The sequence below is a fragment of the Molothrus aeneus genome, chromosome 1 (assembly GCF_037042795.1).
Source record: "Molothrus aeneus isolate 106 chromosome 1, BPBGC_Maene_1.0, whole genome shotgun sequence".
Taxonomy (NCBI): domain Eukaryota; kingdom Metazoa; phylum Chordata; class Aves; order Passeriformes; family Icteridae; genus Molothrus; species Molothrus aeneus.
The window spans coordinates 26,379,862-26,668,219 of NC_089646.1; the positions used below are offsets into that span (position 1 = coordinate 26,379,862).

General features: G+C 37.9%; 1 protein-coding gene across 3 annotated transcripts; it reads left to right on the forward strand.

The window, feature by feature from the left end:
* Positions 1-35,109: 35,109 nt before the first annotated feature.
* On the forward strand, positions 35,110-173,077 carry NXPH1 (neurexophilin 1). Of its 3 annotated transcripts, none has more exons than XM_066553871.1 (3): positions 35,110-35,367; positions 36,324-36,485; positions 171,128-173,077. In XM_066553871.1, the coding sequence occupies exons 2-3, from the start codon at positions 36,432-36,434 to the stop codon at positions 171,887-171,889; spliced, it is 816 nt and encodes a 271-aa protein (XP_066409968.1). In that variant the 5' UTR covers positions 35,110-35,367; positions 36,324-36,431; the 3' UTR covers positions 171,890-173,077. The 3 variants fall into 3 exon arrangements, with proteins under 3 accessions (XP_066409968.1, XP_066409960.1, XP_066409975.1); XM_066553863.1 differs by lacking the exon at positions 35,110-35,367 and adding an exon at positions 35,389-35,620; XM_066553878.1 differs by lacking the exon at positions 35,110-35,367 and adding an exon at positions 35,756-35,803.
* Positions 173,078-288,358: the final 115,281 nt, after the last annotated feature.

The window sequence follows — 288,358 nt, forward strand, 5'->3', positions numbered from 1 at the left end:
TCTTCCCTAAGGTTGCTGAAATTGAGACTAGGAGTTGCTTTCAAATCAAATTACTCACCGTTATTGTCACAATTACAGATTTTATAAAAAGGATGAGGGAAAAAAAAAGAAAAGGAAGTCTGAAACTGAATTAGTTTTCCACCACAAAGCAGGGAAAATAATAATTATTGTATGTGACTCTGATTCAAAATTCACTGAAAAGCATGGATCCCTACATATGAGATTATTCAGGCTTCAGACACTATCAAATCAGGGTTAGTTCTGGATTTGGGGTAAAAAATAACTGTCTAAACCATTGGTAAACACTGACAATGTGCTCTTTAAAAGTTTTCTCATCTTGAAAAATGTACAAATGTGGTTGATCATGTGCTTTTGAAATATTTTAGGAATGTTTATTTATAAGACTTCATATTCAAATGAGAGGAGAAGAATAGATCTCCCATATTAGGATTCAAGGTGCTGGCTGGTGATATGAGTGAAATGGGCTGTACACTGCTTGGGATCCATAGTCTGTGTGGGAAAATTGGTATGTGTACTTATAAAACCCCAAATATTTGTGTCCAGAAGTTACCACACAGTTTGACTGAATGGACTCTGCCAGCCAAAACAACTCTCACCATTTAAAGACATGATTGAATAGTCTGTAATGCTTCACAGACATCTGAGATAATCAACCATGATCATTGTATGATAAAAGTCAAGATTAAGGACTCAGTACTTTCAGTATCATTATGACTTTTGTGTGTGCACTGACCCTTCTAAAAGGTAAATACATTTCCTTCTCATGCCCTGTACTTTCTATTAGGGCTGTTTTCCTACAGTGGGCAGGGAGCTCGCATGACAGACTCGTGGGAAGTGCAAAAACAAAGAACAAATATAGGCAAAGGATTTACCTGCAAAGAAATTGTAGAGAGCAGGCTTGCTGTATTTACTCACACTCTCCAATCTTCATCCAAATAAATAAAGTGGTGTCATGGGGTATGCTGCAATACTGATAATGAGTTTTATATTCATTCAGCTTAAGAAGCTTCAACTGATACAGTTTGTCTGTCAAATGGATTTAAAATTGTATTGTCTCTGCCTTGCTTTCTGCACTGATTGCTTTTGTATTGCAGCTCCATGCCTCAATAGACATTTTGATTGTCTATATCTGTCACTTTGCTCACATGAGTCTCCCCATAATCTATAATATGAAACCCTTTGTTTTAATACCAAAACTCAACATGTGCTTCTATGAAGATTATTAACTTAGGGAGATGGTGGCCAAAATTATATTTTGCTGTCTATCCTTGGTTCTGGGTTGGTTTTTTTTTCTGTGTACATTGAATGGTAGGCAACAATCCACTTAGTTCAAGTTCTCAGTTTAGTGACAGAACCATTTCAAAAGGGACATTGTGGGTACAGCTGCAGACACTTCCACAGGTTTGATTACCATGCTGCACACAGGTATAATAATGAACCTTGGCTACCCTTGGCTTAAATTTTATTTTAAATTCATAAGATCTGAATCCTAACTTTCATCACAGAGTATGACTGCAATTTAACAAGTCTTTTAAGCATGTATTCCATCTCAAATACATTACCTTAAGAATGAATGATTTAATCCTGACATAATGATTTGGTATATAAAATACCAAATATATAAAAATATATGTAAGGTATTGTGTATTGCTATAAAACCACAATGTCTTTGGAGAACACTGCTCTGAGGAGGCCTACTTGGGTACTAAAAGCACCACGATCATCCTAATAAAATGGTCTTTCTAATGTTAAATTACCTTCAGCAAGTGAGTTGAAACTGCTGTAAATAGTATAGATATATTCTCAATCAGGATTATCTGTCTGACTCCAGTATTTATACCTTAGGTATATACCTTAATATATACCTTAGGTGTCACTCTGGACTTTTGCCATTTCTTCAAAATAAGACCAAATTTCACTTTTAGTGTATCAGAATACACTGGTTTATTGTGCTAGGCCCTGGATGTGAGCTTTCAAATATATACAATACAAGAAACCTTACAGAACCCTAACTCATTCCTTAAAGAAGGGTGATATGTAAATAAAGAATACCATACACTGAAGTGGAAGCATAATCTAGAAATCATATATTTCACATTTAAATATTTTTTTGCATGTGCTAGCACTGCAATAACGTAATACAAACTTTAAAACTTATTAAAGCACATTGTTTATTTTTAGGCAGAGAATAACAGTTCATGTTTCTGAGGGCATTAGGTCTTCTGATTTCCATATGTTTCTGAGCAGCCTCTGAGCATCCACTGAAACACCAGAGAATTAGGTTAGTATCATGCAAACATATTAATGTCCAGAAAAGCAAAATTGTACACACTAGATGTCTTTATTAGTTCCTTTAAAATTGGAGCGTTAAAAATTACTAACAAGAAGATTAGAAAACAAGAAGGAGATAAAAAATAACTTACAAGAAAGATTTTCTTTTCCAAATTCATGTAAGGGAGTAGCATTTATAACTGTTAATCCTTTCTTTTCCTTCCTCCTAACTAAATTCAGTCATCGATTTAACTCAAACTTTAGGATTTGTATTTGAGCTTGAAAGCAATAATAATAAGTGAGATAAATCAAATTAATATCCTTGCAGATACAGTTAGTTTAATAACTTTGCCATTTCCATTCCCTTTTTATCTGCATTATCACAATTCGATAACATACTACAGTAAACCAACGCCTCAATGAACTTCTTTCTGTGCCCAGCATGGAGAGATTAGAATTTCTAATTTTATTGCTCAGATTGTCATATCTTGCTTTATATGGCACCTTTTATTGCAAAAGGAAGCCAGATGTTGTGATGTAAAGAGGAATTATTTTTTTCAGAGTTTGTATGTGTGTACTTGTGGGGTGAAACAGAGACCTTTGTCAAAGCAACCTGCAATATCACACAGCCATTAAAACAGAATGCCCAGAAAAACTGGAGCAGGGTGTAGTAGTTTTCCTGGGATCTTGGGGCTTCCAGAACAGACAGGACATGTCCTCAAATACAGAGACATCAATACTTGTCTGTGTTCAGGGGGTTTTCATCCTTACGCACCCTTACTGAGAGCTGCTCTGCATTTATAATCTCAGTATTTGGGCTTTAGGAGGATGGAATATGAATGGTCTGCAGAGGACAAACCTACTTTTTAATCTAGGGCCACTGAGCAGGGCTCTAAAGCTCCTGTTGGAGCCATTGCCAACAAACTGCAGCCTCTCTGCATTCTCCTTGTGGAGTTACTGGATTCAAGTAAGGACAAGTCACAAACTCGTCAAGATGATCTCTATTAGGTGCCACAAAGAGCTTTTCTGTGGTATCTTTTATATCTCCCAGTGTGAACCAAGTGACATATGTATATACAGAAGCACTCCCAACTAGGATGTCCTTCTCAGCATAAAGGACAGGTGTCTGAGGGAGTTGTGCAGCAGTAATTGTGCTGGGTCAGCAATCTCTTTAACACTTGCAGTTTAAGCCACTGTGTCCATAATTGTCCTCTGCGTGTTTACACAAAAGATTAATATATACACATACAAACCTTTCAAGCCCATGTGTGGGCTGGTTAATAGTTTACCAAGTGTTATCATCTACCTTGGTCCTCCCACTTATCCTTGTTGAGGCTGCCAAGTGTGCCTGGAGCACTTTTTAATGGCAGGGTTATTCATTACATGAATAGCTAGTGCTTTTGTCTTCAGTACTGTTCCAGGTGCACTAGAAGGGAACAAGCCATTTGAAGGAAAGAATTTCAATCCCTCACTCCTTCCCAGATTTCAACATGACCTTGGTGAAATATACCTAGCTTTGCACATATGGTTGGGTTCAGTTCTGAAACTGAATTGGCTCTGGGAATGGAGTTGACAAATCTGACTTAGATGCCTAATGTATGGGGAAATTTAAGACCCTGAGAAAGGGATTCCTTTTTCTTTATGCCTCCATGTCAACTCATTAGAACAGATAATTACATCCTTTTCTTCTTTGAAGGTACAGAGAAAAGCTAGGGAGAACAATAAGTGCCCATCTCTTACATAGTCGCTGGGTGATGAAAGTGTTCCATCAGAGAGCAGAAGACCTGGGTAAACAGATTATAGAGGTGTTTATACATTATTGTCTTGTTAAAGAAGAACAAAGATGCAAAATAAATCAGAAAGTAATATTCATATAGAAGACTGAACATGCTGTAGTTTTTTTTTGTCATTAATTTCAGTAGTTTTTTCAATGAATGCAATGTCACAATTTATTACTTTTGGTGTAAATAGGCTTTTTTATTCAGCAGTAAGAGACACAAAAGCAATACTTTTTTATTCTAATATGACTCCAGAAACATTAGAATGTTACTGTGCTCACTTACACTCAGCTGAAATAGTTTTGGCTTCATCAAGGCCCTCCTGAGGTAGCTCTGACAGGCTATTTAACTCTGCAGAGCTATGTGACAGCTGAAGCTAAACACATTCAGCCTTTGTAAAAGAATTTAAGCATACCAATAATGGAAGAAATGGAAACCAAAGAATTGTAGATGTAAAAACAATAAAAAACACCCTTTAGGATTTTCTAAAGGATTGTTAATATCATGGTTAAGGTTTCTTAGGACTTTTGGGTTTTTTCCTGCCATACCTTCTTTCCTGTTTTAGCATTTTGGGGGGTTTTTTTGCCACTTTTATTAGACTGTTGCTTGTAAAGTCCATTTTTAAATATCTCGTCCTTCTACCTTTCCTCTCTGTTGTTTCTATTCTCCATCCTTTCTTTAAATTGAGGCTAAAAATAGTTAAGAGTAAATGTCTCAGGCAGTGACTTCCACTGTTTTCCTGGAGAGAAGCCATACATTGCCCTGAGACATGTCTGTCTCATAGGCAGGGTCTCTTTTTCCGTATATTTATTCCATGTTGAAAAAAAGTCAAAACCAGAGTTCATAAATTAATGAGAATTCATAAGTCTACTTAAAAATATTCTCCAGGCCATCACATGAGATCCAAAGTTAAAATATGAAGATGTTTCAAAACTCTACATAATTTGGAGATTGACCCTAGAATAAACACCAGGAAACACTATTCCCTTCATGGCCAAACACCACACACTTGTATTCATAGAACATATGTTCTATGAATACATCCTGACTTTGCATATGTTTCAAAACTTTAAAATTTTATTTTTCAAAACTTTAAAATTAAACTTTAAATAAAAATATTTGAGCTTAAGAGAAAAAATAACATGACAGAATTGCATTTAATACTGAATTTCTCTTATCCTAGCAGTGTGTGGCTTAGACAAGCTACACTGTCCCCAAAAGGTAATAACTTAATAAATATCCACTGCTTCACAGTTTGTGATCAGTCAAGGTAATACAAGTTCACAGAATGAGGAATAGCTTGATTGGTACCTCAAATTTTTCCTGAAGAGATTGAAGACCACATCCTCCTCTCGTTTGACCCCATATGAACCTATTGATTTATATAAAGCCTTCTCTGAGCCTCAGTGGTCTGAGAACATCAAGCGAGCTAATACAAAACGTATTTTGATTTGGATGATGCTCTTTGGGGACTTAGCTGAATGGATTTCCTATATATTTGATATGGCCTTAAAGGATGGATATTTGAGCACTTACTGTGGATCATCTAGAGTTAGGTAACTGCTTATATGTTGTAACGTGGTTGTAGGTCTGAGCTTTTTGATTTAGAAACAATCAGAGATCTCACTGAAGTTCCTGGGCATGACAATCACTCTCTTTTAAGATAAATGAGGACAGTGAAGTGATAGTAGGTGTTAAGCAGCAACTGACACAGTGGAATTGCTACTATGAGCACTGACAGCAGATCCCAGCAGCTGCAAATTTCTGCAAAGCAGTCGCAGAGCCTAAGGATCTAATACATACAGCAGAGAATCAGCAGTCATGAGAAAAACCACAGAAAGGACCAGAAAAACAGGTAACAGAGAAATATGTGTGGCATGATGGAAGGAAAGCCAAAGGGGATAAAAACAGCTTTTGGGGCAGAATGATTGTTAAAAAGACAGATTTAGAATGCTTAAAGACAAAAGAAAAAAAAAAAAAAGAAAAAAAGAAGACATTCTATTGCTCTTCCTGCTGTATCTGGGATTTATGCTTGCTCCTTGTAAAGAAAATGGCTGTACCAGAGCAATCACAGGCTCTCTCATTAATTTATCCCCCTAACGGAACAATTGAGAAAACCCCAAATATCTCCTAAGCTACTTGGATAAGAAGAATAAGGGTAAAAAAGAGAGAACAATATTTCCAGCTGTGGAATTTGCTAGATATGCAGTGAAGTGTGTTGTTCAGCTGAGTTTTGCATAAGAAATACATTTATGTTGCATTTCTAATGCAAATTGCACGTATTTTACATGAACAGAATGAATTCTTGCTGGCTGGATCTTCAGCTTTTCAAATCAATAGAAAGACTCTAATGTATTTTCAATAGACTTTGGAGCAGGCCCTTCCTCTCATGCACTCAAAATGATTTACAATCAATTTATGGCAAGAATCCACTTCAGAAAGCCTGAAAACTACGAATATGCAGTTTCATGGGGAAGCTAGCATCAGTGGCCTAAAAATAGACTCAATTTCAATATACTGATCCAGATGCCTGCCTGTGAAGAATTTAGTCCCTGTGCATATGCTATCTAGCTTTTAGTGGTTTGAACAAAAGAGGCAGAAGACTATGTTTAAGGAAGTGATGACAAGTGGCTCTTTTTATCAGATGTTCTGTGCACCGAAATGGAAATACTCAAGGAGCTTATTTTGATGGCATGTTATTTCTGACCCCCCAGTACCTTGTCATGTGACTGACACCAGAATTGTTATAGATAGATGCATCAACCACTTACATTTATACAGATGGATCTGTAAAGAACCTTTTTATATGGCCTATTCTAAATGCAGTAGGGCTTCTATTTTTTTTCCTGGCTTCATCTGTACCTTGGGATTTGGGATTTTGCAGCTTCTGGCTATGGAGGCACACACCAGCAATGTTCCACCTTCTTCCTGAGGTAAAACTGAGGAGTATGACCTCCCTTCCTTTATGCCAAAAAATATATTCACATGTGCTGACTGAAAGGGGGGGACACAGTTTACACCAAGAGGTCCACAAGTTTGAACAGCCAGGGAGTGAGAAGACATTTCACAGGCTTCACATCCCCAAAAATGCAAATATAGACTCATAGCACTATATTGGGGAATACATATACAGCATATGTGATACAACCCTCAGTGTTTCTGGTATTTACAAAGAAGGGAGGACCAGAAAGGGTCAGTGAGCAGGAAAAAGAAGATGGACTAGCAAATCCCCAAAGGCACAGAATATTTTGACATTAAAAAGTAGGGTAAGGAAAGATGATTAGGAAAGGACATGATGTATTGCTCTGAGCAGGCATATGTGGGAGTAGAAGAAGAGCAATGGGCAGTTCAGGGTAGAAAACTACCTGGAGCAGTTTGTGAGTAGAAGAGGAGAAAATGGGTGAGGATGACAGATTAGTATTCTGGTTTAGGAGCTGATAACTTACTGCTGTGCATCTGACTCCTTGCAATGTGAAATAAGAGACTTTGGGGAGTCACTAATTGGGACTGAGAGAGGTTGTGGGAGTCTTATGTTCCAAAAATGCTTTTCTTTACTGTATCAACTAAAGCATAGCAAATAGCATGTCATAACAAATCCATACTATGAACATCCAGATGGGAATACAGGAGAGTTGGTAGAGATACTGTTTAAAAATCCTTGGCAGATTTAACTATTCCATATTTAGCATTGTAAGAAAATAGCAATCCATTTCATAACACTTTGCAAAGATCACAGCTCAGGGATGAACAGACAAAAAGATCAAAGTCTCAGTACACAACTAACAAGATGTGTTAATTAGACACCTAATTCTAAATCAGTCATGAGACTGGGCAATACTGGGAATCCTGACCCTGCCAAAGCAAACAGCAGATTGCAGATCAGAGTCACTTCCCCCATGACTGTAAGAAAGAGCAGTGAATTTCATTGTGAAATGCCTGCCACCAGGACTTGGCATCACAAGTACTTGACCAGAGTCCTTAGGATCAGTTCTCTAGGAGGCAACTTTGTTCAGCAAGAAGCATGTCCAGAATGATGATGAGAGAACTGTGAATTTGCCATATACTCACTTGGGTATGTGACACTGCAGCCAAAGAGAAGGCTGCACTCTGGAAACTGATGCAGAGACTGCTTTATCTCTTACACATTACAGGAGGACACTTCTTCTCTCCTTATGTTTTGTTGGAAGAACCCAAAATTTTTAAAAAGTGTCAACCCAACAAAAATAAAGCTGAAATACACCCAGACATTTCCATAGCACTGCAAAAACTGTCCTGGTGTCTCCCAATCAGTGGAGAACAGAGCCAGCACCTGGTGTGAATGCACCTGCCAGCAGGGCTGCCTAGGATGACTTCCATCCTCTTCTCACCCTCTGCCTCTGTTTTTAAAGCACTCCCCTACAACTCCACCAAGTGCTGCTAAATAGTTTTCACTCTTTATGTTCTCATCCCTCCAAACTGCAGGAGAAGTCCACAAGACAATCGCTCCCAACTCACAGATGGGGCTTCATGGCATTCATAAACTGCTGCTGTAGAATTGCAACCCAGAAAGGATAGAAAATGCTGCACTGGGCTAGGGTTTTAGTGGAATTGCATCAAACTGGCAGCTTGGTCTGTGAAAGACAAAGAGACAGATAGATTTAAAAAAAATCATGTTGAGGAAATAACTGTGCATTTGTACAAAATGAAGATTATTCTACGTATCCTTTCACCACAGTAGAAGAATTGTAATAGTTCAGGTTTTAAATCATCAAGAATATAGTTCCTAGAAAAGAAATATATTGAACAAGGAGTTTTCTTCCTATTATTTTTACTATTGTTTTTGCATTCCTTTTCATCCCCAAAGCTTTTACTTCTAGGTGTTGAATCCTGGCATACAGTCCCCAACAAATGCATGCTTTGGTGCTGATAGTTCAGCTCTGGACTCGTTTTTTCCTCCAGACCAGATGTTTGACTTCTCCCTGCTAATAGTTAACATGGTGCTACCTCATTATACACCTCTCTCTGGAAATGATGCCAGTGCTGCTTCAGCGCCAGCCAAGAGCCATGCAGACTCAATGCGACAGCTGGCCTCCTCCATGGGGATGGGCTGCTTTACCTTTTGGATTCAGGCAGTCACTGTGAGCTCAGATCCAGGATGCTGCAAATGATTTTTCATAGGCAGGTGAGAACAAAAGGGCTTTGAAAACCTACTTCAATAGAATCTCGAGACATGGAGCTCTCCTGATTATAAAAAAATGTACACATACACAGTCCAGTTGCATTTTCATCTTAATTGATTTTTGTATGAGATGGAGAAGTGAATTTGTCAAACAAAAGTGCTCATAGAAATTTTTTCTTTGCATAACATTAAGTAGATTTTTTCATGCACAACAGCTGTGTTGTGTTTGCAAAAATCAAATAATTCCCTTATAAAGCTCACAAACTGTAAGTTGATTGCTTTGATCTTGTCCACAACATATGCTAATCCTCAAATATCCATGGAAGAAGTGGGTGAGATAATGCAAACAAAATAAACACCTGGTTAAGATAAAACATTTGTACAGTTTGAAGCCAACATGTAGTTAGTGTATTTGCTGTTGGAAAAAAAATTAAAAGAAGAAAAGAAGTTAAGACTTTAAAAGGAGGGTTTAAACAGGAAGAACTTGGGGTTGTTCTGTGAAGTCTCACTAAACTGCAAGTTGGAAAATTCTCCTGGAAATAAATGAGAATAGACTGCACTTAATTTTCTTCCTATAGTGTGTATGCCTACTTTCACAGAAGGTACTTGACAAAACTCATCAAGAATGAAGCAGTCAGTTTCTACAAGCACTGTATGACTAAAATAGACTGGAGGATTCTCAAGGTCATCCCTACTTATAAGACTGCCTGGTTGATTTACAGTGTCTAGTTCAGACCATCTAAAGGAGTACTCTGTACATTTTACTATTTCCCCTTTACCTCTGACACTGAATTTAGTTTCAGACTATAAGGTTAAGGACTGATCTTTGTTGGTACTTGAAAGTCTCTCAGTCATGCTGCATGCTGCTGAAAACCAGGATTAATAGTGGCTGTTATCCTTCCAAGGCAGATGATCCTCCAGTGTAATAACTAGAGATATTTCTGATGTCTCCCTCTGCCAGGACTGCATGGAATAACATCTAACCATGCCCCACCTTTGCCAAATTTGTTGAAAACAATTTTAACACAGTTTTTAATCACATCTACTTGTTTCACTTCAAGGGGTTAATGTTTCTTGGATGTCAAGCCTCCAGATCTGCAAAACTCAGTGAAATAGGGATGAAAGTGCAAGGTACCAAGGTAACCTAGGCATCTGCCATCATTTTCATCAGAAATTGCACTGACTGTGTGACTGCTGACAGAGATTTCTCTGTGTCCCTTTTTCCCTAACCCTTTGGTATTCAAAGCAAGCACTAGCTTTGCTGAATAGAAAGAAATAGAGCTGAGTCACATGTCTTCAAAGTGGCTGCAGGAAAAGACCCGAAAATGCATTAATATGACAGCCATCCTTAACAATAGTTTTTATACATCCTGTAGAGATCATGCCTGGCAGAGAGCTACTTCCTTTAAAGAAAAGCACTGTGGTTGGTTTTCCTTTCCTGTCTGGATTACCTTTCAACTGCTTTTATTTTGATTTCCCCTCTCAAAAATGATGAAGGATACTGAAATCTCAGAAAATGATGATCCTAATTGCATTCAAAATTTGTCAATTCCTTGTAAATATGCAGGTCATCTGTATAGTCGTGGTGTTTTTTATCTCAATCCTCTTAAAAAAAAAAAAGAGAAAAGAAAAGGCTTAAACTTCAAAAAATTCCTGTGAGACAGATAAATCTTTTCATAAAAGATTATTTCACCTTTTACTGAGATACAGGCACCTCCAGGGTGAAACACTGTGGTTTTTTAACTGCCTGTAGCCACACACATGAGAAGTGAGGGGACAGGAAATGAAAACCATCCTATCCAATTTAATTTTAAGGAGAAAGGAGATAGGAGAAATGTAAAGTTCACAGCTGGGATTTCACCAGAGTAGAGGAAATAATACACCTTAAACAAAAGTGTCACAGTATCTTTAGTGACTGCAGTAGCAGACTCTCACTTTATGTCTTATCTGGAAGACAAAATCCTCTCTGCAGGTCAGTGCTCTTTACATCATCCTGCAATGACAATCTGAGAATTCATGTTAGAGGGTAAGATAAGATTTTACCTTCCTGAGGAATCCAGATATTCCCTAGATTTTTGCAATGCAAATACCACCTGGCCATCACTGATAAGTTATGACAGTATTGCAGTAAAAGGTGGAAGGATGCAGCAGATGTTTGAAAGTGCCAGTGCAGAAAAACACCAGAGGAAAGGTTATCTTCCAAAAATGTTTATTCCTGTTCTCTAGAGTATCTCAGCCTATATCTGCTTGCTTATCCGTAGTTCTGTATGATTGGAAATGTTTAGATGTTTTAGGATCATTTGGATAATTTTGTTTCTCTGGGAATGAGCTTTTGTACTTGAGGTCCCAGCTGAGAATGAAGAAATGAGGATTGCACTTTACAGCTCTGAAGTGGCTTGAGGAAAAGCACCAGCAATGGGAACAAAAATGCATAGATGTGACTGATGTGGAAGAAACAGGAAGGAAGGAAGGAAGGAAGGAAGGAAGGAAGGAAGGAAGGAAGGAAGGAAGGAAGGAAGGAAGGAAGGAAGGAAGGAAGGAAGGAAGGAAGGAAGGAAGGAAGGAAGGAAGGAAGGAAGGAAGGAAGGAAGGAAGGAAGGAAGGAAGGAAGGAAGGAAGGAAGGAAGGAAGGAAGGAAGGACGGGACAAAACATTTGCTGTATTTGTGCTGTGCTTGTCTTTTTTGAGAGCCCCTGTGAGGCTGTGGTCACTGACCAAATACTTGGTGTGGTTAAAGGGAGAAATAGCTGCAGCCGTAAGCAGAGGAGGGTTTTGATGAGGAGGGTCAGACTGGTGGCAATGGGATGTGACCCAAAGAAACTCTGTCCCTCTAACTGCCATATGTGTTTGCAAGAAAATCAAGTTTGCACTCCAGATGTATTTTTGTGAAGGGGAAAAGAGAAGGTAGTATATTTTATTCTGATTTGTATAGCTGTATTCTTTTCTTCCACTGGATTTGTGAGTGGCTTCTTTAGCTTTGGGTAGCGTAGTAAGTGGTTAAAGCAATGCATAGAAAGAAGGATGAAAACCACTTGTGGAAACCCTCTTTTCTACCTTTTCTTTACATTTGAAAGGAAATCGAGTGTCTTTTTCTGTAAACGATTCATCAGGAACCACAACAGCCATGTTTAGAGCTTGAACAACCTCTTCTGCACACTTCTTCCATAAATCATGCATTTATTTCTGACTTCCCTGGTAAACCTGAGCAATGTGCTGTGCTTTTACAGGTGATTTTCATGCCTCCCATGAAGCTACTTCCAAACCTTCCTATGATGTTTGTCATAGGTTAGGAAGTCTGTGGGGCAGCAGAGAACTATGATGAGAAAGCATGTGTTATATCACAAGTGGTTTCTACACATTCCCAGCAAGACAAAATTATTTTGAACAGCATAGTCTGCCTTGCTTTGTGTTGCTAGGGCATAAAGCTGTCAAATGTTTTTCAGTTTAAAGAGGACAACAACACTGACAACTGCAGGGATTTCAAAAAGGTACTGGTTTCTCAGTTATGTAGAGAAGAGCCAGTATTATTAACTTCCTGATCAAAAAGAATGGGAACTGAGATATCCATTGGCTGGTGAACACCACTGGGATCCAGGCACAAAGGTGTTGACCAAGTCAGTCTCTGTGCTGTGGAGAAACATTCATTCAGCTGGAAGATACAGCAGCAGCAGCCCCAGCTGAGCTGTCCACTGCCCTAACCCATGGTCAGTCCTGCAGCAACAGAAGCTGGGGAGGGCTGGAACCAGCCCCATTCCAGCAAAGCAGCAGAACTGGGAGAAGCAATGGCCAACTTGCCTTTCAGTGGTCAGCAGTGAAAGCCTTCTCCTTACCTACAAAGGGAGAAGCAGAAGGAGATGTAACAGAAGAGGAAGAAAAATAATGGTTCTGGTAATTTCTGCAAAGATTCTGCATCTGGGGAAGGGCAGCCTTGTTTGTGAATATAAACTAGGGAATGAGAGGATGGAGCTGCAGAAAGGCACCTGGGGATCCTGGTCGATGTTAGGTTGGACATGACTCAGTGGTGCCCTGGCAGCCAGGAGGGCCACCTGTGTCCTGGGGGGCATCAGGCACAGCATGGCCAGCCGGGCAAGGGAGGGGATTGTCCTGCTCTGCTCTGAGCTGGGGAGGCCTCACCCTGAGTCCTGGGGGCAGTTTTAGGGCCCAATATTAAAAAAAACCAAAACCAACTCATTAAGCTGTTAGAGAGTGCCCAAAGGAGGGCAGCAAAGATGAAGGGCCTTGAGGGGAAGCCATATCAGGAGTGGCTGAGGTCACTTGGTCTGTTCAGCCTGGAGAAGAGGAGACTGAGGGAAGACCTCATTGCAGTTACAACTTCCTCATGAGAGGAAGAGGAGGGGCAGACAGTGATCTCTGTGGTGGGCAGTGACAGGACTCCCGCAAATGGCATGAGGCAGGCTGAGCTAGGGTGGTGGTGGGGGTGTGGAGGGGGTGTGTGTTGAGGATAAATATCAAGAAAAGGTTCTTCATGTAGAGGGTGGCTGGGCACTGGAACAGCTCCTTGGGGAAGTGGTCACAGCACCAAGCCTGACAGTTCAAGAAGCATTAATACAACACTCTCAGGCACATGGTGTGACTCTTGGGGATATCCTGTGCAGGACCAGGACTTGGACTTGATGATTCTGATGGGTCCCTTCCTACTCAGCATATTCTATTATTCTCTGAAGGGAGGGAACAGAGATGTGTCCTTGAAGCAGAGACATTACCATGTTTGAAATGGTGGACAGTCCAAGACATACAGTCTTCTCAGGACTGCCAATAGCTGAAAGCTAAAGATGTGGAAGCTTATCCATAATTCAATTTCAGTGTTCTATACTGGAAACTAGTGATAATACCATAGCCATGGAAAGGTCTCCAGCAACTGGCAGGGTAAAAAAAAAACAAAAAAAACAACACAACTTGACTGTCTTTCCTTTTATTTCATAAATGTCAAACTCTATCATACAGTTCTCTAATACTTGTTTTGCATCCATGTTCAAATACTCAGGGGGAACACTTGAAATCAAGCAGCTGAGACAGAGAGAAAGGGATCGAATAGCATTAGAAAACTAAAATTATTTCAATGGAGTTTTACAGAAGAGACCAAGTTTGGCATCTCTTACAGATCGGTCAAGTGATGCCTGGACCCAGTGTGAATCAAATCTACTGATGATTTCTTTGCTGTATAGTCACATCTCCTTCCCTGCCTTCCTACTATGTGAGCTTTTTTATCTTCTTCTCTGTCTGGCACTTTGTTTGCTTTCCCTTTAGAGAGAGACTAAAATGGTCAGAGGACTCATTACTATATCCCAAGGCAGCACTGGAATGAAGACAAGGGACATCATTGTTGAAAGACAGTAAAATGATGGGATGTAATGAGAAATACACTCAGGGAATGCCAGCTAATGCTCACAGCCCTCTCAAGGTAGTTTTACCAAAAAGAATCTTGAATTTGTCACAATCAATCATCCTGAAATCATTATGGTACTTAACAAATGAAGAGTTTATAGCCATGTGTATTTTGCTATATGCTCAATGAAGAATGAAGAATGAAGAAAGGAGTACTGCAAAGGCAAAAGAAATTTCTGTTTAAGATCAATAAAAAATTAATAAAGTTAAAATAGGACTACAGATGACCTGAGATGTCATTTCAAATGGGTGTCATCTACTTGAGATAACTAGGAATTTCTTCTAAAACAGGTCTTTGGAAGTGTATCGATCAAATATTAGCTTATTTAGGAGTTTTATAGGTCAAAACTTAGTTGTTCTAGGCAATCACATACCTAGTCAGGGAAGCTAAACAGATGACATTATGAGAAAGTGTAGCATGGAGAGATGCTGGGATGTGGTAGCCTGGGCCCAAAGGGAAAATACTCAGCAGAGGCACAGCCAGTGTCTTCAGGACAGAACATCTTACCTCTGTGCAGATAACCAAGGGTATTTCAGGTAATTTCTGGATCAGAAACACCATGGTAAGCTAAGAGACCATCTCACCACCCTTTCAGTACAGCACAAGTAGCTGGATGACACAATTAATACATTTTTTATAAGGTGAAAATACTAGTGACACTTCTGTGGTTTTTTCCTATTATAATTCAGAGCCACACTACCCAGCAGCTGCAGCTTCCAGAGAGTACAGCTGAGGCTCAGCATTATGAGCTAATCTCACTGTACCTTCAGGCATTGTTTTAGCACACATCCCTTGTTCCTGTAGCTTAGCTAAGACAGAAGACTGTCAGTGAAGTCTGACTCCCCTGTTTTATGTGAGCAGGCAAGCTCAGACTCAGGAAGAACTACAAGACTAAGTGAGAGGACCAACAGGACCTGTGCATGTTGAAACACTTGCTGTTCTAGCAGCCCCTCCTGTGGAATGAAAAAGGAGAGGAGATTGTTTCATTCAGACTCTGCAGGTCTGTTGTATGAGTAGGGGCAGGCAAGAGGGCAATCTGAAGTCTTCCCTAGATAGTCTGGGTATTCTCTCCCCCAGTGCTCTCCTGTGCTCCTTCCTCACTCTTCTACCCACTCTGCTGCTTGACTGAGCTTACCTACCAGTGCTTCACGTTTTTACCACTGAGCTATTTAGGAGGCAATACATGGAACTGTGCCATTTGCACAGCTCTGCTTATTCTGAAGATATTTACTATCTTTTTTCTCTTACTAGGCACTACTCTTTTCTATTACTTCTTAATTTCATACTCTTACTCTCCTACTGCTCACTACTCTTTCTCTTCTCTTTGTTTAGAATTGAAGTGAACTTTGGGTAGACACTTAAGTAGAAACCCCTGTAAAAAGATTTTGGATTACATCTACGCCCATGAAATTACATGTAAGTTCCATGAGTCTTTCTTCAGTAGCCTGGATTACCTTCTTTCTGTGGTTTTACAGGATGACTGACCCCAAACTGACCTCTCTTCTCACTACCTCCATCTCTGGGAACATACTGCACACTCAGCTACATCTTTTGTTGAGTCACAAACACCTCCTCACAGGCTGGCCTATTAGTAGTGGTGGGAACATTGTACAAACATTTGCCATTTGTTTTCTGGCAGTTCTTGATTTCCTGCAGCACTTTCTTGATGGCTGCTTTTGCAGTGGGCCGTGATGAAAAGATGTAACACTTTTACAAGGACATACAGTCACAAACACTTTCCTACCACTCATTAGTTCATTAAGCAATTTAGCGGAAATTCCATACGTTTTCTAATCTTTTCATTCACTCTTTTTTCCTTTTTTCTCCTTGAGTAGTGTCACTTTAATGCAGTCACTAGCAGCTCATCTAGCATCAGCAGATACACAGTTACACACTATTTCCATTTTCAAAAACCTGTTTCTATAAATAATAGGAATCCTTTCATCACACAATATTCTCTTTCATCTTTGTCAGTCACCAATTCCAGTCCAGTGACCTTTTCACTTCCCTTTACAATGAGCCTGTTTACAAACATAAACCACTTATTGCTTTCATCTCACTTGCCTTGTCCATCTCTGTTCTCTTCCCTTGCAAGAACAGTGTCACATCACATCTCACTGCTGTGTTGTTATCTCTTTATTTAGACTTGGGCTTATGTCTCTTTTTTCTTTTCCTTTCACCCCTTCACAGAGGTACCTAGGGTATGATCATAGAAATACAAAATCATAGAATGGTTTGGGTTACAAGGAACCTTAAATTTCATCTAGTTCCAACTCCCCTGGCATGAGCAAGGATACTTTCCTCTATACCAGGTTGCTCAGAGCTTGATCCAGCCTGGCCTTAAGCAATTCTATGGATGGGGCATTTACAGCTTCTCTGGGCAACCTGTTCCAGTGCCTCACCACCCTTGCAGTAAAGAATTTCTTCCTTATATCTAATCTAAACATGCCCTCTTTCAGTTTACAGCCATGACCCCTTGTCCTGTCACTACGTGTCCTTGTTACAAGTCCCTCTCTGTCTCTCTTGTAGCCCCTCTAGGTTCTGGAAGGTGCTCTAGTGTCTTCCCAGACCTTTCTTGTTTCCAGGCTGAACAACACCAGCTTTCTTACCCTAGAGAGGTACTCCAGTCCTGTGATCATCTTTGTAGCCCTTCCCTGGACTCATCCAACAAATCCACATCCTTGTCATGTTAGGGACCCCAGAGCTGGATGCAGCACTGTGGATGGGGTTTGAGCAGAGCACAGCAGAGCAGAGCAGAGGGGCAGAATCCCCTCCCTGGCCCTGCTGGCCACACTGCTGTAGATGCAGCCCAGGGCACATTTGTCTTTCTGGGCTATAAGTGCACATTGCTGGGTCATCCACCAGCACCCCGCATCCTTCTCAGCAGTGCTGCTCTCACTCCATTCTCTGCTCAGTTTGTATTCATGCTTGGGACTGGAACTACCCCAACCCAGTTGCAGGACCTTGCACTTGACTTTCTTGAACTTCATGAGGTTTTCACAGGCCCACCTCCCAAGCCTGAGATCCCTTCCCTCCAGCACATCAACCAATTTGTTGAGCTTGTGATACAAAGCAAAATGCTTTGTGTTCTTGGCAAGTTTGCTAACTGGGAAATTCAGAATTTTGACATTTCTCCCTGTGGAAGAAAGCACAAAGTTAGGAAAGTGAACCTCAGCCAACATCATGCTACTGCTACAGATTATAATTATGTTATTTGATCCTGTGAGATTCTTTCAAATTATTTTGTGATGGTCTCTGAAACATCAAGTTCAATTTCATTTAAGTGTTAAATACAGCTGTGACTTCTTTTCCTTTGTTGTAAGCTGTATGTCACACATTCTTGTGTGTGGCAAAAAGGAGATTTCTGATTGAAGAGCAGCTCAGCATGTTCCTGTAATTAATACAGGAGAAAACTCAAATCTTAGTTCAGAAATGCTCGAATACCTTCAAACACAGAGATGTTCTGACAGCTGAGCATCCAGTGGGAATTCTGGATAAGAAATAGATACAAATGAAGTCATTTTTCTTCAGGCCTTTGCTAATGAGTACAATGGATGAGTGAAGCAGGCAGCATATAACTCAGCCAAATGGTACACAGGTCACAGGTCACACAGCTTGCTCATTGGCAGCAGTAAAATAATGGAATCACAGAATATCCTGAGTTAGAAAGGACCCAAAAGGATCACTGAGTCCAATTCTTAGCCCTGCACAGGACCATCCCCAAGAGTCACACCATGTGCCTGAGAACATTTTCCAAACACTTCTTGAGCTCTGTCAGTGCTCCCTCCCTGGGGAGCCTGTTCCAGTGCCCAGCCTCTCACTGGATGAAAAACCTTTTTCTGATATCCAGCCTAGACTTCCCTAACTCAGCTTCATCCTGCTTCCTCAAATCCTGTCATGATTTATGAGAGTGAAGAAATCGGTACCTGTCCCTTCTCTTCCTCAGGTAAGGATGTTGACTTGTAAGAAAGATTGCCAGGAGAGCTACATAGGGAATATTATTCTATTAATCTTTTGATCTATTCCTCTTCTAGAAGAGGCCAAGTGCTACATGAATTTGAGTTGCTGCTCCACCACGCCATATCCAGACTTCTTGTCACAACATCTATTGATTTTCATGTCTATTAGAACATCTCAGTCTAAGAGAGAGATGAAGGACCCAAGACAGAAATCTGACAGCTGGGGACTTCCAGGTGCTGGTTTGTGGCACAGTCCAAGGTGGCATCTAGAGTAGATATAAAACTAGACTATTTATCCACTTAAATCTGTTGTGTAAAACACTGAATGGGAAATTGTTTTGCCTGTAATTAGGATGGCAAAGGTACCCTGGAAACCTTTGTGCATGATATTATTCATTTATTTTTGACTGGGGTGGAGGTGCACTTCTCAACAGAATAGATAACTAGGGAGTTTATAAAAAAGCTCTTTGCTTGCATAAAGCAGCATGTGAGTAATTTCCCTGCTGAAAGCACTTGGCTGTGTTTGAAAATAGCTGCTTGTCCCTGACAGTCAATGTTTCTGGCTAGTTTGTATCTATATATGGTGATGGTATATGGTATATATGGTATCTATATATGGTATCTATATATGACATTGATGCCTGTGTCTGAATGAGAGCTTTACATTATTCCTTAATTGATGACTGCTCAACATTTGTATTGGAGAAAAATAAAAGGTTTTGTAGTGTGACCTTTGAAGTAATTTCAAATTGGTATCAGGATTATTTTTTTTTTACATGACGGCTTCTGATTTTGACCATTAAGTAATTTGCACTTTAGGGTTAGGATTTTAGTGTCTGGATGATGGGTCTGGAAGCAGTCAGGCAAGGGGTTGCCTACATACTGTAGTTTAAAATCCACAATTAATGATTCCAGCAAGTTAAAAGACACAGGAGGTGTGCTTCATTCTCTCCAGCTTTAGCTATCTGAAAGCCAGGGTCCAGTCTGTTTTGTGCCCCCTTCCTCAGCCAGTGAAGAAATATGTCCTCTTGGAAAAAATATACTCTAACTAAAGCAGGTGTCTAATTGGTTTCAAAATGTCTAAGTGCTCTAAAGCTTCATGTTTGAGTTATGCAAGATGAATTGCCCTCTGGAGTTTCCTGCCTTGGTCTTTTGACAATGAAACAGCTATCTAAGTGTACTGATGGTTGCACTTAAGGTGTTGAATCCCTATCAGAAATGATAGCTATGAAAATACTGCCCAAACTTCATCTGTTTGGTGTGTTTGGCCCTCTGTACTGCTAACACTGTTTAAGAATGAGGCATCAGCTGAACAGTCCTTCTGGGAATAAATGCTCCTGGTTTCTGGTCATAAGGATGTGAAGAATATGAAGCATTTTGCTTTGTATCACAAGCTCAACAAATGGGAAATCTCACCCATAGCAGCATCTCTTGGCATAATGGTGCACCAGTAGTTGTTTACAATAAGTACAAACCACAGTTTAACCTTAAGACTGGAGCCAAGTATAGCTTTAGGTTGAATAAACTACAGTTTGCTTTTCTATTAAGATTAGAATATGTTTAAGCCCATAAATTTTCCAACTTGCAATTTGCTTACATAGCCAAACTTCTCTACTTCAGTTATTGTTGTGAGAATGAATCGTTTCATATTTTTTAACCTCTTTGCGTGGTAAGTATTGAAACATATGAACACATCACACAGTCAGAATGAAACACTGTGCATTACATTGGTATCTATTTCAGGTTTTTTGAAGTACTGTCTTATAACAGATACAAATACACTGAAAACCCTTGTGTCTTGTGGTTATGTTTTTTTAAAAAAATGTTTCTGCATAGGATTTAATGTTTTCCTATATAGGAAATAATAATAGGAAATAAATAGGTAAATAAATTTTAAAAAACATAAAAACCACACAGATGATGCTGTATTTAATCAAAAATGTAGTTAGGCTTTTGTTCATAGCACATTTCTCCAGTCAGTGGGGTTCTAGCATGCCCAGCCTCCTTTGGAGAGAAGACACCAGAAAAAGTCTGAGATGTGGAAGATTCCCACTTGGGCTTACAGAACGGTCTGTGCAGTGTCATGAAGAGACAAAGACATTCACCACAGACACTACATCAGCTGGGTAGAAAAAACAGTGGGAAATCAATTTTGATTTTGAATCTTATGTTTTACACCACCACAGGAAGGGAAGAGGTAATTTATCTGTACATGGACTTTTTGTACTGAAGACTTCTGCAAACACATAATTTCACTTGCCAGTCAACTAACACTTGCCTTTTTCCCAGCCTGGAAACTCGAGATAATTTTAGTAAGGAGGTAATATAAAAGAGGATCTTTATTTGAAGACCTTCAGGAGCAGTTATGGAAAGATGTGCACAAAAGCCCACCTGCTCCAGGGGGGTGTATATTTTTAGAGGTTTTAGGAAATCAGCATAATTGATAAAAAGTACCAACTAAGAGGACAATTGGTGATGCAAACCCCTTCTCTGGAGCCTCCCCTTCAGCACTAATACAGGAAGAGCCAAGATAGGACAGGGGCCTTGTACCCCCTGGGGTTTGGAGCTCTGGAATTTGTTTTGTCTTTCTGCTTAGGGAAAGGCCATGGAAAAGTACTGAGAAAACTAACTGCTAATGCAATAGGTGACAGGGTTACAAATATATGTGTGAAGAATACAGAAAACATATAAAAGAGAAAAGGCAAAACCCAAATGGCATCATTACATACTTGTACATGACTCTACCTGCCAGCCACAGCTGGTCACACATTTTTTTGTGTGGTACAGGTACACAAGCTATAACTCTGCAAACATGTAAATGTGTGCCTGATGTAAATAGTGCTAATAGTGCCATTGATGCAGATTACTGCTTAAGTGGGCAGAATTAAAGAAGGTGCCTAAAGGCCATAGATTACTCAGGATCTAAAAATCTTACCTCTTCAACTCAGAGTTGCACTGGAGAATTTCATGTCCTGAGCGAGTCTGTAAAGACACCCCAGAAGTGCCCACCAGCGATGCATGCAGGCTCACAAAAAACACCACAGGGACAGGGAGGTACTTTTAGCTAGAAATCATTAAAACCAAAGTGCTACTACCAAACTGTCTCCTAGATAAATTATCACTAAAATTAAAATAAATAATGTAACTTTTCCAGCTCTCCATGAAATGGACTGATACAGTTTAAGTTCTGTGGAGCTGAGTTTTTTTCAATTGTCTGCATTACTGGAGACTAAATGCTACACACAAATTAATAACACAATTAAACTTGGAATGTAATAATAAAAGGATTAGTTTGAGTTCTTTTTTTTTTCTGTTTTGGAAAGATGTTTAATTTTCATAGTGCTCTCCTCTGCTCACATATTTCTTCTTTTTCTCTTTGCAAGAGTGGCTTTTGGGGTGAAGCTTGAATTCTGCTGTAGTGGATCTTCTCTTATACACTTTGCATTAGCAATTTCCTGCTTCACTGCTCCTGCACTATGAGACAAGCTTTAAGATTTAGTGATCTTATAGCAGAGTTGAGTAACAGCACTTCCATTTCCTTTTACAAAAATTGGCATCTCTCTTGCCCTAGTCACTCAGATGCACCTAAACAAAAATTGCAACAGAGAAAGGAAAAAGTAGCATCAGAATTTTTAACAGTGGCTCTCAAGCATCTGCATTTTTTGGAATACAAGGACAAACAAGTGGATGCGTTTGAAGGGGATTTTTTTCCTTCTTCACATCATTTTATTCCTTTGCCATTGGTTTTACTAGAAGAAAAGTGGTTTGTAGAGGCTTTCCTCATGTGGAAGCTGTAACACAATGGTGATCTTATCTTTCTCTTCAGCTTTTCTACTTCTGTTAATGCCGTTTGCTGATAGAGGAGTAGACCTGTGCACAGTCAGCAATGGGGATGTACTAACCATTTGTGAGCAATATACTTCTTGTACTCCTGTTTTCTGACTTCTTTGCTCTTTTTTTTTTTATTATTAAATAATTAAGATCTGTTTTTCTTCATGATTCCCACAGACTGTTAAGCTAAACTTTCCACTTTCCACACATCTCTTTCCTGAGAGGAAAACATTTATTTAGAGCACATGTTTAAAGTTTTAATTTACTGATATTGAACTTCACTTTACAGTTTGTTGCCACTCTACGTGGAAGCCACTAGTAAATGAGGTCCCTTTTCAACTTTTCACTACCACCCTAATTTTTTCCAGTCCTGAATAATTTTCAGTCATCATGATGTGCCAATCTTGGCACATCAGTATGATGTTCCTTTCAGACTTTCAAGCTGTTGAGCACCAGAAATGCTTACATGGATCCTTGTGAGCCCCCTGGCTCAATCTCCCTGTTGTGAAAAATTTTAGTTCATAACAGGGCCTCCATCTTCCTCCAGGCAAGCAGAGTGTTTTCAAAGCCCTTGTGGAGAGAATATGAGCAAACTTTTAACAAAATTCTCATATTCCTACTACACTGCAGTATCCCTGTTTACATGTTAATTGACACTTCAAAGAAATGTAGTAGATTTATGAAGCATGACTTTTCACCATGAAAGTCATACTGACCCTTCTCCAATGCATCATGTTTATTTCTGAGTCTATATATTCTGTTCTTTAATATAGTTTCTACAAATTTATCCAAGATGGAAAAAAATTTACTAGATTCATGTCAACAACTATTTAAAAAAATTGTTACCAAACTTAACATCTCTGGTACCAATACTGGTGTGTGTCTTGAGATATGAAATGGAGTTGGCTCTTCAGCAATTTCACACATGAATTCCTTTAGGTGTCCCAAGTGAGCATTTTTTAGTTCTGGAACCTGATTTGTTACAACTTATTTTGTAGCTTTTTCTGTACTGTTTTCTTCTACATTTCAGTTTGAGAGAGATCATCATATTCTTATCCCATATAAAGTGCTCTGCTGCCTGAGCCTCCCTCAGATCCTCCACCATGAACAGTAGTGGAAAAATTCATTAAACATTTTCAACCTTATCTTCCATGAGCATTCCTTTTACATCTTGATCATATATCTGCCTGACTAACTAGCTGGCAGCTGTCCTACTTCTGATGTGTTTAAAAGGAGGGGTTTTTTAATGAAACATTTTTATGTCTTCAGTAAATTGCTCCTAAAAATATTTTGGGCTTCCTTGTGGTTTTCTGTAAACCTTCCAGTTTTTATGATCTCTTTTCCTCACTAGGATGAAACTACTTCTGTTTTTTCTTTTTTACTTTTGAAATCTTTCATCACCCTGTTAACCCTAACTGACTTGTGATTTTCTTCCTTTTAAAGTTTTGTGATAGTAGTTCCTGGCTTGCTTAGAACCAGCCTCTAACAGGGCATCTTAAAACAGTTTCCACACCATGCAAATTTTTTTTGCCCTTTTGCCTCTTTCCTAGTTTCCTCTTTTTTGGGGAATTCTATTTTTTGAAGTCAAATAACTTTCACATTAATTCTTCCAACTCTTTTGCTCCTATTGGCATAGTCACTGTGCCTGTAATATAAGGTTATATTATGTCTCCTTTGCAGCCAGTTTGAGGTAGTCCACTGCTTGGGCCTGAGTCAATAACAGCTTTCTCTGGTGGGGACTCTCCAAGCTGTTATGCCATGCAACCATAAGTGGGCAATGGCTCCAGTCCTCAGCCCTGACAAGAGGACACAGCAGGTGCCTCTGACACCCTTCTGCACAACAGCAGTCCCTGGGACTCTTGAACCTCCGGAGAGGTTTCTTCAGACTGTTAATAGCTCACTGACCTACTCTGTCACACATGCTGTGTGATGAAAGGGTCCTGCTTGATTTATCCACTGGTATCTTGCAGTGGAAGGAGGGAATGTCTGAAGTAAACAAAGATTCAGAAGCAGAAGTCTTTCCCTGGGGTATTTAGTCCAAGAAGGAGGAAGTTGTTATCTAATGCCAAACATTTATTCCCTGTGACTCCTTGCTAAGAAGAAATCCTTGTTTTTCATTTCCCTAGCTGTGGCTTTGAACAAAGAACAGACTCTCTCTTAGTCCTCAAGAGCGTGGTGCTTTCAGGCTGTGTTTGTCAAGAGTGTCCCAAAGCTTTGAATTCTCCAGTATCCAGTCCATCTCAAGGTACTTTCTCAGGAAACCAGACAGGGTTTGTTCCCAGCTGTCAGCTCTGGAGCTGGGTCTCATGTCATGAACAGGGGTATCTGCTGCCTGTAAAAGGGCTGGGAAATTACAGGTGCTCTGGGTGTTTGAATCACCTTGGATTATCATCATGGAGGTGAGGCAGCTCTATTTCCAGGGGCTGTCATGCATATAGGCCTTTCTTAATGAGAATTTATGAGTGCTCTGAGGGACAGAGGGGAGAGAGCCTCCCTTTAAACAGCATGGAAAGTTAGATACACATGGGGATAAGCCCTGGAGCCTTGACAGAGGTGTGATGGCATACCTGGTGAAGAGGTATGCCATTGGTTTGAATAGAAAGAGACAGAACTGTAACACTACTGAGTTGGAAAGAGTATGTACCTTTTTATAGGTCTTGGCTTTCCTTGACTTTTATGTATTAAAAAAAATAAATTAAAACTTCTCTCTGTTTCAATTAATCAATGAGTTGGTACTAGTTTGGTTTTTCCTTCCTTACATAAATTTCAGCTATTCCAAAGAGTTCCAAAAATTAACCTTTCTGCCTTTACTGCTTTCATAACCTTACTTTTCAAATATATTTTTTCTCTGTCTGTGTGGCAGTTTCAGAGTACACTTCCTAGCTTAAAAGATTACTTTTTCTCCCTTTGATATTGATACTGTCACGGTCCAGAGCTACCACATCCTCTTTGATGTTGTATAAGAAACTATCAAGAAAACTTCAGAGGTCCAGTGCTATTACATGTGGCCTACAAAACACTGGCCAGGTTTCCATGGCTTTGGAAGCTGGATTATCCATGTAGTTGACAATTGAATCTTTCTGTAGTGTATGTCTTTTACAATGAAAGCTAGATTCCTTGTCCACTGAGTGTTATCCTTGGTGAAAAAGAATATATAGACATCCTAGGGTTAAGGGAAACATGTACTGGAAAAAATGTGCTCCTTTTCAGATGAGTGGTGCCCTGCTGTAGGACTGTTTATGAGCACAGGTGCTGTAGCCCACAGCTGGGACTGTGCTGTCTCCACGTGGGTTGCTGGTGCTCTGCTGTCTCCCCAAGCTCTTCCCATTTGTCCCGTTTGCCAGGGCTGGGAGCTGGGTTGCTGTGAGCACAGCCCATCTGCTCAGGGGCAGATATGGTACAGATGATACCTGTGCATTATGTGAATCAAGGGGCTTCCACTCTCCTGCTGCTCTCATTAGACAGTTTGCTCCACACTTCTACAAAGGAGATAGTTAATTAAGGGTAATTAATCTACTGTTGCAGTGCCCAGCACTCAAATGGAAACCAAACAGCAACCTATTTATCACTCCTTCAGACCAGCTTTATACTGAATCCAGTTAATATTGTTAAAGCTATGGATTTAATTCAAACTAGTAATTTGAACTACCATGCTCAAGGATTTGCTTAATTTTAATGAGTGGTGCTCAAATTGAAAAATTTCTAAAACTGTATGTCTGTTTTGTCTAAGTACACTGTACCATGCTGGCAAAGTTATAAATTAGCTGAACTTAAAATCTAATTGAATGGCACAATTCCCAACCTGTCTCAAATTTAAATGTAATTCCCTCTTCAGACTAGCTGATCTGTAGAATCCAAATTTACTGAATTTATTTTACTGCAGTGTTTGAAACTTGTCAGGTAAGACAAGCAGATTTTATCCTAAACACTCTGTTCTTTCTGCAGAATATATATTTCATACCATATATCTAAATCTGCAAGCAATCTGAACTTGAAAAAAATAGTATTTCCATGTTCTGATGTGTACATAGATGCCTATGTGGCTAGCATGTGCTTGAAGAGTATTGTTCTTCATCTTAAAACTGTCCTCCTCTTAAAGACAAAAATGAGATCTGCAAGCTTCAATTTACCTGGGGAGCTGGGGTGATCATGGCCACCTTGCTAGACTTAAACACCATTGCTGTTTAAATCAGGCTTCTGTCAGCATCTGATAGTCTCCTTAAATCTATGTGTAGAAATAAAACCATGGACACATCTTATGCCTTCAAGAGGAAGATGAATCTTCTGGAAATGTGCTTCTTACAATTATGTTTTATGATCCTATTACCTTATAAGTGGTACTCTACATAAGCTCAGCACCTTTGAAAATAACATAATGTATACAATTGACAGATGACAAGAAACAAAAGATTTGTCAGCATAGATCTGTAAGAAGTATAGGATGAAAAGTAAAAGAGGAATCTGTCAGTAGGGTAATTGGTTGACTCTCCAAAACACGAATCCCATTTTAAAGCCTGCTGGATGATGTTTGCCTGGCACTGCATGATCATCTGAGGCATAACTATCCAGGACTGATATTGGTCTTATTAGTAAACTCTGACTTAGCATCCTGTAGGTTATTTTAATTAATGTGTCATTTGTAGGTTTTGTGGATTTTCACACTCAAGGAAATAGAGCCACTTGGTTCCCTTGGTTCAATTTCTTTTTATATCCTCCAAATGTCCTTGCAGTCACTGCAAGTCTCATACAGCTGTGAAGGGCAGTTTCACAGTAGGATGTGAGGTTAACCAGCCTGGGGAACTGGACTGTCCACCCCCAAATCACAGCTCACAGGACCAGACTGAGTATGAGCTGTTCTGCAGCTCTTGCCAGTGTACTGCCACTGCTGCTGACATCCTTGTGCCTTGTACACTATTCAAAAATATCCCTTCCCTGTTTAAAACTGTTATGTCCTCTGGGTTATGTGTCAATGAAATCAACCAGTTTTATTTTGGGTGATTTATGTCTCTTATCAGTTGGTGGCACCAAGGTGTGTGTGCAAGGAGCTCTTGTAGCAACATGGAAGGGCTCTGCTCAGGAGCTGTGATTCTATTGCTGTGAGTGTGATATGATAATCCAGCCTCAGACTGCAGCAAGACAAATCCTGGTGGCCTGAGAGAAACAATCTTCACAGGGAGAGTAGTTAAGACTGGAATAGATGTCCACATATGGTGATGTTTTCTTATGTTGGTGCATTCCATTCCATCGTAAAGTAAGAATGGTGATTTAAACAAATATATATATATATGTATATATATATAGATATATCTATCCTTGGTGCTGAATTACATTCTGAATTTAGAGCAATGCTTATGTACTACAACATGGCCTGTTGCAAAGCCTCCCTGGGGATCTCTCTGCACACTGCTTTGTGTGCATCCTTAGAGTGACACCCAAATATCAGCATTAGGTGTGATGGGTGCTACTCTCTACCAGCAAAAGCTGACATTTTCTTGTGGCAGGGGCAGAAGTTTTAATATCTAAGATGAAAACTCTCCTCCACCTCTCTGTTATGTTTATGGACTGCTGCATGGATAACTGGCTGCTTTTGCTTGGCGAGGGTGATGTGAGATGCCTTTTGCGGTATTATACTGTGCCACAAGGTGGCACTGGAAGATTGCTATAATCCAGCGTAATTAACACCATCACCCCGCAGTCTCTGACAGAGAGCACGAATTTTTGTATTAAAGGATGTAAACCAAGGGAACTGGCAATTTTTTATTTCTTCTGATTTTAGGATTCACTAAAAATTTTTTAGTGAAGTTTTCTCAAGAGTGAAAGGGAAATGTGTCTGTGTGCAGTGTAGCTATTGCAAAAGCATAACTAGACAAATTGAGATCCCTTTGTTTTCCAACATGTATTCGTTAATACTGGCATTCCTAACAGCTGTCTCTGTTTTTGTAGTGAATTGTTCATACCTCAGCAGCAACTGTAATGCAAAAGTGGGATTTTAATTTCCTCTGTAATTTCTTTGATATGTGTCTGAAGCTTTCTCTTCCCTTATAAAGTTGAAAATCTATTTCAGGTTTTCTTAAAGATGAAAATTCTCCCAACGTTTGTCTGCTTCTAATAGATTTCACAGTAGTCTCATCCAAAATATCTCATTTGGTTTTAATACCAGACGTAGGCTTGGGTAAAGAAAACCAGTTAATTACTGTATTGCTATTACAGGTGAAATATGACACATTTTTGCATGGCTTTGCAAAATGTATAGCTCCTTCCCATATTGCCACATTTCTTTCTGATCCTCTAAACAGTGAAAATATCTGAGCTGTTTTGTACTTTAGTGAAGTAACAAGATGTTCCCTTGGATGGGCCATTGGCTAACTGAAGACTGTCTTTTACACCTATGACTAAGAGAATGCCTTCAAGCTAACAAAGAAAATAAAACATGTTTGTACCTTTTCAGTCTTAAGTACTATAGCTAAAATGTACAATCTTTATCGTGAAATGTAAACAGCCTTCAATAGTTTAAAAAATACTCCTTGTTGGTCTTAAGACCTGACCACATGAAATAATTTATTTGATCGGGGACTTGGAAAAAAATTTTCTTTACAGGTTTTTGTTGCTGCAAGATATATCCAAAGGAGACTTCTCACAAAAGCTCAACTCCCCTTGTTCAAAGGAAGTCTCAATACTTTGATTTATTTAATGATGAACAGAGTGGTCACCCAAATTTACAGGTCTAAAACATGAAAGACAAAGTTTTTATGAATAGATTCCTGATAGCTCATTTTGTCTTATAGGTAAAACAATATTAAGTTATTCATTATGAAAGGTAAAAAACACCCCTCAGGTTCTGCTACTTACTGAGCTAGAGGCAAAATCAGTGTGGTTGGTAATTTACAAACCTACCATGAAGCAAAAGCAATGTGAAAGGGTTCAGAGTTCCACAAAACACATGGAACATTCACTCAGAAACTCGTTTCTTCCTAGCTACAGCTACAGCTATATTTGACATGAAGAGTCCCGTGCGTGAGCTCAGGCTCTTCTATCTGAGATCATTTATCCTTTTATCAGATGCTTCCTTAAAAGAGAATAAGGTTCCTTTTGGACACAGCCATTCCAGTAATTTACCACCTGTACTTCCCTTCCTGAGGTCAACAGAGCTTTTTACTGCAGTGTGTAAAAGCTGTAGCCCCAGCCCAGCTCCGTGAGCGGGCGAGTGTAGGGCAGCACACCCAGCACCCGCTGCCTGTCAGCCTGGCACCAGCGTGCCTGCCACAAACCCCAAGGGGTCGAGGAATGGGTGGAAAGAGCTGCCCCCAGAGCCTTCAGTGTGCTGGCTCCAGCATCAAGAAGAGCCCGACTGGGCATGCAGCCTGATGTCCTGCCCTGCCTGGCTGCAGCTGCAGCCACTCCATAGAAGTGACAAGTGAATTCTGGCTTCAGGACAGCACTGCTGTTGAGTATACACAGTCAATACAGGATGAAGGAGAAAAAAGAGGCAGAGGGAAAGACACTAAAGAGATCTGCCTTCAGTGAACTTAGCACTGCATCAGAGATTTTATTCCTGCTTATAATACAGTGAATGGAAAATAGTTGATTGCTGCTTCACAAGGTGTGGCTTCACAGTGTTGTTTTGGCACGTACAATGTAGAGCCAGGATGTCTGCCCTGGCAGGCTTTGGGGGTGAAATTTTGCCATTCTTCCTCATTCTCTGTCAAGTGTCCTTCTGCTCTGAATGCTCAAGGTTTATGCAGCTCTCTGACTCAACCCTTGAAAAGCAGACTGCTCCCAGGAGCCAAGGGCAGCTGCTTTGACCATGCATTGCTCCTTCCTTCAGCTCAGCCAGCAGCCCAAGAAGCCTTCAGAGACTTCCCTGCTCTCTTCCTCACCATCACTGAAAGGAAGAAAACTGGCTTTGCAGACTCTCCCTTACATCAGTTTCTTCTTCAAGACATTTTAACTCTCCTATTTTAGCTCTCTTGTATAAAGCCTTTCCAGCTGACATGGTATACATTGTGTTATTTTGCAGTTAAAACCCATACTCAGAGACATAGAAATTTTAATAAAACTTTTGTTATCAAGTTTTATTATTCCAACAAGTGTTGCTGTCAGCTAGTAATCCCTAGAGTGGACATCATGAAATATTCTAATAATTGGATTTTAATTAAGCAATTCACTTAGTCCTACATTATTTTTGAAATCTAATTATGTCTTCTGGAAACTCACCCAACTTGTGGACCTAATATACAGACTTAGTATAGACTTCTTTCTTACTTTAAGTTCTTTTTCTCCACTTCTTATAGCTATTATTTCCTGTATTCCCACTGTCGAAAATTATCTAGATATAATGGATAAAATAAAAGTGGAATGCAAATAAAAATCTCTTGATATAATGATATAATTATAATTATATATATATATTTATAAATATTATGTTAGAAAAGAAGCTCCCTATGCAATGGAAGTTTGAAAGACTTTTATTTATTAAATTCATGATTTCCCCTCCTCCTTGAATTTAAAGACATTACTAATGAGAGAATCCCATAGATAAATTTGGCTGTAAGTTTTATTCATATAGATTTTAATTTACGTTTTACCTCATCTCAAGTATTTTTTGTGCACACTGAGTGTCACCTGCAATAAGTCTTATGGAGCCTGTAGGCTGACTCATGTTTCTATCACAGAAGCACTGAGTGGTCCAGACACAGCTGTTTCTACATTACCTTTTAGTCTTCTTTGATGCTGAACATCACATCTCACTCCAGCATGGTGTGAATCCTCGTGGTGTAGTGTCAGGAGAAATAGTTAAGAACACCATGAATACAAGGCACTTCTCTTGAAGGGGTTGGAGTATTCCTGTATTTTTCCATATGGGACACAGAGAAACATCACTTTGTGGTGTGCCTTTGACCGTAAGTAGGCAGAAATCAATGTAATAAAAATAAAAGTCTCACAGAGATATTTTTATATTTAGAAATAGCAATAGTACATACAGTCATATTCTGACCTTGAAAAATGGAAATAAAATGTGACAAGGGACTCTGTTTGTAGTATTTATACCAACCATAAAAATGCTCTCTTCAAACATGAAGATTTCCTTGAAACAAAAGAAATCTATTTAAAATGTGAAGAGGGGAAGGGATAAGAAGAGAAGGTCTGATGAGTTAATGGTTGGCAATATGAAGAACATTTCAATAAGATTATTTACATGAGTGATATGAGGCATCTGGCCCACACACTGTATGGTACAAATATAGAAAAGCTGTGGAGGCCATAATCTGTCATTGTGGTGCATATGCAACTCCAGCTGAATTCAGCTTGCATATAGATAAGATAGCGGAGTTGCACATGCCCTACATATGTACTATACAGTTTACAGGCTGTAAACTGTGATAAGGACACTCCTTATCACTCATGTAAATAATCTTACTGAAATATTCTTCATATGGCCAGACACTGATTCATCAGACTTTCTCTTCTTATTCCTTTGCTTCTTCACATTTTACATGGGTTTCATTGTTCTCTGGCCCACCTTTGCCTTTGCTTTGCTTTTTTTCCCCAAGCAGTTTATTTCCAAAATAAGAGACGTGTGGTCTCTATGAATAGGATTCCATGGGATTCAGTTCTATTTACTATTTCATAAATAACTGTCCATGTTTAGACAGGTTAGCTACATTGTGCAGTAAGTTTTGCACAATCATTTGATATTTATCATTACAGCATTGTATTTTCTTCCAGTGCCTCAAGCAATTAAACCATGTGCCCATCTTCCATTGGAACCTGTAACAGTTATTAATCACTTGCCATTGTCTTTGGATTTTCTGCTTGCGACCCTTTCAGTTCTTCAAGCCAGGATGCTATCTTTGCAGAAACAGGGAAGATATCTAAAGGCTAGAATGCATTTCTAAGCTTTAAAAATAGTGCAATTACATTCTAAACTCTAATTGGTCTTTTGCAAAGTCCGTTACTAAGCCCAGAATTTGTGATTCTTTAAAACCTCACTAGCTGATACTGCTTTGATGAGGACCTTATTGTTAAAATTGCAAACTGCATCCAAATGGTTGAAATTAAAATTCACTTATTCACTGCAAAAATCTAATATTCCACTTAAGCTGCTGCACCAATATTACAGGATCAGATGAAAGTCAAATGACTGTATCCAAAAATCTTAAATGTCAGATTTTTATATGCCTTTTATCATTTTATTCCCTTTGAAAAAGTATCACATGTTCACAGGTGGAATACTTTGGAGTTTGCATTTTTTTTTCTTTAATAATAAAAACGCTTAATCCAGGTTCCTATATACTCCTTTCACCTTTCTTCTGGAATGGTAGTGGAGAGAAGGAGCAATCCAAGCAGCATTTCTGAAGGAAGTTTCTGTTCCACTGTAGTTAGAAAGTTTGTCCCGGTGGCCTCTGGCTAAGGAGGTCAGCTGAAGGGCAAAGAGAGATGCCCTCAGTTAAGCCAATGAGACCTTGGAACAGTCTGAACCTTCAGTAAACAGATCCATCCATCCTTCAGAACTTTGCCTCAAGAGTCTCCCCAACAATTGAAATAGATGCCACACAGATCAGGCTGTTTATAGGAGACCTTGCTGAATTCACAGGGTGAGGACATTTCAATGGGATGAAGTAAAGATGAGGCATGCTTGTGATTCCAGTGGAGCCAGGAATGAGGAGTCATGAGGCGCAGTGGAGCCTCCATAATGCTCCTCTAGACAAGGTATAAGGATCTGGATGAGAAAGACTAGGAGGACCTTCCTCTATTTGACCAGCTGAAGGAATGATTATTCTCCTGGGACTACTGCCTTGTCACTCTAATAGGAAGGCAGTGATCAGAGCTTGGGTAAACTGAATCAAGTTATACATAGAATTGAATTGCCCCTTCCTGAAGAAATTATGTCTTCTCCAGGAGCATGACCTACTGATACCTGGCAGACTTTGCTTTTTCTGCTCAGTACTTACCTGGCAATTTCATATCTAAAATAAGAGTAACTGTGCTGTGTTAAACAGCAAGTTATTGCAATGATCAGCAGTATGTTCCACGCTGTCTATGGCAAGTTTGTTCTATGCAAAGAGAGCAATATCTATCTAGCCATCTCCTCTCTTTCTCTCTCTCTCCCTCTCTCATCTGTCATCTCTCTAGATTGTTTATTAGGTGTGGTTCTAGCCCCGGACTAACGGAGAAGTGAGAGTGGGAGAGATAGAAAGGAGGGAGTTGCAAGGGAAAAGTCAGCTGCAATTTTTTGTTCTCCTTTTGAAAGGAGAAGTCCCTAGGCAGCTTTAGCCTGCACTGCAACGCAGAGGCTGTCTGGAGGGGCAGGATGACAGTATGATTCCTCGCAGGCTGCACACTTCTGTTCAAAGCTGTGACATGAGCATTCTGCATGTCTAGCAGAGTGATGGTGCTGGAAGCATATGGAGGTGTCCATCTTCCAGGTGTTTGGAGCAGAAATGGCTATGGGGGAGGGCTCTGGTGCAGCTCTTTCAAAGAGTACTCATTACCTTCCCCATTCTTTCCCTGCTCCCCTTTTATTATAGTGTTCCAAACTCAGACCCCAAAATGAAAACATATTAAAATATTAAGTATTTTACAGCTTGATACTGAAGTCCCAGACCACAGATATTAGTTACACCTATGTGCTCTGAGAGAAGGATTTGACAGGATTACTGAAGTCCTCCTTTTCTTTATCATTTCCCTCTCTGTACAGCGTACTGGTGTGCTTCTTGCTTTGGCTTTGGGAAGTGATAAATCTGAGGTTTGCTATTGAGCTTGGGCATCTGGTAAGGCTGATCTGTGCTGCTGGTATCCTCCCCTTCATCCTGTCCCAATGTCACACTAGTAATGATACCGTTTAGGAGGATGGAAGGGTGTATGAAAAACATCCATAGGATTCTTTGCAAAGTAGAAGCAAAAACAGGTCGGTGAGACCTTTCCATTTGTATGACAGCTGGCAGGATAAGCCACAGCACCCGACAGGGGTGAGCTTTCCAGCCTCACTCCGAGGGGCTGTCCAGCTACAGGTTCCTGCTAGCGTGGGAGAAGCCACCCTTCCATCCTGGAGCCTGGCTCCCGCAGCCGTCACCCATCTGGGCTCCGCGATCCTGCCACCTCCGTCAGCTGGCGGGCGCCCGCTGACTTCCCAGGCGGAGCAGCACTGTCGGTGCACGGGACACCGCAGAGGGAGGCGGAAAAACTAAAATGAGAGGGAAGAAAGAGGAAGAACATGTTCTGCCATGCTCCTTTAAGGCGGACAGCCGGCTCCCGCGGGCAGGCAGAGAGGGAAAGGGCTGTGCCCAGGCAGCAGCGCGGGCAGCAGGGAGGGCAGGGAGGGCAGCGCCGCTCCCGGGCAGGGGCAGGCAGCAGGGCGGCTAGGGCAGGCAGCAGGGACAGGGCAGGCAGCAGGGACAGGGCAGGACACACGGCGGGCAGCAGGGACAGGGCAGGCAGCAGGGACAGGGCAGGACACACGGCAGGCAGCAGGGACAGGGCAAGCAGCAGGGACAGGGCAGGACACACGGCGGGCAGCAGCGCGGGCAGGGTGGGCAGGGCGGGCAGCGCAAGGCAGATCGCGCCGCCCGGGGAGGGCTCTAATTCATCACCCCGTTCAGCGGAGAGGATGGGACGCCGCTAAACTCCCCTTCCTCCCTCCTCCCTTCCCCCCTCGCCAAGCAAGCCCCCCCCCTCCTCCCCCCTCCGCTGCTCTTTCTCTTTCCCCAAGCAGTGAGCCTCGGACAGTGCTCGGCTCCAGCGCTTTATTTTAAGATGATCGGCCAAGGTCTTTGCAGATAGATTTTATCTGAAGTTAAATAGCAGGCGCTCGCCGCTCACTCGCCAATAAGTCATTTTTAATAGAGACAAATCGCTCTGGACGCCCCGGAGCGCCGGTGCCGCCGCTCCTGCCCGCGCCCCCCGCCGAAGGCGAGCGGGCAGCCCGGGCAGCTCCCTCCTCCCGTAAGTGTCCTGCTCGGCGGATCCAGAGCGCGGCCGTGTGCGGAGAAGGGGAGGCAAGGGGGGGAGAGCCTGCCAGCCGCCCCGCCGCCCTGACAGTGCCTGCGCTGGATGCACAGCGGCCGCGGGACACCTCGGCGCGGAGCGCGGCCAGGAGATGCGCAGGGGTGGTGGGCTGCGCCGCGGCACTCGGCCCCTCTAGGCTCGCCCATGGAGCGACCCGCGGAGCCCCGTCCGCCGTCGGATCCCCCACGCCGTACGTATCCCCAGCGCGGCCCCCCCGCGGCGGCGGGGCTGTCCGCGGGCCGCGGGGGCGGAGAAGGGCTGGGGCCGGGGATGGGGGTCCTCGCCCGTCGGGGCGCCCCGGGGCGCGGTCCCGGCCCGGGGCAGGGCACGGCGCGCCTTTAGGGGCGGCAGAGGGAGGTGGGCGCTTGCAGGGGTAAGCAGATCCTGCTCGGGCGTCCCGAAGGCGAAGCTCTCTGCCTCGGCTTTAAGCGCCCGCAAGCATCCGGAGCCACGACCCCAGCGTCCGCTGTCGCCTTCTCCCCGCTCCGTTCCCTAGCTCGCTGCCGGGGCTCCGCAGCCAACCGGCGGGCGGCTGCCGCCCGGTCCCCGCCGGGGGCACACAGACAGGCAGGGCCGGCAGTGGCACCCCCGGGCCGTCCCAGCCTACACCACGGGGCTCTCCCGCCCAGTGAAAGGACTGAGCGCCGGGGAGCGCTACCTGTAGGCGGTCTGCCGCCACCTCGGACCGTGCGATCACTTTGCTCTGACGATGGATTAACTCGATTTTAATCGTTTTTTGTTTCGCCCACCCCCATTCACACACCCCATCTCCTCCTTCTCTCCCGCCGCCGCCCCCCCGCGCCACCCCTTTCCCTATACACCTCTCTTCCCCCCTTGTGCTGAGCCTAACCTTGTCTTGTGGTCATGGGATCTATAATTTCGTTTTTGTCTAGGCTGGTGAGAGCTCTGCTTGTTCTGTAAAGTGGATGTCAGGTGGATCTATGTTCTGGAAGGAACAAAGAGGCAGCGAAAGCAGCGCGGGGGAAGTTTGAGCGGCGAGGATGCAGGCTGTGTACTGGTACGCGGTCCTTCTGCTGCAGCCCACTCTCTACCTGGTGAGTGTCCCCGGCCCCTGTCACGGGCCGGCCATGGGGAAGCTCGTCGGGGAGGAGGGCGCCAGCCTGGCGGAGAACGAGCAAACTCACGGCAACTACTTGCACGCCGCAGCCAGCCCTGCCCCGTCCTCCCGGGGCCGGGGCGGTGCGGGTCCCGGCCGGGAAATCTCGGCGGGGTGCGAGGAGTGGGGGCGCAGACCTGTAACTCCTCCGCGGGGAAGGGGCGCTCCGCCGGGCCAGAGCAGGGTCGGGGTCTCCTGGGCCGCGTCCCCCGGTGCTGCCTCCCGGACCGGTCCCTGGGTGTCTGCGCGGGCACCAGAGCACCGCCGCGGGGGCGCCCGGCCCGGCTGTGGGATGGAGGCAACTTCGTGCCCTCCGCTCCCTCCTGAGGGTGGGAGCCCCTCCGGAAGGGAACCCCGCGGTGTGCCACTACGGGCGGTGCGGCACAGGCGGGCGGGCACTCGGCGGCGAGCACAGCTAGTATTTTCCGCGACAAGTGTCATTGACTTTCGTAGCAAATCTCCTTTAAGATTACCGCGGGAACACGAGTAAACATCGGCGTTATCTCCTTTCACACACACACATACACTTTATTCCCGCTACGATTGCAAGGAACAAAACCCAGGCAGACTGCCCTTTTGCAGTCCGCATCCTCTCTCGCTTGTGATGCGTTAAGCAGGCAAACGCTTGGCGGCAGCTCATCCCCATGGCTACGGGGGAGGGAAAAGACCTTTTTCCAGGAGCGCTGCCGAGAGAAGCACACCGGCGCCCGTGCTGGGGGTGGTGACGGCGACGGCCCGGCTCCGGCTCTCGGGCTCGGACTCCGGCTCCCGGGCTCCGGCTCCGGCTCCGGCTCTCGGGCTCGAGCTCGGGCTCCGGCTCCGGCTGCGGCTGCGGCTGCGGCTCCGGCCCCGGCTCCGGTTCTCGGGCTGCGGGCGCTGCCCGCGCCGCCGCTCCCTGCGCTGTGGCGGTGGCGCCGCCCGGGGGCGCTGCGGGGCAGCGCGCGCGCCCCGCGCGGGGCAGCCAATGGGGCGCGGGCGGGGCGGGGGGGGGGGGGGGGGCAGGCGGGGCCGCGCGCGCTCCAACCGCGCCCGCGCAGCGCCCGCCGCGCCCGGCCCGGCCCGGCCCAATCCCGGCCCAATCCCGGCCCAATCCCGGCCCGGTCCGGCACCTCCCGGCCCTTCCGTGCCCGCTCGACGTGGCTCCCTCATCGGGGGTCCTGCCCTCGCCGGGCGGTGCCACGTCTGCCGCGGGCGTCTCTCCTCCCTGCGAATTTTATAGCTGGGGTGGGGGTGGAGGGGGGAAATGGGGAGAAAAGCGCGTGGCAAATAATCCATCAAAAAGCCGGAGCGAGATCGATACGTCGTGTTAAATTTTAAATGTGTTTGCTGGCAGTTAAACTGCTCTCGACTCATTACAACAACAGTGCTGGATTTATTCTAATGCGCTGCAGTCTGAACAACAAGCGCATTAATTCTCCTTTAATTGTAAACTGGGAGCATTTGAAAACCATTCAGTGTGCAAATTATGCTGATTCAATTACCGTTTAGTTACAGACTTCATTACCTGAATACTTTTTTTTTCCTGAGGACTTGGCATTGCAGAGTGAAGGAGACGATTTTCAAGTTTCCCTCGAAACAATGCGAAATATGACACAGAAAAAAAAAATCGGGAATAAAAGGCGAGCTAGGGGGAGGGAATGCGCCCTTCAGCTGGTCTGTGTCTTCTGCCAAAACGCTCGGGGAGGATCCAAAGGATTTCCCTAGCACGATTCTTCTTTCTAACTCGATTCTTCCACGTTTATGCCAATGTCCCCCTATTCTCTGTATTTCAGGAGTGACTCTGAAAGTTTGTATTAGGCCATCACATGGTAACAAACTGTTTATTAGCACCGAAGCATGAAGTTTTGATTAAAGCTTTAATGCGGCGCCACAAAGCAGCAAGGTGCAGCACTTTGTTGTGTCTATCCATATGTGCACGTCGCTCTGCGTGGACAAAAGCAGTTTCAATTAGGAATTAAATTTTCAATGCTCAAACTGTTAGGAAGGGTAAATGAAATGGCAGCACAAACAGCTTCCTATCGAGTTTGTTAAAAAAAACCTTTTTGAGAGGGGTTAATAATATAGGTGAGAGGGAAAATAGCCTGTTTCCCCTTCGCCTGAATTAGGAGGTGTTCATGGAGAGTGAACAGCTGCAGTGAGGCTGGGCTGCCTTGAAGTCACTCATTTACGGACACTGCCTTGTAATTTCTCTTCACTCAGCAAACTGCTAAACCTCTGCTCTTTTTCTTTTTCTTTTTTTTTAAATTAATTTTCCCCCCTCCCCCGTTAAACCTCTTTGTGAGAAATATTAAGGAAAAAAACCAAAAAACAAAGAGTGCTTCTGCTTTTCTTCCCCTTTTAATAGGGCCTTATGCTATTCAGCCTTATTGCCTGAAATTTATAGAGATCGTGGCCGATCTGAATGAGTAGGAATTTTGCTGGGGTGGAGACGGTTCACCTTATTATGTTTATTGAAAAGAACATTAGTTGTGCATTTCAAGGTGCATTTTCTCCTTGTTTTGAGCTGTGCAGTGTATTGAAAATGTTATATTTGATTTGCAATGGTAGTGCATTTCTTTTGGCCTAAATGGGTAACTTAGTACTTATTTGTCAGAATTAGGAGTTAACCTTTAAAGTCATGCAGTTGTTTTCTTTCTCTACTTTTAGAAAGCTGCAGAAATTATTCAAACACCTACACTAGGTCTCATTTACCACGACACTCCACATCACTGCTGTTCTTTCAAAAGCATCTTAGTCTGATTCTAATGGATGATGTTTCCTTAACTAACAGTGCTGAGCTCAAAATCGTCCGTGAGGAAGAACGTAAAGAATAAAGAAAAAAACCAAAATAACATCTGGAGATTGCAGACTCTCTTAGAATTGAGTTCTGTTTATAAGGACGCTGGGATTTTACAACCTTCTCGTTGTACCTCCTGCCTAGCTGCCTGTGAACTTCCAGTCCGACACCATAGGACAATAAAAGGCCAGGCTGTTTCTTTTCATTTCTTCCTTATTTTTTCTCCGCCTGTGTGGAAGCAGCAAGCTGTAGAAGCGGCCACAGAACGCGCGGGCTGTTAGGAAGGGCGGCAAGGATCCTGAGTATTATTTCTCAGAGGGACAGGTCAAGCAGGCCCTGGAAGGAGGAGGCAGATCGTGTTCGTGCCGGCAGCTGCGGAGCCGCTCCGTGCGGCGGGGCCCGGCGGGCTGTGCCCGGCAGCTCCCGGCGGCGAAGGGCGCTCGCCCCGTCCCGTCCCGTCCCGTCCCGTCCCTCCCGTCCCGTCCCGTCCCGTCCCGTCCCGTCCCGTCCCGTCCCGTCCCGTCCCGGCGCTCCCGGGCCCCGCGCAGCCCCGGGCGGCGAGGGGCTGGCTCACGGCGGGATTTCACCCCCGCCACGGTCACAGGCTCCACTCCCGCCCGCCCTGGGGAGACCGTGCCGCGCCGCACAAGCGCGGAGTGGGTACTTTTGTGCACCTCTCTTGCCGGGATCACCCCGGCTCGAAGAGACTTCGGCTCATTTCTTAGGTGCTCCTACACCGGAGCAGCGGGTACGGAATTAAATCAGTCGGAATTTTGCGTGGCATGCTGCTAGGGTAAGGATCCCTCCCCCCCTTCATCCCCCGCCCGGCTTGTCGTCTTCTCCCAGCAAAGTGTTTATTCACCGGTGGCTTTAATTAGGATACGCACCGGAGCCGGGTAGCAGAGTGCTGAACTCTGTGCAGAACTTAAGCAGCGCCAGAGCAAGAGGAGGGGTGGTTCTGCACCCCGCGGCGAAGGCTGTTCCGCGGGGGGAGCTTTCCTGCGCGGCGCTTTGCCAGAGGAGCAGAACTGCGGGGCTCACGGGGCACCTTGTTAAACACGGCGATGGCTTTGGCAGAGGGGCTTTGGAAACAGCCTGCTAACCTCCCCCCCCGTGCCGGGCTGGGATTTTAAGGTCTGTTTCACACCGTCACTGTAGCTTGGAGGCCTTCTAACAGCCGAGAGGAGCTTCCCTGCAAAATTGTTGTGAATAACAGGGGTTTAAAATTGTCCTCAGTGATGGCACACTTTGTGCAGTATTTGCTGAGGGGGTAAACAGGGGGTTAGCGGCTCCGGAGTTTGTGTACATTTAATTTCACTGTGTGTCGCACTGTTTGCGGTCATTTCACCCCGGTTAATGAAAGCTGTGGTGAACGTGAGGAAATATCACGTGCCGGCGAAGATAAGTTGTTTTTTTTTCTTCCTTCTTTTTAAAGATTGTTGTTGATTGTGTCCTACTTTGTCACGGAAGAAAAAAAAAAGCCCAACAAACAAACCCACACCTCTATAGGCAGAAAACAAAAGAGACAGGAGGCATTGTCCTATCGTAATCACCACCCACAGTATTTTCTCAGAGGCATTTGGTGGTGAATGCATTCGGGTATTGCTTTTTTTCCCCCAAATAAGCGATTTCTTTCAATTTTCAAATTGACGTCGAAGGCAGGGAGGGCGGGGGAGAGTGCTTGGAGAGCAGGGACAGTAGTGGCTTTTTGTGCGGGGGAGTTTACGTAGCCTTGAGAAGCTCCTGCTCCCTCTTTCTAGACGAGTTTAAGAGACGCTGTAGCGGTGGTGTAAGGGGAAAAAAAATACCCTTTCGGAAGGTAAGACACGGGAATAACAACGGGACCCCGACCTCGTGTAGGTGAAACAAGCTTACCTGCGCTCTTGATTTTTTTTTTTTTTAAGCTGAGGATAGTATATTTTCCAGGCATCCTTGCTTCCTAACCACCAGAGACCTGTGCTAGTTTTAGAAGGGGTTTCCTTGCACTGAACTTTCTTTTTCCTGATGCTTAGTACACACTATTTTAATTCAGTATATAGTTGGAGAAAGCAATCTGGGATAGATTTCACCTTCTGGGGAGGTACCTGAATGTAATCCAAATTCCTGCCTCTCTTCGACTAGCCAAATCTTCCAAGTCGGTACGGTACCTAGAGGTATCCATTTTAACCTCTTTAATATTTCCCTGCATCTCTAAACCTCCATTTTAATTAACAAAAAACCCGTTTCCTAATCGTCTTGGAAAGTGCGGTGAAGCAGGTTGAGAAACCAATTGCTCGGAATAGCCAGCACTTGGAGAAAATGAATGTGTGAGCCATCCTAGCCTCCCTAGGATTGGCTCTTGTTCTCCCGACTGGATTTGGGTGAAGTTTTAATGTGATTTAGCAGATAGTTTAACACCCAGCTCGCTCTTCTTGTAAGTCAGCATTAAACAACCTCCTGGGTGCTTTGTAAATACAGCTTTAGCATTTTTTTCATGCAGCAGATTGACATGTTGACGATTCTGCTTTAAGGAATGTGACAATAAAGTGGAAAACCAAAGGCTGGCAAGCACTTCATCAAGGATAAAAAGGTTCTGCTGTAAGGATGTCACTCAATTTATTGTGAAAGTCGAATGAATTACGTTTAATGAAAGTGCTCCCCAGATGAATATTACCAGCAATTTCCTGAGTTGGCTCTGTCAGATTGATATGAGGAAATGCCAACCCATATCAAAAAAGATCTCCAATCTCAATTACTATGCAAGCTTTCGAAGAGCTCCTTTTTATTGATATGATATATATTGGCGGGTTCTCAATGCTGTGCAAACTACTCTCTGTTTAACAGGACAGCACATTTCCCAGTTTATTGTTTAACACTACGTTTTTCTGGCTGTTGTATAAACTTCTGCGAGTGCCCTTTTTCAGAGGGGAAACTGCCTCTCATCCTCTTTCCCTTTCTGTGACCCAGAGAGATCAAAGTTGTATGGCTGGCAGACAGCAGGGGCGACGCTCATTGCAGGAAGTTTGTTCAGCCTGGATGGACAAAGCCGAAGGTCAAGACAAATAGCTCGGCTGAGACAATGGCATTGGATCCCCTAATTTTCAGTGCATTTCTAGGCAACAATCCAAATCACGGTAATATTTGTTGCGACTAGCAATCCCAGTATTCCCACCCTTTCTTCCTCATTCCTCTAGGGCTTCTAGGGGCGAATTAGGAATTCAGTGAGCCCTCGAAGGGAGAGAAAATCTCTCTTGTCACCTCATCTACATAAGAATTGACTTTTCGAGAGGCTTTTCTGTTCTAGTTTAACTACTGTGACGCCGGTCGTTACTCAAGAGTACAGCTTCTTTTCCCATAATCCGTCTTGCTGGGCTTGATTGTGATTGATTCAGTCAGATTTCTTCTATCGCTTTGCCATACTCTTTCAATTTTTTTGTATCAAAGCAGAGAGACGGTATTGAAGGACAATAGGGAGGCTCTCAAAACTCTACAGTAGGACGGGGACATTGTTACTTTCACATGTGGGGCTGCACTCCTTGCATGAAGCATTAACGAGGAAGCAGAAAGAGCTTGTCCTTAGCACATATCGGGTTAGACTGGCTTCCTATTTCCCTTTCGTTGCTGGATCCGTATCTGAAACTTTCTTCAGAGTACAATTAGTCTACGTGCTATTTATTTATTTGTTTATTTTTAAAAGCGTGTTTTTCCCCCTCTGTCGGAGATGCTGAGTGTTTCGAGCCGTGGACGGCGAGGTCAGGCGCTGTGGGGAGAGCGGGCAGGCTCTGGCAATGGGGCCGAGAGAGGGCTGGACCTGAGCGTCCCCTTCGCTGCCGGGCCGGGGCCGGCGCTGCCCCCTCGGCCGGGCCGGCAGCGCCGTGCGGCAGCACCCTGGAGAGAGCCCGGGATGGGGGAGCGCCCTGGAGAGAGCCCGGGATGGGGGAGCGCCCTGGAGAAAGCCCGGGATGGGGGAGCGCCCTGGAGAGAGCCCGGGATGGGGCAGCACCCTGGAGAGAGCCCGGGATGGGGGAGAGCCCTGGAGCGAGCCCGGGATAGGGCAGCGCCCTGGAGAGAGCTCGGGATGGGGGAGAGCCCTGGAGAGAGCCCGGGATGGGGCAGCACCCTGGAGAGAGCCCGGGATGGGGGAGAGCCCTGGAGAGAGCCCGGGATAGGGCAGCGCCCTGGAGAGAGCCCGGGATGGGGGAGAGCCCTGGAGAGAGCCCGGGATGGGGCAGCGCCCTGGAGAGAGCCCGGCATGGGGCAGGACCCTGGAGAGAGCCCGGGATGGGGGAGCGCCCTGGAGAGAGCCCGGGATGGGGCAGCACCACGGACAGCGCCTGAGCCGGCAGCACCACGGACAGCGCCCGGCCCGGCCCCGGCCCCGGCCCGCACAGCCGCTACCCGCTCTCAAGGTGCCCCGTCCCGGGTTACTCAATATTTTGGGCTGCTGCTGCTTAGACCTTATCCTCAACACGCTCTGGAGTTGGGGCTTGGCGCTCTGTGCCAGTTTTCCTGAAGGAAGGAGGGGACGGGTGGACCAGCAGATCGATGTATTTGTTTACTGTTGCTGCTGACTGTCTTTCACTCAGTGGTGAAATGGTAGCTTTATTTTCTGAGGAAAAGCTGGTCAGAGGGACAATACATGAGTATACGGTGGAGCAGGGGTGGTAGAATGAATCTGAGGATAGGAAAGCTGTTCTGAGATGCTCAGGTTTGTCTCATTCTATCCCAGGACCATGGCATCCTCTCCTTTTGGAGAGACACCAGAGATATCCAAAAGCACTGGAGTAAAAAATGAGATCTGAGACATGGCTGACACTGAGACATGAGAACAGGGAGTTATTAATTAACAATGACTTTTTTAATCCTATGGGTCAGGGCAGGAGTGCCTCTCAGACACAGCTGATGTCATTTTTGGAGGTAGTGGCACTCTGAGGCACCTGTGAGGGGCAGCCAGATCTTGCTGCCTTCAACTGATTGCCTGTGTCCTGGCAGAGAGTGCTCAGGGTATCACCCAGCCCTCCACTTGCTTTCACGAGGAGATAATCACAGGCAACTGCCTCCACCCCTGTAAATCCCACTTACTATCAACAGAGCTATGCTCTAGAGCTCTACTGCCTGAAAAGCACTTGTCAATGAAACAGTGACTTTTGGCAAGGCAGGTGTAAGTGAATGACTGATGAAGAGTCCTTCAATAAAGGAATGTGATGGGAATTGACTGGGCTGAGAGGTAAAATAACCCACAATCTCCACCAGCCTTCCAGACAAAACCATAAGCCATTTATTCCTGATCCATATTCTCCCATGAATACCAGTTGTGATTGTGATGCTTTTGCTGGATGTGAACATTCTCCAGTCCCTTTTGATTACACCATATCCCTGTGCGTGGTGTCTCACAACTGCATTGTCTGCTGCAGAGATACTGCTTTTATCTTCCAAATGCCACCCTCATTAATGTCAATGTCTCACCGTCCAGCCGGTGACAAACGTCTCAGGGACGTTCATCTGCCTTGCACACTGCATCATCTCTCCCACTGCCTTGTCTTTTCCCCTCTGAGGAGAGATTTAGTAGTATTTTCTTCCTTACCCCCTGTATCTGCTCAAAAAATTTTTGTCCAGTAGTTGGTCTCGGTCCTGTCCGTTCACAAGTTAGTTTTGCCAGTGTCCTCTGGGTTATCACCTCTCCTGTTAATCTGTTTGATCACTTTGATGACAGATTGACCAGTGCATGCAAAGATGATCTGCTCTTTCCAGATCTGCAGGCTGTTGAAGGGAGACAAACTAGGCCTACCAAACGATTATGACATTAGTGCCCTCTTTTCCTCAAATTTCATATTCTAACCCAGACTTGACACAAAAAACCAAAAGAACAAAGAGCCTGGTTGTTTCTTTGTGTGGGTAACCTGGTTATTGTGTGCACAAGAGCACTTGTGAATGCTCTTATTTTGCTGGGCTTTTGAAAATTTGGTGATAGCTGTGCAGCAGACTTGTTTTAGAAGCAGAGCTGACAGACAAAATAATAGTAGGAAAGTTATCTAATAACCTTGGTTCTTGGAAAGGCATGTAATTATAATAGATACAATATATATATATAAATATATTAATTATTAATATTACAGTAATATATGAGACATTAGAACTATATTTATTTATTTAGAAAGAAAAGTAGAGAGTCACTTCATTCTAATCAGTACACTATCCTCAGCTGAAAATTAAAAGGTACTTCTTACCTTCCTAGTTGGAACATGCTTTGAAATAACAGGAGTGGGATTACCAATGATTAGTGACCAGTGTTTTATGATCCTCTTTCCCCTTCCCCTGCCCTATGTCAGCCTTGCATTATGTGTGAGTTAACTTTCAGCTGGCACAATATTTCCTGCACTCGTTTTAGAGGTGCACGTGAGCTACCGGGTAAAAGTAAAAATAGAAAACGAGAAACATTCTGGCCATGTATTGAGAACACTGTGGATAAACAAAGACTCCCCTGCTGCAGATCCTATGCCCTGATCCTGCAGTGTAATACAAGAGAGGATTCCATGTAAATCAATGGTTTGTTTACTTGTGTGAGGAGGACAGATTCTGTTTATGTTGAAGATTAAGGAGACCATTTCTGTTTCTGGGAATTGCTTGTCACTATTCAGATACCACTTCAAATTGACAGTGTAATTGGCAGCTCTTAAAAGATTTTAGCTAATGGAATTTCTGTTATGGGTAGTTCAGACCACCTGTACCATAATATTTATCTGCACAGTCATTTTTATAAGCTATTCTTGATTGAACTTTAGAAAAATAGTCCTTCTGCTAGGCTATTTTGTCAAGAAATGTTGTCATAGGCCTTCAGGTATATAAAAATGCTCATATAAAATTAATGGACTGCTTTTTATATTTACATTCTCATGCATAGCATTTGAGGTCTTGCAAAAGAAGAGATAGACTTAAAATAGGAATAATGTTAAAACTGTGTCGTCATGCTTATTGCACTGTCAATAACAGTATTGTAAAATATTCGTGTGTTTAAAATCAGAATGTTAGTTTGCAATTTGACTCTAATTTAGACTAATTTCTGCTGTCACTTACTGCAACTACTCTGTATTTACATAGAGATTTTTCTTAATGTTTATGTGGGGAATGCTTTGCACCTTGAGAAGATTTTGTAAGAAATACTGATAGGTTAAACATAGCAATAATACTGTAGCTCTGTGGAGGACAATTGCTGAGTGAACAGATCTTTAAGGATGGGGAAGATAAGAAAGACTACAGAAATGTGACATAAAAGATGTGCATAATAAATAGTTCATGAAAACCTTCACCATTTAAAAAGATGGACTCCATCCTGCTGCCTTCATCTGCAATGGATAATACTTGATAATGTCCACATTTTATATTCCTGCTTTTCTCTTCTCCCTGCTTCCACAAACCATCACATTTGCTTAGCTGACTTGCTTGTAGCAGGTGGCAGTGTAGTACGTGTTGCAAGCAGAGGGAAGTGCATTGATACTTTTAGTGGAAATGCATCTGGGAGTGGTCACTCAGAGTGGGTAGAAAATAATATTATCTGGTCCTTGACAAGACTGTGGTATGTGTGAATCATTATCTATCTCTTTAGCTTCTGTCTGTGCTGACTCAGTGGGACCTCTTGCTGTGTGCCTTCTTCCTCTGTGAGCAGCCCTGATCTCTGTGCTAGCACAAGTCATTGCTGCAAGGTACCATCCCACAGGATTACAAATGTATTGGAATATAGATTGTATTTATCTCTTAAATGCGCTGAATATTTGCTAGCTAGAGCAGACTGTGAGTCTTGGAAAAGTTATTGTATGGATTAGCAGATTGTAATTATATGGTTCAGTCTTCCAGTGTAACATAACTCAAATGAATATGGAAATGTATGACTAAGTACATTAGAGGAGGTGCTGTTTTTGTTCTCCACAATTTATAGGATATTCTGAAATTGCAGTATTGTAGCAGACACTTCAGAGTGAAGGCCAATAACTTGCAACTACTTTTTAGAAGCAAAACACAATCTCAACTGAAGTCAGAACACTTGTCACATATGCTTCAGTGCTTTACTGAGCTAGGAGAAGGTGAATGCAGTATGGTTTTTGCATTTCTTTTTTTGGGATATAGAACTTCTTCCATGGAGGAAATGATAACACATCCATGTCTTCAAAAATATTATAGAGTAATGTTTTTGCCAAGAATCTGCTGAATTTACCTCTAGACTACTTAGGATCTATTACAATATTTTTCTATAACCAAGTAGTACACTTGATACTATTCCTTATCCTAAAAATATTGTCTTTATTATTATTGGATAATAATTAATGAGAAAAATTCCTATAATTATGAGATAATAATTATTTTTGGATTATTTTAATTTTTTGAGTCATGATTTGTGACTCATTCTGACTACTGCTCCAGCTTCTGAAGAAATAGTCTACAAAAATACCGTTATCTATGAAATTAAATTAAAGTTAGGATTTTCAAATAGATAATTCACGTGTCTTTTTTTTCTTCCTGTAAATATGTTTTTGAGGCATCCAGACAGCACCCTTACTGCTGTCTAGAGCTACAAAGAGATGCAAATGGTGACATGTCTCAGAAAGCCATGTGTGGCTATTTTGCAGAAGTATATTTGAGGTCTAAAGTTGAAGTCTAACTGCACTATTGATGTACACGTTTTGCAGACTACTGCAGATTCTTTTTTTTTTTTCTTTCAGAAGAAAAATGCACTGGAATAATGACCATGTAAAGCAAAAAATGTAGCTTTATTTATTCTTCCACAAGAAACTTGCATGTTGATTCAAAGCCACTCAGCTCAGAAGAACTTTGCCATTGATTTCTTCGACTGTAAACTGGGGTCTTTAGCTTGATAAATACTTCCATTTTTATAATGTGGCTGGGATATTTCATTACATTTTAGCTTGATTTTCTTTGTGAGAACTGGCTATTGATAGCTTACACAGGAAAGAAGTAGTGAGCATTTCTGATGACTGTGAAAGAATATGTATGTATGGGTATGTGGTATTCATAGCCTCTGGTCTGAGCAACTTAGTCGTCTGTGAAATCAAAAAGAGCTGAGCAGGTTCTATATATTTTTATTTCTAGTATTGTTTCTGTCATTGTTTTATTCTTTAGTATATTTACCCAGAAGAATGTCATCCTGTCTTTGGCCTGCCATGAGACCCTTTCCATAGGTCCCAGTCCTTCTGTCCTCTGGCAGAATGGCTCCATGGCTGCAGTATCCTTCACCTAGAGTGATGACTGCATGGTTTGTCCCTAAACTCTGATGTTTTACTTTATCCAAGAAGCACAGTGTTAGTCATCTGTGTCTGGCACAAGAACAAACCTGTGCTGCCAGCAGTTACAGGTGGATGGTTTGCTTTAGCTCAACAGGTGGAGCTGTGACTTCGTTAGCCTCTTGATTCAGGCTAAAATTCATCTCCCTGGGCAGGTCCCTGACTCAATTTTGCTCAGGTGTTTTACACTCTCTAAATTTGTACCTACATTTCCATTGCCGATGGAAAGTTTTTAACCTCTTAACCTATAAAACATTTCAGGTAATGAGAGGCATATATGCTTATGTATTCATCAAGAACAGTTACTTTGTGGGAATATGGTGGTTGTAGGGAGATTCTGTGGGAGATTTTTTTCACCTCAGCTTTGTGTAATAACAGAGAAATTAGATGGAGTCTAAGATGATATTTCATTTAGTCCTCTTTGAGCAAGGTCCACCTTGCATGATTGATTTTTTGTGACCTGTCTTTCTGTTAGGTTCTCAAAGACTGTAGAGATGTTTGGAACAATTCTGTCTTCAGTGTGTTTAGAGGAAATGAGTTCCAGTGGAGCTATACTAATGACATTTATAAAAACAGCAAACTCATTGCTCATACATGCTAAAATTCTCATTTCATAGAATGCTTACCACTCCTATGGGCCCTTTTTGGCCTTGATTTAGCTGGAGCTGATGAATTGGTGATTGGAATGAATGAAGGATCATTCTGTGTTGGGAAAATATGTCATAGGACAACAAGGTAGTGGTTTGAAATAAGTTGGGATAATAGTGTGAGGATCCATCTATAAACGTTCTTGCTTCTCCAAAGATTTCAATTTTCTCTATTCTTATGTTTTTTTATTCATTTTTCAACATACTCCCATTTAAACTTGTTTTGTCTGATGAATGTTTAGAGAAAGATTGTTTTCCTATGGATTTGTGCATCCCTTGGTAAATCAGTGCTTCAAATATGATACTAGATGTTCACTATTCATGTCAGAAGTGTTCCTAATACTGCACTTACAGTGGCAAAGTCAGTTAGGTGAACAAAGACAATACTAACTGAAGATTCCAAGTCACAGCATCTCCAGCAAAGAAATAATCATTGTGATTAGATGAAGCAAAGAACTTCCAAACAAATATTTTAGCTTTCTAGACTAAAATGTGCTGGAAACATTCACTGAATGTTTATGAATAAAATAAGCAGAAATCAAAATGGGAGAAGCTTTTTAATGAACAGAAGTATAGGGTAAATGAATCAAATAAATTGTTTGCTATTAATAATGTGACCAGCTACAGTAAGATTCCAATAAATATGCCCAGTGGGGATGGAAAATATACACAACTGAAATTACATTGATGAATTTATCCTAGTTTCCAATGCCTTCTGAGTATGTATTTAGGAAACAAAAGCTGTCATAAAGATAGCCTGACAGAAAATGGTCTCAACTATATATATTTTTTTAAATTGAGATACTTTTCTTTGACAGTGAAAGTAATTTCAAGTTACTTAAGGATGTAAATGTATCACTGCTTAGGCAGAAAATTCTTAGCAGAAATATCAGCATAAAAGTGACCTCTACTTTTGCTAGAAGACTCATTGGGAACGGTAGGAAATGCATATTATTACCTCTCATGCCTGAAGAAACAGGAGGTTAGTCTTTAGTGGAATACTGTTGGTTCTAAAATATGAATGAGTCACTGTAGTTGCACAGAAGTAGGTACAGTAATCAAAAGGCAATCCCAGCACAAATTCCTTCTTAGAAATCAAAACAAAATCTCAAAAACCACAGTATCTGAATAAAGATTCATCTTGTCCTAATTGCTTAGCTTTGATGTCTGTTTTTACAACAGTCTGTCCATCTCTGGATCTTGGGCCTCTATTTCATTCTTGACTACTTAAGAATTGTTTGCATCTTGCATTGTTGTGTCTGAGTCAATGTTACCCACAAACCTGAGACTCGGAGTTCAGTCACAGGCTTGGTTCAAGGTTGAACTCCTCACCTAGGTTTTGATTTTTTCTCATACAATTTTATTGCCATTGAACACAGAAAAAAAACCAAACCTCTCTCAAATGTCCAACAAAATGACTGTGCAGAAAGCTACTCTTACATGCAATAATTTTTATTTTTCATCTCTCATATCACAACTTCTAGCTTTAATTGTTTAACTACTTTATATTACTCCATAAGTAAGTCCCATCAACCATGCATTTAAGCTCTGTCTCATGACAGTCTGAATATATTCTTTGGATGTTTTTCAGTGTGCACATCTTCACTGAATAGTACCTTTTCCATGGTAGGTATAAGCCAAATCTTATGCAGCTATCAGCTGCATTCACACTTTCAAGCATCCTACTAGTCAGTTGTAAGAAACTAACAACATATAGCAAAGCTTTGTTCCCAAAAAAATGACTGCACCCCACATTCAACTATCACTTACAACAGAATTGGTATCAGCTGTGATAGACTTCTTAGTTATTTAACTTAAATGCCACCACTTCAGCCTAAAATACCATAACTTCTTTAGTATTGATTCTGTTGACTCACATTAGCCCATGAAAACAAAAACAAACAAAACAAACAAAAATCACCCAACCAACCAAAAAAAAAACCAAACCAAGAAAATTCCCAAAAAACTCCAAAACCAAAAAAGGGATTGCTGACCATCAAGAAGCAGCTCTAGCTAGGGGTGTAACACCCTAGACTTACAAAAGATTTGATAGGGTCACAGTACTTTTCCACTCTCATTTTCTCTGTCTCTTGTTCATATTTTTCTCGTCAGCCCAGTGACTGAAGCTTCTGTTAGGGATTTAAGAGATTCAGTTTCTTTACTTCTTCAGAAAATGTGAATCCAAACCTTACAAATAGAGGTAATTGCTTCAAGCTTCAACCACTGCCTAGTGGAATAGTCTTGGTGGAATTTTCTTGATTTTGCTTGTTCATTTTATTGTGCTTGGTTTAATACAGTCAGGGACTGCTTTAATCTGAAACAGGATCTCATTGTAGGTAGATTCTGAGACATTTGTGTAATTAAGTCTCTTTCTCTTGCTCTTTGGCCCTATGTATTTGAGTTCACTCCTAATGGAAGCACTTCAGATTTTGAGAGCCCTGTATCGGAAAAAAAAAGCTTTATTATTGTGCGTAAGAAATACTTGAACCAGAAAGTTGAAGATATGCTGCCTTGCCAATTCTATTCATTGGGCATACTAGCAACAGCAAAATAAGGTACCTAATTCTAGGAGCATTTGTGCTTCAGAAATGTCAGAAAGTGTTTGTGCTTCAGAAATGTCAGAAAGTGTTTAAGTTAATTCCTTTTCTTTCTCTGATTGCCTAGTTTGGACAGTTTAGTAGCTTTTATGAATGCTGCTTTCAGGAAACATTTCCCAACAGAAATATGTGGACAGCTAATTCCAGGTTATGAACTTTAACAGGTCCCTTGGATGAAGAGAGTGAGCCTTTCACTGTAGTAATTATAGGCACCTTCTGGATCAAGCCTGGAGGGTCTTCCAAGGTTGCTCACAGTCCTGAATTTTATCTGCTTGCTGAATCTCCATTATCTTCACAGCTTCATTCAAGTCCAGTTCTCATCTTACATTTTAAGAAACCCTGTCAGTCTGTCATAGCACAGTAACTAATTAGTAACTAATTTCTTCTAGAAAGCTGTTTATGTGCCCAAGATCCTGAAAGCTTTATTTTTTTTTTTCCTGAAGAGCAATACCCATGGTTAGCTTTGGATGCATATGTTAGCTTGCAACAAGTTACCAATTTGCAGACCACTACCCTCACTCCCCATCCATTATTTTTAAGCTTATAATTTCCTTTGTTTAATGATTTGTATCTATCATCCATGCATAAAAACCTGTAATGAATTACTGGATTGCAAGCTCTTTTCATGTCTATTTGCTTTTTCATTCTCAGTGCACCTGCAGGAACTGTCAGGAAAGGATGGGAGAACTTGGCTCCAGTATCTTATTTTGTTGGTCTAGGATATGTAGAGCAAGGATTGAAGGGGTGTTCTTGCTTGGTGCAACTAGCTCTATGGGCTGAAGAAAGCAAACTCTGTTTTCCAGAGCTGAAACATGTATAGGTCATTCTGAATGTTAAAACACGTAAAGAATATTAATGATTTTATCTGTAGAAACTGAGATGATTCTGGGGAGTAGTTAAGGCTTGATATTGAAAACACCCAACAAACTAGCCTGTCTTTGAATGGGCATTCTAGGAATCATAAAATTTATATGCCTGACAAAAAGGCCATGCCCTAACACATTTTAAAGGTTTTTCCTTCTCCAGAAATGCAGCATTAGGAATTCTCAAAGAAAAACTGGTTTTGGCTTTTTTTTCCCAAAGCCAAGGATATTTTCCTGTAGTCTTGTTCTCCAAACCATTTTGTGTTAATTTTTCCACAAAGACTACATAAATACTCAGGTAGACACCTTGCAGGGAAAAAATTTTTCCAAGTAGTTGGAGTTCAGCAAACTTATAAGTAACTGAAAAAAGTGTCTTATTCCATGAAGTTTCAGGCAGCCTTAATCACAGCCATTGCTACCAGAACCATCTATAGTTTATAAACATATGTATCCTCCTAGGTGCTCTGTGTGACTGTACTTTGCAATATGGTGTTATTCTGTGAATAACTGTTGCCCTTTTTTAAATGTACTTTGCTCCATGGTTAAACAGAATGGTTAGAAAAATGCAGTTATTGTTGATATTTAAAATTTCTTTATAACACTACCACTCTATGGTGCTTACAAACAAGAATTTTAGTAGTAACTTTTTCATCATGCGGTTCTTAGAAAATGAACAGGGAATACTGTAGTTTAATGGATAGATTTTTAAATATGCATTTAAAAAAATTGAAAGTGACAGGCACATTTGGTATACATACAAAAAATATGCTGTTCTATAAGTGCTTTAACACACAGATTGCATCCAATTATACACAGCTTTAATTATTTCCTAAAGACTCTGTTCTAAAAGTATAGACATTATAGTGCTGTTGGCCCTGGAGGATGTGATATATTTCATTTTGAATAAGGCTTTTTCAAGCTGCCATCTCTTTATGGGTAGATCTTTTTATCTGTACAGATGAAACTAGCTTGTTATAGTAGCTCAAACATAATTAATGATCTGTTTGTGCAGAACAGTTAAGGGACAAAGAAACAGTCTCTCATTATTTCTTATTTCTCCATCTTAAAATTAGGAGATTTTTTTGATTGGCAAACAAAAATAGATCACCAGTACTACAAGGTCTGGGTGAAACATACTGGTAGCAGTATTAAGAAAGTCTTGCTTCATTTCAGTCTATATGTGCCCTTGGGGGATCTCAGTTATGCCTTGTGACAAAAAATTTAATGTTTCATTTTGTAGTGGTACATCTTTCACCTTTATGTGGATTTAAAAATGTAAATAAAATTCCTTTCTGTCAATGGGCTATGTGAAGGTCACAGTCATATTCACCACAAGAATTCAAAATGCCATTTGACCCATCATTGGTTCAGTAGATAACAATGCATTCCATTCCCTTCCAGTGATCTAATTTGTAAGCACTTTGCAGCCCAACATTTTATGCCTAGCTGCTAAAAAGTAAGAAATAAACCTTTAAGGACTTCATTGCAGATTTATTTACAGAATGTCTGTGTATCAAATGAGAAGATTTTAGAGTGCCAGGACATCTTGTATTGCAGTCTTGTAACAAGACTGAATATTATAAAAGATAGTAGGAATGACTAGCAAAGGAGTTCAAGGGCTCTCTGATATATTTACTTTAAACTTTTATGTGCTTATCTCACACAATTCTCTCAGATCATCTTTGCAGCAGGCTTGGCATAGACTGCATTCTTCTAAAATTGAAAACAAGTAAAAGCTACTGTGCATGCTGTGTAGAGGTGGGGATGGATAAAACCACAGTTTTAATTAAATAGAATTTTTCTAATTTTGTCAATGGAAGGTCTAGGATAAGTGTGAAGTTTGTTTGCCACAGTGCAGACTGCCCAAGTGCCCACAGACTTTTCTCTGGATATCCGGAACATTTCTTGGCCAGAGCTTCAGCCGGTATTAAGTCCGGATGGTTCCCCTGATCTGGCCATATGTGACCATGCATACCTTCTGTTGTTGCTTCCTGTCTTGGCTAGCAGACAGTTGTTCTGAAACTGTGTAAACTGTTAAGCTTTGAAACAGAAACAAACCCCTAAATGCTTAAAGCTGGCATGAGACTTTTCTACATGCAGCTTATTCTGCATTTCCTCAGGAGAAACATTAGTTTTTTTCCGCCAGAATGGGAACAATATATTTTTCTTTAATATTAATGTGTTGCATTGTTTAGAGCTTCATTAGAAATACCTGATATCAGCCATAGGTAGGATCAGGACACTAGATTAAGTGAACTGATTCGGCCATAACTTCGTTTCTGTATCCTGTGGAACACACTGAATACACTACCATGAGATTATCTCAACTGATTTGAAAGGAACTGGTAAAAACTAACAACTATTAGACTCTACAAACACTTTACACCAACAGAATTTGATGGAACACACTTCCCAGACTACCCCTAGATATCCATGGATCTCTAAAAAGATATGACTTGCAGTATTAAGCAAAGATATGTGGATTAAATTTTTACAAATATATTCTTAGTTTTCTGTGGCGTGATTTCATATAGGTTCTTTTGTTAGGAACAGAAGGAGTTGTCCCAATGGCTGGTACTGGAGAACTTAGTACCTTTCATGAAGTAGATATCTGTAAAGAGCTGTTGTAGAGAACACACTTGGGGCTCTTATAACTGCATAGCCAGATGCAGACAACTTAGGTGCTTGGCTAGGCTGTCCTTGAGCTACAGGAGCAGGAAGTATCCCTAGGCCTGAACATATGAGGGTCAGTTAGGAAATCAGAGTGTTTGAGCAAAGAAAGAACACCCTCCTCTTAGTTGAGCTGTTAGCATGGGTTGGTAGCTGTGCACAAACATAATTGTCTTCATCTTGGAAATTACTCACATGCTGGCAAAGAAAATCTCTGTGTTTTACCATACAGATACATTGTTGAATTCTATCCTGAGCCCCAGCATAAGTGAACAAGATGAATATTATGACTGAGGCGCAGGAGTAAAGATTTATCCTCCAGAAATTGCCTTGTTCTTCCTTCTGTTGCCTGCTTTACTTAACCTTTGCTTACAAAGGTATTTCTAGGCTAAATTTTTAGGCTAAAGCAATATGAGGTCAGTGTGTGTTTGTAATATTCACAGCAAAACTCAGCTTGAAGTGAAAGCAAGCCTGGGAGTCTAAAGGAAATGGTTCTTTAGTTTAGTAACCAAGAGAGAATATTTTTCAGAATGGATGTGTTTAAAAGAAGTCTCCTGTTAAGCTCAATGAGATCTAAGAATATGTGCTGACTATAACCAAGATTACTACATGTTTTGGAGAAGTAAAGCTTGAGGGTTTTATGTTGATTTATTTTTCCTTTTACCTTTTTATGCCATCTCTTTTGAGGAAAAGTACTAGCAGGAGAGAGCCCTAGGGGTTATAAAATGTACTCTCAATATATTATAAAAAGCAGCAAATGTGTGAAGAAAAGTATAATATTTGCCTATAGTATTTGCTAGGTGTAGTCTGATCTAAAGCCCATCAATGAAATAACTGGACATTTTTCTGCACTACATCTAGATGGGTTTAACAAAGTTTTCCACAAAAAAGATTTCAGAGCTTTTTACAATGTCCAAAACCCCCTACAAACAAAGACTTCAACTCCTCCCACCCCCCACCCCCCAAAAAAACCCAAAAACCAAACCAAGGAACCTCACAACTAAGCTAAATCAGAAGTGCAGAGGAGTGGAAGGTGTTACCTATCTCGGGCTAGTTTTAGATGCTCATCTCCAAACAGCTCCATCACTTGTCTGACTAACCACGAGGACACTGGTGGGGAAGTTGGAGGTGCAAAGCAGTTCCCTGCAAGTCACACTAAGCACACACTCTCCTGGCAGCAGTAATGCTGGATGCTCAGTGGGACATCACACTACAGCTACAGTGCCTCTGTTGGAGGCAATTGTCCTATTTGTCATGAACAAGGACACTCATATATAACCAGGAACAATTCACCAGTTCAGAACAATTAATGGTATGATAACTCAACACATTTAATCTCTAATTGAAGTTGCAGACCTTATGAAATAATAAAACTAGGAGGTAGAAATAGTATAAAATGTATTGATTTGTCAGTAATTGATTAAAAAAAAAATCAAAAAACCATCCCATGAATCCTGCTCTCATTATGCTATCTCAGATTGATGTTTTGGGATATTATGTGCTTTTGCAACTAACTCATCTGTAATAAAAGGATGTGAGGAGAAAAATATGATTCAGAACAGGATTTAAAAGCATCAAACAAATCCAATACCTCAGAAATAGCTCATTGTCAATGAGAGAGGCCTTGCAGAAGAATGGTAAACAATCTCTTTTCTTGGTATTAGCAGAGCTGTGCAACAATCTTTAGAAGCCAAAATGTTTTGCTGTGTTTGACTTAAGGTAAATAGCTGGACTGAGCTCCTTGCAAGTTTTTACACATTACTTATGTGCTTTCTATATTATTTTGAAGATAATAGCAGATAAACCAAAGGATATTTGCACTTGTCCATTGTATTGTTGCAAATAAATCCAGACAGTTTTAGTGTTAGTAAATTTTTCACTACTGAAAAGGGAAATGAAAGGGGAATTACTTGATGTCACTTTTTTTCTGATATGGAAACTCTGTTAGTGCCGGTCAAGTGAAAGAACAAAACAGATTCTAAACTATGAATATGTAACACGAGTTGCAATGAGACTCTTCACATATATAAATATTTGCTTCCATCCTCTGCTAAATAGAGGCATTTCACAGAATCACAGAATATGCTAAGTTGGAAGGGATCCACTAGGATCATTCAGTCCAACTCCTGCCCTGCACAGGACCATTCCCAAGAGTCACACCAAGTGTCCAAGAGCATGGTCTGGATGCTTGAACTCTGTCAGGCTTCTTGCTGTGACCACTTCCTTGGGGGTTCCAGTGCCCAACCATCCTCTGGGTGAAAACCCCTTTTGTAATATCCAATCTAAACCTCTCCTGGCACAACTTCAGGCCATTCCCTCACTGGTCACGTCACTGGTTGTCACAGAGAATTCAGTGCCTGCCCCTCCTCTTCCCGTCACAGGAAGTTGTAACTGCAATGAGGTATCCCCTCAGTCTCTTCTTCTCCAGGCTGAGCAGACCAAATTACCTCAGCCACTCCTCAAGGACTAGTTTTTCCTCAAGGCCTTCTTGTCTCACTCTTTTGGACACTGTCCAACAGTTTAATCTCTTTTTTTATATTGTGGTGCCCAAAACTGCCTCGAGCATTCGAGGTGAGGCCGCCCCAGAGCAGAGCAGGATAGGACAATCCCTCCCTTGCCTGGCTGGTAATCCTGTGCCTGATGCACAGCATCAGATGAGTAGGGGTTGAATACATTCCATGTGTGCATATTTGTACATAGCCCCATGTTATTCTGTTCGCTTTAGCATAAATACTCATGCAGAAGACAAAATGAGAGTGACATCTGGAAAAATACATGGCATAGTCCAGCAGTTAAGTTTTCCTGTGTTATTAAGAAAGTTCATTGTGATGATGGCTGCTACATCTCAGCTTCTGTGATTATTCCAGTCTCAGTTACTGCTTCACATTCTTTGAATCAGTATCCTGGGTTATGGCCATTCCTCTGCCATCTGAAGGGATTAAAAAATTGAGATCATGATCTGTGAAAGATTACTGGGTATGCACACATTTGGTTTGGCCTTGCTTCTGTCTTGTTTGAGGTTCTGCTCTCTCACCCTTTCTCCTGCTTGCTCTTCCTGGAGAACCATCTGTTACTATTCTATGCAGCCATATGTAGGTGCTTTGTGACACCTTAGATTTATCTTCTCTTTCACTGATGTTTGAGGGAGGAGAGACCCTGTCCAAAACTTAAGACTTTCCAAGAGAATCCTGCCAAATCAGGTGGTTGCTCTCCTGGGCACAAGCATGTGAGAAAAGGACTGTCTGTTAAAGTGTCTCAAGCACAGGGTGAGTCTCAGGTGTTGAGTGCTGGAAGAACCTGGTGGGTGAGTGCAAAGGCTGGTAAGGAAGTCTGTGTATCTTAAAGAATATGTTTTCATGTGCTGTTTTTTATCAAGAATTTTCTTCTTAGAAAGTGGATTGCCATGTATTTTTTTTAATCCAGGTTACTATGCAGGATTGCTTGGACAGGTGGTAACAAGTTTTGATTCAGAGATAAGCCAGGGAGGACAGAGCATAGGCTCCTGTGAGTAAAGATCAATATTTCTTTGGATCAAAGTTAAGTATAAAGAGGACATACATGAACACATATTGATAGATATAAATATATGTATGTGTATGTGACTATTAACTTTTCCTGCTTCTGTGGAAGTCCATACTAGCACAGGATTCTTAGCATTGCTTGTCTTTGATGGAGCTTTCAGTTTAGGGCTTTGACAGCTGAGGTGTCGCTCCTCATCCAACTCAAATGTTTCAAAGCATTGCAGGGTGTGCTAAAGACAGGGTCCTTTGTGAAAAGGGATGTACTTGCCTTCCAGATAAACCAAGAACACAGAAAAGCACTCAGGGTGCTGTTCCTTGAAGCAGGGCTGTCAGAATTCATTCTTTGTAAAGTGAGTAAAGTGTGGAGTGAGGTGCATGAAAATCTTCTGTCTTGAACAGCAAGAAAGATTTTGGGAGGATTAAAAATGGTGTGACTTGTTGACATGTAAGTAATCTGCTGTCTGTATGACTTGGGAAGAGAACCTTGGCTTTGGTTCTGTTCTCCCACTACCTCCCTACCTCCTCACGTGAACCCAAGAATATTGCATCCAATGTTGTGTGTTCTGTCCTGTGTGCTGTATCTCTAAATCTTGGTGACCTCTGATGACTTGGAATCTTCTCAGTGGGGGAAGAATTCTCCAGTACATCACAGCATGAGTTACGTCCAGAAGAATGATGTAAGCAGGACATAATACCTCTGGAGTGCTCTGGCTTGGCTCCTTGGCAAAACAGGTACTTGTTTGATACATGGCCCTTTTGGGCTGCCAGATACCATGTGCACATATTCCCAGTGAAGGGCTGATAGACAAGTCCAGTCTTTGGTGTCCTTTTCCTTTGGCTAGAAAAGAATCAAAGACTGAGGCTCCGGCAGGGCCAGTTAAATTGTGGTTGCTCTCAGGATGCAATTGTCAAAGATGTGGAGAAACCTGGAGGAACAGCTGAAGGCCTGAGGGCACGTCAGGATGTGGAGTTTGAGCTCATACAGTGTGGTCAGGAATGTGGATAGTTGCCACAAGGCAATTATCCATACTAACTTATAGTATGGGTATCCCTTGCGGGGAGAAACCTAAGTGAGTTATCAAAATGGCATCGTGATGTTCTGAGGCTTAATTGTTGTACAGTCAGGGTGTCACTACAGAACATGAAAGTAATTACATAAAAATAATTCATTTTCATGTGGCCCCATTGACTGGAGAAGTTTAATACCCATTGAAAAGTGCATCTTATAATAATTCTTTTGACAAAACCCACACAAATACACTAACCCTTATCTATGAAATATTACTGTGGGTTTTGCCCAGGATTCGACCTTTGGCTCATGGAAGTCCAATTCATTAGGTGGGGATATTTTGGTTGTTGTTATTTACTGTTTTTCAATAATCATAATTCCTCAATACCATCACTAAGCAGAACTTGTATTTTACTTTTCTACATTTTGTAATGTTGAAAGAGCCCCATCTCACTCTTTTGAAAGTCAAAGGGAGATTACCACTAAGCAGTAAGCACGATAGATGCATAATTTGCAGTTTCGTCCATTTTCTATCTGATCCACTATTCTGTCTGCTATTTAAAAAGTAAATGAACAGGGAGATCAGAACTCTAAAGGAGTTAACACACCAGTCTTGGGTAAAGCTTTATCTGCCTACCAAGCTGCCATGGCTCACAATAAAGTGAATCTTCTCCTTCTATGCAAACAATTTTAAAAATTTGAAAGTCTTTGGAGGCCAAGCATTACAGGAATACAGGTATTGCCAGGCAGAAATCTTAATTTCAATCATATGCAAGACGTACATTGTTAACATTCATAAGGAGTTTATGAATAGGAATCCAGAGGAAATTACCTACCTCTTATCAATAGCCACTATTTCCTCTGTCTACATAGAGGCTTGGAGGGGAATAGTTTGGTATCTTTATTATTAAAATGTCAAGTAATTTCTTTTGTAGATTTCTAGAGTGCATATGTTGTGTTACAGCACAAAGAGTGCACATTCTCTGTGCACAGGGAACACAATGTCTATTATAGTTTTTAGTACTACCATTATGTGGAGTGAGGAACATAAATAACTGGCATTCTTGGTTTTCTTCACATAGAGGGATTGCTCAGCTGTCCCTGGTCCTGTGAAGGAGAATCAGAGATTGGAATACAAGGTTTGCAAGGGAGATATTTGTAGGAACCCTCTGCTTACCTGGCCATAAACTTTGGCAATTCTATAATAGAAAAAAGAGAAGGTGGGCTCAATTTCCCCTGCAATGATCACTAAGAGAGGTTTGTAGCTAGGCCTGATTTGCCTTTACTGATTTGCCCTCATTTTAGAAGGGTACGACATGTGTACAATAACTGATGGCTTATATACCAGTGGAAAGGAAAGGAAGTTTTTAGGACTAAAATTATTCCCATTCTTTAAATTTTTTTTCCTTATTTTTTTTCCTTTTTTTTTTTTTTTTTTTTTTTTTTTTTGTGAAATAGACAGAGCTTTTGGTTTTCTGGACCTTAAATTGCTTGAAGTGAGGTAGTGGGTGGTGATTTCCAGAAAAAATATGTTGTGGCTCGGGGAACTCTCTGAGACACAAAGGGTTAGATGCTGGAAGGGTATTATGGGGAAACAGCATTACAGACTTACCTTGTTCTTGTACTCTACACTAAGCGCCTTTTGTTCAATGTGTTGAAAACAGACCTTTGGTCCCACCTGTGTGCTTGTTCTTGTGTGCTTCTGTGGGTTGTGGGGAACTTGCCTCACATGGTAATAATTTCCTCTGAGTGGTGGAGGAAGGAAAATGGTTTTCTGTGCCACAGCCCTGAGATGGAGTGCAGCAACTGAGTCTGAGTCTTCTGATGTCTGAATTCAGCCCTTGAAGCAGAAACAAGTATCTGAACTGCTGCAAGCTAACTATAATCAACTCTTTGCAGACAATTCTACAGCTGAAATACTCTCATGCAGGTGGATAATCTTATGCAATTTGACTATACTTTCCAACTTAAAGGGAACAGGTGTGTTATCTAAAAAACATCTGCCTCTACTCCTGAGATTAAATACTCTGGTTCAGCTCAGAAAAAATAAAATTGGCAAACTCTAAAGAAATTAGCATTTTTGTATGACAAACTTGAACTTGAGATTGGCCACCTGAAAAATGAGAAGCTCATTGGGGCTTAATTTTAATGTACTTTGTTCTTTTGCTGTTCAGGCAGCTTCTTTTCATTAAAAATAGTTATAAAATATGTATTGCTGAATATTCCCCGACAAAAAGTTATGTACTATGTTTTCATACAGTTTCTAGTTCTTATATATTGTTCATCTACCAGATCTGTATGATATTTACAATCTCCATGGGTTTCCAAAATCACCATGTGTATTCTTAAAGGTAGGAAGTTCATTTCAATTTTTAATTTTTTTTTAATTAAACAGTTTCTGTATTTCAAAGCTTTAATTGAGGTTTCAGCCAGTTGTGTCTATGTAGAAGTTTCAGTGTGTAACTGTATGTGTGACTCATTATATTCTCATGTTCAAAGGATGACGTCTTAGAGGAAATGGTACAAAATAGAAAATATACCTATGTAGTGAAATAATTAAATTTTCTTTTTCCATAGAATGTGTTATAGGTTTATTTGAAATGTGGTTTTAATTACACTAAAATAGATGGACCTCATTTTCTACACTACCACCAATGCTGACATATCCATTTGTTGACCAGAACAATTATTAGAAAAACACTGAAGTATTACACTTTCTGTGAGCATAAATGACTATCTGAAGGCCAGAATGACAAATCAAGGTCAGTGCTTATCTTGCAAACAGAAGACTAAGGAGCAGCTGGTCACCATGATTGAACCTAAAATGAGATTCTTCAGTCTGTGTTTAAATAGTTCAAGTTGTTAGAGGTAGTGAAAATACAGAATTTCCTGTTTTGTACAACAGATCCTTATAAGTGTTTAGTGCTTTTGAAATGAAAATCATTTATCTAAGCATCTTTTAATATCTAGGCTCTCTAGGGATGTCTACACTTGATAGTTTGTTTTGGTATTTTAGTACTCCTTGTAAATAAAAAATGGCCCTATGTTCTAATTTTTTATTTTAAAAAGAAAAAAAAGGCTTGCTTTTCACAGTATGGAATTCTAAATGCAGATTCTAAATTCTAAATGGATTTATTTGCATTTCTTTTCATTTTATTGATGTGTACTGGAAATTATATTGAAAATAATACAGAAAAGGATTATAGCCACTCCAAAAGTGGACAGAATAAAATTGGATGTGATGATTTTTGCAGCATGCACCATTTGTGAACATAAGTATCAGTTGCAGCTATTTGATCCATTTTTGCTTCCTTCTAGCACTTCTAGCTATTAAAGGGAACTTTAAAAACATGAAGAGTGTATGTGTAAAAATGCTCAAGACTTGATACCAGGATGTGTTGATATCAGGGCACGTTGAGTGATCGCAATATTCATGTGTGGGGGGGGGTACAGAGGTGAAAACAGAACTATACTAAAATTTGTGGGAAATGGATGCACTAAATACACTTCAGGTAGAAGAATTTATAAATTTTTTGTGTTGGTTCCCTCAAAAAAATGTTGCTCCCCTTTCATTGTCCCATGTGAAGAAGCTGAAGTGGAAAAACTTTTCTTTTCTCTCTCTCCCCTTCTGTCTTTCTATATGTAAGTGAAAAGATATGAGAAGTGAAATATTGATCTTTTAATAACATGTCCAAATTATATTTTCACAAATTAAAGTAAAAACACTTCATGAAAATTATTGAAGATGTGACAAACTTATTAATGCTCCATTGATTTAACTCTGTTAAAGAATCACAGATCTTGAGTACTAAAGTGCAGAATTACCTAGATTGTTCAATAATATAAGTATGTCTTTATCCTCAGTGACAAAAAATCACAGTCCTGGCATTTTCACAGGGTGCTGAAAAGAGATGTGAATTTCAGGGCCAAATCCAGAAATTTCTTGTTGCTCATGGTGAGAAGGAGACCAATTCTTGTTGCAGCAATGAAAAGGGACAGGTAGAGTGAGGTGTAATTTCAGATGATCAAGTGGTTTTTGAATGAGCTTGTTTATAGTGAGGAAGAGCTCTGAAAGAGAAGAGCAAGAGATTTTTGCTTGAATGTGTGGCTTCAACTGCACCTTCTAGACACCTACAGTGAATGTGATAGACTGTTTTGAGGAGTGTAGTATGGTGGGCATTGAATCAGAGACCTTCCTTTCACATATCTTCGTCCTGACCTGATTGCTGGGAGAATTGATACAAGGATCTGCCAAGGAGGAGCAGCAAAGGACAAAACTATTCAGTGAACAAGGGCAAATGGTCTGAAGCATTTATAGAAATGTATATCATGATTTTCTACTTGTACACTCTGCATCAAATTTGCAAAATCTAAGAATTACTCCCAAGCTTCTGTATTTGTGTGTGTGACTTTTGCATTTCCCGACTTTTTATCTTTTTTTCCACCAGTTTTATTCTTCCTCTTCCTCTCTATTCCAATGCTTTCACTTTCCTAGAAGAAAGGGTTGCATGAGCTCTGGGGAACTTCAATCAGCTTTGGGTAGATCCCCAAGGGAGCAGTTGTGAACAGGGAGTGTAGGCTGCCTCGCAGAGAGCATTCATTGCGCCTGTGTCGAGTCTGTGGGAGGAAGCCCTTGCTTTTCAGCTGTGTCACTGGGATGAGCAGCACAACTTTGAGAGAAAAGGGAGTGGTTTCAAAGAACTAATCTCCTGTAGTTTTGGAGATTGCAAGCTCCTTTGATGTCTCTGCCCATGGACAAAAGCCATTGTTTCGTTGTTTAGTTATGAGATGACCTTCTATCCTGGTCCTTTTCCCATGCATTTCCTTTATCTAGACAATGAGGATAAGCAAGGTGCTTTCTTTTGTGTTTCTGGAAGTTCCCCATTCTGTGTAGTGTCCACAGGAGAAGGCTGTGCTCTCTTTAGGCTTTCTTTGTGCTAATGGTGTGGCAAATGCTGTTCCAGTACAACTAAGGATTGGGGCCATATGCTGACTGTCAGACATGATTATTTTTCAGAACTATACTCACAGAAGTGAGTCCTTTGATCATATACCAAAGGCAAGAGCAAGAGGTTCTCTCTGGTCATATTAATGTCATGCTGGTTTTCATTTATTTTTCAACGATGTTTTTTCCTTACTATGGTGAAAATCCTCATAAATAAATCATGTAGCGTTAAACGACCCAGTATGCACTTGCTTTCAAAAGTATTTGCCTTTTAATTTAAGAATGCTTTAAAACTTATTTTAGATGACTCTGTGCTGGTATAATATCAAGTGTTCATTGTCCAACTGCTGTGGCATTTTTGCTGGTTGCTTGCCTCTGGAGAGGAGATGCCTGAAACAACTTTCTTGGAATATTAATTTCTGTAAAGAAGATTGCTTACTCGTGAATACCTTATTTTAGGCCATGGTGTAAATCGTCAGTAGATCAGAGGGGGAGAACTTGTACTTTAGCCACCTGAAGTGCTGTTGACACAAAGATAGATGGTGTCTAATTCTGTAAGAGCCCCATGACTGAGAAGTTTCCACTTCAGAAGTTTCTCTTCTGACAGATACAGAAAGTAAATTCTTTTATCAGGGAAACCATGGTGTCATATTCAATATTAACACATGTCCTGTGATATCCCCAAAGCCAACATCAATAACAATTTTGATTAAAATTATAATTTTATGAATAATATGTACCCAGTCAGCATGCTTTCTTCATGCCAAATCTGGAATTATGGGAGAACTTTACTCTAACAATTTTTTTTCCTCTCCTTCTTAAAGAAAAGAGAAATATAAAGTCTGAAGGTAGTAATGAGTAAATAATATTCTTGTGCAGCTGCTAAGCAAAATAAACTCTTGGTGCCTGTATTTTGAAATGGCTGCCAGCAAGTTCGTTGAAATGAGTTCAAAATCTATATGCAGATGAAGTTGTGTGTTGTGACTGTCTACCTAACATTGGATAAATACAGCTGGATGAAATGTTTTCCATGTAATTTAGATGTGTGTGTCACCAAGAAGGCTTCCAAGAGATGATGAGATTCTAGGGTGGAATGTGTGTATCACAGCAATGGAAGATTGATCACAGGTGTTGATTTTTTTTCTGCTCAACAAGAAACTATTAGAACAATCTGCATCAACAGAAATGGTTCTTCCACATGAATATGGCCCATTAAATATGGGGGAGATTGAAATATTGGTCTTACAAATATCTATAACTACATGCACATTCAGAAGTGCTATCAAAATTATCAACATAGTATATAGGATGTGTATGCTTGTGAATTTATGTGAAATCAAACGTGATGAATAGCATGAGCTTCTTACAGACTAGAAATTAGTAAAAGACTATTTTACTGTTATTGGTATTCTTTTCTTCCTTTGTTTCACCCATTTTCATTTGGAATGTGACCACCTTTTCTTTTTCAGGTAGTTTTACCAGTGTTTTATATTATGTTAGGCTAATTTATCTAATTTCTTCTCCAATCTCTTTTTATTCCTTTAGAATTCTTTTCCAAGACTTTTTCTCCTAATTTAATTTTTTTTTGGTACTATTTCTCTGTTCAAGGTTTATTGTCCCTCTCTTTTTTTTGTAGGGTTCCTGTTACACATCTGTGTATTTTTCTTGGTTTCTGTGACTGTTTAACCCTTTCCCATCCATTTATTTTACTCACACTTTCTCACTTATACCATTGTATTTTCTATGGCTTTTGTCCCAGGTTTTATTTAAGGTATATAGGAAATTGCAGAAAAGTAATGTATAGTAATCACTGAACACACAATTAAACACATTTTTTTGGGAGTTCATATATATCAAGAGTACAAGTTATAGATTTCTTACATTACAGTGATGAGAAAAGGAACACAGATATGGTCTGGAATTTTTGTTCTGTTTAAGAAAGTAAAGTTCTTTTGTAATATACATCAGTTAATCCGTAGAGAGTGTAGTAATTTTGTATTAAAACATCTAATAAATAGGATTAGCTTGAGCCAATTGTTTAGGTTTACAAATAGCATCAACATAAAAGAGAGTGAAAATTTGTCAAGACTGAGGAAGAATTGCCAATGAAAGTTCTTTAATGAGGTTTGAAATATACATTCTTCTGAAATGCTTTTCTCTTGCATTTTTTGTAAGGTTGGTTAGGTGTGAACTGCATCATTAGTCTTTAAGAAATGGTCAATTACTGGGAACTGCAAATTAGGTCTACCTGTCAGTGCCTCCAAAGGGAAAGCTTTGCTCATCTGCAGTATGGGAAACAAGGGGGGAACTGAATGTCATGGGAATCTCTAAATCAGCTGTGACAACAAGCAAATCTATCTTCAAAGAAGATCAAGACAATAGCCCTTCCTGCCAGAGTGGAATTAAAAGGAAAAATGGACAAGTTCAAAAGCAGCACAGCAGAATAAGACTTTAATATTACTAACAGATCAAAGGGAATGGACTGATAGAAGATAGATGAACTAGACAAACTAGGAGAACAGCCTGCCTCATAAACCTAAGCTGAACCACAGGGTTGTATTCCTAAACTTATATTCCTGCCTTTTCACTAGCCAATTGCCCAAACATTCTTCAAAGTTTATTGCCCTTGTCTTTCCTACACTGCTGCAGAGTGGCCCATGAAATACAGAGATTCTACCTAACGTCTGATATGTGAGGGCAGGGGTTGGAAGCAGTAGGAAAATCCTACATCCTTCTCTCATTTTGGCAACCTAGAGTATTCTTACAACAGAACATTGCTGCATGGAGTTAGAAATATAGATCTACCTCCTAGAGGTTTGGTAAAACAACTAGGCTTAACCAAATAATTCTGTTTCAATATAGGAAAAATTTCCTGAGGGTCCAATGATCCTGTAGACTAAGTATCTGTCAGCCACAACAAAATCTTAGATGCCTGTTTCATGTGCACAGACCTATGTGTAGACACTTAAATTTAGCTCAATATTTCCTCATTAAGAAATATTTTTGTGAGCATTTTTATGCCACTTAATTTGATCATTGCTTGTATAGAAGGAATGCTTTTCTTGTTTTGTTGCCTTCTGGTGATTTTCTCTGGACTGTAAGGCAAGGTGAACAACTGGGGTACTTTGTCTTGGGTGTGATGTCACAACAGAAAAAGTGATGCAATATTTCATGTCCACCTTGCTGCTAAAGCAGGCAAAATCAGATAAGTTCAGTTTTCCAGCTGAAGCATACTTAAATATGACTTAATTAGGTTGACTGAGGAACTGACAAAAAAGCAAAGTAAGATTTTCAGAAATTCTAATTGTTATTGTTGTTCCAGAATTTTTAAGGATTGGAACCTGGAATATGTTCAGCCTTTAGGCTGGAATAAATTTTCTCTTGGGAGTCCTGAGTTTCCTTGCTGGAAGTGTGTTGGAGTAGCAGAGACTTGTTTATTTGTTTTGCCATTGAGACGGAGACAGTTTTTTGTGATTGTGCCTAAGGAGAGGCTCTTACTTTAAAAAGTTTCTGGTATTACTTAAATATTCAGCAAACAGCCATGTTTCATACTTGGAAATTATGCTGAGGAATATAATGGAGAGGTTGTCATGTATGACTGAAAACAGGATGTGACTGTTGTGGGGATTCCCAAAACCATGGGAATGTTTCATTTCTCTGCTGGATATGGTTGGGATGGAGTTAGTTTTCTTTAAAGCAGTCTGTATGGTGCTGCATTTTGGATTTGTGATAAAAACATTGCTGATGACACACCAAAGTTTTAGCTATTGCTGAACAGAGCTTGCACAGTGTCATATAAAGTTCATGTTCAGCAATGAATCTGGGCAATTTTTCCAAGGTAGACATTGCTCAGACTAGCTGGAGATTGGTCTGTTTGTGGGAGGTAGTGAGCAATTGCCTTTGTATCACTTGATTTTTTATTTATTTTTTTGATTTTGTTTTTGGTTTTTTGTTTACTCTATTAACAAAGTTTTTATTGTGACCCAGAAGGATTTTCTTACTTTAGCTCTTCTGATTATATCCTTTGTCCTTCTGGGGAGAGATTGAGTGACTGACTGGGTAAAAACTTGGCTACTGCATGGGGCCATCCCATCACAATTTCTAATTGCTAATAAATAGTGAATGAGATGTGAGCACTATTATCTAAATATTCTTATTTTTAAGTTCAGCTTTTTGGTTTGGGTATTCTGCAACAGACCATTTCCTGAACTGTGTGTAATGCTGAAGAGAGGGACTAGGGACCTCTAGTGCTGAAAAAAGAAGATTCCCAGCTATAAGATTTTCATTTGCCTAAGTGAAGTGTCCAGAAGGACCCCATTGTAGAATGGTCCAGGAAATGGACCACAACATAAACCTAGCTATGTGGTGGAAAAATGCTGAAGTTGTATGCAGCAAACTGTTAGTGAATATGGGGTGTAGCTAATGGGATCTTTTATGAAAAACCTCATACTTCTGCCTTTCCCTTTACTATTTTGATCACTAGAATTTGCAGGGATCATTGTTAAAAAGGTAATGTTCATAACCACTAATTTGCAGTTGTTTCTGGAAGCTGGTCTGGTATCTCAGTAGAACTGAAAAGAGAAGGTATGTGAGGACAGTCTCTTTTTGCTCACAACTTACAGAGTGAGACTAGGCTTGGATTCAGCAGGCAAAGGAACATAAGTCTCTGAAGAACACAAGATGAGATACAAAAAGGTCAATATACTCAATATTACTCTGTGTCCTTAAGACAGAGTGTCTGGGAAGTTCCCTGAACTGTTCCTCCGCATGCAAATGAAAGTTTTACGTAGGAATATTGAGAAGTTGCTTCTTTGCAGTAACTTCTCATTAAGCATTTCTGAAGTGTTGGATATCTTTTAGCTCATCATTGTATAGCACCATTTTTACAGGGATTCCATGGTTTCTAACTTGCTGTAGGGAAGGAAGAGCTAACCATCACTTGTAACATCAACAGATAGAGACTATGAGGCTAGAAAACTAAATGTCATGGCCAAGGTCAAACAGAAAAGAATGGTAGAATTGGGATTTAAACCCACTTCTCTCCCAGGTGTCTTAACACAGAACTAATCTTCCATTCTTTGTCTTAAAGGTAATTTATTTTGTAAGTCAAATTCTTGGTATATTACTCCGAAGAAGTAGCAGGGTAATAAAGATAATTAAGCAGATGTTCGAATCACTAAATGAGTGTCATTTTTTGTTTGAAGGCTATCCCAACATGAACTCAGATTTTAGTCTCTTGTGAAAATGTCTGATATAATGCTGAGTTTTAATAGAGTAGCAGAGAGAAGAATATTTAGCTACCTTCAATGTATTCAGCTATTTGATTAATTGAAGGGCTCAGCAGTCAGTGGACATCTCATTAGGCAATTCACGAAGGCATACTGTGACTATTTTGGATCACATATCCACAATTCAAATTGACGGTAAAAGTCCAATTAAAAAGTAAATGTATTTTCATACATTGTAGCAGTGGTGTTGTCATGTAGCTTGGGTTTTTCCTATTATTTCATTTCCAATTACTCATGTTAATTATGTGCTCCAGCATGTGAGAAACTAATGTTCTTATTTTGAGCTCTGCTTAGAGAAATTGTCAGGCAACCTTTCCCATACTGTTCTGCTCAGCTGCTGCAAAGTTGTGTGCTTTGACTACATGTGCAGAGGTTATTGTGCCAGATGGTGTGGTTGTTTCTAGGATGTGAAAAACCACAGAGAGACCCCTGAAATACATCCCTTATGTCATAAAACATCACTTTGACTGGCTTTTCAGAGATGAGACTTATAGGTAAATTAAGGTGCAGAGCCAAACTGTATCTAACATTGAATATCAAAAGGTCAGCTGATACATTTCCAAAGGCATTCAATTTATCTTCAGTATAAATTACTTTTTAGCAGTGTTCTTTACTGACATTAGTTTCCTGCTTTAGTCTATTGTTTAAAAGCCAGAATGTTTATTTATCCATCAAAATCATGGCCTAAGTCTCTACATATATTTTGTTATTCATTATGCATAGAGATTATAGATTGTATTTGCTAGTACTTCAAACTAGATAAGATTATACAGCTGTCCTGCAGTAATGAAAAGCTTCCACAAAGATAGGTTTACTCTGAATTACATCAGGGCCAAAGCAAAGAATTAGGAAGTTGTGTCTGGTTTCCTATCTACCCTCTCCCTCATTCTTCAAGAAAACAAACTAAAGAGAAATGTTTCTAATGGCTTACCTCCATAAACAGCCCTTGATTTATAGGGAGCAAATTTGAGTGCTGGAACAAGGGAGTGTGGCAGGAGAGGGGACTCTGAAATGTAATCATCAGCTCTGCTTGTTGAAATATTTTATGAGTCTGACAGTCCCCACACCTCCAGTAAGAACAAGCAGAAGAGGTACAGCATACTTCCATTGTGAGTGAAGTCTGCTGGCTGGTGTAGGTTGGGGAAATTTAGGATTCTACAAGTCTGTTTCTGCATAATTCAAGGACAGCATTTGACCTCACTGAGCTGCAGATGAGTTCTCGGTCACCATGAAAGGGCTTTGTAAGCCATCTATGAGATCCCTTTTCTCCCTGGGTGCTTGTTTCTAACATGCAGCAGCTGAACTTCTGTATACCAGTGAATTCAATTTTGTGTAGGAGCCCTTCTTGCTCCAACTGGCCACAAACAGTGTCTGTGAATATGTATATTCTGGATTGTTTTTTTCATATATATATACACACATTTCCTTTTCCCCAAAGCTTTGAACAGCATGTAGACATGCCTGTGTATTTGGCTTTGAAAAGATCCACAACAGTTGAATGTCAGGCAGGTCAGTAGTGAATCTGAGTGGGCTAAGTCACAGCCCTTTGTGGCATGTAAATTCCTTATAGTTCAGTGAAAAGCCACTAATATCTGATGTAAACTTCAGATCCCAGAAACTATTGCAGATCTTTATTTTATCTACCCACTCAGCGTGTGAACTTGAGCATTCACTTCAGTCTGTGCATTGTATGGGGAGAGAAAAAGGAGCAGAAAAGATTTGCCAGTGACTGTAGACGTACATTCGCAAGCTTTTCCAAATCTGTTTTGGAATTCAACCTTCTTTTTCCTCTGACAGTTTGTAAGTGTGTATAATTCAAGATCCTTACCTTTAGATGTCGGCAACATGGTTGCTACTTCAATAATTTTGATGTTTCATGGTCAGCTCCTTTCATCTTTAGCATACTTCAATTAGTGACAAAGCCAGCACATAAGTGCTTTGAGTAGAAGCGTTTCATTTGTAAATCCCCACACAAGGAGGAGATGAACACGGGTACTGTGAACAGAGTTTAACAAGAAGCAGCAGACTGATCCATCCACATTGGCATAGACTTCTGAAGTTCATCATTCAGTGCCTAAAACTAGCATTTTGCTAACTAACTTGCTATATAGATTAAATGAAAAGGTTATTTTGATTAACATTTGTCATTTGTCATTTTGTTAGGTGAACTGAGTAAACATCATTTTAATTCTACAGATGTTTATCTGTATTAACACCTCAAAACTTACCACAGGGTTACTTTATTTTTCTATTCTACATAAAAATACCTTGTTGTTTTTTAGAACACTGACTAGTCAGTAATTTGTGTCTACCCAGTATTCATTTGAGAATGATGTATTCATTGTGATTAGTAATCAGATCTGGGTAAGAGATATAAAAAAAAAGTAAAAATATTCCTCTGTCTCTGAATTACTCTGAATTATTTCTTGCTTTTGAGGCAGAGGAAAAGTAAAACAGGTCATCAAGAAATTAGATACATAAAGATGAGAGGTGAGATAATGAGCTCATTTGCATAGCATTCAGGATTTGTTTTGAACTTCAAAACATGAGTTCATAAACGAGTCAACATTTAAATACTGCCAGCTATATGAAAGGCTAAATCAAAAATGGGCTTTGTGTTTTTTATCCTCTAACAATTATTCTCTCACTGGATGTTTTCTGTCTTTCATTTGGTGATCTCTGAATGTGAAGTTCTGTCATCTATTCTTTATTTCTCTTTTAAAAAACAAACAACAATCTAAATGCCATAAATAAATTCTGAAGTCTACTGTAAATAGCAATTAGTGGAGAGTAGAAGAATAGAAGGTATATTAGAAGTGCAGGTGTTGGATTTTTCAAAGAAGCTCTCCTTTAAAAAATGCTTTGCTGCTGGTACAGTTCAGAACTTTGGGCAAATGAAATTTGTCTGCATAACAGATAAACAGAGCTAAGGTAATGGACCTCAAACACAGTTTTCTCATGCTTTAGAAGATATTTTATAGGCCTTTCACAATAGTGCTTATATCTAGTAATTTGACAGATGCACTATTCAGACTTCTGTGAGTGCAGAAGGAAAAGGAAGGGTTTCTTTTCTACATTGAGGCTTTGCAATCTGCCACAGGGTGGTGGAGAATAAACAAGACAGCTGTACTTGCCCTGTTGCAGGAATTAGCCAAAGGACAATCTAAGCTTGAGGTTAAGATGGTGGAGTGCATGTTGGCATGTATCTTAGGGTGTTGCCAGTAAGATTTCCATCTTTATCCTTTTATTCCTCCCCCATTCAATTTCTTTGTAGAGGATAAGTTGCTTCTCCATGTTTTACTGATTAGATTCCTTCGCATATCCTTGGTAAGTCTGGACATGGGTTGTATATCTCTAAATTGCCCTTTCCCAATAACTTGGATAAAACCTTCTTGCTCTTCTCACAGCAGAGAAATCAATATTCTGAGCAGAACCAGGCAAGAACCTATGGTTTCATCAGGGGTTTCCTTTCCTCTCTTTCCCTGAACAGTTGGCAAAGGCTGTGACAACTTTAGCCTGCTGTGATAAATGATAGCTCTACTGGCTCATTTTATAGTGGAGGAGTGAGCTTAAAGACATAAGAGGATAACCTTTCAGGAATGCACAAGTTTGCTCAAATAAATGACATCAGGAAAGGGCACCATATTTTTCCTTAGTTTTTTTCTAGTGTCTGAAACTAACCCATGCCCTAGCTACCATGGTACTGCAAAGTCATTTGATTTTCCATTATCTAGGTTATCTGTTCATATTTGGACCAAGATGTCATTTGGCCCAATCTTCTGTAAATTAGATGTGCTTGACTAGCAGTACTGTCATATACTCAGCAACTGTAAGAGGAAACAAAAGCTTTGCCAGTATAAAAATGGAGACAGAGGCAAAACCCAAAGTGATGTGAGTAAAAAGCAGTTCAGGTGACTTTTTGCAGAAAGCCTCCTGGAGTCTCCAGTCAGCCTCACTGATAAAGCTGCTATTCCTGCTTGCAATCTATTTTCCACTGAATGTAATCAGCAAAACAAACACAAAATAATCTTGTTAGTTGCAGACTGCTGTGTTGGCACCTGAAGAGCACCTAATGTGCCAGCTGCTGCTTTGTTTTGTTTTGTTTGTTTGTTTATTTCTTGCTGTATTAATGGATTTTACATCACTTTTATTATCCAGTGAAAATATGAAAAAGACTATTCAGGTTGTGTGGATGCCAAGGTGGTTTTGTGGAGAAATTTGGCTTCATAGCATCCATTTTTGGAATTGGTGATCATTGTATATTTTCCCTTGATTACACCTGTACAAAATATGAGGCCTGTTAAATGATCTGAGTGGTGATGAGGGATCCACTCTGGGTTTTGTAAGGGTACCTGTACACTGTGCACTGCATCACTTTACAGCAGGTACTCTGCTGAATTGCTGCCATCACCCTGAACAATCATTCTATGCCTCTCTTGTCTTCCTCTCCCTGAGAAAGACTGGTATCAAACATGCAAAATTTTTTTGTGGTAAGATGAAAGAAAGAGAAAAGTATGAGATTTTTATTTGCATCAGCATTTCAGCTAATTTTTTTTGTTTACTTTCACCTTCTCAGTTTACTTTCACCTTTCTCAGATATATTAACATCTTTCATTCCTGGACAGTGAAAGTAGTGTGAGAAAATAAAATATTAGATTATTTTGACCCTTAAGGAACTAATCAGAAAAAGTACTCATAAATGTGAAAGCCAAGATATTAAAGATTTTCTTAAATTTAGTTGAACAGGCTTAGTTTACAGGTCATATACTTTCCCAGGTGAAATCAGTGATAATTTCTGAAGCAGGTAAGGGATGAATTTTAACACTTGGAAGAATTTTTTAATAGCTGTAGAGAAGAAAATCTCAGATAGATAAACACTAGCTATGGCCTTTATACACAAAATGACTATTGCTTATCAAATAATTCTCATAACTCTCGCATATATAATAAGCATAGATCTTCACATACCTTTTGGCATTTACAGTGTCTGTGGGGGTTTTAAAAGTCATAGCACAGTAATTTGGATGGGAAAATTTGATTTATTTTTATTTTGTATATTGTCCAGAGGCCTTCCCTCAAGTAATAATCAATTTCATATTTCTGATAAAAGCTTCATACAGTATTTATGATCTTTAAAGGGTTTTAGACTGAGTGTTTATGAAATACTTTGGAAAAATCCTTGTTTAGAAATGTTGGGATAACAGTTGTCCATTAAACCAATAATAATATTAAAACAACAGCATAACATTAATATTGTTTTTATCTAGCCTAAGTCACAAAAGCAATCCCAACCTCTCATTCTCCACATTGTGTTTTTTTGGGTTTTTAAAATGTGAAATACATTTCAGGAATAAAATAGACAAGTGGTTTATGGCATGTGAATTAACATGATTAGTGACATAAATAAATATAAATGGAGCGCAAAAACATAGACAAAGCTATGTCAACAGAGACAAACAAATAGGCTTTTGGGTGCATACACATACATGGCTTTTTGATATAATAGGACACAGAGCTTTTATAATCATTAGTACCCATGTTTACCACTTGCTTGCTTTCCAGTCTGCATGGTTTATTGCATATTATAATTTGAAAATATTATGTTACCAGGGTAATGAACAATTTAAAAAATTGCAATTCATCCTAATAAGTTTGAATGGTAACCCACAGGCCTTGGACATTTCTAGCCAGGCATAATTTATCCACATCTTTGGCTGTGAAACAGTGTGGATCTTCTTAACTGAGTCCCTGACAGATGGTTTAAGCTTTTTCAGGACTACATTTCCAATCACTTTGCCCATATTGCAAAATTGGCCTTGAAAAAGGGTAAAGAGTTGTTATGCTGCATTAACATCTCTTCTGAATTGCTTGCTGTGAAGGACATGAAAAAGCAGGAAATCAAAAAAGCAGTGTTTTAAAAATACACTTTTGAAAGTTACAAATGTTGCATAGGATGATGATCATAATTTATGTCCCTCACCTCAATTACAATGTGAATGTGGTCACGTTATGTGTGATAATGAAAACACAACCTGTTGCCTTGTTTCATAAATGATTCAGATGCCATTTATGATACAAGAAATGTTAAAAGTGCTGTAATTAGAAAGACTTATAGTCTTAAACCCTGCTGATGGATAGCACAATTGACTGCTATTAGATGAACTGGGATTTCTGTGGCACTCAAGATTTTTGCTACTTTGAGTGGAAAGACTCAAATATCTGCATTCATTTGTGCATGAAACATAGATTGATCGCACGTACATTGCCAAATTTTCATTTTCTTTTGCAGCTTCAGCTGACTGGCTTTTTCATATAAACTGCTGTTCTTTTCTTCTTCCCACCTTTTAGTTTATGATAAAAATCAATGAAAGCTGAAACCTTCCACAGTCATCTATAAAATGCAATTACTGTATACAACACACAGTAAAGCTCCTGTGGTGTATATGTTGAGACATAATTTATGCCACTTACCTCCAGAGAGGTATTGATCCTACTCTGTGAATATCTTACAAAAGGGCTGTTGAATGCAGGCTCAAGGAAATATGTGGTTATTGGGACTGATCTGTAATTTGATTAATAATGACCTAATTCTTGAACTCTGTTCCTTGCTGCACTGTTTTCTGTGACTGAACCTTTTATTCTTGAATATTGCCCCTGCTGATCCCCTCCAGAGGCCCACCCTTCCTCACTGTCCCTCGGAAGCACTGTGATCTCTGTGATCCACACCAAAGGAGCCATGGGAGAAAGCTGAAGGGACCTGGCAGATTTGGTTTTTATTTTTCAAATGGATTGCAATATTTTCCAGCCTTGAAAGTGGTGGTTGTCCAGCACAGCCTTCACCCCCCATTCTGTGATGGGATCCAGTTCTTAGTTTCCTGCTGTGTATAGGTAGGAAAAACAATTCTGAAAAAATAGTACAGCAGGGATTCTCTGAGATAGAAAAAACTTAATAATTTAACTCCTGGTTTTGAGACCTGCAATCTAATATATAAATTATAGAATTCTAGAATCGTTTAGGTTAGAAAAGACCTTTAAGGTCATTGCATCCAACCATTACCTTGACACTGACAAATCCACCACTAAAATCTACATCTTTTAAATACCCACCGGGATGGTGACATAACCACTTCCTTGGGCAGCCTGTTCCAATGCTTGATGACTCTTTCAGTGGAGAAGTTTTTACTAAAATCCTTCATAAACCTTCCTGGACCCAACTTAAGGCCATTTCCTCTTGTTCTGTCCCTCGTTACTTGGGAGACCAACACCCACTTGGCTGTATCCTCCTTTCAGGTAGTTTTAGACAGTGATAAGGTTTGCCCTGGGCCTTCTCCTCTCCAGACTCAACACTCCCAGCTCCTTCAGCTACTCCTCATCATACTTATGTTCCAGACCCTTCACCAGCTCTGTTGCCCTTCTCTGGACACACGCCAGCACCTCAGTGTCTTTCTTGTCGTGCAGGGCCCAAAACCCAAAATGAATTTTGAGACACAGCCTCACTGGGACCAAGCCATCACCGGGGGGATGATCACTGCCTTGGTGCTGCTGGCCACACTAATTCTGCTACAAGCCAGAATGACATTGGCCTTCTTGGCCATCTGCTGGCTCGTGTTCAACTGGCTATAGACTAGGTCCTCACTTGCCTTTTAAGCAACTCTGCCCCCAGCCTGTAGTGCTCCATGAGGTTGTTGTGACCCAAGTGCAGGACCTGGAATGTTTCCTTGTTGAATGTCAGACCATTAGTCCTTTCTCGGGTTGCTGTTGATAATTGCTGCCCTGAGATGTGTAGGTTGTCTCTGCTTCCGTACGCGCAACCAAAGAACGAGTTTGGACTCTTCACTTTTCGGTCTTGAAGTTGTTTATTAATTCTTATCTATAAAATTTTCTTTCTGCCCATCTGAGATCTGCTCAGCAAGGCAGCCATAGGCACTCTGATCGCCCCCGAGGTGGTGTTGTCCTTTTATACTACAAACTACGTATATCATATTTACACTTAATTCCCAGTACCTATCACCTATGTTAGACAGTGCACTTCTACTCTAAACCAATCCCAAAGTGCCAGCATCACTGCAGAAAATGGAGAACAAGAAGAAGGAGAAAGGCTAGACATGCCCAAATTCCTCCATCTTGTCCCCATAACCCCCATACCAAAAATCCTAAAATCTACATTTTCACCTTGTAATTATTCTGTTATTACACTATTCAAACCTGTGTGACTCATGTCCTCATACAAAGCTAGTAACTTGCTCCAAGGGTCAAAATCAAATCCCCAGGTGTTCTGGGCAGCACACCAAGGTCTCTGAGCCCCCCAGTGGGGTCCTCGGCAACTCTGGACACCCAGAGGGATGTACTGAGTTCTGACAGTCCTTGACACATCAATCCAGCCTGTCCAGATCCCTTTGCAGAGCCTTCCTGCCTTCCAGCAGATCAATATTCCTGCCCAGCTTGATGTCACCTTCAAACTGTCTGGAGGAAAACTCAATCCCCTTGCCCAAATCTTTGATAAAGATATTAAACAAGACTGGTCCCAATACTGAGCCTGGGTAACACCACTAGTGACTGGCTGCCATCTGGATTTAACTTTGTTTACCACCACTCTTTGGGCTGAGCCTCCTTATTACACAGTGAACAGTGCACCCATCCAAGTAATGAAACACCAGGAAAACCCTTCAAGAATGATATAAAAAAGAAAGTGGGGGGGATTTACGTAAACCTTTCAGTGTTCTGATGTTGGGTAATATTTGCATAGCAAAATAATGAGAAAAAAACACTTATTCAAGAATAAACCTCTGTTACTCAGTGTCTCAACCCCTTGTCTGAGGTAAATTCCTCAAATAAAGAGTTGTGGAGTGGTGTCTCTGAAATGACTGTTTCCATTTCAAAGTTCATTTTCTTTGAGATGCTACAAGAATATTAGCAATTTGCTGTATATATGTAAAAACTATGTGTATTCATAGAATGAGAGCTCAGGAGAGTTTAATTCACTTCGGGCAGAGACCTGGGTAGGAGGTAAGCTTGTCTATTATGTGATTACTGTAAATAGTTCAACCTTGTTCTGACATAAATGTCCTGGTCTGGGATTTGACAGAAGTTAATTGTCTATTGTGATTGCATTGTAGTTGTTATTACATAGGGGCATGACAAAATAGTATTTATTGAAAATGAGAGAAATTGCCTGTTAAGGAATGTTAAAAATATATCTCTGGCCCAGATTGACCTAAACTAAATCAAGGTAGAAATACACATGAAAAGGGGAATTTTTCTCTTCATCTCTGTATTGGTGGGGTTTTCAACAAAGCATAAGCTCATATCATCAGTTCTGGAAAATGTGAAGCAGTTCTTGAGTACCAACTGAATGAAAAATAAACTAAAACACAAATAACTTCATTACACATACAGAAAAAACCCCAAAACCACCAAAACCCCTAAAACTCAAACTAAGAAATCAAAACCGGAAATTGAATTTCATTTTATAATACTTTTTATTTTACCAATCTTATTATTATGAAAAATTAGTCTCAGTGCAGCAAATGCTGGTCTCTTTGTGCATTCCTCCAAGCCAGGATTACAGCTGTGAATTGTGCAATCAGCAGTGTTACCTGCTTGGGCAAAGTCTCATCAAGGCTTTCTGCGTTGGTTTCCCCATCTATGAGATTCTTTGTATCTTTGCTTAAAGATGAAAGACATAATTGCTTTGAAAAGTATCTGTTGAGACTATGAAGCTTGACTGTGTATTTAATAAGAGATAAAAGAGCCATCACTACAGTGGGAAGCAATTCAACTCTTCTAATTTCTTTGCTGACTTAAGTTTGTTTTTCTTGCAATGTATTTTGTGCAGTTTTATCCACTCTGGTAAAAAAGATGTCCTCTTGATATTGAGATGATGTGACTAATGGGTAAAATACCTGACACAGAGTGGGAGTCCAGCCCAGATATGGAATGGAAGTCCAATCCATACAGTCAAATCCAGCTGGAAATTTCTTACACCACGAGTGAACTTTTCATTTGAAAAACAGAGAGGAAGAATAGTGAGCATTTTTAGAACTCAGACACTGCATCTAGGAATTTGTAAAAAGAACTTATTTGGTAAGCTGGAGAAATCAAGTTTTGGAATTTACTTAGGAAGTAAGGAAGCTTGGTTGAATCAGATGGTCACAGATTGACCAACATATCCCAATATGATTTAGTAATGAAAAAGATCAAATGTTCCTAAGGCAAGTTAGGTAAGGTATTTCTAGTGAGATGGAGAATTATATTATTGGTATTTTATCTAGAAAATTATGTGCAATTCTAGTAACTCATACTTAAGGAAGAAATAAATGACTCTGGGAAATGTCAGGCTACTTTTTTTTTTAAGAAGAGACTAAAACATGGCTTGTTAGGCCTAGGAGAAAGGGGTTATGTCTGCTCTGTTTAATACATCCTGGGGTAAGTGCAAAGGAAGAAGAAACACTTCCTTCAGCTGAACAACAACGTTGCTGTAAGAATCAATGTGTTGTGGTTGTCCATACACAAATTCAGGCTAGAAATCTTCCAGCTATCTGAGAAGTGGATTCTGGAGCATCTGACCAGTTGGGAGAGCTAAATGAAGACCTTAATTAGTATTAATAGGGATTTTGATCAGTTCTGAAAGACATGATGGGATGTGGTGCCTGTAGTAGCTTATCGGGATCCTTCTTTTGTGACTATGCCTTTTACCTCATATGAACTAAATCCACCGATTGAAAAGGATGTGATGCTGCTGACTTCAGTTTGATTGCAGAGCTGTATTAAGTGTAGCAGTACTTTACATTTAAAATGCAAATGATGCTTTGTAGAGAGTATAGGAGATTTTAAAAAATCCTTATTACAACCATGGCTAGTAGATCCCTATGAACTCTCATGGGTGAAGGCCTAAGAGAGGGATCAGGGGTCTGTGATTTTTCTGAAGCCAGAAATTCAGCTGGAATAGCTTGAAGATGAAATCTCTTGAGAACATTAGATGAACCACAGCATGAGAAAATGCAGCCATTTCGTGACTTTTCCCTTGCTACGCACACTGCTCAAGGGCTGTAGGAGAAGGCAGAATGGAGGGTATGTAGTGATATCCCATTTGGAAATTTCCTATTTAATGGAAGAATTATCAGGTGCCTGGTTGCCTCTACCATCTTTTCAGCTTCTATAATGAAACCAAACTTCCTGTACTTGCCCATGTGAATTCTAGTTTGCTAAGCAAAAGACTCTATTATTGCACAGTAAATGCTGAACGCACTTTGTACACCTGAGAAATTTGCTCTGTAAATTGTCATTCATTTGTCATTCACTGAGTTCAGTAGATATCAGCTGTGGCCAAGGTTGCTGTGATTCCGAAGCAAAGTTTGGTTTATCTTGAATGTCCCAGAATGGATCAGACAATACAGCTGCTGTGTATCCTCAATTTGATCAACAGCTTATCAGACTCACTCACTGGCTCACTGTCTTGTCTACAAGTGAGATTCAATGTGTTGCTACAGGAATTCAATGTGATCTACAAGGCCATGAAACTGGGAAAATGAACCTTCACATCTGACCACTGCCTGGTCAATGAGGGGTCTTGAACAGATAAATACAATTCCTGACTGGGAAATTAAATCTCATGGGAAGTAATACTTTACCTACAGCATATCAAATCTTCACAAAAACGGGACAGACACACAGTCATTTTGGTCTGTCATTGTCCCTCTGCTTTCCCTTTGTCTGCTGCTTGATTATTATGTTGCATTCTGGCAAAGGATTTGAACGATGGTGCTGGGAACTGTCCCAGGAGGCAGGGTAGCAGCCTCTGCAAGTTGAGTGTCTGACATGATTCCTTCCTGTGCAGAGTAACTCTGTAGGCAATGGGGAGTTCTTGGGAGGCTTTGAATGAACTTTGCATCTTGAACTTACCTCAAAAGAAATTAACCCTATATTTGCATTTGTGAAATGTTACATCAAGATGAAATAGACATAGAATACACACTGCCTGCTTCACTGGTTGCAATTCCTACTATGTTTCCTCATGCATGTTTTTTTGAGTTAGATTTATGCTAGAAAAACATACTAAGGCTAATTCATTTGAAATCTTGGTCTCAGACAGGACTTAGTTTAGTGATCTAAAAAGGACCTGGAACCTGCTTTGAACATTTATTTTTAAAATTCCATAGGCTGCACATTTGATGTAGAATTTAGTCTTTTGCAAAATTTCTTGGGCTTTCATGATCTTTATCTACCAAATCCTTATTCATATTAATTTGTGTCCTATCCATTTCCATCTCCTATTTCAAGTGCCGAGTCTGGACTTAGAGAGTTTTCTAGTGCTTTATAAAAATGTGGGCTGCCTTCTTATGTTACATTGATTCATCCAGGTTTAGGATAGTCTGACATAGTCTGTTAGTTGTTATGCATCTGCTGATGGGTGATAATTAAATTTTATTGCGTTCAATTGTGCGACTGTATACAAGAAATCTGTGAAAACTGGTTCAGAAAATAAGGCAGGTATAAAATCTCTGCCTTGTTTATGAAGAAGAGGCTCAGACACAAGTGATTTGCACCTCTTACAGCCATGTTGTGGCAACAACAAATTTCCAGGTGTGTTTAGAATGATATCAGGCCTGTGGTTGTCTTGAATACAGGATGCAGCCCATTGGGTTCGTTTGCAAGTGTGGCAGCTACTGTGAAGCATATTTTCTGTTTTCAAGGTGGGCTCAAAGGAGAGCAGCCACCAGGATGTGAAGGGATTCCAGCAGCAGACTGATCCTGCACCAACCTGAGGCTGTTGTGCTGCTGGGAACAATGCCAGGGCAGAGGCCAGAGGAAGGGCTGCTCACTGCTGCAGATGCCAGTGCTCAAGAAATATAATCTAGAAGATAACAGCTGCCAAGTTAACCCTCAGAGTAGCCAAGCTAGTTGGCTTTTTTTGGAAGAGATGACAGAAAGTGGCCAAAGGGACCAGTAGTGGCAATTTTCCAACTACAGGAGTAAAACAAAGCCAAATGAGTACTGTGATTGTGCTGGTGTTCTCAGAATAAGAGGCACTGTCAGCAGGATCCTAATTCAGACATTTTCTTTTTTGCGTCCACATCCTGGAGGATCTACAATTAAATAGATCAAATGTATGAACAAAATGGAATCTTCCCCCACTTTTCTGACTCCATCCCAGTCCAGGGCAATGACTAAATGAAAAATAGACATTGCAGCTCCTTCTCCAAATGTCATGATCCATGGAAGTAAAATGCTTTCCAAATTAGTAACTCAGCCTTGTGTGTAACTCAGTGGGGCACTGGCTGAATGGGTCTCCCCCTTTAACAGGGGGCCCACTTGGTGTTGCACAACCTAAGGCAGGAGTTGTTCAGAAGCAAATGGTGATGGCTCAGCACCTGCCTGGAGTTCATATCAAGCACTGCTAATTCTTGCTAAGCTCCCTTCGGTCTGCTGCTATGCCCAGTGCCCACAGCTGATCTGGCAGCCTTCCACTCTGTGGCTGCAGAGCTGGAAGGCTACCTCCTGTAGCACAGGAGGTCAAGGGCAGAGGTCCTCACTTTGATCCCCTCTGCTAGAATGCCTAGCTAATAACACTCCTGAATTGTGTTGTGGTCCCAAGGAGAATATTGATTCTGCCACCTAAACAAGCCATCCTTTCTCAGGATTTGTCAGGTCTCTCTAAAAGCTTGTGACACAGTTAAGGGTGAGACCTCATGCTAGGAATGAGGGCAAAAAGAGATGGAAAGAGAGAGAGAGACGTCTGAAACTAAAGAGATGATGTTTTTGAAGTAAGGAAGAAAACCTCTGGGAAGCAGACCAGGAGAAAGTTTTCATATTTGCGAAACAACTCTAGTGTGAAAGGAGATTGATTTCTGGGGGAAAGGCAATATGAAAGCTGTTAATAGAATTGACTTTTATTCTAGTACATCTGGAGAGATCCTTTTCACTTTATAGATGCAGGATGGATCATGCGGTAAATTATAGAATCACATGAGAGCTGAAGAGGTCATATTCCTATGGCCATCTTCATCTATCATACAAGATTTGTAAGGCAGTTCATCTTCTTACAATTGAGCCATCAACTTAACATGCTAAAATGTAGAAGGGGAATGTTTCCTGTTTCTGCTCCTAAATACAGAATTTACTCCATAGCAACCTCAACCATGTACTGAGAATGGCCGAGTTACAGCCATACTTTTCTTTATGCAAATATGTGGCTTCAAAGTACTTTATTTCAAATCCTGGGCTACAAAGGAAGGAGTTGGAAAACTCGTATTCCTAACTGGTGCATCCACTCCCAGCCTAGGAAACAATGAAATATAGCTTATGTTCTGTACCTTAGGAGGCCAGGTGATTCATTGCCTAAACACACTTGCTTCCTTTCATTGACTACAAAGGGAGAGCACTATGATGAGTTGTTTTAGTTGTTTACTTTATAGACATCTGTAGGATGATCAGGTGATTCAGACTCAATGGAGTCATTATAGCTTAATGGGACCTTGGAGCTGAGACCCCAAATTATCAGCACAACCCTTTTTAGGGCATGCCTACAGCTCAGTAAGCAGGCGACTAAACTACTTCGAGACGTTTTTCTCATTGTCTGAAAAAGTGGAGTGCAAATTTTTCCTGTCTGAATGTTTTACTTAGAGGGTAGCTGCACCCTGGGGTTCTTTGTTACAAAACACAGAAGAGAGGCATAAGATGTTATTATTACAAATGTTATCACAAAATCTGATAAAACATGTCTGGAACCTATTCTTAAAAAATCCAATGATATGGATTTTGCAGTCTTTCCAGGCAATCTGTTCCGATGCTTTGCTCTCATCAAGTTAGAAAGTTTTTCTAATGCCTAGTCTAAAGTTTCCACATTCCATTATTTCTTGTTCTAATCCCTGTGGACATGGAGAACAATTGATTCTGATTCCTCAGCAGGATACTGTTCAAGTCTGTTATGACATTTCCTCTGAAGTGTTTCACTCTCCAAACTGAACAACTCTGGTTTTGTTCAATCTTTACCTGCAGATCATTTTTTTCCAGTCCTCTAATCCACCTTGTTTCTTTCTCTGGACTTCTGCAAGGAGTTCACATCTCTTTTAAAGCAGGGTCCCTAGAGGTGCATACAGAACATTAGCTGCTTACTGATTCTGGAGTAAGTACAAATCTCACACATGATACTACCCAGATAACCTCTGCAATAGTTTTTTGCAGGGAGGTGAGACTGTTTATTTCTGTTCAGCTTGTGATCCCCCACAGGCCACAAACTGTTTCCTACAGACTCATTTTCCACCTTCTATTTGTACAGTTGATTACTCTGCCTAACTGTAGCACTTTCACTTGTCCTTACAGAATTGCATCCTATTGATTTCAAACCACTTCTTCAAATCACCAACTTCATTTTTAATAGTGAAAAATGAGGTCTGCTACTTCAGAGGCTCTCTGTGTTCAGTATGGTAACACAGGAAAGGATCACAGATTTTCCTCTGCTTGTATTCTTATCGAGTGGCAAGGCACAATGGCCACAGCTCTGCTGACATAAGTCTATGCCTTGGGATAAGTTGTTACAGTAGAGCTTAAAGGTAAGAAAAGTTAATCCTGCTGTTAGCAAGAGTTTTCCAGTGCTTATTCCATCACATGTATTAAAAATAAGAGGGAGAAAAATATACTTTTATTCCTCAGCAGGAGGACCTTTGTTTTAGGTACTGCATTCATATGAATTGTTCCTGCTCTGCTAAATTTGTAACCTAAACACAAGAAATTAGAAATAGAGGCAAGGGCTTTAGCAGATAATGGAAAGGTGGCAAACTGTATGCTGATTTTTGGCACTTTCTAGGAAAGTTTTTAGTTGTGCTGATGAGAGAAATGGAATGCAAAAATGTAGGGGAAGTGTACACTGAAGTGAGGCTAAATGAAGGGGACTGAGCATGCTAAGGGCAATGTAGTCGGAATGAAGGAAAAAATAAATAAAATTTGAAAAAAATATAAAATAAAAGGAGAAGATTCTGGGAGGAGATTGTAGAAAAGAGTCAATTCCAAACTAAACTGTATAACATAGTCTATCTGCCTAGAGGTCCCCATTTTGTCTCTGTCAAGTAGGATGTCTCTAGCTGAATTAACACTAGAATTTGTCTTTAAAGCCATAGAGCAGGAATGGAGCATGAGGGGAATGGAAAGGAGTTTTTTGTCAAGATTCTCGAGGGTGTGTGTCTCGAGCACAGTTCAGGGAAGTACTAAGAGAAGAGGTGGAACCTTTGAAGCGACATTCTACATTGAGTGACATGTCTGTCATTGCAGAGCAGGCCCTTCACAAAAGAAATGTCCTGTAGACTGGAAGAGTATGATGACACAACTATATTTTTTACCTGCTCCAAGGACACTGCCTCCAGGAACACTGGCTGTGGTCTGTGGTACTCTTCCATGCTGAGTTCAAAGCATACTCCTTGTGTGCACCTTGAAAACTCTCCACTTCAGAAAATTGCAGTCTATTTTCAGTTGCTGACTGGTTCACTGTGAATTAAAATGGGGTGTTCAGAAGGGTGAAATCAGAACCATTTATAATGCATGTTCTTTCTTTGTTTTTTTCATTTCTTCTTTCTCCCCTCTCTCTTCCCTGACATAATTGGAGCACATTAGCTTCACTGTCTCAGTTCATTAGGTCATTTCTGAAAATCGAAAATCACAGCTTTGTGTTTATTGGTGTCTTTTATTTGTAGGAAATCATTTGCAATGAAACTACTTCTAAATTTCCTACTGTGTAGAAGACTCCAGAGCTGTTTGCTTATACCTCATCAGCAGAACTGCTGGAAATAATGCTCTGAGTTGGGGAATGATGTTGTCCAAGGACTCTAGCTTTGATAATTAAAAATTCCAGTCCCTCATGATGCTGAAAACCCTCAGTTCTTGAGGACTGCCGAGGGTCCTCAGCTCTTTGCAACCTCACGACCTAATTCTGAAGTGATGGAGTAAGCTTTTCAGAACATGCATAGGGCAAGTTTATCTCTGCTGCAGTATCAAAAACCAGTGCAAGATCAGATGAATGGCATCTATGGGATACCCAAGGGTAGTTTCTTTTAACTATATTTAACTGATGATGTCTCTTTAGCCTATGATATTTATAACAGCTAAGATCTGGTCTTTTTCTATTTACAACTGACAGAAATTGAAAAGATTCAAAATCTGAAAATTTAAAAAGATGACCTGTAAAGAAAACAACTTTCAGTTTACATAAGAGATGTTTTTATTGAATCTTTACATGGCCTTTACAAAGGAAGGAAAAATTCAGGATTATCTCTACAGGAGAGAAACAGTCCAGTGATTTATATTTTAGAAGATTACTGATATGTGAGAAATCTCTTCTTTTTGCCTTTCACAGTCTTTTTGTCTCAGCTTCACTTTACCCTTTTCTTTCTTTTTCATTTCCCTTCATCCTGTTTCCTGTCAATAATATCCCTTCCCTCATTTTTCCAAATTACAATTTAAAATGTCAGCCTAACCTATGGCAATAGTAAACCAGTTAATTCTATCTTTAATGGTGCCCTTGAGTCCAGAAGAACTTTCCTTACCCATTTTTCCTGCTTGTTTAAAGATATTCCCTAACAGTCACTGTAAATACATGTGAGAGGAGGCAAGATGCTATCTGGCAAGCCTTTAGCTAAGGCTTGCAACTGGAGAAACTGCTGTGAAGTTTCAAGGTGCAGAACACTTTTGCAGAATATTTGCTTTATATTCTGAAGCCAGCCCTTACCTTACTTCTAAGACTGACTATGGCCTGAGTGGGAACTGTGTTTGATTGTTGAATATGACTTTGAAAGTAAACACTTTCATTAGGACTTCTGTAATGGACTTGGAAATCTTTTAATCCAAAGTTTTGTTCCTGGAACGATTAGCTGCCTGTGCTCTAGCCTGAGGGAAACTGCCACAAGGGAAAATATTATGAAAAATGGATGTAAATGGAGAGCTGTGCCACTACCACTTAAAATTCAGTTCCTTGTGTGTGATGTTTTCAGAGAATGAAAAATCATTTATATATACAAAAAAAAAGAAAAAGAAAAAAAACGCAAACCATACCAGTGATAATATATTGCAACTTCCTAAAATAAAGACTTTGGAAAAATAATTTAGACATTTTGTTTGCTCATTCATTGCAATTTGTTTTCTGTGGAGATATTCAATGATGTCAGCAGTTCAGACTAGAACTGGTGGTGATACTGCTGCTCCTCTAACACCAGGAAGTGGAGGTGTCAGTGGGAAATTCAGTTATTAGACTGAATTAGTCTTTTACTGGGTGGGTGATGGTTGGGAGGGTATGTGCAATAGGTGTGAAGATGGGTTGTTTCCTGGGATATCAGTAAAGTTCTGAAAAGACCTGAGAGACCCTTTTGGCCAGATTCTGAACTTTTACCTATTAATTTGACAGTGGGAAGGAAAATGAGTTTTTTACAAATCAAAATTAAATTAACAGGGAAAAGATGCCCCTCTAAGCAACAGTTTCATGAAATGTACACCAACTTACCTACACGTGTAGCACAGGATGAGTACTCAGAATCTCAGAATTGTAGTAGGAAAACACAAGTTAACACAAGGAATTTAAATATACTTAGAAATGTAGGAAGTTTTGCAGAAAAAAGTCCTCTACAGAAAGTGATTCTTCCTTTTTTTAACAGGGCAAAACTGCTACCCCAGAGAACTGACAATATTTAGGGAAATTATACAAAGCAAGAGCAGGAGAAGGCTGACAGGTGCTAAAGAGTATTCAGGTCAGACAAAGACATCTGCCAAAGACATCAGTCATACAAGATAAGGAAAATTACAATTGAACTGTGGGAGGAACAGATGCTGCTCACAAAGAAGGATCCTGAAAACATAATGGCATATCAGAACACAAAGCTAAATAAAAAAGCCAAATATTAAATAAAACTTATATGTCTTAATGGAAGGCTAAAAAGGCTAGGAAGGTGAAGTTGATTACTTGGTAAGGTGGCAAGAAGCCTTCTATAACCTGGAGGAATGAAAGATAGAAATAAAATATTTAAAAAACTGGATTTGACCACTCATAATGAGTAGATTTAAGTCATTGAATAGTTGAATAGTGCTACACCTGAATTATTTTATATTCTTCAAAGAGAACTTTCTTAATACATGGAAATGTCTACAGATATAAACTGCCTGTATGTATTTCACAGATTATGACATTTATTTCATTACCAGTGTCCTGACCAAACTATTTTCCATGAAAAAAACCAAAGGAGATCAATAAGATGTAAGATAACAACTGGTTAAAGACTCCAAAAGAGGTGACTTTGAGTATCTGGCTCTAAGCTACAACGAATAAATAATACTCTTTTTGTAACATATGAGACAGTCCAATTGGAAACAGCTGAAATGCCAGATGTGGCATTGATATAATTAAGCCCTCTCTATTAAGTGACCATGGAGTTGGAAGTACAGTATTGGAGTCTACTTTGGACAGCTCACTATAAATCTCCACAGTAATCTGCAAAGAGCAATAGTGTAACACGGAAAAAATGGAAAGATATAGTACCATCACTTTATTAACTCTATACTCCAATACATATAAATGAGAAGAGACCAACAGGTACATGGCAAAAACATAGAAGCATGAGGCAATTTTGATCTGAATAAAGAGATGAAGTAATGAATTTTAGAAAAGAAAAAAAACCACAATGAAGGTATACAAGATAGTGAATATTAATAAGAAGCTAAATCTGAAGCTTCTATTTACTTTCTGAAGATTTCATCAAAAGGGACTTTGCTTTGAAATGGAAAGCCCCTGCAATTAAAACTGATAAAAGGAAATATATTTAAAGATAATACTTAATTAACCTGTGGCGTTTATGTAGACAATGCAAATATCCTCAGGACATTAAACAGGAAACAACAAACAAAAAAATAATCAGTAACTTAAGCCCTCAGATCTCAGCATGTTTACCAGCCTGGGAAAAAAAAAATGTCTGTGAGCAGATTATTTTAAAAAATTCCACTTATTAATTTGATTTTTCACTTTCTCTCATGTGCTGGATACTGTCTAGGTTACCAGAGCATCTGTGTCACTTGTTTTAGGAAAGAGATGAAAAGATAGAGGCAAAAATATCCCTTTCAAAAGTGACAGTAAGTACTTTGACTTCTCAGATGCTCTCTGAAATCTCAGTTTTCAAATCTTGCAGATGGAATATTTTTAAAATCCTTCTAAAATAGAATGAGAGAATTAAGATATATTTTTTGTATAATTTTCTTTATTTAGAAAAAGGAAATATTTTTGTGTCCCAAGGTAAGGGACTATAACAATAGGTGGTAGAATGCTTGTATATGTTTTCATCATTTGTATATGTGGGTGAGGGATGAAATGAAAACAGAAAATTCTATGTGTATTTTGTTATTTATTTGGGAAATGAGCCAAAATGACATAGAAAGGAAGTGATGGCCCTGAGCCCTCTTCCCTGAATCTGAGGATTGTGTGAGGTTTTGAGGTTGTGGCTCCTGATTAGGATGGCTTGCTGGGCTGGTGTTGTTGAAGCATATCAATAAGAAGCAGGAAGGTGATGTGATTAATATCTTATCTCTCTGTCCTTGAATCCCCCATGCTTGTGACCTTGTCTGCATTCATATAGACTGGCTGGGAAAGTGTGTGATTACAGAAGAAGTCCATTGGGAAGTGGACTCATTTTAAGTGCAACACCAGGATGGTCCAACCACTCTGCTGTTGTACCCCGTGATGAATTCCCTGGTGATCTCTTTGCAGGTTACATGCTGGCAATAGCTTATTTGCATATCTCTTAAGGACATTTAGGGTTAAGACTGCATTTTAATAAGCTTTTTTTTAGAAGACCATGTTAATTTTCCACATCCATAAACAGATTGCCTTTTTCATGGAGATATAGATATATAACAGTTCTTTCAGATTTGGTTCACATTCTGAAAACTTATTTCAGAGATCACACATAATGCACTCTAAAATCAAATCAATGTAGGTCATCATTTGGCTCTGTGAGGGTACTCAGAGGGTGAGGAAAGTAGAGGAGCTCATGACCACCTCAGGTATTGTGGAGGGGCAAGCACTGGGGTATGAATATCTGGAGATGGGGAAGCCTTAGCTGTTCCTCAGATAGAACCAGTTTACAAACTGTAACTGACAGGAGATATGTGTGGAGAGGGAGAAGAGGGATGAAAGTAATCTGCATATGCTGAAAACTGTCATCCCTGAGATGCAGAGGGCTTAGAAAGGGAGCTGTGATTCTTAGGCAACACTGTAGTGGAAATAAAATAGCCAAGATTTTCCCATCCACCGACAATGAGAGGAAATTCTAAGTTATTTATTGGCAAAGAGAGTATTTTTCTTATGAAAACATTTTTTTCGGTGCATTCTCTGCATGCTTTCAATACCTATAATTACATGTCCCTGCTCTGAGCAGCTAATGATTTACTTTCACACAGGGTACTCTAAGAGGGACAACAAAAGAGTTGGATGGGGAGCATCAGGGCACTAAGGCTTGGGAGATTATGCAGAGATGATATGGGCACAGCATGGAGAAAGGCTTATTTTGCATTTGCATCCATTTTATGACTGCTCCATGTTGTTAAGCTAACATAAAGAGGCCTCATGTAAATGAATCAAACCTCCCTGGGTAAGTGATTGAATGGATTTTAGTGGACACACATTCTTGTAGCAACCATGGTAGAGTGGTTTTAAACAGTGGCTGTAATATGAAATTATATTGGCATGGGAAGCCTGGTTACCAAAGGGATTCCCCTGAACCTGTTTGAGCCTACCACAACCATTCCCAGCCAGTGATCCTCCAGGGTGGCTGCTCCAAAACCATTAGGCTCATGACGTTTCTGTTACCTTGGATGTTTGTGGGGAAAAAGCAGCAGAAGTCTGCTCTGTGGAAATGGGACATATTTCCATATTTCCAAAACATCTGTTGACATTATATATGCCGAGTAATCTAATTTCAAAATTGTCATATTTTCCAACATAGGACATCTGTGCTGGTAGGCAGTATCTACAAAGTGCAAACAAAGATAGAATTAGTTGTAAAATAAATATGCTCAGACAAATACTACTTTTCAGTAGAGAAGCAAACATGCAGTGTAACACTTTTATCAGCTATTCTCTTTTGTCAGGGAATGCTTTCTCCATTCAACAGTCTAGCAAGAGACCAATATATAGGTTACATGCCCCAAGCAATTCTGAGACTATGGAAGTTTTCTATCCATGTAAAAAAGTTTGTTATCTGAGTCATAGCTTCTAAATTCCCTTGGTACTTGACCTTTGCTGAACAAGTTGACTTCATAGCGCCAAAGTTCCCTCCACACACAGGGTAAGGCAGTTTTGGTCTGGGAGTCTCAAAGTGCTAAATTCTCAGTAGGTTAGCCCCAGAAAAGGGGGGAGTTATGAGCTATGCTCCTGTATCAAGCCAGGAATCAGAGCTTGGAATTGCTGTGTGTCTTTGTGAGGCAAGATGTTGACCTCTCATTTGCAGGATGTTACCTTATAAACAGTACAGTGTTCCTATGCTGTCATGGAGTCATCAGAGCTCTCACTTGCATTATCCTAATGGGTTTTGCATTCTAGGCAGTGCCTTCAACACCACCTTTTTGGATCAAAGGGATGGATTATCCTTTTTGGATATCCCCCTTCTGTTGAAACTGGACTCCTGCTTTTGAGGCAAGAGCTTCAAACACTCAGCTGAGATGTAAGAAGTGGATACCATTCATACCTGCCAGAGCTTTTCACACGAAGTAGTCTGATTTAAGTTGGTCAGAGAATGGCTAGAAAATTAGGTTCCTCTGAGGTCTCAGACATCAGTGCATCTTTCTGAATTGTTAATGAGAGGTGATTTATCTAGGCAGCCAGCTTGGTAAAGAGAAAGGTACCAGAGAGTTTCCTCACTAATACATATATAATTATCAGGGAGAAAAATCCTTGACACCTACGTGGGTTAGATAGGGTTTTCTTTAATTGCTTTTCTGATTTGAATTACTCAGATTTTAACTGTGTTGTATTTTGAGTTTGAAGAAGATCTGTCCATGCTCCGTGTTCCAGCTATCACAAAGTGTCTTATAGGAAAGACACATGACAAAGGAGTGTGAATATAGAGCTATGAGAGACCTAGGTAGAACTGAGATTTTTTTTTGCATCAATCCTGGTGCAAGAATGAGGGGAATGGTGAACTGGGGAGAAGGGTCAGAGCATGAGGGAGGTTGCACTACACAGAGATTTTAGAGTTACAGAGAGCTTGGTTTATCAGTCTTGCTGTCATTACTGAGTTGGTGGGGCCTCTTCCACCAACCAAGAATATTGCCTGATTTTTTATCCTTCAGCAGCAGCTTGTGTTTCCAGGGTTTTGCTGTCAAAAAAGTAAATAGATAAGTAATGACCAGTTTTATGTGATAGGGATTGTCCATTTCTAATGGAAATTCCAGTCAATTTCATCACAGGTGGTTTTTTTTTTATTTTTTGGGTTTTTTGGTATTTATTTGAATTACTACAGTAGTTTTGAAAATGGATATTGTTCTGTATTGAGCGACAGAGTTCACAAGGTCACTTGTCTTGTGCCTCTTTACATTATCATTTCTCTTTCTTTCCCTTCCCTCAGATTTTCACTAAATATGAGAGATGACACCTCAGTCTCTAAGGCAATTAAAGCTGCTTTCAGATCTAAATGTTTGAGCCCTAAATGAACACTAAATACAAAATACATATCTACAGTAGGCATTAATTTGTCTATTTTACCTGAAAGACTCTGTCAGATCCTCCAACACAAGGTCTTCATAGATTCATTCACTATCTATGGAACGTACCAAGACCATGGGAATCTGGGGTTCAGAACTTTGCTTACTATTGTTTCTCAATCATGCATTCTTCACCTCTTCATAAAGTTCCTTTGGTCTGTGAAAGAACAGCCTAAAAGTAGGCAGATGTTCAGACTCATGGTGGTTATTTCCTCTTGTAGACATGAAATATTAGCTGTTGAAATATTTCCTCCATGAAACAGCTTTTGTTTTCCTTGTTTTCCTTTTTTTTTTTTAAATTGTTGTCACTAGCCTATTTCTCTGCTGTAAATACAATTGCCTTCTGGAAGCAGAGGGAAACAGCTGAAAAAAATTAACAGGAACTTATAACATGAAGTGTTTTACAACTCCTCAAGAGAGGGAGGCACGGTGACTTAGATGTGGTATGAATAGCTTAGAGAAGTGGTGTTTCTCATCTGAAGTACCTGCACAGCTACAAGTGTTTTGTTAACTTGGGCTATAAAGAAACCTTGTCACTTGTAGTCAGAGAAAGTTTGCCAAAAGTTATATCTACGTTGGTTAGAGAGTATAAATGTCATAGAGCGGGCTTTAAGTTTGTTGTTGCTGCTGTATATAAACATCTACATTCAAGATGTGTTCTATTACCTGCAGTTAGGCTCATCCTTGAAAATATATGTTAACATAGCTCAGTGGTGTGCTGTATGTCAGGTTTATTAATGATGAAAAAAATGCCCTTGATATAGCATTTGTTCCAATTTGCTTAGGTATCAAATCAGTTTGGAACCTCATGCTCAAGCTTTGACATCAATATATCTGCAGATATTATAGAAACGATCCTGAACTTATAGTTCCCAGGAGTTGTTTGTAATGCAGCCTATTCTAAAACAAAATCTGGCTAAGAAGCAAAATTTATATGATATAGCAAAGACTTCCATGAATCTTTCACTGTGTTATGCTATTCATTGATAGTGTGAAATGTATTATTGGTTGCTACAAGGTATTCTGGTAGAGTACTGTGCAAGTATTGAAGCTTACAGATGCATTATATTACTGTGCAGTAGATTTATTCTTGGCATAATATCTGCTAATCGTATATTATTTGGAAGAGAAACATTAGTTTATGAGTGTGAAACAAGATATTGCTTTAGAAGAATGCATATAAATCTCTACATGGAAGATATTAGGTATTGGTATAAAAAGGATCTTTTTTCATGCACTCTAGAGAAATAATGTTTATCAAGGATTATTAAAGTTGAAAAATCAACCCTTCAGACTGGTAGGAAATACCAGATTGTGCATTTGCTTCTAATGACCTTCAATCTTTATAATGTGTTTCAACAAATTGTGGTAGAATATGCTGATACATTGTAGATGGTCTACAGTTTGGAATTTCTTTATTGAGATAACAAAATGAGACATGCTCAAAGAAAAACGATAATTCAAATTTTAATACTCACCACATATAAAAATATCCTGGCTTGACCTTCAGAGTAATTTCAGTGGTTACAAAAGCTGTCTGTGGGTTTGGAGACCATGTCAAAATTAATGATACTCAATTTTAAAAGTTTCATTGCTAACCATTTTTTTAAACTTTTCCTTTATTCTTCAGTAGGGAAAAAGTGAACTGTTCAGTGTAGAAAGATGAAACTTGTTTTTTCTTAGCTGCACTGGAAATCTACTGGAAGGAACAACCCACTTTTGAAGACCGCTATTGAGGAACAAAGTTTGCTAACACTCTAATCCAAAACTGTTATACTAGAACTCTTGGCAAATTGACTGTCTTTACAGGTGTGTTTTTTCATTTGTGACACATTGAAACTTAGCAATATCATTTTCAGTAACTCATTAGTCAAATTTGATCTGAATAAAAGGAAATTTTTTTGAAACATAAAAATTATTAAAGAGAAAATAATTTCATATGTATGAATAACTGAAAAAAAATGGAGGGCAGAATTCCTTTGGCACATGAGAAGCTTTACTGCCCATATAATACCAGAATAATGAAGCAAATGAACTTCAGGTGCTGGAGGTCTTATAATATGCTCTCTAGAGATAGTGATTTATAGAGAAGTAGTAAACAAATTTCATTTATACTACAAGGTGATGTCTTGTTGTGAAATTTCATGGTAAGCTGGAAACTGACTTTTGCAAAGGATGTGCTCATGAAGACCACAGCACCTTCATGCAAATAGAAACCCTTCATGTAACTAAAATAGTAAAAATTGCTGTCTAGTACTTTTAGGATTTAGCATTAAGCATTTTGAAGTTTCAGCACATTATCACTAGAAACTATTTTTGGCTTCACAAGTTATTCTTTAAAGCCTGTTAAAATGAAATCCTCTTTCCCTTCATGTCTAAAAATAAGCATAGGTAAACTCTAATTTTCTGGAGGTTGTGACGGATGAGTGAAGTCCTCATAAAATCAGGGTAAGTTATAAGAAATCTCAGACTTGATACAATTTTTGGATACATGGATTGCCATGAATTTTGAATGCCAAAGGCATTCAGGACTTCAGCTGCATTTCCTTACGTTACATGAATAGTAGTGTTTATTCTTTATAAGGTGAAATTATTGTGCTTTTTCCAGTGGGCTTTGCTCTGACAATAACTATTATAAAGAAGACCCAGGCATTTCCATCCCCTCAGGAGGCATACAGTGCCTGGATAATAGCAAAGCGTTATGTGGCTTTGCTGCATGTAGTGGTTAGGGAATAGTCAACAGAAATCTCCTGCAGAGATGGAAGTGAGGGTCGTGTGTACTTGGAGCTGTGCTCGTAGGGTCTCTGTTTATCATGGCAGAGGGAATGAGGGCTTTGGGGCCTGGGGGAAAATGTGGCAAATAAAGATCTGCCAGTTAACCTCCTGACAGTGAGGCAGCATATAGGGAGCAGCTGCTATGCAGGGCTTAATCATAACCTTCCAAAAGATTGTAGCAGGCACGCTGAAAGCAGGCTGAAATGTTTGGAAGGATTCACAGTCTAAAAAATGGGGTTAGAAATTATTATGAAAAGGAAAACACCCCAAATGTTTGTCTTCTTCCATGAATCTATAGATAATGATGTGACCATACATGCTGTTTACTGCACTCCTGATAAGCTTTTGTAAGTAAGATAATCTATAATATCACAACACATTGCTTGCATGCTTGAGTCAAAATGAAACACCTTTCATGGCAAAGGCAGGATGAGAAAGTGTAAGAGGCAAGACATTTCAGCAAATCTGATCCAGGTTATGGTAGAATCTACATTGTAATAAACATCTTAAGGTCTGTCTATATAAACAAGCTGAGAAAAATCCAATTTTAAAAAGGTTTAAATATCTGAATAATAATTTTGACAGAATAAGCATGTGCAAGGTGCCAGTTATTATTGGATTGTGTATAAATGTATATCTATTTATATATACATATATTTGTAATACATAAAAAATGTGAAGTGCATATATTTGGGTGCATACATCCCAATTTAATCGATGTCTTTGATTAAGCATCAAATAATGTGTTGTAGGAAAAAAAAAAAGTGATCTTATTGATATCAATGACTCCAAGGTTTAGCCTCAAACACAAGACCTTCTGCCTGTATGGGCAGACTGACTTGGAAAGAATGTTTAAACTTTTTCAAGTATCTAAAGAACTACCCCATGGGCAAAACTCCTTGATCACACTGGTGTCCAGAGTGCAGATGAGATTTCTAAATGTGAAAATTTATGTTGTCGATTTCTCTGTATTTGAACAAAAGTAGCAGAAGTTATAGGTGAATGAAAGGTAACAAAACACAGGTCAAAAATAATTTGGACAGGATGTTACCTTTGTATAAAGAAGACAACAAGGAGCTTAAGCAATGGTAGGGAGAAAGGAGTCAGCAATTTTGAAATCACATATGAAAATAATCTGGTAGGGAATAAAAACTAATGTAGAATACCAGATATGAACCATGTACTGCTCTGGAATGTTGTTCCAAATGTTGATACTGTTTTTCAGTGCATATCAAAAAATTAAGTGAAAATGGGCTTAATACAGAGGAGACTTAGAGATTTCTTGAATTTTCAGCATTTTTCAGTTAAGCAAAGAAACTGGGGGAAAAAGAGGATTGGGTAAGACACCATTTGGAAATCTTTCTCATGTTTTGATGTTTCACAGGATTCAGGTGTTGCAGCTTGAGAAATTCTGAAAGTTCTAGGAATCCCATAATGTACCTTTTGGCACTCAAATTATTCTTTTTGAAATTGACAAATTAAGAGAAATTTTAAGCTTCTGCTCAGTAGTAACACTGCAGAGTGTAGTGCCAGAAAAAAAATGTGTTGTTGCTGCCAGAAAAAAAATAGTGGATTTCCTCGACTTGTTTTTGATGTTTCCACTGTTTTTGGTACCAACTATTTGTGTTATCCAGGACTCCTTGAAGTCCTGGAGAAGGAGCAGCAAGGGATTACATACACATCCCATCAGAGAATATAAAGCAGTTGATGTATTAAGCACTCAGAAACAAACACAGTTCCCCATAGAAAACTGACAATTAACATTTATTTATACCTGAGTGTATGTATGTAAAACTAACATCTGTGCAGAGAAGATGAATAAAAATTTTCACAGTGGAATATTTTTGAGCATTAGCTTCTCTCTGTGCAGCAGAGAGAATACCTGTTCTTTATGTCCAGGATGCATCAGGAGCACTGGAGGCGATAATATGTCTAGTGTTCATGATGAGACAAAGGGGTACTAAAACAACATGTGAAAGGCTGAGTTACTTGGAAATAAATTCAATTAAATTTCCAGAACCAATAACCTGTGTGGCAATGCAAAAAGTAAAAGAAATCCATTTCACTAAATATTGGTACTGTCAAGATTGCTTGTAAAGTGCTTTTTATAAACATCATGCAGAATAGGAGGGCACATCAACAGCTCTTTCAGAAAAGTTCATTCCTATTAAGGAATAAGTAGAATATAAAAATTCTTTTGCAGATACTTGTTTTGGTGTACATGGACTGTGCAGTTAATTCCCTAAATGGCTGAGAAAGATGCTGTGAGGGAAGGAGGAGGAGCAGTAGAAGTACCTCTTTGATGTTCATGTCTTAATCCGGAATTGGTTTTGATTTGATGTTTGGAGTGGCAAGACTAAGCCTATGATTTGCTGAATTGTAAAATCTATATTCTTACTGGACTGTAACAGAAAAAGAAACCAAACAGGTGGATCTGCTCTCAGTTGTACATCAAACTAATTCAATTTACATTTTCTGCTGTTTCTGAGTCAAACTTGTGAGGGTTATGGGAAAACTGGGCTCTAGAAGAGAATTTGTCATTGGACACCAGTTTTGGATTTAGGTCTAGATCCAATACATAAAAATAAGGATCTGCATATCATCTGGGAGTCTAAATTCATAATATAACAGCAGAGCTTGATTCAGTGGCTTAAACATAGTTATCTGGTGCCATTTGAAACCAGACTTTCTCGCTTCAGGCTGTTCCAGAAAGGCTCATATTTCCCATATCTTATGTCACATTTGCAACATTTGTGTATTGCAATAGCTGCAAGGACCAATTTTAGGCAACTGAATTGAATCTGCAGTAAGTACAGTTACTGGACCCTAAGGTACACTGAGCAGATTGGTAAGAAGTGTGTGGTTTCCACCACTTGTTTTTACTAGCTCTCCATTGCCTGTAGTAGGAGCTTGGACATCTACTTTGTATGTAGACACCTAAAACGTGTCTTTTAATTCCATGCTGAATTCTACCCTATGTTGCTGGAGCAGTGCTTAGGGACTCAGTTCAATTGCCCCCACCAAGATGCCCCCTGCAACTGGAGCCACCCTGAGCATCTGTGACAGCAATGTGGCCTTGGCACAGATGGCACAGGGCCTACAGTGTGCCCGTGCCCTTCTGGAGTGGTAGCTGGATGCAAGGCAGGCATAAATTCTAGGCTGTCCCAATGGCAGTAAATAGTTTTTTCTAGGCAAATAAATATTATCTGAGAAAGTTGGAATAAAAGGTTAGCAAGAACCTTAAAAATGTTCCAGAATGGACCCAGGTTATTAGGATGCTCCAATTCTCCTTTTAGAAAGAATCACTTTTGTTAAAAGATTTAACTAACTTTCAGGTGTATTTTTAGAGGAAGAAAATTAATGTACTAATATGAATACTTTATAAAGATGCAGTTTTTAAGTTCGTATAAAAAAGGATTCTGAAGACAACCACTCTAACAGGATTTAGCTCCTGGCTCATGAGGTCTGTAACCAGAATGGCACAGGTTCAGTCTGTATCGGGGTTATAGCTGGATTTGTATCAGCAGCACCCACCCACTGCAAGGGATTTAGAATCAGAGTTTTTAAAATGGTGGAATTACTGAGAAGCCAGTTGTTTTTATGTGATTTTCTATTCCCCTGTGCTTAAATTGTGGGAAAAGCATGATTTTACTTCAAAGAGATCCTAAACAGAAGGACTGCTTTAGAACCCTAGAGTGGGTTCAGATTTAGACATTCAAAACTAGTTACCCTGCAATGCACTGGAATGTGGAAAAATTAAAATTCTGGAGCTGGCCAACACCTAATGTCATTTTATAACCAATACTTGTTAAGTGTATTTTTAACAATAAAAGACAATGCTGAATTTTTCTAATGGATGTTGCTGATACTGAGCTTGTAGCTTGTGATTATGAAATCATTATATTCAAAAGTCAAACTTTGTTTTCTGTGTTGTATAAATAGACAAGTTTGAAACTGTGTTTTTGTTACTGCCCTAAATTGTGGTCTCATGATTACGTTGTACATGTGGTAAAATTTGCTACCTTGCCCCAAATCATCAAAGCACCAAGGCATATGCTGAAATAAGCATTAGTATCATGTTACCTAAAATAATAGGAAAATATTAAAATTGGATAGTTTGAACCTTGCATGTATTAAGCCCTGCAGTGTTACCTTTGCAATGAAGTTTCCACTGATGCCAAGATACAATACTTTAATGTTATCAAGCTTAAGGAATGTGCAAAGTACATCCTCTTATCTCTCATTGCTAGGAGAAATGACACTGCTCTAAGATCTCAGAAGGTGATTGCAGGATATCAAGTATGCAAAGACAGGCCAAGTTGAAAAGTCTTCAGAGGTCCCTGCTCTCAGTATGCAACTTCCAGATAAAGTTGAGAGAAATTAAATCCAGTGCTTTGCTGTGGATATAAATCCAAATTTCATCTGATGGCAAGTTTCCCTTATTGAGTGGTTTTAGCAGCTTTCAGACCTTGGTTCAAGGAGAACTGAAATAATCTGCAAATTATGCTGTAGCTATTATGGCTATTTATTCATACGGCAAAAAGGCAACATTATTCTGTCACTAGATCTCAGCATCCTAGAAGGCACAGAGAAGACCTTGAAAAAGGGAATATATTTTCAGGAAGATTATTAATCTCACTCTCCAAAATAATCAATGGGTTAATTAATAGCCTATTTCAAAAAGTACTAAGGTTCTATACTATTGATCGTTACCATAATGAAAACAAAGGAAATTCTAAATATCAACAATTTTAGTGCAAATGGCTTCATTAGCATGCAGCAGAGAGCACACGCCTACATTGTTGATACCATTTTTCTTGTTTAATCTATGGCAGCTACGCAAACTGGCAGCACTTAACATGATTATGTCAAGATCTCACACAAGTTAGCTCACAGCCAAGGGCTGACATCTAGAGTCAATATGCCAGAGCTAATTATGTTGATGTCAAAAGTTACCTTTCTTTATGCATGTTAAATGTTTCACATAGATTAAAACATGTTTGTATACTGTGAATTTTACCCAAAAGATTGCACCAAAAGGTCAGCAAGCTTTGATGCGATTTAATTACAAAATTGTTGATCATATGTGCCTTGTAATCTGATATTATGATCAAAGTCAAGTGTGGGATTTGGGAAAAAAGTATGTATTATGACTTTTAATTATGATTTTTGCTGGATGATTATGCCTGGGAGGACTAATACAGTCTGCATGTTAACCTTGGAAAGGAATGCTTCTACTCTATCCACTGCACTTTATTTTCAGTAATTCAGAGATGGAAGGTATTATCCAGTTTTCTGTGAGATTTTGTGTGGTCTGTGGTATGCACATGTCAATAGGAACATGCACATGTAAAGATGAACAGAGGCCCCAGAAATCCTCTTTCAGTCTTGAGACTCAGACTTTTAACATTTTTTTTATAGAAAAGAAATGTTCAGGGTTTCCAGCTCTCTGCTCAGATTTCAAAGCGTTCCCTTTCTACTAATGAAAGGCATTTTGATTATTTTCCAGTACTTACAATCCTCTCTTCTCTTCTTCTGTTCAAATTTTAACATGGACACAATTGCTTGGTGCTACAGGTGCATGGTTTAGCTTCTGGGACAAGCGTGGGTATAAGTGCAACAAAGGATAAATTCCTCCTTCCTTTATCTGGTTTTCTTCAACCTCCCTCAAAACTGTACAACTTTTTGGCTTACCTTTCTAGAGGGACCACCTCTGGGCAAGGTAATCTATAGCTTTTCCCTCCCTCTCTATTATCAATATGTTTGCAAGTTCATGAAAATTATAACCATAAGGAGAATTGGTATGAAAACACATCACATTTCCCAATAGTAATCTTCAACTTTTGCTTGATCATATTTCCATTGTGAAGAGGCAATACAGTTTCTGTGGGTTTAAGTAGTGTAAAATTGCTCATTTGTCCCCTTTTTATTGGTGTCTGCTGCTAGTGAAGTTGCCATACTAATTTCTTCTAGGAAAATATCTGCCAGAGTTTGGAGACATGCATGTTGCCCATATTTTCTGCTTGTATTTTTTTGTATACATGGTGGAAAGAGATATATATAACTGCCAGTTGTATCATGCATACCTTAAATATATGCAAGATCACTGGTATTCTGGAATTAGAAATGTCTCTTTTTCCTGTGTAAGATTGATTATCAAACCAGATTAATGAACTGTTTTTTTTTCCTTTTCATGACTGAAAAATCAACTTTTTATCCTCTTTGGATGGATAAATATGTTGTGGCTCAGTTGAATTCTTTAATCCCTCTTTCCATTACTCTCCCTCCAAGTACATTTCTCCAGTAATGACAGTTCACAGAAAAACTCTCCAGAGGGTTATAACATCCTGGCATAAGTATTTCTTTTTGGAAGCAAGTATTCTGAAGAGCTCTCCTTGTTGCCTAATGAACCAAACCCCAAACCTTGTATTTCATTATGGTTATGATTCCTTAACCCACTAGAGTCCCTCATCAAAATGTGGTCTCATTAAGTGAAAGAGGCACTGTGCACCACTCCATTAAAATGTGCTAAGCTAATTTGTTGTCTGACGTGAGATGAAATGAAATATAATTATTTCAGATCTGTTCCTAGTGGACTGTAGCATACATCATAAGCTGGAAAAATGTGTGAGACAGTTTGGTATTCCTAGTTCTGAGGGCCGTAATCTGAATGAGTATGTAAAGTACAAGTCTAGAGGGGCATTGTCTTCTTTTGAGTGAGGAGAATAGGAACTTTGTGTTGTGGTCTGGATTGAGACTGGACATCTGCAGCTTTGAAAGAAACAAGCAGCAGCTTGTGTTATGCCTGATGTTTGCACATATATCCAGGAGGTGAGGGAGCAAGGAACCTTTCTCCAAATGCATGCCCTGCTTTACAGACTGTGGGCATGAGGGCAGGCTCTAACTTCTTTCTTTCCCATGAAGAAAAGAAGTTTTTGCACTGTCAGCTGGGAGATCTACAGAATGATTCTTGTACTTTTGCAAATAGAAATATCAGGTACTGCAACATGTTTTTTTATAGTAAACAGTGCATTTGCCCCAAGGAATCTGTGATAAAAGTTAAAGATTAGGAAAAGAAAGAAAACACTTGCAAGAGAGTGGTGGAGGTGCTTTGGGAATATTTTATAGAGGGAAAATCCAATAAAAATCAAATTTACAAACAGAAATCAAGGCTTTGAGTATGCAATTAAGTAGTTAATTTAAACACAGAATATCTGTAAGTGGGGCATGCAAACTTAACTCATAAGTGGGTGTTCAGCTTGCTGCCTATATGTAAACCATCTGAACATATACTTGTAGTACCTGCAAATAAAGCTTATTGTTGTAAACCCTTATTTCACACAAAGCAAGTACAGTTTTTTATTTCTGTTAAGTGCTAACATTTAAAATATTCTTAAATTATTTCTTTGAATGATATTCTGAAAAGACACATTGTAGATTACTTTTTGTGTTTCTGGAGGCACTAATGATCTTCATTGAAAGGGCAAAAGAGGATGAGATCTTTATACTGAACTCTTTCCTTCCTCATCTGGGAAGGTGGTATCCAAGCATCCCACCCAACTGTTAGCATTTTCAACTGAAGGCTTCCACACTTGTGGATCAGTAAGTTGGATCTGTTGTCCTGTGCTATGTCTCACACTGTCAGTATGATAGGAAAGATGACAAGATGGAATATGAAGGGAAAAGGATAAGGAGAATTAGCATGGTGTGTGGTATTAAGCCATTTCCTTTGGACTGCACCATGCCAGGAGTCAGGAAAACACACTGGACCTCTCTGTAAAGAATCTGTAAAGATGTTGACCTAAGCATCATGTGGGTCACTGAAAACTTGAATAATTCTTGAATATTTCAGCCCATTTAATTCCTAAAATGCCACTTTAAACATTATGTACATGGTTGATACAACTGTACAGTGAGTTCCCCTGGGTTTTTTGCTCCCTCTGAGAACCAGTTTGACTCTTCCTGTGACTGGGAACATTATTCCTGTTTGGCTTAAACTCAAAGATTTACAGGAAAAGAGAAAACTAAAGAAAGGTTTGTATAAAGCTACAGGAGGTCTGAGACCCAAATCCAAAAGTGACATTGCTTACAATTACATAAACAATGTTCCCATGCATTTATCCCAGTTATAACCAATAGCTAATAACAAATTATGGAGGCCCGATGTGATTTATGCACAGAGGTTTCTACACAGGCATTTGTGTGGATAAAAATTACTATTATTTCCTTTTCTATCCAAAGAAAGGAAATAATCGAATTCTTGTGGAGAATATAATTTTCTTTCATTTAGTTTTAAATGGCATTAGCACAGCAATCAGATTTTGAGATGAAAGATAAATACTTCTGGACCTGGTCTGTAAATGTACAAAATACTAAACAATAAATAGAGCAACTCCCTCACCTTTGTATTTCAAAGAGCATTAGCATTTTGCTGTAGAGGCAGATATATAAGTGTTCTCAAACTGTTTTGCCTCCAAGTGACCTATTCTACTATTTTGAAACTGCATTAAGTAGCCTCTGAATGTTAAAAAACCCTGACATTTAAACATAGGAATTATTTCCAAGAGACTTTGATATCACAGTATATTAATGCTGTTAATTGATGATCACTTCTGATGGTGCTGTACCTTCCACTGGTGAAATTTAAGAGATTATTGTAAATGTGTAACAAACAGTAGGGAGAAAACAGTCTAGCTCTGTCAGAAGAAAAGGATATGTAATAGAATTAATCCTTAAACTGCATCTGAAAAGGCACAGGAAAGACAGTGTCTTGTAATTATAAAAGGCAGCAGTCATGATGTGACAAAGACAACCCCATGTAGTCATTTCCAGCAATTAGAAAAAAAGGGAGCCAAATAAATAAGGGCAACAACCCAGTTCTCAGTAGTGGAGGGAACACCTGCCTGTGTGTAGGGAGGCAGGGGAGGGGCAGGTGAGGCAGCACTGATGGGCACTGCAGGTGTGTGGGTGGGCAGGACAGGTAACAAAGGTGAGGCTGGGGTACAAGGGAGAGGATGGGAAAGTCTTGGCTCAGGGGTTGCCTTCAGCTGCCTCACACTGCACCTCTGTAACTTTTGGAGTCTGGATGCTGCATTGTAGACTTCATCTGTCTCGATTTGTAGACCGGAGAAAGATTTCCTTTTTAATCAGGGCATGCTACAGAAAACCCAGAGGAGATTATTGCTTCTGGTTCATGCTTTTTATTTTCTAACAAAGGAGGCTATCTTGTTACTTTCTCATACTAGGTCAGAGCACGTATACAGCATCTCACATGTCAAGTGGCTTTAATTACCCTTCTAAAAGAGAGTGATTAGAAATAAAGCAAGTAGTGTTAAATCTTTGGACAGACTACTACTGAGGTTTTCCTAGAGTTTCATTGGATAGATTCTTTTGACTGCAGTGAGAATTTGCCTGAGTAAAAAATGAAAAGAGCCTTTGGTTATAGCTTTAATCATTGAATTGAGCTGCAGGAGAAATCAATGCCACAGTCATTTAAATTTCCCATATTGGAGCCTGCTGTAGGCCTCATGAAACCACTGCCCTGCCTTTATTACCCGTGCATGTCTCAGATGCTGATTTTTTTCACTGTTTCCTTACAGGTGGATTGCTACTGTTCCAAGTAACTGCAAGATGTGTCAGCAGCTGCTGCTGTTATTGATAAATTGTGCAGCCACTTTGGCTAGGGCGCACTGAGGTGCCTTTGAGGGAGCAAAATAAGAGGATTTAAAGGCAAAGCCCTAGATAGAGTGATGTATGAAGTGCTCAAGCTGCCTGGGTGTGAATGGTTGTGTTAGGTTGATAGCTGTTCTATAATGTGTTCACAGTAATGTCTTACTGAAGGCAACACTACATAGTTTGAAAGGTCTGGGTAAACACTCTGTGCCTGCACCCCTCCTCAAACAGACCTTAGGGCAGTGTCTCACCTGCTTCCCTCCCTTTTGGGGGAAAGAAGGATTTTTTTTTTTAAATTATTTCTCAGGGGAGAGTTTGCTCCCAGTGATGTGCCTGATTTTGTCTGCTCCTCCTTCTCTCTGGTTCTTCATTTACTGGGAAGTCCTGAGTTTGCTGCCTTTTGTCCTTCTCCCACAGCTAGGGTTAAATACAAGGAAGGCTCTCTCTCCTATTTATTGCCCTGCACACACAGAGTTGTATCACCTCACTGGAATCCTTCCTTCAACTTTCAGATTTTGGCATGGGCTTTTGCTGCCCTTTTCCTTTACTGTCACTTGCAAGAGGATGTTTTTTCCTCTGTTTTTATGGGTTTGGATCTGAGGGTAAAAAAGTTCAATAAACATTGAAATAAAGACACAGTAAAAGTAAGGGAGAAAAAAAAACCCCACACACAGAGCCCAAGGATGTGCACTCTTTTGGTTATGTACTTAAAAGGCCCTTACATTTCTGTGCGAGAGGAAATGATTGCTTTTGAAGGCATATTCAGGGATATTCCCAGAAATACTTTGTGGATGAGGACTCACATTTAAAGTAGCCAATGATAGAAAAAAAAAATTGACACAGACACAACTTTTCAGGTTACATGAGTTACAAAATTGCAGTACAGTATGAAAATGTACTGTCACTGTCTGATTTGGAGGGTAAGCAAGGAGGAAGCAACCAGCACATTGAAAAGGCAAGCATTCGGATTTAAAGGTAGAAAAGAAGATGGTGCTTTTTTGCTCAAATACCCAACAGGATGTTCTGCACTCGATAAAGCAAAACATTTTGCTGGTATTGTCACATTGTTTTTAGCTGACATTTGGAAGTACGCATCTATGATAAACATGTAGGAGAAATAACCTGTATCGAGATGACAGGAGGTATGATTAGATCATGAGCAATCCAGATCCCTCAGCAGAGAAATGATATTCACACCAGACTGAGATGCAACTAGACAGGTTGTGAAGAGATTAAGGTTTGCATGACACAAAGCTGGGAGCTGGTCTCACAACATGATGCGGGCTTATAAAACAGGCTTTCCTCTGTCCATACAGGAACATTCAAATCAGTCACCCTGAAAGGAGATAATTGCTGAGAATTTAGGCAGGGTGCCTGGCATGCCTGTGAACTAGTGGCTGGCAAGGGGCAAAGCAGAGCACTAATGTTATAGGACATGTGGTAGAGTTAGACCTGGTGGGCTGGAGGTTACCTAAAAAGGGGCTGCCTAAAACACATAAATACTCAGGATATTCTACTGCTGGTAGAGTCAATCTGGCTTGTAGACTAATTTTGAGAGAGTTTGCCTTGGAGGCATGACAAAATGTTCTCAATTCTGCCTGTTTGGCAGACATAACATTGATGTTCTACTGAGTTACTGAACAAGTCTTCACCATGACCCATGATGAAAAGTATCAAAATACTTTTTCCAGCATATCTTTCTCATCCTGAATTTAAACATCATCTAATATCTCTCAGCTTTCTTTCTTTCAATTATGTGTCTTTGACTGTTTATATAAGAGATTGAAAATAATCAGATAGTCTTTCTTTGCAGAAAAAAAAAAAAGGATTCTACAGTTTGCACTTTTGTACACTATTTTTACTAAGTTGAAATTTCAAACTGATGTCACATTTTTGCAGAAGCAGTTTGGTAGAGATTTAGGATTTTCTTTGTTCATTTCAGTTGTTTCTCAACTCGTAGAGTTGTTTTCAACAAAAAACGTCAGAGTTTTCCTATTTTTCATATTTTTCATCTTTCATCGATTAAATTGTTTTTACTCAAGTCCAAAATATCTGCAAGAGAAAAGATACTGCATTCAATTGAATTAAACATACTTCAGATAGTGAGCAGATTATCAGGTGTTTATAATGTGTGTTTATAATCATAGCAATCTTTTCTCTCTGCAACTATAAGGTCAATTTGCTTTTTAAATTTAGGGTCCTTTGTTATATTTTGGTTGTCATGCCTCCTTACTTCCATCTCCAGATGTCTCAATAATTTGAAAGAGAGTAGGGATTGCACATCATTCCTGCAGGGGACACAGATGAAAGGATCAAGGCTGAAGGGATAACACATGAAAAGAAGCAGAAGGAATTATTATTGCCAAGTCCAACAAGCTTTCAGAGCAGGGTGTCAGAATGGATTGACTTCAATAAAAAAAATTCCCCTACTAACAACTGTGTTAAATGTATGAGTAAGAACCTCAGGAATTGGACTATAGTTTGATATTTCCACATTCACTTTGCATGTCAGTCAGCATTAGTGACTGTCTGGGAAGCTGACACTGTCTGAAATAGTTCAGCTGTTAGGTATTGGCAATGATTAGCCTTGTTTCAAAGGACCATTTGGGGTGTAGATTACTGTCTTTATCCTTGGCTTGTTGACTGCTATGTTCTGCTATATCTCATACTTGTTGCAATCCATTTTAAAGTCTGCTTTGAATATGAATACTTTGTGGTAGTGTCACCTTCTCTAACAGCTCTTCAGCATACTTTGTCCTCATGCATAACTTATATAATGATGAATGGAAAACATCAGTACTACTGGATGTAGCCTGTGAATATATTTTAGGTCTGTGAATATATTGTAGGTCTAACAGCATGTTTGGACTTCTACTGGAATTGACAGAGCCTGAAATTATTGAAAACTCACTTTTCTATTCTATGTTTCTTAACCCAAGCCAATTCTTATTGAGCTGCACTCCAGGAGCAGACAAATCAGCAAGTGGGATGGAAAATTTTGCTGTTTGTTAGTGTGAATACATAACCATAGGGTCTCTAGTCTAGTGCAATTGTGTCCTGATAAGTGACAATGCAAAAATACTTCTTTTATAAATTTGTTCCCACTCTGCAGGACATATAGATTTATTTATAATAATGACATTAAAAGGAGATATTTCCTAAAGGCCAAAGATGAAGCTTGAAATAGGACAAGTGATATATATTTCCCTGGCACTGGGGTTTCCCCAGGCTTGAATCAGGTTTGCCAAAGTGTCAGCAAATTACTAAGTTGAACCTTGGCTGCCTATAGCTTTGATCCCTTTATCTCTCCAGCACTGCAGCAGTCTTTCCTTACATCAGAGACCACATGGGAGCTTGGCTTCCCAACCTATTCTGGCTCAAGAGTTGGACCCAGGGTGCACAGTGATAACCATGTATGTCACTGCTCTGCTACCTTCTCTGGGAAAGAGAAGGGATGTAGCTGAAGCCCAGGCCTCAGATGGGTGCTACAACCTGTGCTTTAGCCTGGGGTTGATAAGGACTCTTAGAGAAAGAGCAGACCTTTCACTTCAGGCTTCCAGATCAAAGAGCTCCAAAAGGAATTTAGCTGCGCTTTTGTTGTTATATCAAAATTTTTCATGGAGCTCACCATGATGGAGCACTTAAGATTCTGTCATGAAAGAGTAGTGTGAGTAAACCCCAAATCAGTGCATTAGAAGCTGTAGAAACAAGAGAGCTTTACTGCCAAAGATCATTGCTGTTGAACTTTAAAGAAGCAACAGGCAATCCAGAGCCCAGCCACCCAGCAATTGAACTCTGAATTGTAGTACATCTGTCAGGAATTGATTCCTATAACTGGCAAGAATCAAGAAAAAATAAAAACACTGCCCATCATCAAAATACACTATTCAGTAGACCTTTTTGTGAATCCAGCCATAAGCACCATTCCTTCCCTCACTACTAGCTTAATTACATGGGACAAAAGGTATAATTGGATAATTAGGCATACCATAACATAAAGCCTTGTGTGTGCCTTCCTGTTCTTGTTTTCATGCCAGGTGGGTCAGTTCACAGATGTGAAATGTCTTTTCAGAAGTCACTTATAATCTGTTTTCTTTCTTTTTGTGGACATCATCACATTCATGTTTTAATTGATACTATTTGAACTGTAGATGGATGTTAATTAGGCAATGATTCAAAACCCAAAGGAATTACATGCCCAAATACCGACCTGTATCGTAGAGGATGTGTCTCTTCTAGGTGGATTTATCACACTACACTCATGTTTCACCAGTGCATTGAAGAATATTTTCTAGCTAACTGATGGATGGGGAAAGAAGAGAATGGTAGACTGGAGTTTTGGAAAATGTGTCCAAGGAAATGTTTTTCTGGACAAAGGTTTAGGGAAAAATGCTTAAATTATACCTGTTATGATTCAGATTACATAGGTCCTTAGAAATGCAAGTAGTCAGCTTTGACAGATAAGAATAGAAATTGTAATTAGTTTAATATAGGAACTTAATTTCAAACATAAGTCCAATTTATTAGTTAAGAATCAAACACCTTGACATGCTGCCTCACATCCTTTCTTTTACAGTAGTGCCATATTTTTTCTGCTGATATTGCAACAATTGCACTGAATTTCTTAGCTGTTCAACACAGTTTGAAAAGGAGATTGCAAAAATACTGAAAGAGACCCATCTGATTTTCCTCTTTATCTGTCTGTCTCTTCCACTAACACCTTTTAACTTTTTTCTGGAGCAGGTGATGGGACTTGAATGTTGTAACCAGCCCTGGCTCAAGTTAAAGGGCTGTAGGGAAGTAGGGACCCCTATTGGAAGTCTCATGTCCCAGCCATGTTTTGTATGTTGCATCCATACAGGTTAGAAAAGCTTTTACCTTTTGAAATTGTGCTTTAAAGATTCCTGTACTATTTCAGACACAGTCAGACACCACTTTGGTTGAACTCACATAGAAGGTAGAATCCCAGTTAGGTTGCAACTTTGGATGTAATTAGAGGAGATAAAAATTTCAATGTATTTCAATAGCTTCTTGGTAGTTTGTGCCTTTACCAGTTTTATTTGCTTGTCGAGAACACTGAAAAAAACAGTATAGAGTTTGGCTTGAGAAAAACATCCTTTGTGTTTTTTGAAAGCCCAGACAAAACCTGAGATGGGTGTCCTTGAATAAAAGAGGTATGAGAACTAAGAGGAAGCTTAGTGAGCAAATGGTGTGGAATATGATTTTCTAATTTTCTTGCCATTTCAATATACTTCAGAATGAGTGGGATAGGCCTAGGTTTGTCAGCACCACATTAAGGTAGAAAAAACACAGTAGCAAATAAATATGCCTTTAATAGTTATTCTTTTTTATAGTACAGGATGTGTTTAGTGGATAGTATATGCGAAGATGAGGCTTTCAGTTTTTAAAATCTAAAACTTGGGTAATTTGCTACATCTGTATGTAGTGTCTAAGACAAATTCTGTCTGGGGCACACCAAGTAAACTGGCAAATTTACAGAGTGCAGCTGTTCTGAGAACATGCTGCTAGGTGAGCTTTACATACTTATCACAGCAAATCATGATTTAGAACCTGTGATTGCTGTTTAACTATGATGGGAAAGTAAAATGAACAGCAACAACAAAAATAAAAAAGAAAGAGAATGTGACTACCTGAAAGCATTGTTTCTGGCTAATGGCTTGCAGTCCCTGAGGGAAGGGGCACACAGGAGCTTCCTACTCCAAGAGAAGCCAGGCTGGAAAGAAAGGCTGGACAGAACCCAGGTACCATGTAAGCTTTGTTTTCCATGTGAGCAAGAAGCTCTGGGGACAGGATAGGGGTGATGAGGTATCCTGCAGTGAGCACTGCAGGACAGTGAGCAGCTGGCCTCTACTGCCTCCCTGGGGTAGCCCACCCTCTGTGAGAAGCTTGGCTGAAAAGGCTGAAATGAGGTCAGTCTCTCATTTTTCCACATTCCCTGGTTCTACCTGGGAATTCACTTGGTTATTTTAGCTGCAACTCCAACAGAGAGGGAGGATACTCTCTCATTGCTTGGACATGGGAGGTAAGAAAGGGGCTGGATTCCTCTTGCCTCCATAACACAGAGCACTTTTCTCAACCCCACAAGGACTGCTTAATTTCACCAACCCATGTGCCACAGACCGATCTGTTAGTGGGGAGTGACAGCTCTCTCTCGATCTGCAATAGCATTCACTGCTGCTCTGATAAGCAGATTGGATCTCAAATGAACTTGAAACACAAGATGACAGTTTGGGAAATGTAAAATTGAAATATGAATGGGTTATATGCTACTGCATGTGTGGGGGAGGAAAATGTGATAACTGAGCAGTTTAAATAGCAGGGTTCCCCTCTGTTTCTTTTCTTCCTAGTGCTTGTGGTAAATTACGGGCTTAGTACTCAGACTCCAGTGCATATTTTACCACCTTGTTTCATAAGTCTGAATACAGCATTTAGTGGGAGGACAGCCTGTAATTATGTTGTAAGTTATCAAACAAACTGCAGATGTATAAATGTGAGGGTAGGCTTAACTACTTTGTTTTGAAAGGGAACTTTAATATTAAACAAATGTGTACTTATTGGAAATGGCAGTGTTGAAAGCCTGCATTGTGAATCTGACTTAATAAACCTAATCTTTCCCTAAAGCTCTGTATATTATGGAGAAGTAATAAGATATCTTGACTAACTAAAATATTTTCCTTCATCTTTGAAAAAGAACCCTACTTCTGAAAGTAATTAATTGTTTGATATAAAGCATCCCATGTACATGACCAGATTTTTAATATTACCTGTACAGATATGATAGATTGCAATAATGAGGCAAGTATATGAACAGTGTGTAGTTAGAAGACATAATTTAAATGTTTGTGGGCATTTAGAGAGAGGAAAAGTAATATATATTTGCATCTATTTTTAGAAATCCTTCCTGTAAGAATCAAGCTTTGACAAACAGAATTAGATATGAACCTCCAACAAAAATTGCATTTGAACCTAAGGCAAATATTTAATATTTCTCAAGAGCTGTGCTTTGTACTTCTTCACTTTTTACTGCCTTCTTTTTCATTTTTTCCCCCTTCACCCAGGACAGAACAGGATTATCACAAGAAATAAACAATATTTAGAATGTCTAATTCATCTTAAACATGTGCCCTGAACACTATTGTTCAGCCCACTTTTATATGTACAGTAGGTTTAGATTATTCATTCACACACAGAGGAATGTGGGTATAATGAGCATTTTTGTTAGGCAACAGGAACTACTCTCAAACCTTTTCAAAGTTTTCCTGCTTTTTACTTCTGGATAAGAACAATCTGCTGGTATTGGTACAGTATGGGATATGTGCTACAAGGATAAAGGTTTTGTCAGTTGTCCCACAGAGGTGCTAGTTTAAGTGAGCAGTTAAAAAAAAATTGTTCTCTTCTGATTATCTGAATAATGTTAATAGAAAGTCCAGACATTTAAAACTTATTCGGTGTGGAGAAATTTGCAGTTATCATCAGCTGGGACAAACAGGAATCGGCATGAACTATTCTGAGTTGGTGATCTGGCTTTGAAATCCAAGTCATTACTGTTCCAGTGGATTTGTTAATAACTGGCTATACATGTCTAAGAAGCAAGGAAGCAGAAGGTACTTGTGAAGAGAAGTAGTGAAGGAGCAGTGTGCTGTTCTCAGTACTGAGGAACAGAAGAAAGGAATGAGAGAGGAAAGAAGTGGAGCAGGGAAATGGGAGCCTTGTAATTCACATGACTCTCAGTGGGAAGACTGTCTAGAGACCAGGGGTGGTGACAGATGGACACAGGGAGTCCATTCACTACTTGTACTTGAGATATTTGCTTTCTGTTGCAGTTTGACCTTTCATCTGAATATGTCAACTCGCCTGCTGTGGAACCAGCATCCAGAGCTTGAGTGGTCCATAAGGATATGAATATTTTTTGCTGGATCAGGCACTTTGTACATCACCTAATACCTAAGGCATAAAAATTGTCGTTACAGCCATCTGCAATTTTTAGCAAAGGTTAATGGCTTTAAAGGAATTTTCTTTTTTGATTAATCTATCCTACAGCAAATAATGTGACTAAAATTTCTTGATGGAATGTTTCCAATGCTGTTAAAGGGCTGTAATAAACCACAAGAAAGGGCTCTCATATTTTCTTCTTTTTCTATTAGAGAACAGAGATTTACGAAGAATCCAGTTAAGCAGAGAATTAATGAATGACTGTACTAATTGTTTACAAGAGCAAAGAGCTAAGAACTTACTGCAACAGGAAAAACAAGTTATAGGGAGAAGAGTTACATTGCTTAACACTTTGAAAAATTTCTCTATAAATTGGCCCTTTCTCAAGAGACCAAGCAACTGCTCTCAGGAGATCAAGTAACTACTTTATTCATGCTGAATTCAGCAAAAAATATGTTCTAGTAGACATACCTGACTGCTTTCATGGTTAGATCAAGTTTTACCTTCAGGGGACACACTAGGTTTTCCAACAACACCAAACAATTTTCAACAAAGGTCTCAAACCTTCTCAAAAAGTTCAAAAATCTCTTTTCCAGTGGGTGAGTGTGATACTTCAGAGAACATACTTGAAGGCATGGTATAATGGAGAAAAAGAGTACCTGGGCCTGTGTTGTGTGAATGTTAAAGGCAGACTGTTAACACAAGAGGATGCAGAAATCTCAGCATATAAGACCCTGATGTAATTTGTGAGTTATATGCACACTATATCTCTTTTCGGTCTTAGGTTGAATTTGGGTGGCTGAAAGGTTCAGAGAAAATAACCACTACATTTCTTTAAATAAATTCAGTTCCTATTGCTTTCAATATAATAAAAGAACAAACCAGAAAAAATATTTTCATTTTATAACTAGCTCATGTTAATTTTGAGCTTAATTATGCTTATTCAGTTAACTCCTATGTAATTTAATAGCAAAGCTTCAATAGTTAAATTCAGGCACTGTATTGGGTCCTGGGGACCTGCTCCTGATCCTATATGCTTTACTGATCAAAAGTCATTAAAGTCATCTCATCAACAGGCACAGGAAGTGTGTATGTATTTAATCTAGTCCAGTTGCAAGATAACTGGATTTGCATTAAAACTCATTGCATTAAAAAAAGGAAAGCCTAAGCTAAGTGTCAGTATATTGGATTTGAGGTAGTCTTAGGGTGTGCACATTGAGTGTTATGATAATTTGGATGGTAGTTGTTAACTTAATAAAGCTTTTGTGGATCTCGTATCAGAACTCTGCTTCAGTAAGTTTTTGTAATTGACTCAAAAGTAGATATCATTCTTATCTAGAGTCCTGTGTAGGAGTAGGTAGATCAGTAAACATGCCACTTTTGAAAATGCATCACTACTTAGAAGATTTGCTATGCAATAGTATTTGTATTTTGACTGAAAGCAGAGACCTCAGCTCTGGAAACAGAATCAAAAAATATGCTGAGTTGGAAGAGACTCACAAGGATCATTGAGTCCATCTCCTGGCCCTGCACAGGACCACCCCCAAGATGGTCTCATGTACCTGAGAGCATTGTCCAAATGCTTCTTGTACTCAGGCAGCCTTGGTGCAGTGAGTGCTTCCCTGGAGAGCCTGTTCCAGTGCACAACCAGCCTCTGGGTGAAAACCCTTTTTCTAATATCCAACCTAAACCTCTCCTGGCACAACTTCAGGCCATTCCCTTGGATCCTGTCCCTGTTTAACACAGAGAGGAGATCCTTCCTCTGCCCACCCTCTTCCCCTCACAAGGAAGTTGAAGATTGCAATGAAGTCTCCCTTCAATCTTCAGACTGAACAGACCAAGTGACCTCAGCCACTGCTCTTATGGCTTCCCCTCCAGGCCCTTCATCTTTGTTGCCCTTCTTTGGACACTCTAACAGCTTAATGTCTTTTTTATATGGTGGCACCCAAAGCTGCACACATTATTCAAGGTGAGGCCACCCCAGCTCAGAGCAGAGCAGGACAATTGCCTCCCTTGCCTGGCTGGTGATGCTGTGCCTGATGTCCCCAGGACAAGGGTGGCCCTCCTGGCTGCCAGGGCACTGCTGACTCAAATTTAACCTTCTGTCAACCAGGACTCCCAGGCCCCTTTCCATAATGCTGCTTTCCAGCATGTCATTCTCCAGTCTGTCTGTACATCCAGAGTTGCCCCATCCCAGGTGCAGAATCTGCCACTGTCCCTTGTTGAACTCTATAATGGTTGGTGATTGTGGTGTTTTATAATTAGTCAAGGTCTCTCTTTGTGCTAAGTACTGTTCTTGATCGTGACATAACAGAAATAATTTTTCAAGTTACCTTCTGATCACATTAATTTCATATTAAACCCCTGGTTTAAAATGAAAACTCTTCCATACTTTTAAGTGATGGTATAAAATCACATATATGACAGATTTTCATGACAGAGAACATTTTAATATTTTTTTAGCATAGGAAAAAATGAAAATGAAGGTTCCTTGAAATGGCCTCTTATTTTAGTGGTATCTGCACAATAATTTGGAAAAAGTTAAAAGTACTACTGTATTCTTTGTTTCACTAATGGCATTCATTTATTGTCCTTTCATGCTTTTATTTATGAAGATTTGGTGAAATGAGGAGCAGGACTAGAGAAAGTAGGACTAGAGGAAGTAAGAATTATTTTTTTTTGCCCAGGGTACAAATTAAGGACCAAAATGTATTACAAATATGAATTCATCAATGACAATCTAATTGAATCAGGATGCCTCTGGATGTTTGAGTCTGGCGACAGCTGCTCCGTTAAGATATATTTCTATCTGTGTAGATACTGGGACACAAAAGAGGAAATTTACAATCCATGAATTCCTCAATGGAAACAACAAAATTGCATTGATACTTTTAACCTCTTTCCCAGTAATCGTGGAGATATTTCCCATATGGCCAACTTTCAGTATGAAATGTCTAGTAGTGAAAGTCATCCACACATGCCCTCAGTCTCCATAGGCAATAGGCCAATAACATGCAGATGCAATCACAGCCACCAGCAGAGACAAGCTCCACTACTAGCAACATAATGAAGAAGCAAACTTGATGAACATAGCAAATGTGTTCCTCAAAAAACCAGAAATTCCTTCCTATGAGAAAAGGAAAAACAAAGAAGATTGAACAAATGAGGAGGAGTTTGGTAAAGTATTTGCTGCAGATTAAGAGGCTGTATTTATTATTAATCTATGCCACAGTAACTGTAAGTAGCATGGAAGTGAGCCAAATGTGTGAAAGACCAATGGAGTCTGTACTTTCTAGCATTCACCACTATCGTTGATCTTGAAGTGGCAGGAAGAGACAATATTGCAGAAATTATAATTGGAGAATCTGCCTCTGTGGGTCAGGACAGTCTAATTCCACTCAGAGGTCTGCAGGGCACAGCAACCAGTGTATTGAAAACTGCTACTGATGCACCAAATAAGCATTTTTTAAAGTCAAAAGTATGTCAGTCACTCTGATGACTCGGCAGCCACCCAACAACCAGTAACTAGAAATGTATGGATCAGCATTTGAGAGAAGTTTATGAAATGAGGTTTTATTAGCTTTTCAGAGAAATTCATCATAACACAATATTTTTCTTACTTACTTTTCTCGAGAAACTAAGTATTTTTTATAAGATAGCTGAATGACAATGGTTTTGAAAGTCATAATGTTCCTCAGATACAGTACTGCTTGTAACTAGTCTCTAGAAACAGCTTTCTAGTGAGAAACACAATATCATTCCACAGCGACAGATTGTATAGTAAACAGACCTCATTTTGTATTAATGTAAAATTAATTGAATTGATTAGAAATTTGGTCTTGATTCTACCTCTCTGAAACCATGGAAAGTTTTCCTTTTAGCTCCTTCAGGTGCCAGAGATTTTAGTGTGAATTATTTGTACCATTTGTATGTACAAAACCCAAAAGGAGCTTCTTAGCAGCTTTATTAAAGTCCCATAGAAGAAACCTAAAATTCCCCAGAGTTTTTGCAGTTTTGCAATACAAATTTATATATTACAAAGTTCTCCCATTTCAAAGGAATTCTAGTGAAGGTCTGGCCAAGCAGGGGCAGTAAGTGTTGGAAAATTGTCCAGCCTATTGCTTTCTGTATACAGTCTATGATAGAATCATACAATGGTTTGAACTGGAAAGAACCTTAAAGGTCGTCTTGTTACAGCCCCACTAACATGGGCTGGGGTGCCACCTACTAGATCAGGTTGCCTAGAACCATGTCCAATCTGGTCTTAGGCTCTTATTTCTTCAAGACTGCAAGAAGTTCTAAAGTTTGTAAATAGTTTACAATCAGTAATTACTTGAACTTAGTGAACATATTTTTCTATTTATAAAATGTTCAACATAATGCTGTCCCATGCTTATCTTTCCTTCATGTCCTAGGACAATCAATTAAAAATGTAATCTTTACATTCTGGAAAATCCTCTGTAGAGGTTGGATATTGGCTGTGAGACTGTTACATCTGACCTATTAGTCAATTACAATTGATTTGGAAATTGGCATGCTGCACACATTTTTGCCTATACAACTTCTCTTCATGATGACTTACAGAAGAAAAGCACAAAAAATAAAGACACTAAATTATGTGAAAAATAAAAAGGAAATAAATAATTTTGTGTATGTGTGTCTGCATCCATCCAAGTGCTTCTGTAAGAAATGGGTCAAAATTTCAAGTTTTCAAAAATCTAAAGAGGGAGAACTGTGTACCATGTACTATTACTCAGATTGTGTGTGCCTTGAGGTTTGAATTTTCTGTGGGCATAAAAAGGTCACAGAATTTAATGCTTGATCAAAAACTTGATCAAATACTAATCCCCTATTTGTTTTTAGTTTTGTCCCTCAACTTCTACATGATTTGCATGATTTTTACTGACATTTGCTTTTCTGACTCCTTTGGCTTTTTTAAAATTCCAGCTTGCACATAATATTTTGCACATTAACATGTGCTGTAGATCCAGTTCTGTACAATGCTCTCAAGCTAAACAGAGCTCATATGATCCCCAGCACCATTCCTGAAACCATCAGCACCTTGTTGTATTAGGTGCTTATGGTCTGTCAGGCAAATTGTGTTTAAAAGAAAAGAAAAGCGCCTCATAAAAACACACACAGTTGATCTTTACAACTATTTTTAGTTTGTGTCAATCTTCTATGGCCCTGGGCAACAGAGGCAAAATGCCAGCCTTGGCAATCATTTCAGACACTCTAATATGCCAAGTTCTGGCAGCAGCACATTTTTATCAGAATTGTTTTCCAGCCTCAGTAAACTGCTTCAAATGCTGGTGTGCATGTTGCGGATATGACATCCGTGGAGACTATGATGATTGCAATCAAAAAGTAGCTGAGAAAATAGAAAGAGTTAGTGTCAGTTCTGATTCTCACTATCCCTTTCATCATGACAATAAATTAATACAACTTGGCTTCTGCTCTGGTAAGCTTTTTCCATAAGAACAAGGTATTAGAATCTTAGTGCTTAACATTCACAGTGGAATATTCTGGTGTTACAAATGTAGTGGAAGTGTAGTATGAAATGCAAAAAAGTATGTCTGTGCAATGTCATGATAAGAATGTACACGCACAGAGGAGTCAAGAAATTTGAAGTGATGATTCTCACAGGAATTTTAACTTAGTCCTCTTCTACCTTGCAGAGAATTTTCTACCACTTTCTTTGGCAGCTATTTCTGGGTCTACTTGCAGTGTGGATGTTTTGTTTATCCTGGAAATCATAACTTTGATTTGTTTGACATTTTGATGAGCGTGAATTTCTTAACCTAATGTCACAAAAATATTATTTTAAACTATTTTTTTCCTTTTTAAGAGTGAGTGCTTTCCATCCTTTAAAAATGTAGATATGTAAAAAGAAAAAATAGTAAATTGTGATGTGTAGTATTGTAAAGAAAATTGTATGGTGTTGAAGTTTTTTGACAACTAGTTGACCATGTAATCAGCAGCTTAACAATATCCATGTTTGCATAATGGTAACATATGATCAGAAGTGCTGAACAGACAAGGAAATCGTTTTGATTATGTTATGTACATTTCAACACTTCCCAGGATGCCAGGATGCATTTTCTATGTGTTTAATAGTCAATGCAATACCCAGAGACTCCTTTTTGACTTTACAGAACTGGAACATACCTGAAGCCTTGACCTTATAGTACCTTAAGCATACTTGTAATCCATTTGCATTGGAGCATTGAGTCAGGATTGTTATAAATATCCTGCTCTACAAAGGCCAATAGACTTTCTAGAATGTGTTGTTTTTTATGTGTTAATGCATTTGTTTCTTATCTGCTACTTCCAAACTCAGTCAAGTATGAAATCTTCCCATTTGACTATATACATACAGCATTTGAAACTTGCCAAATAACTCTTTTCTGGACTAAGCAGTATGCAGAAGATGACAAGGACATTTTCCTTAAAGTACAAAAGGCAGCTTTTAATGAAAAATAGCCATATTTTACTTTATTCATCATGAAAGGTGGTAAACTGCAGACTGAGCACAAAAATGAAAAATATCAGTTCAGACGATATTTTTGCTTCTGAAAAACAAAAAAGAAGCTCTCAAAATAGGATTTGGCACAAAATTGCCTCTGTGCTTATATTTGCTCTTCAGTTTGCTATAAAAATATGACCTTTTCAATATTTTCTCCTTGGGAGGAGGCTCTTATCTCGAGTTTCCTTTCCAGAGGAGATTAGTGCATTAATACTAATGCATCCTCTCCTAAAAGAAGCCGAAAGCAGAACCAAACATGATTTCTTTCTTGACTAGACAGTATGGTACCATGCCATCACCTGTACTCAGAGTAAAACAAGTCTATTCTTTGCTTTCCAAGACAATAGTCTCAATGAAGAACACAGAAGTTTACTACAGAGCCTACACCAATACACTGTAATAATTGTTCAGTTGCTCAAGTGGGGGTTGGTCACCACATTTTTTTGAACTGTTTCTCTAGGGATCATTAGAGAACACATAGTGTTCTTTACTCATAGTTCCAAGTATCCGTTGTTGTTGGACACTCTTGTTTCTGAGGGGACTTGGACATGCAAGATGAATAGGCTGCAGTGAGGTTCTGCTTGAATGAGCTGGCTCTCCTGCCCTGAAGGAGGACAACCTGATGCTGTGCAATCATGCAAAGTACCTCTGTAGCAATAAAATACAGGGTAAACCCATGCATGTTTTTGCTCCTCTGCCCTGCACCCCTAATCCCTATCGCCCTGTATGAATCCAAAAGGAGATAGTGAAATACTAATCACTGTGATATAACTTCTAAGCTGCTGAAAGGCACACGCAGGTGAGAGAGGTTGTCGTTTCCATATGCTCTGTAGAGGGAGGATAGAAAATCATCTTTGTTAGTCTTTGCTGGGAATCTTATGTACTGTCTCAGATGTTGCTGAGTAGTAGGTGATCTCATTTATGGTAGCACAACACTTGTGACAACATTGTTGAAACTGTTATGTTGATTGTATACTTGCTATCTAAATGGAAAGCTAATACTTGAGTAAATTAGTGAAAAAAGCTGAAATGTTCTGTGGAAAGGTGCTGTCTCTTGGCTTTGCAGTTAGAACTGGAATCATCTGGCATTTCTCAAATCTCCTTTTAAGATGGAGGTATGACTCTTGTAGTCATAATCCTTTGTCAGATACATCAACTTCAAAAATTCTGTTTGACCTTAAAGACAGAATTAGAACTTGATTAATATTCTGTGTGTGCCTTTCAGTTCACATTTACAAAACTGGGAATGTAAGAAAATCTTGAAATAGTGTTTTCATAAGAAAATCTTCCAGCAAATAAAAACAGATCATAGAAGGAATAGATGTTTGGACTGTCAGAATCTTCTCATTTATAAAATACCTTTGAAGTCAACTAATGGTGAACAGAAACAAAAATAAGTGTCAGTTATCCCAATGTAAAATATGAGAAAGCAAGCTTTATGGAGAAATTCACTGTAGCACTTCAGACAGGGGGCACAGGACAGCCTTCCTCTTTGTTCTGGTTTAACCAAGCCCTACACAAGCACTTGTTTACATCCCTTCCCCCAGTGGGATGGGCAGAGAGTCAGAAAGGTAAACTGAGACAAATCATGGGTTGAGATAAAGACAGTTTAATAGGTAAGGCAAATCTGCACACATAAGCACAACAATACAAGGAATTAATTCACCATTTCATCATTTTATGGACAGGCAGATTTTCAGCTGTGTCCAGGAAAGCAGGGCTCCATCATGCATCTTCACTCTCCAACAATTTACAGCTCAAGGACCTCCTGTGGCTGAGGATGCAGAATGATACTGGTATGATACATGGATAGAGGTAGGACAAGCCAGGAGGCCTAATCTTCCTGATGGATAATAGGAATGATGACCAATTTAACAAAAATATGACTTCAAAGCTGTTAATTTCCTACGCAATGAGATTTAACATAATGACAATTCTGAAAGTCATATTGTCGTTACTGTTATGTATGCTAAAGATAAATATACTAACATCAGTTACAGAGACCTTCCTTAAGCAATCAGCTTTTGAAAAGAATAAAAGCACAATAATTTTGTATTTAACCAACAGAACAGTCCAAAATAAATTGCTTTTATTTCTTTCCATTGGTTGTCTCTCTAGCATATCAAGCTAACTGTCCTTTTGTATTCTATGTTGATGATAGTACTACAATAAGGCTGTCGTCCTGCCAACACAGTGCACAGTTAGGAGAAATCTGGAACATGGAAATGTCAGCTGCTGGCTTGGTTATTAAAAGTAACTACTCTCTGGTAAAACCCAACTGTTGTAGAATGCTTTGTAGAGTAAAATCAACACCTTCACTGTGTAATACTCCATTGAAATATTAATTAAGGTCCATTTTTATAAAAATTCTCATCTGAGATTACACTGGCAAGTGTTATACTGCAAACCTATCAAGTTTCTGGGAAATAAAATTTCTAACACCTTGGCACTTGAAAGAGTCTTTGCTGATGAGTACCTTTCAAGAATTAGCCTATGAGTCCATGAAAAAGGAACTAAACAAATGAGAAACAAGTAAATATTTGATAAAAGAGAAAGCACAAAATAGAGTCTAGTTTATTTCATTATTTTACATTTAATTAAGGGAGAGAATGTTTTCATGTTCTTTTGTAAGCAGAAGGCAAGCTTGGTTTGGAAGATGCTAATTTTTGGTGTAAATGAGAAAATCCCAACACTGATACACTGAAAGCTTTCTTGACACTGGCTTGGTGGTGTTCAAGCGTGTACAGACATGCACTGATTTCATATATTGTGTTTAATTTCTTCTTGTGTTTAAGACACAATTTTATATATTGTGTCTTAATTTCTTTTCCACAGTCAATACTCGGGAATTTGCCATCTTCAGTAAAACATGCAAGATCTAATGCTTGCCACACCTGTGATACTCATTTTCCTTGAAGCCCTGCAATATTACATGGAAAATCAGTCTGTAGCTGTGTGAAAAGATTGAAAGCCTTATGGTGAGCTAAGGTATATATCTTCCCATTTCAGAGCTGACACATCTTCCCCTGCCAGAAAGTGCAATAGTCTCTATCTTACAGAATGCTTTTGATTGCTCTGAGTGCTGTTACTGCAGGCTAAGTTTTCTCTGAGGTAACACTGACTGCTGGAACATCATCAAACCTTTAAATGCAATCCATTAGCATCTTTTGCCACAACCATCTGCAAGTAGAAAATTGTTAATATTCAAGAGCCTGCAGGAGAACTCAATTTCTGCATTTTTCTGGGCCCTTGTTCCTGAGAAGAAGAGCTGTTCTTCTGATGGAAGAACCCATATTCAGACCTCTTTCTGAAGTTGTAAGACACTTTCGGGCTCCCCAGCACCTGTTTGATCTGGGCATTTGGCAGCAGCTCAGTTCCTGCAGGTTGGGGAATGGCAATCAATTCTAATTATTGGCTGATGCTGTAAATATGCACTTGGTCCTGGAGGATCTGAGCTTATGCCAGAAATTACGAGTGTTTAGTAGTCCCCTGGCTAGTGCAGACACTTGCAGCTACTAATTAGCAGTAGCTTTTCGCTTCCCTGCTCTGTGGAGAATGGAGCTGCTGCTAAATATCAGTCCTTCTAAGGCAGCTGTGCTGTGTTCAGTTTATGCTAGCCCATGGCCAACATGAAGAAAAGGTTGGTCCTTCCCTTTCCCCTGGCCTTGCCTACTTGTGCTGGCACTTTTTTATTATGTGATGGCTTACACCAAAACTAGCCCTCCAGAAATCAGATATCAGTAAACTGATGTGACTCATTTCATGGCTCCCTTCAGTGTTAGAGCTGATGAAAAGGAAGAGATTGCAATCTGAGTCCATGAGAAAGAGGATGCTTCTTTTTGACAGCAGGGGAACCTTGGATTGGCTTAAACCATCATAAAATGAACCAATGAACCCTTCAGACATTTTGATCACCTCTGAATAATTTCTAAGCTCTCAAGGGGCAAAAGACTCCCAGTTCTAGAGCACAGTTGGGGAAGAGAAAGGGACAAACAATTCAAGTGTAATTCATCATGCATGGGTGGTTTAACATCTCTTTAAGAATCACCTGTAGACTTAGTGTGAACCTGAGACTACTTTCACTTCTGCAAACTAGCTCCCAGCAACCTTTTAAACTAAGCTGGTGGATCAGCTACATGTGTTCCTCACTCTTGCCAGCCACTTTCCAGTGGTGCCATATCTCTCATGCTTGAATACATTCCTCTTCAACCAAATGGTGATTTGTATTAAGGAATTACTATGGGATTTGTTGCTGGTACAAAGAAACCTGATTTTCACTCTATTTGTGTCAAGAGTGCATGCTTACAGCAGTTTGGCAGAGCAAAATGGACTATTCCAACAGCAGGAGATTTTTTTCTAGTGGAATATTCCTATAAACATTGGGATTTTGGCTTGATGTTTTTTCAGCCATTACTGGAAAGAGTTAAAGTGTCTTATCTCTTGCATTTGTCTGCAACGTCTGACTTTGTATAGAACATCTGTCATTTGGTTAGTCTTTATTACCATTCATGTTGAAGCAATGATGAATTGCTGTTTCAATGTCTTCATCAGATTGCACAGATATGTTCTTTGAGCATCTACTCATTTATCCTCAAAGGACTATCTGGATGGTTTAATTGATCAAATACAGCACAATGGCATGTGTCAATCTACTAGCCAGCCGTTCCTTAATATCTCACTCCTTTTAATGTGGCTTCAGAGCACACTACATAATGAATGAGTAATAACTACCATATCTCCTGACTATATAGATATATTGATTGAATCCCTGTGTGTCTATTAGGGACTCTGGATCTTTCACAGAGTTAAGAAAGCAACATGCTTCTCTTTTCAAAGATATTTAAAACATTTTTTAGCATTTACTAAAAAATTCCAGATGATTTATGCAACTGTGGCTGCAGGCATGCCTGGTTTTTAATGAATTCCACTGGATTTATGCTTATATACTTTTCAGGGTGTTTTTGTAACACATAGTCCTACTGTATAGCATATTTGTTGGATGCAACTTCTTTTACAGGCTTTTGCCTAACCTTTAACACATGGGGATCACAGTAATTCTTTTTGATAGAAGCTTAGTTTCAGTTTCAAGAAGTAATAGTTAAGTCATAATTTAATCTTTTTTCTGTTTTAAAAATTAGTTTTGGTATGAAATAAGAAACTTATATTTCAGTATCACATCAGAATGAGGGGCTGGATGTCAATCAGGCTCAGCTAACAGGAGCTATTTGTGTTCTTCAGAAAGTCTGTGTATGTAAGAAGAGATTAGTTTTACAGCTAGTAGCCAGCAGAGAGTTGAAAGTAACACTAAGCTGAATTTTGTATATATGTTTATGCAGAACTCCTGAAAGCATGAAATATGTGTCTCTTCAGCACAGCAGTATAAATAGCCTTTTCCCCCCATGTATTTCCCAGGCAGGCTTCCCTCTAATTGGCTTCTGTTATCTTCTTTGTAGCCTCTATCACATTTTCCCTTCACCTAATATGCTCTCTCTACTTAGGGCTGTGGATGATAGAGCTTAGTGTTCTTCCACATGATACAAAGTCTCCAGGTTATTCCCAGATGGTTGGGGATATATAAAACTGTAAATCAGCTTCATAGTCTAATAAAACTATTAGACTTTTTGTCTACTCCAGTACTTTACATTTTGACTCCAGAGGTGGCTATATAGTCTGGATTTATAATTTTCTCTAATTTGGTCCAATTTTGTGTCCTTAAAAATCACAGCAGATTGCCCATTGCACATTTACAGGGCCATTTCTCCAATCTTTCTGCTCCCATGCTCTAGTGGAAACCTCAGTGAAGGTTCTCAATACAGCTGTGCTTCTATCACTGAAGATGGCCTGTAGCATTATTTTGCTTGGCAGCATTTTGAATAGTCCATGGTTTTGCATTTGAATATTTAGAATTTGTGTGCAGATTTATAGAACTTATTTTTACACTATGGTACAAAAGCCACCACAAAAACCTAACCAAGACAACCTTGACAAATATTACACTAAACTGTTCTTATTTTAACAGAGTGACCTCTAATTCTTCATCCTCAATTTTGAATCAAGAAGTAACTGTGGCTGGAATTTTTAATCTGCAAGTAATTGCAGCTACATTTTACAGCACTTAGCCTGATTACAGTTCCCACAGAGCTGTGGTGAAATGTGACTTGCATGTAGCTCTGTTTCTATTACAGGGTCTGAGTTTATCCTGCATTTTTTTCTGATCCAGTTGATTCTGAAGCTTTACACTGTTCAGGCATATTTTGATGACATGGTATGTCTTAAAAATATACCAATTTATGGAAGCCAAAATTTTTCACAGTAATGGAAGCATTTCAATAAGCCTAATTGAAAAGATTTCTATCCTCTAATGGTTGAACTTCTGATTAAAAACAGTGAGATAGGCGGAGAGAGAGCTGGAACCCAAGAGAGCTGCTATCTCTTAGTGCATTAATGTGGGGAGAGTATGAAAAGGAACTGAAAATGAGTCTTCACCATACTGGTGGCTGATCACTTCACTCCTCAATATGTCAGCTCTTCTGGATGTTCTGTGCTCGTTCATTTTCATTTTTAACTTCTCTGTAAGAGGAGTCACTTCCTGTATTTTGGAAAATCATGTGTTCCAAAAATGGTGGGGCTGAAATAAGCAAGATACTCTCTCCAATTTTCTTCACTTTTAATCTATTTCAAAAATGAAAAAGGTTATGATAATAGGGAAAACACTAGTGAAATGTACAGACATGTTAGCAAGCTGAGAAGGAACTGGGAAGAAAATTAAAAGAAAATTCTGGCCATGGTTCCACATGTTTTAATGCATCTTTCCTCTGTTGCTCAGTTTATGTAATTTAAGACCTTAAGGTTATAAAGATGACATGAGAGTCATCTAGTGTCTTCAATTAAGCAAACTTAATTAGATTTACTGAAGCTGATTCTTGTTGCTTTAAATCTCTTTGCTTTCATGCTGCTAAATCAGCAATCTCCAGAAAGAGGGACAGCAGTTCATTGTAGCACTGATAGGAAGCCTTGGTTTGTGTCTGCAGGAGCAATACTAAACGTTCAATGGTTAGACCGGCTGCCAAAGCACCATGCTAGTAGGTTCTGGATAAAGCTCTGAATTCTAAGCTACTACAGCTTTATTTTAGTACCAACAACTCTGATTAGTTGAGTATGGAACCAGAGGTAATTTGTCAGGAAATACCAACTGCATATTCTGTCCTGCAGTCTGTCCAGAGAGTAAACAGTTCTGTTTGTTTTTCTTAGTATTTTTTGTTGTTGTAGGTAATACTTTTTTTGTATACATGTACATGACTCAGATGAATTTTCAGAAGTGAGGAGAGCTTGAGCTATTAAAAGATTGGCAAGAAGCTTCTTCACACATGATTGTGTTTATTCTTCAGTCAAATTCACTTTTGAGACACCCTTACTTCCTTGTCTTCCTTAGCTGAAGACAAGAGATTGAGATATTTTCCTCTATTCAGCTTGTTTCTATGAGTTGGAGAATGAAACCATAGTTACAATTTTTCCAAAATAATAACCTCTGAACAAAAATGTAATAGAGATGGTAGATTCCAGGCATAAAACCATGAAGGATATGATTAGTATGAATGTTCCCTAAGAGCTTTCCATCTTCATATAACAATCTTTATTTCTTAGTTTATATTCCTAGTCAACACAATGAATCCTCACAGGATTTTTGGTGTTGCTACATCTACTATAGTTCTTTTACACTGACTGTATTTCCTGTTGAGATTATTTAGTGCATTGCTTAATCCTGACCTTTTTTTCCAGCTCATGGTGACATACTGTCTTTGATGAAGTCACAATTAAAATCTAGCATTTGCCAGCAAGTAGCATGTGAATTTTACGAGTCACCTTAGTCATCTCTGATATAGCAAGTGAGAATGCAACTTTGAGGATTTTGCTTAGAATGGTCTCTTGCAGGTGTAATGTGAATGTGTATATTGTTAATGATGATGCAGTCTTGTGACTGATGAGCTCTCTAAACTCAGGGAATTTCTGATATCAGACTGATTATATCCATTTTTTATCTTCAAAGGACTTGAGTCTTCAGAAAACAAGAGAAAGTTTTATGGTCTAAAGCCTGGGCAGTGATTTCTGGCATTCAGCTGCTAGGACAGTTCCAGTGCTTTGTTGTACATGACAACAAACTGTGATATTTTATGAGGAGAACTCTGTGAATATATTAATTGCTCTCTAAGGTATTATGTTAGTGCCTTACATTCCCTTCCACCCAAGACTCTTTACAGGTGCTGATTGCAAAGCAAAAACTCTATTGGAATCAGGGTTTGACACTACCAGATCTTAACATATGCTTAACACAGTTGTATTCGCTTTTCAAGCATGCATATCTTGCAAAGGGGATTCTCGGCTGCAGTCCCTGCCTCTCCACACCGTGGTATTTGGGTGTCAGTCCTTGAACTACCTTTGTTCCATCTGACCTCTTTTATTGGTGATAACTGGCTCTATTAGCAGTGCTTTGTGGGATTCTGTGGGATATGTGTAAACAGAAGAGCCACAAAAATGTACACAAATGTGGTATGGTGACACTGCTGATGTGTCGATTTTGGCACAACAGTGTGCCAGTTGGGGGAAGCCAGAGGCTAATATTCAACAGATGGCAAAGTCCTACTCCCTATAATAATGGCTGCAGTTATTTTCATTACTGTCATTTGATGACACATATGATAGTGGGGAAAGACTTGAACTGGGTAATCACGGGAATTATACTCCGAAGGACCAGATGCACTTCAAACTCCTCAAATGGTGACGGATGTTCAGGCTGAATGCCACTGCTGTCCATATTCCAGGTATATTTATTGCTGAGGACTGGGAGCCACACTGTTTGCTGTCATATACAAGGCTAGCATTTTCTCCTCTGTAGTAACCAGGAAAAAACCCCAAACTGGCATTTTTTTAATGAAGGGAAATTATTCTGTATTGCTGATATGTCTGTATATTATTATCACATATATAATGATACATTATTTTTCAAATATTTCAACATGAAGATCAAAGCATGAAAAACCAGAAAAGGTTTGCTCTGGAAGCCTAAAGAATTAAAAAAACCCCACAAGCTTGTCTGATTAGTCCTGATAAAAATCATTCCAATTTATGTGAATGAAAGCATTAGATGATTATACCTTGAAGTTTTACAAGGTTAAAGGGATTTTTCTTCATCCAGCTTAAGAAACCTGTGAACTGTTTGTTATTATCCTGTGCATAGGGAACTTCTATATAATACTTTGAAGGTTTTAAAAATTATTTAGGATTTTATGATTTTTCTTTCTCAAATTTGAAGGATAAAATTATGATAATCTATGTTCTAGCAGAAAAGGACATTGGCTTTTAGAAAATTAATTAGATCATATTTGAATATTCATAGAACTACTTTGCATTTGGGAAAAAAATAGTTCTTTTTGGTTTCTGGGAGATTTAGGAGTGACCTATTCTGACCCAGTTTTAAAAAAGTCCAGCAAAGCAGGTCTTTTTCTGAGCTATTTATTACAGCATCTTGAGTCATGATACATCCACAGGCTTAATTCAATTTGTATTAACAGTGTCATGCAGTGATTCCTTCATGTTTATTTTATTTTTCTAAAAAAAAGAAAAAAAAAGAAAAAGAAAATAAAATCATGTTTCTTTATTTAGCAATTCTGTACCATCCTTCCCACACTACAACAAAGCCAGAATATTTCACACCTACCATCAGTGATCTAATACTTAATATTAAGACAGCTCCTACTGTGACATGTTTCTTCCGTCTGCTGGGCTAACAACATAATAGGGATCAGGAAAACAGTTCTGAACGTGGCATTGCTAAAATCTCTGAAAAAAATTTCTAGGTTAAGCCTTCTTTCTGACCCTACCTTGTGTAATTGGTGCAAAGCAGATTGAGAGAACCTGGAGCAAAAAAATCTTATTAGATCAGTCTGCTGCTTTGTCAGCTGATGTTGAACTACTTATTTGAGGTCCTTGGTGCAAATCCTGATGTATTCATGGCTTCTATAAAATGGAGCATTGAAAAAGCCATAAACAAGGGGGGAAATCCATAAATCAACCTGACTGGGACATTGAAATTATAACAAGACTTTTACAAATGTCCTAATAAAATGAAAGAGGTTGGTGTTTTGGCTTTTTTCTCCTGTGGTTTTTTTTTTGGTTTTTTTTTTTTGTTTGTTTTGTTTTTTTTGGTTTTTTTTTAAACTGTGCATCCTTGAAAGGCATATGGAGAACACCGATCTGGAAAGGATATCCTTATTTTCACAAGCAGGCTGTGTTTGCATAGTTGATCTGCAATATCAAGGCCACTGATACCTTTAGGAAAATGCTCCCAGTGTTCGCAGTGCATCTTAGATCAGATTTCTTTAATTTAAGCCACCTGCATAATTAAGCTGGACATCATCTGACACCAGCCTTTCCAACTGATTTACAGCCAATCAGGAAAGATGATCTCATAGCCAAAGGTACAGGATTGGGTCTCAGGGGTTTAGGCTTTATTTCTGTGATGTTCCTTGTACACCGAGAAAATTAATTTTGTTCTAGGTAATAATTTTAAGTGCCTGCATCAATCCAGGATGAGATGCTGTGCATTGGAAGCACAGACTACTTCTCACAGTCCCTGCCCAACACCCTGTCTGCTTCAGGGGTGGACAGAGAAATATTTTGCTAATGGGAAAATTTGTATACCTGTTGTAGAACAGAGGTACAAAGACCCAGCTGGACCAGGTCTGATGGGGTTTTAGTGAGCGGGCTTTATTGGTGTACTTGGAGCAGTTCACTCAAGGTTATGAGGAAGGTTCTTTCTTCCCTTAAAATGCTGTGGAAATCTACATTCCAAGTTTTAATCTCAATGATCTGGATGCAGTTCTGCTACTTTTACTCACCCTGGGTGATCCTAATGATGATGCTCTGTGATCCTGCACTCAGTGACAATCAAAAATTTTAAGTCTGTACCAAAAACAAGGTACAGTTGCGTTGAGTCTGCCTCTGTCCTCTAGCTGTGCAAGAGCCTAAATGACATTCCTGTAATTTTAAAATATTCTGAGGACAAACAAATGATTGCAAACTGCTTGACTACAAAGGGACTGTGGTCTGTGTTAAATAAAGAGCCAGTCTGCCAACCAACCTGACACAGTGCAATCACAAAAACACCAGCCAGCAATTCAAACAAACACTACTCCCAGCTTATTGGAATAGGTCTGAACCTCAAAAGTGTTGTGGGCAAAGGTTATGTACAAATTTCATCTCAAATATATTTTTTCCTGGACTTAATGAGTACCTTTGAGCATTGCAGTCGAGAACACATTCCATCTAGTGACAGCTTTTTTACAAATGAGAGAAAAGGACATTTTAGGCAAACTTCTTGCTCAAATGGTAGGGGTTATTTTTGTGGGGGTTTTTTGTTTTATTTTGTTTGTTTATTGAAAGACTCTGCTAGTCTTGCATGACTTCAGAAACACAATTTTATACTGTAGAGGCCCAAAATAAATTAAAAATGGTCATTAGGTTACTGAGAATCTACCTATTGGTACTATTGTTGTTGTAAAATGGAATGGTTTTGTGCTGCTTGGAAAGATACATAAGAATTTTAAATATATAAAAACATTATTATTATTATTATTATTATCATCATCATCATCATTATTACTATTATTATTATTACTTTTATTATTATTATGATGGAAAACTTGCTGACCTTTGGTTCTAATTTTTAATAGATTGACATGATTGCAAATTTATTTACTCTAATAGCAGGCACAAAATTAAAAGCAGCAGTAATTGTGCTGATACTGGAAGCCAATGGGTGAAAGTGAAAATCTGCCTCTGTTCTTTTAATTTGTATTTTTGAACAGGATAAAATCAAATTTATCTTCAGAATGAGTATGTGGGAACCACGCTAAACTCATAGAGAAGAATCAGCTTAGAATCTCAGAGGTGATTAAAAGGTCCAAGTCCTGCTTTGATGCTTGCAGGCTTTCCACAATCAACAGGCATCCAGGAGATTGGAGCACCGTTGTGGAACTGGTTAATTTGATGCAATTTGATTCTGAGCTTATTTCAGAAACTTATCAGCAGAAAGCAAACTAACGCTGAGGCAGTGCATAAGAATATCATCTCCCTAAGGCACGATTACAGTGCAGAAGTCTGGGCTGTCAGATATTTCATGAAGCCAAAGAAAGTCTCACATGAACAGTACTGTGGCCCTGCTATTTTGTTGTGATGTTGCTTGAACTTGTTTATGAAGAAAAATCACATACTATCCTGCTAGTGCCCATAGTTCTGGACAGTGAAAGATCTCCATTGCCTCATGTCTCCAGTCCCCATGTCCATTTTTTTTTCCAGTTTCTTTTTTCTTCCTTTAATCTTCTTCATGTCTGTATCAGTGGTGAGAAAAAGTTGTGACTGAACCAGATTCTTCTTCCAGTGGTTGGATGATGTTCAAACACATTTTTGGGGGTTTACCTCCATATGGACTTGGGAAGAAAATGAGGTTCCCAGATCTGTGTATATTCCTCTAGAGGTACAGTGAGTTGCTTCGATGGAATTTCTGATTCTGTTTTTAGTTTTTGAAGTGCCCAGGGATTTTGAATGAGGTTGAAGCCATCTTGTACTAGGAGCTGTGTACATAAATAGTAAGAGACAGTACCTGCCACACAAAGCTTGAAGCTTAAACAGTACAGAGACAAAAGGGAAAAGTCAGTCTCACAATGAAATAAGGAAGGTTATACACCTCAGAGTAGCCAAATTTGAATTAGCCTCCTAATCCTTGAAATTCAGTCCACTGCTAGACTGTGCCTTGAACACCAGGAATACTCTTAAATGGAATGAATGGATACAGCTTTAGGGACCATCAGTTGCTTGATAGTCCAGGGACTGAAACAATCACTGAAACCACATCTCTCATCACCTGACCCATGACTCACCACAGTATTTCTCATGTATGGGCTTTTTTTAGTCCTCTGTCACTAGATAAGTATCCAGTTTTGCTCCCTGAGACTAATGACACCTATGGAATAGGGTAAATGAAGAACTACTTCATTTATCTTATCAATATCTTTCTCTTTTTAGCATCCACTCTAGGTTAATCTGGTTTACCATGTAGGACCATAATAGAGCTCTCTTTTAAAGGTAGATAAAATTCTAAAATGCCAACTAGAAATGCCATTAGCCTTTTTTATAGTAAGGCTTTTTCTTTAAACATTTATCCTGGAAAAAATTAGGACAACGAGCCAAAAATTTCATTCCAGTTACAGCAGCCAAACCAGCAGCTTGATGTCAGAATAGTATGTAGCTCAAATTGTTGCATGTAGATAAGATGGGATTTCAAACCTCCACAAGTCCCTTTGTAGTCAATTACTTTTAATTGTAAAGTAAAGAAAGAATTTATTAGTAAAGAAAGTATTTATTAGTAAAGAAAGAATTTATTTACAGCATTTCTTTTTCAGTTATATCACATCACATCACATTTGTTGAGCTGAAATTTAAGATAGGTTTCTGTGGTTTTGTATTGATGCATTACATATTTGACATACATAGACAAAATATAAAACATTTCCCCTTGTTCTACTAGAAAGGAGATTTACTACTTTTTAGCCATCTCCCTGTGGTGAGTTCTGCTGAAATTCATGGGAATATTTCTAGTAATGACCAGAGCAAACCCTTTCTGAATAGCTGAAGTAAACAATCTCTAGGCAGGCAAAGTTCCCATGCAGGGTGTCAAACTTTGAGATTTCTGTCTCTTTCTTGAGAGTGGGCTGTGAGGTCCCATTTAATTATGAAAAGAAGTCTTTGAATACCTGAATTTAAGGTCTTAAACTGATCCATTTGAAGGAAATATCTACTCCTGAAAATGTGCCTACCACAGCTGTAGTTAAGCTTCATGGTCTGCTAATATAAAATAGTCTGGGTACAATGGATTACTTAGAATTATTATAGTGTGATCACAAATCTAATAAATAGAAAAATGTTAATTTTAACATATAAGTATCAATTTAGATGGTTATGCAGTCATTTCCCACATAGTTCAGCTCTTCTATTAACTACTTATGAGTGGAATGTAAGTTTTTTATGTATACAGTTTCTATTTCTATTTCTTTGGAAATAGAAACTATCTCTTTGCATCTTTACATTGCACAGAATCTGAACCTGCTCAATACTGATTTAGTTCACCCTATTTAGAGAGTTTAGAGTTGTCCCACAGGGAAGCAAGAAATTTGCATAAAGTGATAGAAAAGAAATAAGAACAAATTATTTATCTGAATAGATAGATTTTAAATCCATTGTTCAAAAAGCTCTTTTATCATCAGCAGAGTGATGGATTATTTCTTTATGGGAAAGTGGCAGTAGCTAGTTCTAATACCTGAGAGAACTCAATAAATATTTGCTAAATTAAGATTATTTATTATTTATATTCCAGGAGCATCTAGATGATTCCTGTGAGATCAGACCCCCATTGTTCAAGGAAGTGTGTAAGAACAGCTGCTATCCTAAACAACATACAGTTCAAAATAGATGTCAGGGAAGACAGGAGGAAAAACAGAATCTCAAAGAAACAAAATTAATTGCCTGAGGGCAGAAAAAGAGCAGCAGAGTTAGGTCTATGATCAGGTAGGTCTCTTCAAAGCCATCCTGGTGCTTTACCTGGAGCAAGTATCTTCCCTTCTTATCTGACCCTTTTGACTTCCAACCCACCTCAGTACAACAACCAACCTCTGTCACCCACCATGAAGCCCCTACACATGTAGCAGCAGTCTTCATTTCCTTTGAGATGGTCCCTCTATCCACACTCAGAAATCACCTGTTATATAGGAAAGTGAATTTGTTTTAGATTTCCTGACATTTCTCACTTATTTTGACATTTTTTATACCTTTCCTCTTCTACTGAATTTGCCATTGTATCTTGCTGTCACCCTGTTTTTCTGAAGACTGTTATCATTGCTCATCTACCCAGCTGTTCTTGATCCTTTAACAATACATGGGGAATTGTGAGTCAGGTGAGTTTGGTTATTTGTTGATGTTTTCCAGAAAATACACTGTAGATAATCCATTCGAAGAGTATTTTATTTTTGTTCTTGTTGCTGGTCTTCTTTAGTTTCTGATCAGAACAGGACATGGAATAGCCAGCAAGTTAATACCACTAAGAAGGAGATAAATCCATGTGGACACCCACGTGTTGGATAATGTACTCAGCAATCTTTTTCTTATGTATGTTCCAAACTCGAAAGGAATTTTACAAATTACTGCTTACAGGCATGTGAACTAATGAAGTGGTTTAGAGCAAAAGCAAGTGGGTGCAGAAAGCCTACATGGGGAACTCAGGTGAGTCCAGCCAGGTGAGAGCAGTGCTCTGCATGGAGTCCCTTCTTCCTGAGCCAGAGTCACTTAGCTGTAAAACATGGTGAGGGGAGAAGAACTCTGGGGAGAGTGGCTCTGCCATAACATGAATCTTCTGCATTTCCTCCAACATTTTCTCTTAGTTTATACATTGATGTGAAATTTCAAGCCATCTTTATTTCAGTTATTGCAATGACAATAGGTCTTTCACATAGACCTCAGTTTTAAAACCCTTCAGTTCAGGTACCACCTTTGTTTAGGTCATCTGAGATCCAAGGTAGGCTGTGCTGGTGGGGAATTCTTTCTGGGAGCTGCTATTGACCAAGATCTTCTCTAATTTAGAGAGCAATTCAAACACCCTCTCCTTGTTTCAGAAAAGAACATTCTTTCATTTCATCTTTAATAATAGGTCTGTAGGGGGTACTAAAAGCTATGCACCAATTGAGTTTATGCAGAAGATTCCTTCAAAATATCCTGCTTGTGCTGCTTCTTTAGGGTGAGTTAAAAAGCTACATTATTAAATCATTAACCCCAAGGTTAGAGACTTTTGTTTATAGTACACTTGTGCACTGTCTTTGTGCCAGCCCGAACATTCCTAGGGGATGTGATGAAACCCTGCACCTGGTCTCTAGGGGAGAGGGACTAGCATGAACTTCTAGGGTTTACTTCAAGTTCAACACACACTGTGGTTTACCTTTAGCTCTCATTTGTTCCTCACAGGAGTTTGATCTTGATATCATCTAAAGAAAACCTTTTTTGAGTTCATAACACAGATACATCACTGGTAGATATATATTCAGACCTTTGCTGGCAGGTCTGTGTACTCTTTTTTTCTTTTTTTTCTTTTTTTTTTTTTAAATTTATTATAAGTAGTTTCTACCAGATAAACTGTGTAATTGTAAGCTGGAAATTGAAGTGTATGCTGCTCTCTGGTGCCACAAAGTGATAGAAATCTATTTGGAATTGATTTACAATTGAGGGAGAATCCAGGAGATTATAAAATGACCGGATCAACCAGATCGTGGGGATAAATGGAGATTGTTGTACTGGTAGCCACTCTGAGACAGATTCCTCTTTCTAAAATTTGATTTTATACATTTATTTTTATTGGCTTAGGCTATCTGATAACTTGGATAACTTTAGTGTATCTAAAATTGTACTAGATGGCTATGTTTAAACACATAATGTAGATTTGATGCTTTTGTAGTGTTTCAGATGCATTTGACAACGTTCAGCAAGTTCTGAATTCCTGGTTAAGAGTTCCTGAATGAACATGCCTTTGTATGGCCAACTTATCTTAGAAAAAGAAAAACAACCAGTTGTAGAAGATATCCCATACTGCATCTTTTGCTTAGTGATCATTTCCTTCCACAAAGTCTTGAACAAATGACTTGGAACTAAAAGCACACAGGCTTTCATGTTCTTTGCAATATGGTTGGGTACCGCAGGATCATCAGATGTGTAGGTGCCTATTTTTCTTTTTCTGAAAAACAAGTCTTTGTTGTACCTTAGTGAACAGATACTTTTGAAAAGTTCTGGGGAGCTAGAGCCTACCTCTTTACATATCTCAATAGCCTCAAAAACTTGTCCCTTCATTCCCAGCTATAAATGCACAGAAGGCTTTGGTTTCTCTGCACTGTGCAGAGGGAGACCCACATTAGATAGCAGAGTTCAGTTGCAATGAGTACTAGACAAATCTCTGAATAACTTCAGCACACATGTGTGATGTGCAGCAATTTTAACCTCTGTATCAGGACTTCCATATCAGGTTCAGAAGTAGAAGAGCTGTGCCCTGATAGACCACTGCAGAGTAGAGTGCCTTTGGAGCCTTTCCAAAGCAGGTGGCACTTTCCCAATTTATGTCTCTCTAAAATGTAGAGCCTGGTTACATGTGGTAACCAAACCAGTGATATTATTTCTTCTTGGGTGTATTTGTTTGACATTAGGTGCAATATTTCTTACCAAATTATACTGTTCATTGTACTTATTTCATTTGGTCTGCACATGCATAGGTGTGTGTACATTGTTATGCAAGTGTATTAATGAGATATCTTCTCCTTCTCTCTCTTTGGGGAAGTCATAACTTCAGGTGATCTGATCTTAAGATGTGGAGATATGAGTAAAAAATAGATATAAATAAAGAATACAGACAGCAAATAAGGGACAGTCAGAAGCTTACTCTGAATCGTATTGGAGGATCCTAAAAATCAAACTGTGACAGACAAGTGGTTACTCTTCACAATTCAGGTAGAATTGTTACTAGGTACAACTGGAGGTACTACTAAAGCACAAATCTTTGTCAATATAGTGAAATTACAAAGTTACATCATCAAACAAAAGAAGGTGCTCTCATAAAAGTACATGTAAAAATTCTACATATATTATAGTATCACTATTTTTTGTATTGTTTTTGTGGTTTTTTTTTAAATTCAAGTAGTCAGTGCCAGAGACTGTGAAAATTAGGTAATCTTTCCTAAAATTCAGATTAGACTAATAGTGCAGTGATAATGTTATTTATTTAGGTGATCTAGCAGTACATCTGCATAATTTTTATTGTGTTTATGAATTTGGATCACACCTTTGAATTTTTAAGATTTGGGTGGAGGGAAAATTTTGCTCTCTATATTCAAACAAAACAAATGTTTGGATGAACAGAGGAATTTTGTTTCAAGCTTTGAATGCCTTCTTGAATGCTAACATCATTATTATATGCTGGGTGTTTGAATAAATACCCCCAAAATCACATTTTATTCAGAAATAGCCAATTTAAATAGAAAATCCCACTGCCTCTGGATGATTTTTGCAAGAGATGCAAAAGAGATGCATTTGTACATAAATGGCACTCTTCATATGCAGCTACAGTCTATTTTTGTCTATGTAGTATAATTTATGTTTTTAGATGTGAATTTAAAACAAAATTTCTTAAACTATTTAGTTTTAAAAGAGGAGATTTGATGGAATGATTCCTGATTTGAATGATGAAGGATTAGAAAAACCTTATTTGAGACACTATTGGATTCTGATTTTATTTTTTCATTTTGGCCCAATAAAAACTATTTGTTGAATTTTATGGCATTCTATAAGGTGATCAATACATTCAATATTTTTTTTAAGAGAGAACTAGAAGAAGATGAGTTTTATTCTGTTATTTCAAAAGATATTTCAATTCTTTCCTCAGCTGTAATATTCAGTTGTAATTTTCATAACACAGTAGCCAGACAATAAAGTAGACAGAAATAGCAAATAAATAAAAGAACTGTTGGGGAGATCTTTCAGTTTTGACCCTGTATTCAGGAGACATTTATAAAGATCATTATATAGCTGTAGCTAAATGACACTATCTGCAGCTAATTTTTCTTGATTAAAAAGCTATTAATGATCCATGAAAAGAGAGCAGGGGCAAACTTTGCCTCTTGAATAAAATCTCATAATGATGAAATGCTACATGATAGCCCTGAATTCTGCATGTGATTGTTTTCCAAGGTCAATGACCTACTTATCCTTCTTTTGGCTCAGAGATACCAATATGCAGCTTTATTCCTATTAGAAATTGTATTTTAAAAAGGGACAAGAATACTATATATTCTGTAGCAAGATATGCTAATCTCCAATAAGATATAAGGTGATTCTTCTGCTGATGATTTTGAAAAACAATGTGAATCTTCAAATCAAGCTTGGTAATGAACTCACTGTAACTGGATTTAGCAATTGCCTAGAGCGATAATTACTAGATAAAGAAGGGTCTGAAATGGTCATTGAAAGCAAAAGGGAGAGCAGAAATGATTGAGGTAGGTAGCTTTTATTAAATTAAAACAAAATAGAGACAAAATACTGTTGTATCTTGCATTTGAATATTAAAATTGGGCATCAGGAAAATTTTAATGTAACAGTATGAAGTCAAATATAACAATAATTCAGAAGCTTACCTTCAACAAGGTATGGTTAAGGACAGGCCATAAATACCCACTATAACAAAGGAACCTCTTGCTCAATGAATAAACAAATCTCACTACTGAGTTTATACCCATCCTGAGTGTCTATTGAAATTGTACTCAAGAAACAATCAACTGCAGTGAAGAAGGTGAATGGTTATATCATGTTGATAAACTAAGTTCAGACATTCCAGATTCTTAGTAATGCTTGCCATATTTTTTTCTGCCTCCTCCTTGGTCAGCATTTTATGTGGTTATCCAATACTGGTATAAGAACAGTATATTGAATTTTTTAACTGGAATATTTTCCCAGAATTCTGACTCTATGATCTGCTACTGAATTTTTTTGAGATCTAATTTTTTTTCTACCCTGTGTGATAATCTTCCTACAGGTTCATGCCAGATTTTTTCCATACACAGTTTTTGCCCTTCATAATCCTATATTGTTGACAAAATGCACAGGAATTTCCTATTCCATAGTCTAAATTTCAGTCATGTAAAGACAACTGGGCTACCCTAATTATTTTATTAGGCATCTCTTTCATTGCAGTACAAAGACCATGTTGGAGGGTGCTATCACACAGACCTTAGAATCTATTTAAATATGTATGCTGATAATACTACAATTTTTCTTTGCCACTGAAGCATTGAAAACATCTGATACATAGAGATGAGATTTATGGAATGTTATCTATGCCTGGAAACACTTGTATTCTCCTATTGTTTGTTGCCTCTAAGGGCAAAATTTATATAAAAGTGTTAAAGCTAGGATTCTATGAATCATTATAAATAGAGAAAGCAGACTGTCTCTTTACATTTGTCTTCCTTTTTGAAATTAGAAATATGCCTGCTTTTTCAATTCCCCTAGCTTTTTCACAGACCTCCATATAAGAAAAAATATAGATAAGGTCTCCAAGATTACAGCTTCTTGTTTTTAGCATTTCAGCAGCAACACTGTTGACACCTGGTGCTTGTTATTCCTAAGGGTTCTGATTGCCTCTTGAATGTCTTTAAAATTTGGCTCAGCTGCCTGGAAGGTGGCCATTTGTTGTTGGCCTTTTCATTTCTTTACTGGACTTGTCTAAGCACTCCTACCGTATTTCTCTATTTCTATTCCTTGTAATAAGATTATTTTCAGTTTTCTATTTTATCAGACTTTCTTATTATTGATATTCTTTTCTTCATGCATTGATACCCCTGTAAAATTTTTGAGCAGTCTCAGGTTCCTTAAACTCAGTCATCAGAAGCAAATTCTCTACAAACTATAATCCTCTGGAAAGGTCCACTCTTGACCGAGGAACAAATGTAAAACTTACCAATACTCATCATCACACCATAGTAAGGATCTCCTCCAAAGAACCACTGAAAGCTCTGAATTTTGTACTTGAATTTCCCAGAATATAACGTATTTCACCTAACACACCAAAAGCCCTTAGGGAAACTGGGGATAGGAACTGGTATAATTAAACAACAAATTCACACTTCAATGAACCCCTGCAGAAAAACAACAATGGCTATAAAAATCCATTTTCAAGTGGGGGAATGCTTTTCACAAAATATTCCTTCCCTCTCTGAACTTTCAGGCCTAATGCAGTAAAGGTATGAAATAACTTTAAAAGAAAAGCTTGGAAAGCAAAATTTCTTATGCCACTGGATACTAAAAGGACAGGCTTTGTAGCTAAGACTTCAGGGAACAGTAATGGTCAGTCTTTTTACACCAACTTCCTTGTTGTTCCTATATGTTCTCATATCTTTGCTAATAATCAGCCAATAATTCCCTCTGCCTCTCAGCTTTCCAAAGTCCTATTAAAAATCTCCTACTTCTCACTATCAATTAACTCTTCTTTCTCAGATTTTGGAACTGATTTTTCAATACAGCTACTGTTTTTAGCCTTTGACTTTTGAACTCATTGAACTTTGAATTTTGTTACTCATTTTGATCTGAGGGAGGGCTTACATAAACTACAGTTTTGTATTTTGCTTTTGCCTTCTAGAAATAATTTACCTCAATGTTTTCCTTGTAGTAGAGCCAAGTTTCAAGGTAGTCAGATTGATCAGGGCTGTGTTTAGTCCAGTTTTGTAAAGAAATGTGTTAGTCTCTCAAGCAGCTGTTAACATGTTTGATCACACTCATGTTCTCACCATGTTCAACAGGAATTTCTCTTTATTTCTTGTTTTCATACAAAATTTCCTAGGAAAGCCTGTCTCCATTTTCTCTATAACTCCCTTTTAGATAGTAGGAATCTGACAATAAGGTCCTTCCTTACATTTTTCTCTAGACTGAAGCCAGTTTCTTTAGTCGCATGTATCATCCGCTTTTGCATCTTAGATGTTTTCATGGTGCTTCAGGGGATTGCACTCCTGTACCAAGGATCCAAGAGTGAACACAGTAATCCTTGTGCAGTTAAATGTGTCTTGAAGTCATGAAGGATAGTCATGTTTTAGTAAAATTATTCTGATTCATTCTTTCCTTGAAATTTTGTATTTTCTTTGTAGATTTGCAGTTTCTTCTTCAGCCTTTTCACATTCTGTAGTTTCTGATGATATTGATTGCACTGGCACGCTGGCGGCGTTGCATATTAGGTCAAAGTTGTTCATTTATATTTGGATGTGCTTCTGGAGCTCTGCTTTTGTGCTCTCCTTTGTTTTCCAAACGTCCTTCTTTTTGCTATCAACACATCTGCAATTTAATCTAGCAGACTCCAGAATTTTTTCCTGAATCAATACTTCCCATTTGTGTGCATAATTTGAATTGTCTAAAGAAAATGTCTTCTCTATGTGCTCATATATTCTGTGTTTTTTCTACTATGTAAATTTTTTTCTTATGAATCCCTTATGAGATAGTCATATGAGTTACTGCTACCTCCCTCCAGATTTTTGATGCCAAGAGGCAAAGATTTCTGTCTTTACTTAGTAAGTGCATGATCAGTCTAGCTAATAGTAACTCCATCTGTGCTCTTCACCAATGTTGGTGAGTACTTGTAGCAGAAAATGCTGTACTCTGTAAAGGCACTTTATAGAATCTGTTCGAAGTAATCTAGGTTCAATATCATGAAACACTTATTTCCATTTTTTTAACATCTTCATTTCCTGTACTAAAAAGTAGAAACTGTAAACTCACAGCTGTTGAAGATATTCAGTGCATTCATCATCTAATAATCTTTATTTTTCTTCAGTGAAAGTAGATATATTGCTGAAGTCAACACTGAGCTATCTCCTTTTAATCTTAATTGAATGTTTGTCCACTAATGGCTACAAAGGTATTTTTGTTGGTAATATATTTTAACTGTTCCCATTTCATGTCTTGTAGTCTTTCTATCATTGTGAATGTAGATCCTTCTCTATTTCCATGTATCTTATCTCTGAGAAGTCTGTGATGTGTGCACTATTCTGCTTTGCTTGGGCTATAAGAGTTTGGGGAACTTTTGGCCTATATAATATCAGATGTTCCACATTTCTAATTCCTAATTTTTTTCCAAAGCTGATGGCTTTTATTCATATTGTTATTCATGGGTTTTTTTAAGTTTTGGGGATGACTCCTTAAAATTGTTCTTTGCTGTAGATCAGAGAAGCCATTATTGAATTTCCACTTCCCATATACATTCTTTTAAGCTGTAGATGAAATAATTCCTAATCTTCTGTAAAAGTGTTGAGCTCTTGGAGTATTTAGCTATGATGAGATCTTAGATCTGCTACACACAGTGAAGGTTCTTCTGTCAACTGAGTACAAAATATCAACATTTCTCTTGAAATGTAGACAGCAGATTGGGACAGTATGTTCTCGCAGTCCCTAGGCCATTGTCAAATATACAAAATAACATTACTACATTTTTCCATGAAATTTTTCATTTACTAAAAATTTCTAAAGATGCCAAGGTGATGGGAACTTTCAGCTGACTCGGTCTCCTCTTTATACAGTGGTTTCAGGTATTGTAGATCATGGAGTGGTGTAAGATTCTGACAATTCCTTCTTCATAAAATTAATGGTTTTTTGGAGGCTTTAAAAAATCTCTTCTGATGCTTTTGCCCAACTTACTAAACTGTCCTATTGGGTTTATATTGTCTAATTATCTGTGGGTTTGCTATCTATTACTTATTGTGAAATCTGATTGATCAAAAGCCTTTACTAGTGATTGATCAAAAGCCTTTACCTTGCAGATCAGTAAAAGATATTGGTAAGATATGTGGGGCCACAAAACCTGCAAGCTACATGTTTCAGCTTCAGCATAAATATATTTCCTTGGGAAATTTCTTTAAGTGGTTACATTTTTTTCTTATCCTCTTCATCCTTTATTTCTATTACGGCAAAGCTCAGAATAAAACCATCAAAGGTAATGAGCATTTATTTTAAGTTAGGGTATATCAGGCAGTTTTACATTTTATACTCATTTTAGTTTTCCTCAACTAAATGAGAACTGTGTGCTGGAACAGGTCATGTCTCTTTCTGTCACAGTCCACCTTGTTTTGTGGTAGTGCACCCTTGGATGCATAATGGAGATCTGGGTACTTGTGCATAAAGAAACATAGCTTAAATGAACTGTAAAGCTCTGTGCTTTATTGGGCAGCACTTTTTGAACTTTTTTTCCCCTGGGTGAATTATTCAGAAGATCTTTGTAAATGGTGCATAATTTCAAATTGGATCCATAGACTGTAGATCAGGCAATTGATTCTCCTCCTTAATTTCATTTGTTACATGATCACATTATTGCTTTTTCTTTTTTGATTAAGTTTTTTTTTTTTAATTCATAATGTTACACAAATAATCTAAACCAAGTTCTAATATCTTAATCTCTTGTTAATTAACATTTCCTCAGCTCACTTAAATTGCCCATCATGCTGTCTTGTAAGGCCATTTCTTGCTAAATCAGAGCACAATTTCAGGTAAAGATGTCTTTTTGAATTTGGAAACAGATTGAAGTTGATATTGGTATGAGATATGGTGGAAGTGATATTAGAAAAGTGATCAAAACCCACTGAAGAAAACCAGAAATGGGGAGAGAAATTCTGGAAGATTATGTACTTAGGTGTTTGGGTTTTTTTGTGTGGGGTTTTTTTTTTGGTTGGTTTTTTTTTTTTTGATTTCTTTTCCCCAAGAGTACTTGAGTTTCTTCTTAAAGTGGTTCAGCATTTTAAGATGAAACTGTTTGCTTTGGGTAGCTTTCTCATGGGCTAAGATGAGGACTCTGCTAGCCATGTTTATGTGGAAGAAAACGTCCTTACACTGTGGGTTCTCAAAGCTGAGCTTCTGCTGTGTCTATAATAAGCAAACCTCTTTGTTGCGTGGAGCAAAAGTTCATTCTTTTGTAATGTGTCCATCAGAGTTGCATAGCTGCTAGTAAGGGACTAGCAGGTGCTAGCTATAGAAAACAGTATCCTGTTCAGCTGCATTTTTGTTATTATTTTTCTAACAGGTTTCTGATGTGAAAGTTGTAAAGAGTTGCATTTCTCTTGAGATAAGAAATTACAATTAGATGGAGATTGGTTGATCAGCCATGACACAATGTTGTCAACATGAAATCAAAGGGGGGACAGTACATTTGCATTTGATGGCTTTGTAGAGTGAGATTATGCTAACAGCATGGAGCTGTCTCACTCCCCTAGAAGCACAAAGAAACTTCACAGCTGCAATTCTGAAATGCTTCCTGAAGAGGTGAAGATTACACCTGCTCCATGTTGTCTCCAAACTGTTTCTGTGCTAGAATAGCCTCTGGCTCTGCCCAGTACTTGCACTGCTCACCTCCTGTGGATTTGCTATGGGATTAATGAACTCTATGACTGATTCAATTTTCATAATTAAATCATTTTCCCATATCAAATTGAATAAAAAGATTTGATGCAGAGTTCTGTAATTCATGAGCATAACTGATATAATTTTGTAGCTTGCATTGTTGGCGTTTTGTGTTAACAAAATGGAAACAAGAAAAAACTAGTATCAAGCTTTCCTAAAGTCCTAAATAATTTGAGCAATATAAACCCCATGACTTTGTGTGTTCTTGTCTGAACATAGAACATACTGATGTCAAAATTTACTGCTTACATCTCAAAATCAGAAATTGCTGTATGATTTACTAATGTCTGTTGGAAATTTGGTAGGTGTATAATTTTATTTATTTTTCTTGCATGTGTATCTCTTGTTGGATAGGTGCTAAAGTTCTCCAGCTGATTGACAGATATCTGCTGAGCACATTATTGAATTATATCTGTCTAAACCAATTTCTACACCTCTGTGTAGTATTTGCAATGATAATGTGTCAGACAAGGGAAACACCTATGCTTCTTGTGAATAGGGGTCATTCCTATGAGTGTTATATCAATCTGCTAAAAAGGACAAAAAGAGACAAGATGCAAAGGCAAAAAATCAGTGGCTAAGGACATATTATATACATAGAGGACTTAAAAGCCAAAGTGGAAACATCAGCCCTCACTGTAACTCTGAGATCCATGCAGAGGAGGTTCAGTCCTTAGAAAGAACTCCTTTTAATGCAGGTGCAGAGCTGCTTTGGCTGCATGTATTAGGGAAGATTACAAATAACTTTGAGATCTGAGAATGAAAATGATGCTGAACTGAGAGTCTGTGAAATATGGATGAGAAAAACATTCACTTTTCATTCTGTTCTCCATTATCTGTGGAAAAATAATTCTTTCCCATCCTGAAGGAAAATCCTTTCCATGAGAAGTGCCAGAGCAGGAGTCTGTGCCTTCAAAAGTAGCAGGACTTGGGCTATATCCAGCAAGCAATGGCAGTCAGGGAAGGAAGAAAGGAAATTTCTAATTCCCAGAAAAGACCTCATCCTTCCCTTGAAGTGAATCCTATTTGTACTGTTCTAAGGGGCAGGAACAAGATAGAGAGAAATCAGAGTTGAACTTCTCCCTCTGTTATGGAAAAAGTGTGCTGAAACACTAGCTTTTCCCTCTTACCCATAGTTCCCCTTTAAAAATACTTATTTTGAATAGAGAATGAATTAGTCCTTCAGCTGGGTGTTCCCCTCTGAAAAGGGAGAGAGGACTTTGAGATTATATTAGAGGTGCTTTTTATAATTACTTGCCAGAAACTAACACAAAAGAGAAGTGTGAACATATTTGCAGGAGCTAGCAAAGTATAATAAGGGGAGAAGCCTTTCTTCTGATTCTTATTTATATTATCAACACCAGAGCTCTAAATCATAAACCAGGACCACATGCGGAGGTTATGATTCAAATGTAAGAGACAACACATGTATTGAGACAGCTGAAGGAGCACAAGGAAACAATGAGGCAATGCTGGTCAGTATGAGAGAAAGCGTCTCAGTGCATTATTAGCTTAAACATTTTCTCATGTTTTTTTGTAGGCATCACAGCAAGAGAGTTTTAATGAGGGATTTGAAGGAAGATAATGAGGTTGTGTGGCAGATGCTTGGAAAAAATCACAGAGGAGCTTGTTTAAAAATATCTGACAAATGGATAGTGGATGCCAGCATTATGGTCTAACTGGAGACAGAGCTCATTGGAGATGATAGGTAGGATGAAAATGAGGAAGAATTTGAAGATGAAGGCAAATAGCTTACAGCTGATTATTTTGAAAATAATAAACAGGCATTGGTTAAAAAGGCTGGCACTTTTGTTCCATTAGATTCTGTGTGAGGGGATCATAGGTAAACAGAGGAACAGATGTTCTGATGGAAAGAGATTTGAAGTGGATTATGGCAGTGTGGAGAAGAGTTTTGTGGGTGAACATCCATGGGCACTCATTAAAGGTGCTATGCAGAAATAACCAAAAAATTTAGGCTGAAGGCACTGGACATTGACTTGTTTACAAAGCAGATGATGTGATCTAACTTTCTAGAGGAACACATGATAAGTTTTTATTTAAAAGAAAAGCACTGTCTGGTGTTGAAAAAAAGTTGTGTCAGTTTGTAGATTGTTCCTCTTTTCTAGTATGGAAAGCTAAATATTTTTTTCTGAATGAGGGCAATAAGGAAAGTTAAAAAGTAAATGTGTACAAAAATACAGAATGAGTAGTCATAGCAATAGAAACTTCTGCTTGGTTTTCTGGAAGACATACTTATGCCATCCCTTTACATTTTTTCAAAAGCTTCAGGTGTGGTTACTTTGATTTTTAAAATAATCCTCACAATTTAAAGTTCAGTTTCAAAAGTGATTATATTGAAATGCTTGCAGAAAAAAAAGTTAGGTTCAGTGAAAATCAGGGGTTTAATACAGATGATTGAAGCAATTAGTACATGTCACAGTTGAGACCAAGTAGTTAATGGGAGATTTGAAAAAAACTAGTGCACATAATAGATTTCTATTTTAGCTTTTATAGAAGAGGAAGGCAAATACATATTCTTTGTGGGAAGCCTAATCCTATAGAAAAGTCAACATGAGAAAAGACATGCTGAGCTGTTTGGTAAAGGAATTTTAACGTACTTTGCATGGGAAGTCCATAAAGGTAGCTGGAGTAAGAAGCTAAAATAATTAATGGACAGAACTTTTAAACATTAAAGTAATGATTTGCCTTAACATTCACAACTGAGTGGGTGACAGATGCTGGAAATGGCTGTAAATTTCCTACGAGAGGAAGAAGAAATACTGAGGGAAATCAAGACCATACCTGAACAGATGATCAGGATATTAGAATGTCTAAAGATTAGCAAAACTTCAGGGGCAGATGGAGTCTGTCCCAGAAATGAAAAACCCAAGAACCTATGTGAGTAGAGGCAATATCACACACATTATAATAGAAAATACTGGTAGACTTAAAAGTGGTGAGTAGAAACTGACAGAAAATTAATGATATTTAGGGATCACTTCTGCTCTTGAGGACAGTGACAGCTAAACATTCATTTTCAGATAGGTATTTGTTTACAGGCAGAACTCAGAAAGGGAAAACATTTAATTGTTTTAAATAGTGGTCTCAGATTAAAAGTGAACTAGGGAGAGGAAGAAAAGCATGTAAGGGCTGATGATTTTAAGAAGCTTTGTCTATAGCACAGTATAAAAGACAGGCCAGACTTTTAAAAGCTTTTCTAGCCAGCCAGCACCTCTTTGCATGTATATGTTCCTGGGACTATCCTTTTCAGAGCTGGTGATTCCTTGAAGTGTTCTGAAGGCTCAGAGGTACCAGGAAGGCTCTGCATACATTAGATCCACAGTAGCATTGGTGCCAGATTGGGTTAAATATTGGTCACTGGCAGCTGTAGCAACCACTGAGACCTTCATCTTATTTGGATAAGGGAAGGTGATTATCTTCAGGAGATGAAAGAGTTTTGGAGTTATCAGGTAATAAAAGACACAAATGAAAGCAAATTACTTCAGCCATTTTGTGAGGGTCAGTGTACTGCTAATTTTCAATTACTGGAGTGACATAAACGGGGAGCATAAGTAAGTAAACCAGCAAAAAGTAGAATTTGTGTAGGATTTAGCATTTTGATGCAAGTAAGCAAAGTAATTCACACTTACTTGGGACAGCTTGGCAAGCAACTTCAGCAAAAAGGGTGAAAAAATGTAAGAGAATTGTAGGAAGAGCAAGAAAAAGCAAACACCCCCAAATCACATGCAAATTAACATTAATCAGGAGGATGATCTAAATGAAAGAATTATAAGCATATAACTATTTTTTTACATAATTGTTTATGTAATAACAGCAAAAACCCAAAGGGACATTAAAATTCAAGAAATACTGCATTGAGTATAAATTATTTTAGCCTGCTATAAAAAAAAATCACAAAATCTGTCATACCAAAATTTCTATTGTCTGTGTAATTTTTAATCTTCTAGTTATATCTTGACATACAGAGGACGCCCATATAAAAATATATGGGCTAATAATTCTGGAAAGGAAAGCATAAAGATCTGTGTTTATTTTAGCCACAGCATTTATTTCTAAAATGAAAATGAAAATATGTATGCCACCAGTTATGGCAACAATCAGTCATAAAACTTAGTGATGAAGAAAATGCCATTAGTTCCATATTTAATTTGTCATTGACCTACTCCATTTAAATATAAAGCTGGTTGTTTTAATCTAGCAGATCTGCCTTGTCTGTGAGCACATCCCCTGAGTTTTTCTTGTCTAGTAGAAATGTCAAGATTATATTTTGTCTCTCTGTTTTTCCAGTACAATACCTCTTACAAGATCCACAGCTCTTAACAGCGCTGATTGATGACCTAAGACCAAAAGTCTATCAAAGTTAATTGTTTTGATCAATCACCCTCTCCTCTGAAATTCTGGACTTGTGGCTTTTCCTTCAGTAAGAAATGATTTCTGTTGTTTCCTCTTTACAGAATAAGGGAGATAGACTTTTAATCAGACATCACCACTAAAGAATGTGTTCCTCAGGAGAGAGAAACCCAGTTTTCAGAGTCAAAGAAGATTTTGAGAAGGACAGATCCTGCTAAAGGCCTCAGAGAATTCATGAGAGCGCAAGCTCAGAGATCTTAATATTATGTTTCATGGTTCTGGAGTTTGAATGTCTAAACTGGGAGGCTAGAGACTTTACCCAGAAGGACGGACCATGTACCACAAAACCCAAAATCTACAGACTCACTGGGAACCACTGGGGAGACTATTTTGTGTTGTTGGTTAGTAATGAACTTTGTATTGTTGGTTAGTAATTTGCAGCCTGAATAACAGGCTGCAAATGCTGAGGTGGGTTGGAGGTGAGAGTGCAGAAAGTCTCCCCTTTCACAAAGAAACACATTCTGCCTAGAGAAAATGATGGCAAGTCCAGTACACTATTATCCCTTAGTGTTTCTGCTGTAAATAGTTGCAGTAGCTTCCTAGACTAAGCAGATTCTTTCTGCCATCCCATTGTCATTGCAGACATCAACTGATCACAGATGCCAGATCTGCAGCCTTTAAATCTTCCAAGTCAGACCTGCTTAGTTTGCTGACAAAAAGAAATTTCCCAATTCAGTACTGTGGAGTCAATAAAAATGTAGCTGTGGCAGAGCAAGGTGCATTCTCTTCTCCCTGATGTACCATAATCATCAAATTGTAAGCTAAGATACAGTTCCAGAAATAACGTTGCTTCTAATAGTTGATGTATGAAGCGGAAAGAACATAGTTAATTTGCAGAGGTGAATTTGAGCTTTCATGTCCATCAGACAGGAAAATCTGGTTTTGACTGCAGACTGAGAACATTTTAAATGGAAACTCCTGATGGAAATATATATGGAATGCAAAGAAGTGTTTATACGGTCAATTTTCTATCCAGATGAACCTTCTTATTTCTTCCTGTCAGTTTTACTGGGACTTTGTATTCATTTCCTTGCAGTTTTTCCCTGTATATTTCTCTGACTGTAAATTTTTCATGGTTTCTTGTTTTTTACAGAGATATTCTGTGTCTTGCTGTGTGAGAAACAGCACCTCCTTAAAGACTTAATATAGGGGTTACAATCCAAAAGACAGAAATATAGAACTTTCATTGCAATATTAAATTTCTAATTTTTACTTTAGTCAGTGTTACTGTACGGGTCTTTCCTCATAGAAACAGTGATTTGGGACAACATCTAAACATTAAATTAAGTCTTTAAGATATTTTCAGGGACTGCACCCTAAGCTCCATCCCTACAGGCCAGGTAGTGTCATTTTTGGGTGTAAGAAGCTTATTGCAGTGGAATTTAAAATGTAAATTTGAGTATTTAATAAAAAATGCATGCTCTTGCTTTCTTTCCTGTGACAGATTTTGGTTGTTGTTTATTCACAAGTGGTCTTCAACTGCCTTGGATTTACATCGTGGTAAGGATAGGTGTGTTGGCTCTAACTGTGAAACAGCTGACATACAATAACTGAATCTTTTGTGATTACTTGGTCAGGTATCAGTGTCATCACAGTTAGATAGATACACAGCTAGCTGGCAGTGCAACTTCTGTATGGCCACGTTTTTCCCACTTAGATATCTGTACCAAGATGTGCCACAGTATCTTTGGCTGGTTCTTCATTCTTAGCAGATGGCAGGAAGGAGCTGTGCATAACTGGCTTGGATACCTTGATACCAGGGTATATTTTTTCAGAAAATGATATTCTTGGAGGTTATAGAGGGTTTTTTAGAATGTTGTCCAGCAGCTGCAGATGGAGTAGACTGAGAATTTCTTGACAAAGCTCTTTTTATGAAGACTGAAGGTATTGACAGGAAATGGCTTAGTGAATTTGAGTTTCAAGTCTTAAACATATTTGTTTGGTTCAGAAGGAGCTTCTTTAGTGCCAAGAAATGAAAGAGAAAAACTTCTGGGTGCAGAGCAGGTGAGGTAGTAGTATGCCCACCATTTACACAGTTGGTTATTTTTTGTTCTTCCAGTACAAATCTACTTAAATGTTGGCCATAAACCTTGGCTGCATTTTAATATTGGCTGTGTACTTGTGATCTTTCTCTACTGATGCTTAAAAAGGGCATTGACTCTTCCTTTTATTTGATTTCTGTCTGGAGCTATAAAATTAATCTCCCAGTGTCATGCTGCAATGAACTGTGTCAGTGGAAGAGAGATAAGTTTCATTTTTTTTGCCTTAAAACTTCTTCCAAAGTTACAAAGAGTTGAACACATTTACTTTCTCTTTTCAATTTTAACAAAGCCCTTGTCCTTTTTCTGCATTTCTATTTTATCCATGTCATTTTGGTTCTTTTGTTTTATACTTCACATTTTTTCCAGACTCTTTTTTTCCCCTTCAAGCCTAGTTTATAGTCTCTGACAGGATTCTTTCTATGCTATCTGCCAAAACATCTGTTCCTTTTCTGAATAAAAAGCTTGCTTCTCCAGAAAAGTGTCACTCGGGTCCACACCAAGTATAAACCTTCATTTCTCTCTGTGACTTTGCCAGTGATGGACCAGCACTGGGAAGCTTTGCATTCTTGTCTATCTTGTCTCATTTTTCATTACGCCAAATTCAGTAGTGTAATGGGGCAAAAAAATAATTTGTATTTAAATGTACACATTTCCTTTCAAAATATGCTAGTACTTAAATGTACTTTCTATTTTTAATCTTGCAATTAATTCCTGAATTTTTAATCGAAGCAAATACTTATTAACTTCAAATTGATTCTACTTAAAAAAAAAAAATCTATTGCCTGTTCTTTTCCGCCAGGACCACATTTGAATTACGACTCTTGCTGAAAATCCAACACAACTGTCCTTGATTCTTCTTGGATTCATTTTGGCAATTTTACAGTTTTGCAGTCAAAAAAATAGTCAGAAAAATTTTGGGTTGCTGTGAGAAAATTATGTAACTTTCAGTACTTTGGTAATTCTGATGCAGTTGAGCAACTTATTTCTATTGTAAAGTTCTTAGACACCTTTAGGAAAAGTTCAGTATTTCAAAAAACATTATTTTTATATTGTGTTCCCACAGATAATAAGACTAACATAACATTTTATAAATGGTCAATACTAGCATTTAATAATTTAAATATTTTTCTTTAGTATGGATAAAGTATTGATTCTCTATGTTGTGAAGTAAAGGAAAAAAATTATTTTTGTATGTATTTTTCTGTGTTATATTTTCCTCTTGATTTATTGCTGAGATCATTGACCTTGGACTATAACAACACTAAGAAGAAGAAGAATACTAAGTCTGTGGTGAATAATTTTAAGTTCCTGCAACCTTTAAGCTTTATTGTGGTAAATAACATAAGACAAGAATGGATAGAACCTTCCATTTGGACTGCATCTGATTCACTAATTCAGCCCCCTGAAGTTTTAATTAATTTTCACAGAAATTAATGACTATTTTTTTGCTATTTTTTTTGTCTTTGCCAGAAATGTCTTCATTCTTTAGAGGAAACAATGTGTATTTCCATTGTAATATTTGTAGTAGTTACTTAGGGGTTTCCAGTGTCAATCTGGTATGGGGATGGGGAAACACATTCTCTTTCATTGTTACCTCTCTCTGCCAGACATAAAGAAGATTTCTCCAGGTGGCAGAGATTTGATAAATGCTGGGAAGCTGTGTAAAGAGAATTGCTAAGGAAATTGAATTCAGCCCTTCTCTGTGGCTTGATCCCCCCTAGAACAGGTGGCCTGGCATGCTGGCCACAAGTTCCTGTTGACTGCCTCCATCCAATACCTCAGTACCGTCGTGCTGGGGATTTGTTTGTGGAAGCTGGCAAGCTGCCTTCCTGGAGGAGATGCAGCAACAGAAACAGGGCTGGGAATGGTTCAAAAGTCCTGAGTCTTTTCATGGCTCTTGTTGTGTTTTGCTGGTTCTTTGAAATGCTTAAGAGAATTTGTGTGTGATTTGTTAAATTAAAGTTTGTAAATTCTTAGTCAAAGAAATATTTCAACACAATACACTTTCTCAGTCAGCTTTCTGCGTGGACTTGCATGTGTCTCTTGCCAAGATCTTAAGGCAGAGGGAGTTTTTTAATTTTTGGCTTATACTTCCAAAAGTATTTATTTAAAAGTCATTTTTGTTACCTATGTAGGCCTGTCTTAGTGTGATCAAGACAACAGAAAATGAGAAGTGTTCTCAGTCCTGACAAATGTCAATTATTCATTTAATAAGTTGCCATTGACTGGGCTATTCAGTAACCGTGTGGAACAGATTAGAACTTCTGTTTATGACAGCATAGTTCAGGAGTAACTCCAGTAAAGTGTAGTCAATGAATCTATTTTTATACTAGAAAACAAACATTCTCTTTTTGTCCCTTGAGGTGCAACCCAAGTGGCTGGAAGGCCATCAAAATGAGAACTACCTTTAGTGCCTTCCTCTGTGAAGCCTGAACTCAGTTTTCATGGGAAATGACTCCCTCCAGGGAACAACTACAGTGATTTGTATTGACTTTGGCAGATCTACATTTTTCCATGGATAAAAACGAAGAGAATAGGGCTCCGACATTATAAAAAAATTCAGTACAGACCTCTGTGCAAGCTGTTTCCTAAACCAGTTAGCACAGAGCTGAACAATGCCCCAGTTGAGGTCTAATAGGTGGATTTCATTATCTGCTGCACACCTTCATGTCCGCACTGTTTGTCTGCTTTGAAGGACCTTGCTAGTGTTTCTGTCTGAGATATTAATCAGTACAATCTCAGGGCAGTAGACACTGCATTCCAGTTTGAAATAGCAAAGCCCTCTAAGTACTACAGAAAAGTAAATGTAGTCTTCAGTCAGGTTTAAAACAGAAATGTGGTTCTAATCTTAGTTACAGATATGACCCTCAATCCTGTAATAAAATGGTATATATTGACAAACACATGTAAGAGGCATGAAACTATGTGACAAACCATAACAGTATTAGGCACTTGTATTTACAGGAGAATTATCATCAGTTTAATGTGATTTTAATATGGCAGAAAACGTACAGGTAGAAGCTTGTGTTCTTCTGGTTTTAAGCTTTGCAATAAGACCTGAGTGCATGATAGATCATACTGCCTTTATGTTTCTTCTTTCTTAGTTGGCAAATGTTAGTCTGAAATATAATTGAGTGTAGATTTGAAAATAATCAAGGAGAAAGTTTAGATTTGGAGATACAGAATTTAGAATAACCTAATTGTACTCAGAAGAACGATTCAAAGACAATGTTCTCCATATTGTAACTTGAAATTTGAGGAGGAGAAAAGCTTTTATTCCTGTTTTTTTTTTTCTGTAGGATCCTTTTTTAGAATGAAATTCAACACAAAGTGAATCTCAGCTGGTTTTGAATTATATTACCATCTGGGGGAAGATTTTGAAACAAGCCAAAACTAACAGATTTTCACCAGTCCCTTAAGAATTCTAATTGCCAGGAGTTGGGCATTTCTTAGGAGCAAATTGACAGTGCAGTAGAGTGAGTCTGCAAGATTTGTCTTGGCTGCAAAGTCTTCTTGGCTGGAGAGACTTTTTTTGATTCATGTAGAATCACCTAGAGCTCGGCAGATATTTTTAATGTTTCTAGCTAGACAGTTTCTTCTACTTCATCTGGAAACTCTGGCCAAAGCTGCAATTAACATTGTCAAATCTGAGTGTACTCTTGGTGATGTTGTTGGTTAAAGCCAGTGTTGAGCAGAGAGGGTCAAGTTGCATGCCCCAGGGGCTCTGTCGTGTACTTCGGAGTCCCTCGGTAAGGATTAGCAATTAAATTACTAGTGAGAGTCCAGGAAAGGTCAAGAGTGATTAACAATCTTTGTTCCATTGGTTAGTGGGAAACAGATGTAAAATGAAGTGATGATCAAAATCCAATTCCTAGTAGATATTTTACATCATAGACACCAAACTCCTAATGATCCCTTGTTAGCAATCTGATTAGAATGGACAGTAATTGAACAGGCATGGAAAGCTGCCATGAAGCTGCTACTGCCATTCCCCATAACCAAAATCACTGCCATTTTCGGTCTCAAGGACAAGCTGAAAGTTTCAGTCTCTCTGAATTGTATTCTGTTTGGTTATCTTTTACCCTGAAAGAAATAATAAGAAACCATACTTTGGACCCAAAATAAAGCTGAAAATTATTTGAAGGGCTCTGAATGCAGAATAACCTTCATTTTAACTCTGGAAGGTTTTGTTTGGTATTTTTAAATATATGTGATTGATCCTCAGCTGGATTAATCTGACATGAATCTGCTGAAAAATTAGTTAAGTAGTAGTCAGTGAACCTGGAAAAAGATCCAATTCTGCATTACTCAAAGTACACAATTATATTTAAGTTGTTTTAGAGAAAGTACTGCAAAATTATGTATATTATACATACAAGGCCTGCCCTTCTTTTTCTTGTCATCAAATTGCTTAGGATGAGGCGAGAGGTTGTATGTTAGGGGCTTGGAATGAGTAAGGGTTTGGGGCTAGGGCTTAGGTTTCAGGCATTTGCCTAGGGTTACTACCATGATATAGCAAAACCTTAAATTGCAAAGCTTTGTATTCTCATACTCCTGTAACTCATGCGTGATACAATGTCTTTCTTGTAAATATGATATCTTTTACAGCAAGTCTGTGTACATGCTGTTCTTAATGGAAAAGCTGTTCTGAAATTACCAGGAGATCTGTTCTATTAATTCATCAAGGAATATTGCTGGATTACAGTAGATAAAAATTCTTCCATATTTTAACAATAAAATCCAAAAGATAAATGGACAAAAAATTTTAATGGATGAATAAAAAGCTTAAATATTGTGTAACAAGTACCAGCTGAACTTTTTTTCTCTTCTACAGTCTGTTGTCTTAGTTGTCTATAGAGCAAACTATATGAAAGAAAACACTCTAAAAAGCTAATAACTTGAAAAAGTTCTTCTGGTTTCCTCTAAGTTTATAAAAATTATATAATTAGATTTTTATATATTAAATTTGAAACAATAGAAAAATATTCTTGTTATTAACTAGGTAGCTTATATTCTACCCAGAGGTGGTGTTGATTGGCTGCTGAAAGATAAAGGGATTCACAATTTGAAAGACATTTATAATGTCTTCCAAATTGTGAATCCAATGTTATTTCTTTTTTATTGTGATTTTCTAACCACATTGCAACACAATACAAGACATGAGTATGATTATTGTCACTATCATTTTTTGGCAGAGGAACAAATCAAACATTTCTCATTAACAAGGGCAGCTTTTCCTGCTCCTGTAGAAAACTGAGACCACTTAATGGTCTACAAATTGTTTTCAGGCTTCTTGTTGATGCAATTCACTTCAAAGCTGACTTTGTTTCCTTGAGCTTCCATCCTTTTTAAAGTGGCATTACGTATAAGCAATCATTGGAACTGGCCTTTTCACTGGTACATACTGGATATGACATGGGAAAGAGAAGTCCAGAGATTTGTACTAGCTCTTAGCTCTGCAATTGAGTTAGGACATCACTAATATTTCTTGTTTTAGCTTTGCCTTTGTCAAATCTGTTTCAGTGAGAAATCTTTCTAGGTCAGTGACTATGTATGTTTAGCTTCTAGTACACCTTAACCCTGACCAGAGGGAGGCCTGTGAGCATTGCAGTAAGAGTAATAATATATAACATTAACTAGAGGTTATGAAAGGATGTCTATTCTGAAAATACATTTAAGAGAAACACAAGCAGGACTGTCATTTACTCCCTCAAAAATGGAACTGCTAAGCATTTATATTTAAATTAAATGCTTTTATGAGTTTATTGAATATTATTTAGCAAGTATATTATAAGGAAGATGTTACCTTCTGCCTTAGAATGAGGATATTATTGCTTTTTCATATTTATCTTTTGTATCAGCATTTGGCAGGTAACAAATGAAATTTGCTTGCTAATGTTAAATTGTTTTGTACTGCTGCTCAGGCACAAATATATAGAAGGATGAGACAATGTAAAATAGTTATTTGCGTTTTTGGGCAGACAGATGAATGTAACAGTGATCTTGATCTGCCCTTGATGAAATGTTTATGCTATGAAAGGCAAAGCACTTAATTCCTGTCTGAATCACTCCACTGAAATCTTGTTCATGCAGGAGGCTGCATGAGTGGAAATGCAGAGAGAATTGGCTCAAATATTTCAGTGTGGTCAAGGTGTTGATGTTTAGAACTGTCTGAGGTCAAAGCAGAGCAGACTTCGTGTATCAGTCAAAAAAGATGAAGGCTTCCTGAAACTTGATGTGAAAAGTTTTTGTTTGTCTGTTCATTTTTTGGAGTCCGCCTCATTTCCTAATTTGAGCAGATTTTGGACAAAGAATGCCTGATTGTCGCTGGAACCTGATTTTTTTTATACTCTAAGAATATGAAAACAGGATCTTGAGAAAGTAATGAAGCCCAAACTTCTAAGGATTCCAGCTTAATTTTCCAGACTCCAGTGGTCTCTATAAGTTTAGAAAAAGCCTTCTGGCAACCAAGATTTGCAGGTCTCACTTTACTCTAAGCCTGTTTTGATAGACCAATTGAATTTTTTTTACATACCTGAGAAGTTCTTGGGATACAAGGTCAGAGTAATAAATGTAATGTTTTATTCTTCATGAAGGATAAGTTATGTAATTACATCACTGCTTTATTACTCTGCAGTCATTTTGTTACTATGCAACTTAAAATATTTTTGCCATCAGCATTTGGAGAAAGCTCATAGGTGTGTAGCACTGTATTATAATCTGCCTGTAAGACTACATTTTTTCTACTAACCCTATCTAGAAATGCAGCTAGATCAAGACACTGGAACTAGTTTTGAGGTTCGCTGGTAAACTGAAAATGCACTGTATTTGCATTAGAATTGCTGCAGTATTTCTCTTTATGAGCTGAGTTAATACTTGCTAATTGGAAATGTCTGGACCTTTTATGAAGGCTGAAGGCTGGGACAGTCTCTGAAGGATTTATGAAATTGGTCCTCAAGTCTCGTTGAAAAAATAGAAGTCTTTCTGTTATTTGAAGGCATAAAATAAATCCCAAAGATGTAAATTTACTAGACCTTGGACTGTCTTGTATTTAACTTGCTTCAGTACTTCTTAATAAGAATTTAAACTGATGTATCAGAGCTACTCAGGAGAAGACTCATGGCCCCCATAGACAAGTTCACAGTGCCGCTGATCCTAGAAGCTGGCACGCTGGAGCAATACTCATGTATTCTCTTCCTAAGTTTTTTGTTACAGTGTGAAAAACTTAGCAAAGAATAACCTCCTTCAACTTATGTGTCAATGCCCAAAGGACTCTTAACTCATCTCAATTTAAATTAATGACCTTAGTGATAGTATTAGCAATTGGACCATGGCTCTCATGAGCCAGCTATTTGCATATGGAATTTGATTAATCCTGCTGGCTATCAATTTTCACTTTTAATTAGGTGTGATACTATTGCAGGAGAAAATACAAGACTACTATCAGGCAGCAACAATGTTGATTTTCTGTTGAGTATTCTATTCTGTTTGTTTGGCTGTGGTAAATTCCCTGGCAATGTCTTTCTGGGTCAGCTCAGAAAGGTACCAGAGACCTTAAACCAGGTCTGTGCAAGTGATAGTCAGTGATAGTCAGCACAAAGAAGCACCATGTAGATTGAATATTAACAGTTTATAGGATGTAGAGAAATTGGTTTATGGTATCCCCTTCCAGTACTCAGTAGCTCTACTCCTCTTAATGGCATAATAATCTCTTATAATGCAGTGTCCAGGGTCACATAAAGACCAGCTCTGCAGGTAAGTGTGGCCAGCACAAGGCTGCTTGGTTTCCCTGCATCCAGACTGAGCAAGTGTACACTGATGATAGAGTCCTACTCAGATTTGGATCAAGACTAAATTTTGCCTGGATCTTGTAAATATGTAACATGTGGTGTCTCCTAATTTCCAACAGGCCAATCCATATTTCTTTGACATCTTTGCACTTTGGGAGCATTGCAGCATGCTTGTGTATGTCATCGCCAGGAAAACAATGCTCAGCACTTGGCTCGCCTAGCAGAGCTGGTGCCCACATGCTGCTTACTGCTGAGCATACCCCTGTAAGAATTAGCAGACCTTGACAAAACCATCAAGAAAATCTCAATAAAAATTAATTGAATACACTTGCAATAGAATAGCTGCTTAATGCTTCCCTTCCTTACCAGAACAACTTCAAAGAAATACACCTCTTTCCTCAGAAATGAATTTTAATAGCTGTTGATATCCACTGACCAAAAAAATGAAAGAGCAATGCCTATTAAACAAACACAATTAGAAAGGCAGTTTGTTGTTGTATCTGGTTAAAATTCAAAGAAAAGAAACCCTTCTTCTTTGAGATCACAAAAGACTTCTCAGAAGTTAGTACATGTATGCAGCAAGGGCATAAGGTGAAGAGGAGGGCATAAAAGCTAGCAGGGATATGTCAGACTCTGAACATTGGAACAGCTTCCTCTATGTTTTTAAAATGCCTTTCCTGAAGTATTCAGCTGTTTGTAATCAATGAATAACACATGGTGAAGAACAGGGAATTTTAATGAAAGGAATTTGTATTTTTGCTATAGAATTTCTTGTACTTGTAGGAGCCCTTCCCCCTCCCCCCTCCCTCCCCCAAGCATCTCATGTAGATATAAAATTCCTTTGTGTGGCAATGTGCACCCTGCCAACATCAGTGGGAGTTAAATCTCCTCAAATGGCATCTTTGTTCAAATTCAGATTTCTAGGATTCACCCAAGAATATCTGTGTGGAAAGTGACTCAGCTGTATCAACATTCTAATGCTTTTCTCTGGAAAAAATATAGCATCAGACACAGGAGCAACAAACTCTTTGGGTGGATTTAATTTTATTTAAATTTTGCATTGACTGGATGACTGGAAACGTCATGTAGAAAATGAGCAATGTTAACAGTGCACAGTGGTCCATTATATAGTACCAGGATATGTCAAGTTACAATATTTTTCACTTTCCTCAGAAGATATGGCTACTCATCTGATAATGGATATTTTTTTCAGTGTGTTACACAGAAAGCAAACTATAGGACAAATTTTGATTAAAATGTTGCTCTGTGGTCTTTCATATAAAATCTAATTTTATTTAATATTACTTTCTACATGTATGCAGAAAATGGCAAGCTAATATTAATAAAAGAAGGCTTACAGGAATGTGGAACAAGAACAATAGATCCCTGTCAAAATTTATTTACCTAGCTAGACTTTCATTTCAAAGTTAGCAGCACTCTGTGATACTGGCATAATACAGCGGTTTTAAAACTCTGTTAGACATTTTTAACCCACTTTAATTTATTCCATGGTAGTTTAATCCCCTGCTGAATGGGGATGGGGTGAATTTTCAAAAGTCATAATCCACTGAAGTAAAAAATCTGTAATGACAACATAGACAGCAGGCTTCAAGAGTTTAGTTTAAATCATTTCCAAAAATGTTAAACTTAGGGCAAGAGTTAATAGGATATTTCATACAGTTATATTTCAATCCTTTTCCAAATCTTTATACATTCACTTGCATCTCTGCCATCAGAAATACTTGGGCTCGATTTCTGTTCTTTTAAGGCAAAAACCAGAAAGCTGTAAAATTCTAATGCAAAGATTTTCACAGGGTATTGTAACTCATTGGTCCTTCGGTTCACAGAGTTTTATATGTGATAGCACAATATTTTCTAAACTGAAAGAGAAATGACATTTTACAAACTGAACACCTTCCATTCTGTCTTAACTGGGCACAAAAATGAAATTAATGTACATAATATCATACTGTCTTCATCTTTCTGCTCATCTAGGAATTTTATGATTGACGTTATTGATGGGTGAAGATTTGGCCCACAAATTGATTGGGAAAAGTTCATGCATTTCCTATGTACTTGAAACCTAAAGTTTTACACTCTTTCTTGACTATACCTTTGGAGCTGCCTAGTTCTGGAAGTAGCTGTAATGCAGACAATACCTTATTTTCTTTAACCAGGAAGCTCCTCTAGTGCCAGCCATAGATGATTGCAGCTTTGCCTGCCTCAGCATGCAAGCACCAAGCTCCTGCCTGAACTCCACAGGAAAAATCCTGCCTCCTTCCTCCGTTTTGTTGTGTCATGCTGGACCAGATTTTGGGTGGCATCAGATAAAGCTGGCAGGGGACTCGTTCAAAACAGGATGAGAAAGTTCTGAGGGTCTGAAGTAGAGATGAGGTGGTAGGGTGTTTCACATGGTAGAAGATTCATACAGAAACAGACAAGTGCTTGTAAGCTATATTTATTGAAAATGAAGAAATTTGTAGCCCACAACTTAAGAAGTCTTTGATCTGCAAAGGCTTGAAAATGAAAAATATTTTCTGGTACAAATAGTATGTTCTTCTCCTCATTTTGCATTTCTTGATAAAATCAACATTTAGCCATTGTTGAATGCATGGTGCAGGACCAGATAGGCTTCCATTTTGACTTCCTAATTCTTTCAAACTCTTAAATGAAATAAACAATGGCAATAATTTCCTTTTTTTCCTTTTTGTCCTCTAAAAGCTATGTGTTTGGAGAGAAATAAATGAGTTATCTTTGAAAACAACAGTGATAGCAGTGCCTGTCTTCACTCCTACTTTCCAGGAAAAGGGTGGAACAAACTGTAGGGCTGGCTTTTCATTGCTTTCTGTTGTGGTTCTGTGATTTTGATTCTTGGTTCAAAGGTCCCAGTCTTATCCAGGCAGATAGAGGAGCCTGGATGTTTAATTCTGAGTCTGATTTCCACTCTGAAAGTTTGTGAAAGAATAAAGAAAATCTTTCTATATATCTGACTGTCACGGGGAGAAGGCAGCGCTGGCAGAATGAAACAGAGAAAAAAAAAGGAGGAAGAGAAAAATATCCATTAGGACACTGCTACTAGAAGAAGTGTCTCTGTAATTACAATCTAAGTCTGATTGATTTAAAGTACCTATCTGTCTCAGATGACTAAACACTTCTTAAAAGCCGGCTTACCAAACAATTCTTAGTCACTAGTGAACAAAACAGGATCAAGAAGACTAATTTTTCAGATTCTAAATACTTGTGAAAATCTTTCATGTGATTAAATCAAACTCAAAAGATAACAGAATAGTACAAATCTATACTGTTTCTCACAGGAAATTCCTCCAGATGGGGAATTTCCTATATCTAAAAGGAGGAGCAATACTAGCAAGTGTGCATGCCTTGGTGTATGAGTACCATATAACTTCATCAGTTTCAGCATGCTTACAGATGTACAGGGAGAAGTGCACTTCAAGCAGGACTGGAGAATAGCAGAAGGCATTTACACAGAGCATTCATTGCCCTGCTGTCAGCCTGCAGCCTTTGGGTTCTCTCCATAGAATTGTCTCCAGGGCAAGTTATGTACCCTAGGTCAGATTGTTCTTGGTTAATATTGGGTGACTAGGTGAAGAGTACTTATTCAATTTGGAAAGTTCATCAACATTCATGGAAGTAGAGGACACAATCCATTCTGTTTCTCTCTTGATTATGGAATAGGCCTAGAATTCCAGGTGAATGAATAGATCAGTGAATCCCACCCAAGATCATGGTCTGGACTGGCAAAGGATATGATATAATTCAGGACCTAATAGCTGGCAGGCCATCAGATTTTTTCATCAGTCTTTTACCATTCACAGAGCTTGTGGCAGTGTCACAGCCTAGCCCATAGTCCAGGAATGCAAGTGAGAGGAAATGAAACTCTAATTCTTAAGGATTTTTATTGGGACCAAATACTTAAGGTGCTTTACAACCTTTGCATTTCCTGAAAATTGTTTGAGACTAGCTAGTTTTCAGATTTACTTGTAAGGTAACTTTCATTGTGTAGAAAGCCCTGCAAAATTTTAATTTTTGCTAGCTTTTTTCTTTTGCAGAACACCCATTCCAATATCTTAATATTTTATGATAACAACTGTTAAGAATTATAATGCACCCAAACAAAGCTGTGTTGCTACTGTTTTATTAGTACTCTCATCTCTCTGTGGGTACAAATTTTCTAATTAGTCTTTGATTCTTAGTCAGATCTCAAAGAGATATCAACTGATACAGGCACTGTGATTTCAATGATGTTAAATTTCACTGAATTTTTATCAGCTGCTGTCAGCTGAATTTATATCAGCTTCTTGTCTTGCATAACTGCTGTTGTGTGAATAATGAAGAAAGCTCAGGTAGCTACATTTTTGTTTTAACAAGGATAATTTGAAGCAAGAATGATAGCTCATAGATTAAAACCAGAAAAATATAGAATTTAAAGCTGAGCTGAGCAGAGTTAATAAAAGTATCTTGAATTTTGTGATTCCTAAGGATGTTCTATACAAAAATTGCAGTTACAGTGTGTGTTAAGTTCAATTTCTTAACCTAAAGTTAGTAAAAAAAAAAAAACCAAACCTACATTCCCTCTGTTTTGTGTGACAACAAATTATTATTTTTTATGCTTAAATGAATGATCCAAAGTGCTTACTTTAGAAAATATTATTAAAAACTTCAGAAACTTCTTTTTAAATGGTCAATAATCAATTCAGTGCTCTTTTATGACCAAACCCAAATAAAATACTTTGAATAAGTAGAGAAAAAAGACTGAACAAATAATGGGAGGCTATATTTGCAGTCATACAGGACCATGGTTGTGCTACATCCTGAATACCATGTACCATTCTCATTTTAAAAACAGAACTGGGAGTGGAGAAGGACAAAAAGGAAATTCAAAGGTATAGGTATAGAACAACTTCTGTACAGGGATTATTTGCATGATTCAGGAGGCTTTTAGGGCTGGAAAAGAGATCAATATCTGATTACTATTATGAATGGATATAGTTGAGGCATGTACTAGTCAACGAGAGGGAGAGCTAGGAATCATCAAATTTTCCACTCAGTGGTATTTGTTGAAAAAATACTTAAAGCATAGCAACAAAGAGAAGTAATGAGGAGCATGGGAAATTTGGATAGAGGCAGAACTTTCCACATGAAGGGTTCTCCAAAGAAGGTGTCAGGAATCAGGTTCAAAACAAACCCTAGGAGGAAACAGAGCTGTCGAACTCATGGCTGAAGCATCTTATGATCATTAAATTTTGCAAAGTGTCAAAGTGATCAAATGAACAGAAGATCAGTCTGTTTAGAGTTAGTGAAACAGAAATCTCATTTGTTCATAGATTTCTAAATGTGATAGCATAGTATTGTGCAATTGAAAGGGAAATGATGAAACAGAAAACATACACAGAAACAACATCTATCAGAGGAAACTAGAATTATTGGACAGCTGGAAGGAAATTAGGGACCTAAAATACACTTGCCATATTCTTGAAAGGCATCTGCAAGGCACTTGCATGCTCTTCTCCAGGCATCTCTTATAGTTGCTGTTGGAGATAAGATGATTTTTCTAAATGAGTCTTAGGTTTGATCCTGCATAGCGACTTTTGATTTCTCATTTGACACTATAGATCATGGGTTACTGTCCTGTTTGTCAGTCTCACCTGAGCTTGCAGACTTTTTGAATGACCAACATACATCCCTATTCTTTTCATGTTTAGCAAAAAGGTTTGTAAAAACCAGAGAGGCCTGTTTCTATGAAATATCCATGTATATTGTTTTCTGTTTTCATCCTTCTTTCCCAAAGTGTCCATTTAAGAGGTACAAGTCCTTCAGTGTGTTTCACTCTCTCCCTTTATAATAATGTCTCCATTAATTTGCATTCTCAGTTTCTTTATTACCAAATACCTGTAGAATACTGACTTTGACTTTTCTGGAAATTATTCACTGAATAAAATATTTCCATGCCACTGCTAACTTCGTACAATGTGTAGATAGCTGCGGGAAGAAAAATGGATCTAAATGGAAGAGTAAATTTGGTCTTGTTTTCCCTCCACCCATGGCATAAACAGGATGAATATAAGGACACTGGACTCAGTGACAACTTTCTGTGTCCTGCCCTGCCTTGATAATGGTCCAGCTGATTGTAATGTCCATCAGTACTCTCCTGCCTTTGTTGTCTCTGAGATATCTTATCAAGGAAAGGAAATTCTGAATTTTTTTATACAGAGCATTTGCAAACACAGTGCTGCCAAATTCTTACAGTTCTATGCCAATAAAAACAGTCTTGGTTTTTGATTAGTTATTTACCTGAAGAGAGAGATTTTCCACCTTGAGTATTAGATTGTTTGTTTGCATTTTCATTTGCTCTGAAGTAGTCATGTATTCTGAGAAATAAATGCATAATTTCTAAACCAATACTGTAATTATAGGTAATGAGCTGTAGTAGAGCCAGAATAAAAGGAAAAGAGTGAGAAATCAAGATGCATTTTGTACATTTTTTAATTAATATTTTTTAAAATCTCAACCTGATCAGTCTTTAATTAATGTTAATATACCTGTGGTTGATTTTACACTGAGAAGATGACCTAAATCACCAATTGAGGCCTTCATGGTTTCCTGAAATTCCTTTTTAACTTCATTTTCTCTGCTCCAAATGTTAAGGTTTAACTTGGCAAAGAATTCACGGCTCAGTATCTTGAAAGAAAACTCCAAAACTTCTGAGATAAATAAAGTGCCTATCCTTTAGGGAGTCCTAAAAGAACTATTTTAATTAAAGAACTATATTAATTAAAATATGCTTAATGAAGCAAAACATTAAAAAAATTCATCACCCTCAAAACATAGGCTACAAAATGAATGGAGTATTCTATTTTAATACATTAAAAAGTTATTTACAGATCAATTCCTGTGTTCTAATGATACTCTCTGAAATTGTGCCCAATGAAATCACTGTCTTTCCTTTTTCAAAGAAGAAGTAGAAGAAATGGAATAACAAATTGTCAGTATTTTTTGAAGAAGAGTCGTCAGGCAGTAGCAAAAGCTCCTGGTGCCTTTTTGGTATCAGTAAACTTTACTAGGTACTGTAAATCCATACTTTCCAGTAAAAGTACAAGAGCAGAACCAAATATCAGTCTGCCATGCTTAATAGGTGCTTTTCCAAAGACAATTGTAGCACTAGATAAGCACTTCTAAATGTTTTTGCTCCTTACTATTTTTCTATACAAACATTTCTAGCATTCAGAACCACTTCTGGCTATGCAGTCATGGAAGAAATGCCCCTACTCAGGCCTTTTGCAACACTGATTTATTGCACTGCAGTGGTGTTTTGGGTTAACACTGGTGAGCAGCTAAGCACCTCACAGTTCTTTGTTTACTTTCCCCCTTAACCCCGTGGGATGGGGAAGAGGAACGGAACAATAAAAACGAGAAAACTTGGGAGTCAAGATAAAGAAAAGTTTAATAACTGAAGGATAAATAGAAGAAGAAGAAGAAAAAAAGAAGAAAATAAATCAGAACAAGTGATGCAAAGGCAATACTCAACATGCAACCTACTCCAGTGGGTAGAACGATGACCAACCAGTTCCTGAACAAAAGATGGCTACCTCCTCTAAACCCCCTACTCTTTTAATTGCTAAGCATGATGCTACATATTATGGAATATCTCTGGTGAATTCAAGTTCTCTGCTCAGCTGTGTCCATTCCCAATCCATTGTGCACCTCCCCAGTCTATTCACTTGAGAAGCTGAGAGAGAAATAGAAAAGGCCTTGGCGCTGTACTCTTCAGCCAGAGCTAGAACATCAGTGTGTTACCAGGTCAAAAGTCCCAACCTCAGCACCATATGAGCTTCTATGAAGAAAATGTACTCCATCCTAAAAAGAGCCATTAAAACTGGGTTTCAAATGTTTCATCTAGGAGTGACACTTGGCTATGGAAAAGGAGACAAAACTGGTTAGCATGAACTAATTGATAGAGTATGTAAGTTTCTGAATTATATGCAGGGATCCTCAAGGAAGAGGACAAGAAAACCACCATAGAATTTAGGCTGCTCCATGTTTTATTACTCACTTCAAATTGTCTCTTTTTCCATGAACCCCTAAAATAGGTCTATGTTTAAGCTTCACAATACTAAGTGCAAAACCTCATACTTTTGCATGGTCTTTCTTGTATTATTGCAACCTTGTGTTTGGAAAAAGAGAGATTGAAGAAAACTGAATCAGTTCATGCGGAAGAACTGCTGCATTTGCAGAAATTCTATTGCACAGCAATGCTCTGTGTTATTGGGTGTGTGGGTCTCTGAGGATACTTCTATAGTGTATAGTATACTAGCAGTATATGAAAAAGCAGCTGGATGGAAAATGTTAGCGAAGCACAATGAATTCTAGAGCTTTTTTATTAACACTTGTGGGCTGCTTTTTAGTGCTAACATGGACTCTTGACTAGGAAGGACAGGTTCAGGCCTGTACTCACGAATGCAAACAGTTACCCACATTGAAAACCATAAACAGAGGTCTCAGGACAAACTGCACAGCCAGAAATCTTTCAGGTATTACAAAATCAATGACAATAACAATCAGTTGTATCTGTTAGATTGGATATGAAGCAGCATAGAATGCATATGGCCTAAATCATCCATTTCCATGAAATATGCTGGCTTTCAAAAAACCACGCATAGGATCAGCCATCAATCATTTCAGAAAATTTCCTCCCTCTCCTGAGTCTTCAGTTTCACATATCTGGAAAAAAAGAGAAACATATTTTCAAGGTTTTTAAACTCTTACATATTGTTACATGGAACTGGTAGTCTAATTCTATGAAATGTAAATCATTAGATGAAGAGAGGAAAACAAAGGAAAAACAAACTGTAAGAAAAGAAAATGAGAGTGGTAAGCAGTCTGTATCCTACGTACAGATTGCTGGTTTACTAGCTCTGCTAGCTAACTGCTTTGATTCATTGTGGGTTGATAGATTCATTTTAGACAGGCACATTTTTCCTTTTAACCACATTTCTTTTCTTATTTTGCTCTCCTTCCCCATATGCCACAGAAAAAAAAAAAACATTCTGAGTCTCTTTCTCTCTCCCTGTGACATCTTCATTGCTGCTTCATCAACCCTCCATCAGTGCATTTTATTACAGCTTCTCTCTTGGCCTACTGTGTTATTGCTAAGATGCAGCTATGAACTGGCTATCAAAATGCTAGTCTGTGTTTTAATCCTTCTGTCCACTTGAAAGGGGGGGAAGTTTTCTCTTTGGCAAAATCCTGAATTAAATCCATATTTTATCTATTATCCCTACTGGCCCCACATGAAATGGATTGGGCAGGTATAGTGTAGGATGAGACAGATTTATTTACCTATTTAGTTGCTGTAAAAGGCTGGGGGCATATCTCCTGTGTGATCAGTGTATTAAGACAATTTAGACTGATTTTATCTATGTGTCTTCAAATGACCTTGGAAAACTACTGAAGTTAATGAAAGTGTGTTTCAATTTCATGATTGTTAAGAAATGAAAAGGCCATGCTGTGATAGATATCCTCCGTGACATATACCTCCAGTTGCACCAGTAGGGAGGGGACATGATTTAAATACTTTCTGGTTTCCAATGGGTTTTCTAGGTATGAAATGCACTCAATTCATTTTTAAGTGAAGAGAAAGATATAACTGCAAGTATGATAGAAGCACATAAATCAGTGCCAGAGCACAGAGGAATAAAACAGGCATATTTGGAATCTCACATGTAGCCATGAAAATGGAAATAAGAAACTTGATGGCCTCTTCAGAGCAGTGCAAATGTTAAAAAATTGGGCAGTGTGTGAGGTGCAAATTTTAGGGGGAATGGGACTACACGTGTTGTCAGTCCTTTTCCATCCACCCTGCACAAATTCCAGCCCTCCCAGGTATGCTCTGTCAGAGCTCTCTGCCAGTGCTGCATGTTAGACAGCTGCGAGCCTGCATCTGTTCTCTGTTTTCCACTCAATTAAAGCAAAGAGAAAAAAAATATAAATAAGACAAATGGCTCTGACAGTAAATTTTGTGAAAGCCTATGTCTGAAATACATGATTTGGTAGGAACTTGGTACAAGATTTTCTGTTCTTTTAAAATGTGATTTTGCAGGCTTTTTTATTACTGCTTTTAAATTGATGCCTCTATTTTTTTATTTTTGTAAATATACAAAAGGTTTTCTGTCTTACACAGATCTCTGTTTAATTTGGGGAGGAAATGGTGAAAAAAGAAGTGAAGCCAGAAAGGAGAAATGCTTGTCATATTAGATACAGACAAGGCAAACCAGTAGTTGGTCTATAAGGGATTGTTAGAAAAGGCTGTGACTCCTCCTGCATTAACTGATGTGGAGTACACTGTATGTACAGCTGTCAACTCAAAACTCATTAAATTTTCATTATTCTGTTATTTATATTATAGTTGTGACTGAAGATCCCAGTCAAGAACATAGACCAATGAGTATTCATAAAAGGAATAGGGAAATTGTATTATTATTATTAGATTCATAATGACATGGACTCCAAGCATGGTCAGGCTGGCACCACCAAGACAGCACCCTGACAGTGGACTCCAGGGGCAGCAAAAGTTAATGAATGTGTCTCTGATGGTGGAAGACACAGCAATCTTGCAGAGTGAACATTCAAGCGAGAACACTTCCCTCTGAGATGCCACATACAGCCTGAAGGATGACAAGACTGTGTAACTCAGTTTTTGTCATGCACTCATCACTTACAGACATCATAACAGACAAATAATGTGAATATCTGGGATTAAATCTGAAGGCCAATTAAAAAAAAATGGCAAAGGAGAATTGAGTAATAACTTCTTGGAAAGCATAGGAAAACAGACATTTCTCTTTTGGTTTACTGAGTAGAGAGGTACAATTTAATTTCTCAAAAAAATATTTCTCTATGATTAAGAAATCTGGTTATTTTGGTCTCAGTTGGAAATGATGGGGTTTGTATCACATATCTCAATATATTGTTTCTTTCTTCTTCCCTTCTCTTTTAGGTTACCTGTGCAAATTTAACAAATGGAGGAAAAACAGAACTTCTAAAATCAGGAAGCTCCAAATCCACACTAAAGCACATATGGACAGAAAGCAGCAAAGACTTGTCCATCAGCCGACTGCTGTCACAGACTTTTCGTGGAAAGGAAAATGATACAGATTTGGACCTGCGATATGATGCCCCAGAAACTTATTCTGAGCAAGATCTCTGGGACTGGCTGAGGAACTCCACAGATCTGCAAGAGCCTCGGCCCAGAGCAAAGAGACGGCCCATCGTCAAGACTGGGAAATTTAAGAAAATGTTTGGCTGGGGAGATTTTCATTCCAACATCAAGACTGTGAAGCTAAATCTGTTAATAACAGGGAAAATCGTTGACCATGGCAATGGGACGTTTAGTGTTTACTTCAGGCATAACTCCACTGGTCAAGGGAATGTATCTGTGAGCCTAGTGCCCCCTACAAAAATAGTGGAATTTGACTTGGCACAACAGACAGTGATTGATGCCAAAGATTCCAAGTCCTTTAACTGTCGAATCGAGTACGAAAAGGTTGACAAGGCTACCAAGAATACACTTTGCAACTATGACCCTTCAAAAACCTGTTATCAGGAGCAGACCCAGAGCCATGTGTCATGGCTCTGCTCCAAGCCCTTTAAAGTAATCTGTATTTACATTTCCTTTTATAGTACAGATTATAAACTAGTACAGAAGGTGTGTCCTGATTACAACTACCACAGTGACACACCCTACTTCCCTTCAGGGTGAGGACCAACTTGTGTCTGAGACTGAAGCCTGGGGAATAAAAGAGGTCGAATAACAGGGCTGTAACCTCAAGGAGGAAGGCCACATCTATTGCCTGGAATGTGTCTACCTGCTGCTGCTGATGTCAAATGGCTGCAAATATGTTAGTGGAAAACAATCTAATGTAATTTTTGCCCAGTCAGCTCCATGTATCCATCTAGGTGTAAATCACTATGGATTTGAAATAAAACCATACATATACACAGAAACACACACACACGCTTTTCAGCTCACGTTATTGAGATTCCTGTTAAGAAATCTTTCATTGTCTGATATCTAAGGATTCAGCATAACCTATCATCAAGCAAAATGGATTAACTAGACAGTACAAGGTTTCTAAGGCAGACTGTTATGGAAATCTCCTTGAAAGTCCTTTGAGTACATGCCAATCAATAATCCCCACTCATGCATTCTACTGCTTGGAGCAGCTGTACTGGTAAATAATACTGTAGGAATAAGTACTTGTTAAAATGGGAAAAAGTGTGTTTAGAGTTCAGTATTCTGTATTATATGAACACGGCAAAGTGTTGTGACTTTTCCCAGCACACAGTAGGCACATTCAAGGTGGTGTTGGTGGCTCTTTTTCCATGGAGCAAGCCCGTTTCTAGTAAAGATGGGCAAACATTTGGAATTTACATGTGAGCAGACATTCTGGTTTAATGTTTCTCTGACTCTTTAAGCTCTGATTCTTTAAACTTGTTTGAGTTTAGGCCAGCTAAACTACTTAAAAACTGGAATTGATCTCTAAGAAGGAAAATGCCTGGCGGAGAACATGTAAGTTATAAGTGGCTGTCTTATCTTTATTACAAAATATTGTAACAAATTCAATATCCTAGTCTTCATTTGTATGAATGGTTTGTATTGTACATAATTTAACCAGTGTTATTTGAGCTGCTTATTAATATTAACTTGTAATTGTCTCTCTGCTTGTTATTGTTTAAAACAATCAAGGAAATGAGGAATCCATTTTATCAATGTAGCTGTAAACTCCATTAAAAGACAGAACTATGTACAAAGCATTTATTCAGCTAAAGTATTGTTGAAAGCTATACATATACAACATTACAGTCTGTCTGTATTTAGATATTTTATTTCCAGAGGAAAAAAAATGAACTGTACATAAAAATAAAAAATCTTAAAGTTGAGTTTCAATATGTACTGTGTAGATAGTAGTTTAAATAGTTCTGACAAGCGGGTAATACTCCAAGTCTAATATGATTTTCAATATTGTCCCTTTGCATATGTACATATATAGACATCTATTTATGAATTTGTGTGTGTGCATATTTGTGTGTGTATAAGTACATGTGTGTGTGAGTGTGTGCAAATACATATATATGTTGAATACATAAAACTTTCTGGAGCCCTTTCCTAGCAAGAAGATCTTATTACTGAAAGTCTTGCTGGTTCAAGCAGAAGCCCCCACTCCAATAAGAAATTATAGGTGCAGGGCTTTGCTGAAAATGAGTCATTATAGTTTAAAAGTGGGAAAACATAGAGCCACTCTCTATGTACAAAGGCCTGTCTTTGCCTTAATTCTAGCCTCCTGTGAGGTCCTGATCTCTATGGAATGAAGAGATCCCTTTTTATGGTACTAGGGAATTTTCTTCCTGTAAGAAAAAGCTCATAGCTTTTATATATATATATATATATATATATATATTTTGTGGATAGTGGCATACTTTACCCCCAACATCCAGAAAACCAGCAACTGCAAGAAGTCCTTGCCTAAAAGAAGGCTGCCCAAAGACCTCAGTATTTCATATCATATCTTTCAGAATTATCATTCCTGGAAATGTTTTCTTTCCCCTTCCGTCCTTGCCCCCATGTTCTGTGCTGTTGGGTCACAGGTGCAAATGCAGGTCAGCTTCCAACTATGTGCAGCATTATAACCAGCTTCTCCAAAATCCCAATAAACACTCTACTAGTGTTTCAAGAACAGAAAAGTTTAAAACAACTACCAGTTGAGGACCTCTTTTGCTGAAATTTGCAGAACATGAGAATGGAACAAAGAAAATGGATAATGTTATTGAAAGTAAATGTTTTCCCACTGATGTACTAGTAGGAGGCTTTCATATTTTTACTGCTTTGGCTTCTTTGAATAGATATGCTTGTGGGAATTTCCTCATTATGTATGACATTTCCAGGACAAAATTATGACCCCAGACCATTTCTAGATTTGGAGAAAGAAATTTTCCAAACTCTGTAGTCCATATTCTGATCTCATTCAGGAATATGATGACACAATTTTTTTTTTCTTTTAACAGGGATCGTGATTAAACTGGTAGTGTTTGCCCCTTGTGCTCTATTAAAAGTAATTGTTATTAGTATAAACCATAAATTAATTTGTGTTGTTGCCAATAGTTAGATCTTGGGTCTATTAAATCAATGGGAATTTTGCTATTGATTTTAATATAAATTTCCATTTAATAGTATATAGAACTCCAGTGTTAAATATGATTAAAAATCTTAGCAATCCGTATTACAATTGAGCATTATATGGTTCATTTATATTCCTGGAAAATTGATGTGAAATACTATTGCTGGTACAGTCTCATTATTTTCTATATTTTCTAAAACTTCTCATAAATATATGAAACATATACATTCTATTCATATTTAAATATTTGTCCACTTTTCAGGTAGCATCCATACAAAAAGGAACTATTCAACATGCAATGTTTGATCCTATTAATTGTGGTTGTTGGTATTTTATCTGCCTCTGTCACAGTCATTCATACTATTAATTAGTCTTAAGCCTTTGAAGAATTTGCTGTTCTTCATAAGCATTGTTGAGTTTGAACTTGAAAGAGTTCTTTTGGTGATTGAGTTGTGAAACAGTGATCTAATACCAGAACAGATAATGTATTACTTAGGTGCTAGTTCATTGCATTTCATTCAATCTTTTTGGGAAATATTTTGTGTTTACTAACTTTGTTAAAGAATGTTTTTGGTTTTGTCATTTGGAAAAGGATTTTAATGAACATGAATGTGTTAAGTCAGCTAAACAATGTATGTATGAGTGTCTGGGTCTTGCACAGGAAAAATGCCTTAATGGAGTGCTAGGCCAGGCAAATATTGCCACACTATAACTCACTAATTCTAGGAGTAATAAAGATGTATATCTCTAAAGGTATATTTTTAGGATTAAAGAAGATTAAGTTACTTATTTTTAAGAAGTGAAGAGACTGTTTCTGTTCACCTTTTTTTTTTTTTTTACCTTTTAAATCACGCTTTGGCTTTTATTTTCACTTCAGAGAGAACCACAGATTGAGATATTTTAATGGAACCAATTATTTCTGGTGGAAAAATACATGGATCATGCACTTGAGCAAGTATCAGTATATTAAAATTGCCCTGCATGGATTGGTGATATTATTTATGTGTCAGTTGCTGTGCTTTTGAAAAAAGGAGTCCAACATCTAGGAAATGGGTAGTTTGCAAAAAATCTGCAAAAATCTCTGATCAAAGTTCTAAGCAGTGGTGGTGACCTGTAAGGCTTTCACTTGTTAATTTTATCAAACTATTTCAGCCTGGGGCAGAAAATATATTATCTTCTCTCCCTACGAAATCACTTGTAAAATTTTATCCCTTTCTCCCTTCTTCCTCTTACACTGATAGTAAGCAAACTAATAAATTCATCTTTACACAGATATTCTTTTTCAAAGTTTGCTCTTACTTAAAAAATAATGATGTCAGAAAACATTAAAAATTACTGTAATAATTTACAGCAAACTTAGAAATATTCAAACTCCATTTATAGGAGAGCAGAATGAAAGTTTTGTAGTGTTACATGTTAGCACAGAAATTTTAATAGCACTATTCAAGTCATTTTGTCAGAGGGCAGTTTTACTATGATTGAATCATGGCATCATGAGCTTTGAACTCTGTCTTGTAAATTGCAATTCTAGTAGAATATCATAAGCTACTCTGAAAATCATGTTTTAGAGAATTGTGGAAGAAAATGGGTTTAAAAATATCTGCTGAGCTTACAGTAAAGCCAGCCTAAAGCATAGACAACTGATCTGAAAAATTATTCTTCAACAGAAGATGATGAACCTCAGTCTTGGCATCTTGTGGGACCTTCTATTGTCCTTCCATGGCAGAGGTAGTAAAATTGAGTCTGACTGCATCTAGTAAAGGAAGAGCAGCTTTTCTCCAGTGATTTGTACTTACCTGCATGTCTTAGGACTGCCAGAGACCTCAAATGGCTGCATCAAGGATCTATTGTGCTAGGAGCTGCATAATATATAATGTATACAATACTTATTTGGGAATGCCAAGTTTTGGATGCCAAGAACTCCTAATTTCCAAGACAGTGTACTGCAGAGTTCTTGTGAAGCATGTACTTATAAATTTGAAGCATACTTTTTATAATTTTTTGTTAAATATACACAGTTCTCAAAAAAAGTACTTTTAAAATCTCATACATACACACCTGAAAGAAATACAAGCACTTTTGGCCCCTCTGATTAGTTACAGTTGCTTCTTTAATTTTGAATATGAATGCTATTTCCAAAAATATTTTGACATTGAAAGAACAGAGTATTTTATAGTAAAATAATCTTTCATTTTTTTTCTTTTTTTTTCTTTACATGGTCAGTATCTTACTAAAATTATGATAAAATTGGCAGATTAAATAATTTTCTGGATTAATTTGTCAAAATAAATATCTATGGATATGGTTAACACCTTTTGCAGCTTGCAAGAGGAACACTCATTAAAAATAAACTGTCATATGTAAATTTACAATAAATTTTGGGGCTGTGGGAATATTGTGTATTTCCTTGAGTAGTATATACCTGACAATATGATCTAATACTTGTAGCATTTCTCCAAAATCATTGATCCATTTTATAGTTAAAAATTACATTTTCTCATTGTTTCCTGTATTCTGTGCTAATTAGTGTACCCAAACTAGCAAGCAGATTACTTTGTTTTGTACAAGAGTATTTTCTCATTGGAAAATACCTATACAATTTTTAAATTCTGTTTGAAGGACACCGGTGAATCTCTGCTTGTGCTTAGATGGATGTCCTGTGTATGATATACATAATTTTGAATAGTTTATTTTAGTTTGTCTTTAGGATAAAGAAGCAATGTGGTTTTTTGTAGATGCTTTAGATCAGGAGCAAGCCAATGACTCCAACTTTAATTCTAAGAGTTATATTCCCATTATGAAAGAAGAATTTGAGAAGATGGAGCATGTTTGGGATTTATTCCTAGTTCAAACTCTACCTTAGTCATGTATCTATGGATACATGACACATGTATCATGGGATATTGCTATGAGGGAAGGCTTAAGTGGTGTGTGAAATGACTTCTGCCTGTTGTTAATAAGAAATTAGAGGCATCAAAAGAAAATTTATAAGTTTGAAGCCGTTCATACACACCAGTGAAGATGTGGCAATCAGCCATTCCAAAAAGTAAATCACTATTTTATGAAAGGGCTACTGAGTTTTTGGGAGAAGCCCAATGTACTTGAAGACCTGTTATTTACAGAAAATAAATAAAACCAGACTTGGCAAAGGCATAAATAACATGAGATCTTTAGTTCCTCATCTAGGTCACAGAAAATCTGGAATGAGATGCAACAGCCTACTTAGAACCAGGTAACCTAAAGGAAAATTTGAGATCACTTATGGAGTGTAAATGAAAAGTCATGTTAATTCTTCCAGTAGGCAATAGCTATAATTGTTAAATTTATTATAACATATTTATGAAGCATTTTAAAATTTCTTTTGCGAAAGTAAAGTATTTTGATTAGTTATAGAGTGGAAATAAAGATGGAATTTTCTTCAAGGAAATTTCTATAACTGCAACATACTTCTTCCAGAGGCAAGTACTCTGAACTCCTTTCAACTGGCTACATGTGGAATCCAGAACTGTGATTGCTGATAGTGAACAAACCAGCAATAATAGAACTCAAACAGCAGGGACCATGGTCATCTTGAGTTCATTGTATGTTAATTTTGTTGTGTTTGTCTGTTTCTGGTTTTATGTTTGTATTTTTGTAAATCTAGAGGCATAAGAAATGCAGTTAATTAGCCATGATTCACTTTAGCATTTTAAGTGTGGAACTCATTCATAAACTCCATGAAACAAAGGGATAAATAGGTGTATAGGTGCTCTAGTCTTTATTTTGCTAATGACCTGTAGCTCATGTCCACTTAACAAGGTAGACAGACACTAACAACACAGCTTGTGTATCAAATGAATTCCCAAATGAATCTTCCCTGACTTGAGAAAAAATTACTGAAACCTTTAGCTGGTGAACTTCAGTAATTTAGCTGTAGCCCTTCAGAAAACAGGAGTAATACTCACAAACTTTGAACTGTATTTTTCTCAAGATCTCACCCATATTTTCCAGTACCATCCTATTTCATGGAATTATGATATCTCCTCTGCATATCAGAGACTTACCATTTCTTTAATCAAAGCTATTGCTCTGAGAAATGTTTTAGCAAATAATGCCCCATTTTTCAGTGAGGTATTTTTTCCTAAAACTTCTTGTACTATTCTTCTACAAATGTTGAGCAAGTTTCTACTTTTTACCCTGCAGACTATGGTCTTACTGAATTTCCTCTCCCAAAAGAAGGCTTTTCCTCCTACTGAGGTAAAAGAATCCCTTTTTTATTCACGGGAATCACACAAATTTGCCCAATTTACTTACTTTTGCTAATTGCACAAGTATTACCTGCAAAGTTGCTTTTAATTAACCACTCCAAAAGAACTATGCCGGTCTTTTCAGAGCAACTCCCATATCATCAGTCTCTAATACAGTTAAAGACTACAAAATGAATACAATATTTTAAATGGAATTCCAGTGATAAAAGGTCTCATCACCTTTCTCTAATAAAATTCCTTCATATTCACAGTTACAGTGGTTTCTCTCAGGTTCCAAATTGCAAAAAAATTTACTGCTAATGAGCTCTCCACTATTATTTCTATTAGAAGCAAGTCTTAATTATACTGCTTTCCAGTGCTCCTTCTCATTTGAGTTTTGAAGTAGCAGTCTTCTGTCTTCAGCAGTATTCATGGCCATTCTCCTTTGCCACTAACTGTCTACCTCTTTAGACCGATTTTTAATACATTTCTAACCTCACAGATAGAGGAATTGTCTATGAACTTCATTAGCACATTACTTAGACTTCCAGCTGACTGCTGTGATGCCATAAAGATAGAAAATATTTTGTTGTTCTTTTCTGATTGACTTCTGGCCTGCCTTCGTCCCTGTTTGGTGTATTTTTTCTTACTCTGATTTGAAGTCCATTTGTCTGCTTCAGGTCAGATGTGAGTAGTGCTCACTGATGTGTTTACACATAGGAAGAGATGAAATACATAATTATGTTTTCTATTAAAAATTGATCTAATGAGGGGAACTCAGAAATACTAAGTAACAGGGGGTAGTCGTAACTAATCCTTGGGTAAGGATTTAGATATGCCATTAAAAAATCAGTAGTTACTTTATTCATAGGACTGGGAACTAATGTAAAAAACGTTGTTGCCTGTGTCTAAATATCCTTAAAGGCAAAGTGATTAGCTTGGTGGTAGAACCAATCAGTAATAAAATTTCATATCATTCCTAGGAAATGCACACCATTTCCAATTAGTTTCCCAATATTTCTTGTATCTTCCTAGGTAGAAGGCTAATATACAATTATAATTGCTAGCCTGTAGGCCTATTCTATTTCTTTCACTTGGTCTTATTCTCCCCCAGATATTATTAACATTTTAAAAAGGCTTTACAATGGATTCCTCTTGCTACTCTTATATGACTTAGACCATCTGATGGCTAGTTGCCAAGAGAAGGCAACTAACTTTCTGTAACTGTACTCTCCCCTTTGACTTTTTGAATTTGTAAATTTCCAAACCTTTTAGTTCATTCAGTTGGCATACTTTAAATTTACTCTTCACTCTTTTTCTAGCAGGTACTGATTTTTGGTTTCTCAGCTTAAGATAATTTTTATGTGCTGTCTTTGTGGAAGAGAAATGCAGCCAACTCAAAAGCTTATTTTTAGTCTAGCTGGGTCCTAATATATGATGGGTTAAATCCGCCATAACATGCAAGTTGTAAATTCAGCATAGAACACATTCAATAATGAAAAATATATATGGATAATTAGGAGGCACATAGAATGACAGTTAAGTAAGCAAATGCAAATTAATAATAAAAGAACACATATAAATATAAGCATAATTTGCATATATTGTAGTTTACATATATATTTCTCTTTTCAACTATGAGAAGTGTAACACTAAGATTTCTTCTTACATATAGCAAAGATGAGGAAGATTAGTTAGATGAGAAACTCAAAAATGGGTGGTAAATAATCAGATATAAAATTAGAGCCCCATTGACTTCTTGTCAGGCTTCACTCAATAGGGTGCTGCTGCTCCATAGCAAATTGCAAATAATATATTTGAGCCAAGTACACATCACTACAAGGTCTACATTTTAGTAAGACTGCTACAGGTCTAAAAAGAAATGAAAGGGAGTTGCAAAGCTGTTTACTTCTGAGCTCCTGCCCAGAGAAAGGTTCAAGAATGTTTAGACCACATGGAAAGATGTTTGTCTATGAATAGATTTTAGGATCCAGCGTGCTTAATTACTTGTTCTTTCTGGGTAAATTGTCTCCAAACTCAATAGTTATTAAACTCTATGTTCTTGTACCCTTTCTTCAAAGAAAGTTAATCTTGAATCTTTAGCTTTCTCTTTCTTACTGCTGTTCTTGCACTCACTCCTAGAACATGTCATGATGTTAGAAATGAGAGCAATGGACCCATTTACCCTTGTTTCCAGTGTTGCCCTGCTCTTGTACCCCTCACGATGGTATACATCAACACTTGCAGGTGTGGAATATCACAACTGCAAATGAAACAATTATTTCCTTCCAAGTCTTCTTGGACTGGAAAAAAGAAAAGCAGGAAGTTCTCCTTAAGCGCCCTTTTATGTCTTTGAAGAATGTTATGACACTCAGCCATCAGTCCTAGTTTTTCTGGATTTATCAGTCTTGGTTCTTATACCATGTTGGACTGCATCTTTCTGACTACTCCAAAACCTGCCTACCCTTTCAAGTGGAACTCCAAAGAAAGCAGACTATTCTGGCTTCTGTCTTGCCAACAGTGAGAAAAGCAGAATGTGAATAATTCTCTTCTGGTTTTTTTTATGTACTTGTAACAGTGTTCTATGTAATACCAATAGCATAGTTATTTATCATTATTTATCAATGAGTATGCTGGTTATGCGGACTACAACCTGCATATGCAGTAATGTTGTCTAACCTGTAATTCCACATTTTCTATTTGCACATTCGATTTTTTTTTCTGCCTATGGTAGAATTTAAACTACCAAATTTCAGTAAGATATAAATTACCTTACTGAAGTAAGGTATAAATTTACAGCACACCAGCTTCTCCATGCCAGATTCCCCTGTGGATACTTGTAGCCTGCACTAATGCTGTCTCTGTGCAGAATGTGAAGTAGAAGACATCACAGAGAGCTATACTTACTGCTTAGCAAAGTGTCAGCATGAAAAGTTAGTATGCAGCAGCAAGTGTACTGTAAATTCATGCTTTAGTTTGCTGTACTAATCTGTTTGTGTAGACAAGCCCCAAGTGTAGTACTCTGCACTTGTCTCTATTGAATTTCTTGTTATTGATTTCAGACCAATCCCTCCATTTATCAAGATAACTTTGGTATTCAATAAAGCACTTCTCTCCTCCCTCTTTTTTTCTTTCACAGTTACATCAACTCTTCATAGTCTTTGTAGTCTTTAATGATATTGTAAATCATTGCAAGATGGCACAGGTGGAGTCTGAACATTATGAGAGTAACCAAGCTGGCATTTTTACACTTACAGTTTTTAGACTACAGTCACACAAATTTAAGGCAATGATTAACTGGGGACTAAACAGTAGACTGAAAATATTATTCACCAGAAGAGATACTTTTAATGTGTTGAGGGAATGAGCTACTTTTATAATTTATCTGCTTTTGGAGGGAAGAAAGGTCATAAACTTTAAGTAGATTCTTTTGTGTAAAGTCAAGGCAGAAAAGTATTTCTCTTGGAAGCAGCGACAATTAATAAGGACCTAATTCCTTCTCATATTAATGAGTGAAATAATTCCTTAGAGAATGCTGTTCATAGTTTCTTTGGGATTTATGCTGATATTTTTTAATATATTAGAAGTACTTGTTACCTCTGGCCTGTTAGTATGTATATGTTACCAATAAAAAACTTTGCCTAGATCAGAGGTTCTAGTTTGGGAAAATGACTTTTATATAACTCTAAGACAAGCTCCCACATTTCAATGGACATCACATGTCTAAGAAATGTTAATGGTATCTTCTAGTCAAAACAAGGACTTTAGCTCTATAAATATTATTTCTGTTTTCTCATCATTAAATTTTCATCATTTAGTTTTAATCTGAATTTGATCCTTCTTTATAAAAATTTAACTACAAATATTTATGAAACAAAACTCATCTATGTCTACTCTTTATATTTTACTATTAGCCATCAGCTCTGTTTGCCTCTGGTTCTAATGTGGTTATCAGAACACACAGAGTGTGAAAACAAAGGTCCAGGTCTCTTTGATTACTTGCAGGCAGAGACTTTGCTTGTGCTCTGATCAAAATGTGTGTGAGAAAGAAGCTGTATTAACATACTCACCTATGCTATAGACCTCCATGATGGCTTTAAATGTGAGAATATCTCTGAAGTGATAAATATGCACAGCTTTCAGGCTGAAGGGAGCTAAGTTCATAGCATATGTGGAGTCAGCTCACACCTGGCTGTAAAAAAGTGAATGAGCAAATTTGTGGATCCTGGACTGCGATTTATTTAACACCAGTTAAAGGAAGTGATTTATTTAACACCAGTCTAATTTCTGTAGTTTGCTCCTAAAAGAAGTGTTCTGTTTTTTCTCCTCCTGTGCTGTTGTCTCTAAATACTCAGACTTTTCTTTTCCAGTGAATCAGATCTCATGACACCTACAGTATAAATACAGTCCTCAGTCCTGTGTGTCCTCCAAAATAATGAAAAAAGTTTTCCCTTTTAAAATGTACAGGTTTCATTCTCACCATTTCTATGAGAACCATCTGGTTACATCACTTGCCTAGAAAGTGGAAGGCATGAATTCTAGTTCAAAATTCAGTGTTCCCTACTCTGCCAAATCATCCATTCTATTTGCATTCTCTAAGGCTATGCTTTCTCTTCTTTTCTGTTCTATGTGCTTGAATAAAACTATCATTCTGAACACCTCCAAGATTTCAAGAAGAGAAAAGTGTAAGGCTTAGGTATTCATTGTTCAGCATTTAAGCAGAATAGAAGCTTTCAAATACCCTGGATTTTTATTATTTGAAATTGTAAGAAGTGTAGGCTTTACCTTCTCTCCTGATAGACAGCAACTCAACAAGGGCAATTTTGGGCTGTGTTTTTTGGGGAAGGAGATCTAGCTATTCAGGGTGACTGTTTAGTCAGTCAGCTAGGAAAGGATAGCATAAAATTTTGGGTTCAGTATCATGAGGACAAACTTGATGGGCTTCAAGGTGCATTTGTCCTTCTGTGGATCTAACCTCTACAGCTTAATCAAAAAATAAATGAAAGACCATTTACATTCTAGTGGAGGAAAGTGTCTCTCTCTCTAGCTACTTGTTCACTGATTAATCAATATGCTCAGAATTTATTTACAGTGTTGTTCACTATTGGAATTAAAATACCAGTTATTCTTAATTGCCTAACAGGCTGATAAGCATAAATTACCTCATTTCCTGCAGAAATTCTATCAGAAGAGGGTGTTTCCACTCTTACTTATATTTCTGATGTTATTAGCCCTGTATAACATCAGCCTAAATGGGAGACAGTGTGGAACTTCTTTCCAAGGACTATGCTTCTGTGAGGAGACAACTGCAGAGCAGCTTTTCCATGTGGAACTGCATCATGTGCATCCATGTGGCCTCTCCTCACTAATACTGCTTCCTGCTGTTCTAAGTAAGAAGATAGATCTTCCTCCTTTTCCTACCTAAAAATGTTTCTGCATGACCTGTGTGAAGGACCTCACACTTCCCTCTGTCCCCTTCACCACAACTCTAGACAATTATGTAAGGGCTTTTTATTGCACATATTCCGCTTGAAGAAAAGCTATTCTGCTGAGACATGACAATATTTTTTTTACCTACAATTACAGGTCATTGTTTTGGAGTTTCTGAAAACAGCTATTGAAGAGCATCATTATTGCCAATTTCTTCTTTGTAAGTTTGAACTATCAAATGACCTTAGTGCATTGAAAAAATCATGTTCAGACAATCTGAGTCATGACGAGTAGTTTCGAAGGTCTGTGGACTGAAAATAAATTGCTGGTTTCTACGAGATTTGGCTGTAAACTCTGTCTGCCAATCTGAAGTAACCTATCTGGACATCATCTGCAAATGTGTGTTTGATTTAAGAGCGGATATATTCTTCTGTGTGTATTTTCACCATTTTCACAGAGGGCATAGTTACAAGGTCAAATTTACACTAGGAGGGAATCAAGTCTTCTGAGTATTTATATTGGGTCAAGTTTTGGTCCGTGGTGTTCTTTTCTTCTGGTGTTCTTTGCTTATACAAAACCACTGACATTATTTGAAGCACTCAGGTTTGGAACAGTTTCAAATGCATATCAGAGTGTTCACGTGATATCCAACTTCAAGCCCACCAATATTCAGTTTGGAGTCTCTGGGTTTTCTGCCAGAGAAATTTAATGAATACTTTAAATTTATTAATTTTAATGAATACTACTACAATCAAAGGCATCATGCTTATATATAAAGTCGTAATTGTCTCACAGACTAACATAGCTGAATCTTCTCAATGAGATAGGATAGCTGAATAAATCTTTCCCTATTTTTGGGAGACAAGATCTAGTCAGAGAATGTTTTAGTGGTGGCTTTTCTTCCTCATCTTTGAAACTAAACACCTCTCCATCCCATTCCCAGGGAACAGTGTGATCTTGATACTGCCAAAGGAGCTATCCTACAAAAAGTTGTCTCCCTTCAAAGGGTTGCAATCAGAGGAATGAAATAATTTGGTTTTTTTGGTGTTTTTCATATGGTTATTTATTTATTGGTTACTATTTGCATAATGGGATATATGATCCTACTGTGCAGCCAGAAGCAGACAGTCTCTGTCCCAAAACCCAGTTAAACAGAGATGGGAGTTTAAAGATGTGCATTATGGAGGAGAAAAAGGAAGGTTAGGTATAAAGACTAAAAGGAGATAGTGCATGGTGCTTCAAAACTATCTCAGTGCTACTGTATCCTATTGATAGCATAAAATGGGCATTTCCTAATTATTCTCTGAACTGGTCTCATCAAACACCTGATACCTGGTAGATGTACTCCTGACCCCAAAGGAAGACATATATAAGTGTATTTTGTGATTTGTTTGGGTTCTTGGTTTTTTTTTTTTTTTTTGGTTTTTATTTTTTGCGTAGGTTAATTACTAATGATCCAATCTCATCCTGACTGGAAGCAGAACTTCATCTATTTGCAGTAAGGGACCTGCAGAATATTGTCTGTGTTTGAGATTCAGCCAGATTTTCTCTAAATGTAATGCGTCAGTGTTTTGAAATCCTTTTCTGAGATGCTTACCCATATCTTTGCACCTGGTTAACCATATGCTGGGCTGCATCATAAGCACCATGGCCAGGAGGGCGAGGGAGAGATTCTGTCCCTCTGCTCTGCTCTGCTCTGCTCTGCTCTGCTCTGCTCTGCTCTGCTCTGGTGAGACCCCACCTGCAGAGCTGCATCCAGCTCTGGGGTCCCTGCACAGGAAGGACATGGATTTGTTGGAGAGAGTCCAGAGGAGGGTCACAAAGATGATTAGAGTGGTGATTAGAGCACCTCTTCTACGAGGAAAGGCTGAGAGAATTGGGATTGTTCAGCCTGGAAATAAAAGGGTGACCTGATTGTGGTCTTCCAACTGCAAGGTTGAAGGGAGCCTACAAGAAAAATGGAAAGAGACTGTTTACAAGAGCATGCAGTGACAAGACAAGGAGGAATGGCTTCAAGTCAAAATAATGCATTTAAATTAGATATTAGGAAGAAATTCTTCACTGTGAAGATGGTGAGGGCACTGGAACAGGTTGGCCAGAATTGCGTGTGCCCCATCCTTGGAAGTGTTCTAGGCCAGGCTGGATGGGGCTCTTAGCAAACTGGCCTGGTGAAAGGTGTGTCTGCTCATCTCAGGGAGCTTGGAACAAGATGTTCTTTAGGGTCATTTCCAACCCAAACTATTCTATGGTTCTGTGATGATTCTATGATTCTCTGACTCTATGATAGGAATGTCCTCCACAACAGCACTACTGGGTGTGTCTTGAGATTTTCTACTCTTGTAGTCAAGCTGAGTCAGGGGAGGTTTAGGTTGAATATCAAGAAAGGCTTTCCACACAGAGGGTGATTAAACAGGCTCCTCAGGGATGTGGTCATAGCACCAAGTCTGTCAAAGTTCAAGAAGGATTTGGACAATGCTCTCAGACACATGGTGTGATCCTGCACAGGGCCTGGCGTTGATCAGATTTCTTCCAGCTCAGCATAATTTATGATTCTGTGATTCTGATTCTATTCTAGCCCAAGCTATGTTGTGATTTTATAGTTCTGACATGGGGCTTCTTAACACCAAAGATACCTAAGGGCCATCTGAGAGTTAAATATTTGCTCTGTTAAGTACAACAGTACCTCAGGAATGGTCTAAATGGTCAGAGGCTGCCACTTTTACACGAACTTGCCCAGTGCTCTAACCTGGTCAGACGGCCAGGTTTATTATATCAATAAACCCATTTGAGAAGCAAGAATTGTTAGCAGAGACATGGTCACATACAGATCTGTCTAAATGACTCTAGAGTCTCAGCTAGTTTTGGTAATGATTTATGCGCTTGAAGAACAAATTTCACATCATTATCTTCTGGAGCACTTTTTTATCAAATTCCAGCAGGGTGTCACTACCCAGGTGACATATAAAATGGTTTCACTGTGCTAAATTCCACAGAATTGCATTTAGTCTACAGGCAGTAAAAATGCTCTACAACATGAAAGGATGTATAGATTTTTATTTTTTTAAATTCAGATCAGATATCTGCTAGGAGACCTGCTCTCTTTATTGATAGGTAGAAACAGCGTGAATTGATAAGCAACTTCGGAACCTCAGAACTGCTGGATATTGTCGTTCACTGACTACATGAGTTATTCTAGGGTAGGTCGAAACATATCATGTAGACAACACAGTAAACTGCTCACTTAAGAGTTTGCTAGTTTCTTTTTTCTTTTTTTTTTAACCACCAGACCCTGAATTCATTCTTACACTAAACTTGCTGTCTATTATCTATTGCAGTCCTTCTCATTATCTGAATTTTTAGTACATTTTGTGGGAGAAACCATTACAAAGCCTGAAAATATTTCCATCACACCAACTTGAAGTGGTTTTCTTCTAATGCAAGTTTTCTCTTTCACAGCCCTAAAGAATGTTTGCCATGCTTTTGACAGCATACTAATTTTATTTATAGTATAAGAGCTGCTGTGACTGAGCACACTGTCAGTTTTGTAAAAATATTCAGTACAATCCTCATCTGGGTATGTATTTTTGATATATACAGTCTAAATACTCTACTTCCATTGAAAATCTTCTTTGGAAAACATATTTCAGTTCATTTCACACTGTGTTAATCGTGTAACACACTGTAACCATTACCTTTTACCAGCCACAGTTGCTCATCTAATGGGAAATGATGACTTTAACAAGGAATTATTAGATCTGTTTGATCTGAGAATGCACATGTGGACAATGGGAGCTGCTGGCTGGAACATGCACCATTTTCTCCCCCTATGAGTACATAATTGAATTACAAGTCTCATTTTATGAAGGAAAAAAGTATCAGTAAGCCTTATGCTTTGTAACTAGCCTTGCTGACTTGTAGTTTGTATTTAACATTGCTAAACATATTTAGAAAATTCAATATTATCTCAAAGCTAGTTTAAAATACATCAGATGGAATGGGTGAGTAGGTAGGAAGAACTCTTTTTGTTGTGTGTTAGAAATTTTTTGTACTGTTTTTTCATTAAATACTGCTACAGCTATAAAATTAGTTTTACTAAAACTAGGGGGAAGACAAGCAAATATTAGAAGGTAATGGTCAATACTCTATGTTATGAGAAAACTTTTTTCAACAGTGCTGCTTTAAATAAGATTTTTTTCTGTCTTCACTTGGCAAACTGAGAGACTTATATTCATGAGACAGATGTTTCATGGGAACATAAACCCTGAATGCACCATATTTAACTTCACCATTGCCTTCTATTCCTCACTGGTGGAATAGTAATTATTTTTGTTCTAGAAATTCAGAAAGAGATGTGAAATGACAGTATAAAACAACTTGGGAACCTGAAGTCCAGTCTTCATAAGTCACAGTGGGGTGTTGGAGTTTTGGGATATTCACCCTGTACTGCTGTGAGCAGTAAAGTTAGCTCTTTCCTAATTGAATTTTCTCCCAGTCACCAATTGTACCAGTCTCTGCAGGGTTCTTAGTCTAAGCAATCATCCCATTTTGAGAAAGTAAATACACATATTGGAGTGGACCTGGACTGATGTGACTACCTCAGGACTTAAGAAAGGACCTGTGAAACATCCCATCACAAGTAATAGCTGTAGCTCTAAGTCTCCTTGACAGTCATTTCCTAGGTCTTTCAAAATAATCCAGGCTCCCAAAACAACAGATTGGTGCTTAGATTCATGGTATTGGCACGGCTGCTGTTTTCACAGCTATAACTACAGCCCAACCTCCCAGGTGTCCAATTCAGTTACGTGTATAGTCTCTTGCAACTGGCAGCTTCACAGCATCCAAAGCACTGCTGCAACTTTCCCTACTGATTAGCTGCTTGGAGCACCAGCTCCACCATTGAGGCCTTGAAGATGGACTATTACAGAGGCTGGGATCATCTAGTTGGTGAATGATATATTATTCACATAAAGTGCCTAACGCTTTCTATCCTGTAAACCTTGTAGCAGAAAGGCCAGATTAAAGTCCTTAACAGCTGGAACATCTGCATAAACAGTCAAGTGACACCAGCTGTGTCTGAAAGAGGTACTGTAAATGGGAAGAGAAACTGAGAAGCCTAATTTCATGTGAGATGCATAGTGGGACAAGTTATCAGTCTTGGTGCTATCAAATCCAGCTCCTGAGTCCTTCCACTTTCTTCTCTCACTCTCCACTGTGGTGGATCCTGGATGCCTACACAGTGGCTCATTCAAATCTGGCTAGCACCACTGGGAGTTTGACCAGCTAAAAGACCCCTAAATACTTCTAAAAATGGGGCCCAAAGACTTTTATAAAAAATTGTACTGATGCAGATGCACGTGCCCCCACTGGCCCTGTGTATGTTTTTTCAGATAAATGTAAGGCTCCCTGCAGCCTGCAGTGCATACTAGACTTTCAGGTTGGCCCAGCTCATAGAAGTGGTGCTCAGTGAATGCAGATCTTGCAGCATCATTAAGTCCTAAGAAGTCAAGTTGCACCTGTGCATGGGATCTAGCTGAATTTGGGCTTTGCAGGCCCACAGAAGGGTTGCAGTGCTGAGCTGTGAGCTCAGTTCCTTGTATCTCCTGTTTTTTAATTCTTCACACTCCCCTGGTTTCACAAACCCCTATTTGCCAAAACTGGTCTTGAAAGCCCTTATATACTTATGGTGGTTAAAAAAACCAGCTGGGAATTAAACCCCAAATGAGCCACTCCCCTTCCCCCAGTCCCCCTCTGGTGAGAGAGAGAGAGACAGAGGGCAGAAACATTGGGTTGAGATAACAATTTACTGAAAACAAACAGCAATGGAATAAGAAACACACAGTAACAGCAACACTATTAATAACAAAAGTATACAAAAGCAAAGGTGCTTTACACAAAAAATATGTTCACCATCTTAATTCTGTGTGGCTGCTGAGACAATGACAAGTTGGCAGAGGCTCTCCACAGCTGGTGCTCCCCATCTCCATGCTCAACATTGGGAAAAATGACGATGGACAACCCCCACAAAAGCTAGATCATCTGCACAGCACTGCAGTTCCCACCTCCAGGCTGCTTGACTCCACTGATTTAATTCCTTGTGGTGCTGCTGCTTCGGACCTGTCTGCCTGGCTCTGCGGGACTCACTGGGCTCAGCTCAGGCTCATCTCACTGCCACTTCAGAGCTGAGCCTTGGCTGACTTTGTTGCTTTTTGGAGATGTGCCATGGATCAGATGTGTTCACTGCCTGAAGCTGCAGTCTCTGGGGGACAGGAAGGGCAGCAGCAGGAGAGGTACAGAGTCCTCAGTGCTGGTCCTGGTGGCTTCCTTGAGGAAGAAATGGAGCAAAACAGTGAACTTCTCTCCTCAGGTTGTTTTTTAATTCCCTCAAAGCCATGCCCTGAGTGATGCAGTGGGTGGTATAGAACAGCAATTCAGCCACATCCACACAGCTCTAGGCTCTGCTCCTGTCGGAGCAAACCAAAGACAATATTTCTGATACTTTCTGAAAAGAATGTGAGATATCAGAGCCACAGAATTAGATTCACCAAATCATTGAGGTTGAAAGGGACCTCTCCAAGTCATCTTATCCAACCCTGTAAAAGCAGGGTCACCTAGAGCAGATACTCCACGACTAGGCCTGGATGGCTTTTACATATCTCCAAGGATGTAGAATGTGCTACCTGTGTCAGTGCTCCATTGCCCTCACAGTTCAGATGAAACCTTCAGTGTCCACTGACTCCTGTTGTGCCACAGTTCACCACTGAAAGTAGCCTGGCTTCATGTTTTCTACTGCCTCTACTCACATATTCATGTGCTTTGATGGGGTTATTCCCCTAGTCAGGCTCAATAGAGCTCCATTCACATGAAGGATGCTCCAGCCCATAAATCCTCTCTGTGCCCCTTCAGTGGATGGTCTCCAGCATGTCTTTTTGTTCTGGGAAAACCAGAAGTGGACCCAGTAGTACAGGTATGGCTTCACCAGTGATGAACAGAGGGGAAGGATCACATTTCTTGACCTTCATGAGGCAATACTCCTCCTAATGAAGCTCAGGACACTTAGCTTTCTTTTGTTTAAGGTTACTCACATTCTTACAGAAATGTAATGAAAGCAACAAAAAATGCTATGTTTTTTTTTTACTTCTTGCCTGATCTTCTGAGCCCAAATAATTAAATACAGTTGTGCCTAAATTTATTTATTTTTTAATTTCAAATGAGCTGAACTAGGTCTTGCACAGTGAAGATCAAGCAGAAATCAAAAGCTGTGTTGAACCAGAGATAATACTACACTCTGGTGCACCTTCATATGTCAGGATAGTTCCATTAACTTAAGTGGGATCAGCCTTGTAGGAATAAAGCCTCCAGAATACATGAAATTACTCCATCCTCTCTCAGACCTCTTTACCCAGACCTATGAGCAAATGGCTAGCAAAGCAGTTTGAAAGTTGTGAAATTATTGATTGAATCCTATTCCCACCAGTATGTTAGTTTGCAAAAGCATTTGACTAATTTCAGCAGACCAAGAAAGTCTAAATCTATATAATAACAAACACTTTGGACTTTCAGTGCCTCAGGTACGTATGCAAAATGAAAGCTTGATAGAAATATAATCTATGTATCTCAACAGTTTGTTTACAAAAGTCTCAAGTTAGATATCTAAAATGATGCATTCTGATATCAGTTCTGATTTTCAATAAGACAAGATCTCACACCCACCTCATAACCAGTGTTCTGTTATCAAAAATTCATCAAATCCTGTACAAAAAGGAAGTACCTGACATTTCCATATTCACTGAAGGCAGCAGTTAGTGGAGTCAAGCTACCTCATTGTTCTCTTCCAAGGATACTATGCTATCTTTTGAATATAAAGATGAACTAAAGTTATTCTGAATACAGTAAGAGGTTGTATTTTTCTCTGAAATTGGTATTAATTTGATACTTCTCTCACACTCTGTGCTGGCTTTGAGATTCACTGCCTCTTAGAATATGCCATCAGAAATGTCACTGCACTTCTGGGCAGATTTTTTTAAGCTTTGACTTCTCTTCATTACACTGTTATTTATTCAACTTATGTGATGTAACACTGTTAAATTGGACTTTGCTTATATTCCATATCCTATTGGTTTGAATTACTATGCTCAAACCTCCCAGTAAGCAAAAGCAAAACTGCAGAGATTACATCCTTGATAAGATGACAATCCCCTCTTGGAAGTAATATTAAAATTGACTCCCTGAATATAATCAAGAATTTGTCTTGTTATCTTTAATTGATCTCCCTAGAAAGACAGTGTAGACCACAAATGAAATTGCAGCACATTACAAATCACAGAAATAATATAAAATCACAGAGTAAAGCAAAATAGCAATTTGTGCCTATCTTGGCACTCAAAAGTTATAACTTGTCTCTAACTGACAGGAGAGGTCAGCTCCTGTTTATGGGAACAGTAAGTAAAATAAAACATCCTGGGCAAGACAAAATTGTGCATTAAATATCAAGATGTTGAAAAATGTTTTCCTTTTTTGTAAGTGCCAGTAGACTTAATAAACTTATGAATAAAATCTGGAACAAAAGGAACATTTCTTAAAATATGTTCTTAGGCATTACCTATCACATAATTGGTAATTACCAATCGCAAGATTGGATTCAAGAAACCTAATCTCATTGCTGCCTTTATTTGAGATAAGTTGGATAATTGTATCTTCCTGCTGTATTTTCTGCAAGGCAAAAATCCCAGATTCCAGCTATTTTAAATGTTTGCAAACTGCTGGATGAATGGTTTGTAGTTAGGTGTTTGGAAAGCCCCTTGAGATCCCTTCTTGAGGGACAGTGCACAGTCCTCTAGTCTTTGCAGTCATCACCTCTCTGGAAGCAGTCCAAGACACACAGTCTGTTGTTGATCCCCATGTGCACTACTGTCCTTGCACAGATTTTTCCAATCTTGGCTTTCTCAGATCATCATTTCTTATAGATTCAATAGGATATCTGGTTCTCTGGAGCATACTAGTTCCTTGGAGACTGTTACATGCTATGTCTCAACATATCCTTTTAATCTCTTCAGCCTGCTCTTTTCCAGTTATTATTTCTGTATCTGTACCTATAGATACCTAGAGAAATTATTCACACAAACTCAGAGAGAAGGGGTGATTTTTTTTGTTGACTAAAACAGGGCAACCTGAATAAGTGCATATGAGGAAGATGGTGAAGAGGTTTTCCTCTGAAGCCTGAAAAGAAATGATAACCAGGTTTATGAAATAGCTTCCAACAGTGCTGACACTTTCTGCAAATGCTGTTTATGCTAATTTTCTCTAGTGAAGTCAAGGTTGAAATTTATATTTATAAGCAGCTCTAGCTTCATGTGTATGTTGAAATTCCTGGGACTATATTGTGGGTTATATATGTTACTTCAACTATTTTATTTTTTATAATATGCTATGTGTTGCTGTATGTGTAGGTATATAAGAATATACAGAAATATGTGTAATTACACGGTGGAATTCTTTTGTATTAGTAATATATTTAAAATGAATGAATGCCCTGCCTTATTGCAAGGAAGTCATAATGCTTAAATATTTGGTTCTGTATGCTTCATATCATTATTTGGGATCTGTGCTACTTGAGCACTTAAACTCCCCTAGCCTGGTCCCCTACTGTATTAAGTACTGTGCAAACCACTAAATCAGCTGAGTTCTTCTGCCTATATACCAACAGTAATGGTTCTCCATGGATAAAAAGAAGAATGATGTGTTCAGTGTATATCCATACAATTCTAAGTGTTACTCAACCACACAAATAACTCATTATCATATTCCACATTTCTGTTATATATAGGATTAAAGAATCATTGGAAAATTCTGTTCATTGTTAACTATGAGTTCAATGCAAGATGCTCATGGCTTTATCCAATCTTCAAAATCTCCAAGGACAGAGACTACCTAAACTCTCTGGACAAACTGATTCGTTCAAGCTCCTTTCATGGTAAAATTTTGTTTTCCTTATATTTAGTCTGAACCTCTGTTATTTAACTTATGTCCATGTCATCCTCTCACCAGGCACCTCTGGGAAGAACCATTCTTGATGCCCTCCTTGGAGGTTCTGGCATTCATGTTTCCTGTTAAATTATCTCTTCTCCAGGCTGAGCAAACTCAGTTCCTTCTGTGACAGTAAGGTAAATTTTTGTGAATAGCCACGAGAATCTTGTACAAATCCACACAGCCAATGCTTTTTATATTATTTGACTGAAAAATCAGTTTTTGTTGAGTCTATATTGTCTGATTGCTGTGTGGTTCATATTCCCATTCAATTCAATGTGCTGGAAAGTCAAATACTGCTGAAATAAATATTTATCTTAATTTTATTTTGAATTAAAAGGAGACTTGAGGGAGACATTTAGAATGGTGAGAATGGAGAGCTATTGTTTCTTGGTTTATTTTTTTTTATTGTTTCTTGTTGTCATGAAAACCATGAAACTACAGAGTATCATGACTGACAGCAATGATTACCATCCAGAAATAACAAAAGGATCTTTAAAGGAAAGAGGTGTAATCCATACCTGCATGGTTGAAAGTCATTACAAGTCTGTAAAATCCTACTGTCTCCATGATAGAAAAAATCTTAGAAACAGCAGACAGCATTTACCACAACTTGTCTATGAGACTCTTCCAGGAGAATTTTGAGACATATTTCAGAATTTGGTCAAATTAGTTTCCAAATATTTTTAGATTCTAATTTGAAATTATTATTTAGCAAATATGGTTATTTTTTCTGATTCAATATCAAAAAACCTAGAATTGATTATTCAAACCAATGAATAGTTCTTGCAAATATTATTTGTAACAAATTACTTGATTTAAAAAAACCAAAGTTCACTGTGCAAAGTACCCAGAGGAAAAAAATCTCTCCCTTGCAGTGGTCAGGATCAAATGGAAAATTGGTCACAATGAATGCAATAAACAACAAGACAAGGAGAAGAAAAATTGAAAGGATAGGGATGAAAATGTGTAATAGTTTCATGACTTGCCACACTGACATGCACAGAGCTTGGTAGTTACAAATCATGTGGAAGTTTTGCCTTGTTTTTTATGTCCCTGACTAGAAGCTTCATTTCAAGTCAGTATGTAAACAATGTGGTGCAGGTAAAAGTGATACATGTTGATCCAGAGGCTCTGGACTGCAGCTGTGAGAAAGGTATTTCCTAATAAGCACTGTGCTTACTACATTTTTATTCCATAAAAGTTCTGACTAACTGAAGCCCTATAAAGGTTCTGAGTGTTAACATCCAATGTAAGTTAGACAATTTATATAGTGCTGTGAAAGTATTTGCATTTTTCTCTCTTTCCATCTGCATTATTTTAATCATTATTTTAGTTAAATTGGACAACTTTATTTTTAACATTATCAGTATTCCACTATCAAGTCACAGCTCAATGCAGTTCTTGGCTTTGTCTCTATTCTTGTATTTAAAATTTGCTAGGATTTATTCTATTGTATTTAAAATTTGCTAGGATTTATTCTTTACGGTCTATACAATATATGAGACTTTTGCACTCAAGAAACATTAAATTAGTTTTGTATCTTTTGTTCTGTCAATACATTAAAAATAATATTCCACTTCTGCTTTTATATCTCAATGAAATTTTTGTAGAATGACCAGTCATCGTCAAAGAAACTTCCAAAGTGAGTGGTAGTATTTTTGGTTCCATGTCAATGTCACCACATTTGATCAGAAAAGATGGATAATCCTACCATCAAACTACCTCAATGGACAAAGTAAATGTTGGAGAAAAACTCCAAGTAAGCCCTTCCTGGGAGGGGGGCATTATAACACATAGAAGAAACACAAACCAAGCTGTGCAGGTTCTGTACCAGTGCTAGCCTGTTGAGTGTGCAGTGTGGATAGATTACAGAAGAAAAAAAAGGCAGGGATGATGCTTCACTGCTCCTAAAAGGCATTGGAATGGTGTCTATGCAAGAGAAACAGAGGCTAGGTGCAAAATTTGTGACTGATTTCTAGTTTGACTTAAATACGTGGAACTCCAGATGGAACTTTAACTGTGTCTTCCCTGAAAAGATCTGGCAGGCATTGGGTCATCTTTGTTAGTCTTTGGGGTATATTTGGATGGATAAAGAGGCTCTTCTGTTTAATTTTATTAGTTCACTTGATTTTAGTTAATGGCATTGAAGAGCTGGGCTAACATATCTGAAGTCATGTTAATTGACCATGTTGTCATGTCCCTATCCCTGATGTTTTCTCCTGAGGCTAACTGAGCCTGAAATGCTGTAGCCTATTTTGTCAAGGGCTTTTTAATTGGGTTAAGGCCTCCTGAACAAGCAGCACTGAGAATTTCACATATAGCCTGAATGGAGTGCATAAATGAGTGCAAAACTTCTGCAAACCTTTTCGTACTGGATGAATTTCCCTTTAAAATCCCCCCTCTCAGCTAAAGCATTGAACACAAAAATGGGTCTTCTGATGATTAGTCGCATTTTAGAATAGCTGGTATATGTAAATTGGTTTCAAAAATTAGGCTTCTGAGGGGAAACTTTGATTAAATACCTAGAAACAATAAATCAGCTATAAATATAAGCAAACTGAACTTTTTTTCCCTTTATGGATGTCTTCTTGTGTGGGAAGTAGCACAGATATAATATTGGCATAAGACAGAGAAATAGCATTTACAAACGTGCAGCACCACTTTATGAATACATACTGAAAGAAATCAATTGCTCGTTGCACTCTGAAAATTATAACATAAAGAAAAGCTATCCCTTTAATTTCAAGCAGCATTATCTTTAGCAAGACTAGAGCATTGATTTTGTTCTTATTTTTAAACAACCAAAGCACGTGGTATATGATTGATAATAAAGATAATGGAAAAATATCTTAAAGTGATCTCTTTATTTTCTGTGATAGAGCCACTTAGAAAGAATGCACTTTTAGAAAGCATCTAATAGCAGCCATTTTCAGTTATATCTAAATTAAATCATGCATTTTCATTAATTTCCCTGTTAACCATCCAAAATTAAACCTGCATTTTTCTTCAAGAACACTGAAATCCGAAATCACCTGTGAATTATTGCACTGTCATTCACATAAATTTTATTAAAATTTGAATATCCTTCTGCTCTGATGACAAAGATGACAACTATGGATAAAGTAACTTATGAAAGGAGTAAGAAGTGCAAATTGCATTTTTGGTTCCTTAAATGACCTTTTATTTCCAGTGTTTATTAGAATGGCAAATATGCTTTTCCTGCATTGAAAAGTTACAGAATTTTGTGTGAAGTTAAGAAAGCAGTTTATTTCAGGTGTCAAGCTAGGAGGTTTTTTTCTCTTTTGTGGTGTAATGAGGTGAGTACAGTCTGGTGTAGGTTAAAAAAAAACCCAGGCAGTCCTTTAGCACAGATTTTACATAAGAACAATATTTGTGAAATTATTGATGTGGTCTGGGAAAGGTACAGGTAAACCCATACTAATCTTTTCTAGACTGAATGATTTAAGAATATAAAAGCGCACTAAACTTTTTATCAAATGATGTTGTTATAGTTTGAGACTGGCCAAATGCCAGGCACCCATGAAAGCCTCTCACTCACTCCCCACTGCAACTAGACAGGGGAGAAAATATAATGAAGGGTTCCTTGTTTTGATTTCCTCTTAAAAATGTTATCACAGAGGCATTACCAACTTCTCTAATTGGCCAGCCTCAGCCAGCAGCATGTCCATCTTTGGAGCCATCAGGGGCTGGCTCTGCTGGACATAGTGGAAGCTTCTGGCAGCTTCTCACAGAGGCCACCTCTGTGGCCCAACCTGCTACCAAAAACCAGGGCATGCAAAACCAACACAGATGTAATCAAGGTAAATCTAAATAGTCATATTTAAGTTGGTATATTTTTTCATGCTTAATATTTCTGCAAACATTTTTTAGAAAATCTTGCCTATATTTACCTAAAGTGCTATTGTTCTAGTTAAATAAATTTTTACCTAAGTATTGTGGAATTTTCTGTGAAAAAAGTCTGTGATTTCTGTGCCAAAGTTATTGTTATTACTTATTGCTAGGTCTGTCAGATCAGCTGAAAATAGTAAGGGTACCATAAAGAGTCATCTCACCAAAACTAACAGACTCAGTGAAATTCATTTACATAAGTGGAATGGAGGGAAAATTTTAGTCTACTAAGAAATGAGGAACAAAAATCTAGAGTAGACCGGAAACAAGGACAGAGTAGAGATGGAAGAATGAGATCATTAGGTCAAGTCCTTCAATCAGCTAGTCTATTTTTCAGATTCAAGCTAACTCACTGACAAACGCACATTATTACTCTTCAATCACACCTCAAGTCTGCAAGCCTCTTGATGCCTAGAAACTTTGAATTGTTTTGCATGATTTATGCATTCACATTTCAACTTAAGAACTTTAGTCTGCTCAGCAGCCATTATCTTACAGAAGAAGTAGATGCTAGGGTTAAAGGCAGACCAGTGTCATCCTATTTTTCAGATGGATTTTTATTTTAATTTCTGAAGTCAAATCTCTTTGTAAAAGAGGTAATATTAAAAATGCTACATGAAAAAATTATGTAGACAGGACCAAATCTGCATAACCAAATTGAATTAATTAGAAAAAATCTTTATATCCAACACTAGGATTTAATATGACTTTGAGGCTATGTAATCTCTAAGAGATAATGGTTTTGAAAATAGGAGGATTATTTTCTAGTTTAAATGTGTAAAAATGTTATAAATAACTCCTTCAAACCCCCCAAAATGCCACTCATCTACATGGTGATAAATCTGCACGTTCATGGGGTAGAATGAGGCAAACAGGTCCATCTGCAGATCCATTGTCTCCTCCCATTAGTCATTTCATTTGGAAAACTGAACCTGAATCATTTTTGTCTGGCGGCTCTTATGCAAAAGATCACAGCAATAATGTGAGATGTTGAAATGCTAAAAAGCCATCCTCTCAGGAGGGTTTTGCCAATTAGGAAAGGACTGAGAAACCTTTGTTACAAGAGGTAACTCAGTGTGATTCAGGATCAGAAATGGGAAAGAAAGGTGGGAGGAGGAACAACAAAGAAAAGAAACGAAAAAATATATTTGAGAAAAAAAATAGAAATGTTTCAACACTCATCTAGCTGGTTGTATGAACTGAAGTGTGGAAGCTGGTCTTGATCTTGATCATTGGGTGGCTGCACTTTGTGCAGCTGTGCAGGGTGGGGATTGGGCTGATGGAAATGAAAAGCCATGAGTGAAGGCATCAAAGAGGAGCCCATAATAAGAGTCTGGTTGAGCCTCAACTGAATACCCTTTTGTGGACTGATACTGGTAGCCTTGTATCCAAATGCTTCAGAGTTTTATGTGGATTATCTGCCAAATATTGTGAGATAGGGAGGGATTATTAACCCTTGAAGGAAAGCCAACACAGAAAAAAAAAGCTGATTGTCATGCCTTAGGACATAAACAGAGTTAGTGAAAAGGAAGAAATTGACTCCTATGTCTCCTGCTTGACATATATAATTTCCTTTCCTTTTTCTGAACTTAGATATTGTCTTGTATCTTGTGACAGTGATGTACATCTTTCAGAAACCTATCTTTATCTCTGCTTTAAAGTGGAAGATGATAACCTGGTTCAGACAACAAAATTATTGCTCTTGAATTTCAGACAGATTTTTAATAAACACTTTTTATTGTGTAGAGGCATCTCAGTACCACAGGAAAGAATTCTCATGGATAAAAATAAATAAAGATTCAGATTAGGTGTCTCTACTGAGATGAGTGACTATGCAGTCAATACATTCTAAGATTTAGCCTCTCACCCAAGGTATAGCAGTTTGGAATTAATTTGTGCGTTTATAGTTAGAAGAATTTCCCTGACGATGACAGAATCTAGACAGACTATGGCAACACAGACAAGTGAGTGGCATCCTGTTACACACCAGAATAAAGGCAAGACCAGAATAAAAGCCAGGACCCTCTGAAGACCCTAAGAACATAGACCATACTGCTTTCCTATTCAGTTTTAAGAATAAAACATCAGCCCTACACTGGCAGCTCTGGAAAGCAACAGCTTCCCAAAGCTTTATTGGTTTCAAAGCATGATTAGGATCAATGTCAGAACAGGAACTGAGTCCCCAACCTAGAATAAACCAGTTCCTGCCAGCTAAATCCAACAATATGAGTTTATTGTACCACTGACATCTATGTGGGTATAGATATTACATTCATTTAACTGCAAAACTTTTAACTAATTACAAATTTGATCAACCTCATAAATGCTTGCTTTCAAAAACTGAAGCATTAAGGTCACATCTCCTAACACTCAGTGTTTTGTTCTTATTTTTACAAACAGAGAAAATTATTTCTTCAAGGACTCAGTTGTGACTTACAGGTGCTGGAAATACCCTGGATTCCATTTTCTGGAAGTACCCCAGATTCCCTTGTTTAATGAGGTACTATTCTCTGAATGATAAAGTAAAGCTGTGAAATAGAGAATTGCCTTTGTATGAAAAAATGGTTTGAAATATCTTTGCAAATGATTGTTGTGTCTGTTTGCCTTATTGTGTTTTTTAATATTATTATTTGAAAAGTCATTATTTTCCCCATAAAAATATTTGCAAATATAAAAGCTAGGAGAAATTTCAACAAAAATATTCCTCTTTTTATTTGAAGAGGGTTAGTCTTTTCTATTTCTCACTTGTAAGTTCCCTGCTTAAACTTCTGTGCTGTCCATTCAAGGAGTAGGAACTATACCAGGAATCCTGGATGAAAAATAATCATGTAGCAGAAAAGATGATACAGTTCAGCTGTTACAGTGGATGACAGAGCTACATGTAAAAGCACTTTTTGAAATAGTTTTGAATAGCAAGAACACTCTGTGAGACCAGGATAGGTTTATATGCAGTTCACAAAACTCTGTCAAGGCTACAGCCATGGCTGTGGATTATGGTACCTAAGCCTATTGCCATTCTTGCTGTAAGCTGCTCTCCTTATCTAGTTGTAAAAGCTGCAGTCCTTCTGTGGTGCTTAGTGTGTTAAGGGAATTATAGAGGGAAGTTGGATGCCAGTGTTTCCTTCGGTGCAGTAGCACTGGGAGCTTACATGTGGCCAATCCACAACTGCAGCTCCTTTCTTGCTGCACATGTAAGCAGCACCTGCGGTGCTGCAGCACGAGCTCTCCTGGGTATGAGCTGTGACACCAAGCTGTGTGTTTGCCAAGTAATGTGACAACACCATCTTTTCCCTTTGTGTGACAAAAGTGGGAATACAGTTGCATCCAATGGACGTGGAAGGGAAGATTTGAGTCATTACATTGACTCAGTGTCCCTGTGCTTCTTTTGGACACAAACATTTGAACCCTGTGATCCAGCACTACCTTCCCTAAGTAAATCTGGCTGAGCTTCATACACTATCCAGGTAGTCCAGAGGCTTCTTTGCATAACTCTTCTGCAGTCAGGATGCTTGATGAAGACAAAGCAGATGAAGCTCTGAGCTTAGCATGCCCTTGTTTTCTTAGTTTGAAGTAAATCTACCCCAACATTTTTTAATATTTAAAATAAAAGGAAATTAGTGAGGCATTTAAGATAGCTGCTCCATCAAGCTAATGATCTGTGAACTAAGCAGTATTCTGATGAGCTCCAGAGTGGCTGAATTACAGATTCAGGGGCTGGGGGCTCCCAGATCATCTTGTAATGCTGTGAACTTACAGTTGTCCAAACGTGCCTTGCAACAAGTCACTGCTGTGGTCTGCAAAAAATATAAATGGTTGTTATTTCTTCTGTCACAGGTACAACAGATATGCATTATCAGACATGATCAATATTGCATTTATTTGCTTTGCATAACTTAATTGATATCACATGGTACAAATTTTATATATTTAGTATATTTTATATATTTTATATATTTATTTTATATATATTTAGTCCGACGGTTCTGCCCTTTGAAAATAGGGACTGTTGGAATCATGAAGAATTGGATTTTAGGGAAAAGAGCTTTGTCTTTTTTTATTTCAAAAGTAGTGAAATAGAATATTTATAGAAAAATAACCAAATAAGCTACATCGGTGGCAAAAAAAGATTTGCACAAATTTCAGGTGTTTAAAAACTGGATATTTAATTCAGAATTAAACAATTGAAATTCCATTCATAGCAAATCAGATACAATTAATCTGATCCATCATGTTAGGGAGAGAAATAAGTGTCTTGATGTGCCTTCCTTTTTCTTTGCTGTGTATAGCAGAATCATGGGGTGACTAGCTCAGCTCCATAAACTAAGGTTTGGATTCCTTAGCATGAGAAATTAAAACACGCTCCTTTGATAAATCTATTTTATACCAGAAAAGGGAACAGCTTCACAGAGTGACTTGCTCCAGCTAAATACTTGAACTGAAAAGCCATTTGTTGTGATTTTGAGATTTCTTCTTCTTTTTTTTTTCCATCTTTCTTATCAATACTAAAGTATTATTTTGGAAATAAAGTTCTAGCAGGATAAATTGTTCATATAGATCTGATCTAAATAACTTGGCAGAGGCATATTATTTTGAAGTGGAAAATCTGATGTCCAATCCCTCTTCTACCAGAATATAATGAATACTCTAACTGGGTAGCATGGTGACAGCTATGAAGATCTGCTTTGTTTTTTAAAAATCCAGATTTCAGTCTTTCTGAGAATAAATGTAGAAGGAAAGTAATCTCTGGTCTTTCACAGACACATTACTATAAGTGGAAAAATACAATTGACATGCATCTTTTTCTTATCTATTACCCAAAATTATGAAGAAATACCTCCCTAACTTAAATTGAGCAGAAAAAAAATTATGTAGCCATTTTTAGTATTCATTATTATGTCATAAATTATCTTGTTTTTCCAATAGAATATGGTCATTTCTAATTAAATGTTTTCCAGCTGCTGAATCTATAGCTGCATTTTTCTTTTAAAGCAAAACATAAAATGTAACAATCCTTGTCATATTCAGGGAATTCAGAAACTAGCTGGTCAGATCCTTCCATTTGGTCTTTGCTTTATTGTTCTTTAGGTGCCAGTTATGGTCAATCCGTTATGTTTAAATTGTTAGCCATCACTGTCTCCCTCTTTTTCAACTGACAGGACACAGCAGGAGAGGAATTTCAAAATGTCTGGCAAACTCATTACTCCTCATAACTACTGCTGTGCTCATCTAACTGGAGTTGAGGCAGCACAAGCCTTAAATGGTTGACAGCATACTAAACATCATATTCATTAGCTCTCTTACTTTTTTTTCCCCACACTCTGTTTTTTTTTATTTTCTAGTAAATCTGCTCTCAGAAGAAACTTTCAGTCACTTGAATGAACAGCAAATCAAAACATAAGGTATTTCAAAAGAAAAAATAAGGTAACAGAATTTTCCTACATGAAAGTTTCTCTACATAAAAAATTGCATACTGTTGAAGTATATTCTCATGCTGTCATTTTTTTTTTCCTTCCAAGTAATACTCAACCCACAGACTAACAAAGCTACCTATGCATCAGGTTTGGGGATAATAGTAAAGAAGAGACACAGCCTCCCCCTTCTGTGATTGCTTTTTGGGGTGATGGGCAGCTGATACACATTTTATGGATAAATGATCCAGGATGCATCAGGATCCTTGTCTAGCCCTTTCACCAAAACTTGTTGCATTTGTAAGATGTTCATTCTGTTTGATTTTTTGGTTTTCCCCAGAAAGGGGTGACTGTATTGAGAAGACATTAAGAGTGCATTGCATATGTTTTCTAGGGAATGTTTTCTACAAAGTCCAAATGCAGAGACCTTTTGATCACCAGAGACTGAACCTTAACTCCCTATATGGGATGTGGACAATCTCCATCATCATCAGAAAATGCCAATGTGATGAAAGGAATTGAGGAGACTGAGGAACTTTGTGTCACAACCAGCTCTTGAAGACTCCTCAGAGAGTCCTATAAAAATGAGTTTTTCAGTAGCCCCAGAGAGACCTGAGCAGACTAATGCTGATCACACCCTTACCACACCATCCCTCCCAGATTTCCTATTTCCTGCCTCATGCCTTAAACTTTGCACATTTGATACTTTTATGGGCAGTTCTGTGTGGCCGAATTTTGTTCTCTCCAAGCTACGTTGCTTCTCCCAGTAGAGAAAGAACACTGAGGAGACTTGGTATCTCAAGCTTCTCTGCCACTGGGGAGCTAGGATTCGGTAGTGCAGATGATAGCATCATGTTAGGGTAAAGAGAGGAAGAAACATGCCTTGTTTAAGTTCCTTTTGTTGGCTTTGCTGAGTTGGTAGATTAGCTTAGCTTGAAAGATGCTCTTGGGAAGTGTGTTTAAGGAGATACTTTTGAAGTAATTTTGAGACTTGTTATGAGTTTGTGCAGTGATGCCTAGGTAATTGGTGTTTTGGAAATGTCTGGATGTGAAAATTTTAAAATTTTCACATTTCAAAATGCTGATGGAGAAATGCCATGAGGTTTATTACATGTGCAGATATATGTAGATATAGAAAAATTTAGGGAGTAGGAGACTGATATGATGGGGGTGGTTAAGATACTGACAAAACAGAACAGTTCTGATGTTTAGAAAAAGACATGACCAAATTCTTCCATTAAAGCCTCCACAAGTTATTTGTTATCATACCTGCATCTACATAGCTGCTAAACTTTAATAAGTGTTTCATATGTGAGTATCCTTCTAATATATTTGGCAATATATTCTGCCTATTTGCAGTCTCTTGTGCTTATTTTGTTCTTTGAATTTTTTTTACCTGTATCCCTTCTACATTAAACCACACACATATTTGTGCCTTTGGCGTCACAATGCTCACATACATGCATATCCATAAAATGCATATGCAGAGTGCTTGTCTGCCTATGGTATTGCAGTTTTAGAGCCACTGTCTTGGCTGAAAATTGAATGAAGCGGCCTTATTCATTTACCAACGAGTTGAGAAGTAATAAGATTTCTTCTGACAGTATTGTTTATGGTTAATTTGACCCTTTGTCTCCTCATCCATCTGGTATCATTGCAGCCCGTGGATGATTGAGCAGGTAGGTAGGTCCTGCAACCCATGGGAAGAATACATCCACTCTGCATGAAGGACTCTACAGTGGAGCATGTGGATATTTCCTAAATGATTTGTGGTCCATGGAGGGCCCATTGCTGGAGCAGGTTTTCACTCAAAGACTGCAGTCCACAGAGAGACCCACAATGGAGAAGAGAAAAAGGATGGAGCAGCAGAAAGGAAGTGCTACAGACTGTGACCCCATCATTCCTCATCCTCCTGCACTACTTGGAACAGGGAGAAAGTAGAGAAGTTGGGAATGAAGCAGTGAGGGTGAGCCTGGGAAGAAGGACAGATAGAAGCAAGGTGCTGTTTTAACCTGCAAGCTCCTTTCATCCTTGGTCTCTCCCAGCCGATGCTTGTGAGAGGAATAAAAAGGGGGGAATGGCTGGGTGGGAATCCGTCACCTGGCCAAGTTCAAGCCACCAAAGTAGGAAATGACAGGTTATAAATCTATTTGCCACTTTGGTCAAAACAGAAGCAAATCATAAGTTCATGACAAAGAAAATAATTCACCTTTTAAGATATCAGTCAATCTTACAGATAAATTTATTCTTGCCCACCCAACAAAATGACAGTTACTCAACAGGCACAACAGGGAAAATTCCATTACTTATAGTAATTCAAAGAGGCCATTTAGAATAAGCTTTATTGCTGGGCAGTAAATCCAAGTCAGTTATCAGACTTTTTCTCTCTTACTTTTTTCTTTCTTTGATGATAAACCCTCATTTTACAACATAATATAATTCTTAGTTTAAGCAATTTTTATAAGAATGCCAAAGGATTTAATTTTTAGACAACACTGATTGTTGGGATATGTTTTATAGAAACTAATTTCTTTTAACTTATTCATGTTCTTTCTCTGACAGAAACTTTAATTGTTTCTCAGCTATTTAAGATAAAGCTCTTTTGAAATTTGTAGTTAAAAATACCATATGTCTAAATGTAAACCATTGCATAATCCCTTCCTGATTCCAGTGCTATGTGAATGCTAAAAAAATTATCTACAATATAACAAGGCTGTCTGATGCTATAACTGGATAACAAAGTAAAAAGCGATTTAATGTAAAAAAGCAAAACCTCCAAACAGAATTGTTACAAACAACATTATCATTTGGGGAATTAATTAACTCGAGTAACTTCCTAACCAAACTAAAAGACAAAACATGTCTTTGTTTTTGGTCTGGCTGAGATGGAGTTCACTTTCCCTTAACAGCCCTCACAGTGCTGTGCTTTGCGTTGGCAGTTTGAAATTGGCAGTTGTGCTGATAACACGGCAGTGTTTTAAATACTTCTGGGCAGAGCTGGCACGGCATCAGCTCTGTCTTCAACATCGTCCCCCAGCAAAGGGGCTGGAAGAGGATTAGATCTTGGGAGGGGACTCAATTAGGCCAGCTCACCCAAATTTACTTAATTTTTATTTTCCACCATCTCTTAAGCATATAATTTTCAGACTGAAAATGTAGAAGTACTACTCTTCACCCTCCACCCAGTGCAAATGAAAGAGTTGGTATAGCTATTTGGATCCTGTGAGAAATGCTACTGTGACACACTTTGTCAACAAGTATATTTTGATCATTGATTGCAGCCAAGATTTGAATGTGATCACTGGTCATTCCCTTTCACATGATGTCCTCAACACTCAGTAAGTGACCTCCTTGTGAGTGAGAAAAAAATAAATTAAAGTTTCTTTAGACTTCAATTTCTTTTTACAAAGATAACTGGGTACTTGGTGAACTGGAAACCTGCTGATCACATGAAGTGTCCATGTCTGATTCTACTTTATCTGCTCAACCAGAAACTAAATGCATAGGGTTTCAAAAGGATGGGTACCTTTTTTTTGAAGAGTCTTTGAAGGTTACTAGATTAGATTATTGACTACTGAGAGAAAATGCAGTATATTCTGTAAACTTGAAGGTTGAAATTCAGCATCTTGTATCATAAGCATATGTTATTTGGGAAGGTGGTCAAACATCTGAGGGTGAGTCCCAGGGCAGTTTGTTTTCTTAGATATAAGGAGATGATCAGGAGGAGTACAGATTTCAGGGTGACTCTGTAACTCTTCAGGGAAGCTATGGATCTGTGATTCTAAAAATGTAGAACTATTTAAAAGCAGGGGCCTGATATTGTTTCTACATCATACTTTTTCCTCAGGGTAATTTCATTCCTTTTACCTGATTCACATTCAATAGATTAATGCATTGGTGACTGAAGCCTCAAAAGTTAAGGTGAAGCTATACAGATATTTTATTTTGAAGAGCTATAAGATACCTTTAGTACTGAAAACATGTCCTTTGCAATTATATTACAGATAAAGAACGTCATAACACATCTTCCATAAAGATCAAATGCAATGTCACGTCTTTAACTGATATAGATCTTTGTATGTTCAAGATACTTCAGTCAGACTATTCTGCTTCACCCCAGCAGTTTTCATTGTAAAAGGTGATATTGCATGATTGTCAGAGAATATGCTAATCTGTAAACAGACATCTTGTGATTTCCACAAGTCTGTTTTATTGGACAACACTTAGCAATGATGGAATTCAATATGCTAGCAGCTCGTGGTTCTATGATTGATTTAATGTTTAAACAACAATTTCATTTCCTCAAAATTTTGATGTACTCAAAGTGTACTGCAACTTAAGCAAAACAATACCCCAGTCCTTTTCACACTAATTTTTTGTTACTGCTTTTCATGGAAATAGGGTTAGACTTTTTACTGAGTCATTCCTTTTCAAAGCAAAATTCTCTCCTATGTTTGACAGAGATGCACAGAGCCTTGGAATTTGGTAGCTGGGGAAAATAATATCCATTTGCATTCTCACTTGATAATTTTGAGCCTTAAGTCTGAGGTTTTGTACAACAGAGCAGAAGCAGAAGTGTTTGGCAGTGGAGATTTTGATTTCTGTGCTATACACATCAACGATATCAGAACTTTTTGTTTACATCAGTATTACTTTGAAAAAATATTAGTTTCTGTTCCTCCAAGGCTGATCTGTGGGTGTGTGCTATAAGGTATACCTTATATTAGCAATTATTTCCTTGACTAATCCTCAGAAAGGCTAGAAAATTACTTAAAAATTAGCAACCTTAAATTTGCCCCTCCAATTGCATTCTTTATGACATTTTAGTCTAGTACTATATTTATATCCTCTTTTTGATTTTAAGTTTTTTTGCTATATAGTTTTTAAGTTTAATCAAAAGTCAACTTAGAAAGGCCATTCTGCCTAAGGGATATTTTTCCATTAAGTATTTGACATATTGGTGGCCTTGAGGGATTATTGGTTTTTGAAGAAATATTAGCAGCTGGAAATTTGCATTTTAATACAGTTCTCCTCAACTACTCAAGCAATTTTATTTTTAAGTCTTGTGACAGGCTTCAAAGCCTTAGTTCTAAAGCAATCTTGCCAAGTAGTAGCTAACATAATTTTACTACAAATGATTAAATTTCCTAATAGGTTTTCCTTTTCAAAATCTTGTTTGAGGTGTCTGTGAAATCAATACAAAAACTTTGAGATTTGTAGTAGAACTAGCTTTGCTAATTTTTCTGAACTAGAGAGAACTGGAAAAGAACTCTATTGTAAATCCTCCAACCCAAAGAAAATGATGACTAAACCCAAATGTGATGCAAGAAAGTGCTCTAAATCTAAGGAAGATGACAACCTCTGTAAAAGTGATATTCTTAATCAGTATTTTTTTTAAATTATGGCTATACAAACAGGCTGTCATAAACACTTCTGTTGTTTGATAATATCTGAGGCTTTTAGGTGGATCGGATGCAGGAAAAAGCTTTTACAGTAAAATCAGAACAGACTGCACTCTATGGAAGTGCTGATATCAACACTATGCATGTGATGTCTGTCCTAGCTGCCATTCAAGAGAAAATGCCCATTGACTTCATGTGTTTTGTGTCAACCTAACAAAGAATTTATGAGACAGTGACAATTTTGAAAATGGGCTACACTGAGATAATATTTCCTGACATGTTAGCATTGCTGGTTGAAATTAAGCAGACACAGTTTAATCAAATGATCATGCTAATCATACATTAGAGTATGGTAGATTGGGATTTTGTTTTGTTTTGTTTTGTTTGGTTTGGGGTTTTTTTGTTTTTGTTTTTGGGTTTTTTTGAGAATGAAATTGCAGGGCAATGTTTCAAATATATAGTTTAGATAAATTTTTACATTAGAGAATATAGGTAAACCAGAACTGGCTGTAGTTGTAGAAGGGGGAAAAAAGGCACTATCTAGGAAAAGAACATTGTCCAACATCTCCATACATCATCAAATCAAGTGTAAAAATTATCTTCAATTAACTCCTTCCACAGGAAAATATGATGTGATTTCCCTTTCAGAAAAAAAACCATAAACCTGATCAAAAGCCCTGATGACTGTTGGGATTTTTTTTTTTGACCTCAAGATAAGATAAGACATCTCAGATTAGGTTTGAAGTTTATTATTAGAACCCAAAGTATTTTAAACAAAGACAGTAAGATTTCTGTTTACTTTACTGGTTTCTATAGAAAGAAAGACTTTTGTTTATGGTATCAGTGTGGCTGACACATCATCTCATTACAACTGAGTCTCATTGCACCTGGTAGTCTATCAACTGATTGTTCTGCTCACACATGGACATGGAAGAGCTTTACTGAATATCACCATAGAAATTCTTCTTGGTATTATGGAAAACACTCAAAAACCCAGCCAGAATAAGTTTTCAAATCAGAGACTCATAAGTTTGACTTTAGTTAAAAAGTAATAAGACCACTGTTTTTAATGAATGTATTTTGAGTGTGTTTATCTTTTGGTTTCTGAATTTTAATTTGTCAGTTGTGGTATGAAATACCTAACATTGTTGAATTTCCAGAACTTATTTAAACAATATCCCTTTGACCAACAATTCCTTTTCTACATTCTTTCCCCAAACTGCCCAATCAGTTCTGGACCCAAAGGGCCCACAGAAAGTCTGAATTCAACCACTGTATCTGACCATGCCCTAAAGCAGAATCTGGTCACATATTCTGACCCAGACCTTCACTTAGATTTTTTCATTTTTTCTTCATGGAATCATAGGATAGTTTGAGTTGGAAAGGACCTTTTAAAGATCATCTATTCCAACCTCACTGCAATGAGCAAGGACATCTTCAGCTAGGCCAGGTTGATCAGAACCCTGAATGTCCAACCTGAATGTTTCCAGGGAGAGGGCATCTACCATCTCTCTGGGAACCCTGTTCCAGTGTTTCACAACCTTCATTGAAAAGACTTCTTTCTTATATCTAATCTAAATTGACTGTCCTTGAGTTTGAAGCCATTTCCCCTTGTTCTGTAACTACAGACCCTGCAAAAAACCTTTTGTCCCCATATTTCTTATAGACTTCCTTTGAATACTGAAAGTCTGCAATAAGATCTCCTCTTAATAAACCTGGTCTTCTGCTGGCTGAAAAATCCCTCTTTTTTCGGCCTTTTCTCTTAGGAGAGGTGCTCCATCCCTCTGATCATTTTGTTGGCTTCCTCTGGAATTGCTCCAACAGGTTCATGTCCTTCCTCTGCTGGGATCCCAGAGCTGGGTGCCGTGTTCCAGGCGGGGTGTCTCCCACCACAGCAGAGCAGAGGGACAAAACCTCCCCTGCCCTGCTGCCCACGCTGCTCTGGATGCAACCCAGGGCATGTTTGGCTTTCTGGGCTACAAGTGCACATAGCTGGGTCATGCCCAGCCTTTCATCCACCAGCATCGCAAGGTTCTTCTGGGAAGAGCTGCTCTCAAACCCATCATACCCCACCTGTATTGATAATGGGGATTGCCCTGACCTTGCACTTGGCTTTGTTTGTCCTCTTGAGTTCCCATGGGCCAATTCTCAAGCCTGTCCAGGTCCATTTGGATGGCATCTCATCCTTCAGGGCTGTCAACCCCATCAATCCACTTCCCTTCCACCCTAAAAAGCCTGAAGAGTCTTCCAGAACAGTGTGCAAAGCCTACAGATTAATATTGTGTTGAGTGCATCTTGTCACAACTCCTGGTTGTGACATCTTCTGCTGGTTGCCACCTTCAATTTTGCATTTATACTGAATGGCTATAGTGAGGTGAAGAAACAAATCATCTAAGGAAGTAAACCTTAGATGCGTAAAATTCTTTTAATCATGTTGGTCTGATATAATGATATTCCTCAGTAGAATCAAAGGAACATTTACTTTACTGCTTTTCTCAGACAGCAGCTCAAATTGGATTCCTCAGAGGGGTGGATGTGGTTTAATGTAGAAATAATCTTGATGAACGGGCTTAACCTGTTCATCAAGTCTTTTCTTTCAGATGTCCTCAAAATTTTTTTATGTCTAAACAAAAATAGCTTCTGGGTTTTTTTTTATACAGATGTTTCTATTTCAATATCAGTTTTTTCAAACTATAACAAGTCAAACTGTGATAGAGCTGGTTTATCCTTAGATTTCCATCATGCCTTTTGGATTCCATAGGCTAATTTATAACTGCTAAATGATAGGAATGATAAATGTTTATTTGACTCAGTTTAAAGTGAATTTTCTCCCCTCATTATTATTTTAGTTTCATATCCAATTACACTATCATTATTAAGAGCAAGAGAAGAAAACAGCTCTCTTTATTATAAAGTCAAAAATTGCTCTGTAAACTGTGGAAATGAGACATTTTAGGATATTTGGAAAAATACCATCCAATTAGATAAAAAGAATATAAATAGGTAGAGGTTAACCCATTTGACATAATGACCTATAAAATAGTGTTTAAAAAGAAATATGATTGTCTGCACTACTCTGGGCTCATTAAAAATCCTCATTGATGCAACCTGAGTTTGTATGTGTGGGATGCAGCTGTACTATGAAAGTTATGTATATATCCCTTTGGTATATTTCCCAAAAATGGAAAAATTTCAATGTACCAGTAACTGAATACATCCCAAACCCCCAAAATTTCTTTTTAAACTGGTGATCATGTAACAAAATATGGATTTTTGTCAGGCTTGGTAATACTTGTGTGTTGATTTAAACACCTCAGGCAAATAAGATTCACACATAAGAATATCATTACTCCTAGAGGCTGTAACTTTATTAACTTAATTAACATAATGATAGCTGGGGAGATGCAAAACAGCTATTGCACCCAATATCACTGCCTAACAGGAATTCTCTGGAGTGCTTTTACCTAGAATATATCAATCAAGTTAATAATAAAACAGCAATCTTCATTTACATTCCTTGGCAGCTGACAGTCAAATCCTTTCCCCTTTTTCTGCTTGAGTCAGGGATCAAGGTGAAGTGTCTCAGTCTGTGCTTAAAATTTTCCTATGTGCTCTGTCAGGTCAACCACTAACTTGGAAAATTTGAAAATATCTGAATTTTTTCCCTTGAATCCCTTGGACCTGGTAGTATGAGGTCATAGGCTCCAAATCAGCAGAAACTCCAAACCCCCATATATTCTAAAACATTTGTCACTATAAACTCCTCTGAACCTCCTGTGTTCCTTGGGTGGGTGACACATGAGAAAATTAACACTGCAGAAAACTATCTTCAAGATGCAATAGAAGAAAAACCATGCACAATATATCACTGTCTCAAATTCAGGAATTAAAGACTGGCTATAACTTAGAAATGCAGAAGGAACTAGAGTCCAGGAAGATTTGCTTAGTAAAAGCTAAAAGTTAATGGTAATATTGAGCCCATATAATGGTTTAGTTTGCACAGCTACAGTTGAAATATCTTTTTTATCACTAACTCTAGGCTATTTTTTTCCTTCTGTTATGGAAGACCTTTGTAATGTACTATGACAAATTTTAGTAGTCTGAAAAAGCCAGGAATTAAGTAACAGAGCTTATAAAAATGATACTAGAAGTTGAGAAATTTTCAGTAGAAAATACTGAGTTACTGGGAGGGATCTACCCACATGATTGTACAGAATTTTAATTTTTCTTTAAGTCAGGAATGATTTTTCTTAGTCAGCACTTATTCTGTTGAAATTAAAAAAATCCCACAATCCTGTAGCTGCTAACAGATAGCCATGCATTGATAGTATGAAAAAAACAGACTTTACATCTTTGCCCTGACTAATTTGAAATGAATGTCTTGAACTTGCAATTCTCATCTCTCATGGGAGCTACTGCCTCTTCTGAACAGATGCTCTCTATTTTTTCCCATAAAACCCCTCAGAAGTCTCAGTTTTGGCTTGATGCAGACTTACCAGAGGCTAAGAAAATAATTTCCTACACAGTTCTTCAGTGCTCATACCTTTCAGCACAGTATGTTTCCTTAAAAGCTAGTTAATATTTGCAAACTTCTTGCATAGCAAGTTAAAACTCCCAGAGTAATTTGGAATAGTGTTGAATTTAAAACTAAATGTCACAGGCCTAAGAGAATAAACATGCCCTGAAAATATAAATGAGGACTTGGTTTTCTATACACAGCAGATAAAGTGGCTTTCTCTAGGACAGTTTAAGACATTCTCTTGCAATTGTCCACATTTTTGTCATCTTTGCCCATGTCCACTTTGGCCATGTTCTCATCTAATATGTTTGTGCATATGATGCTCATATGATCCTGCTGAAAAGCCTAAACAAGGTCAGTTAAGAAAATCGAACCAGCAGTGAAAAGTTAAAAAAAAAAAGAACTATTTAGATGTAACTGCTTGTCTCCTTTCTTTAAATAAAAAAGGTTTAAGAGTTCTTGTACTTGTTTGTTCGGCAAGGTTTTGGTAGCAGGGGGAGCTACAAGGCTGGCTTCTGTGAGAAGATGCCAGAAGCTTCTCTAATTTATCTCCAGTGGAGACAAAGCCATCCAGCTCTCAGATGAACCCACTGCTGGCCAAGGCTGAGCCCATCAGTGATGGTGGTAGCACCTCTGGTATAATGTAATAGAGAACAGGAAAAAGGGTGCTGCACAACAGCAACTGCAGACAGATAAGAAAGGGCTGAGAATACAAGAGAGAAACAGCTCTGCAGTCATCAAGATCAGTGAAGAAGGGGTGGGCTCAGCTGCCTCAGGTGCCAGATCAGAGATTTCCCTGAAGCATCTGGAAAAGGCAGTGGGGAGGCAGGTTGTCCCCCTGCAGCCCAGGAAGGTGCACAGAAGAGTAGAAATCAACTTGCAGCCTGTGTAGCACTCCATGTCAGAGCAGGGAGGTGCATCCCAAGAAGCCTGTGATCCCATGGGAATCCTGGACTGTGCAAGCTCCTGGAAGGATCTGTGGAGCCATGGAGTCAGAGGAGATGATGCTGAAGCAGATTTTCTGGCAGGAGTTGTGACCCTGTGGGATCTCTCACTGCAGCAGTGAATGAAGAACTGCAGGCTGTGGGAAGAACTCATGTGGGAGAAGCTCATGTAGAACTGTCTCCCATGGGAGAAACCTCACACTGGAGCAGAAGGCTGTGAGTAGCCCTACCTGAGGAGGAAGGAGCAGAAGCAATGATGTGTGATGAACTGACTGCAGACCCCATTCCCTAATCTTTGTGCCACTGAGGGGAAGGAGGTAGAGAAAATTTGGAGTAAAGTTGAGCCCAGCAAGAAAGGAGGAGTAGGTGGTAGGTGTTTTAAGATTTAGATTTTGCTTTCTCATTAATTTATTCTGATGTTGATGCATAAAATTAAATACTTAATTTTCTGAAGTTGAGCCTGTTTTGCCCATGATGGTAACTGCTGAGTTTCTCATCCTCTCCTTATTTTGATCCATGAGGCTTTCCTTATATTTTCTCCCACCTGCCCAGCTGAGAAGGGGAGTGATAGAACCACTTCGTGGGCACCCCATATCCAGCCAGGGGCAAGCTGCTACAATCATGCATTGGAATAATATAGATAACCTACACAATATGGTTATGAATTTTCTTCAATATTTGCTGTGCAAGTTTAAGATCATTTTGCCTTCTAAAATAAGAGTCAGTTTCCTGAGCTATTTGCTTTGTCTTCTGCTGTCTTGTTCTGCATTTAGTATAATTTACTGCACTTGCTCTATGACTGAAATGAATCATTTAATTCACATAAGCTCTTGGATTTGTTCAGCCTTTTATGTCTTGCCATGAATTGAGGACAATATAGGCTTAGAAGTATAAGGTCAAAAGTGCATTTTTCCATAAATAATAAATTCTTTGATCATTTAAATAAGAGATTTTCCTCCAAAAAATTTTTATCATGGTTTTTAATGTCATTTTTGGCACTCATCACCTTAGACATTATGTTTTACATTCATCAAAAATACCACTGCCTTCAGACTCCACATTGTCTCAGTATAAAATGTAGCTACATTTTCATTGGGTGCAAATACCTGTATCTTTAAAATTAATACCATGAAAGCAAACTATAATTAAAAATATTGAAATTCATCCTGCAAAAGAATGTGACTATTCTTAACTTTTGGACACTGAAAAAATTATATTCTAGAGAGCTCAAACTTTAATTTCTTTATTTGTGACTTTACTTTCTCAGTGGTCTCTTGTTTTGAGAGCACTGGAACTTGTTGGAAGCCATAACTGTGATTTATGCAAGCCTTTTTTTTTAAATTCGGGTAATTTGCAGTTCCCTTGGAACATATTTATTCTATAGGTGCATTATAGCACTATTCTGTAAATAATTTTGCAGTCTGTAAAATGAAAGATGTGAAGTTTCCCAAAAATTTTAGTAGAGGTATGTGATGTCAGTAAGTCAGTTCCGACAAGAAAAACAATTAAGCAAATGACAGTCGCTGATGCTTCACTCTATGACCAAGATGAGTAACATAAAATTAGAGCTCTCTTTCTAGGGAGTTCACTAGAACTCTTCTCTGTAAAAGGAAACACATTAAAAAAAATTACTTTGATTTTCAGCATCTCAAAGGGCAAGTTTTAAAATTGCCCAAAGAAGTTAGAAGTATTTCTGAAAACTTAGCACTCATTTTCTAGGATGGCCCTGCTTGAGCAGGGAGGTTGGACCAGATGACCCCCTTTCAATGGGACCCATTCTGTTATTCTCCTAAACACTTCAGTTGCTGACAAAATGTCCTAATACCCTTGGTGAGAAGGAAGAAGGAATGTACATTCTACCAATTTTATGTTCCATAATGATTTGAAATTAATGATCAATAGATGTAATTAGAAGCTGGCTACTTTACAGAGTGTACGTATTAGGAAATCACGTTCATTTTGTATGTTAGCTTTAAAAAGAAACCCCAAAATGTTATTCATTCTTATGAACATATTTCTGTCCGTATTAAAAATATGAAGCATTACAAGAAAAAAACACAGGTAGAAAAAAGAGGTATCTTCAGTAGACATTTGTAAGACATTCTGTGAGTAAAAGAAGATGCATAATTTACTGCAGCCTTAGGGAAGCTATGAATTATATTCAGACAAATCACTATTTGTTCTGTTATTGTAGTAAAAAATTCTCTTAGCAACTACCGTGCCTTACTGTATCTGTTAGTTGATATACAGAACATGCTTTCTTAAAGGACTGTATACAAATAGATGACAAAGATCTTTATCTTTGCTAGCAAAGCCCATAGGGTAAAATGATTAATTTTCAGTTGATAGAAAAAAGAAATCTTTTAGTTGCTCTAGGCTATTTGGATTAAAGAGTAGAAAAGAAAGATGCAACATGTGTCAGGAGGAAGAAAGGGCAAGAAAAGTGCTAAGACACCAAAAGAGGAGAAAACATAAACCAACATATTCTTAGGGGAGAATTAAAATACAAAATAAATTTAAAAAGTGATAATACAGCTATATAATGTAAACTATTTGAAATTAAATAGAAAAATAAGAGGGAAAAAACCCCAGTACCAGCTAGACATACTGTATATTTGGGAAGAAATAAATGAATATGATGAAGATATGATTGTATGTGTTTGTTATAGGTTGCCTGACTTGTAAAGGAAAATTCCTGCATCAAGCCTTGAAGTGTTAAAATGCAGAAGCTACTATATTCATGAGGGACTTAACAATAACCATTTTGAAACCCATTAGGTAATGAAGACAGTAAAACACAGAAGTAGTTCCAAGAATACTGAGAAGACAGCTTTATGATCCAGAAAGTAGAAAATGCAACCAGAGGAGAAACTGTCCTGGATCTACTTCTTCAATAGGGAGGAACTAATTGAGAACGTGAGTATAATACAGAACTACTTGCATTACTCACCATATGTATCTGATTGTAAGGACAGAAATCCTTTTGAATGAAGAAACTGAAGAAATGTGGCACAGAAGAGAAAGAATATGAGACAGACTAGAAAATGCCTTTGCAAAACTACTAACCATGTCTTGCAGTCCTGCAGGAAACAAAGTGCACAGTCTATAGGAACATGCAAAGAGTTGTGCTGCACAGCAGTGAGGCTTGACACATCACTGATGAACTGATACTAGAGGTCACCAATTATCTACTGAGTAGTTTCTTTCCTGAGCTGTTTTTCTTTTGCAGTTTGCAGCAACTGTGTCACTATGGTAAAGTAAGTTGTCAGTGAGTTACCTGGAAGAAAACTAGTCTCAGCAGAATGGAGCACAATGCGAGCTAATTTATCTAATTTTGTAATTAGAACGGACAAAAAAAGGAGAAGAGTAGAAAAGGAGCATTCAAGATCCTTTGGGCAGTGTCTTATCCAAGAAGGTCTCTAGCATTGTTTCCAGTCTTCATTGGCTATTTAACTGAGTAGTCTTCATTCTGCCTGGTCTGTTTTCATCTTCACAAAACTCAGAAGAGTCAGACTGAACAAAAAATACTAGGGCCAGTTTATAAATTTTCAGTGCCAGTTTTGGGCTCCTGGTTGCCCATTCCTCCAGACTCTACACTGGGTGGCAGCTCTGCCCTTGAACCTGTTGACGGTCTTCTCCAATTTGGTGTCATCTGCAAACTTGACACAACTTTTCATCTTCCCCCAGTATTCTTTTTTTGAGTAAATTCTGTCTCTTTACACAGCTTTGTGTGAGATGCTTGTCTGAGGGCTCTTTAGCAGGCCACTTTTAGAAACCTCAGAACTTTCCTGGTAAAATACAGTTGTGCTGAGTTTCAGTTGTTACCCCAAGTCATGTCAGATACTTCCAGACTGGACTGAAGAAAGAATGCATTTTCACAGGAATTAGATACAGTGAATTATTAAGAAAACCTATTGTTTACTACAGCTTTGCAATATGTAAATTCCATCATATCTTCTTGCTTTAAATAATTTTGAATAATTTACTGAACATTACAGGTGTACTGCCACCTTATTTAAAAGATGTAAACCCATGATGTTCTAACCCTGTCAAAAATTTGACCTCATCATTCAGCTGATCTGGCCAGCTAATTTGGAAAAACAAATCTGTCCAGGAAAAAAAAGTGAAAAAAATCAGCCATTTTTCACTTTTTGCCTCAAGCATGTAACTATGAATGATTCATGGCACTTCTTGCTCTGTGACAGATTCATTATTAAAAGTTTATTTAATTATCAATACTGTGCTCTGCTCTATTAAGAAAATCATATTTTATATTGACTATTACTTGTGAATGAAGCTATCAGTGTCATTCAATCCACTTGGAATCCTGAACAGCTGTTTCATTAAGCTGATAATGTTTGCTATTGACATGTTTAATGCAATATATTTTACAAGGGCATAGTGGCAGTTTCTCTGTGTGTTAGGAGAACTCTGTGGGGTAAGCTAGGATGTATGATACTGTGTGTGTCTTGTTTTGTTTGGGGTATATTTGAGGCTCAAAACCTGAGAGATACTGTACTGCACTACAGTAGTGCCCACTTCAGTCATGCCAGTTCAATTTATTTCATTGTTATTTTCATTGCAAATGTGTGTCAAGAAACATAACGATCTCAGCATGTAAATTATACAAGGACATAGAAAATAAAGGGATTTGTAATCCACTGTTAATGTCAGTTGCTTTCAGTTTGCCTAAATACATTAAAAACATGATATTATGGATATTTTGCAAACACCAACATTAGCATATATTAATGCATGTTTCTTTTTTTTCTTCACTCCATTTCAGATTAATATCCATTACCATTATCAGTGTTTTATCTCTTTTGTGCTGGAAATTGAATTCTGCATTAGAGAAAGTGGATAATGTTTAATAGGAAGATGAGAAATATTCTGAAATAGAAAATGTTGGGCTTTTTTTCTATTTAAGATTGTTTTCATGCTCAAATGATATTTTCTGCCCATTTTAACTATTTGCAATAGTGTTTATCTTGGAAAATATGAGGATGAATAATTGTCTTTTTCTAAACACAAGTTCCATATTTAATTCAGAAGCTTTCTTTAAATGCATATGGTAAAATTACAAAAGAATGTATTTATATATTTACTTAAAATATATAAAACACAAGGATATCAATGATCTTTTTGCTCACTTCAGTGGACTAGTCTTACTCTGCTTTCAGTTGTCAAAGTACTCTATATTATGAGGAATCAATATTCTGTTTCCATGTCAAGCCAAATTCTGTATTTTGCCATTAAGCCTTTTTCTATCTCGAAGTTTACGCATATAACTGTGATTTAGCAGGTGCTGTCATAAAGCTGATGCCATTAAGGAGGTAAGAAATTGCAGGAGAGAAAGAACTTGCAATATTTTGAAATGTTTCTGTGTTTCAAAGTATTCTGAGGTTTCGAGGGTTTTGTTATGGGGTTTTCTCTGTGTGTGTGTGTTTGTGTGTGCATGCGTGTTTTCTTTCTATATTTATTTTTATTGTACTGACTTTGAAAAAAACCTAAACTACTCTTGGAATATGGACCAAATTAAAAACAGAAAAATGCAAGAATTTATATTGTTATTTAATTAATTTCTTTAAAACATTAGTCAAGGAACTGGCAGAAACATAAGGCTTTATTTTCAATGCAAGAGTAAGCCTTACAATGAATCAAGTGACTGTTTTAAAGTATAAAGCAGTGTTCACAAATAATGATCAATTAATAAGAGGTTAAAAACACATGCAACTTTCTGTCCTGATCAGTAAAACCTTACTCAGTAAAAATCAAGCAACAGTCTTTATAAGACTCTTTCTTCCCTGAACTTTCATCTTCCTATCTCAGGATCTGTTGAAGAAGGTGAATATCATTAGAAGATATACTTTTTCATTGGAATCCTCAAAGGTCTGCCTAGACACAGTGGATGAGACAACTTTTCCCCCAATGACTATTTACTACACCCGTGACCAGAGATAATAAGAAAAAATTCCCTTAGAAATGAACTACTTTGTTGAACTGCTGTAGTGTGGGAGATAAGTTCAGAAATGTGCAGAAAGATTCTTTGGATCTAAATATGGTAGCAAATCAAAATTAGAGATTTAAGTCACAATAAAAAATAGCATAGAAAAATGGAAGAATAAGATTTGGGAACTTTATTCCAGGTCTTCTATAAAATAAATTAATTCTGTGGCTCATGTCATGGCATTGAGACAGTGACTCTTTACAGATCAGTCTAGCATCTTCCAACAAAAACTTTCAATAAATTCTCATGATAACTAGTATTAAAAAGTTTTCAGTTTGATATCTCCCTCCAGATAAACTTTGGTGAATAGAAGTGTTTGTGTGCATGTAGTGAAAATAGATTCCGAATTATTAAATATTTTCACAGAAATTTGAGACCAAGCAATTAAGAACCTTATCATAAAGCACAAAGCATCACACTAGGTAGCAACTCTAATGTATGTATTTTCCAGTTTCTCAATTCATTAATATCATGCACAAATTTAAAGCAGAAAGCAGAGGCTAAACACGTTACAAACAACACAAACTCTGTAGTTCTAGTTTTCATGTGGTATAACATAAACTAATCTATATGAAAATCATTGAATGATAGCAATTGGTACTGGAACTCTGTATTTTAAATATCTTCCTTCATTTCCTCTCTAATAAAGAAAATTTTATTAATTTGAACATTCTGAGGTTGCCAACTCACCAGATGAACCAAACATCAACCAAGCTAATATAATATACAACCAGACCTTATCAGAGCAACAGCTGACAAACCTGTCCATTGGAGCCAGCACAGTCACCCCCATCTCTTCCTCTGCTGTCCCAAAGGGAACATCAAAATTCATAGGCATCCTTCCAGTGGAATTTCTGTGCCCAATGCTACACTGAAACTATGCAGGTGAAGCAAAGCAATCACTTTGTGTCAAAATGGATCCACTTGGTCAGCTAAGACTGGGAGAAAATTTTCAACAAAATGGTTATTTCCTGATCTGTTAGTTCTGATGCTCATCAGAAAAGAACAAAAAAGCTGCAAAGGTGAATCTGTCAATTAAAATTATAACTCTGACTTAGGCTTATGTACTTAATTGTGATACTGCTTTTCAGATATTACAGTCTCTTTTCTTTCCTGGTTCATGATTCATTATTTTTAACTAGTTACCTAGCTTGTCATGGCAGATGACTAAATATAATTGTTTAGCTTAAATTTGTTGTTTCATATTTTTTAAATTTTGTTTTTAAATTTGCTTCTATTTTGTTAAGAATCAGGAAATAACTTTTATTTTTAAGCCTTTTATTTCCAGCTGCTTAATCTGATACACTTTCTTCAAAAATTCTTACCTGACATATATGTATTATGTAGTTTTTACAGTACTGGATGTTATTTTGTACCTCTTAACAATTCAAAATTGAGAGAGAGATAACAAGAAACATCTGTTGAACCCTAGCCAGTAGAAAATTTGTCAGAGTACTCTCTTAATATGAAAAAAGGTACCCAAGTCCCTGAATTCAGAAATTGTTTCAGTTTAGGTCTCCAAGGATTTAAATATTTGACCCAATGAGTAAATTACTAGCTGTATTTACATCATTTGTCTTTGCAATACTTTGAAGAATTTAATAGAAGCCTAGTGTGGAAGCGGAAGAGATAACAAAAAGAAGAAATTCTTTGTTATATGACTGAGTCAATAGGTTTTTTCCCATAAACAATTATTGGCCCTGGGAGCCATTCAAAACACGTGGGTAGAAATGAAATGTGACAATTCCCTGTGCCAGGAATTTTAACTCATAGCAGTAGTAGCCTCCACAAGACTCTGAGACTGGTGGGCCATCCCACCAGTGGAGTGGGAGGAGACTCATCTGAGAATTGCCTGTTCTCATCTTCCTGCAGTAAATTGTTTTGGGATAGTGCAAGCCTAAAAGTTCCTCTGGATGCTAGTTCAGAAGCTTAGAAGATGGAAAACTTACGTTGCTTTTCTCCAAAGCGCACACTATTTGCACAGCTCTTTCATTTCTCAACTTTCCCTGCACTGAATAGTAACCCTCCAGACCTAGTGTCCATCCTCAGTAGATTGTTTTATTTCTTAATCCATATTTCTGTGTCCTTCCAGATACTCTTATAATCTTAACCCTTATATTTATTCAGCCATAGTGCTTTTATGAAAAATATCAGAGACTTCAGGGCCTGGATTAGTTGCATGTCCTCTGCCTGGTTCTTAGTGCATTACAGGCTGACTTGTACACAGATTTTATCAAGTTTATCTTAATGCATTGAAGGAATTGTTCTTGAGGTTGAATTTATGTTATCTATTTCTATTGATGCCAAGATGAATTTTTGCATTTTCTTTTATATACCTTTTATATAACTTTTATGTATCCTCAGTATTCTTAGCATGCATACTTAAAATTCCTTCAGTCTGGTGACTTAGCATAGCCCCAGTACTCTGTTGGGCCAGGAGACCAAACATCCTAAAGGCCTCAGAGCAGGAGGCTTGAAAACCCTACACTGTCTTGAGACACCAAGGTCCTCTCTAGAACATATCCTGTAAATCAGAGATTTGGCCCATCCAGGGGGGAATTCCATGAATGGGGAAATACCACGCCATTCATCCAGGCCTCCCACTGGGGCATCCTTATTAGATGTCCTAATTTGTAAGGTCTTTAAATTGTAAATGTGATTTATCGTGTGCATGCGGCATGTTCCACCTTAGTGAAATGGTGCACCAATAAGGGTCCTTATCAAAATACCAAGGCAAAAACCCCTTATCCCTTAACTGTGTGTAGCTCTCAGTTACCTAAGACCAGAAAAAGGCATCACTGTCATGTTGGGAAAAGTGTTTTTTTTTCCATTGTACCACATTTTTTATTGATTATTTATATGGACCATAAATGTAGCCAAAAAGAGGAGAAAACCTCTCACTCAATTAATGAAGTTTGTCTTGAAGTAAAGTACATTCCAAACTGACTCGTTTAAAAGATCTTGATTTTTTTCCCCTGTGTGAACTTTTTCTCCTGGATAGATTTTGCACAGTGTAACTCATTAGAGTCCACTGAGAGCACTAACTCTATTTCAGAATAACTAGACTGTTAAGAAATATTCTCTAGAATTAGCCTGGGGAAAAATCTAACCAAACTAAAACCTCTGATAAGTCTGCATCAGTATAAAATAAGGGCACGAAAATATATCCCCCCCAAAAAAGTTAAATATTTTTCAACCTTTATGTCAACTTTTACCTAGAACAGGCATTTTTTCGTCAGATTTTAAGAAAAAAAATAAGATTTTCCTGAAAATATTTAAATTTATCCTCAGGTAATATTTTTTCTGCTGGCTTAGCATAAACAAAAGATTTATTTTTATCTGCTGCAAATGAACAGCCTACTTTCTCTTCTTCCACACTAACATTTTCTTCACAAATAAACGGACAGGGATGACACCAAAGGAACTGATCCCTTCAATTACTCTATGATACAAATATGCCTTACTAGAACAACCTATGGTGTAGCCTGCTGATTCAGCAGAGCATGTAGGGTTAACTAAATGTTTTGCTTCAGTCCATTTATACTTATTAAAGCTTCACTTATTGCAGTGAGACATTTTTGATTAATGTTGCTATTTGTTTGATGGCTTTGCCGCAAGGCTCTCACAATTTTATGAAATATATTGCTGCTTAAGTTTGTTTGATCGATCAACTCCCAAATCAGATAGTTATGACAATTTACAATTAACTTTGATTTTGGGCTTCTAAATATAGTTGAGCTGTTCTTTGTAATGGGTCCTTAATCTGTAAATATACTGTTATTTATTTTCTGAATATCGACTTGTTCATGATATTTTGGAAGAAATTAGGAGCACAGTATATTACCAAGAAAAAGATACGGTGGCCAGTTAGTTTCATTTTTTGGGAAGCTTAATATTCGTGCTGTACTTTGTACAGAGAAGCATCACATATTGCACTTGCAAATTCATATGATGGAATAAATCCTTTAAATCCTTGTGATGAACTGGTGATATGTGAATTCTAGTACATATTTCTGGAAAAAGAAAATAACAGATATAATCCAGCAAACAACAGATGAATTATTTAAGACACTTGTGAATCTGACAATTTTAAGAGAGCTCATCAATAAATTAGCAGAAGTATCTCAGCTGTTTTCACTCTTTCAGATCCTCTAACTATATCCTCAACAATAGAAACATAATGAATCCTTCTTACAAAGGTGTTCAAAGTCCAGTTCAGCAGCATTCCAGCTACAAATTGACAACCTGCAGAGTTAAAAATTCATTAATTTCCAGAAAAAAAAGATCATCTAATATTTAACTTTAAAAAATGAAGAAACTATTACTACTCCTTATGGAAGTAAACAAAGATTTTTTAATGGCAATTAAAGATGGGTTAAAATTGATTGAAAAAAACACACCAAAGCAAAACAAAAACCTAAAACCTAAGACCCAAATTAATCTGTGCCCATTTACTTTAACAGGTCCTAGATAACATACCAGATAAGTGATACATACATACAGCTGCTAAGTATAAACTATCAGAGATATCTTAGAAATACTGTGGCAACAAACTGACAGTGACTATCAATGTCATTTAGTCAAAATCTAAGATAACAGACATAATTTCTTCCCTCTTCTCCTTCCATCCAAAACAAAAATCTTAGCCACCCTTTTTTAGTTTCTTTCAAAGAAAAAATATTAAAAAATGACCTGATAACAAATTCAAATTGTAATAAAGGAGAACATAAAGGATTTGGGCAGGATGTCAGGAATCTGAAATAGGAAAGAGTATGCTTATACATGTACTTTCCAGATGGTTTTCATTTTTGCATGCAATCCATGGTCTTCTGGGCCTTTCATATCCTTTCTCTCAGCCTACGTGACTGATAACATTGTCTTACTTGGTTCTTGCTGTCTGCTTTAATGGTATCTGGTGTCAGTTCCTCAATCAACTTTAACTAAGCTATCACCAGAGCAAGGTTGATTTCCTGCATAACCAGTTGGACTTTTCTTTTTTGTTTGGCCGGTTTGTTGATTTTAGGGTGGTCTATTTTTTGTTGTTGCCACCATTTTGGTGAGGGTTCGCGAGTGTTGATCAAAGGAAATACAGCCAATATTGGCATGATTCTCTTCTTTTAAGAGAGTCAGAGACACATATATTCTGTGGTGTTCACGCTCCTAAAGGGAAGAATAGTTTTGGCTGATAAATCTATTAGCAGACTAATGAACACATTTATGTTAATTGCACGTATTGCCAAAGGTTGAATAATGTATTGATTTCCCTGAGTTGAACTACTTATTTTCTCACTTATCTCTCTTACCTATCCTCTTTCCCAGCTTCTTACATTGTTGTCCATGCTGAATCTCACCTAATTCAGAAGTTGCTTGGGATTACAATGAGGGTACTGGTAAGGAGGGAGGATACTCAGTGCGGGTATCTGCACCGCAACTCCAGGTACTTTTTGTCTCCAGTTCTGGTTTATCAAGTCTCTTTAGGCACTTGTGGTGGTTTGACAGGAAATATGTTTTCTGGGATGCTGTGGTCAGGCCAATGGGTGCTCAGATTTTAACATTGGCACCTAATGTGGCCATTGGGACATTGGGTCCGCCTCTGAGAACAAGGGGTTAAAAGCAGGGCTCTCCCCTGGGAGGTTCTCTTGGTTTCTGTCGGGAAAGAGTTTGGGTTTCTCCTCCGGCCCAGCTGCTGGCTGGGCAGGGGGAGGGGTTAAGCCATGTGGCCGGGAGAGGTAGGCCTGAGCCCGGGGGTGGAAGGGTGGAAGAGAGAAAGAGAGAGAGACACCGGGAGCCATCGGGCAGCCCCCGCTGGGAGACAGAGAGAGAGAGAGAGAGAGAGAGAGAGAGAGACGGGAGACGGTGCCTGGGACTGTAACCTTGAGACTGGATAAACATGGGCCTGTGCCGGCAGCACGGCTGGGACGGAGATGAAGGGGGGGGGGGTGCAGCTGGTCACTTGTAGGAGCTTTTAACCCCTTTTCGGACAATGAAAACTTCACAGAACATTCACCTTTCCTAGAAGAGAGATAGAGTGGAAGATGAAGAAGGAAATGGACAAGTGTGAGAGAGGTCTGGGCAAGTGAGAGATGTTGGAAGAATAGAGAAGAATCTTAGCGGGAAGAGATGATGGAGTGGCTTTTGCTGGACTCTTTTTGTATAGCCATGGACAGAACCATGTTCCTTGTGATACAGAGACTGCATTCTAGAGGGAGGCAATGCCTCAGGACCAAGAGGGTTCGGTGTGGGTACCCCTCGGCCCCAGGGGGTGAAAAATACGGGGGGAACAAATGTCCCAAAGTTGAGACTGTGCCTTTTTGGAGTGGGACGAAGCATCCTTAAAAGTCGACCCTAGAAGCAGCTCTGGTCCGTGTTCAGTAGTGAGAGTGCTGGACATGAAAGGAAGAGGTCACCATTGGCACAAGAAGGACTCCTTCTCCTCTTGATGAACTGAGGATTGAGCATTCTGAAGGGTGGTGCCGGACTGAGAGTCGATGATTTGGGGGATGTATTGTATTGGGAATTTGGTGGGGAGGAGGAGGAGATGTATTTGTGAAGTTTTCATTTTCCTTGTGTGTCGCTTTTTTTTTCCTTTCCCTTGTAGTTTAGTTAATAATTTTTTTTTATTTATTTTTTTTCCTAAGTGGGAGCCTGCTTTGCTTATTCCTGGTCACATTTCACAGCAGAAACCAGGGAGAGAGTATTCTCATGGAGGCACTGGCATTGTGTCAGTGTCAAACCATGACAGCACTGTATGTCTCATTTCTAAGTGATTTCTGTAGTATGGGTAAAATTTCAGGCAGGGTGCACAGTTATGTTGTGCAGCACAGGGAAGTGACGTAAAATAGCATGAGAAAGTCCTTTGGAGTTGCTCCTGGCTCCTTAGCTGAGGGAAATGCTGTCTGGGTCTATGCTGTAAGACACAAATCCTCTGAAGTAGGTCCCAAATATCTGATGCCATGAAAAGACAGAATAAATTCCTTAGGGTCTCTCATTTCTTTGTCAGAAACTTCAGATACATGTGCAGATAGGAAAGAAGGATGCTCTAGGGAAAGACGCATGAAGGAATTAGGCAGAGTGACCTGGGAAAGCAAGTGACTCATAAGAAAAGCTCAACTGAAAGCGAGCACTACTTCTTGCCAGAGAGATTATTCTTTCAAGAGAATTTTGTGAGACCAGTATTTTGTCAAGAAAACTCACACATGTTGAATAATGTGCAGCTGCTGCAGTTTTATTTACAGTTATGAAACCCAAAGCCACCAATGTAGTGCCTTTTAAAATATTATCCTGAATTAGACATGTGTCTATGAGTATTTGCATGTCTTATAAGCACTTGTAGCCATTATATTGGATAATTAAGTAGCATTCTAATTAGACAACCTTAATGAAGTGTTTCAGAGACAACATACATTCATCCTCATTTTCTCTGGTGTTTAGGAAGCACAAGCAAAAGTCAGTTGCACGACATTGTATAATATAAGCTGGCTATCGTAAGTATATTTTGTTGTGAGTCTGTATTTGTATATAAATCCATAAACTTTATCAAGACTAAGAAAGTAATCAATACTCCACTGTTACATTACTTGTGTAAGGTTATGCTTCATTGGATAGATTTAATATTTTGAAATAGACCTAAGAGAAAAGGCTCAGGTAGCTGAAGGTTACTATTCAGTTGAGGCTTTGATATTTCTGTTTTGCCAGTGAGGAGCACATGTATTCTGCTGATCAGTCAACAGCTGAGACATTACAACATGCTTACTATTCTTTAATTATCAAGGGTTAATAATAAAATGTTAATTGCCAAGAAAATGCAAATAAAGGCTACTGCCAGGTTTGGGTAAGATGATAACATACCAGAGATACAGTTCAGAAAACACAGGTTGTGTTCTTGATGTCCTAATTTCTTGGGATGGTTGACAGGGAAACATGTGACAATTGGTTTGAGTGAATTTTTTGAGTGAACAGGCTATAGTTTTTCTCATGGCATCGTGAAGGGTAAGTGATTTCTTTTGCAACTGCAGGGCAGGTTTTGTGGAGATACATGACCCAAACCATAATAAGACTCAGTGAAGGGCATCAGTGAAGGGAAGAGGGTCCTTTATTTTCAGAGTTGCACTGGATTACAGATGGCTGGATTAGAACCTTTTTTTCTGATGCTGTACTTACCGATGATGTGCTGTGCAATGCATGAAGTGGAAAGACAGATTTGTTTTTTAGTATAGGACACTGAAAGTGATTACATTAGCCACAACAGCTGTGAATTACTTCAAACTCCTAAAGGAGAAGGCAATACAAATCAGTGTGTTACTGTATTTTCTGTGAGGAAGAAAGTCAAAGAGTCAAGATTGAAGAACAGTGGCTGATAGTAGAACGTCATTGCTATTAACATGTTTCATTAATTTTTTTCTCTACAGATCTATAATATTGTTAAACCTGCTTTCATAAAAGAGTATTTTAAGGTCTAGCAATTTGTCATTGTTTTTTGAGTAGTTTTAAATCCTCTAGTTAAATTCTAATTACTCAAGATATTACTATTTATGACTCCTGTTTTTCAGAACATCTTTCTTTACCTTGCTAATTTTATTTTCAGTCTGGTCAAGCAATGTAACACTTATTAGGATATTAAAAACATAGCACTGAAGCTGTAAATAAGTCATTGCCTCCAAACAAAAAAAAGAACACAGATGAAAACAATATGATAAAGCTCGTTGTCGAAATAAATTATGCCTTGGGAAAAAAAGTAATTTGCACAATTAGCTGATACAATAGAGTGTTCCATGATTAGGTGCAATACAAGTGTAACCATCCTTAATATCAGTAGCATGCAAGCCTTTCAGACTTCATTAAAGAGTTGCATTGGAACATGTGAATAATAGGATTAATATAGCCATGGGCACTGCTGGGTCAGCTGGCAATAGATCAATCCACAACGTAGAGCATATTAAAAGGATTATAGATTAGCAATTAGATGGCTTTTTCATGAGCAAGAAATAGTTCCTCAAGCTTTGCCAAAGGTTAACAGAGATAGGATGTCGATTTTTCCAGTTTATAATCCAGTAAGACCTATAAGGTAAGGGAAGTTATGGCATTTTCAGGATGGTAAGAATGATCTGAGCAAAACCTAACAAACCTTTTAGGATCAGCAGCTTGGCTTCACAGAGGAACTCTTCTTACATGAAATGTAGAATATGATTATAACATTTCTTACATGAAATGTAGAATATTGTTAACAACCAAATCTCTAAGAAAAAAGATTTCAAGTGAACTGTCTGAGAGGTAAGAGGCACTTTCAAAGGCCTTTCTATACCATTCTGTTTGAGAACTTTTGTTGCATTTTAGAGAATACAAATAAATAAGTTTTCTAATTCAAACTCTAAAAATCAGTGTTGAGCATTACTAAGAGTATACAACACTGGGATTTTAGTTGAACACTTATTTTTAGTTTGTCAATAATACAGATATCTAAGAAATTTTTGTAGCTTCCTGATGAAATACTGCATGGCAATATTGGTATGTTTTCAACTGCATAAAGAGAATGTAGTATGTAGAATCAATATGTATTGATCACACTGGGAGCTGAGTCTCAACATTTCCAAAAATCAGGTCACTTACTTGGGTAACAGTGTGCTTTTATTTCATATGTCTAACTCTGAAAATATGGGCTTTTGTATAAAGGGAGACATAAATATATTTAAAAAGATTAAATGGGCATTCAAATGGGAAATAAATCAAGAATACCTGGAAATAAAAAAAATGAATAGCAGCCAGTAATTTATTCAAGAAACTCAAACATTTATGTTTGTTCATGAAGAAGTTTTACTCCCTCATTATTCAGCTGCCTTGTTATCTTTCTGCAGAAATTTTGGGACAGAGACCTGACTTAATATTTTGCTGAGTCTATTTCTTACTCTGTAAGAAATGCTGGTGAACTTGTTGAGATTAAAGGCAAGAAAATAGCAATAAAAATTGTCTGAATAATGACTCTGCTAAACAACAAAGGGTAAGTTTTAGATTTTTTTTAAGAAGCAGAAATATTTGCAAATTATTGCAAAAAAGAGCAAAGGAATTTGCTGAAAGCTATTTTATTTTTAAGAATTAATGGTTGTACAATTTAAATTACATTTAGACTACTTAAAATACCTCTTAATAAATTAATAAAGCCAGTCACAACTGCAAAATTTTTCATAAATTTTATGATACCACACTGCCTTTACTATAACAACAGCCCCACAGAGCTCTGAGTTGGAAGAAAGGTTTAAAACTAACTAACTCTACCTTCTTATTCTGCCCAAACCAGCAACTATTTTGGGGCTATAGCTACATCAGATACTTTTCAGCATCATTTACTGGTTTTAAAGAACAAGAATTTTCTTGTGGAATCTGTCTCTCCGAGTACCTGAAAAATTATGATGCAAACTCAGTCTCTAATTCTAAATGCCTCTTTATTGTACCCATTACATGTTATTAGTTCTCAGGTAAATGCATCCATTTTCTATACAGAAAAAACTTAAGGGATAGAGGATTATATACAATCTATGTAATTTAATATTTTTTTACAGTATTACTTTCTAACAGTGAGGATATATAGTAATATTTTAATCTCAGTTAACCCCCATTTTTTCTAATTGCTCTTGGCAGTCAGAAAAGCAAAAACTACAATATTTTCTATTTTAAAAGTTTGAAGACTGCATTTTTGACTGAAATCCGTATAATTACTACTTTGACTTTAGCTAAACTATAAGAGAAATTTTATAAAGTAGGGCTTCCTAATTGCAATTCTATTCAATTTAGTTAAATTGTGACAGCTGCTGTGATTTTGACAGACAAGAAACAAAGTGTTTGCATTGCAATGACAGCAATGTCCATGACACTAATTGCAACTTTTGTTGGAAAATGTCATGAATAATGTTTCAAATAGGATCCAAACATAAAGCTGGCTCTTCACTCATTTTACTTTGCAACAGAATTCTGGGATATTAACATTATTTTTGTCTTAGTTAGACTAATAATTTTTGCAGCAACTACAGATAGTGAAATAGGTAGCAGCCATCAATGATCACTGAAACAGTCCAGTCAAGTCACTGACTTTATAAAATGTTTGGCAGCCACTACTCCTGAGTGACCAGAAGAATAGTGTTATATGCCTAATTATTTTAATGTTTAATACAGAAAACATAAGATGATGTTGCATTTATTTCTAGAACTGAGACATTTGCACTTTTTGTCAAAATCAAAAAGTGACAGCTGTTAAAGGTGGAATTTACGTAAGCTCATAGATAATGTAGGAACAGAAGGCCCATCTTTTTTTTTTTTTCATGTGCTGCATGCTTTTAAATTTGATTTAGTTGAGACTTTTTAGAGTGTTTAAATACTGTGAGAGTCTTATTTTCACTTTTTTTCCCTTGCTTTTCAGCCTAGGTTTGAAATTTTAATCCACCGTTAAATTGGATGCTTTTATAAACCTCACTGTGATTCTTACTATTCCTTAGGTGCCTACATAGCCCATATAAATGTGGCCTTCACAGAAAATCCTACCTGAAATATGTTTAAGGCTTCCCCAGGGGAAGGGAATGGCAAGGAAACATACCTCCCAATTCCCAGTATTACTGCTCTGGGGATAACTGACAGATCCCCTAAGAGTCTGAAGAAATTATATTCTCCTATCTTTATAGCATTTTTCAACATGTATATACTACACTATACACTATACACTATACACTATACACTATACACTATACACTATACACTATACACTATACACTATATACTATATGCTTGCAAGAGAACGATGCTGGGAAAAAATATCCAGGAATTATTATTGAGTAGTTAGAACACAATTTACAGAGCGTTTTCTCTTCAGGAAAGTTAAAGTGGGGGAGGGGAGACAAGATTAAGTTTCTTAAATTGACACAGAGGTAACGTTTGCATAGGATCAATGATGAGTGCAGCGTCTTTAGGGGTGCTTTGGCAGAACTTCCTTTTGTATTCCCCGGTACCTGAATTTGGCAAACCTGCCTGCATATGTCATGAAGTACTCTTCAAAGTCAGCCCCATGTTTTCTGCCTTAAAATAATTCTGACATTATGACAGGTCACAGGATTAGCCTTTTTCCTGTACTGCATAGCATCTCCCTATGTCCTGACTGAATCAGGTTTTTTTGATTTATGTCTTCTGAAATGAACTCAGATTGCCATAGCTGCTTATTGCTTATCTATCAATGCATTATATCTCCAGACCTCTGTCTGGTTTCATAATTTTCTTTCTTGTCAGCCCACACAAATGTCTTTTTAATGTCACCTTCTCACTTTGTATTAAGAGTTCAGACCCATGGAGATGAGTGTGGGAAACTCCCTCCTAGCCCTTTTTGTATCAAAGCAGCTGGCATGAAAATACCTCTCCCCACTCCCTTTTCAGCATACAGCTTCTTCCCTGTGGAAACACAGTGAACTAGTATTGAATAAACCCTTACACTCCAGTACCTGAATCCATATCACAGCAGCTGGGTAGGCTAAAGTTTACAATTATGCAGATATGTATAATTATATCAAGGAAATCTTCCTCCAGTAACTAACTCCATCACTTTTCCTTTTGTAGATAAAGATTTCTCACAGAGGCTGACTGTGGTGTTTCCTGTTCACTTGAAAACTTTACGTTATGGGAGTTACAATGACTAGGCAATCTGTCCTTCTCAGAGTCCTTTTCCATTAACTTTTCCTTTAGGAAAGGCTCCCCTTTGTGGCAGTGTCCTACAAATCCCTGGCCTCTGTCTAGATCTCTTCACCTCCACAAGGCATTGTAAAGTCTCTAGTCTCTACTGCTAGCACCGTATTACTCAACAAGTTACTTCTGCTCAAGCTGTGGAAATTCATAGTTATGTTAATAAATAAAGAGCAGTGATCGCCTCTGAAAACTTGCTCTGTAAGTGTGAATAATCCAATTCAATTTCCTTTGGGTTTGGATGTGATGTTTTCTAAGGTGAAAATTCTACAATTGCAGAATTTCTACAATTGTGAAGCTTGTAATGGCTCTCAGATGAACCAAATCCCACTGATCAGCAATAGCTGAACATCAAAACAGTCCTAAGTCCTCCATCACTATTCATTGATGCTGTCTTTCTCTTCTGTCAGATATCTTAGAGGCTCTTACCTTCTGTCCAGTGTGGGGGAGATTAACAAATAGATTTGAAAATCATTACTGAGGGCTCCAAAAACTTTGTAGATGTAGTCACACCTGTATGAAACTCTGCTAAGCAGCTCCTTAAGATGTGTGAATTTCCTTGCCTTTTGTTATGGCTTTTTTTTCCCTTAACCTAACACAATGTGCACCTATTTTTATAGAGTGCTGTTTCCCCTTCATTTATGAACGTGCTTATACTCACACTGTTTATGGTATAGAAAATATAAAATTCAAAGGTAAGCTTGTGGTATTCTGAACATTATTGCTAATGCTTATTCTTCTAAGTCATACACTATTTTTTCCTTCATTTGCAGGTGAAAGAGGAGATAATAATATCGATCTATCTGAATATTGATGTCTATTTTTTTAATTGTAGTTATGGAGCTGCATGCAGACTCCATGTGTCTATAGATAAATCTATTATGTGGAATAAGTGTTTTAGTTGGTAATAGCACAGAGAAACAGCTATTTATTTTCTTTCTTTATACTAAAATCTTTTTGAGAGTAAGATGTAGTTTATATGCTTTCATGGAGATTCCTCCTGGAAAATGCCAATTCCATAAAAGGTGCTAGAGAACATGATTGCATACAGATTTAATGATTTCTTTTAAGTTATAGGAGTTTAAGAAAAAAAATTATTTTGAGGATCTGTACAAATATGGTTTTATATTGATTTCTTAATCAAGAGTAATTAGTTGTTTTATCATCAAAAAAGAATCTTGGAAAAAAATTTCCTAGTGTTTTTATCTAAAATATATTTCCAAACATAGCCAACCTGTGAAAAAAAATCGATTCTATATTGTGCCCTTTACTGTTTAACTATTGCAGGAGTTTGAAGGGAGTGATATGTAATCTATAACATGTAATTCTATAGTACCATGATGTAAAATTATGTCAGGCCAGAGATAGCAAATTTTGGATGCGTTGCTCTCAGAAATTCATATGGTATTTTTCCTTCCTTAAATGTCTTCCACTCCAAATTACTATGGGATAGCTAAGTCAGATTTGCTGATAACTCAGGTCCTTTTACAGGGTTTTGAATACTTTTTCCCTAAAAAGTGCAATGTGCTGTAGAATTTGATCATCCAGGCAGAAAATGGTACTGTAAGCTCAAAAGGGCTATGTCCATCACAGTCTAACTATATCCTTCTCAGAGTGGATAATTTCATGACCTGTTCAGCTGTTAAAAGGGTAATATTCAGATTCCTGATTATGCTGAGAAATTGCCTCTGAACAGCCATCCTAGGCAGTCTTGTTAAACAAACAAGGTATACAACTTATGGATCACAAATTTCTTGATAGATCCTGTTGAAGAATAGTGATATAATTGATTGAACCTTGTTATAAATGATCAAATCGGTAGCCAAATTTATAAGAAAATTTATCAATGATTTATTAGATTGTTAACAAAAATAGAATTTCGAAAGACCACCACAGCCAAGACAGTGTCAGCCCTGGGTGAACCGAGACCCGACTGGCAAAGTGCCAGCGTTTCCCCAGTGGTTCACCCCAATGCTTCAAGCAGCCAGCTTATATGCAGTTTATTCTGCCTGAGGCAGAAATGACCAAACGTTCCTTTGTGTCTCTTCACATGTAGAATTGGGGCCATACCTGTGCAGGAATAGACAAAGGTAGGTCCAGGGGTCCAGAGGATGTCTGAGCACCTCAGCAGAGTCAGTATTCGTGTGTAGCAGAGTGAAGCTGGTTCTTGAGTATGGTAGATGCAATCTTCCCAGGTGCAGGTCCCATGAATGATTCAGACATTCCAAGGAAGCCAGCAATCATGGCCCAGGAAGGTTTCATTCATACCTTAACGGACTTGATATTATCTTAACTTTGTCCGGGAACTAATTGAATAAAAAGAAGACTTTGCTCCCAGCCAGGGTGATCACAGACATACCTTAGATTCTACAATATTTTATACATATATAGCATGAATTATCTCTACCATATACTACAACCTGTTTACCTTTGCTTATAATATTTCTCCTTTGGGAATCATTTAGGTTTATTTGTAAGCTGAAAAAAACCCCAACTCTACCCCATATGCAAAAAACCCCAAACAAACGAACACAAACCATAAGAGAAAAATGTCACAGTATCTCCAAAGGAAGTCCAGTAGTGGTTGTCCTTCTTGTCTCTAAAGGATCTAACTAAATGTTTCTACTCTTTGTTTTTAGGCTTACTGTCAATGTACTGTCTGTATGTGTCCTCTGTTCCATTGGCAAGTTGTATTTATATCATCATATGTTACAATAATCTCCATGAGTTGAAGTAACAAAGGAAAGTAAAGACCTGGACAGGTAAAAAGCTAAAGAAACAGCAAAGCACTGAATATTGAAAGGAACTGAAAGAGCAGAGTGCACATTATTTCTAGTTGTATAAAATGTATATGGTGATAGCAGGTAATAATAGCTCCTACTTACTATAATATAGGACTAAAAAGGGGGGTATTGTATGAATGTTGAGGATATGCCTGGAACAAGACAAAATTTACACCAGGGAATTCTCTTTAGCAGTTAGAGACAAAAAAGATGGGGTTATGTGGGAAATTTTCAGCCTGCCTGAGCCACTCTGCAGCTCCTCTGGTGTGAGGCTGGAAAGGTTCTGAGCACAGCAGGGCTTCAGAACTGCGTGTGTGTGTGTGTGTGTGTGTGTGTGTGTGTGTGTGTGTGTTTGTATATATGTGTGTGTGTTAGGCATTTTCTGTTGTCATCACAAAGAACTGCGCTTTTCATCCTCCAGTCTGAACTGCTTCTCACCTGCTTGCTGGCCTTGTTAATAATCAATCACATTTTAGTCACTTAACCTTTGTTTGCTGCTCCCTGCCTCTTTTGCTCTTTTGCATGTTGCAGTGGATGGCAGGACTCCAGCTCTTTGTTGATTAACAAATGAGCACTGTATGTGCTGCAGCCATTTTCACTTCTTCCCGGAGCCTTTTGCTGCAGCCACTTTAGCTGCTTCTTTGCATATTGATTGAACAGTGCTCGCATTGAGTATTGACTGTCACAGATAATGTTCCTCACTTACCATTACTGCCCTTGTTTCTTTCTCCCTCATCACCATTCCTGTAAATACTGATGTTCATCCAGTTTCTCCTGCCCTTATATTTCTCCACCATCTGCCTCTTTGTTTCATTCTCATACTTGTAAATCAACCACATACAATCATTTCTTTTCTTTTTTGCTATTGCTTTTGAGTACATTTCTCCTAATCACCAGTATGGCCAATCTCAGGAGTTCAGCATTCAGAAATCATGACTCAGCCTTCCTCTTCTCTGATATCAGGTTACTTATCTAATACTGAAAAAACCTTTTTTATTTTTCATTTTTTTTTCCTCAGAAAATAAATATAATCATCTAGCCTTTTGAGATGCATAGGAAACCTAAGTAGTAATACAAAGGTATTGTTTACAACCCCTGGGAAAATAATGTCTCAATAATAAAAAAATTAAAGCCTCTGCTATCACCAACAAGCAAGAGCCTGATATCTGAAGACAAAGAGCAGCTAAGAAAAAGACAGGATGAAAGAGAGAAGAACGCACACACTGCCTGAAGTGGCAGGAGCTGAAAACAAATATACTAACTCTATAAACCACTGGTCATTTAATGGAATGCAACCTTGTGAGCAAGGGAAGAAACAGCTTTATGGAAATAAGAAACCAAAAACCAAATCTCCATCATGTCTCTGGCACTCTGATTATCATATGTTTGCATGTAACATTGTGACATCGAGCTGAAGATCAATGGAGAGAGTGCAACATGAAAGCATGCTGGAAAATGTTAAGACACAGGGGAAGAATGAATCTTCCATCTTCCCCATATGGGGGGGGAAGAAAGAATTAACACCATTCTCCTCCTGGCAAAGAGAAAGAAATTCTGTCACCAACATCACTTGCTTTGCTTTGAGTGAGTGACTGAACTAAACGACGTCCACTGGTGTCTCAACCTCATGTGTCTGCTGAAAAAATATTTTTAGTAAAATTGTGAAATTATGCATTTAAACCTGTTTTCTGTTGATATTATTCTTCTTTTGGTTTTGTTGTAGTAATTTTTTTTTTATTTCTATCCTCAAAGGAAGGTTTCATTGGCAATTTTCTGTCAAAATACTTTCTGGCATAGGGTTGCTACATGGAAATATATTGTCAATGTGAAGATAGGATACTGCTTGAACATGTTTGTTACCAATTTAGGAATATCATAAGTAGAGCTGTCCTTAACTGGAATATCTTCATTTTTAAATGAAATTAAGAAATTTTATTTTGGAACAACAATAGATGCACTCCAATTACAGTCTTGGAGCTTCCTATTTGTTTTCTCTCTGATTATTTGAGTTCTCTGTACGGGCTGCATTTCTCTTAATGTATTCCAGCCTCATCCTTGCCTCATTTCCAGGAATGTGCTGGAAACCCTATAAACTTGGTCTATTATGGGAGATGTAATTTGGCTTTTAAAAAGCCAAAGTTTTAGAAGAAAATATAATTTGGCATCCAAATCAAAACGCCTAGGAAGTTTCTGCCACCAGGTCTCAAAATGTAACATAAAAAAAGGTGGGAAAGTGCTAAATATAGGGCAGGAAAGAAGAAATCCTGAGGAAGTTCCCCACTCACATATGCCATGGGCAGGGCACAAATTTGCTTGCTAAGTGAAGAGATGGGGTGGCAGGAACTGAAAGCAGGGCTTGCTGGAGACAAGTGAGGTAGAGCAAAAGTACCAGATTGAGCCCTGTGCTACACAGCCCCACCCAGGTCAGTGGCCGTGCCAGGAGCTGCTCAGTGCCATGTTTAGCAAACCGTCCCCACCAAACTTGGATTTTCTTTTTGTTGTATGGAATTTTTACTCATCACTCATTTTCACGTGGATTTCTTCCATATGATTTCTTAGGACATTACAGAACGTCAAGCCATTTTTTTAAAACAATTTTTTAAAAAATTGAATAAGCTGGCATGTTCCTTTGGATTCTTGTAAAAATATGTGTATTTCAACTTTCATTTCTGAAAAGCTTCTCCTCTACGTCGTGGTTGTGAAGTGAAGATGAAACAATTGACTCAAACATGTCCTATATATAATAATATAAAGTAGGGCAAAATGTATATTTGTTTCTTTTAGTCAAAACTTGAACTTTAAATAAGCATGTTTGAACACTTGAAATATTACTTCTCTATTAGATGTTGCATTTTCTATTTCTAGCTCATGTTGTTTGCTTAATCTCACCTTGAACTCTTTGATACTCCTTGAGAGTCTTAGACACTTTAAGTCTTCCCATTTCATGTCCTTTTATGACTGAGTGTCTTTGAGGTCACCTTGATGCTTCTTGGACTTCTCTCTTCTTTCAACTGATGCTATAAATTACCCTTTATTTCCCTCCCCCCTCCCCCCCCCCAGTTTGTCCACTATCTTTTGCTCTTATATCCATTCAAGTAACTCCATCTTGCCCTGTTCCTTACTCAATGACTCAGTTTGAATACTGATAATATTGATAATACCCGTATTTTCTCCTGCTTGAGTAGTGTCCTACTCTTGAGAGTACTCTTAGCCTCTTATTTGAAACTGAAATTCTTTACAGTAAGTTTAGCTCACGTACAATGCATTCTTAAATGGTCATATTTTACCAAGTGGAGTGGTATAGAAGACTTAGCAGCAGACCAAGAGAGTATCTGGTGCTCAGATTCACTCTGTTGTGGCTGCCTATATTCCCAAGGGCCATAAGCGTTAGTGAAGGAGACTCACATATATGAGTGAAAGTTTCTTGATTCTTGGCCTTTGGTAATAATAATGTAGGAATACAGTTAAAAAACTTTAATTATAATTATGTAATTACTTGTTCTGTGTGGTATGTGCTAAACTACTGTAATATATACCAGTACTTTCATATTATCATGCACTGCTTTTGGGATCATTCCACAGCAGTACTGAATTTTCATATTTAATTTCATTTTCCTCAAACCTAACTGCTTTTCAGAGACTAACTGCAGCTTTGATAAATGTTCTTTCTAGACTAGTTAATATCTTAGGCTTATAAAAGGTATTTTAATAAAAAAATATAGCTTCCAGCTAGAGCTCAGATTTCAAAAGATAAGAACATCTACTTTTCCATTTCTTTTTTTTGGAATAAGTCACTTTAGTTTAAAGACTTTTTTTCCAGACTGATTAAGAAGAAAGACTGACAAATTGAACTTCAGATTTACTCTTTCACCAGACTGATACAAGAAGCAGGTAATGAGATCAACTCATTGTTAGTCACGAAGAGGTTTCTTTGAAATGAAACGTCAGACATACTTATTGCTTTAACAGTCACACAGATTGATATAAACAAAAGCAAGACACTCAGGCCTACATTTTCTTCCACAGCTGCTAAAGTAACTAATATCTATCCTCACAGCTTCTCAGAACTGCCACCAATCTGATACCAATTTGAATTCTTAAAACAGCATTAATAGTAGTTTCCCAGCAGTGTACTGTATGTTTTGTAAAGGTACTGTGTTGGTGTAGAAATTTCATCTCTCTCCTCTCAAATAAATGAAACCTCAGCTATCATTTTTCCAGAAGACTAGGTGTTTTCTTTGTATTAAAATGTAGGAATAGCAAAGAAATAAAAAAAGAGGCAGGGTTTGTTACCAGCCCCTTCGCCCCTCACCCCATACAAGCTGATGGGCCAATTGACTTTTCCTAGTTTTAACCATGTTAATAGAATGTCCTCATTTACAAAAGAATCACAGAATCACAGAATTAATTAGGTTGGAAAAGACTTTTGAGATCATCAAGTCCAACCTATGAGCTAACATCACCTTGTCAACTAGACCATGGCATTAAATGGCACATCCAGTCTTTTTTTAAACACCTCTAGGGATAGTGACTCCACCACCTTCCTGGGCAGCTCATTCCAATGCCCAATCACTCTGGGAAGAGTTTTTTCCTTTTTTTCCTAAACTTCCCCCAGTGCAGCTTAAGACTGTGTCCTTTTGTCCTGTCCCTGGTTGACTGGGAGAAGAGATCAACCCTTACCTGGCTACACTCTCCTTTCAGGCAGTTGTGGAGAGGGATAAGGTCCCCCCAGGAGCTTCCTTTTCTCCAGGCTAAACACCACCAGCTCCCTCAGCCCCTCCTGTAGGGTTTGTGTTCTAGACTCCTGTTTGTCTTGACACCAGCCTTGTTGCCCTCCTCTGGACACCTTTGAGTACCTCAACATCCTTCCTAAACTGGGGGGGCCAGAACTGGATACAAATTTGCTCCTTGAGCACTGGCCTGACAGATAAAGACTATATTCCAAGATGAGGAGTTAAGTCAATTGTAAAAACTTTCCCAGGTTCAATAAGACCCACCAGCCTTGGCATGGGAGGAAAGACAGTGAACAAATACATAAATCAGGAGATAAGTGGATGGAGTGGGAAGACCTAGTTGACTGGTGATATGGATGGTTTAAGAAATTTTAAGAGTTCCTCCACTGAGTTTTTTCTGCTACATATCCTTGAGGAAGAGACGGGAAAATACTAGTAACTAATGGAGAGAAAGAGAAGATGGTTGTACTAATTTCTTTACTATGAACCATCATGAGTAGAATCAGCACTCCTCTGTCACTTCCCCTTCTCCTTCCTCATCCATACATGAAAGACAATGTCCATAATTTGAAGGAAAATTTCAATGAAATCACAAAAAACTTCTATACCCAGGATATGCAGGATAAAAATATTAAATTTTGTATGCAAAATATCTAATTTTACTAGCTTTTCCTGGATTTGCTCTAACAAAGAATTTATTATCTCCATCCACCAAGAATTCCTTTCTTACCTAAAAGCTGCTCCTATGAAGATAGCCAGCCTGAGTATTTCCAGTCCTCCCTGCAAAGTTTGTGTTCTAGATTTGCAGGCAGTTGGCTCAGTGTGCTGTTCCTCTGGGAAAGCACACCTAAAATGATGCAGCACCCAAGGCACTTGTGTGATGTTTAAAATTGTTATGAGCAGCATAATCTGATGAAATGACACTGATAAAAGTACCATTTAACCATGTTGTATTATATGTCTATCAAGACATATAACTTTCAGGAGATTAACTTTCAGGAAAGTGAGTCTTCTTCTTTTCCCCTCCCCTTACCTCCACTTCATTTTTTTTGAGAAAGGATTCTGTTAGTGCTATGTTTTAGTGCTCTCTTGGAATTGGGGTATGTGAGAAACATTTCTTCCATTTCAAAAGAGACAGCGATATCATCAGTTTTTTGACTGGCAGCAAAATCAGATTCCCTCTGGTATGCCACAGTGTGTGTGGCATTTGCAGGCAGTGGTGCAACTTCCCTCACAGTAAATAACTGCTTCCTTCCCTGGCTGGGGAAGGAAGGAAGGAAGGAAGGAAGGAAGGAAGGAAGGAAGGAAGGAAGGAAGGAAGGAAGGAAGGAAGGAAGGAAGGAAGGAAGGAAGGAAGGAAGGAAGGAAGGAAGGGCGGGCCCTGGTTTGCAGGAACAGCTGTATTTCCTTTAATGATGTTTAGGACCTTGAAAACAATATTCTGCAGTACCACCAATCGCACCAGTGAGGGGTTCGGGTATGTGGGGAAAGGTAGCAAATAGATGTCCAGTTTCCATTCTCACCTTGCCTGTTCCTTACTGCTACTGCAAGGAAAGCCCAGCCTGGCCCTTCAGGTATTTTTCCCTCACTCTACACAGGTTCCCATATTCCCTATTTCCTCAGAAGTCTGCTAAGGCCTGAGCTGCTGGAACAAGGAGAACTCTGCTCCTGGTAGACCCCTTGTTCTTGTAGGAACAAAACTGAGTTTGCCTATATTGTTAAGAGAAATCTTCAAGGAGCTCTGCCCTAATAGATTGTAATTCTTTACAGAATGAAAACATTTTTGCTGCCCTTTCAGAAATGTTTGCATGTTACCAGTATAAAAACAAAGCTTCAGTGAATTGGAATGTTTTTTTACATTTACTTAGATATATTTTCCCTTCATGCTTTTAATTAGGAAAAGCAACTAAAATCTAAAATAAAGAGTTCTTTCAGATAAAAACACACACAAAAAAAGAACATTCTGTTACACAGTTTTTGGAAAAAAAGGCAGCAAAAACTGAACCTTTCTAAATTTATTTTCTGATGAGTCAGTATTTTCACACAAAATAACATTTCCCAGACAATTTCCTAAAGGGCTGTAGAGTCTTGGCTAGATCATGGATACACCTGTTCCTCAGTATTCTGCTAGCTCTCAGTGTTATCCAAGTTTATTTGTAGAATTAGTTGATTAGAAAATATTTTAAGTTCTCTTCTAAAATATATACTGTATTTTGAAGTTTTTTTCCTCTATGGTAATGCATCTGCAGATATTAATCTGTACACTTTTCTATTCAACTTAGCAACCATAACTGAGACTATATGTTTAAAACAGAATAATTTAAATAATAACAAAGCCCCCTGCTTGCTGATTTTTAACACTGGAATGTTAGTAATGACACAAAACTGGCTTGCTGTGTTGCCCCTTTGTGCTGCAGTCCTGATAGGATGCCATGATGAGCTTACTCTTTTAAGCCTAAGGGCTTAACATTAGCAGCATATGACAATTTTCTTATCAGAGTCTGCTTTGCAAAGCACTCAGGGAGGAGGGAGTGGACTGTCATATACGGAATGGTGTGGTAATTAAGCAACACTGTTCAAGCATGGAATGTGAAAAAACCCAAGGGTTTCACTGTTAGGCTTCTTACATGATTGCAAAACATGCCAGTGCACAGCTTCTTTGCTGTGCAATAAGGGACTTTTTATTTTTGAGAAAAAAAAAGAAGCAGTTATTAAACTCAGCATGGAGACAATCTGAAACAGGATCTTCATCAATCAGATTAACTACTTTCCAAGATGAAAGTAGACGAGGCACAGTGTGAGCCTGAGAAGATATTTATCAAAACCCATATTAATAACCACTTTCAGCCTTCTCCTGACAGTTTCATCTTAGCTTCCATGTTTAACATTTGAGTATCATATGTTTTTGTCAGGATGAGGCTGCTAAGAGCATCAATTAATTAATTCCTCTGAAGTATGGTTTGGAAAGGTAATAAAGTAACATTCCCTAAGGCCAGAACCAGTAATGGTAAGCAGCATTCTGGTGCTGTGCAATTCGTTCCTTCAGAAAGAAATTAAAAGCATGGAATCATTTCCACTTTTAAAAGCAGAAGATATTCAACTTTATTTTAATAAAATTGCTGAGAGGGATCCATTTTTAAAGTAATATTTTCAAAGCTGATAAAAAACATTGCTGCTTTTTATTTGTTTTATTTTAATAGAAAAAAGTAGAATGCCTCTGGTAAAATAAAAGGCAGAAGAGATGACTGGAATATGTCTTAACACTGTTATTTATTTGCTATCATTATTATGATTTGCCTTGTTATTTGGGTCTTACTGTTCTGTTCTGGAATTTTCACTGTGGGGTGAAGGAAGCCTGCTGACAATATAGAGAAATTAACCCTCTCCTTGTTTCTCCTAAAATTCTCACTGGGAATTTGAAGTATACAATAACTTGTCCATCCTTTCCCCTGGTTAGAACCAGTGAGATTCTTGTTTCTTTAACTCTGTAGGAAAAGAGATGTTTTGTCTTGTAAGGAGTGGAAGAAAAGCAAGGATAAAGAGCTGTTTGGTGACATAGAAAAACATCAAGGTAGTATTTTTTTAAAAATCAGAAGCAGATAGTTGTTGAACTTGGATACATTGCTTTAATCTTGTGAAATACATGCACTCTTTTACTTCCACATCCTTTTAGACCAACCACAAACAAAGTAATGCATCTATGCAAAAAGACATATGTATGTATGCTGTTGACAATAGTAGCTCTTTTCTTGCTGCCTGTGGGAATGTCAGCCTGTATAGTTAGCGTGTCCTAATGACTGCATGAGCCAGATCAAAATATTCTGCTTTCTAGTTACTAAACAAATGTCTCCACACACATTTTATATTACTGTATTTCAGTCTGATCTTGTCAGACAATAAGATTCAGATGTTCATACTTTAAATCTTGTGTGTGAATTGTGTAAATGTGTGTCTATGATCCCTTTGCCTATCAATTCTCTTTTATAGCTTTTGAGTCTTTTGACTACTCAGTTTGGGGTGGTTCTGAAAGCATTTATGTTCATTGGAAGTAACTTCTTTGCCCTGCAGGATAGCTGAAGAAGCAGTCACTGCAGAATAGGCTGAGAATAAGAAACTTGGTGAACTTTCATAGAGACAAACAGGACAGGGATGTTGTCTCTTTTTTCCCCCACTGGAACAGGTCAGAAAACCACTCCCAAACAACAAATGCTCTTGACATCCTATAAGAACTATGTTGATTTATGTTTCTATTCTACATGGTGGGCTTCATCTGGACACCATCATTCAGAGACAATAGACTGAAAGAGCCCTGAGTAGCATCATCTCCCTTCCCCAAGAGTGGAGGTCAGTAGCCTGCAAGCTAAACCTCCCAACAGGCAGTCATCATTTCCAAAATCAACTTGTTTATAAAGAATATGGATGCTTTTGTCATAATTTTTTAGGTAGTCAAACATCCATAAAACCTCCCTTGTATTATACATGGTGAAGGCATACATTTGACCTTCTATAACCTTCAATAAAATTACACTTTTCCTCCTTCTGGGGAGGAATATCTATCTGCTTCATTGTTAACATTGGAGTGAAAATGTCTCAGCTATCCCTTTCCTCAATCAGAGAAGCAATGTCTTAGATCTTATAGAATATGGAATAAAAAAACCCAAACCCACCAACAAACCAGCCAATCAACCATGGTATCTATATTCATCTGTAGGTTTTGCACCTTCATTCCGACAATGCATAGGATCAGTCATCAATAATATCTGGAGATCTGTTCTGTAGAGATCCCATGGCACCATCCAGATAAGCTCAAATACTTTGCAGGATCTGCAAAGAACTTGCTACTTCTGACTCTAATTAACAGCTGAGCAAAGCATTTAGCATTTGCAGCAGAAAACTCAGACTGGAAAAATCACCTCTGGCAAGTAGGGATCTGTGTCAATTCCCCTGGCCATAGCCAATCTTAGGATCTGCTTGTTCCTAGTCTTCTGAGAGTTATTCCAAAATGGCCTGCCTGGACTCAGATTGCTGATGTTTATCAGCCTTTTTGTTGCCCTGGGGATGGGACTCAAGTAAATGCAAGAAAGGGGAGACAAAAATTGGAAACAAAGTTAACAGAATGAAGAACTTCCTTACAGAAAAAGTTTGACTTACACAATAGATCAATTCCATTCATTAGCTGTCTTCTGAGCTGTTGAATGTTTCTATTTGGTTCTCTTTCTTTATTAACTGATATTGTGGAGGAATTATGTTTGATCAGTGAAAATGAAACAAATCCAAAGTTTTTCCCCATAAAATAAAACTTTCAAATATAGAGGTGGACTATGCCCATATACAAGGTCAGGAGTGAGGGTGGAGACACAAAGTTATTCTCTGGCCTATCAGATGAACTGGTATGAATCAGATCCAAAGTCCTGTGGAATTCCTCTTTGCTCTTCTCCATGTATAAAATTGTAATTTATGTACTCAGACCTAAATACCTCTGCAGAAATAAACAAGTCTGAAATGGTTTGGTGCAAATTCTTTGCACCATTATCTTTTCTAAAGTGTAAGGTAACTGTAAGTGAATTAGGGAGCATTTTCTGCGTAACACATGGGGACTTTACCAGGAGCGTGAGAAGATTGTTTAGCAGCCAGCCAGAATCACCAGCTGAGGTCCCTTGATTTGCATTCAGAGGTTACAGAGCATACAGCTAGAGGAGGATTATGGAATTGAAAGGTCTTAGGCACAGGAAGACTGAGTCTATAAGTGCTGTAAAGAAAACTGAGAAAAACTCAGGAAGCTGAGAGTTGAAACAAAACTAGTTTGTCTTATGTTCTAATTTGGCTTCAGAGATTTAAGGGGTTATCTCTGCTAAACCTCATAGATTGTGGCTGAACCCTCTGAGTGTCAGAAGATCTGCTATTACTGTCTTCCCTGCTAGGGTGATTGTTGTTGCTGGATAAAGAAGGTGTACATCAAAGCAGAAGGATTAATGTGATTTAATACCACTATTCAATCTGCAATTCTGCACATGGAATTGATTACGCTGGTGTTTACAACTGTGGAAACTTAACATTTGAAAATGCACAGAATTTTTTCGTAATGTAGTAATGTTAAAGAAACATCATCAAACTAAGAGTACTTCCATATGCTAAGCTGACCGAATGCTGTGTGACCATGCTGAGAATTAAATTTTGGTAGGTGAGATCTGTGAGGCACAAAAATGAGTATACTGCTTAAGATCAGTATAAAACATTGATGCTAAGAATAGACTCTACCTCGTAACTATAGTTAGCATTGCAAAGAGTCTTGTAAAATAATCCCAGCCTACAATTTCTACTACAACATCCTACAACATCCTGGGATTCTGAGACCTTTTTAAACAAATATTTCCTTTCATGAAGTTTTGTGCTGTGCTCCACAGGGTCACTGGGACAGGTCAAAAACATGATCAAAAACATCTTCTCTTTTTCTCCTTCTTTGAAAATACTTCCCTACTGTTTGCTGACTATCAGTTTTGGTTACTTTGTGTTACTCCCAAAGCATGAAGAATGAAACTGAAGACCAACACAATGCTGTTAAACACACACAGACAACTACAAAAAAGAAAAAGGAGAAAATAAAGCACTTCTTCAATCTCTTACTGTTATTGAGATGTCGAGGTTGTATGTGTATTACATGATCATACATGTGGGTAGCAGCATAGTTTTACCTTGTGGATCCACAACACACAAGATACTGATGTGTCTTCATAGTCAATGACTATGGTCTGACAGCTCCAAATTCCTGACCATGATAATACAGGCTATAATTCCTTAGAAGACATGAATGGATTTATTGTGTTTAGTTTTTGATCCTGTAGAGGTCCACTGATATTCAGAATCATTAGTGTAGCAGTGTTTGTATACTCTGCTAGTAGATAAATTCAGTCTGTGGTGATTTTCGTCCACATCAAATTACAGGGTTTCTCTGGTATTTAAAGCAAATCTGTGAAGCTCCTTTCTGAGCGTTATCATTCTGTCTGAGAACCTTCTGACTGACAAAGAACATAATTTTGCTGAGTCAAAATGGATGCTTCCTGGTAAACATCTCTTCCCCAATACTGTTTAAAAATTCAGGTTTTGAATGAGTCACTCAAGGTGGCCATACCTTCAACAAATATTGTACTGCCATACTGCAATATTAAAATGTATACTTTGTATAAGCTAGGGTTTGCTATGTTCAAGTTTTAGTCTTACACAACTGGCCCATTGGTCTCTCTCTGAGTTTTCATCCAGAAAAAGTTCTTCAGTCTTTCCTGAACATTTGCATGGAACTGTTTTCAGTGTTCATGTCCTTGGGCTGACTCTTAAGTGGAAGAGAGTTTGTTCGAATTGACTGGACTGTCATTTTTGCTCATACAGGACTTTTTGGCAATTTTTCTTTCCACTTGGACTTTTAAAATTATATTTCTGCCTTTATTTTTGTTTAATCTTTATTTTTAATTTACTTCGTCCCATAATTCCACTACTCAGGACAGTCTGTGTAATGTACCTGGTGCCACTGTGGTTCATGTTCTGGGTTTATCCAGGACAGGGTTAATTTTTTTCACAGGAGCCATGAGTGGGTGGTGACTTGGAGCCCTGTGGGCATATCTGGGTTGGTTATTCCACAGAAAATACATCACTCCTGGGAGCAGAAGGAAGGGAGTCTGCTTCTGGGAAGAGGGGCAGAGCTTTGGGTGGAACAGGGTAGGGAACCCTTTAGCCATTGTTCTTTGTCTTGGGGTCAAACTGCCTTGGGTCAGGCTGAGTGAGCATTTTTCATGTAAATTATCATGTAAATGGTCTCTTTTGTAGAATTTCTGTTATTAGCATTGTTGCTGCTACTGTTTATTCTCTTATCTCATTGCTTTTTCCAGTAAGTCATTCTTATCTCAATTTGTGATCTCTGCCTTTTGTCTCCCACCAGAGAGGGAGGGTTTGTGGTTTCCTTTGGAGAGTACTACGTTGGGCAATACCATTCCTAAACCATGACAATTCTGTATCATGACTCAAATAAAGATGAAACTGATGAGGTCTGTGATTTTGTATCATGTCATTTTTAATAGCTCCATGTACCTTTTTTACTTCCCGATGGTTTTGAAAGCTCAAATAGAGTTTCTTTATCCTTTTGCCTCTAATGACTTATGGCAGTTGTGCTTGTTCATAACTACATGCTCAAAATGACATAAGTCCCTTTCAAAATTACATATCTTATGGTCTGCACATGCAAGTTTCACATTTTCAATTGTAAAGTTACAAAGGATCTCCTTTCTGCCATCTCACATAGGAACCGAAGGTTGTCCTATGCTTTTGGAGGAAATATGTCCTTTTGCTTACTTTTACCAGTAAATAATGTGTGGCCAGAGAGGAATAGAATTTTTGAAAATAAGGAACTTACAGAAATATTGTCAGTAATGAAACCAAAATTTTAATGTGATATGCTATCTAAAAGATCCACGGTCCCTACAATTCTGTAGAAAACAATTATTTTGTATTACTGAACTTCTGAGAAAACCTTACAGATTATTCTTCCTGCCAGAATCAAGAACAAGAAATAAAATGGAATGTCCCAACTGGTCATTTGAAATTGTGTTCCTATCAGTTAATGAATTGGAATTAGACTGAACTATATGACTGTATTTTTAAACAAACTATCAGTCTCCCTTAAACAAATTTTAAAGGTAGCTGGAGACCACTTTGGATATGTCCTGGCTGAAAACATTTCACCTGAAGGAATTAGCCCATGCTCCTTGGACCCAGAATTATAATGCCATCTGGCAGATATTATTTCAGCACCAAGTTCTTAATGAGATAAGGTCGAGCCAAACACGGATTCAGGGTACAAAAGAATTTAATAATCTTTTATTCATACTAGTGAACATTTGCATATACTTTATGAGAACAATTATTACAAGAAACTTTTCACCTTCTAGCATTCTTTAAAATATTTTGGCATTTAGATATTTCTAAAAGATCCATAATGTTTTTATTTCTGTTTTTTTTCCTATATTTTAATTCTTGTACTCATGTATTTGGATTCAAATTTTTGTTAAAATAATTGCATTATGTCACACATAACTAAACATATTTTATAATCTAAGGCAAGTAATAGAATACTGAAGATTCAAAATTCTCATTTCTAATCAGTGTAGGTTAGAACAGTCAAATGTTTTAAAATTTCAACCCTGAAGTCCAGTTATCCCTTGTCTTAGTGAATTGGGCATATTGCAGTTCTTTTACACCATGTTACACAGGGAACAGTACTATTAGCAATATGTCTGCTTGCTCTCAAGTTCTTAGCCATGACAAAGGCTGAGGGCAGCCTTCAGCTCAATTTCAGATGAAACAAAGGGATTTAAACAAAAAACGTCTTGTGGAGCTGTATCATGTACACTGCCTAACGTAGCTGTGAGTATTTTCATCACCCACTTAATGGAAAGGGTTTAGTTAAGATTCATCTTGCCTTGGTTACATGTAATGCATCTGGCCATATTTGAATTAATTGTATAAGTCCCATTAGAATCAATGAAGATATAGCCAATACAGTCAATGGCATCTAGAGAGCAGTTAATCTTGTCCTAAATTTGATCAGATGAATTGTTCTTTAAACTTCATTAACTATATTGATTATCTCCCCAAGAATATAATGGAATTCAAATGGTAAGTCTGCTTTGGACAGGCTAAATGGTAGATATCTAGAGTAAGAATTTCATGCTCTCAGCCATTGTGCTCTACAATGAAATCTGGTTGAAATACTGGTGACTTATTTCAATTTACTTACTGGTGACAGCATTTCAATTTAAGAATAATATTCAGGTTACAAAAAATTTCATAGAGGAGTAGAACTTTATATTGCAGCTCTGGCTGCCTAAACAGCAAACAGTCTTGGAAGAAAAGAACTGATTTCTGTTTGCTCTTTTGGATTTGTTGAGAAGTCCTCAAGACCCTTTTCTGTCCAAAATCTCATATAGTTGTTCAGGGCAGATGTTTACCCTCAAATCTGGAGGGGCTGTGGCCACTGTCTGAATGTTCGGTATGTGTCTTGTTCAGAACAAATGGCCTAACCATGCAACCAGATCAGCAGGTCACTCACAGCTGCTTCACTGTCCTTCACTGCTGACTTGCCTTCTTGTACTGTGTCATCTTCATAAATTCTAAACCTACAGAGCCCAAAGAAATTACTGTAACTGCCTAATAAGCCATCCTGACAGACTTGGCCCTGAGAGTTCCCTGAATAATAGCTGCTTGAACTTGGACCACATCTTGATTTAGAAATTGGTGAAAAATTATCTATCACTATCATCAATAAATAGTTCTAGCTAAAACCTTCCCCCTTATTTCTGGCCTTTATAGTGATCAAAGCAGTATGCTAGAACAAAAAGGTGTCCATTACCATGCTTCTCTTTCTGTAGTGTATAATTATAGATGGAACAAGATAAGCAAGGTCGTTCCTGCTGACTAGATATGTATGATAGCTGGCAGAGTATAGTGTGCTTTTTCCAAGCTGTCTTAGTGGAACTGTTTCATGTCAGATAAATAATTAAATATTTATCCTAGAGGGGCTCTGGGTCTTTGTTTCTTGTTTCTCAAAAGAATGCAGCTACTACTGGATCAGTCTTTAAGTAGCTGCCCCACTGGGTTTTTTATATAGCATATCACCATGCTGTAGAAAGGGTATGATTGATCCTATTTCCATAGCTAGGATACTCAGTTGGGATGTAAAAATGTTCTTTTCTGAAAGAACAAGAAACGGGCAAAAAAGGACCTTAAACTGAGGATCCATTTATGCAGGTAACTGTACAACTACTGATCTATGGCTACTCTGGGTGAGGTCTCTTTTCTTATGTGGATAAAAAATCCAATATACTTAAAGACTCTTTCCAATCCAAAATTCCTGCTGCATTCATTTTGAAAATTTTAGTTTAGGGGAAATAGAATTTTCACCCAGAATAATGGCTGTTGAAAAATTTTCAACCTGTTACTTTCAAGCTATAGCTGTGGATAACTATTCCCTCTTTACACAGAGAAATTCCCACTGTTCTTCTGTTATTTTCTTGGTCTTGTTTGTCCCCACAGTGGTTGTAAGGAAGCAGATGAAGGCAGAGTGTTTTGTTTGTTATTTTACAGTCACTTCTCCCAGAAATATAAAATGTTTTCTCTAAATTGTTAATTCCTTGTTTCTGAAAATTTTCTATTTCAAATTGCAAACAAATTCTACTTTTCCTTTAAACTAAATTCAAGATAATTGCTTCTCAGGTGAGTATCAGAAGAGAAATTTATGATCAAAAGCAAAATAACAACTTATTTTCAAATAATGATTTCCTGTCCCAAGTTTTTCAAGGCATATTGATATTTTCCCTTTTGGGGAAAAGCTTGATTCAAAACTCCTGTTAGAAATATTCTTACAGTTAAATGCTGATGCTGGTTCAGGCACTATATAAAGATATGGTTCCTCCCTTTGCCTCAGAACACTTCCAATTTGGTTCAGACAGTGAATTCACAAACCTACAGGGACAGCAGTATGCTAAAGCATGTGTAATTATGTGCAAATATATATCATGTTTCTATGCCATATTTCACTTTGTAAAATATGTATTTGTATAAATACACATATCTTCTTCAATGTTAGTATTCCCAGTGCCATAGCCTTACATATCATGGAGATTTAGGGGAATAAACGGTGGTAGCTTTTCAGATTTTTTTTATAGGATACTCCTTTGGAGAGAGTAGCTACATTTTATCTCCCTGCCAACTTTTTCCCCATGTTGCCTTACTAAAGCCTGCCTGCCAGTGGGGTACCCCTGAGGGAAGGGACACCGTAGATTTCCATTCAGCAAAAACAAAAGAAGAAAACGAAAACAACCAACCAAACAAAAATCAACAACAACAACAACAACAAAAAAAAAATCACAAAAGTACCTGTTTTTGTAGTCACATTCCTGGCTGTGAGGGGATAGGGCAAAGGGAGGTGCGGTGTCAGCAAGTCAGCACTGACCTCCTGTGACCAGGCCAAGGACCTTTCGTGTCATCATGCTCAGGGAAATGCTACTGAGCATGAGGCCAAATGCAGAGTTCTGTCTGCTGCACTGAAACCTGGAAAGTTATCTGTCCATTCTCATACCGTATCACACAAAGTGCTAGGATCTTTTGGAGTTTTCTCTCCCACAAAAATGAGTCTTTTCTAACTGCAGATTATATTGATTTGGAGAGAACAGAATTTAACATCTTAATTTTTGACTGGAGATACTTTTAGTGAGGTTTTCAAGGAGGATGGTTAATATGCTATTGCTGGTAACCTGCATTATTTTTCATTAATCTGCTGGTTACATCACAGCATCCTTGCATGGTGTAATTCCCTTTTCTCTCCATTCCTCCAAGATATTTCTAGCACTTAGGTTCTCTGCTGTAACACAGTCCCAGGTAGAGATTTCTGTTATTCCAAAGGTTTGGTTTAATGAGAAATTGTTAAAGTGGTTTTTAAACTCTTTGTAAAGGAGGGTAGATATTACACCCTGCAGCATGACTGGTGGAGAAGTGAATCATAAAATAGTTTCCAGACAAATTTCAGATAAATTTCAGTTGTTAATCCATTTAATATTTTCTATTACTGCAGTTGATCTTTGCATATTTCAAGTTATATTTCTACTGTTTATTTTAGGCTTAAATTTGCCTTGGTTTGCCTTCTCTTTACCCCCAGTTTCCCCTTTTCATGCCTATTCTGTTTTTATTCTATATGAGCAGTTCTGAGCAGGCTGATGGACCCCTCTGGAGCAGACAAAATCACATCTGAGTCTTTAAGGTTTATTGGTTTGTGCTCATAATGAGGTGGGGTTGGTTGTGATAGCCTGAATGGGCTGGGGCAGGCATGTTCAGCTATCTGCTTTTGGTAAGAAGATGTGAGAAGGGAATATTGATAATATAAAGAGCTTTTAATACTGGTGGTGAGTTGCGGGACAGAATTCATGCAGAGATTGAGTCTAACAGCAGAAAAAAAACAGTATGGAATGAAAGACACTGAGACACTTGAAACCCATATTTATAATGAGAAGATTTTTTGTGCTGTGTGACTTTCCACAATTTTATCTGAATTAATAAATTGCAGAGGAAGGACATGAAGAAATTCATTGACATGATGTTTCTCCTGTGTTAGGGGACAAAACAGTGTCTGTATAACCCCTCTGAAGACTGGGGAAGTGTTTCAGAGTAAATCAGAGAATAAAGGAACAACAAAGAAACAGCAGAATCTTTTGGGAATTAAAATGAAAATACTTGGTAGAAGAGAAAGCAAGCAGTGAGTTTTTGTTAATATGTGGTGAAATATCCTGTCACAGTATACTGTATAGTTAACCTTTCTGAACCACTGGAGATTTATTCTGGTTGGCTACATGAGAACCATTTAGCAAAGCTTAGAGATAAAGTAACTTACATTACAATTGAACACCACTTATAAACATCAAACTCAAAAAAACTGTAAAGTCTTTTCAAATTTGTGATATTTTTTCCTTTTGTCATTATTCTCAAAATGCATGAATATGCCTGTAAGTATTAACTGAATCTAATCTAGTTGTTTTTTTTTTTTTTGTGGATGTGCTTTAAAAATCCTTCTCCTGTTGATTTTGCCTTCATTAATATTTTTGTAGTCTCTCCTGCCATAACCTGAGCAAAATTTGGCCATTCTCTGTGCATTTACATACCTCAAAATTGAATACCAAGGATTCACATTAACATATTTTGGCAATAACTAACCAGTCCCATGAAGCCACAGGTACATTTTAGTTGTATAATATTGATTATTTTTTGCTTTTCTCTGTTATTCATGACCTGCTAGAACTTCAGACCAATGTGTAGGCCTTTGCCTTTAACTCATGAAGGCAGTGTTTTGAGGTGTAATAAGTAGATGGTTCAAAATATTAAAACCCCCTGAGTACTGTGTTTGGTATATGTATATTTGTACATATACAATCTTTTATATGTGCACTAAATTACAAAGCCATTATTTAACATTTGGATAGAAGAAGAATCTATAACTTTATATCTCTGCAGATTCGGACCTGGATTTACTGTGGCTGTACAGGGCAGCCACAACAGAGTGTCAGTACTATCCAGTGTGGTCATGGGCTCTCTCAAATTGTTGTAATGATATCTTCATGTTGTTGGCTGGCTTTCTGCTCTCCAGCCAATGAAACAGACATTACACATTCAAGCAGGATTACACATCTGGAGGTCTAGGCAATATACAAGGGATTAGGCTTATTTTCTTACAGCAGCTGTAACTGAGAGGATTACTAAAGCACTGAGTTGGTGTCAGAGACTAGGATTTATTCCTTACTACCTCTATCACTTTGGGCAATTCACTTAATCTCTCAGTGCTTCAATTCTTTGCTCAAAAATGGGGACAAAAATGCTTCTAACCTTACAGATATTTCAGATGTATACACAGCAGAAGGAAACAATGAGGGGGTGATTCTGTGTTAAGGGGCACTCAGGAGCTCACCTGCTGCTCTGACAGGGAGTCATGAGAGCTGTGCTGCCTTCTGGGAGCTAAGGTACGAGGTGTTGTCCAGAGAGTGCCACAGCTTGTCAAGAGCACAAACTTCTCTCCATTGCTACCCTTTCACGTGGGAATAAACAACACTGCAAGCCAGGACCTGGACAAAATCAAAGAAAATGACAAATCTCTGGATGTACAACTAAAGTATTGGTACCCAAGTTACATTTTCTTGCATTTTACCAGTTAGAGAAAAGGGTGCAGCCAGAGACAGACATATTAATGCAAACAAACTTCTGGCTTAGTGGCTGGCTTGAGTGTTTTGGCTTTTACAACAGGACATTCTTCGATTATTATAGCCTATCAGGGAGGAATGGCATACTTCTGTCTAGAGGAGGCAAAGGGATCTTCGATGGTGGGATGTCCAACTTGATGATGTATGCTTTAAATGGAAGGACTTAGGGGGCAGGGCTCAAGATTTGTTGTTTCTTCTAAGGTGATATCAACGTAGAAGACCATAATGGGTTATGATGCCCCATTTTTTTGGTTAATCCATAGGCTAGGACAGAAGGAGGAAATGGGTAACAGAGGAGGACAGAAGGTGAAAGCAGGTAAGGAAGGATTTTTCTGAGATCTGAGAAATCAGAAATTCTGATTGTGAATGACCCAGGAACTGAGGGCTAGAAGTGTCTGGGGGGTTGTTTGATGGAATGACAAGACAGCATTACCTCCTGCAGTCCCTCCAGAGCTGAATGTCCAGCTGAGCAACCCTCAGCCACCATTCTAACAGTGGGAGAAGTAACAGAGCCTGCGCAGTCTCTTGGCTTTCTGCTGTTCAGTCATAGGGAGACCTAGTCAAACAGGGTGACTTTGCCACCTGCAGAGAACCGTAACTTAGTAGCCCTTTAACAAAACCAGGGCAACTCGTACTGTCAGGTTTCCAGGATCTCCAAAGATTTCACGGCATCTCTAGGCATCCCATCTACAGCTTTATCATTGCTGTTATTAGAAGCAGAGAAAATGTCCTTACCTCAAAGCACTTTGAAAGGCACAGCAGTGGGCATTACTTAACTTGCCCCATAAAGTCTGGATTTGGGACTTTCTAATTGCACATTCAGAGATTTCAGATTTACCAACCGGACATCTTGACTGTCTTGGTGTCAAGGTAGAATGAAGCTCATAAATTGAGTATAAAAGGAAATCTGTCTCACTGAAAATTGTGTGAAATCCTCTTGTGTCTGATGTTACAATCATTTTTCATGAGGAACAACCTGCCACACTACAGAGAAAATGAAGATTCAAGACTTTCTGGTGGAAACAGTAAGTTTATGGAATGAAACTCTGTGTCTTTGCCTCACTGTAGTGTCAGACTACACTTTCTCTAGCATAGAAAATGTTCTCATAAATTGTTCAAGTAAACACGGAAGTTTAGAACAGAAAATAGCAAACAATTGGAAGTAGAAAACTGTGCTTACACTTAAAAGTTGTTTGAACAAGTAGGGTCTATGGCAAAATCCTCTTTTCCATATTTTTTAAAACAAATTTTTCATTTAGTTACACTAATCTCATAATAGGTCTTCATTAGTTTTGTGGTGACCTCACCTGAGATAGGTATTAAAATATTTTGCTTATATCACACCAAGCATTGATGCCTCTTAAAATTGATTAGATCCTGAAATTTGTGACATACAGTGAAGAACAAGAATTGTGAATGTGTGGCTTTGAAATTACCATCTTCTCAGTTGCCCTGATTGGTGAAAAGTCAGACTAGAAAGAGCACCAGTGAAGTAATACATTCCCTCCTTACTGTGTCCTCATTTTGGTTTTCAAATTTCAAAAGCCAGCATCAGGGTAAATTTTAATATTAAAATACTTTGCTATTTGATTAAATAATTGGATTCCATCATTAATGGAGGTGTTTTCTTTTAAATTTATTGGGCTTTATCTGAACTAATGTTAAAAAGAAAGGACATGGCCTAGTCCACTCACCCTTGTATGTTGGAGATGATGATGGCTATTTCCATGATCCATAGGGAAAGAAGGTTGTTTTCAGAAGTTTATGTTTTTTCTCACAGCTGTTTGTACATCTCATATATCAACAAAAAAGCTTTTCTGAGTTAGTTCAGCCAAAATTTGGGTGACTGACTAATAGTCCTGCAAAGGGTCAACGGAATTTTTGATAGTTTTATTTTAACTTATTAATGAACAGTATTAGAAAAGCATGCCCAAACTTTATTGAAAACTCTTCTTGTTTTGTTGCTCACAATTCCCATTTAATAGATATACAAAAACCAGAGTGGTTGGAATATGCTCTGGTTTTGAAGGAAATAGGTGGTGTATAAAAATTACCTTCATGCATGTTTTCTACTTTATTTATTTATGTAACAAAACTACAGTAAGTGAAATCTTATTGGCAGAACATGTACACATTAAAGGCTTATCAACAAGAGCTCTAAAGAATATTTCTATTTCTTTCATTTCTTTAATTTATTTGTATTTCTTAGTACATTTTCACTGCATTTATGAAGCAATATTTTATATCGCAGACTGTGGTAGATGTAGTTTTGTACCAGTCTTAAAGAGCTCAAATCCAATTAAACTGTAATGGGCATGGTCACTGCATGTGATCTATAAAAATTAGAAATAAAAATTTGCACTCAAGACATATTTTGGTCATCAGGGGCAGGTAAATGAGTATTTTGGGATAAGACAAAGCTCAGAGTATTAATATATTATAGGATATATATTTGACATTATGGATAATATATCATGTATACATATAACACATGCACTAATATAATTTTTATAGATTATGGAATACAGAATGTTCAACATGAAATTCAGGTAACTGAATAAATATACTCAGACAATAGTAAATGCCCGCAGAACAGTAAGAGTTAGACAGGTCTTGTAAGAACACTACATTTTTATCTGTCATCTCTCCTTTTTCTGTGGAAGCTATAAGGCACCTGACAACCACTGTAAGGATCTGAAGAGAATGATGGAGCTGATGTTCAAGCATGCTTGAAGAAAATGGGAAATTACTTTGTTCCCTTGCATCTTTATATACCTCATGTGGAGTTGGCTGGGAAAGTGGAGAATGTATGCTGGAGTACCAAAAGGAATAGCAAGGAAAATATTAGCAATAGCAATAGTAGAAATAACATGATATTTTCTGGAAGTCCTTTAATTCCAGTGGTGTCTCTGAGATGATATACCTCTTTAGGTCACTTTCCAATGCAGACCAACACTTTCTGTACCCTCAGTTTTAGATATCCTCTCCAGGCCCAGCTCCAAACATTTCTTTGGAAAGGTGACTGAAAACCAAAGAAACTGACACCTCAAATTCCACTCACCATCAAGAAGCACATCTTCAGGTTCTAGGGCTACTAAAAAACAAGTTCAAATTGAAATCAACTGAACAATCTTCTCTATTAAAGAGAAGGGCAAAGAGAGTTTTCTGGATGATAGGAATACATTGCAAGCTATACCTACAGTTAAACCATGTTTAATTCCTCTACTATTAAATGTTGTGTTTGGTACTATAACTGCAGTTGGTATTTGATACCATAACTGTATTGAATCTAGTTCTTTGGTGAAGTTGTTTTGAATCTAGTTCTTTTCCTATTAATTGCAAACCAAAATTCATAAAACTAAGCATTTCTTGATGACAAGTTTTGTTTCACTTGTGGTGATTCCTCAACTTCTCCAAGCTCTTTTTACATGTTAGCTTAATATTTTGATGGCTTTATTTAAAACAAAATTCTTAACATGATAAAGAAATAATATTCTTGGTCATATTCAATTAATCAGTTTGAAGCTGGGAAAATATATTAACAAAAGACAATTGGCTTCTTCCACTGAATTTTAAATAGTCATTGTCATTTTTATCAAGAGATAGTTGGGAAGAATTCTTACTTTGTTCCTTGTTAAAGATGTTCAGGATATGTAGAAGTATCAAAACAAGCAGAAAAAACCCCTCTCCCCCATGCACTAAAACACTCAAAACACTTTAACTCTTTATTTCAAAAGTGAAAGAAGAAAGATTAGCTCCTGAATATATCAAAATACTCTGTTCCATCCAGAGCTATATTTTCCTTATATGAACTTGAGAGTCTGAGCATAAAGATTCATTTAAAATCTTCTATCCCATAGTTTGCATATTCATATACAAAATGTACACAATGCAAGTATGGTAAATGTTGTTTTGAGCAAGACAGAGGAAACCCAATGTAACATGGAGAAATGTGAGTGCCAGTAGCCACCGAAGCTGCATAGCTAGTCAAACTAGGGGATTCAAGAACTGTGGATGTTTTGTAATTACCTTTTTATCTGGAAGAGTGGACTGTAACATGTACAAAGGAAGGCAACTGCAGACTAATATCCACATATCATTACTGTCCACATAAATTATTTAGCAGTAAAATATGTTCCCAGCAGTTTCTCAGGTCATTTACAGCAAATTAATGAAGCAGATGTAGCAAAGAAAATCATAAACCCAGTTAAGCTGACACTGGCAACAAGAAGACTCTCATTCATTTGATACACAGAGGTTTAGGACTAAAGGAACACTAAGACATTAATAAATATGTGCGTTATTATAATAGCAGAAAAACTTTCTCACTTCTGCCCTCAGCCTTTTTCCCTTTATTTTGATTTTCTTCTGCAGTTAATATACTTTATCTTTCAGAACAATTGGGTTCTGTTCTCTGTTACAATATGACTTGCTCTCAGACACTGAGCTGATAGGTGACCTAGAATTTCTTGAGTGCAATAGCAGATTTATCTCTGCCACATTCAGAGACTGTATGTGTTGCTAAGCTGGGGGTAAAGGAGAGCTTGTAAAATAAATTTCATACCAGACTATGACATTATGAGCAGATCTATGCATGTTTAAGTTGTTTGCAGCTCTCTTAAGATTTTGGCTGGCAGGCAGGTGTAAACTGCAGAAGGTGATAAATGGTTTCCTTTCATCGACTCTAACTTGACTGCCCTTTGAGGCCACCAGCAAGCCATGTCTGAAGACAGAACATTATTCAGTCTCAGAAAATGATGATCTGCATTTCCAGTCGCCATCTGGTGGTTTCCTGTACAACAACAAGTAATTTGGAAAGGAATCTCTTAATGGCAATTCTGTTGTCATGAGGTTGTTTTTGAGGATCGCAGCGAGTGCGATAAGCATTGGTGTGAGCATTTCACTGGCATCCCAATACGGGATGTGTGTCCTAGACATGAAAGAATAACATCTATTTACAGATCCTAAAATGCATTTCTGAATGTATAGATATAAAAGATCTTGTTCTCATTAACTGAGAATTTCTCCCCTGTTAAGTACTTGGTAGCAGTAGAAGAGTCACAGCATATTCTCTACCGTCTGAGAAAGTACAATCTTCTGAAAAGCTTGACTTTGGTGATCACATTTAAACATTTTTCAACATATTGCTTACCTTTTTCCCCCTTCATTTTATGGAGATATTTTTCTGTTTTTTTCAATGTTGACATGATTGCTTAAGATCAGTTCCCTTATATTTACTATTTGGATAACAGTGCACAGAGTTTTACAGCCTTTCCTCTTTTGTCAGGAAGTGTCTTGGAAGCAGAAAGCACTTTTTTTGGTGGAGATTACCTTCTCTGTTGGTATTGAATAGGACAGCCACATTTCTAGTCTTCGATAACATGATGAAGCCAAAGGTCAACTGAAAATCCTCTTTTCTTATGGGCAGGTTGTCAGGCCTAGATATGCAATTAAAAAACCAAAGCATAATCTCCAGCTGAATGTTTTACTGGACCTTAAGTCCTTTAGGAAAGATTGAGATCTTGAAGAGGATTGTTCATCAGTAGGCAGTAACTAGAGGATAAAACTGATAAGCCATAGCTAGATTATTGATTTACAATCAATATAAGTAGAATAGGCCTTTGGCTAGTAAAGACCTTGTGGGAAAACTGGGAGGGAGGCAAGGGACTAACCATTGACGTTAGATATGTGGAATAACAGTAAAACAGATTTGGTAGGACTGTGTGTGACAGCACTCTCCAAACTGGGAGAGTTTTGGTAAAGTCTGGAGTGATAGCACTCTCCAGCTGGGAGAGTTTTGGTAAAGTCTGGATTCAAGGCAGAAGTTAAGCAGTGGGAAAATAATGATAATGATAAGACTAATACACAACATTTCACCACTCTCAGATAGTGAGTAGTACTAAGCATATGGAATGAAAAAACACACAACTGCAACCGGCCAAAGACCATACTTTATTCAGATATAGTCACTTATGATTTTAGGCTGAATAAACCTTTTTTTGACACATTGTTCTGCTTCCAATTTGTGTACAAGCTTGGAGATATTGGTACTCTTATGGAGTGTGGGAAACTGTGAATGAGCACAGTATCTGAATTTGGAGTGAAGGGAGTTTAATCACGTTTTGAGAGAGAACTTGGTGGTTTGCAATTAAACACTACTGACTGTTTATTGTCCAAAAATGTTTGCGTAAATTACTACAAGATTTTATCAGTAAGAAGTAGAGCAAATAGGAAAAACCTACATCCACATAATATAATTGTGTATCTGTTTCTAGACATTCATTATCAAAAATAGTAATAGGCTTTTGAAAACAAACATATTTACAAAGTAACAGAGAAAATCAGTCTGTACGTAGGTAGGCATCTTGTATAATAGTATAGTGTCAATATATATCAGGCTTGATGTGATTTCTGAAGAATAAAGGCTTATTATTTAATTATTTTTCTGCTTGCTCCTTTTGCATCCTAGCATAATTTTACTTTTAAATAATTTTCAGTCATAATTTATTGAGAATCCTAATAATATTTTGCTCTTTCACACTGATTCTAACAAGGTTCTGACCTGAATCCTCGTGTGTTCCACATCATTTCCTTCTGGAGATTACCAGGCCAAGCCAAAGAGTAAATGAGTTGTAAGGTCAAGAGTTTCTCACTGTGAGACAACTGCTGAATTCCTGGTAGCTATGATTGCATCTTTCTATTACACCTTAATCACTATTTGACAAATTTCAAACAGCGATTGATAAATTAATGTGACTTATTTTAATTAAGGCAAGATGTTGCTCTGCTACATGAATATTAAAAATACACAGACCTTGCAAATATGTCTCAAAAGGATGGTAAAATGATGGAGCTTTAATCATGGGCAACTTCTGCAGATATAATATATCTTTGATTTAAGAGTGGGTGCAAATCATTACCTCACAGTAACAGGAGAGGAAAAGTAGATTTGAAATTGATATTATTACGGGTTTTTTTTTTTAATCTCCAAATAAGCCTTTTAAGCCTTTAGAAATAAAAATTTAAAAATCTCAAAGGAGAGTTTAATGACTTCACAAATGTTACTATAAAATATATTTAAAAAGTAATAACTCATATTCTTTTTACTCATACTATTATATTGCTAACAGTTGAATGTAGTTGATGTAAATGGCTATGTTCTCTTCAAGAATAATCTCTTTTGTGCAGGTGTCTGGGAACAAACGAGTCAGATTCAGAAATCCCTATTGTACACCTTATTTCTGATATTTCTACCAGAAGAATTCTTTGTATATAAGGAAACACCCAAAACAATACATTTTAAGGTGCACAGATTCAGTGATATAATGTTAAAACACACCAAGTTTCACAGCAGTGGAAAAGAGAGGGACAAGTCTAATACTTGCAGGATACTCTAAAAGAATAGGTATTCATTTAACATTCAGATTTGACCGTAAAAATAGAACAAGGCTCTGACTGTGCTTCTGTATCATCTAGAGGAAAGTATAATTACTCTTTCACTACACTCACTATAGGAATACCTGCATGTTCAATTACCCATCAAAACTATGCATTATATTAAGCTCTCAGGCCACCAAGGCCGAAGCCTTATTTAATTAATTTTTGCCAAATCTCAGGAAAATGTTTGTTGCTTCTATCTTGCAGATGCAAAAGGTTAAATACAACCTCTATCCAAATTTGCATGGACCTTTGTAAGAATACAAGGGATACAAGGAATGTGTTGTCTGGTTGTTCTTTGTTTTCTTAGCAAGATAAACACTACATTTTCTAGAGATTAATGTAAAACAACCACCTTAATGAAAACTAATTTTTGCATAATAAATGAAGTTGATTCAAAGCACAAGGTAGTAAAAAGATGTAAGTTTATGATATTGCTTAGGCAAATGGCTATAAATATTAATTTCTAAGGTAAAATTTTGTTTACATTGCATCAAGATAAACAAGGGATATCTTTAATGTTGTCAGACTTCTTGAAGATCCAACGAGCTGCTGAAATAGTTCCTCTGAGAATATACACTATAATATCAATTTTCATTCAAGTCTGCTGTAATCCATGTTTGCTTTAGAGATTATAGACATAGTTGATGTGGGAATGAAACGCCAAGTATAGGTCAGATGATGATTTAAGTTACTAAACCTTTTTAGCTCTCTTTCTATCAAATCCTTCAGTAATATATGAACTCAAACATCTATAGATTCTAGTACAACAGTTCAGAATTAATCCTTAAAACAGGTGGGCCTAAGATTGACTTTGATATAAATGTAGAAGAGAGTTTGTGCATAGATATGAATATAATTTCAGTGATTAGAATTCACAGGACATCCCACTGAAGATTAATCTGGAAATTGAGCATGTAGGGCATAGTTGGAGGAAGTCAATTATTGAAATAAAATACATTTTCAAAGTAACTAAGATGTGCTGATGACACAAATGATAGGGGAGGGATGTAGAAGAAGAGAAATGTGCTGCCTATTTTTTAAGCAGCTGAGTGATAGGAATGTCCTTCGTTCTAACAGTAAAAATATTATTGTAATAAAAAATATAATTTTAGGATTTGCAACTAGGAACAACAAATAGATATATCCTGTGGTCCCTGTTATCTAAGATAAAGGCTCCATTCACATTTTCACCTTGGACTCAAATCAAATTCAAAATACTTTCATATCTTGAGAGAGGCCAGTTGACTCCATTAAATGATGAAATGAAAAGCATTTCTCCTAACTGTAGGTTGATACTAGATATATTTTTTTCCTAGATTTTAGGAAGTACTAGCATATACTATCGCTGTCATAAAAGTTTCCAGCCAAATTGCAATTTTCGTGTCTGTTTCATAAAGGATTTCATGTCTAGCACTGTACAAAGTGAAATCTTACTGAAGGGGTTTCAGCACTGCAGTGGTTGGGGAAACTTGGTATCTCAGTTTGCTACTCTGGGGAATGTTTAAACTGCAGATGTAACTTGGATCAGAGCTCTAGGAATTTCCCTGCTGAAATGGACTTTTGAGCACAGGTCTCCTTGAAAGAAAAAATGAAGAGAGGAAACCAGTAGCAGGTATTTACAGAGTGATTTACAAATGCCTGATAAATGGTATTAGTGCTCTGGTACAAAGTCACTCGATGTTTCCTGTATTTGCTGTCCTAGGTGGCTCAGCAAACAAACTACTGAGAGATTCCGCAGTAAACAAAAGATGGATAGTCATTCAGAAGAACCTGGAGAAAAAGATGAGAGGCTGAGAGGAGGATTTTGAGGTTACACAACATTACATTTTTTACTTAGGGAATACTGATGATTATGTGTTCAGTGCAGTCATGTCCTTTAGCAATCAGTTGAGTGGTAAACCTCATTGCTTTGTGCATACCATGAAGACTAGCTTTCTACTCCATGATAACAAAAAATGCTTTACACTGTACAGAAACTGTGCTTATGTTTTAGAACATGATTGGTCAAGGCAACAACTTGACATGAGGAGGGATGAACAGCGGTGAGATAATGGACAAATCCTGTTTTTCAAACATCAGTACAGGTGGTAACATTGAAATCCTAGAAAATAGGAAGGAGGACTGACCCAAACATACTGAAATTAGGCTCACATTTGTATGACAGGAATGCAATGATCTAATAATAAAGTATTAATACTGTTTGTAGAGGCAGTTGATACATTCCTGGGCTGAATTAAGAGCCCAAGGTGAGAAGTGCTTGTGACTTTTAGTTTTTTAACACTGCAAACATAATATTTATGAAGGACTGAACCTAGGCACTACACTTCTCCTCAGCTTTCCCATTTGTGAGTCCTGCCAGCAATATTGCAGCCAGTATGGAATCCACATTGTTCATCTAAAAATAATATTTCAACAAAGTCAGCATTTGGACAACTGAATGTAGTCTGAGCCCTGATGTTGTTTGGAAGGAGAGTCTATGGTGGTTGTAGTATTAGATACAATCACTTCTCCTTGTATAAGGAATGCAATAGAAACATCCTTAAGTTCTTGAGTTACTTTTCCTTTTCCCAGATGATGGAGTGCTGCACTGTGTTGTGTTATCAATGCACAGAGAGACTGAAATTGCATTGGCTTGCTTTTGCTGCTGTATTTCATAGTGCTGTCTAAATTGCTTTCTACTATCTCTCCTGTCTAGACTGTCTAGGTTTCTTTCTGCCTGGAAAATTTATGGTTTATGTTATTTTGTCCCCATCTAATTGCATTAGCCTGAATTTTTCTTTTGTTTTTCTATTTTTTTTTCCCTTTGTGTCATGACCACATTTCTAAATCTTGTACGCTTTTTTTTTCTCTACCATCTTGTCCTCTTGTCCTTTCCAGTTCATTCTTCCTGTCATAGGCTCATGTCTTTCATGGAGACAGGCAGCAAAATTACTGAGGATCAAAACTTTAATTAATTTATTAATTTTTAGAACAAATGGGGGCACACATCTTACTGGGAATAGATCATGGAAAAAATCTGGAAGTGAACAATTCTAGGGCTCTTTCAGTACTTCTGAAAATGTTACTTATAGGAAAGTAGATCTGAGGGGAAGATCAAAGCATAAAAAATAGAACGTGAGTTACCGGAAAGACACAAAGAATTGGAACATGGAGGATGCCTAGAATTTATTTACTTTACACTGACTAAATGCAAATATTTTGCAGAGTTTATATTTCAGATGGAAAAGAATAAAGTGACAAAGCATAAATAATGAGTAAAGAATAAACAACTCACACGGGCATCCAGAAGAATGGTATAGCCAAGTAAAGGGAAAAAGAATGATGAACAAAAGAGTTAATTCTTGAAACAAAGAGAAATAAAGAATACATTGAAAATAGCTAAAAGATGAGGAGGTTTCACTATATAAATAAAAATAGAAACACAGCTTTCAGTCACATAAATAATGAGATGAAATGTGAAGGCCTATGCAACACACTACAAATATCAGAGATGTATATAAGACTAAAACAAGTCTGTGAACCAGAGTGGAAACAAATAGTTTAATGCAGTGAGTAACACATGTAACGTATGCACTCATGAAACAACGCATTGAATAGTGGAAACTGCCAAATTTGGGATGAAAACACACATCTAGAGAGTCTGAAGAGTCAGTCCTATGAGGAGTGGCTGAGGGAGCTGGGGGTGTTTAGCCTGGAGAAAAGGAGACTCGGGGGTGCCTCATCATTCTCTACAGCTGCCTGAAAGGAAGCTGTAGCCAGGTGAGGGTCGGTCTCTCATCCCAGCCAACCATCAACAAGACAAGAGGACAAAGGCTCAAGCTGTGCCAGGAGAGGTTCAAATTTGATATTAGGAGGAATTTCTACATGGAATGGGTAGTTAAGTACTGGAAGGGACTGCCCGTGGAGATTGTGGGGTCACTGTCCCTGGAAGTGTCCAAGAGACAGTCTTAGATTGGATATGGCACTCAGTGCCATGGTGGACAAGGTGGTTGATCAATCTAAAGCTGGACTTGATCTTGGAGGTCTTTTCAAATGAAAGATTCTGTGATTCTGTGAAAACAATATTTGGGCAATTAATTGCTTAAAATCTAATGACCTTTTAAAAATACCAAAACAATTGGAAAAATAATTTGCAAATCAAATAGTGATTATTCCAGTTAGATTTATTCTAGGGAATTGAATTTAGGAGATAGAAAGTTACAAATAAAATACTAAACACAGTATCTTCATTTGAAAAAGGAAGTAGTGGGGAGGTGGTCAGGAAATGCCTGCTCACTGTGGTTTATAGGCTCAATGTTATATATAGGAAGCAGGTGTAAACAGAAAGTAAACTAAAAGCTGCAATGCTTATATGAAGGGTAATTTCTAATAAATTAACTTAATTACTGCTAAGATAACTGATTTTTTTTTTAGTTGTATATTTGTTAATTTTCTTTAGCTGTGTTTAAGGAAGTGCTCTTGATTTACTGCTCACAAGTAATTATTGAATGGGAGACAATGGAGTGCATGGGTTTTGTTGTATGGTGAATAAAAACTGGATAATGCAAAGATGATAATTCCTTGATACGAATTATGAAGGAAGTGGATCAATCACTTCTTGTTTTCTTTGGGTGCTTCTTGTTTTAAAACTTCTGTTCAATATTTTCCTTAATGGGCTTGATGTTTTAGAAAAGTAGAATTTATACCAATCCAGAATTTACTACCAGTGTGAGGAACGACATGGTTATCATGCGGTCTATCTTCAAGGGATGGATAGCAATGAGACAGAGAAGTACAAGATCATTTATTTTGGAATGGACATCATAACACTTCTTATAAACAAAAGGAGTTAATCAATTTAATGTGATGGCAGAACAAACCTAAATGAAAAAATTGGTGGTTAAATTTCACCTATGGAAAAAGGTGGCAGTTTTGTGATAAATTGTGTGGAATATTTTCAAGAGAAATATTCCAGGCATTACATAGCTTTACAAATCTATTAGTAGGAGCACGTTTAAAATACAGTAATACTCCGTTAAGCAATCTGTGTATAAAACAAACTAACAAAATCCTCTGAGACTGGAACAGGAGCAAAGGAGTACTCCTTGTATAACTAGGGGAAATGGAAGACTTATCATATATAAAGAGATTAAAGGGAATTGGTTTGTTCAGCCTAGCAAAATAAAAGTTGAGAAGGGTATGATTATTTTTCATAAATACATTCAGGAAATAAATGCAAAAGCATAAATACTGAAGGATAGTACTTACAGAAAATAAATGGATACAAATGTATAAATTTAAACTAGAAATTAGAAATAGTTTCCCAATCAACAAAGAAAGATTTGGAAAGGCTTAGCAATGGAGGAATCTAAATTGATTCTAAAGTTGTTGAAGCTGATGAGTTCATGGAAAGTATTTACAATATGACAGGAATGATCCTGATGAAAAATGCAAAGAATTTTTTTTTTTGCCTAGTTTTTTTCATTAGTTCTTTCTTCACTGAAAATGCTTTTATTATGTGCATTCCCTAGTAGTAGTTTTAATGAAAAAACCCAACAAAACTTGGGTAAAGTCATGTAAAGTCATTTCTTCTTCCTCTTTCAAAGCTGTCCTAAAAAGTTGTTTCTTGTCATCTCTGAATAGTAGACATAAGAAAGAATACAACCATAATTACCTATTCCATTAAAATGCGGATGTGTCTGAATGTCAGCATGTATTGTGTTTTTGTGGTTATTTTTTTAATGCCTTTATTTCCTTATTTATTTTCTTCTCAGTATTTCTGCTTACTCTCAGTCCTCATGTACTACAGGCATAATATTAACCATTCTTCACTGGTTATCAGATATACAAGTTAATAAAGCTTCAAAATAGAGGATATTGTTTAGAGTTACAAAAAAGAAAAAAAAGGAGTAGTGTAGTCTGGTACTTAGAAGGTGGAATTGAAGGATTTGGGAAACTGTTTCAGTGATACCAGTGATACCTTTTACATGACTTCTTTTGATAGGGGAAGACAGAGAAAGTCAAACAACCCTAATGAACACTATGAGGGGTGACTATGAAAAAGTGTCCATTCCAATCCAGATTTGTTTTTATAACTGCCCAGAGTAATGGCTGTTTCTAAGTGTAGTGATCCAAACTAATATTTTTAGATCCACAAACTGTAAACGGACAGTAAGATCACATTGTGAATAAGCTAAATAGGACAAAGTTGAGACAATTGTGCAATGAACATACATAGGTATAAATATTTCAGAGGAGATAGGTTAGGAATGCCCAGGTTGTGGGTACCATTGAGAAACCCTTTTGAGTCCTACACATTGACAGCTCCAAAGCATTTAGACATATAACCATCAGAAGAAACATAAGTAATATGGGAATATCATTCAGAAGTAAATGAACATTTAATCCAAATTTTGGATATAAGCATCAAAGGTCATCTAAGTTCCACTACTGAAAATCAGACATTGGATTATTTTTATCTTGTTTGGTAAAGCTTTAATTTTTTAACATGATATTCTTTTAAATAATATTCTTTTAATATAATACCTAAAATAATATACAAACAAAAGAGGGCATAAATCTTAAGTCAAATTTTTTAGATATTGAACTATTATGAATGTTCTCTGAAGAAAAAACAAAGGGAGAAGGGAGTAAATGTGGTAATTCACCTAAAGATAGAATAGTCCCCAACATAAAGAGGAAGTAATAATAGTGATCTGTTAAAGTACTCAATGAGGATTGGATTTTGGTCAGGGGATTCATGAGGACAAAACTGAAATCGGATTGGTTTACCTTTTCTGCACTCCTTCCGGATTGGGGACTTTCATTTGTATCATGCTATGCATGCACTTGGAATGTGTAAACAACATAAGTGGAATATTTATTTTTAAAAATACAACTTTGACTACAATTTCATAATTGGGGTGAGTATTTATAATTCAATGCATAAGTGAAAGGATTGTCACAATGTTTGAACCTGACACTTTGGTACAATGCAATTTTGAAGGGGAGACTTCTGGCAGATATGCTGATCAATTCTGTCCCCTATTAGAGCTGAAAGTGCTAAATAAAAAGCTTTTAAACAAATCTTAATAATGGCAAAACCACTTGCAATACTAGGCCAGGCTATATCCTGTCAATAAAGAAAACAGCCTCTGAGTGCTAAGTGGTAAATACTCACAATACTGCCCATCATATTTGCACTGAGAATCAGTTCAATGTTTGCTAACAGAAGGAGTCTTGTCTTATTTTCATATTTTTCACATACAAATGGGATTTTGTAAATGGTACCACAGTGACACTGAGATCTAGAGTATCAATGATAGAAAATATATGGAAACACAAACTAGCTCACTTAGGCTTCTTTGTTGTACTTTTGTCTTTTATTCTTCTGAATACACTTTCTTTCATCTGAAAGAAACAGTATAATTTTGCCATTATTTGGAGAAAAATATGTTTCCATGTCCTTTGAAAGTGTAAAACTATTAGGAGAGGAGAGTATATCTTTGAACATATGGTAATATGGGTCTTGGAAAAATGAAAGTATTAACTTTTTTTTCATTACAGCAAACTCTATTGCCTTGAAATAATGTTCAGTTTGACAGTTTTGCTTTGTAGGGGTCCATACAAACATTGATTTGGTTTTGGTACACTTAGAATAACATCTGCTGATTTAAATTTTTTTCTGTTGCCTCAGCAAAATTCTTTTAGAACTGCTGTCTGAAACTCCCTCAGTTTCATATGATGTCCAAGAAAACCTAAAAATTCGATATATTACAAAATCATCACATGGTTTTTCCAGACTTGAGATTCATGATCTCTGAAGAATGCTTTTTAAAAAGAAGAATTTTACACTTCAGAAGTTGACTAGAAATTGAAAGACATTCTAGTTTAACTTGCAAATATTATGTAGATTTTTGTTGTGATAAGGAAGGGCCAAGGCTGTAGAAAACATGGACATGAAATTATTTCAAGCTAAGATTAGAATTAGCATGCAGTTTCAAGAGTCTAGGTAAGGTTGGGGACAAAAAAGTCTTAGAAGGATCAAGTAAATAGCTGCATATGAACTATCAGAAAGCAAATTAGAGAAGACAAGCTAGTTATATGCTTTAGACACCCCTAATTAAGGAATCCTGGGTAACTTACCAAGCCTACAGCATCATTGTCCTCATTAGTGTACTGTCACCATCATCATCATCTCCATCCTACCTAACAACAAATCCTGAGGGATTTGCCATCACAGTATTGGGCATCCCATTTCTTTCATTCTTAGACTGCTTTGAGATAATGTAAATCTCATCTGCTATTCCCCAAGGAGCCTATTTAAAAAGCAGAGCACAGGAGGGGTACTCTGTTGTTGGCAGCTCTCATGGCTTACACAGATGGTCTACTGCATTACAGAGCCCACTGTGTCTTTTAAAAGTTGGTTTCATTCCTACATGCAGAAGATTAAAGTAAGAAAGTGTCAATCACAGATGTGCAGATTGCCAAGTCTGAATGGCTTTTGAGTTCCTGAGTAGCAGCCACTCAGGTATCAAAAATCAAAGAAAAACTAATTAGCAGAGAATGTATCTACACCATGACCATGCAGATCCCAGAAAAAAAAAATCCCATTGAGTGAAGAGCAGAGACACCCTTGTGCTGGAACTGACATGTCAGCTAGGCTGGGTTCACAAGCAGTGATTGAAACTAATAATTGTCTCAGAGGGTCTTTTTCACTGAGATGTGACAGTGTGGAAACACAGCTTGTCTGTACAAACTTATTGCTTCTTCTGAATACTGTTTTATGAGTTCAGCACTTTGTGCATGTGCTGCCTATGTAGTGTTGCCTGTTGCAAAGTTTTTTATGCTCTCCAGCCATGCAGTACTCCCAGTGTTCAGAGACTTATCTGTGTTTATAGTAATCAATACAGAAAAGACAATGAAAATATGAGATACTGGGTTACATATTTTAAAATTGTCAGTTTTAAGGATTATTCCCATTTTAAACTGCAAAAGGTAAGACCATATCACAAGGTTTTGAAGTATGTGCCTTGCCCTGAATTAGTACTAGCTACAGTACTGTGTTTCCAGAGAACTGTTTTCTAACAATTTTTAGAAAGTCCTCCAGTGGAACAATTTGACAGTGGGAAAACAGTCATGTGTTCAATAAAATTGACGCACCTACATCAACTCCACTGGCCTTTTTTTTTCCAGAAATTAATCAAAATCTTTTTTATGTGATTAGAACAATCATATTGGTGCATGACACTTCAGCAGTTAATTCTTTTCTAAAGTGGGCCACAATATAACAGAAAGTGATAAGGTGAACTTGAAGAGAATGCTGGAGCTTTACTGAAGCAGCTTTTGTTTGAACATATTTTTAGGAGAAGGAATTTTTTAAAATTTTATCCCAGTTTGGGGAGCCAGCTAGACTGAACTGTTTATAAGAAATTCTGCTTGACCTGCTCTGCTACTCAAGGAATAAATGAATGCTCTAAGGGAACAGTGATTGTGGAGCCAGCTCTTTCCCTCCTGTCTTTGTAATTTGTACTTAGCCATGTGTAACCTGCACATTATGGGCAACATGTGATGTCAGCAGAAGCAACTGCCTGATTAAGTGCTCCCCACTGCAGAAAGTGGGCCCTGGGTTACGATTTGTGGGGTAATACTCATCATAGTGAGATAACTACTGTGTTTACTGTAACTTGGAGGTTGTATGTACCATTTTTAAAGGTAAGGAGACAAGCACTATAAGCCTCATTAGTATCTACTTGGCAAATTCTGAGATCCATATACAAATTCTGTATCCATCCAAATTCTGTATCAATGTACATCTTTGATATATCTCATCCTGTTTTCTTCAAAATGCTCCTAGTTTTAAGATAGCTTCACCTTCACTGTGACATAATAGGGTAAAGTTATATGTCAAACCTATAGTGTCATCAGAAATATGTTTATTTCACTTGAACTGATACAAAACCTTTCCAGTGTCCTTTCCTCCCCATCTGTCAGAAAGAAATATAAGAAATGGTTGGAGTGCCATGTTTAAAGAAAATAAAAACTACCGAAACATTATTTGACTTATGAACTGGCGTTTTGAGATGCTGTTGTTTTAAATATGTGATAAATTTCTGGTTTTGCTTAGTAGCAATGCTGATTTTCTGAGAATTAAGGCACAAGATAATGACATTTAGAGTTCCCATGTGGGAATTGAATAACTTTCTTCTTAACTGTTTTAGCCTAACTCCCTGGAGCAGACAATTAGACCCACTGGGCGAAGCAGTACTCTTGTCTCTCAGCCTCCCCAGGTGTGCTTCAGTAAACTCCTGGGGCAGGAAATGGGGTTAAACCAGGCTCTGATGGTTCTTTGTAGTCCTTCAATTTTCTGCTTTGCAAGAGGCCAGTGAGGAGGCAGTAGACAAAGAAGGCACCTAGAGCCTCCTGATAATTTGCTGCTTTACAGCAGCCTCAGGGAGACTGCAGCCAGCTGGAGGTGATTTCCAGCTACGTAGGGAGTTTCAGGGAATGTGGTTCTACTGAAGGTGAAAAATACCGACTGGGTCAGGGCTCAGACTTTGGTCTGCAGCCACGACATGTGCAGATGCTCAACTAAGCTGTACATGTCCTGCTGAAAACTCTCTGGTGCTGTTACTGCAGGAAGGTAGGCAGATCGAGATGATCTGGTGACAAGTTGAGGCCGTAGTTCATGCTTGGAAAAACTATATGAAACTAGGTAGCACAATTCATAGTTATGGTGCCATCAAAAAGTCCTATGTCCCAGTGAATTCCAATGGCCTGCACCTTGAGTGGGTACAGTAGCATAACAGGGTAAAAGGAATATATTGCTCCTTCACACGCTACCTCAGTATTTCTCACCACTCATGGGCATTGAGTGTTGCTGATTTTTGTTCATTCTGCTCAGTCTTGGAGATTCAGACTGAATCTCCGTAAAAGTAATTTTCCTGAAGTCAGATTTCTGGGTCCATAAGGTCACAAAAAGATCTTTTATCAAAAGAAAAAGCCACAAGTTTTGAAATAATGCCAGTTGTGGCAGTTATAATCCCTGCTGCCATGATGCAGCAGGATGAGTCCCTGGGTCCTGTGGTTCTGCTTGTGTCCTTGCCAAGTGCAACTTGTGCCAGAATGATCTGACATGGGGGTCCAGAGAAAAAGTCCAAGTTACAGAATGCATGAGGAGTAAATTTTATGTAAATTGTACCTGGGGACTTTTACCAATAATCCTTGCTTAGATAGAAAGTGGACGAGAAAAATGAAAAAAAGATGAGACAAACATCACAGCTCTTGTTGCCCTCATGATATCTGCAAGAAAATTCTCATTGATTTCAGTGGGGAACTGTGGCTTGTACTAGCCACAAAAGAAATTAGGGAGCCCAAGACCCTTCTTTCAGGTGGTTTGATGATTGTCCATGAGAAAAAACTGGCCTTCGGCTTCACGATATTTTCCCAGTAGATTCTGGAGATTTTACATTTGCTGTTTTTAGAAACACACTTGTTAAAATAAGCCCAAGAATTCATCTTTTGTTTGTGTATTCACTCAGCCTTCTATCTGTAAAAGTCTGCTTGCCTTGAGAAAAGATATGTAATGGTTTTATGTGGGATATGAAATTTCTCTCATAAATGTAATGTGATCTAATAATGAATGTCAGAAGACAAGCTGGAGAGCTTAAAGTCTAACAACTTTTGTCTAAGTTATTCTATCTCCTCACTTTCCATCATCTCAGACTTTCAAACAGGTCTAGGGTTTATAACTAGATAGTCATTAAAAGTCCAAAGCTCTTTATATTGAAGTCCTATTTCTCCCTTTACATGTCTCTGCCCATATAACATAGCATCAGAATGAGGTAAAAATAATGTAATTCATTTCCAATTTAATGTTCCTTAAAAATGTAAGGATGTTGTACAGTCATATGGGTATTACTCCCAAATCTTGTGTCTATAAATTAAAGCTAATAATAATAGTAATATTTTTATACTAATTTAAATATACCTTTATTACTTTTTTTTTTGGTGGCATGTCTGGGGAAAGTGAATTGTAGGTATTACCAGGAATGCAACAAATTTTCTGGACAATGAAATGTAAAGGGGAACTTATGTTTCATCGAAAAATGATTTTTGAAATTTTATGTTTCATTGAAAATTGATTTTGAAAGAAATAGGATGCTTTCTTTTGATTAAGTTATTTTAATTTATATTTTTAATTAGGTTGATAAAATTATTTATGTTAAAATTCAGATTTAAAATATACTGAGTTGATGGAGATCAATCTGCAGAATTTTATAGAACAGAGGGCTGACATATGATCTAAATAATTTTGCAATTTTCCATGCCTTCCTGAATATATATATTCCAGAAGAATATTACTAGACAGGATTTTCATCTTTGCATTCATAAAAGGGAGAAAGATGCTTGACAACATTTTAATGTGCATAATGAGGCTCCTGCACCTGCTAGAAAGGTGGTGCACAGAGGGCTGTGAATATTGACATAACATGGGCTATTTTTTTGTGCTTATATGCTTCAGAGATACGTCTTTTGCACCTTTCTAGACTTATATTTTTGCCTTGCTTTTATCAGTTTCTTTTCTGCTACTGCATATTTCTCTTCTCTTCTCTTCTCTTCTCTTCTCTTCTCTTCTCTTCTCTTCTCTTCTCTTCTCTTCTCTTCTCTTCTCTTCTCTTCTCTTCTCTTCTCTTCTCTTCTCTTCTCTTCTCTTCTCTTCTCTTCTCTTCCCTTCCCTTCCCTTCCCTTCCCTTCCCTTCCCTTCCCTTCCCTTCCCTTCCCTTCCCTTCCCTTCCCTTCCCTTCCCTTCCCTTCCCTTCCCTTCCCTTCCCTTCCCTTCCCTTCCCTTCCCTTCCCTTCCCTTCCCTTCCCTTCCCTTCCCTTCCCTTCCCTTCCCTTCCCTTCCCTTCCCTTCCCTTCCCTTCCCTCCTCTCCTCTCCTCTCCTCTCCTCTCCTCTCCTCTCCTCTCCTCTCCTCTCCTCTCCTCTCCTCTCCTCTCCTCTCCTCTCCTCTCCTCTCCTCTCCTCTCCTCTCCTCTCCTCTCCTCTCCTCTCCTCTCCTCTCCTCTCCTCTCCTCTCCTCTCCTCTCCTCTCCTCTCCTCTCCTCTCCTCTCCTCTCCTCTCCTCTCCTCTCCTCTCCTCTCCTCTCCTCTCCTCTCCCTCTCCCTCTCCCTCTCCCTCTCCCTCTCCCTCTCCCTCTCCCTCTCCCTCTCCCTCTCCCTCTCCCTCTCCCTCTCCCTCTCCCTCTCCCTCTCCCTCTCCCTCTCCCTTTCATTTTCTCAGAACGTCTATGTATTTTGTTTGTTTCCCCTTGTCCTTCTCAACCCTCTTTTTATGTCCTCTCTTCTATATGAAAAGAAAACATTTATTGAGGAGACAACATAGAGTAAATTATTGGCTTAGGTGAAGGTCAGCAAAATTGCCAATAATTATGTCCCTGGTCACAAAAATAAACCAGCAATATTCAGGAAGATTTGCAATTGGACAGATTTCTTTATCTTTTCAAGACCATATATAATGCAGAAATGAATTGCTAACTGATTTCTTGTAGGGCAATGGAAGATACAAAGTCATTGGAAGAGTACATAAAGAGACTGAAGAAATAACTTCTGAAAGTAAATAAGTGCAAGTCATTACCAATAAAGCAGAGAAAAAATATGAGACTAATTTTGCAGACTGATTTCAGTAATGTGATATGGTTAATACAATTCTGTTTACTCAGTCTAATTATTTTTTCTCCTGAAAAACTTGGACTTCCAAATATGTAATGTGTTATTCTCATTGGAAAATTCACTCCAAATAAACCCTTTTGTTTAACTTCAAAGCCAAATAAATGTTTTTAGATCCTTTTAAGATAGAATATTCCTTGCCATTTTTTAAAATGAAGATAACTACATAGTTATAGTCTTAGTAACAGTGGAATATCAACTATATTGACATAGTTAGGAAATTATTGGTTTAACAGATAGATTTCTTTCTTAGTGTTCTTTCAGGAGTAAAAGAGAAACAAACAACTGGAGCATGTTTGGTTGTCCTCCTTTTGAACCATAAATCAGCACTGGAAATGAAAAGAACACTGTAGTTCTTGCATTGAAATCCACTATTCTGCTAAATTGTAACTAATTTGATTTATTTTTAAAATACTGTCTAAAGTTTGGTATGGATATATATTTATTCCAAATAAAGTAAACATAAACCCAAGATCAAAAATGCAAAATTATGCATACAAGCTATATTTAGAATAATCCTAATGTAATTTTCAGTTGCTGGATTGATTTGATCTCCTTATCGTGGGGAGAAATTGGACTCTGAGATATTATCAACAGTTTCTAACTCCAATCTGATTATTGCCATAATCCTGACAGTGATTGATTCTGAGTAATTATCTCAGAAGCAAAATTAGATTAAAAAACAATATTCCAGATTATAGAAGACTCCAGTCCATCCTTATAATTAGTTTCATCTTAGAATGTATGATGCTATCACGTTTGAATAATTTAGAGTGAATTATTTGCAAGCAGCCTGTGTGACTACACTTTAATAGGAAAACAGATAAACATGAAAACATAATGTTTTAAGAAACATTGTTTTGTAAATTAACAGCCTCATTGTAATAAAGTTTACTTTGCCAATGTTTTCAGTTTACCATGTAGGTCTATCTATTATACCCCTACCATGGGGGGGGGCAAAAGCCCTGTGCTGCAATAATCAGTGATCATGCAGTTATAATGATGATTTATGATTACTGATGGTGTCATTATCATCATAATTATAGGCTATGAATTAATTTTTCACAATTGGCAACTGAATAGTTTTCAACCATAGGCCTTTCCTTTCTGAGAAGAATTACTTGCAGATAAGGGTCATAAAGAATGGACTCATGAGAATGAACCCAAAAAAAAGCTATATTTAAATTTCTTGAGCAATAGTCACTTATTATTTTCATTAATTTTGTTTACAGTAGTGATGGCCTGAACCAAATTAAGCTTCATTGCTCTAAAAACTTTAAAGAGTACATAGAATGGTCTCTTTCCAAAACTCAGTAGTAACATGATCTTATCAGAAAATAAAGAAATATGTGTCTAACATGTGTCTTCTTTTAGTGCTTTATCTTATCTGATTAGTTAAAGGAGTGGACTCAAAATATTTCACAGTCCAAATTAATTTTTAATATGATGATTCCTGTGACTTCCTTGAAGCCAAACATGATGTGTTTTGGGCTGTCTCATTTTATCAGCTACCTTGGGATTTGAGAGTTAGCATTTTCTTCTCCAGACCCATGTTATTGGGCTGGTGTGACAGAGTTTTGACAAAGACATAACAAAAAAAGTTGTTTCAGAGCTTTTTTTAACCAGATCAGGACAGGCATAGAGTCAGAAGGGAAGGAAGACATTAAATTCAATGGTGAAAGAAGGAGAGCAAATAAGTCACCTCATCATATATGGAAAATGAATGATTTGTAATATCTCAGGCTTTGAATCTGGGCAGACTTCAGTCGTTCCTCCTTTTGGCCTCATATAAAGCTCAAGTACATGTTGTAAAGGAAGGTAATGTAGTAAAGGGTGGAATAGATGTTGAAAAATTGTTGATCAACTTCAAGGCAAGAGAAGTTAGACAGAGATAAAGGAATTGAAAAAAAAGGAAATGGAACAAAAAAATCATGTTAAATTGACTAAGCTTATGTCCTTTTAATTTTTTTTGCAGATTTTTTTATGAAGGTATCTCCTAAAATTCCAAAAGCTTATAATACGTGTTATTTCAAAGTACTAAACGTACATGCAGTAAACTAATCTTAAATATATGATGGTCTCAGAAACTAATTACAAATATAGGGGCCTTGAAAGAAGCTCTTGCACTAAAAGTATTGGTAACAGAAATGAATATTACAAATTCTTAGCTTTAGTCTGTTAAAAATCAACATCACTCTGATGCCTAAGCATGGCACAAAATTGAAAAGTACAAAAGATATGCCTCTGTGAACAGTCCAAGATTAATTAGCATTCTACTTGCATGGACACTGTCTAAGGACAGTCATACAGTCATATTTTGCACCACGTTCACAGTGATTTCTAACACTGGGAAACAAACAACATAATGCCAACAAACAACAGATGATGAAAACAGCAATCTGTTATAAAGCAAGGGAGGAAATAGGCACTTCTTTTGTATGTCTGGTTTTCCCACAGGGATTATGTATACCTTGGCCTTTTGTAGAGATGCTGATCTGTTCCTAGTTCTTAAAAATTCTTTGAAATAAAAATGCACAGATGTATTTAGGATAGGCTCATGGAAGCAGTAGATAAGGTTAGTGGAACAGCTTTATCGTGAAACTCCAGATTTATATCTCCAGAAAATGAGTAGTTGTGCATGTGAACCTTCCCTTCTATTTTTGTTATACACCAATCCCCCACCTTTTTTTCCCTAAATATAGTACAGTATTTCAATACTCTACAGCACTTCAAAATGAACAGGTAGAGTTCTTTATAATGAATATACTGGATCCTCACTAAAAGTAATATAAATGAAAAAAATATTGCTGTGGGTGATAGACTGAACAGGTGTTAACTTCTGTTAACTTCTTTGACAGTTTTGAAGGACAAAATCCAGGAGCTGACAGTTTGCATTTTTTAAATTACTTCTATCCTGATGATGTCTGAAGTGTATAAAGTTGTATTACTCCCTTCACTGCCACATCAGTTTTGTCATTCTCTTTTAATCAACAGTATTAACTATATTTTTAATCTTCATTATAAATATATCAAAATCAATTTTTACACTAACTGTATTGTTTAGTTAGAAGAATAAATGGGATAAAGAATAACAGCCCTTAGAATAGCTGAAATTTAGGGATTTAGCCTTAAAGGATATTTCTAGTTGAAAATTTGCACCTAATTAATTTTTGTGGTTCTTAAAACTGGTTTCAGCAGTTGATTATGTCAGGCTCCACTTAAACACTGCCTGTGACTAAACAGATTTTGCTGTAGATGATATTTTTACATAAAACTAACTTTTCTATTGAAGACTTTAGCAAAGAAAATACTGCAGGAACTAACAAACAGTAACCAAGCACACAGGTGAGTGCTGGCACGTAGGTATGTGCAGCTTCATAAGATCCTAAGTGCACGGATCAGCCATGACTGCCATTCCAAGGCATTTGAGGTGTTCTGCTGATGGGTATGGATTGAACTGGATTGCTTCCCTGAAACCTTTGAAAGTTACACTGAGTGACATGGTGTCTGAGTGATGTTCTCCAGCAATAAGGACCATAGCTCTGTCCTGTGGCTTTGTCTATGGCAGAGAATATTTGAACCTTTGGCCTAGGTTCAGCAGTGAGAGATGCACAGCCTCATCACTGAGTGGGTGATAAGACTCCCACATCTGAGCTGGCATGCTGCTGCAGCCCACTTGGTGCTAACTCTGTCCACCAGAAAAGCACAAGTAATTCCCTGGAGGAAAAGGAATTTACAGGGAACAATTCTATAGCACACAGATATTTTGTGGCACAGTGAGGCCCAGTGTTTCTCCTGAGGTGAAGTCTTTATTATGATTTTTCTTAGCTGTGCACGGTGTCACTATTCCATGTCTGTTCCTGCAGACACAGGCCAGCCCAGGTTCATTGGTTTCTCATGTGCAGGGTTCAGCTTCAGCTTCATTTGGCCAAGGAATTATGCCATATCATTCCTTCCAGAAGTCAATGACAGACTAGCAGTTTGGCCTCATATTTTCAGGGGAGAAATACTTTCCACATTCTAGGCTGCTTAAAAAAAATCCTATTCTTCTAGTGTTTAACAACCTATACAACTCTCATTTCTTGTTTTTCACAGAATATTCTGAGTTGGAAGGGACCCACAAGGATCATTGAGTACAACTCTTAAGTGAATGGCCTGTATGGGGATAGAACCCACAAGGTCTGGGTCATTAGCACCATGCTCTATAATCTGAGACCTCTGCATGGTTGTATTTAAAGTAGCAGACTCTAAAACTATAATTTCCTGCATTTACTTTTTCATTTCCGTATTCTTTGTAACAAGAAGGGCTTTAAGGCGAAGTCTTATGAAGAGTGTCTGAGGTCACTTGGTCTGTTCAGCCTGGAGAAGAAGAGACTGAGGGGAGACGTCACTGCAGCTACAACTTCCTCTGAGGGGAACAGGAGGGGCAGGCACTGATCTCTTCTCTCTGGTGACAGTGACAGAACCCAAGAAAACAGCATGAAACTGTGCTGGGTAAGGTTTGGGTTGGATATCAGGAAAAGGTTCTTCACCCAGAGGGTGGCTGGGCACTGGATCAGGTTCCCCAGGGAAGTGGTCACAGCACCAAGACTGACACAGTTCAAGAAGGGTTTAGGCAATGCTCTGAGACACATGGTGTGACTTTTGAGGATACTCTGTGCACTGCTAAGAATTTCTCTCAATGATCCTAATGTGTCCCTTTCAATTCAGAATATTCTATGTTTTTATGTTAAGAAAGTTTCTTTACATCAATAAAGTAAACAGATAAATCCTCTAACTGATAAGAATCCTTCAAGTCCTGAAGCATCTTGAGTTGATTAGTATCCCAGGCCTTTTCAATTTTTCTGTTCCCAGATAAAAATGCTAGCCTGGTCAGAACGTTGAATTTTTTAGTGAAGATCAAGCTAAACACCTGCAACAGTTGCCAAATTGTCTATTCTTTTATGTGGTTGATTGTACAGAAACAGCACTGAAAAAAAATCTTTCAGTGTTAAACCAGAATATTTTGATTTCTCCATACAGACATGATTTTCTTATATGGATTAGTTTTTTCCATCTCTTGCTTAGAACAACACATATACTTTGACTATCAGGGTGACTAACACCATCACTTAAATTGTAAGTAAATCTGTATTCCTTTAGAAAATAGTTTTCTTAAGTTACCTCATCTTCATTCACTAAGTGTAGTTCTACCCCTTCCGAAGGATTTATTTTCTGCCTGCATTGAGGGAATGCTGTTTGAAATATTTCCTTTGGAAAACAAAGAAGCTATGAAATATAAGTATTTAAATCTGGGTAACATTTGTTTCTGTAATGTCATTTCAGCAAATGTAGAATAAATTTCCTCTATTTTCAAAGCCAGTCATATAAGAGGGAGTTGAACAAAAAAGAGCCCTCCACATGCATCACAATTCTCTTCCTGCTGCAGCCATTTCTGATATGCTTAGGTGATACATCCATCCTCATTAGCTACTGTTCTTCTTTATGGGCAGGCTATCTTGAACAATCAACTATACCAGACCTTACACAAGATAAAAAAATAACCTACTGGGTTCCTTTAGACCCTTAATACATTGTTTCCTGCCCCTTCTTCCAATTAATACCATCTTTTCCAAATCACTAGAGACTTCGTATTTAATTTCCTGTGTGTTTGTATAGGCCAGAATATGTTGAATTAATTTCTTTTGGCATGAAATAGTTCAGTTACAATACATATATAGATAGTAAGTTATGTTCTTGTCTCCTTAATCTTCTTTCCCAAACAAATATATTTTACACAATGAGTACCCTAAAATGTAAGTCTTCTATATTAAAAAATTAATATAATATTAATAATATCACCTTTACATAATATACAGTTTTCTACAATGACTATCAATACTTGTAAATAAAAGCTTCTAAAATTATTTTCTATATTAATATATATATGTGAAATTCAGCAGCAAAATACAGCAACAAAGGTCAAGAAACTGCAAACTTCAGTGAACACCTGATAATCGCTTGTGATTCACACAGACAGAACTGAGCTATAGTACCTAAGTCTACCAAAAAAACCTCCAATTCTAAGGATATCACTTAAATACATGTGCAGATATAAAAACATTAGCATTACATATGCTCAGGTATTTTGCTTTAATTAAGGATTCATTTTAGTGTATTTAAGGTAATTTATTTGCAGTCTCATCACCATTATTATAATTCATTACATTTTCATGCCTCGATATTTGACATAGCTAAACAGAACAGTCAGTAAACAAGCAAACAAATCAACATCTGAATAGGAAAAATTAAAAAAAAATAAAGTTCCTACTCTTTGGCACATATATTTGGAATTCTTATTTATTTCCTTACATTGCAAACCCAGAGATGCTTGCAATGCCTTTCTGTTATTTTTCTGCCATCTATAAGTTTTCTAAGGCTTAGCCTAATTCTTCTACACATGTTTTCTTCTTTGTATGAGAGTTCTTATTAATTCTGATATTTTGTGGAAGTATATTTCTTCTGCTTTTTGTATTTTGGTCATTGGAGTAGAAAATGGCTTTCAGTTTTGATCTCTACTCTGTCTCATCAATTGTAGAGTCAATCTTCCATAGGTTTCTAGTACATTTTGTCATTCCTGGTTCCTATTTCTAATCTGTGGTAACAGAGTCTGTATTTTGCTAGAGCAAAATATCTGCCTATAAAAGTAAGATTGATATAGGAAATTTCTGTGAAGATTTCTCTTCACTCTCACAATCCAGGCTTTTATTGAACACACAAAAAAAAATATATATAAGAAAAAAAGCTGTGTTTCTGTTTACGTACAGTTGCATATCTTATATCAAATTAATTTTTGGCATACACATGAATTTTAAACATGACATGGTTTTACCTACAGTCTTTTCCTCAACCTGCTTTAATGTCTAGTTAGAATTCACATCAGGAAAGATAATGATTTGTCCTTTTTGAGGATGCTCATTTAGCATAAGTGCAAGACTGTCTCAAGTCACTGTGTACACCCATTTTAATTCAGCAGAGTGGTTTTGCATATTGTTACTAGTATGCTGCTCCTCCAGAATGCAGTGCAGACATTCCTCTGGTGAGGAGTTTTAAAGTTAATTAGCATGGCACTGGCAGCTGTCTAGGCATGGTAGCAGGGAACACCACAGAGGCTAAATTACCCTTCTTCTCAGGCAGTTTTTCAATAGATCAGACTTCACTTCAGCTGAACTCTGTGCTGTTGCAGCTACTCTGCTTCTGCATCTCTGAGTAAGCCTGTGAAAGTCTAGCTCAGACTTCTGTAGTTTGCCATGTAGAGGTGCTGAAAATGTTACATACTAACCACTGATTATCAGTAGGACAAGTTATTTGTAGCCCCAAACAAAAAATTTAGATAAAGAAAATTTAGATAAAGAATTGAACAAAAGCACAGCCCTCCACTAAGTTAGTGCTAATATAATTTACATCTACCCTGGCGAAAACTCTGATGTTTCACTGAAACTTCTGTGAACCAGATAGTTTGAAAGGAACAGGTTCTACTAGTAAATGAGGAGTTATCTCAATTTGCACCAGTACCAGAACCAGTTTTATTTCCACAGGAATCAGCAGTTCTCATTTTCTCCCTAACAGATTTTCCCATGGCCTTTCTTGAAGAGTGAGTGGAAACCAATGAAAAACAGACTGGTTTGCCACTAGTAAGAATGATTTGATGCATATCACCAAGGACTGCCACCCTGAGGGAGATGCATCCTCCTGTTTCTGGAATACTGAATACTTAGGTTTCCATAGGAAATTAAAAACCATAAAATTATTTTATATTATCTGTTAAAACAAATGTGTCTAGGGCTAAGGCTTGCGAAAATTCCTAGTGTATTGCTGCACTTCTGTAAGTAATGATGTTGGCCATGTTCCAGCCTTTAATGTTTTCCCTTGGGCTTAATAAACTCATAAAAATATCCAGTAAACTAATCTGTTTTCTAACTATTTTTAGTAATCTTGGGCTTGGATGTACATGCACTGCTCTTAGAGTGAAAGAATTGTGCAAGTTTCAAACCTTTTAATAATCATTAACTCTGTTATCAAGATACTTTCTATTTTCTTCTCTTTTTGTCCCATTAAATCTAATTTCTAAACGTTCATTGATTTCATTTGTACAGGCTGGGCTTAAGTAATTGTTTAACATCCTTTCTATTTTCTTATCCTGTGTCTGTCTAATTCCATGCTAATCATTCTTCTGAAGGTGACTTTTTCCTCTGTTACCAATCCACAGAAGTGGACAGGTTACTCAGTCTTTTATGTGAAAAAGTCTTAACAGAACCATCATTTTTAATATTATTTTTTAATTGAAGATCTCTTTATTTTTATGGGTAACATTTTGTTCCCATTTAATTGCCTGAAATTTGCCCCACCGAAAAATTCAGATATAACATTATGTTTTCAAATAAAGAAAAACTTTAATTCAATTCATGGTCAGAATTATTTCAGAAACTATCCTGGGAACAGAGTATGAAGAAAATCTTATATTTATGATTCTTGGATTCTGTGTTAAACTTTGCCAACACCTTAACATTTGTTTATAACTTCTTTTAATTTCATATTTGATGGGTCTGCAGAAATAAAATATATATAATAGAGTAGTCCTACTACATTTATTTTATAGCAGACAATTACTTTTTCTCTGTGACTATTCTTTCAGTTTTCCACATTTCAGAGATTTTGTACTAGGGCTAAGCTTAGTCTCAACATCATGAAGGCGAGAGCTGACTCCAGGCTCCAACAAACAATTCCTGTTTTGGGCCAAGAGCTGGGGTATTTGACCTCAGTGGGAAGTGCCAGAGAATATACATTTATGAAATAATAACATCACCAGTGAGATTAGTGTGAAGCAGTGCAGTTGAAATGGAACAATGAACACCACTGGTTTTCATATCATCACCTCCAGGTTACAGTGTTAATTCCTTATGGAAGTGAGTGGGACATTTCCTACATTCTCAGTCTGGTTTTGCTACTCTACTTGGTAAGTTTTTACATTCTATTCTTATTTGGAAGGACACCTTTCCAGTCTTATAGAACTTTAAACAGAAAGAAACCCAAAGAAGATGACCCATTATTAGTTTAGTTAATGATATCATAATTCTAGATTAGCTTTATTATGTACTTTATGATGCTCACAAGATGAAAAATCTACTTTCCTTTTACACTTTCCTTTCACTTTTTATCATTCATCTAACAGAAGAGAAAATAATAATTTTTCCTTTATAATAGTTTTGACCTGTTTTATTAGTGGATGTTTGTTTTTGTCACAAAAATTGCTATTGTAATGAACTCTAACACATCTTTGTTACATTCTCACCAGAATGTCTAGTAAATTACTGAGGTTTTTGATAGACATGTCTTTGTGAAATGAGATAAAACAGCAGGGAGCAGAGTTTGTGTTGTCCTTTCACAGATTTCTGTGTTTTACATCTCAGTAAACTCAATATCCAGAAAACTGCTTTCAGAGATATCAGTTTTCCATTCTGTCCTATTACATACTCTGCCTGACACAATTATGCATGTTTCCTAAGGATTCTTTTGATGTGTGTACTCTTCAGCAGGTGACAGGTTTCCCATTATAATGTACAAGGAGAAATAGGATCACAGGCTGAAACTGGTGGGAGGTGGATTAAAAACACAGCACTGAAAAATATAGCAGAAAAATATAAACCAAAGATGTTTAGGAGCTCAGAGCTCCTGTGTTCTGATTGTAGAACCTCTGGAATTACTATTTCCTTATTATTCCTTGAAGAATGATACCATTAGGGTGTAACAAGGATAGGATTAATACAGAGCTCATATTTTACACTGAAGAGTTTCTTAGATGAGGAGACTGTCTGCATAAGATATTGGCACCTAAGGATCCAGTACTGTAAGAGTAATGAGCACTACCAGACAAATTCTGCTAAAAAATGTCCTATTTGGGGTTTCTTGTCTACAAATTGGATCAAGATAGACTTCTGATAAATGCATTCCTTTGCCATTAGTGCTATGTTGTGATTACTGGAATTTTCTCTAATGGAACATTAGAAAAAGTTATTCTGGAATAAAAAATATTTTTTATGAAGTCCAAGTACCTTATGGAAAACTTTCAGTGAAATCTCAGTAAGTCATAGGCCAACCGTGAAGTAGCCTGCATGGTCTTTTTTTACAGGATTTTCCTGGTTCCTAAGGGATCCAAAACCCAGTGGTGGCCTTATTGCATGGACTGTCTTTGGTGTCTGACTGCCTACAGAACAGGAGCAGAAAATCTGCTGAAAGAAGGACTGGGAAGTCTGGGCAATTTGAAGCAGGAGTGTTTGGGGCTTCATGGCTCTGCCTTCTGCTTTGTAGTCACTGAGCATGAGAGAACTATGGTTTGAATTGCTGCCCAGCACCTTGTCCCTGATATTGGGGTCTTGGCAGCTCTGTGAGAGTACCATGAGCTGCTGCTGGATCCCGTGACTCCCCAGTGAAAAATTTGTACCACACGGAGAGACTGTTTCAACTCCTGAGGAGCCAAATACCAAGGACCATTCATTGACCCAGGTTTTTGGTTTTTGGAGAAGTAAGGCAGAATCAGTTTATCTGAATTTAAAAACAAACAAAAAGTAAAGAGGCAAACTTCTTACTTTGACTAGAAAACCATCAAGCTAAGTTTCATTTCGGAGAAGGAAAAGGTTAGAAAAGTGGGAGCCTTGTGTAAAATACTAATGTAGTATTCTGATAAAAATTCTGCATGACTTTAGCTATTTTATTTTCAATTTGGCACCGTCTCAAGTCATACACTGCTTTACTGAAGCTACTATCTGTCTTTGGTGAAGCCATTCATCCTGGGAATAACCCAGTAAAGCACTATGGTATATATATATATATATATATATATATATATATATATATATGTGAACTCCAATATTTTTCACTACTTCCTTTTGTAGATGCCCTTTTCTTTTTTTGGTTCAATGTAGGGGAAGAATGGCTGAGTAGGTACCACAGGTGTACTGCTGAATAAGCAATGGCATAAAAGCTGTCCATGGAAGTGTTAAAAACATAAAGCAGGCAGATTTCAGAAGGTGTTAGTTACTAAAATTTTACATTCAGGGTAGTCATAAGAGCTTAGAAATGTTCTGGTTTACTTTGTTCTCTGGTAGTGAAATGTTTGATTCATGCTATTATGTTTTGGGTGGATACTGAAGCCATTTTTCCAGCAGGAATTGCCTCCAGTTTGTTGTTGCCATTTCAATTAAACCTAAGCTGAATTGAGTTGTCAGTAAAATTGGCTGTGTTTTTTTGGGTTTTGGTTTTTTTAATTCACCCCTGGACTGTTAAAAGTTATTGCTTCAAACAACATACTCTGACTACTGTTGGGTGCTTATAGCTAAGATGTGTAAACAGAATGTATGAAGGTCATCCCTGGCATAATTTACTGGAATTCAGCATTGTCACACCGGGAGTAAATTTGGCTCAATATTTTGGCATTAGCAAGAAAGGTCATTCCTGCAGTTTGCCCTCACTATAGAAAGTGCGATCAAAAAGTTTTCCATTTTATTTCCCTTTTGATGGTCACATTAAATCTTATTACACTGTTGGTACTTACCTCACTGGAGTGTCTGTGGGTTTTCTTTATAGGCAAAGCTTTCATCCCTGGACATCCATAAATAACTCTATTCACCACAGTTTCTCCCATAGCATTTGAGTTATGCTTCCAAGTTGAGACAAGTGTTAGCCTGCTTGCTCTGCAGATGGATTTTTGCTTCATTTTTGTCCACTTCAGAGGTTGCCTATTTAGAAAAGTTTTCTACCCCAGGATCTTCCATTCCAATCAGCTCCATCTGCATGCTTTCTCCTGCACCATGTCTTTGAGAGGGCACTTTTCCAACTTTTCTGATTAAAGTGGATACACTACTGTAGATACAGAGCTCTTGAAAGCAGAGTCTACTGCTGCAAATTCACTTCTTAAATTTGTTTTTTCTGAAACAGATGCCACAATAAGAAGAGGAAAAGTGCTAGCTGCATATTTTTTCAAT

Excerpts from the sequence above, each read along its gene's own strand:
- NXPH1 (XM_066553871.1), top strand. The coding sequence starts at position 36,432 with ATGCAGGCTGTGTACTGGTACGCGGTCCTTCTGCTGCAGCCCACTCTC. Across the intron at positions 36,486-171,127 it reads TGCAGCCCACTCTCTACCTG|GTTACCTGTGCAAATTTAAC; the intron begins GTGAGTGTCCCC and ends CTTCTCTTTTAG.